This window comes from Argentina anserina, chromosome 5 (genome assembly GCF_933775445.1).
Source record: "Argentina anserina chromosome 5, drPotAnse1.1, whole genome shotgun sequence".
Lineage (NCBI taxonomy): Eukaryota > Viridiplantae > Streptophyta > Magnoliopsida > Rosales > Rosaceae > Argentina > Argentina anserina.
The window spans coordinates 11,363,585-11,593,856 of record NC_065876.1 but is presented as its reverse complement, the minus strand read 5'-3'; the positions used below and the strand labels follow the sequence as shown (position 1 = coordinate 11,593,856).

The window sequence follows — 230,272 nt, the reverse complement described above, 5'->3', positions numbered from 1 at the left end:
CTGATCATCTTTAACCGCTTAACGAAATAAATAAGAAGATGAGACAACAAGAAGAGTCTCAAGACATTGATTGATGAAATAGAGGTAGATAAGGAATCACGCTTCCAATTTGGAAGTCAAAGCTTTTGCCGCGCTTCCAATTTGGAAGCCAACGCTTCCGTCGCGCTTCCAATTTAGAAGCCAACGCTTCCGTCGCACTTCCAAACCCACCTTTTTCGGAATCGCGCTTCCATCGCGCTTCCCTGCGCTTCCGAGCGCTTCCGCTTCCGCTTCCGCTTCCGAAGCGGGAATCGGTCGTCCAACCAAGCTTCCGTGCTATGTAGGTTATGAGTTTCAAAGGTTAAGCATAGCTGGTAAAAATGTAGGTCTTAATCAGTGGAGCGGAACTTCTTCTACTTCTGGTCAGGGATCAGTCTCCCGGGAGTCGCCACCGTGTCCAGGGTATACTTTTCATGAGCCATTCCGGTCCCTTCATCAGTAGACTATGAGACAGACACAGCAAAGAAGACTTTGCATGGCCAACTCTGTTCCCTCTCTTGATTTAGAATTTGATCTGCACTCAAATAGACCCACTGCTTCAGCAGAATCGTTCTTAATATGAATGGAACCGACCTCAACTTCGAACCTCAAGCCCTCTAAAATTGCCAACTACCAAGTTCCTTGAATTGTGAGCCAAAGGACCAATACCTCTTAGATTTCAGTAAAATCAAAAGCTGCATCCGTGCTGATCGTGTATGTACCATCAGTTGACATTACTCCGTTCATTGACTATACTGTTTGTGTAGTCATCTGATTATGCTTTCTAATTCATCTGATTACATATTTTTAGACACCAATACAATTAGAGCATTAGGGGAACATCTAATCATGCAAGAGTTCTATTGACGTTTAGGTTGACTTAGAGCCTAACTAAATTGCATGCAATCAAGTTTAACAACACTTAGAGTATAAATCAAACAAAATTACATTTAAACACTAAATCTTTGTTTGAGACATGTTTCACGGTGGCATCACTCACCATGGGGTATATGTAAATTTCCAGAATTTCTCACTTTAATTAACACAAACCGAACCTGCTTAGGGCATGATTTGATTTGTGTCAATATGGATGATGAAGATAACACTCAAATACAATCTTAGAGACTGCATTCAAGCACTAAATTCGTATGCACATATCTGAAAATTATCTAAGAGCAAGTAAAAAAAGAGTAGAACATAACAATAAAAATACAAACTTCAATAATTATAAGAACATAGATTTGACATAGTCTCAAAAACATATCAAATACAATCTGAAAATTCTAAAACAAATACAAAACCAATACTTCCACATAAACAACAACATACAATCTTCATAGACAAATAATTATAGATTAACACAAATAAACGAAACTATGGAGATAAGTTGCGAGAATCACACGTTGTATGAACCTTAGAGGTACAACTACAATAGGTGAAACTCGGTGGAGATAATGATGATTTTGGGGTGAACGACTTTGCTGATTTGTAAGGGAATTTTATAGTGGTGTTTTGGTAGAGTTTTAAAAATCAATTTGAGTAAATTTTGGCATAATCAATCAAGATCATTAAGTATAATTAGATCTAAGGAAAAATGACAAATTCATACAAATTTGGACCATTCATTGACCACTTGAATGACAAAATTCAATATGTGACAATTCACTCTAAGAGTGTGTCTACAACTATTTAACCAAATAGTACGAAAACTATGATCTTATATATTTCTTAGACTATTTTACCTTCATCTATCTAAACACTTATAAAAATAGAAAGTTGATGAGAGAGATCACTTTACCAGAACCTCGAGAGACTTCGGCCAACGTCACCGGACTCCAACCAACGTCGTCAGAAAAAATTACTGACACATAGTAATCCCCAATAACAAATTATTGACACCCAATAGCCATTAATAACAAATTACTGGTACTCAGTAACCTCCTAATAACAAATTACTGACACACAATAACCCCCTAATAACAATTACTAACACCCATGAACCCTCAATAATAAGTTATTGACGCTCAGTAATCATGTTACGGTCCCCAGTAAAATAATTACTGATCCTCAGTAACCATGACAATCGTGGTTTTCTCCCATAGATAAGAATAGACCCCCACTTGTAATTGAGTTCTCCATTTTGTACAAAATCAAGGTTTACTCGTCTTCCACTACACTAATCATGGCTTAGCGGTGCTGGTAAGGCATTCCAATCGAATTATGTGTTGGATCATAATTCTCATATATTCTAATGCCCTAAAACATGGAATTTACTTATTTTATGTTCTTAATTTAATTTAGACTAATTCATTTTCATGTTTTGTAGAATATTTTGACAAGAAGAGAAAAATATGAAATTCCAACAATTTTCCGAGCACCACCACTTTTAGCGGCACTATTATGGTGGAGCACCACCACTTTTGGTGGTGCCATGCATTTTCCGCCTAATTTTATGAAGGAGCAACACATTGTTCTATCATAACTAGATCTCATGTTTTTAGTTGAGATTTAACTACACCACTTTTTTCTTTTTCTCATAAAATGATGGCTTCCCAACGTCCAAAAATCAAGACTTATATTATGCAAAAAACTGATTTGATTTTGGGTGTAATCATCACCTATAGGTCCATCATTACCTAGCCATTCACCAATTTCCTCATTTATCACCCACTTCTTCCATGATCATTCACTTCCTCCATGATCACCCACTATGATCACCCACTTCTTCCATGATCACCCATTTCTTCCATGATCATTCACTTTCTCCACGATTACCCACTTTTTCCATGATCACCCACTTTCTTTATGATCATTCAATTTTATCATGATCACCTACTTCTTTCTATGATTTCATACTTCCTTCTTTATCACACACTTCTTCCATGATCATTCACTTGCTCCATGATCACACACTTTCTTCCATGATCACCCACTTCCTTCCTTTATTACCCACCTCTTCCATGTTCTTTCTTTTATCACTCACTTCTTCCATAACCAACCACCACACTCACTACCCCATTATTTCTCACTTTTCTTTACTTTTTTCCACCACTATTCTCCTCTACAAAAACATCCATCACCACCATCTCCACCACCAACCAAGAGAAAGAGAGAAAGAGAACATTTTCCATCTATCTATCTCATTCTAAAAACACCAAGTTTCATCACTTCATCATTCACTATTTTTCATACACCATCATCAAACAAGGAGGAAGAAGAGTAGTCTAACATCATTTGAGGATGTCCATCACCACCATGTCAAGATCTCCATGAGTTCATCCACATCATCCTCAACTTGAGATTCACTAGTCACCTTTCTACTATCTCTTTACTTTGATGTTCATAAATATGTTGAAGCTTGTGTATTTGGTTATGAATGAGTAGTTAATTTGTTGGGGTTAGGGTGAAAGCCCTAGCCAATCTTGTATGACATTGATATAAATATTTTGTTTGATGCACTTTTCATTAGCACTCCAATATGTTAGTTCAAAAGTTGAACATCCATGCTTAAACTTAATCAATTTGTGTATGATTGTTTGCCATGACATGATGAATAATTAAGGCTTGATTAACCTTAGTTGTTTGAAGCATGATATCATATCATATGTGCATGTAAGAGTTGTTAACTACAATCACTTAGAGATAAACATGGTTGGTTTGCATGATTTCTTCATCTCCAAACTTTATGCACTTAGGGTAATGCATTTGATTCATAACCAGATTCATATGCATGACTTGAGTAGTTAAATACTACACCCGAGAAGTGTTGCTTGATACCAACAAATGAGATTGTCCATTGTCATACCCGAGAGGGATACAAGGAGAGAAATTGGCTAGTTAGAGTGACATCATTCAATTTAGTAGCATCATTGTTCACAAGAGAAGCTAAAAGTGGAAATCTTAAGTCATAACTCTCATCTATTTCATCACATCTAGTTTAGTATAGCCTAGTTTACATTTTAAGTTGTCATTTAGTTTTTAGAAGTAACTCCACATCCGAAACAAATTTAAATCACTACACCATCTTGCATATATCCACCATGAATTTGGGTTCACTTGTGAGCTTTGATTTGTGACTTATACATTTGCATATTCTTCTAGCATCCCTTATGTTCTCCTAGCTAGAGAGGGTTTTTCCAATCTCTTAGGTACGACATCCCCTACTCACAATCCCACTACACTATAACTTGACCCCTATACTTGAGGGTGACCTTTGAGTCGACAAGTTTTTGGCACCGTTGCTGGGGATTGGAGTAAAATCTTATTCCTAACTCGGCTTGCCTTCAGAGAAACTATAATTTTACTTATATTTGTATTTTTTTCTATTTTTCAGGCATTTTCCCTAAAAAACGATCGATTGATCGTTTGCCCTGTTTCAGTTTTAGTTTCTATTTTTTGCGTTTCAACTTGTGTTCTTACCTTTACTTTGAATGGTTATAGGTGTTTATGAATCTCATTGGTAAATTAAGTGAATAAAATCTATCTTCTCCAAGCACCCCAAGTGACGATCAAGATCTTATCATTCCGGATAGTGAAGAGGAAAAAGCTAATCCCCATTGGAAAATATGGTTGATGCACTAGGTCATTGAAGAACTATACAGTTCTCACTTTCACAAATCATCCAAGTTACATTGTCTTCCATATCATGTCAAACACTTTGCAACTTATACCGGCTTTTGATGGTGGTGTTGCCGGTGATCCATTCAAACACATCAAGTTATTTAGTGAAGTTTGTTCGACGATCAAACTTAATGGTATTGATGAAGACAATCTTAGACTAAGACTTTTTCCTTTCTCATTAAAGGATAAGGCCAAGGATTGGTTGTACAAGATTCCGACGACAAGTATCATCTCATGGGATGCGATGAAAACCACATTTTTCAAGAAATACTTTCTACCATCCAAGAGCAATGCATTAAGGAACTCCCTCATGACTTACCGAGAGTTCCCATCGGAGTTGTTTCATGAGTCTTAAGAGAGATTCAAGGACATAGAGCAAAATTGTCTTAATCATGATGTGAAGAAGTGGCTTTTGTTGAGCACCTTCTATATGGGTCAAGCCAAGAGACTAAAAGAAGAATTGGCAATGCTTGTTAAGAGAGCTTCATGGAGAATAATGAGATTGAAGCGCAAAACATTCTTGACTTACTAATAGAGACATCACAACTCTATGATATTCAAAGTGATAGGAGGCCGGTGACGGAAGTCAATGTGATTTTGAAAGATCAACAAATAAGAGCTTATGAGATGGAGCAATCCAACACTCAAATGCAAATAGAATTGAAGAGTATTGAAGCCAACATGAACAAGAAGCTGTCTCTTAATGCTGCGGTTGCGACGTGTCTTAGCTTGGGATAAAACCAAGCGAATTGGATAACGGTATGTTTCCCCTGCCCAACGACCCTAGTATGAGACTTCCCATGACTGACAGTGATTTGAAGACATTACATGATCTGATGGAGAATGACGAGTTTGTGAATGAGAAGATGAATGGTTCAACGATCTGTTTGTGATGAAGAAGAAGATGAATATGAAATTCTTAACAATCTGATAGGGAATGATTTTTCGAAGAAGAAGAAGCAGAAAAGGACATGGTTTGAGGAGTTGACTCTGATGAAGAAGAGCAAGACGAAAACAAAGCTTGAGGATTTTGGCGATTTCATGAGCCTGCTCCATACTATGTTGTTAGCAGCCTATGAACGTCGTAAGGCACGAGCTGATCAAGACTATGGGTTTTGATCTAAATTTAAAGCATGATGCATATATGTAATAAGTAATTAAAAGTTATGTACATGATCTTTAGTTCTTTACATAAGAAAAGTTATGATATATGTTCTTAATTATTTAAAGGCTTGGTCTCTCAGTATTTACTATTAAACAATGCATGCTGCTACACTTGCTAGTTTTTGAATCAATTTATATTCCTTAAAACCTATAAATTAATACGGGTCACATATCACTTTTTTTCTTTAAATTTCTATAATATACATATATATATACAGTCCCTATCCAGAATGAAGCTTCACTCGGAAATTACAGAGTGAAGTTTCAATTTTGGCACACTTTTCGGTCAATTTTTTCACCTTAAGCGATTCAATATTGAGGTATGTTATTCAAGATCATCTCTACACAATTTCATTTAATTCAGACATTGTTAAGGTATTGAAATTAGATTAAATCAATGAATGAATTAAAATTATTCAACATGAACCATTCATGTAAATCTCAATTTTGAAAACTCAAACCATTGTCAAATTGGATGAAACTTTGTAGAGATAATCTTGAATAGCATACCTCAATATTGAATCGCTTAAGGTGAAAAAATTTGACCGAAAAGTGTGTCAAAATTGGAACTTCACTATGTAATTTCAGAGTGAAGCTTCACTCTGGATAGAAACTGTATATATATATATATATATAGAGCTCTTCAGGAGCGGACGTCCCGATTCCGGCGACGGCAGGCTGTAACGGCGCGGCGGACCAGCACAACAGTACTACCCACATCTCGGCGATCTCGTATGTGCCACTCGGAGCTCCATTGGCGACCCACGGTGGCCGGAATATGCAAAAATCAAGTTTCTGGGCAAATTCCGGCGATTTCGCAATTTCGACCGCCGTGGGTCGCCGATTGAGATCCGACCGGCACCCCCGTCGTTGCAGCCTGCCGTCGCCGAAAACGCCGAATCCGTACAGTCAGTACGATACAGACGTCCGCACTTGAAAATTCTCCTATATATATATATATACACTAGCTTTCAAACACGTGGTACACATCTCTTTTATTTAACTAGCTTTGACATGAAATCGTAGGGTGTAATCGCACTATTTGTATTTAAATTCACTCTACATCGTCTTAGCCTCAATCCACAATTGTCGTGGCAGTTCTCCCCTTGCCAATTTTTCTCTCTTATAGGTTGGGTTTTTTACTTTTGTTTGTTCAAATACTATCTTATCTATTTGACCTTAATAAAAAAATAAGTAGATCTTGATAAATCAAGGATAATTTTAGCACTTCAATAAGAATTCTAATCTCTTTTAGGGTTTACTAATAGAATATATATATATATATATATATATATATTGAGATATATGATTTATACCTGAATGAAACTATAAGAACACCCATAGGACACTCTTAGTTCAATCAAAGATGGTGCTGATGAGCTGGTTTTAATATTGTTAGGATTTGAATGTAGTGATACATAATATTCTGATTTAGTAGTAGAATAATTTGACCAATACATAGGTAGACGTAGACCAACTTCATACACGTAGACTAACTTCGTACAGTTATGGACTTATGGATTAAGTCTGAGGTACGTAATGTATGAAGTTAGCCTAGCTATCAATATATTAATGTCTTCAAGAGAGGTAGTAACTGCTAATTGTACGTAGTACCTAAGTGGATGATCGGACATGGTAGCATGACTGAGAACGACATGCATGGATCGAGCACCTCAGAATCTATACCCTTGTCAAGTAATAGGGAATAAGTAACTAAATACAACTAAATCAACCAATGTCAATTAAGTAAACATTCTTAGTAAACGAGCTTATTGTGCGCTGCAAGAGTGCAAGTAGCATATCTGCAGACGACGTGATGAATCCCGGGATACGTACGGTGACACCCCACTGCCCCCACGTACACCATCCACAATAAGCCTTAGCAAGCCTTAGCTTCTAGGCCACGGTTGCTGAGCTTGCGAAGAGCTAGCTGTGTTAGCTCGCCCCTCTTAATTTCTGTTTCATATTTGAATATTGAAAATACAAATAATACAATATTCAAATGACAACTACTCATAACACACGTGATCCACTGACCCATCACATTCACGAAACCCATGAATCCGGATTGATATACGCATGCACAGGGCATGTGCCAAACGCCCAAGGGATCGATGTTAAGGATCATGATTCATGAAACTGAAATATATAGGTCATATTTGTTAAGTGATCTATTCTAAGTTTCTAACAAATATATATTGTGGGAAGTTCTACCATTTTAAACATCCTAACAGACCCAAAAAGGAATCAAAATTGATATCGATGAGTATGTTAGATATTGGAAGAAATTACTATCAAGTGACATCGACATGTATAACTAATCATAATTGTGGGGACATATTCAACAAACTTTGGCCAGTGATGAAATTCTTACAAAAAATTTTGAAAAAAAAATAGGGTACCAAAATGACTTCAGACCATACTCCAGACTTTTGTTTGTGAAGTTAAGCTATTGTTCTGGGGTAATCTGAGTTGTAGTTTTCAACCAATTAAGTATAGACACACGACCTTTGTTTGTGTTCGTATGCCATGGAGGTTATAAAGAATTAAGGGAAGTTTGAGCAATTAGTAATTGGTTGCAAACAGATACATTTTGTAATTAGCTGATACAAATAACCATTTTCATTCAAATCAAATCAAGGTTTTCTCTTCACCTTCCAAGAAATCTTTAAATTGTTTCAGTACAGAATTATTGTCATCAATGCATTTTGTGCGTGCTGGACCTCCCGGCACTTTTAGTTAGTGCTTTGGTGACAACATGAGTAAGAATTCCAATGGGACAGAAAAATAGGCAAAGAGAAATTGAATGTCGCGTTTCCAATTGGTTTTCCAATCCGTCACGAAAAATCTGCCTGGATAAGTGGATAGAATGAACAAAAAAGTGTAAGAAGTGAGAACTGATCACAAAAATTCAGACATTCAACCAAGTGACAGATAGAGAGAGTTTATACCTTGCTGCAAAGAGATCAACAACCAACAAGTGGATCCATGCAGAAGCTAATGTCATCTCATTAGAGAACATTTTTGCTATCCCAGGAAGCTGCATTTAGCAAAACCAGAAGAGAAGATTTATATGTAGTTACTTCTCGCTTTCTCAAAAACAATTGCTCAACATGTATAAGCATTATACATACCTCAGGCAGCCAGTATTGACTTGCAAAAATCAACCGCATTGTTTCTGGAGTCCAAGAGAGGTATAGTAGATAAGCATAGAGAAGTCCAAGCACAATATACGGTATACTGCTTTCAATAGATGATTTTGTCTGCAATTTACATCACTTGAAACAATTAGGTCATATGAATTGAAGACATGACCTTAATATATTGAGTACATTATGACATCCATACAACCTTTTTTGGTAACTTGCATTTGTACTAGCTAGAAGAACCTAATACGGGAGTTATGAAACGCGTGGCAATGACTCAATGAAAGAACAGACGAGATTTGACAAACTAGGCCAGAAATTAGTGTAATTAACACAATCCTTAAACAGCTTCAATCATTTACAACAGACTATAATGGATATCTGCCTGATGAATGTAACTTGCAAGATTGAATGAGAGAATCATAGGATGTAGTAATACAGTGAATCATACTAGTTCAGCTTTAGGTGCAACAACCATGAGGCCATAAAATGGGAGTACTGCTGCTGTCCCCAAAGTAAAAGCTGTGCTAGCTATTTGAGAAGTTGCCAGCCCTGAAAGGAGAATGCCAGCCTTACTTTTATACGCAAGCTTAACATGTTATACTTTTGTGCATAATAGGACACGGCTACGTTCAAAAGCAGCTATTTAAACACAGGAAGAGAAACAAAAATATATATGAAAAAAAAGAGGTCTCTATCTATTCTATAACATTGGTGCAGAACTGGATGTTCCAGTCTCATGCAACATGGCACACAATATACAATGACTATGCCTATACTTAATGTCAAAACTCTCAAGGCTAAAACATAAGGAATCAGGTAGGAATTTAAATGTAAGCAAAAATAACCTGAAAGTTATTCTGAGACTTATAAAGTCCTTCACTCATTCAAAAATCATGAACAGCATTATCACATCAGACTATAGATTATAGTCAAATCTAGAGAAGATCCAACTCGATGTTACTGCAGGGATTCTGGTTACCTAAAGTCTGTAAGGAATAGTCAACTAGATAATCTGAGGATTTCATAGACATTGGTTTCTTGTAACATTGTTGCAATTGTGACTCAACTGAACTTCTATATATATGAAATCATTAATACATATTATCCTAAACAGTACTAATCAGAGTTACCAAAGCTAGTTACAGCATCTCTGGCCATACAACACATTTAAAAGCTGTTTTGTATCTACGGTTACATTAATGTCACTCCACCAAAACATGTTAGCATCATTTTTTTCTTATAACCTTCTAGAACCGAAAATCTTCTATGCAAAAGGATTCATGTTACCTCACAAAGTTATACAAACGTTAGTCTAACATATCCTAGATTTGGAACTTTTGCTATATATGCCAACAAATTGTCCGGACAATGATACAATTGACTAAATAGAGAGATAAAAGTAGAAGAGAAGATTACATGAGGAATATACTCCGGAGCTTTTTCGGTGCACACTGGATATCTCAAGTTTTGGTATTACATTAACTCTTGAACCACCAACAAAACTCCAGTCCTTGTGTTGATGAGCTCCCCCTGTCCAGATCTGTTGACCTAAGAGTGCAGTGTTATTACTTTGAAGTGAATAACTGAATCTTTGTTCCCTTCCATCATTCTTCCAACGTCTTATACCCTTCTTAGCATATTCAATCTATATGAAACAAAACTTTAATTGTAAGAGAAGCTCTCAAACACAGAAAAGTTATGGGAAGTTACATATATACTTGCTGCTATGGCAGCTAATCACATAAACGACAAGTAAGATGCAGTGACGCATAATAGCATGCTTAAAAACTAGAGATTTTTACCAATCTACTTACAATAGGGCCCTGACAAACGTTAGAGATTTTTGAATCTCTGTGATTGTATTAATCATATTCCCATAGCAGATGGTAATGACTGGATAGACCCTTTTATCATACACACCGTTTCATTAAAAACATACTAGTATACGCAGTGAAGATTCAGTCGCTATAAAAGTCATCAACTCAAAGTAGTCCGACTGATTTCAGTTAAAGTTTCAGTTTTGGGAATCATTCATATCATATAAAACTAGCAGAAGAAGGAGAACAAAAACAACAAGTACAACATCTCAATGGCCAAGAAAACCAATTCTGGTGCACCCAAGTGGTGAATCTTTGAAGCTATAAAGAAAAAAAGCACCCACATTAGGACAAATCTTAAACTATGCTATCTACCCATTTCAAATTGGATCAGAAACACATTTAAAAACCCAAATCACTAATGAAACTATAACAACAAAGAAATTTATCAGAGAAACAAAACAAAAAATGAATAACCTGAACTCAACAAACAGAGATGCCCATATGAATTAGCACTCGCCTTTTCTACTTAACTAATTTCCATAAATGAACTACTTGGTAATTAAAAAAAATAAAGCTTGAAAAGGAAAAAAGAGCAGACCTTGAGAGCTGAGATTGGAGAGAGGGAGAGGCAAGAGGAAGAGAAGGCCATGTTATATTGGAAGACCAGAAAACCCAGGAAGACAAGTGAAGTGGGTGCTTCTTCATTCGCTTATAAATCCAGCACTGAAAGAAAGACAAGAGTTGAATAGTGGAGCAGGAAAGATAAAGTAGAGTTTCCACTGATAGAAGCATAGTAGTAGAGACAGGAATGGAAAGAGAGGAGTGACGGAAGATAGGAGCTGAAAATGGAAAGGTGGGTAGGGGAGAGCACTAACTGTTTGGATCTTCTGTCTGTCATATCATCATGTCACCACTCAAAAAAAATCTACTCGGTGCTGACTGGTTCCTAAGTTTAAAGGTTGGTTTAAACTCAGCGCCGAATTGTTTCTTCTAATTAGGGAAGGGAAAGCTGACGGTGAGAGTTTCTTCTATATATAGATGTTAGGTTCTTTTTCTTCTTGTAAGAAACAGATAAGCAAGATCACGAGAACCATAACTAAATTCATTATGAAGATGGAACTATTAATAGTGTCGTTGATGATTAAGTAACAATGTAATATTGGCACCAAAATCGGTCATATAACAAACTACGCAAGCAATTAAATGATTAAAGTTTCAAGATTTGTTATTTAAATCCTGCAAAAGTCGTTCAAATTTAGAATATTGAACTCACAACCTTTACAAAGAGCCGACTTTCCGATTTAAATTTTAGAATCAAATATGAGATAATTGACCTCAAAAGTGTAACTCTAATATAAAAAAGAATATGAATCTCAATCCATGCAATGTAAATGTAACATCTAACTCTAATACAAAAAAGGATCTGGATCTCAATACATGCAATGTAGATGTACCTAGCAAGAAAAACAAGATTACGATTGGTATTTTTTTGGTTAAGATTACGATTGGTATTACTATGTTGTTTGCTCGATAATTAAACAATTATTGTCAGTTGATTGTAAATGAACACTTACAGATTTGAGACTTATTATTCAAAGTTTACCGTAAATCCGCAATTACCAAAACTCATAATAAGAAAATTAACTCTAAAGTTGATGAGAACTAAATATCAGACCTTCAGATCTTGATCATAAATTCAGATATAAAATCAAACATGAATCCCAACCTAATTTAAATTGGATCCACATCTCAATCCAAGCACACCATGCATGTAGCGTGTTGGGCAGAGAGATCACAGTCCACACTTACAAACTTGGAGTTGAGACACCACACGCCATAACCAAAGACTATGTTGGCCCTAAAACCATGGGTTTGCTAATGCTCGAGTACCATACGTTGTTTCTGACCAGACAATGTATTCAAGTTCTTAGCCTACTCATGTGACCTTCTTGTTTTGATCTGATATATATATATAGGAGAATTTTCAGGTGCGGACGTCTGCACCTTATGTAAGGTACGAATTCGCCGATTCATGCGATGGCAGACCGCAACAGCGAGGCGGACCAGCACAGCCGCACTCCCCACCTCCCGGCGATCCCGTATGTGCTTGTCGGAGCTCCATCGAAAACCCACAGCGGCCGGAATCGCGAAATCGCCGGAATCTGCCCAGAAACTCGAGTTTTGCAGATTCCGGGCGCCGTGGGTCGCCGATGGAGCTCCGGTCGTCACAAATGGGATCGCCGGGAGGTGAGTAGTGTGGCTGTGCTGTTCCGCCGCGCTGTTGCGGCCTGCCGTCGCTGGAATCGACGAATCGGCACGGTGCGGACGTCCGCACTTGAAACGGCCTATATATATATTTTTTTTTTGTTTTAGCTCATTGTAGAATTTGTAGCCTTGTAGTGGCAAGATGTGACCATGATGTCTGATTCTAGTGCAAAACGACATTGCAGTATTAAAGTTCGGCTGTGAAACTTGACAATTGCATATAATGATAAACAGTCACAGACTGCTAGACAATTCAATATTGATATAAAGGGTTACAAAATAAGGCCTTTCTGCCCATTATGAGATACAATGTCAGTAAGTTCCTACTTCCAAACTAGGCCATTGGAGTCTCCAGCACGTTCTACACAAGCTCATTTCAAGACTGTGTTCAATTATTGGTGGAAAGCAATCTGGCTTTGATAGGCACCTTGTACCAAGTCCTAAAACACCATCATTTTGGTAAACAAATATCAGTGTTTTGCTCTACTTTTTGCTTCACTGCATAAAGAAGAGAAAGACAAATCAACACAGAAGCTAATCAAACTTAAACGCAATTCATCAGGGGCCTCATTCACTGGAAGTATTTTGGTCTGGCAAATGAAGAATGCTTACACAATGGTCAAACCTGCTATTAGAACTGAAATCCATCCAAATCGAGAGGGACAAGGATCAGATAAAAGCATGAAGGCTTTCACATCAAACTCGTTACGCCTTCTCCAGCAAACTTGATTTTCATAATTAAATTCCAAAGCTAATACAATATAGAAATTATTGATTCCAAACTGAAATCTTGAATGTCATATTCAAACCATGTTAAGGCTATATGTTGTACTCTCGTAGCAGACAGTCACATATGAAAACCCAAGGAGCAAAAGAAATTTAGTAGCCACGAAATCCAAATCAATTTGTAATCTTAAAAATCTTTGATACTGTTTGTTCTTCATGAAAAATCTATGATGCATCATTTCTATTTGATAACAGGACCGGACAATATGATGTAAAGAATGAAAGTTAAGTAGACTTTGCTTTCTCATCCTTTTAGTCATGCTACTTTGGATTAAAAAAAAAACAAATTATCTCCTTTGCTTTACAGTAAATCACAGTATTTTGATCTACAATACATATGAGACTGACCATGGAAATGATCAGTTGTAACTAAATTACCCTAACTTGAACCAAGTCTAAACCAGTTAAATCCTTTTTTGAGAAAATGAAACCTAACACAACAAGCTCTCAATCCTTTCACCAAACAGAGGCAATTGCCTACCATCTATACTTGAACGGCTGAACCCAATAACTCTTAACACAAGGAAATATAGTCAGATCTATATAAAACCAATTATAAATATCTAGTAAATCACAACCTAATCACCCGTGAGCTCATACATCACACAACCAACAAGAATTTGCAGATATCAGCTGCAATGCAGATGATGTGCTGGACGAAAATGCAGTCCGAACTTACAAACGAAAGGTGCAAAACTCTTTTCCATGTTTTGAGTGCCTTTGCATTCAACATGGAGAAAAGTTTGCATCTTTGATTTGATTAAGGAGGCAAATTCGTCCAGCATATCACTGCATCGCAGCAAACATCTGTGAGCTTCATTAGAGTTTTCCATATTTCCATCTGTGTCTGCGGATTTAGGACTAAGGTCAGATGCAGATGAGTGCTACCGCTCCTCTTCTATACCTCCAGGGGAGATGAGGTCCAGGCCCTTAATTGACTTTTTAAGTTCAGTAGTTGATAAATAAAAGTTTATAAACCACAATGCTGACCTTTTTTTTTTTACCAAAGAACTAAAACTAAAACAAAAACATAACATAACAAGAAGCTTCAACTGGAATCTCCCCAGATAAATATTTGATCCCAACTGTGTTCCAGACTTCCAAGATGGATCCTTTAAAGTTTCAATGGGGATGTAAAGTCTGCCTGATAAAGGAAATTGAAAAATGGAATTTACTTTCAAGCAAACTCTACTTGGTTCTTTCAGGTGCAGACTTGCTTAAGAGAAGCACTGTACCAGAGATTGAACCCAGGTTTTGATCCTTGACATGCAGAGCATTATCCAAGAGGCGAAAAATGTGAGAAACAACAATACGCCACAGGTATATATCAACGATACGCAACGGGTACTCAAGTGCAGTTTGAAGGAACTAGGAGTTGACAAAACATTACATTGATCCAGGACTGATTTTAACAGTACAGTCAAGTGAGTTTGAAAGATAAACTCAGCATCGAATATGGAAAAAATAAATTAAGAAATATGCACTTTGTTGAATGTAGGATATGTTAAATATTAATTATTTTATCAGCATTGTTTTGCAGCTATTCTATGATATACTACCATTGACACTAATATGGTAATACCTTGCACTCTGTGGCATCATTTACTTTAACATTAACATCCACCATTCCTGCAGTATTTTATGATTTTTTTACCACATTCAACATTTACCACATTCAAGTCAATGATACATATTCCACGCTTCACTTTCAGCTTTACCAACAAACAAGTTAAGCAAGTCTGGAATATATTTAGTTAATGAGGCATTGCAAAAGAATTGTGAACATTGACACTTCCAGCATCACCAGGATCTTACCACTCCCCTAGGAAGCGAACTATTTCAGACAATCACAAAAAACTAACAAACTATAAAGGTACTGATCTAAAAACACAAGGCTTCAGTTACCGTAGTCGCTTCCTTATGTTCTTTCAGATGCTTGCTTAGACGCCTTTCACTGTGACTCTTTCCTTGCTTCAGCTCATTCGCTGTGATAGATTCACAGGGCCTCCCTCGTCGTCTTTTTAGAGTTTGTGGCTGCTGAGGCTGCTTTGGAAGCTGTAGTTCTTCTTCCCTTTTGTGGCTTCTCAGGTTTCTTTGGTTGAAGCAGTTCTTCACAAGCTCATTATCAAGATTCAACTTTCTAGGCCTGCCACTTCGTTTCTGTGGTTGCTCAATATGCTTCAGGGGTTGCAGCTCATCATAATGTGCATTCGAGAGCCTTTCTTGTTTTTGTTCTCTTGGTTCTTCCTGCAGCTTATACTTGGCAGACAATGATACATCTTCAGTTGCAGCCACATCCAAATTTTCTTTAGGAGGCCTCCCTCTTGGTTTTTGGGGCTGTTCAGGTTGCTTTGGCAGCTCGAGTCCCATTTCCTTTTTGTGGCTTCTCAGGTTTCTTTGGATTTGGTAATTCTTCACAAGATCATCATCTAGATTCAACTTTCTAGGCCTTCCACTTTTCTGTGGTTGATGCTTCAGGGGCTGCAGCTCATCATGATGCTCATTAGGGGGCGTCTCTTGTCTTTGACCTTTTGGTTCTTCCCGCAGCTTCTGATACTTAGCAGGCATTGATCCATCTATAGTTGCAGTCACATCCAATTTTCGTTTAGGCCTCCCTCTTGGTTTCTGTGGGTGCTCAGGATTCTTAAAGGGCTGAAGTTTACCATTTTGCTGATTTTGTGTATTCAACTTAGGCCACCAAATGCTTTCATGCTTCATTTCTTGTTGCTGCTCATAGTGGTGCTCCGAGGGTAATGATTTTGTGATCGATACAACAAGCTCAGATTGTGATGCAGCTTGGCTGCGTGAACGTAAGTTCATATGGCACCTCTGCTTCTGTTGCAGCTCTTTTGCTGTTTGAGGCAGATCTTCGACCGATGCTGAATTGAGTTGTGTAATTTCTGCCATTATTGTTGGCTTGGATTTCAACATCTTTTCTTGACCATGATGATTTGTATTTGGCACCACTGGTTGAGATGACTTCTCCATGATTGTTGTACCTAAATCTTCACATGATTCAGGGGCGGGAAATTCTACATTCTGATAGCCTAACAATTGCTTCTTGGAATGGAGGATTGGACCAATGGCACTTGGAAATGTCGTAGGCTCTGGTGTTCCCCTCTTTCGACGATTAAAGTGATTTTGCTTCTTCAGTTGAGATGACTCTATTCCTGGCTTTTCCACTTGAGACCTTGATACCAATTGATACTGCTCATTATATAGAGGCCGTGAGGGTGATGAACCTGCCATAGATCTAGCAATGCTGATCGCAGCTTGTTTAGATTCAGACAAAACTTTTCCTCGAGGTCTAAGCTGCCTCTGTTGCAGCTGTGTTTGGCCCGTTTTCTCTGCTGATATCTTCAATTTTGTAGCCTTTTCAGTTACTTGAATGGTTAATAGCTCGGTGTCCTGATCCCTTCTTGGTGATAACTCCACCACAGGTGCGGTGAGTAACATTTCAGATATGGACTGCCTCCAGCCCTGGGAACGCAATTGCCTCTGATGTGCTGGTTCCCATGTCTGTCGCTGTGTTTTACATGAAGACTTAACTGCTAGACTATCACGTTTCTTAATTTTTTCCTGTACTAGATCTCTGTACTGCCGCTCCTGCTCAAGTACCAAGACAATACAAGAAATTGCCATCAGATTGAAACTTGTTGATGATTACATGCAAAAATATTTTATGTACGAAAAAACCCACTTTGTCGACCATAGTAGCAAAAAGTTATTACTCTTTGTTTCATTATTTAAAAGATATTCACATCACTGCTACATTTTTCTAGAAACTAATATAACTCCTTCAAATATATAAAGTCCATACATAGTTCTCGCATACATAAAGTCCATAACAAATATATATGGCATTTGTGCATTCATGTGTCTTTCTGTGCAATACCTAATTATCTAAGAGACGCATGTATAATCAGTCACTACTCTTTTCTTTTCAAGATAAGTAGAAAAAAGGTTGTAATTGGTGATACCTGACAGATAGGTTCCTTTGATACCCTGCAATCAGATTTAGCAGCCTTTTTACCCCTTTGACTTAGTTGCCTCCTCTGGTGGTGCATCATTTGTTCCAGAAAACCACAATCAATGTATTCCCCCTCTCCACCAGAACCAGCCATTGTGTCCTCTGACTCTATAAGAGATTTACTAGTTGTATAACTTGACTCTCTTGTGGTCAAGAGATCCAACAAAGTTCCCTGCACCTGACGTGCCTTTTCCTGAAGTTTATGTGTCATCCCCAACAATTCTAAACAATTCTCCTGAGCCCAGAAAAAAGTTGCAGCAGCTATAAGTTAAATGATGAGGTAGAGGCTATAATTTGTAATAAATAATACAAATTTTTTGGGTATTTACCCTAGAGAAAGTTGATGAACTATGGTAGGGCAGTTTCTGACTAGTACGAGGAGGACTTGAATTAACCGCTGTCCCTGCAGCTTTCTCTTGCTTCTTGGAAAATTCCTGCATACTGCCATTTATATATCAGATAATAGCACATAACAAATAGTGAATAACACCACAGACATATAACATAGAGTGAAAAAGACCGACCCAGCATTAAAGATTTGGCTTAGTAACTCAATCTGATCTTGCAGTTCTGAAACATTCTCTACTTGCTGTGCTTCTGGTCTAGTCAGCTTCTCAATTCCATCAACTATTTCTTCTTGGAATTGAATTTTTCTTTTAATGCATTCAATATGTTCTTCGGTCACATCACATTGTTGTTGTGTGCTACGAGACTGTTCTTCCACTTCATCTCCAGGCACTGTATGTTTCAGTTCAGCATCAACCTGCTTTGCAACAGTCACTTCAACATCTTGCATTTGATTTGGAACGTGATGCCCATTTACGCCATCTAGCTGTTCATTTTGTTGCTTTGGATATCCATCTTGACAGTCGATCACCTTACGACTTTGTTCCTCTTGACTATGTTGTCCATGGTCCCTTTGTTGCTTTGTCACTTCAACTTCTTGTTCTTCAAGCACCTCGTGAATCAGTTCTGCAGCAATGTGGTTATTAACAATCTCGGTAGTTACCTGAATTTGACTTTGATTTCTCTGTCCATTCTCTTTATCCTTCTCTTCATTTTCTTGCTTTGATGACCCACTAATAATCACCTTATTATTCTGTTCTTGATTTTGCTGTCCATGTTCTGTCCCTTGTTCATGCACTTCAACTTGTTCTCCAGCCACTAGATACTTTTCTACAGGAACATTCTCAGTTACAACAATATGTTCTTGACATTGTAACAGAAGGTGACCTTCATTAACTTCACATTGATGCAATTTCATGCCTTTGGTTCTGAACTTGATGTTCCATTACTTCAGCTTGCAGCTCATCTGGACATACATTTTCATCTACAATCTCCGTAGTATTCTGTTCTTCTTGACTGTGCAACACATTTTCTACTATACATGTCTGTTCTGCAACATATCATAGTTTTCAACAATTACTCCAGTATCCTGCTCTTCGATAACTACTGCAATTTCTTGCCTTTGAGTCTGAATATGATGTTCCATCACTTCATCATGCAGCTCACCCGGACATACATTTTCACCGACAATCACCCTAGTATACTGTTCTTCTCGATTTTTGCTGACTACTTCAACTTCAAAGTCTTCAACAGTTAACAGATTTAATTGCATATACTCTTGACTTTTCTCTTCATTCACTTGATCTTTTTGTTCATTTTGTTTCTCAACAGAACCATCTTTGTCCCTCAGTCGCTCTATATATCTCTCTCACGGTATCCTGCTCTTCAATAACCACTGCAACTTCTTGCATTTGTTCTCCAATAACCTCATTTTGCCGCTCATCTCCCAACCCAAGTTGATGGCCTGCCTGAATCAGTTCATGAATTTGCAGCCCACCCTCTTGTTCAGTAACTTCAGTTTCCGCTTTACATGTCCGATCTGCAACAATCACTTTAGTCACTGGCATTACGTACTGACCCTTCTCCCCATCAACTCCATCTTCCACATCATACTGTGGCTCCTGAGATCCATTTCGATACTTACTCAAGAATACATCTTTTTCTTCTTCTTCTAAAACAAGTTCTAGACTGTGCTTCTTATGTTGTAGCTGCTGCTGCTGCTCAGTCATTTCAACACATCCATTCTCATCATCAATGACCTCACTCTGCTTATCTCCTCGAATCGATTCTCCACATTGCAACCCCAATTCTCTCCTCTTTTCACTCATTTCCTCTCGTTCTTCTCCGACCAATTTCACATGTCCAACTACTTCATCAGACATTGCAACACCTGCCAAAGGAGTAAAGTTTCTTCCTTTACCTCATTCAAAAGCACCAAACACATTGTTTACCAAGATTTTATCTAAAAGCTTGAAACTTTATACTACTACATACTTCACACAAAGCCTCAGCACTTTTCCAACAATAAAAATTGAGTCTTTGATTTGATTCTGGTTTTGATAAGCAAGTAAATACCCAAAAAGTAAAAGTAAATAAAGAAAATTTCCCAACATCAACAGAACAAGAAATAATTATATACCTTAAGAAATGATATAAAAGCAGGAGACTTGATCATTAACTGTTACGCCATTTCTGGAATGGGTGATTCTCTCTCTTAGGGTTTCGTCGGTTTTATATCTCAAGCTCTGGTTTGGAGTGTCAGTTGTATTTATCATCATCTAGTGACTAGTGGCTTCAGTAAGAAAATTTCCATCCCTGCTTTATACTAGTTTAACCGGGTGCCTCTTCATCCGTTTCTCCGCCTTGTCCTTTCTTGTTTGGGCCGACCCCTTATTGGCCTTTTTGCTTTGAAGCGGGAAAGAGTTTTTAATAAACCGCCAAAACCGGTTCGGTTAAAATCACCTTACCTTTTTTCTTGTTATAAACCTGAAAATAAAAGTAAATAAATGAACCAGAAATTTCATAATTTATTGTTGTTTCTTCTGTATTAATTTGTCATTTGAAAGGGAATCCAGTATTTCATTTTCATGGGTGCTAGCATGTCAGAAGCGGATCTAGCCTTTTTTTTTTAGGCTCAAGTATTCCCAAACTCAAAAAATTTCATGAAAATTTATGGTAATTTTTACTCAATTAAGCCTCTATGTCCTTAGGTTGATTTTTCCATACTCTTTACTTCCTCATTTCCTCTAGTCTACTTATGCTATTTCTTTTAATTTTGTAACAATTTTCTCGTTAAATCTCTAAATTTCTCAAGTACAATACAATTTTTAGTCTTTTCTCTCCTTCATTAATTAAATTATATCACATTGTCGAGATTCCCCCACTATTTTATTTTAGGCTAAGAAGTTCAAACATCCTCGATGTTGTAATTCTAGATTTGTCACTGCTCGATGTTTAGTTATTACTAAATTATTTTTGGTGTTCGGTTCTTGAACTAAACAATATCCCAAGTCGTATTCAGAAGTTTCACTAAGCAACATCGGATTGGATAGAAATATGAGCAAGTCTAACAAATTTGGTGCAGGCTAGCAAGTAGGAAGGATGCATGAGCATTGGAGCCTCAATTACATCTATATACGAGTTCCCAACGTGGAAATGTCAAACTGTTTTGTGCATTCACTTGATCTGTTGATCACTTGATCATATATATTAATTTTTCTTTGATATATCTCAAAGATCTCAAAGAACTCAAGGAACTTACAATGTATACGATACAACTTTCAAGTGGAGAATCGTTGCAGACAAAAGGAAATCATGGATCACAGTCACGTAATCAAGAAAAAGCCAAGTCGCCAAGAGAATCATATCGATCACACCATGCATCAGTTAGTGCCCCTTTGATCGTGCTTCAATTCATGAATTATATATATGTTTATATATATGACACAACCGACGCACAACGTATGACTTGGGAACTAAGCAATTTCTGAGAAAGACTATGAACTCTTGGCTTTGGATTTTAGCTATAATGCTCGAATGTTTTTTTTTAAGTTCTGTCACTTATATGTATGATTGTATTCCTATCATTCATTCCCAGGTACTTGTGAACATGCATGCATGACCCGTTGGAAGAGTCGCTCCTCATGCGAACAAAAATTCACTTATTGATTAACTAATGGAGCAATGAGATTATAAATGATCGATAAGTATGATGTGTACTTTTTGGTCGATAATATATGTAACTTGTCGAGTTTTATATTATGTAACAAGTACTTGTCAAAATCTTTGAATCGTGCTAGACTGCTGACTTAAGTTTGTTTATCACCAGAGAAATTACTAGTGCCACTTCAATTTCTTTATATGTAAAGGCCGAACGGGGCTTTAGGAATTTAGGTTGGTCATCAGTTCATGTGGGAGACAGATTAAAGGTGCATGCAGCACTCGGTCTTGAATCGACTTCGCTAGCAATTTCTAAGCATCTGATCAAGACTAAACATGCAAGTGAGGTACGGTTGGAAATGATTCTGCACTGCTGGAAGCCAGTGTCGCACGAGTATGCATATTCTAAGAATGTATGTATTGTATGTATGAGAGAGAGAGAGAGAGAGAGAGAGAGAGAGAGATGTACATTTCAAACTCAGCGGAATGCTTATCTTCAAATTTTGTGCGAAATGTTGATTTAATAGTCCATAACTATTGTTTCAAGCTACTCACAGTAACTAATCGCTAGTAGTTTTCACACACTAGCTCTTTCCAGTGGCGGAGCTAGGAATTTGAGTATACTGGTACACAATCTTATTGCAATGGTAATAAAAGTCTGGGACTATAAATTTATACATGTTATTTCAAAATATTTTAGAAAATTAACTATTTGAGCAAGCTGCGAAAAGATATTAAGTAAAAATTAATAAGCTTTATTTTTAAAATACATAGGTAAATATAAGTTAAAAAGTACATGAAGTATAAGTTCAATCTAAAAACCACAAGAAACAAAAAATGGTGTTGCCAACAAGAATCGAACAAGAGACCTGTAATATCCTCATTTTTTTCCTCCCTCTCCCCGCACGCGGGCCTTCAGAGGCGAAAATTTTCTTCTGACTCGACCCGACTTTTCCGGTTGACTCCGGCGGTTTCAGGCGACTAGACCAGCCCAGATCGCTTCGTCTCCTCCTTGCGCGCTTCCATGTGGTGGTGGATCGTGGAGTAGCACGCCGGTTTCCACGCATCGAAGCCCAGAAGTCGACTCGGAAACCCAACGGTGACCCGGTTGTGTTCTTCAATTTTTCGGCGAGTTTAGGCTTCACCACCGGTCTTAAACTCCTTACCTCAACGTCGTCAACAACCCCTGCAAAGGTTTTAAGCTAAATCAAAGGGTAAGAACTCGAACCAAGAAATTTCAATTATAGGGTTATTGATTTGGGATTTTTCGGAAATTCCGAAATTGGAGGTTTTAAGCTTTGATTTAGACTTTGTTGTGAATTAGAAAGTTGTTAGGAATGTCATTTAGATTGTGGTGGTGAAATTTGGTGATCATTGGTGGTGATCGGGAAACAGTGGCGCCGCATGAACAGTATTGTGAACAGTATTCATGAACAATATTCGTGAACAGTAATTGTAACAGTGTTCTGTAAAACAGTAAACCCGAACAAGGTTTTAGTAAACAGTAAACCATGAACAGTGTTTTGTGAACAACATTTAGTTGTATTGAAATCGTCACCTGATATTTTACGTATTGTTTTCTAAGCATTTTATCATGCTATTAGGTGACTGACGAAACGAGTGAGGGAATCGCTTTTGGTGTCGTGGAAGTTGCACGCGGGAAATAAGGTGAGTAAACCTTACAATGATCATCATGATCGAAGTAGTGTTATAATTATTGAATTTAGTTTGAGTTGTCACCATAGTCGTTGCATCACTAGTTTATAAAAATTATTTTAAAAATATGTTTTGATTTAAATTACGTGAACTTGATCGTCTATGGTTCATGGGTAAGTGAAACGCTATTTTAATAAATGATTTTAAAAATGTTTTAGCGATTATGGACTATGGTGAATGTGAGTAAATCTCACAATGACGAGTCTACCCTTGACGGTGACTCATATTTCCGTTTTCTTGGAAAGATCAAACTATGACATGTATATAATATAGTAGGTTGTGTATGTGTATAAAATGGTAAATACGATACATATATATGAGTTACTATATTATATACTGTTACGTTCTTATTTCCAAATGAATTTGTATTGTGACTATATTCATATTGTTGTGCAATAGTCGTTTGGTTGTAGTACAATAATATGTGTGGATTGTTATTGTACGTGGTTTTAACATTGAGTCTTGTTAAAATGTTTTCTGTCTTTGGACGTGTCTTTCTGTCTTTGGACATGTTTTTATGTCTTCAGACGTGTTTTTCTGTCTTCAGACGTGTTGGCAGTATCAGAACCAAGCCTTGGCCAGGTGACAATTACGATTCAGTTAGAGCTCTAGTATATCTGTCGGTGTACTGTATGAGGGGTAACAGATGGGTTGCCTGGGTCTCATGAGTACCCATATTTTTTTAGTGACATTGGGTACATATGGGCTGCCCAGTGTCTATCGGTGTACTGCATGAGGGGTAACAGATGAGTACCTGGATCTCATGAGTACCCATGTTTTACATGATTTTAGGTAACCCATCGGGTTGCTCAGTGCCTGTCGGTGTAGTGCATGATGGATAACAGATGGGTTGCCTGAGTCTCATGAGTACCCATGTTTTAAAATGATTTTGGGTAACAGATGGGTTGCCCAGTGTCACATGAGTACGTTTGTCTTTAAATATTATTTGACATATTTCCTTTGTATGCGATGTATGTTTACTGTTGGTTTACTCATACGGGCTGAAAAGCTTACCGGGTTTGTGTTTACAATCCGGGTGCATCAATTCGATGGTGTAGGAGATAGTTCTGCAGGTGAGGATTAGTAGATTCAGAGGGTTAACTCTGAAGATTTCTTTCTTCTGTTTGTAGTGAGGATTGAGTGAATTCTACATTTCTATTGGTTATAATACTGAGGTATAAACTGGTTATGTATTATTCAAGTCGACTGACTTATGTTGTGGACTCGGTTTCGATACACTGTTATGATAAAATGATTTCAATATATTTGAGATTGTTTTAGAGTTTTCATGGCTTCGAATTCGAATTTTTATCATTCGAATTTCGGAGATGTGACAAGACTGATAGCTTTACAACAAAGACAACTATTCCACTATGGCAAACCAGTAAAATTTATATGAAGGGCTGAAAATGCAAATTATTACTAGTGGCTCCGCCCCTGGCTCTTTCTGCTCAATTAATTATATATGTAAACTAAGATCCTCAGGATATCTCAGCTATCGATCGATCACATGATACTTTCAAGCTCATTTAACTGGCTGATCGATCGATGTACGTGTGCTCTATTGATTGATCATGTGAACATTAATCTATGGAACTTTGCAACAGATTCTTTTGCTAATTGAGACATAGTGTCATAATGTGGAATTGTGGATATTCAAGCATGGCAGATTGGCAGATAGACCATTTCCTCCTTACAGTGTCTGCGTTGGTTTACTGAGGTTTTTGCCCTAAGGGATTATAAGTTTATAACAGCAGTAAACATCACTGGTGTTTATCAATTAGCGTAGGTGGCCGACACGCGGCACTTTGACGTACAGTAGGGTACCTCAAATTGTCATCTCCCTCTTTTAATCTTGAAAATTCTGAGAAGGATTCAGGAAAGAAATGGTTATGTGTATAAGATAATCTCACTCTTGTTATAAATTACTATATATAGCCAGGCCAGGAAGTGAGGAAATTAACTCACCCCGTGCGTGTATACACTATACAGAAAGGAAGCAAATTTGAAAGATGCATTGTTTGATAGATTTGAGATATGGAATTCTACCAATCATAAACCTTACCCTTCAGTTCCTCACCTCCGGAAGCAAAGAGCCTGGTGATTATGCATTAGAAATTTATATCTTCCCAAACAATTTTCGTCCCATAATGAAACTGGCATATCTGTTCCTTTTCTTTGTTTTGCTGTTCTTCATTTTTACCTCTTTCAAACTTCGTCTCATGGCACAACCAATCCAGTTGCGAGTTGGGGATTTATCAGGTCCTTTTTGCATCTTGTTGTTGGCCTCAATGTTGTTTCCCCCTCGGTTCTTCTGGATCGTCTTTCTTCTACTCCTAATTCTTACTCCTTGGTACTCATTGCTTACAAATGTGTTCAAGCGCACCTTACACTCTTTCTACCAGACCCTTCGAGCCATCCCTACTTTAATTGTCATCTGCAGAACCACCCAAAATTTAGAATATGGAGATCAATCATCAATTGATATTGATCACCAAGTACTTGATGATCAACATGCCCTAGTTTAGAGACGGGGTCAACGGAGTCTTGATGGCCAACAAAGCTTGGAAGCTCGAGATTCAGGAATATAAAGTATATCTGAATATCATATTATTCATATTGTTTAGTATATGTATAGCATCCGACTCTCCAGCCTGTTTCTGGATCCCTAGCTAGTAGCTACCTAAGTTGATCACCATATATCATATATGATTATATATGTGTATATATAGCTTAAAACTACGTACAGTATTGCGTTCAACTTAACTTTCCCTTCATTTTTTCTTCATGAATATCAAACTCTGCATCTTCTTCTCGATCAATCATCAAATTAAGCTTGTAAAATTTGTATACGTGGATCTGATCAATTGAGGAGATCTGACGGATAGTAACAAGGGTCTGGCTTCACAGTACTCGGATCCTATATCATTTTGAAAACATATATCGCTCTACTCTAATATTTTGTTGTGCTTTGAGTTTTTCTCAGATCTTACAAGTAACCACTTGTGTTACTTCTGCAATCATGAAACAATCGATCGAGTCAATGAAGAGATCATTGAAATGGACAATCACAGCTGTAAACTTGTACTAGTTTCCTCCACCTATCACTAATGATGATGAATCTAATTCCAGAACATCAATGGAGAAGCTGGGTAAAGAGAGAATAGGCAGTATTCCGATATAAAAGGAAACAACTTAAAACCGGCCGCGCGTGCATGGAAGTTTTATGTGTTTGTACGTTCAATAAAAAGCTGGGTAAACTTGCTCAATTCTTATATATGTTTGTACGTTCTCTGGTTAATTTATGGAAGTCTGCCTCGAAGATTGAACATGCATGCATAACTGGCGTGGCTAGCTTTCTCTTCGCTTTATTGTGCATGTTGGCTTTATACATATGTACGCATACACTACCACTAACAAAAATACATGCATCTATTTGGGAATTGAACGGGAATTGGTGACAAGGTATTCCAAATTTCCAACCCTTCATCATAATCCAAATTCATAGGTAGCATATCATCGACCATATATATGACATGAAAGCTAATATGAGTATATGAGAAAAGGCCGTAAAAGTGACAAATATTAGGTTACAATTGAGATAATCAGTCTTTTTTTTTTCCATTAACATGCAATTTAGAATAGATGAATTGACCAAATGATTTCAAAGTATCTTCAAGCTTCAATTCTCAATCTTACAAGAGTATTTTTGTATTAATAACCTGTTAACCAATTAACGTTACATCGAAACATTTTGGACTATGTGAAAATGTCTATTTAGCCCATTTTTTGTCTATTTCAATGACACATCTTAAAACGTGCCAATTTCAACATAAAGTTACCTACAAGTTGCTAAATCAACATATTACCAATAAATATATACACTTTAAGACCATTTTACCCTCACACCTATTGAATAGAAAGACTTTGTTGGAACCTCGCTGGACTCCGGTCGTCAGAATAAATTATTGACTCCCAATAATGTCGTCAGAAAAATTACTGACACCTAGTAATTGTGTTACTGATCCACAGTAATTGCGTTACTGATCCCTCGTGGCCGCAACAGAGAGAGCGACGCCAGTGTCTACAAATCGTAGCAACACGGTTGTTCTTCTTTTCAGTGTATCAAACGTTGAATGCATCGGCGAGCTTCTCATGATTGTTCCTCACAATCTTTTCCATAAGTCTGCCGCCGCATGCATCTCCTCGGAGAGCTCGTCGAGGGCCGATGTCACCGGAGGACAGGGAAACGAAGGGGAAGAGTGCCTTGGCGTTGGAGGAAGAAGAGAGAGGGCCATGGTGGCTTGTCTCAGATTGTTGGAGAGAGAGAGAGAGAGAGAGGGAGAGAGAGAGAGGGAGAGAGAGAGAGAGAGAGAGAGAGAGAGAGAGAGAGAGTGAGTGTGTGTTAGTTATGTAATTTGTACTGCAAAAATTAAAATGGGTAAAAAGAATTGGTTTGGTCAAGTTTTTAATGATTCATGTCACAAAGCCCGAGTTTACTTACAATGAATGAAAGTACTTTGTAAGGCAGTTCTGATAATTTTGGAGATTCAAAACGTACCCTGCTATATATTATAAGCGAATGTCAAGGTCAATTGAGGACTACCAACAAGCTTTTCTGATATAATTTAAGGCATAAAAGCTCATCAGAAACTCCCGATATATAAAGTCGAAGTGAATCCGAAGAACCACCAATGGTATCTTTCGATTAAAAACATGAAGAATAAAACTTGACAAAAATGGCACAAGATCAGATTCTCAGATAAATATTATTGAATTGTGCCGTTCTTTTCTAAAAAGAATTATCGGATTGTGGTTTGCTTTCTTTGTGTGCGCAGAGCAGTACGATTTTGGGTAACTAATTAATTGGGGCCACCATATACATATGATCGCCAAGCCAGTTGAGAAAAGCATATTAGGGTATTGGAGGAGTTTGCTCTTGGACACTGCCTAAGTGCCTATAGTAATATTGTATTGGAGCTAGTAGTAGACTAGCATCGATCATCAGGATCATCAGTGTTCAGACCTGAACGAAAAAAGCTAATAGCTAGTGGGAGTGAGATTAGTAATGTCGATCATTCAGAACAATATTATGAATAAATATTATCGAAAAATTCCCGGCCTGGAAACTACGTCAATATAATAATAACTACTGCTTGCATATTCAATATGATTTCAAATCGAAAACGATGGCATGGCCGAATATTGTCGATCACTTTCTTGCGGTCATTCGATATGTGTGCTCCGATTTTATTCCGTTCACCTATTTCCAGACATCCTCCGATCATTTTCAAAAGTCTCAAGCCCGGTCGTTACTCATAAGTGAAGAGATATATACTGTATATCTTTATCTATCTTAATTATCTGGTAAAACACTAAAATTGGACATGTTATTAGGTTTCAGGCCTTCAGGCGCCTCTAGTGATCGAGTTTAATCTAAGCTATCTCTTATCCATTGCCTTCGCGATCTTATTGAAAGTGTAAATCTGAAATACCAACTCAATTACATATTAACATAAACACATTTACAATACACATGTAAACAAGAACATACAATCATATAAAACAACTATATATATAAATAAATAGAACTAGATGTATATCTATGTATATACCTGGAATAGCAGCAACCATATTGATCAAAACACTGATCTTCTATACGTCTCTTCCTTATGCAATCTTTCTATGAGGCAAGAATTGATTTGCTTATATCAAAGAGTGTATAGGGACCAAGTATTTATAGTGAAAGTATCATAATACAAAAACCATCCCATAAAAGGTATTCATATCTCATAATAGATACAATCACTATGATATGTTTCAGTTATCTTGTTTAGATCTTCCCACTATATTCGCACAAGTAAATGCATTCAATAAGGAATATAAAATGCTCAATATCTCTAATTACTTTCTCTGTTATAACAGTAGTTATTGTACCTAATATAATCATGTAATTGTTCAACTTCAGCTTCAAGCTCCCACTTGAACACTTACAAGATTATGCAACAAGAGTACTGTAGTTCCAGACATAGTAATTAATCCAAAGTGTGCACCTGAGACAAAAGCATTCATGTATCTAATCAGATCTCTGTCAATCCATAATCATAATGAAGAACTGTAGAAAAGGTTGCACTTAAAAAGCACAACTACTCTATAATCACAAAACATCATAACCATGAATCACATGAGACACAAAGATATCTCTTAATATATACAATGTTGACTTAATGAATCTTCCAAACACATTTGTATATGGTCCCTCTTAATGGTTCCATATGCCTGAACCTCAACACATAATTGCATAAACAATTATCCCAAATGTGTTACATAGCTCAAATCTAGAATGAAAATCAAATGATTCGAAAATAACTCATAACCTAAAATTTTATACAATTATGAAACAGTTATTTGAAGAATCATAGAAAACAACAAGTACTGCAGTAACAAAATATATAATTGGATCCAGCAAAACATGAATTTCATTTGTAAATAAATTCATAAAGTTCATAACTCAATAAGATCTCAAAACACAACTAAAAGAGAATCTAAAGGACAATAAGATAAAAGTTTTTCAGCTTTACTGTATGAACACTAACTCCCACTGAACCTAGTATATACTTCCACAAAACTCAGCCATCTAAACTAGGCAGAATGCATATATTCTTACTATGCTTCTCAAAATCAGCTATGGTCAATGGCTTAGTGAAAGGATATGCTAATTGGTTCAAAGTGTGGATTTTGACAATAACCAACTCTTTATGCTTCACCCTCTCCCGGACACTATAATACTTCAAATCAATGTGCTTGGAGTTAGGAGATCTCTTGTTATTCTTTTGTGAAATAAACTGCAGCAGAATTATCACAATGAATCTTCAATGGTCTTAAAATAACACTATCAACAAGCTTGGTTTGAACAAGGAAATTCTTCAGCCATAGTCCTTGACATGTTGCCTCATAAATAGCAATGTACTTTGCCATCATGGTAGAGGTTGCTACTTGCTTTTGCTTTACACTCTTCCAAGCTACTGCACCTCCAGCCAACATAAACACATACCCTGATGTTTTCCAGAGTATGGAAACTGTCCAGTAAAATCTGCATCAGTATAACCTTCTACTTCCAGATCTTTGACTCTTCTATACACCAAACTATAACCCTTGGTTTTCTGAAGATATCTTAGCACCTTCTTTCCAGCAACCCAATGTTGATGTCCTGGATTTGATTGAAACCTTGTCAACATTCTAACTGCATAGGTTAGATCCGGCCTAGTGCACACTTGAACATACATTAGGCTTCCCACCAATCTAGTATATGGTTTGGTTTTCATGTCTTCCTTCTCTAACTCGTTCTTAGGACATTGATCTTTCTTCAATTTGTCACCTTTGGACATAGGTGCAGAACCAGGTGAACAAGTGTGCATTTCAAACCTCTTCAACACTTTTGAAATGTAGGCCTGTTGGGACAAACCTAGAAGATGCCTAGATATATCCCTGTTAATTTCTATCCCAAGAACATATGAAGCCTCTCCCAAATCCTTCATATCAAAATTTTCAGAAAAAAATATTTTGTTTGCTGCAACAACCCTTTATCAGTACTTGCCAGCATAATATCATCAACGTATAACACCAGAAAAATGAAGTTTCTACCACTGACCTTCATGTAGACACATTCATCAACAAGATTTTCAACAAAACCAAAAGAAGTAACAACTGCATCAAACTTAAGGTACCATTGTCGTGATGCTTGCTTCAGTACATAAATGGACTTGTTCAATTTACACACTAAGTGTTCCTTTCCAATCTCTATGAAACCTTCCGTTTGTTTCATATAAATTTCCTCCTCCAAATCGCCATTGAGGAATGATGTCTTAACATCCATTTGGTGCAATTCCATATCATAATGAGCTACTAAAGCCATTATAATTCGGAATGCATCTTTAGTAGACAGCGGAGAAAAAGTCTCATTAAAATCAATTCCCTCTTGTTGTGTGAGCCCCTTAGCCACTAGTCTAGCCTTGAATCTCTCCAATGATCCATCAACACACCTTTTAGTTTTAAAAACCCACTTACAACCTATCGGCTTATGGCTCCCGGTAGGCTCAACCAACTCCCATACATTGTTATCATACATCGACTTGAGTTCTTCTTTCATTGCTTCTGTCCATTTTGAGCTTTGATCACTACGAATGGTTTGATTGAAGTTTTCAGGATCACTTTCTTCTCCCCAATCAAATTCAGCTTCTTGCAAGTACACTTCATATCCTTGTAGGTTAACGTTAGGTCTTCTAACCCTTTCAGACCTTCTAAGTGGTTAAGGAGGTTCTCTGGCATTAACTTCAGTAACCTGCAAATTTTGAGGCTCCGGTCCAGGTTCTACTTCATTCTGATCAGCTACTGCATTCCCAAAATCATCATTTTGATTTGCTCCGACAACTTGAGTTTTTGGTTGTACAATAACTTCAGCTCCAGCCTCCAAAGTGACTAAGATGGCAATGTTATTAGAATCATCTTCATGTAACTCTTGAAACTCAAGCTCAAGGTCTTCATATGTGCAAGAATAATTGATTTCATCAAGAAAAACAACCTTGTTTGTCTCAAATATTCTCATGGTATGAGAAGAGCAGTAAAATCTATATCCCTTGGAGTTTTCTGGATCCAACAAAATGGGCTGAGAATGTTTTTGGGTCTAGTTTTCTTTCTTGAGGATTATATGGCTGAGCTTCTGCCTTGCAGCCCCAAACATGCACATGATGCACACTTGGTTTTCTATTTTTCCATAACTCAAAAGGAGTTTTAGCTACTACTTTGCTGGGAGTCCTATTTGTGATGTAATTTGCTGTTTTAATAGCCTCTCCCCATAGGTATCTCGGCAAACCTGAGGTGCACATCATGCTCCTCACCATATTAAGAAGAGTTTTGTTTCTCTTCTCTAATACACCATTTGATTCAGGAGAACCTAGAGTTGTGTACTGAGCTTGTATCCCATGCTCTTGCAAGTACAAAGCAAAAGGCCCCTTCTTTTGTCCACCCTCAGTATACCTACCATAATATTCTCCCCCTCTATCAGACCTCATTGCCTTAATCTCTTTCCCTAACTCCTTTTCAGTTTCAGCTTTAAAAATCTTGAATTTTTCTAGGCTTTGGGATTTTTCTGAGATGAGAAACAGGGTAAAATACCGTGTGTAGTCATCTATGAAGGTAATAAAATAATTACTACTACATATGGTCTGGTGTGCAAATAGTTCACAAATGTCTGTGTGGATAAGTTGCAATAATTATGTACTCCTGTTAGAGTACTTATTTCTGGACTTAGTCATTTTCCCCATCACATATTCAATGCAAGTGTCAAAATCAGAAAAATCTAGCTCTGGCAACAAGTTTTCTTTCACCATTTTCTGCAATCCATCTTTTGATATGTGTGCAAGTCTTCTATGCCAAAGATAAGCTGAATTCTCACTATATTTTCTCTTCTTACTTATATCTTTCTGTGCATTCTCAATCAGCAAAATTTATTTGGAATAAGAGCATTCAAGAGACCAGTAATCATTCAACAAACAAGCTGAGCCAATATAACGAGAATGACGGGAGATTTTTATTCCATAAGAGTCAATAGAAAAGGTACATCCCTGTTTAACTAACTGAGAGACTGAAATTAAATTCCTTTTCATAGAAGGAATATAGAAGACATTATTCAAATCAACATGAGTGCCAGACCCTAACACTAAACGAACTGTGCCTATGGCCTTCACACTCACTCCCATGCCATTCCCAATTGCTACTTGCACCTCATTTCTCCTTAGAGCTCTCTTGCTTAGAAAGCCCTGCAGTGAATTCGTAATGTGAATATGAGATCCAGTATCAATCCATCAAGAATTAGAAGAGAAATCAACTAAATTAACCTCAATGGAGAATATATCTAACTGTGACTTACCCTTTTTTACCATCCAATCCTTGAATCCCTGGCAATTCTTCTTCATATGTCCCTCTTTTTTTTGCAAAGAAACATTTGAAGACACCCGGTTTCTTACTTTTATTGTACACATTTTTCTTAGGGTCAAGTGTGTAAGGTTTGGTCCCACCGGTACCTTTTCTAGAACCAGCTCCTTTAGAGGCAACCACTTTGTCTTTTCCCTTCTATTTTGGCTTTGAGACCAAATTCACAATAAGTGACTCATCCCACTTATCCTTCTGGGTAAAATAGGTGGTCTTCAGCTGACCAAAAGAGGCAAGCAGGGTTCTAAGTGACTGATGTACTACAAACTCAAAGGGCAGGGGTACTTCCAAATCATTAAGTCTGGTAGTGATGTCAATAATCCTCATGATATGCTCACGCACACTCTTAGAGAAATCATATTTGGTTCCCATCAACATGTCCAACAAGAGAGAAATCTCAGCCTTCTCATTCTCACGAAACTTCGAAGCAATGGCAGCCATATACTCAGTGGTTGTATCCTTGTCAGCAATGCTTCCCCTAACCACATCAGTCATGGTTTGTTTAAGAATAAGCTTAGTCATCTGATTGGCTCTAACCCACTCTCTGTGTTTCTCAAGTCCTACGGGTGTGGTAGTGTCATCTACAACTAGTTCGGCTTCAGTCAAGCACCAATCAATGTTCTGGAGGCCAAGGTAAAGCTCTATGGACTGCTTCCACTTCTTAAAGTTACAACCATTGAGAGGTTCTTGCAACAGATAATCCTGAAGTGTTCAAAGCTGGAATTAAAAGAAAATATAGTTTTTAGTTTTCTGTCTTAGTTTAGTCAAAACAATTCCAGAAAACCATCAATATAAAAATACCAAGTCACAATAAGATAACTGGAAAACAAAACAGAAAATATGGAATCTAAATCCCCATAAAATGCATATTAGTTTCCAATAACAGATCTAACATGTGGGCAAAAGAATAGGTTATTGCTTAAATTTCTTAATTTGCAAAACCAAAACACAAAAAAAAACCAATATTTCCATGGAACAGTCAACACATGTATTGCAAGAAGAAAAGTCCAGTTCACTGAATTTGGCTTTTAATATTTCATGATGCACTGTTTTAGTTTTAAGAACATAAGAGTCAATCCTTCTGTAGAAGATACAGTTTTGTTCCAAAAATAAAGACACAATTTTCCTAGTTCTATATCCAAATGATTTCAAAATAATATATTGACAGATTGATGCGTACAACATGTATCAATATACTACCTTGCAATCTAGAACCAGTAGTTATTAATCCTTAATGTTTAACACAGAAAGCTTGTTAAAACCAAATAAGAATAACCTGTTTATTAGTGAATTTCAATGACCAAGATTATGAAAATTTTGGGAGATTATCTATTTCCTTGCCATCAATTCAAGACAAACGAATATTAATATATATATATATATATATACACACAGTATAATTCATCAACAACTTAAGAGTAGACAATTGATCATTCAGAAATTTTCATCCAATTCCAAACATCAAAATTCAAGGAACAATCACACAAAAAGTAAGTTTCATTTGGTCACCATCTACTCTAACTTAGATGCACACCAGGCGTGCCTCTAGTGTTTAATGCTCAATTATGAATCATATATGCATAAGTGAAAGAGAAACAAAAATTTGGGAACTAACCCGGTGTTCCTGCTGCGTTGTAATAGTTAATTGAAAGCAAATAGATATGTACAACAATTCCGAACTTGTATCTCACATCAATTTGTTTCAATAATGCGGAAGAAAAAAAACAGAGGATTAACTAAAATTTTCTCTAAAAACCCTATTTTCAAATTTGGGTTTTTTGCTGAAGAAGAGAAGAGTACAGCAAAAAAGAGAACGACAAAGACAATTTTGTTTCAATTAACTCGCGCATGTGCGCTGCATGTGTGGGAACCTTGGGCATGAAAACTGGCCTGGAATAGGGGTCAGTGGAAAATAGCCTTAGGCCTTCATAAATATAATCAACATCTTAGAAACATATCATATGAGTTCTTATATATGCTAAAGTGAACGTATGTGCCTCAAACTGAATTGATTTATGAAATATGCAATTCGCTCTGATACCAATTGAAAGTGTAAATCTGAAATACCAACTCAATTACATATTAACATAAACACATTTACAATACACATGTAAACAAGAACATACAATCATATAAAAAAACTATATATATAAATAAATAGAACTAGATGTATATCTATGTATATACCTAAAATAGCAACAACCATATTGATCAAAACACTGATCTTCTATACGTCTCTTCCTTATGTAATCTTTCTATGGGGCAATAATTGATTTGCTTATATCAAAGAGTGTATAGGGACCAAGTATTTATAGTGAAAGTATCATAATACAAAAACTATCCCATAAAAGGTATTCATATCTCATATTAGATACAATCACTATGATATGTTTCAGTTATCTTGTTTAGATCTTCCCACTATATTCACACAAGTAAATGCATTCAATATGGAATATGAAATGCTCAATATCTCTAATTACTTTCTCTGTTGTAACAGTAGTTATTGTACCAAATATAATCATGTAATTGTTCAACTTCAGCTTACACTTATCCCATGTGCACATGCATGTGTACGTTTTGAGTATTTTCTGGATTTTTGTTAGGAACATACTCTGGATTAGAGTAAGTACGTAATTGAAAACTACTTAGACTGTCACGACCCCAAAATTTCGAATATGAAACTCAAATTTCGAAGTCATGAAAAACTCTAAAACAATCTCAATAAATTGAAATTATTTTAATGTCTCAGCGGATCATTTCTGAGTTTAAAATACAACTCAGTCAAACCGATTATTACAAACCAAATTTATAATTCGACATTACATCAAATGGAAATGTAAAAAGCCTCACAAATCCTCACCACAAGATATGAATAACAACTTCAAGCCTCCAGAGTTGTCTGTCGATTTCCGCTAATCTACACCTGCGGAATTATCCCCTACACCATCGAATAGGTGCACCGGGATTGTAAACACAAACCCAGTAAGCTTTGCAGCTCGTATGAGTAAAATAATAAATACAACTCGCATAACAATATATACGAAAATCCACAAATTAACAATTATAAATGCACTCATGTCTCATTAGACGGCCCATCTGGTTGTCTAATAATGTGAAAATATATGTGCTCATGAGAAATTGGGCAACCCCTCTGTTTACCCAAATGCATTTATAACACGGGTACGCATGAGCGCTGGTACACCTCTATTACCCCTCATGTAGTACGCCGCCGACATTGGACAACCATCTGTTACCCAATATCAAAAATATGGGTACTCATAAGCCGATAACCCATATGTTACCTCATATGCAGTACCCCGACATACAAACTAAAGCTCTAACTATATCGTAACTTTCGCCCGGCTAAAGGTTAGGTTCCGATATGCCAACACGTCCGAAGACAGAAAACACGTCCGAAGACATAAAACACGTCCGAAGACATAAAACACGTCCGAAGACATAAACACGTCCGAAGAGTTAAACACGTCCGAAAACATAAATGTTTTAACAAAACTCGATGTTAAAACTACGTACCAACAATCATCACATGATATTGTACAAATCGAATCAGCATGCTCAATACATAAATCTCATCACCAAAATGAACTTATTCGCAATGAAATCATGACAGTATATAATATAGCAAACTATATATATGTACCTATTTACCATTTATACAAATACACATTCCACTATATCATATACATGTCATATTTCATTCTTTAAAATTCCGCATAATATTGAATATCCGCAAGGGTAGATTCGTAAATGTGATATTTTACTCACCTTAAAATCCGGATGCGTCTTCCTCAAAATTGTGAAGACCACAATCACCGCCACCCCCACCACACCAAAATCGCCAAGTACCTAATCATACCGAGATCACAACTCAATATCCCTTGCAGTCTAAATAATGAATAAGGTTCTTCACCCCAAATGCCATTAAACTCGAGTTAAGCCACCCAAATGTACTTAACTGAATACCCCAACGTCATTAGGTCAGGGAGTGAATCGACTGAGTATCGAAACCACTCACCGACCATAACAATTTAAACTCTGTAACGCTACTGTTTTCGTAATAATCACTCAATCACGATGAGTACATGATAAATGGAGTTCGAAATATTCTCATGGCACTACTAAGACTCGCTACCACGTGTCATGGCATATCGCTGCCTAAAATTATACACCCTAGGCATTTCACAACAACTACCCATCAACAATGTAAAAAAAAAAAACTATTGGTACCTTTGGCAACAACATCTTGATCGGAACTGCCATTACAAGCTGCACTCTCACTTCTACCATACGAGGCTCTATTTCCAGGGATGCACTGCTTAGCCAAAGTAACATGCAAATTTCGAATCAAGTCCACCACTGCTCAAATGCACTGCCCAGCCATGGTGAGGTCGAATTGGATTGCCTCACTGCCATTGGAAGTTGCATTGGGAGGGGAAGGACATCATAGACCCACTTCCACACCGAGGAAGGCCGGGAATCACGTCAAAATGCTGCCATAATCGCCGAAACTCACTGCAGCAACCAAACCGATTCCTAGGGAGCATCCATTCTTCCGAGCTTCGATTTAGAAAAACGTTACGTTTCCGCGACATAAGAATCGATTTTACTCCGTCGCTCGTTTGTGAAAACTTCCTTCACGAAAGTTGTAGAGCTCGTCGATACGAGTTCAAGGACGCATCACGCATTCAAATCGGACATTGGACATGAAAGTTATTAACGTCGGAAGTTAGTTTCCGATTTTGGAAACGAGTATAAAAATGAAATTTTTTAGATTAGGGTTTCCATATTTGGAAACCCCTCTCTCTCCTCTCACTCCGCCTCTCTCCTTTCTCTCTCTCTTCCCCCGAGTTTTCTCCCTCTCTCAAAAAACCATCACCGGCGATCTGCCCCTCCGGCTTCCCGTGTCACACACCGCCAGTCCCAGGAGCACCGCACGGCCCACTTCAGCTACCCTGGAGCTCGTCGTGCCTTGCCTCGCCACCATGAAGCCACGCGACGTCGCCAAAGTTGCTACGTTCCCTCCGCCGCTGTCAAGCTCACTCCGGCGACTCTCCGGTGCTCCCACGACTTGAACTAGGTAAGGGTTGATCGATTTGTGTGCTTGTGATGTTGTTGGTGTGTTTTTGGATAAATTTGTGGAGGATCGGAGGAGGAGGGTGAGGTTACCGCCGCCTTAAGTGGCGCGTGGGGTAGCATGGAGGAGGCTAGGGGCGGCGTGAGGCCGTGGGAAGGTAGAGGAGGAGGAGAGGAGGAGATTGGGCGGCGGTGGCGTGCTATGCGCCAGTCTTAGGGTCGGCGTGTGGGCCCTACGCGCTGTCATAGTGAGTGGCGCGTGAGCGCCGTGCGCGGTCGCCGGAGGTGGCGCGTGAGGTGCGGCGGCGCGTGAATAGTGAATTCAAACAGTAAATTTGTAAAACATTATTTTTACGTTCGGTGGATGTAAAAAGTGATTTATGTACTTTAAATGTAAATTTATTTTACGTACGGTAACGGTAAATATAAATTACATTCAGTAAATGTAAAAATAATTTCGGAAGGGTAAATTTTAATTATTATTTACTGAAACAGTATTTACTATTGAATAGTATGCATATGTACAAAAATACGTAAACCGTATGTACTCGTACATGAATACGTAATTGATGTGTATTTGTACAGTAATACGTGAATAGTAACTCCGTGAACAATAATTTCGTAAAACCAGAAATTGTTTAACAGTAACATATTATTATTATTTCGACATTAAAGGTTTACGTAACGATTCTAAATTCTTTTCTCATCTTTTCAAGGTGATCGATAATTCAAGTAAATGAATTACTTTCGGAATCGTGGAATTACGCTCGAGATTATAAGGTGAGTAAAATCTCACATTTACGAATCTACCCTTGTGGAGATTCAAGATTATGCAGAATTTTAAAGAATGAAATATGACATGTATATGATATAGTGGAATATATATTTGTATAAATGGTAAATAGGTACATATATATAGTTTGCTATATTATTTACTGTCATGATTTCGTTGTGAATATGATCATTTTGGTGATGAGATTTATGTATTGAGCATATTGATTCAATTTGTACAATATCATGTGATGATTGATAGTACGGGGTTTTAACATCGAGTTTTGTTAAAACATTTATGTCTTTGGACGAGTTTATGTCTTCGGACGAGTTTATGTCTTCGGACGTGTTTTAAGTCTTCGGACGAGTTTATGTCTTCGGACGTGTTTTATGTCTTCGGACCAGTCTTCGTACGTGTTTGACATGTCGGAACCTAGCCTTTGACCGGGCGAAAGTTACGATACAGTTAGAGCTCTAGTCTGTCTGCCGGGGTACTGCATATGAGGTAACAGATGGGTTATCGGTTTATGAGTACCCATATATTTTTGATATTGGATGACCGATGGTTGTCCAATGTTGGCGGCGTGCTACATGAGGGGTAACAGAGGTGTACCAGCGCTCATGAGTACCCGTAATATAAATGCATTTAGGTAAACAGAGGGGTTGCCCAATTCTCATGAGTACATATATTTTCACATTATTAGACAACCAGATGGGCCGTCTAATGAGTCATGAGTGCATTTATATTTGTTGATTTGTGGATTTTCGTATATATTGATATGCGAGTTATATTGTTGTTTTACTCATATGAGCTGCAAAGTTTACTGGGTTTGTGTTTACAATCCCGGTGCACCTATTCGATGGTGTAGGGGATAACTCCGCAGGTGTGGATTAGCGGAAATCGACGGACCGCTCTGAGGACTCGAAGTTGTTTTCCTACTATCTATGTGAGGATTTGTGTGGATTTATGTGAGGATTTGTGAGGATTTTTACATTTCCATTTGATGTAATGTTGAATTATAAATTTGGTTTGTAATAATCGGTTTGACTGAGTTGTATTTGTGAACTCAGTAATGATCCGCTGTAACCTTAAAACGATTTCGAATTATTGAGATTGTTTTAGAGATTTTCATGACTTCAAAATTTAAGTTTCATACTCGAAATTTTGGGGTCATGACATCAACGACGCGCTTGTCAAAAGCAATTGACTATTTGGCTTCGACTAACCCCAGTCCACCTCGATCGGCCTTCACCAGCTCCGGCGGCAGAGATCCAGTCGTCGTCGCTTAATGGAGTATCAGAATCGATCTGATGCTCCGCTCAGGCTGGATATTGTTAGAGATAGGTAGTGCATGCATGATCATTTTATATGAAAGTATTTGCAGTATCGATCTCTCTGTATTGAATTTGTGGATTTTAAGATGAAGCATGTACCTATATATGTGATAGACGATATTGCTTGTCTCGTCATTTTGTTGTTTATTCATCATGGTTAATCATGATCTATCACATTTCTAGGTTTAGATATCTAATACGTACACCCGATCGATATCGATGATCGAGTTTGCTTCAATTCCCCGCCATTTGATTACACATTTACACAGCAGTTGTAACAATGAGTTTGCTTCCTAACAAGTGATGTTTCCGTTTGTTGCTCCTGATATCTATTCATTTGAAATTTGAATTGTAAATTTTGATAGCGTAGATGGTTCTTAAGTCTTTCATCATAAGGTAAGATTTTTTTTTTGAAACGAAGATTAAAATAAAAAATGAAGTGGTGAAAGTTTATACTGCGTGGTGTCTTCCGATTGGATCACTAGTTTTTAATCCGATTGCATTACTAGTAATTAGTCGCACAATCTCTTTCAGTTTGGATTGATTTGTATCCGCGCACATAATAATGTTGTGCATGTGGATGTTATTTGTTGGGCTAATTTATCTTTTTAATCAAACAAAAATTTTAACTTGCACCAATGAAAATAGAGTCAAAGCGACGTTTTTCTAGACTTCTAGCTTATAGTTATATTGTATGACTATGAAAGGGTTCAATTTAGACGTTCAGTACGTATATAGCTAACTGGCTTCTAAAAATAGTACATAAAAGTTGAACATACTATGAGAGTTACAGGTCGGCCGAGAATCCTCTATATATCCTATATTGGATAAAATAGTTACCAATTTTCTAATTAATACTATCTAATTGAAAGAAATTGGCTCAAATTTGCCATTATGGGCAATCTTCTTATCCTTTTCTTATTTTTAACAGCTATATATGTTCGTTTCGTTATTAGGGCAGGTTGGATAAACCCTATAGGGAGATGGATCGGATACGTTCCAAATGAAGGCGTTCAACAGTTTCTTTTTCCATGCAAAGACAATTTTTAGAAGTATATATGGTTAATTAAATACTGGTTGCGGATACGTATTACAACTTAACAATTACTTGATTTTGCTTAGAACCAGTTTTCTCTCTCGCCTCTCTGCTTTTCGTTTCTCCTCTCGCTATTCTGCATTTCTTTCATTTGTCTTTCTGGAAATCGTTGTAAATGGCCGTCACTGAGCAGTCTGAGCGAAATGATGAAGTCGTCAAGTCAAGTGAAGCATTTGTCGCTCCTCAAATCAATACATTTGGCCAATCATTCAGGTATGTACGTACTATTAATTCATACAATGAACGTAATGACATAATGTCATGAATTTATGATTACAATGGGCTGGAGAATCTATTAGAACTATAGTTATTCGACATGTTTTTTTTTTAATTAGAAAGGCTGCAGACTGTATCTTACATTGATATATATGTTGCAGGGATTATAATGCAGAAAGTGAGAGGCAGAAAGGTGTGGAGGAATTTTACCGTTTGAACCACATTTATCAGACGTACGATTATGTGATGAAGAAGAGAGAGGAGTACAAAAAATTGGATAAAGTGGAAATGAGCATATGGGAATGCTGTGAGCTCTTGAATGAGGTTGTGGATGAGAGTGACCCAGATTTGGATGAACCCCAAATTCAGCATTTGTTGCAAACAGCTGAGGCAATTCGAAAAGACTATCCGGAGGAAGATTGGTTGCACCTTACCGCTCTCATTCATGATCTCGGAAAAGTTCTTTGTCTTCCCAAGTTTGGAGGATTACCTCAATGGGCTGTCGTTGGAGACACACATCCTCTTGGGTGCGCTTTTGATGAATCCATCGTTCACCACAAGGTATTCCCTCTCGAAATTTCGTTCAGATAATTTTAAACCTCCAACTGAAGTACATCCCAGGATGTTATTGATAACAAAATAATGATTAACTCGGGAGTATAGTGCATGAGATGAGCCTAAACCTAGATCCTAAAGTAAACATAAATCTTGATTTAGGGCAGACATGAACTCTGAAATGAGTTATTTCATCCAGAATCAACAGTTATGTTACCCCATATTATTTGGTTTTGCAGTACTTCAAGGACAATCCGGACTCGAAAAACCCTGCGTACAATACCAAGAATGGAATTTACACTGAAGGATGTGGACTAACAAATGTGATGATCTCTTGGGGTCATGATGACTACATGTACATGGTAGCCAAGGAAAATGGGACAACTTTGCCGGAGGGAGGACTGTTTGTTATCCGGTATCACTCATTTTACCCTCTACACAAGGAAGGTGCATATAAACACCTGATGAACAAGGAAGACGAAGAGAATATGAAGTGGCTCCATATATTTAATAAATACGACCTCTATAGCAAGAGCAAAGTTCAAGTTGATGTCGAAAAGGTCAAGCCTTACTATTTATCCCTGATTAACAAGTACTTCCCAGCAAAGCTAAAATGGTGAAGATGATCATCGATCCCTGTGTTTCTCCACTGGCTTCATGCCTTTGGTTAAGTTAAGAAGAGGCATTCTGGCATTGTGCTTCCTTCCTCCTGTTAATTTCTAAGCAAGTTGTTCCTTTTTATATGGTTTCAAGGAAGAGATGTATCCTGGTTTTAAAATCCATATATAAAAATAACGGAAGAATGTACATGTTTTGAAAAAAGAAAAGTAGCATTATGTCAGAATTTCAGAATATTGTAAATGCTCAATTACTTGTGAGAAAAATAATTAGAAAACCAGTTACAACTTACAATTACTTAATACAACCTCGCTGACTTGTACTGAGCGAATGTGGATCAGTTGCCAACCAGCAAATAGAACGCAATATCTCACTATTGAAGAATTTGCAAGACACATGACAGTATAATGCCAATCACCACATGTAGCCAGCACAAAACGTCTCTGCATATTTCAAGATTCTTATCTTCGATTGATTAGCTGCTGCAATCATCAGACTTCTTCTGCACAATTTGGATTACAAGACTTGATTACATATGCCAGGCATATATACTCCAGTTTTCAGCTTTCCATGTTGCGCATTGTTCCGAAAAGGAAATGGGCATATATATAAAGGCAATTTGATTCAGGAAAATAGATTTGTAGCGCACCACAAGATGGCTCTTTGGTTTTCACTTATATCGATCTGTATTGTTGAGTCCATTTCAACTTCTATTTACTTCTCAAATTTCCCTCTGTACTTAAGAACCCAAAAGGCCCGCAGCAAGAATCTTGCAGTAAATTCTCCAGTTACTATAATCTTTTCTTGGAATTTCAGTCAATGCCCACCCATTTTCTAAATGCCTGAACAAATTCAAGTCTTTTTGTTGGCATAGGCTTATGCCCGCCATAATCAGCACAACTATCAGCACATTAAAGCTAATAAATAGCCCAGTCTCGCAATACTAACAGTGAGCCAGCCGCACTAGCTATGCAATGGGCAGCTCCGCGGCCCAAACCGACTACAGACGCGCCCTCACGCGCATCCAAAGAAAGACTCCAGAGAACCACCTTAATTGGACCTTGTCCCACACCGGAAGAGGAGTAAATAATCTACCTTGACTCAACAATAAAATGTCAAATCCCTGACCTCATAAGGTAAGCACACTACACCCTCTACTGTTACCCTGCACAAATTACCATCAGCCTAACTTGAGCGTCGGAGAGTTAAAGACCACGCCGCCGTGGTCTCTAATTTGACGACTTGTGTCATTTGTGACAGGAAAGGGACAAGGAGTACGACGTACTGCATCTGCAAAGAATACAGCGCATCAGATCAGTATAATTCACCACGTTAACACTTTTCTTATGAGCATCTGTTGTAGCTTCTGATGCCTTCAAGTTTCTATAAAGAGTTATGTAGCTTTACAAACTCACTTCTGCACATGCACTTGTCAGCAAACATACCATGCTTCTTCATATAGTTAACGACCTCCATGACTCTTTCGAAGTAACCACCACGGAGAAAGTTCAGTAGCAGGTACTCATACAGATCTCTGCTTACCACTAGATTTCTATTCTCCATGTTCCTCTTCATATCCCCCCACAAGAATGTGATATTACGGAACATTCCTAGAGAAGAATACGCATTTATCACGTATGTAAAAGTTTCCTCAGTGGGGTGAATTTTCAACTCTTGCATTCTTTTGTATGTCTCCAGAGCATCATCAATCATTTTGGCTTTGCAAAAAAAGTTGATGGAAGAATTGAAATGATAAACCCTGGAGAGAATTTCCTCCTTCTCATCTCTCATTTCCTGGACCAAAGCATTTGTCAGATCAGAAACCCTAGAAGGAATTTCCTCCTCCTCTCTTGATTCTTGAACCAATGCATCTGCCAGCTCAGATTTACTAGCGGAACATGATGCACTTGTACAAAGGGCAGTTGTATCTATAACTGATAGTCCTGCCGACGCAACCATCTCATCAGAATAATTTACAAGAAAACCAGCCTTTCTCATCTGTTTAAGCAATGCCTTCGCTTCTAGAAATTTCTTTCCTTTATAATATGCTCTCAAGAGTGACATAAAGGTACTGTAGCCCATAGGAGCATCAGCTGCTTCCATGTCATCTAAAATGTCATGGGCAGTATCTAGCCAACCTAATTGAATGCAAGCGTGAATCACATCAATTCCCAATCTAGATCCTCTTAATGAACATAATTCCTTTTCAATTTTGAGTAAAAGTTTTGAAAGCTCAGAAATATCCCCATCCTTTTTATATATGGTTATCAACTTGGCCAGACCTGTGTTGCTAAGAACAAGTTTCCCATTTGAATACATAACAAGCTCTTGTTTACCTTCTAACTTGAGGACAGAATCCTTCTGCAGCAGCTCAGGGAAAATCTGCATACTCAACCCAGACTTCAGATTATGAGAACCAATTGGAACAAGAAAAGACCTTTGTGAGTTCTTCATATCTCTCTGAACTGGAAGAGACTTGCGATCATCACATATTTGTAATATAAGCTCCCTGGCAGCAACCACATCATTAAACTTGAAATGCAAGCTCAACAAACTATCATAAAATTGCCGAATAGTGTTGAACAAATGGTGCCGAAACCTGATCAATATAACATTTATAATTCTTTATCTCCTCCCTCTGACCATTTAATTCATGAATCCGGGTTATAATGACAATAGTGTGCATCAACAGCCACTCCTGCTGTAGACATCAATTCCATGATCTGCTGGCCTTTCAAAGATAATTTGAACCTCACAGGCATCAAGAAAAAGGTTAAAAATCATTGTATCAGGTTGAAATAGCTTTGCTTGGTCACTCTTTTTTGCTCTCAAGCATTGGAAGTGATGACAGATTTGAATTAAGAAATTTGAAGCAAGATGAGTCCCGATCTCAGCCTTTACCACATGCAGAAAAACCAGGCACAATACATTCATGGGAGGTAAATTCCTTTTCTCCAGCATTAACGGCAGAATCATCATTGCAGGTTTAGGTAACTGCAAGCGTGCTAAGGAGAGGGAGAGCTTTGTCAAGGTATCAGTCTGAACTATGTCTGATCTCTCTCTCAAATTTATCAGGACTAGATCACATGCTTTTTGTAACCAGTAAGGGTCAGATGAATAGCACAGTTCAGTAATTAGCTTATGGATAAGAAAACCCTCCGGAAAGCCATGCAACCTTTTGAAATCAAAAAATGATTCCCACATTTCATCCAATTGATGTTCCTTCATGGCTAATTCAAGCCTTTTCAACATAACTGCACGAGAAGAGCCTTCCCAAAACAGCCTTTCAGGATCAACAGTAGTACAGAAATTCTGGGTGGATGAACTCCGGTGCTGTTCATAGCTTATTCTTGATACCAAAGAATAAGTATATTTTGTATTCGCAACTAATTCTGTATCTGGATTTGATATTAAGGTTCCCCTCTGAATGACTGAAGACAAGTAGAACCCCAATGAACACCTTTGGATGACATAGTTACGCCAAAGTACTTCTTTAGTCAAAACTAAGGCCATGGATGTATTACTATCAGGATGAAAGACCAAGAGAATCCAACCACTATCAGACTCCACTAATAAACCTTGGCCTCATCAAAACATCACCAATATCTATTGACCCACGAAGGATTCTTTCATAAGTCATATGCTTTCATAGATTAGTTCCTAGAGGACGCCTTCATGCCCATGTTCAACTACTCATATCTGTACATAGAGATTAAATCAATAAGATGCAATAGATATGCCAGGACCCCTATGCCCATGTTCAATTAAATACTCTGAAACCAAAACCTCCACGGCTCCACCTAAATTATATCACTCTCATTAACATTGATATCGGACAGGCTTTAAAAGTTAAACCAAAAGGTATATCAAAAATATAAATTGGCAAGTAGGGAGAAATATTTTGGCACAGGAGGGGCAGGAAACTTTTCCTACTAAGTTACATACTTGTGACATAAAAGACTACTTCAAAGAACTTGAATCGAAAGCTAGTAGAAGAAAGAAAAACTTACATGGTCCAGGGTACTCATAAAGCCTTAAAATTGAGATATGATGGCCTTCTGCTTCTAACAAAGGAAACGCCGGATCCCTTATGTGCAGAAAGACGGCTGGGATATATGAGCAAAGTTATATTAGCTTTTCAGGGATATGTAGTATCGACTGACGCTATAAAGTATCCAAGTCAAGTGAATCTCCCACTCTAAACCTCCCCACCACTTAAAGATCCACCTGCATTTTGCACTAGTACTTCTCATTGATCAAAAACCATACCAAAAACTCACATGTTGTTTACCACAACAAAAAGTTAAGCTTTTAAAATGAAGAAAACGGTTAAATGCTGCCACAGGTTGAGCCTTCATAGAATCATAGATGAAACTAAATATCTTGCAAATCTAAACAGAACAATTGAACTTATGAGAGAAAGGCAATAACACCAAGTGCAATATATGACTATGAGGAATGCATTCACCTAAAATCAAATCACAACAATTAAGGGTATAGATGGATGCGAAATCTACTCAAGTTCATAATTCGAGTCTAATCAGGCAACTAAAAACGCAGTAATATCCATTAAAAACAGAAACCCAAAGATTAATAGCTCCAAAAACTAACACCCAGTACAGAAAACAGAGGAAATTACGCAACACAGAGCTCACCAGTTTCCTCAGTCTCTAAAACAGCGCAGAAGATTTTTCATTTTCCAATTTTACGTGTTTTTTCAGCTACTTATTATCTGCGACTCATTTCAGCCAAAACGCCACCGTTTCGTCTTGGTTTAATATCATCGTTCTTTTCCATCTATACCCTCCACGTGTCGCAATACCCCTCATTTCGAAACGTATATAAATTGGCAACGGAGAATTCTTTAACCTATTGTAGGGTTTGAGAAAATCACAGAGAGAGAGAGAGAGAGAGAGAGAGAGAGTAATCACTGCCGCTTCAGCAATGGCCGCTCCGACTCCGACCGCCGCCGACGCGGCCTATCCCAAGACGCCGGAAATTCTCCAGGCCTCCATCACCAGCCTCATGCCGATAAGGCTCGACTCCAGTAACTACACAGTCTGGAAGTACCTAATGACCACCATTTTCAAAGCTCACAACCTCCTCGCCTTCATCGACGGCACCATCACCCCGCCGGCGAAGTTCCTCCCCGACGCGGCCGGACAGCCGACGGAGGCCGTCAGCCCGACCTATCAGACCTGGCGCCAACGCGACTGCTGCGCGCAGGTCGTGATCCACGCCACGCTGTCCTCCTCCACCATCAACCTCATCGTCGGCTGCGACACCGCCAGGCAGCTCTGGCTGAAGCTCGAGGAGGACTGCTCGTCGCTGACGAGCTTCCACATCGCCAAGTTCAGGTCCGATTTGGAGAGGAGCACCAAGGGAGCCGACTCGGTTCATGCCTATGTGCAGAGAATTGAGGAGATTAGGGACAAGCTGACCGGCTACGACGTTGTGATTGATGATGCAGAGATGATTGTTTATGCTCTGAGGGGTTTGCCGACTGAGTACAATCCGTTTCGGGCAAGGGTTGCGGCAAAAGCTGAGCCTATGAGTTTGGATGGATTCTATGTGATGTTGCTGGAGGAGGAGGGGGCATTGATGGCTAGGAATCAGTATCAGTTTCCGCAGTTTGCCGATGCGCAGTGGAGCTCGAATCAGTGTCAAATTTGCAATGAGGCTGGGCATATTGCTTTGGTTTGTCCTCACAGGATGGATTTCACATACCAGGGGGTACATAATCAGTGATTTTAAAGGACTTGATGTCTAGTAATAATTTTTGTTTCTTTTAGTTTCTATTGATTTAGTACCTTTGAACTGGTTAATGGCTTTGGTGGTTTTATCGGCTTTGCTCATTGTTTACCTAGCTTTTTATATCTTTGTCTATAAATTTGAAGCACGTTTTTTGTTGCACGTTTTTCTGTCTTTGAAGCATGTTTTTTTGTTGCATTTCCTTGCTTAGATTTGCGCAAGAGGATCATTCCGTAGACTGTTGTTTATCAACTTATTACTGTATAGAGAGGTAATAGTGACCCCTGGAATGGAACATGTTTCTCTTGGAATAGTCTGATTCATGTTAGTTTGAACTTAGTAGCGATTGTAGGATAAGTGGATTAGATAATAGTTGCATGCCTAGGTGAGGTAGGCCTTTCGGCTGGTTTTACTTACTATCATACCTACACATGTATTGCAATTTAATCAATAGATCTAGGGCAACCTCTGTGGATGGACAACATGATAAGCAAGTTGTACATCATGTTGCCACATTTACATAATATGATTGCCCACTCTTGCTGTTTCCTGGAAGAGCTTTGTTACCTTGAACTGTGTAGGGGTTTCTTCTTCTTTGGGTAACTAAGAGTTAGAGTTTAATGTTGAACAGATGTTCTTTTACAATCTAGGTTGAAAGACAAGTGCTGCTAAGATGATAGGTTTGAAGGTTATGTTATTAAGGCATCAAGTAACAGGTATAGCTATTTTATTCCTCCTGGCATCCTTGAAACATGTACTTGTCAATGTCAGTATGACTTGGTTGAATCTAGAATACTTGATGTCTGATCGGTGCATGTTGAATTAGTTGTCTTTTTTCTCTTGGCATAGGTTTGCATTCTCGTCTCAAGCATTTTGCTTCTCAATGCTTTACTACTTAACTAATACTTATCGTGTTACTTGCTGGTGTCCATCAATGTCATGGTCATTATGTGTGAGATGCTAGATGTAGTATGTCATCCTGTTCTTTTGCCGAAACTGGTACTCTTTTTTCGCTGTTTCCAAGCTAAAGGGGCCTCTGTTTCTAAGCTAAAGGGAGGGTAGTATCTTGGTTACTGGTCAGGAGCTTATTTCCAGTCTATGGTGGGCTTCTTGGAATAGACGGTTGTCTTGTACTTTACCTGCTTTCATAAAATTATGTTTGACGTGTCTTCTAAAAAGAAAAGCTAAAGGAGCCTCTGTACAATTTTGTTACTTTACTGTGACGTATACTGTTCAAGCATTGCTATCAGTACAAGAGTTTCTTGATAGAAAATTAACCTTATTGACAAAGTGTTGGCCCTTTCACCACACTTATGTGCATCACCTTCCTGTGTAACAGAAGCAAGTAAAATGTCAACCTATGTTGTTAGGTTTGAATAATTATTTGCTTATAAGTTGATTTCATTTTGTTTTTTTATATATTTGAACTAGCTTCAAGCATCAGAATCTCAATCACCAATTTAGTTTCACATTCGTACGCCTATTTTGTGGACAATATCTACATGTCCATGTACATATATAAGCCTATTTAGTATTTACCAGATAAACTATATTGTTTTTCAAGTTCTGCAGTCCAAAACTCATTTCCCAGCTACAAGTGTTGTGATTACTAATTAGGCTTTTGTAAAATGCCCAGAATCATGTATTTAAACCCCTCTTAAAGTTTTTCAGTACTAAATGTGGTAGACCAGATAAAACGGACTCTTTTGTAATCTCATTTAAAAGCAAGTGAATACATTTAGAATCCTTTTCCCCTGATGCCATCTCACTGAAGAATTTGTCATCATTATCCATGCATGACCGTGTTGGAGATGCCAACATATATTCTCGTCTCCAATCCCTAATTTTGGTCGCAAAATAACCTCCTGTGTTCACATTGATCGTGCATCTCTATTATTTCCCTATTCCATAGAGCAATCCAAATCAGGTGAGAGTTAATCCGCGATACCAGTACATCTTTCGGAATCTAACATAGAGTTACACTGAACTAACTGAAGCAATGACCCCAAATTTTGAATTGTTAAATTTTAATTACATTGCATATCAGCATATGTATCACCTATCATTATAACAAATGACAATTTCACAGAGCAAGATATGATCACAATGAGATCCATAGTACGACCCCTTAAGCCATACACAGACATAATTCTGTAATCAACAAAAGTCCTCAAAGTCCAAATCACAATGCTGCAAGGCAATTCTAAAAAAGAAGGACAAACAGGTTACACTCTTGTTCAACTGAGACTTAGTCATAAGGACATGGGATAACTGAGAGGTTATTCCCCTTGCAATGAATCAAACTAGTCATCCATAATTTCTACAGAAGGCAAAGAATGGAAATAAAGATGAACTGGGATCTTTTGTTGTAAGGATCTGAAATGCTCTATGCGACTCAGGTATGGAGTGGCCCATTCCTATTGAACGTTGTCCATTAAATCTTTCCCAGATTGTGGCTTCATGAGATTTTTTTTTGGTGGGAGCTGGAATTGGAGGAGGCATTGGATGACCTGCTTTCAAATATACCTGCACAAGATAAGCAATACACATGACTACAAATACAAGTATACAATAGTACAAATATTGAAAATTAGCATACCTGCACAAAATGATCTTCGACGAATCCTATCACCATCTCTTTGGGAGATGATATTGATTTTATTATAGGCGCAGTTCTAAGTGGGAAGAATGTAAAGCACTGAACAGAGGACAAATGTATGAGTAGAATATTATAACAAGATGCTATAATATGACCCATGTCGGGCATAGTCATCCAGTGCTTCTGTGAACAAATACCCTCGGACTCGGAGTATGCCAATGCATCAAGCAATTCATTAACCCTTTGATCCGAACCAAAGAGTTGTGTATAGTGAAATGAGTTCATCAGAAGCTCATATTTCAAATCTTCTCGCACTTTCGCCCATCCAACTTCTTCACTGTAACCCAGAAATGATGCCATAGCTCTAAAACCGCAATGGCCATCTCTTGGAACATCCTTTATATCAAGGATATATGGCCTCAATTCAAGTGGACATATATCAGCAAATTCAAGTTGCTTAGTTGTTGTCTGCTGGATGCCATACACCTGAAACACGATGGTATATCAGTATATGTAGGTTTTGAAATTGAATATTATTTACACTATTTACTTGTAGCTTACTTATATATGGACATAGTTTTCCATCCAAAATAAAATAAAAAAATAATATATATATATATGGACATAGTTTCAATTAATGAGTTGAATTGTTAGAGTTTCCATCATAGATCATTTTTGCCTAAACGAAGCAATTTGAAACTTGTTTCGCTACTTAGCTTAGAATTAACAAACAGAAAAAACAATACCAAGTATTGAGTATTATAAGGATAATTCAAGATAATAAACTGTTATATCACTTTCGTCGCCGCTGCATTGTTTCAGACAACATGTTATGTCGAGAAGTGTATGCTTGGATTTGCCAAAATAATCATGCATAAATGTCTTAAATGGACAATAAGAGAAGAGAGAAAGAACAAAACAGAAAATGTAAATTTTGTTCGATCATAATGATATGAGACTAATTATATATATAATTAAATAATTTAAATTTACCTCATCCCGTGGCTGCCACTCTTGCGTTGAGGGCACTATAGATGGTCCAGCATTGGGTGCATTATCTTCAGATTCAACAGTACTAGGCAAGGATATAGCAGAATGAGCATATGTGTTTGTCAACTGTTGAAATCCGCCAATATCTTCACTTAGCCTTGGGCGTTTCATCGTTTGATGCACCTTGGGCTCTCTGGTCCTTGTATACGGTTTCAAACGGGGAAGTTGCCTCCAATGAGAATTGATGCATTCAAGTGGAATATGTAGACCTTTTCTCTTGTACTCGGCAATTTCATGTGCACATGGTAAGCCGTGGGTACGTTTTATAGCACAGGTGCACTCACTATGGTCATCATCTATCTCATCGGCTCGCAAGGTCTGCTCGCGGATCATGTTTAATGCATAAATGGAAATAGCCCCATAGAGTTCCTTTAACACCGGGAGATGGGCTCCATCATCAGTGTACTCACTCTCTAAAGATTCCCGAAACGAACCGTCAATTTCCATGCGAATTTGCTCATTTCGACTATGCATTCTTTCCCAAAATCTGTCGATTACTGTTTGCTTTACGACTACAGAATCTCGGTAATCATATATATAGTCATAGAACGGACACTGGCCCCAGCTGTTGGAGGAGAAGGACAAAATATTACCAGAGGAAACAATTAATTTGACAGATGAGTAAAGTGAAGGTAGAATATGTTACCGTGGCGCCGGCAGGTTGCGACTCCCGAAGTGCATAAATTTATCTGTCCATGCTGCAACTAACATTTCCTTGTATGGCTCCAAATACCTTTCTAGCACATGTTCAACTTCATCTATATCCCGACCGCCAAACTCGGTCATTTCGGTGCGTAGCTGCATTACATGTTGTTCGAAATCGGCTTCAGTGGGAGATGCTTTTAACAACTCCCACGTCTCTTTTGAGAAAATACATTCCAATTCAAATTCCAATACAAATTCCAATACAACCGCATAATCCGTAGAAATTAACAGTTTGGCAGCACTAAACACGTCGTTAATGGGGCGGGAAATCTCGATGGCATCCATTTCGGCGTCATTAGAGTCTAGAATTACAATATCAGGCATGAGAATACCTTTATCATCCATTTCACCTTGCAATGAATTTAAGGCCCATTCATAATTCCTATGTTCATTCTCAGAATAAAGGATAGCCGAAGCAACGAAAAATACCTTACGAGTTGACGTAAGTCCCAAAAAATCCAACCCGACCCACCTTCCCATTAAGTCATCATAGTTAATGTATACTATCAATACAGTTGGAAATGCCCGTAACAATTCGAAGCTACGGGGGTGTGTCAGAAAGAAGTCCAACACATTGTCCTTCTTTGGATTAGGTCTGTGCTTCTGAGTGTAATTGTACTCCGCTGCCCCACTCATTAGTTGTCGCAATACAGAACTCTCATGTGCATACAGAGATTCAACCCCAAGATCCTCCAGTCTCTTTGGCTCTTCGGAGCGCCGAATTCTTTGAATTTCATTGTATATTGTCCTCTCTGTGGATTTGTTGCGTTTGTCCCTCTCATTTAGGGCTGTTAATATCTCCTTAGGCTTCGCCCCTTGTTTATACAAATCCTTCACCACTGACTTCTCCTCTTGACATAATCTACCCTGAGATGAATGGCCTCTCTCCGGGGGTCCTCCTGGATGATTATGAATACCACTACCTACGGTTAGCTCCCACTCATTACTAGTAGCTAGCTTCTTACCCCTTAACCGGAAAGGACAATCACACTTCTTTGTTCCGGTATATTGGCGTCCAAACTTATCCGGTATCCTTTCTTTTGAAGTACCTCTAAGGCTATCACATTTTCCGCTCCTCTCACAAGCCAATGTAACTCTAGCTCTCTTACTTCTATTGCCACTGTCAGATCTCAATGTAATAACAGCAAACCCATGCGACTTCCCAACTTCACGAGCCCATTTTATTAAGTCTTCTTTGCTCTTGAATGTCTATGTCACCAACAAAAATTTCATTATTTAAGTATATATAGGTACAAAACAACATAACTAAATTTACCGACCACCTTTATTTCACCACCCGCATGTCCACCTATCTAGATTTTTTTTTTTGAAAATATTCATTAATAATAAAGCTCAAAACGGTTATTACATACTCATCAGCTATCATCTGAAGGATAGAACAAGGTGTACATAAAGTTCCTATAGAACTAACTATGGTACATAAGATAAATCATCCATTTAAAAACTATCCCCATTAACAAACATGGCATATATGCACCGATTAGGTGCTAGGTTCCTATTACAGGAAAAACTAAAAAAGAAAAACTAAAAGATATGGTCAAGACGAGCCCGACATACAGGTAGGATGAAAACCCAACATATAGTCGAGACTACCTCGACATGCATAGACTTAACTAAGGCAAAAAAACTTCAAAAAGGAAATAAAATTAAAACCAACCCACATGCCCAATAGAGCATCAAGCCAAGATCCAAAATTGGCCTAAACCCTAATTCACCATACTCCCAAGAGCATAGCCGCCGCCGCTGCCATGAGCCGAAGCCAGACACCACCACAAGGAAACCTCAACTTCTGTGAGCCCCTGAAAATTTATTTATTCTTTCCGGTATGTTGTCACGTTAACCGACATTTTCCTAAGATGTCAATTTTTTTTGTTTATCATTTTTGTGTTAAACTACGCGTCGTCACAAGCGTGGGGGTATTCACGGATATTTTCCGTACACTCGGTTAATTTTCTACGCATTTACGAAGTTTACGATTACCTAAGTCGCATTTTCAAAAATTATACTTTTTACATTTTTAAATTTCAGCCCTTGATCTCAATCATTTGATCACCGCCGTTGATTTTAAAGTAAAATGAGAGCCTAGGGTGGGCTCTCCCACACACAAATCTCTCACTCATTTCTTTACCTTCTCTATTTTCTTTGGGGGGGGGAGGGGTTTGGCTCTCTCTCTTCTCTCGGTTTGAAACAGAGAAACCCAGAAAATGCAGCGCCTTGACCGTCGCCTAGCGCCACCGTCCGGCCACCAATGGCCACAAGACCACCACCAAAATCTTTCTTTCACTCTCCTCTTCAAAACCCATTTCATGCATGTGGGGATTCAACCAATTTTGTAACAAGATTGATTTTGAGGCAGTGGGAGTGCCTCACCGAGTTTCGAAGCTCCGATGAGCTTTCTTGTCGTTGTGTTGGTAAGCATGGTCATTGAACTTCATACCCAGCTCGATTATGTCCTCAACTTCATTAATTTGAAACTGATTTGGGATTTCCCTCCCCATTTTTCTTTGTTTTCCTCCGCCGCAACCATTCGAGCTCCGACGAGACCCATCTTGGAACCTAGGTGATGGGAAGAGCTCGGAGAGGAATTATATGTCGAGTGAAAAATCCTTGGAGCAGCACCGATAATCAAGGTTGGAGCATGGAGGCGCAGCAGCTCCGATTGGAGGATCGTTGAGGTATTAAACGTACCCCTTTCTCTTTGATTTTAGTGTAGTTGTGATCGTTGTGTTGTTGCGATGTCTTCTATGTAATTGCATGTTGAGTTGGAGGAGTGTAGTTGCCGAATTTTGGCCAGAAACCGATCAGAGATCATAGGGTGAAACCCCTGGTTTTTACCGAGAGAAGGTTACCCTTTTCACCTTTTACTACTATGTGAAATGACGGTTTAGCCCCTGTGGTGTTTCTTACGTTGCTACCTTCGACATTTGTATTTATTTGTATATATTTTTCATGTGCTCCTCATTTCTCATTGTCCATGGTTTATATTTTTATTCAGCCTTATAGTTTCGAGTTGATAGGCACTCGACTTTGACATGTTAGTTGCTTATTAATTCGGGGTTACGGCGAATACTGCTGCATTCCGGTCCCGGAAAATGGTCCCTATGTGTGACAGCTTCACCATTATGCCAACATCCCAGCCATCACTACCAAGGGGAAGCAGCACTGCAATGCCTTCAAAACCAATGATACTCGCTAGATCCGTCTTAAAAGGAAGACAAATGCCATCAACAACCACCACTACGAAGACACAAATCACCAAGGAGTAGAAAGCGAATTGAGGTCGCCATGCATCGCCATTTCGACCTTGAGTACAGAAGCAAAACGAAACTACTACAAAAAAAAAATCGGGAGAAAATAGGATGTCGACCAACCTTGAAATCTCCACCCAACAAACTAGAGAGCCAATGAGATTGCACAACCCGTCCGACAGCAACACATAGCCAACCGGATGAAATTGAGAACAAACATGAGCGCCGCCGGGCGAGGGAGTTGTCACACTAGGGTTTTCTCTCTATTGGGAAAGAAGAGAGGCCGATTTTCAAGAGAAACTCTTCTAATATGATCATGTCCACCTATTTAGATTAACGACGCATGTCTTAGATTAATTATGGTATAACCATGATTATTTATATAAATTAACAAAGATAGGGATGAGATTGGAGGACATATGATGCAAGGGGTGGCAACGTGCTAGGGGCGGTGGTTAGCGAGTTGGACGATAAGGGTGCCGGAGTCGTCGAGGATGGAGAGGAGGAGGTTGGTGAAGAGGTATGGGAGGTCGGCAAGCCAGAGAAAGTGCTTCTCGAGAGGGTTCTGCCAGTTGGGGGAGAGGATCTAGGCGGTGGCGTCATGAGTCGTAGTAGGACTGGAAGTGGCGGTGAACTGGTGGAGGGCGTTGAGCAGACATTTCTTTGTAGAATATGACGCATAGGTGCCCAAATCAAATATCTGGGTGCCCACGAATTTTTTTTCACTCTTATTCTGATTTTTTCATATTTTGTACTATTTTTCATTATGAATCTATAAAATGGTATGTGTTTTACCATCAAACTTTTGCCGGCAATAGTGATATGTTTTATGTTTTACAAATTATTGGAGGTTAGTAACGTTTTTACTAATGGTCAGTAATGTGTTTATAAAGAGATTTTACATATAATTGAGGATTAGTAACGCTCTTATTAGAAGACGGTCATGTGTTTATAAAAAAATATATAACATGTTTAATAGGTTTCATCAATGATTGTATTTAATATTGGGGCTAACAACATGTTTATTTCGGTTAGGTAATATGTTTACTGCGTGTCAGTAATTTGTTATTAGGGGTTACTGGAGGTCGGAATTCTTTGTTTAAGGTTACTAGATATCAACAATACACCGTAGTTGAGATTATGACATGTTTATTAGGGGTCAGTAATTTATTATTAGACGTTACTAGTTGTTAGTAATTTATTATTAAACATTACTGAGGGTCAGTAATTTTTTTCGGCGACCTGTAGTGAAGTCAAGTTATCAGTGGATGGAGGTCGTCAACTCCATCGGTGACCGGAGCCTAGTGATCGGTGCTCGGTCCAGCAAGGTTCCGAGAAAGTGGTATCTCTCATCAATTTTCTCTCTCTATAAGTGTTTAGATAAATGGGTAAAATAGTCTAAAAATATATACAAAAATCATAGTTTTTATACTATTGGGTCAAATAGTTGTACATTTTGTTTTTTTGAAGAAATGAATACTTTCATTTAGAAACGCAACAAAGGCAAAGGAAAGTCCCCTACATGCCACCCACTACCACATTTTCAGTGTACACAAGGATTTATGGCAAAAACCAAATGACACATATCCCGCCCAACCTATCTAAGCAATAAACACCATACTTAACAACCCATGATCAACATGGGATAATAGACCAACAAGAAAAAGAAAAACTAAATCTAATTGAAAACGCAATAAAAGCATAACCGAATAACAAGCATTAAAAGCCAAAACCAAAACTGAGTATAGACCCAGGCCTAATCCTGAAGCACCAAGGAAGCTTGAGCTCAAGATTGGTCTCCCTTTCTCTCTCGGCAAAGATTGATGCAGACGCTAACTTCAGATTGCCGACCTCCATAACCGCATCATGGCCCCATATTTCAGCTGGCACTTGCATTCTTCGCTGCCATCGAAGCACAACCAACTGACAAAAGTGCTTTCAACGACAAGAAGAAACCGGCAAAAAAAGACCCAGATCCAATCGGTCGTCTCAATCATCAGCATCCCACGATGGCTCCAACCTCCAGTCATCAGCTCTGCTAAGGCTAAGATCACCGCCTTGCCACAGATCACCAAAGCAACGATCCACCGCAAAAAAAAAATGATCCCAGCTAGGATCGACCCAGGCATGCTGACACCTTCACCCACTGCACAAAACCATAACCTAGCCATCACAAGGATCCTTCGCCGGCTCCAAAGAAACCCACTCAGCCAAGAAATACATCCTTGTCGGATCATCGACACCATCAAATAGACGCCCCAGATCCATAGCCATTAGACCATCGCTCCCATAACACCTCGATCGACGCTCTACACGAGAGCAAAATTGGGAGCCTCGAGGGCTTGAGGTCCCTCTACAGTTCCATACGATGATGTTTCCTTGTAGCATGACGCTACGATACACGGCGACACAAAGGCTGCCTACACGCTACCAGCAACGGCGCCTCCTAGGGTTTGAGTAACATTCCTCTTTCTTAATAGTTGCAGATATTCTTGAAGTGAATGTTCACATTTTGAATTTTGTCATTCAAATAGTTAATAAAGGATATGAAATTGTCATTTTTTTCAATATTTATTATTATTAAATTTAAGGTAAAAATAAATTAATAATTAATTTTAAAAATTTAAGAATTAATTATGATATAATAATGGATTTAAGGTAAGTAAAAATGACAAATGACATTAGTTTAGGCAGGTTGATATGAGTGGGAAAATAAGTGATAATCGGCAAATTTACTTCCAAACGAACTAGTTAGCTAACTTATAATTCAAAATATAGATTACCTGGATTGTTTGAAATTCACTAGCGTAATCCTTTGTACCTCCGTTGTCTACACTTCTATAACCTGTTGATGCAGCCACCTACAAACGACAAGAGATATCTCTTAAAAAGGACCTAGTTATTCACATTTTACCTAGCTTCTTACCCTTCGATCGAGTGATTCTTCAGAAAAATGAAATGCATAGGTAGACTCTGTTGTTCTTAATTGTTTTATCAAATAACGAACTAGTTAGCTAACTTATAATTCAAAATATAGATTACCTGGATCGTTTGAAATTCACTAGCGTAATCCTTTGTACCTCTGTTGTCTACACTTCTATAACCTGTTGATGCAGCCACGTACAAACGACAAGAGATTTCTCTTAAAAAGGACCTAGTTATTCACATTTTACCTAGCTTCTTACCCTTCGATTGAGTGATTTTTCAGAAATGAAATGCATAGGTAGACTCTGTTGTTAATTGTTTTATCAAATATACAACTGATATGCCACATCGAGTGTGCTTTTATGAGTCAAAGTACAATTTCTCACTTACAAATGAGAGACTTATGTCATGTACTAAACCAAACGGTAATATCGTCTCGTTAATTAATCTAGTTTGGTAACAAATATGTGAATTAGTAGCTAATTAACTGCCTCTCAAATGTTACATTTATAACATTATAGGATAGAAAGTTTTGTATATAATTTTTCAATATTATATAAGGGAACAGAACAAAAAAACAAAAAACAAAAAACAAAATGTGAACCCAAAAGTGATATTGAATGAATAAAAAAAATATAGTCATATTGTATGAGCTTGAAGATGCCACATTAATTAAATAGAAGATGGTGCTTGAAATTAACTTACATGTTCCATGACAGACTGGTGGAATTGGCTTTAAAGCTTGCTTGCTTGCTCTAATTTCAATTTAACTTCTCCGGTTCTGCTCGCGGTTCAGATGAATTTCCCGATCTCGGCGAATTTGGGACTACACCTTAGAACAAGTCAGGCTAAGATGACGGAAACTCATGCGTGTACGGCGATTCAATTGTTCAACTTCATCGTAACTACCAGAAGACGATGTATTTTTCATGTAATTAATCTGATAGACAATTTAATATCTCAATAATCAATATACCTGAGCACATGAAGCTTCTGAATAAAGTTGATATCCCAAGCAAGAGAAGATCACCTAAGTCATCAAACGGCCTGACCACCACTTCTCTGCAATATTTTGGGTCAACGACGCCTTCCTAGTTCCGATTCAATTTTTCAGACTTCCGAGCGAGAGATTACGGTTTGGGGGGGGGGGGGGTGTTTGGTTGGAAGAGTCAACTAAAGTTAACTAATTTGGGAGCTAGAGCAGAATACCATCCTTTATGATGATTATGTATAATGCAGGACCTTGAGTATGAAAGATAAACAGCATCTAAGACCTCGCTCCTCGTCTCTTCTGTTGAGTAAGGTGAGACTTGTTGCGGAGATCTTAGGAAACAACCGAGAAGGCGCCAATAAGATACATTATTAGGGGTATACTAATAAAGCAATGGAACATTAGGGGTATACTAATAATGGAGTATACTTATCAAAGATGGTGGTTGAATTTATGTGCTATCTGAACCCATAATATAGTGGTACAGCAGCCTCCAAACCATAAAATTACATTCTTTTCTAAAACCCATCAAGAATTCAATTGATATTATATCATAATTAAAAGTACATGAGTTCAAATTTCTTCTAGAAAACCAAAACATAACATCTTACCCCTAATAGATACCTATATCAAATACCTAGTACATATTACAAGGTTCACCGTACCAACTCTTCATGGCATCCAACCTTTTAATATCCTTGCAATGTTAGTGTATCACTTCCTTTGAAACATCCAAATTAAACCAGATTCACATGATCTCATGAAATGATCCTCAACATCCTCTGCCACATAAGACAAACCAAGAGTCTTAATTTAGCTAGTAATTAATAATATATTGAGTAAACGTAAATAGAAAACTAGCCAGTGAGAATACTTCATCTTTCATGAAATTTTGATATAAGACTTACGGTTAAATGTTAAACTATACATGTTTTGAAGTCTATAAAAAGCAATTAAGTGACAAGATACATAAGGGACATTATTAGCAGCAAAATAGTATCAAGTTTAGTTATACCAATCCTCAATCAGAAGATATCACTTAGATAACAATGGACTAACAAAGTATAGAACTGGGTTTATTTTACTCAAATGTTCATATTGACGGTCACCCAAACCAAAAACACAATATCTAGTTACAGCCACACACCCATATATGTTATTGTATTAGAATCATGTTTCAACTTATTAGCTTAAAACCGACATGATGTTGTGTATTAGTAATTACCAGACTCAATAAATCATTTTGTAAAGTCTTGTTGCATTAGTAGCATTACTAGTTGGCTCTGCAATTTTTTTTTAAAAAAATCAAGGTTACCTTAACGGCTTAACGTGTGAAAAGATGACAAAGTTGGAGGAAAGAAAAGTCAAATTTTAGCAAAAAGTAGCTGCTGTATCGTACCCCCTCACTGTTCGTACCCCCCGGGGGTCTAAATATACTTTATATACTTACAGCACCAAAAATACTTATATTCAGTACCCCCTCCCTCTTATGTACACTGTTCGTACCCCCGACCTAAGCGATTGGATGATGACCAATGCAATTGGACACTTACCTTTACGGTGGATTGGATGGGCCCTGGATATTATTATTGATTTTGCACACACGACTTGGACTTGGATTAACTCGGAGTCTTGGACATAGACTTACATTAAAATAATAATAATTAATAAATGAAGAGAAAAACAAAATTGGAGAAGTTTCAAAAAGTAGCGGCTGTAATGCTGTATCGTATCCTCACTGTTCGTACCCCCCGGGTTCTAAATATACTTTATATTCACTACCCCTCCTCTTTTATGTATACTGTTCGTACCCCTGTCAATATACTTAGATTCACTACGGCCCTCTTCCATGTATATATGTTCACTACTCATCGTACCCCCCTCTCAATATCTCTAGTCACTACCCCCTCTCCATGTATTACCAAACACGCATCTTATTATATTCTGTTCATGAAAACACCACCCTGTCACCTCACCCCAATACTCGTAGCTGTTGAAAAAAGGGGGAAATAACACCACGCTAAGAAATATGGATCAGAAGAGGTGATTTCAACACCCCCTTCGAGAATTAATTCTTTGCTATATATATAGACATACAACATAGGCCTAGTTCATCCAAACCTGCAGATACCAACATGTATATCGATATCAGACATGCAATTCTCGTAGCAATCAACATGTTGAAATATGGAGTAGGAATGCCATGGGATTGGGATCCTTTCCATACATTTAGCAACCTCACCTGGATAAAAGCATTTTTTCATGCCCATCTCTTGCTGATATTTCCCTTCATCTCCGTCAAAGTTCATTGCCCGCTCACTACTCATCCAACAACCACTTCCATTCCAAGGAGTACTGCCAGCATTCTAATAGTCAGACGAATTGAAGAGCTTTCTGCGCCTCTCGCAGCCACACTGGTGGCTGCTGCGCTTGTCCTCCCCCAAGCCCTATTCTGGTATGCCTATGTCATTATGATTCTCGTCCCCTCTTGCCTCTGTGTGCTCAACCATTTTGTGACTTGGCTCCATGCCTTCCTTAGTACTATACCAGTTCTAAACGTTGTACTAAGAGCAACCACTGTTCGCTGGCAAGGGGCCTTAGGACCTGAGCTTGATCATAATGAAGCAAGTGAGGGAGACACACCAGGCTCGGAGATGGGATTAGGTGATGCTATAGATGATCCTGAAGCTGGCAGAGTACCAGCGTAGATCGATCAACTACCGATTGGAATAAAAGAAAAACAAAATAGACATTTTCAAATTGTTTTCCTTTCTTTATGATGTTGTATTTAATTTAGAGTTTCATCATTTGCAAGTATTTCCGTTTTCCTTTCTTAACGATGTCGTATTTAATTAAGAGTTTCTTCATTTGTACTTTTGTAGAGTAATTTATTCAATGTAAGAATAGCTATTTGTAGAGTAGTTCGATCGCTTATACTTTTGCAATCACAACTCAACTCTCACCTGGCCTCTAGTTTGCAACAAAGCACGTACCACTAGCCAATCTAACTTTCAGAATCTTGATGTCAATAATCTGAGTCTGGACTCTTGAAGCGTTTGATTAGGTCTATGAGTCTATCCCTATATAGTCTTGTGAAACTCCAGTATAAATGAGCACAGGCACAACTCTTTTGCTAAATGCTCCCTTAGTTGCATGGTATAAAAATTATCCAGTTCCATAACTTGCAATTGCATCTCCTGCTTGGACTTCATTATCAGTTTGGACCTCTGTAACTAATTCATTCGTTAGTACGTGGTGACTGGAAAATTTGAGTATATATATTTCTTTATGTACCACCCCTCTATCATTCACCATCAACTTTCCCCTCCTGCAATTGGTTCCTTGCACACCTCTATAGGTATTCGACCTGTGTACGTGAGCCTCTAGCTTCCACCATTGTTTTGAACAGCAAGATTGGGATTCAGTGCAGGTGTTTGCATTGCAGCTTAAAGTCTTGGTTGTATATCAATCACTCTACCAGCTTAAACTGTTGCATTCACTTGTGACTAACATCTGGAAAATGATCATGAACAGTGTGGAATAGACATAATTCAGTGAAAGTTTGGGTGATTAATGTAGCAAGGATCCCCCACCGAATGCTACATGCCTACATGGAGCAATTTCTTGTGTTCGGTTTTTTTTAATTTAAATTTTCTATATCAGGCACTTCCCAACTCAAAATGGGAAGGTCAAAATAACAAAGCAAACTCTAGGATAGAACTCATAGAAGGAACAAAAGTTACCAGAACCTCCGTTACTTTTCCAATGTTTTCGGTAGCAGTAATAAGATAACTCTATGAAATCCGTCCTCTTCTGTCAATATTTCATGAATACAACTTTGTAAGTACCTTACTCTTCGATCAATATTTCATGAACATCACTATATAGTTATCATTCATCCTATATACCTTTAAATATCCATCTCAGTAATAGATCAACACAATCCTCCAATTTGCTTACCGTTTTTTCTGCCCAATTATAAACAGTAAACCAAACTTGTGTAAACATTTGACGCAGCATACAAAAAACAGAATTGAAAAGGTATACATGAAATGAAAATAACATCGATTGTGCATTCATGCTCCACTGGTATGAAACAGTTGGAAGGAAAAAGAAAATTACAAAATTTGGGGTCCCTTAAAAAGGTTTCCCCAATCAGTTCATCAACAAAAGCTACAAGATTAGAAATTACGTAACCTAAGTAAATACCAATAAAAGCTCTTACCCATTGTTTTATCTTCATTCTTTTCTCTTTTCTGAAAGATGATTGTGGCAGCAGGGGAAACTCTTTACCAATTATCAAACCTCTTTATAACATATGACTGGTGGGGTAGATAAAATATGAACATTTTCCTCAACATCGGAGCATGCTCAAGAATGTACCTTGCCAACTCCAATGCATTATTATTATACCCAGTGGTCAGCGCTATTGATACCTCTTTAAGCTCAAGAATAAAATCGAGGTTTTGGGATTTCCAGTATTTGCTCTTAAACCCTGCAAAGGAACGAGCAAATCTCCTTAAAATTCTAATTTTCCCAAAGATATAATTTAAAAACATGCAAATGAGAAATAAAATTCCCATGATTACACTGCCTAAGGGATGACTATACATTAGTATAAAATCACAATTTTCTGTATTCTCTAAGTCTCGCATGAAAATTAAAACAGATATCCACTCACTTTCGGTTTATGGATGAGCTCCAAGGAAGGGTAAGAATCTATGTGCAGAGTATTCAAATGAGGCATCCCTTTCAGAAGTGAGACCATCGCAGGGACCTACATCAGTCAATCTCAGAATATGCACATTTAAGTAATATCATCGAATGGTGGAAGCATGGAACCTTCCCTGAGCAATAACTGCAATATAAAATATTACAATGATTCACGCTAATATTTGAAAATACAAAGTATGTGAGCACCCAAAAACATATATTGGTGGTAAAGTTCAGCTATAACTTGCATAATTCGTGTTCAAATCAGGAAGGGTGGAATTCATATTGACAGAGGCGACCAAGAAAGAGAGAAGGGAGCCGAGAAAGAAGATGAAACAATAACAACTAAAATGGCTAAAAGCAATTTGTAATGGTTTTTGTTTATAGTCATAGTTGATTTGTAAACCCACCTCTCCCCCCTTACTCCATATGTTTTCTCAAATGACAATTCAATTTTAAAAAGCCCATGTATAATGTTGAAAAGCTTTCTTTCATACTGAAAAGCTATCTAAATTGCTTTCAAACAAAACCTGCAGTTTCAATACGGATTAGCTGCTAGATTAAACGTAAAAGCAAAGTCATTGCTCAGTTCCAAAAACAACTCTGAAGATTAAGAACCACAAACTACCATTATTGACATGTACAGCCTTATAGTGGAGACACGTTCCTTGTAATATCCAGTGAAAAGAAAATGTCCAAAAACACTCCATTTCACTATGCAAAAAGAAAATTTCTGAAAGGAGGTGTATCTTTACCTTGGTGGTCTCTTCGGTCAGTTGAAGAACCGTAACCCTGCAGATACTACATAGAACCTCAAATGCATTGTCAAATTCATAGTCATCTCCATTGTGCTTCAGGAAAATATAAGCTTTTTCGAGACATGATAATTTCCCAAGATTCTGGTAATCCAACAAGTTGCCAATCCATTGCAGACACTCTTTCTGGTTTGTCCAAATCCAATTGAAGCTCAAGCACTTCGACATGACATCTTAATACAATATGGATCCAGGTCATTATTCGGAAAACCTCTTCAGAGAGGCCTGCATAGAAGTCCCAATCAATAATAAATTGCTGTATCCTATTATCCCCATGAAGAATCATGAACCTATCTATAGAATTTAACAGGTTTGTTAATATATGCCTTGAATCATCCAATCTGTTCTGGCGGCTTATCTGTTTATCGGGTTATACTAGGTTATGGTTTCCTATTAGGACTAGTATATCGGGTTATACTAGGTTATGGTTTCCTATTAGGACTAGTATATCGGGTTTAGGGTTGTATATAAACAACCTATTGTGTGTTGTATACAAGCCGTTCTGTATTTTTCCTCAACATAATAAAACTGTTCTTCTTCTGTCCGTGGACGTAGCTAACACATCGTTAGTGAACCACGTAAATCTGTGTTCTTTCTTGCACTAGTTATAACAAATTGGTATCAGAGCCAGATTTATCTGGCCTGGTTGTGATTTCCGCCAAGAAATATGTCTGGTTTGAATGTGAAGATTGATAAATTCACAGGGAGGAACAGCTTCAGTTTATGGCAGATCAAGATGCGAGCCTTGTTAAAACAACAAGGGATGTGGGCGCCGCTGGTTAAGAAGTCAGAGGATCAAGAAATCGCTGAGATGGCCAGTCTGGAGGAGAAGGCACACTCGACAATTCTGTTGTGCCTTGCAGATGATATAATCACCGAAGTCGCAGAGGAGGAATCTGCGGCTGGTCTGTGGTTGAAGCTTGAGAGTCTATACATGACGAAGTCTTTAACCAACAAGTTGCTTCTAAAGCGACGTCTGTTCGGTCTGCGTATGGAAGAAGGTACATCTCTAAGAGATCACTTAGATCAGTTAAACACTGTTCTATTAGAGTTGCGTAATATCGATGTTAAAGTTGATGATGAGGATGCTGCTCTAATTCTGTTGGTATCTCTACCTTCGTCGTATGAGAATTTTGTGGATTCTTTTATTGGTGGGAGAGATACTCTGACTCTGGAGGATGTTAGATCATCTTTACATACTAGAGATATGCACCATAAGGCGACCGGTACTAGTTCAGACAATCAGGCTGCAGGGTTGGTAGCCAGTGGAAGTTTGGGACAGAAAGGTTCGGGGAAGAAGAAATATAAGAATCCAGTTTCAAAGGGTTCCAAATCCAATGATGTCTGTAACTACTGTAAAGAGAAGGGACATTGGAAAAACGAATGTCCAAAGAAGAAGAAGCAGTCTGAGAAAGCATCAGGTACTGCTGTTGTAGCAGAAGTTGACACCACTTCGGAAGAAGATCTGGCCTTGGTTGCAGATGCACACATACATCACAGGGATGTGTGGATTTTGGATACCGTGGCGTCTTATCATATATGTCCACGCAGAGAGTGGTTTTCAACCTATGAGCAGATAGATGGAGGCAATATTTCTATGGCAAACAGTTCTGCAAGTAAGGTGGTTGGAATTGGCTCAATAAAAATACGGACACATGATGGTAAATTCTGTACATTGAATGATGTTAGGCATGCTCCACACATGACGAAAAACCTGATTTCTTTGGGTCTTCTAGATAGCAAAGGTTTCAAGTACAAAGGCTCATGTGGAATTTTAAATGTCTACAAAGGTACCAATGTGGTTCTGAAAGGTGTCAAGCGAGGTACTTTATATATTCTGCAAGGTTCAACGCTGTCAGGCTCGGCTGCTGTTGCATCATCAGAGGTTCACAAGGATGATATGACCAAGCTATGGCACATGAGGCTTGGTCATATGAGTGAAAGAGGGATGCAAATTCTGTCAAAGAATGATCTTCTTGGTGGCCACAAGGTCAAGGATTTTAGTTTCTGTGAACATTGTATCTTTGGGAAGCTACATCGCAGAAAATTTCCTAAAGCGATTCATAGAACTAAAGGCACGCTTGATTATATCCATTCTGATTGTTGGGGTCCCTCTCGCGTTGACTCTTTGGGAGGTCACAGATATTTTGTGTCTATGATTGATGACTACTCAAGAATGACTTGGGTGTTCATGATGAAGCATAAAAGTGACGCTTTCAAGAATTTCAAGCAGTGGAAGGCATTAGTTGAAAATCAAACAGGGAAGAAGATCAAGAGGCTGCGAACTGATAATGGTCTGGAATTCTGTTCTGCTGAATTTGATGATTTCTGCAAGACTGAATGTATTGCAAGGCACCATACAGTCCGGAATACACCACAGCAAAATGGTGTAGCAGAACGTATGAATCAGACACTTCTGGAGAGAGCTAGGTGCATGCTCTCTAATGCTGGATTAGAAAGAAGGTTCTGGGCAGAAGCGGTGAATATTGCTTGTTATCTGATAAATCGTGGACCACACACAGGTATACATCTCAAAACACCTTATGAGATGTGGTCTGGTAAGTCTGCTGATTACTCCAATCTGAGGGTTTTTGGGTGCTCTGCTTACTATCATGTAAGTGAGGGTAAGTTAGAACCAAGAGCTAAAAAAGGAGTGTTTGTAGGCTATGGAGATGGGGTTAAAGGTTTCAGAATCTGGTCTCCATCTGAAAGGAGGGTTATACTGAGTAGGAATGTAGTATTTGATGAAAATTCTATGTTTAACCCTACTATGAAGTCTGTGGTTGTATCAGAAAATTGTAGTGTTGAGAAACAGGTGGAGCAACAAGTCACTGAAGATGTGAGTGAACCACAACAAGAAGATCAACACCTACATTCAGAATCAGAACAAATGGTTGCTAATCAGCATAGTTTGACTCATGAGCGATCTAGGAGACCAAACTTTGGGAAACCACCTACAAGGTATGGTTTTGAGGACATGGTGGCTTATGCACTACAGGTTGCTGAAGAGGTGGATCCTCATGAGCCGTCCACCTACAAGGAAGCAGTTACAAGTACAGAGTCAGCTCAATGGCTTGCTGCAATGGGAGATGAAATGGAATCACTTCAGAAAAATCAGACTTGGGAATTGACCAAACGACCTGATCAGGGGAGAAAGGTTATTACTTGCAAATGGATTTTCAAGAAAAAGGAAGGGTTGTCACCTGCTGAGGGCATCAAGTATAAAGCTCGAGTAGTTGCAAGAGGGTTCCATCAGAAAGAGGGAGTTGACTACAATGAAATTTTCTCACCTGTGGTCAGACATACTTCTATCAGGGTGCTACTAGCCATAGTTGCACATCAGAATCTGGAGCTTGAGCAACTAGATGTGAAGACAGCGTTCTTACATGGAGAATTGGAAGAAGAGATTTACATGACTCAGCCAGATGGTTTTCAAGTTCCCAGAAAGGAAGACTATGTTTGCAAGTTGAAGAAGTCCTTGTATGGACTAAAGCAGTCCCCTAGACAGTGGTACAAGAGGTTTGATAGCTATATGATAGAGATCGGCTACATCAGGAGTCCGTATGATTGTTGTGTCTACTACAACAAGTTAACAAATGGTTCCCTCATTTATCTGGTCCTGTATGTAGATGATATGCTGATAGCTGCAAAAGACAAGTCTGATATTCAGAAGTTGAAGGGTCTCCTCAGTGCAGAGTTTGAGATGAAGGAGTTGGGAGCAGCTCGAAAAATTTTGGGAATGGAGATTTACAGGGATAGAAGTCAGAAGAAGCTTTTCTTATCACAGAAAGGCTACATCCAGAAAATATTATCCAGGTTTGGTATGTCTACATCCAGATCTTTAGATACTCCAAGTGCTGCAAATATTCATCTGTCTACTGCGTTTGCACCTAAATCTGCTGAGGAGAAGGAATACATGTCTCGAGTTCCTTATGCTAGTGCAGTAGGAAGCTTGATGTATGCTATGGTTTGCACTAGGCCTGATCTTGCACATGCTGTTAGTGTTGTCAGCAGATTTATGGGTGATCCTGGAAAGGAGCATTGGCAGGCTGTGAAGAGAATTTTCCGGTATCTCAAAGGTACGTCTGATGTTGGTCTCATTTATGGAGGTGATACAAACTGTTTGGTAACAGGCTATTCAGATAGCGATTATGCTGGAGATGTTGACACTAGGAGATCTATGACTGGTTATGTCTTTACTCTTGGTGGCTCTGTGGTTAGCTGGAAAGCTACTTTGCAGCCTACAGTGACCTTGTCTACTACTGAAGCAGAGTACATGGCTCTGACAGCCGCTGCAAAGGAAGGCATATGGTTGAGGGGACTGGTCAGTAGTCTTGGTTTGCATCATGATCAGGCTATAGTATATTGCGATAGTTTGAGTGCAATATGTTTAGCTAAGGATCAAGTTCATCATGAGAGGACTAAGCACATTGATGTCAGGTATCATTTTCTGAGAGATGAGATCAGAATTAAGGTGAAGAAGGTGGGCACTGCTGACAATCCCGCTGATATGTTCACCAAGTCGGTTCCACACAGCAAGTTCCAACATTGTTTGGAATTGCTAAATGTTACAAGCTGTTAGTTGCCCTTTGGGGGCGACATCTGAGGAAGAAAGAGTTTTCTGTACATCTGGCATCACTATGGTGCATCTGGTACATCTGTTATTTGTGAGAGGATTCAAGTCAAGGTGGAGATTTGTTAATATATGCCTTGAATCATCCAATCTGTTCTGGCGGCTTATCTGTTTATCGGGTTATACTAGGTTATGGTTTCCTATTAGGACTAGTATATCGGGTTATACTAGGTTATGGTTTCCTATTAGGACTAGTATATCGGGTTTAGGGTTGTATATAAACAACCTATTGTGTGTTGTATACAAGCCGTTCTGTATTTTTCCTCAACATAATAAAACTGTTCTTCTTCTGTCCGTGGACGTAGCTAACACATCGTTAGTGAACCACGTAAATCTGTGTTCTTTCTTGCACTAGTTATAACAAGGTTAAACTGATGATGCCTGCTTGTTGCATCTCCAAAACGAAAAATCAATGACGGAGTTGATAGATAAAAATCTCTGCATCTTTTGGACACACAGCCCACTTTTACAAGTTGTCTAAAACTGAAGCCTGGCAGTATGTGATGAGCCAAATTGTCGGGAAGATTACTTAATCTGTCGACTGTGCTCTCCCTAAAGCCTTCTGGAGCTTCAGTACTTTCAGTTGCAAATAACTTATCTATGTCGTCCATGGTACCTGGTTTCTCCTTTTTTATTTGCAAGAGAAATCAACACCTGCAATTTCCAATGGACATAAAAATAGAGCTTTTTTTTTTCTTTACATGGTGCCAAAGACTACCTAGACTTTTAAACTCTACATGTTCCATTATATATCAAAGTTTAGGAGTCCATGTGTAAGCAATTGTATATAGGCACACTACATGAAAACTGTAATAAACAAGGAAAGTCAGGAAACTATTACTTCTTTTTTATCATACTCAAACTAAAGAACCAAAAAGTATGCAAATCGTAAAATTTATCAAAAAAAGGGGCACTGATATAAATGCAGATTAAGTACAACTAACCCTAATGAGTTTCCAGGTTAGTTAAGAGATACAGATTGAAAGATAAAAGTGGGAAAAAGCTCAACTGAAAGTTGGATGCTTAGTCTGTCAAAAAAAAATGGAAATGCAATACACCGAAATGGTGCCAGTAGATCAGCAACAAGAACGCGTCAATCATAGTTCATGAAAACAAATAAGACCACAACCGAGTCCTGGTACAGGGCTTACCCAAAGCTCAGTCAAATACAAAATTAAATGGCCGTCTTCTGTAACTACCCATGGTTAAAGATGACTTATCAGGTAAGTTCAATAAGCTCCATATATACATCAAAGCTAATACTCAGGGCAAGGCAACCGACCTAAATCTATAGAGCAAGCAAAACCAATGCAAGGGAAGTAAACAAATTCACTAAAATTTCCCAACTCATAGCATTCAAACATTGAATTTCTGGGTTAACAAACAGAGAAAGCTTCATTGACAAAGCAAAAAAGGGTACCCATTTCGAAAAGGGTTTTTTCCATGTAACTCATGAAAGTTGCATCATCCAAGCTAAGCTTTAAGTTAATGGGTTCAGCAAAAAAATTACATCTTAGAAATAAGAGGGCCAAATCAAACAGAACCAGAAATGAAAAATAAAAGATGCCAGAGAGAGAAAAGTGGAGGGAGATTCCAACCTCGGAGTGTACTTGAAATTCTGAGACTTCCAGAAACTGATCGCAGGTTGTTTTGTATGCACAACGATTGACTTTGCTGGCGGTTTCTCCGGAGAGAGAGAGAGAGGATAAATATATGCTGGGAAGAAACAGATAAAATATTTTTTTTTAAATGTCTAATTGGGTAATATCCGTTTTACCCTTGCACGGTTAAAAATGTGTTAAGAGTTTGATCATTCAATTCGGATATTCAAGAAGCAAATAGAGCCCTAAAAATTAATCACTTCAAGAATGGGCAAGAAACTGGACCGACCTGGCAACTTACCTTGATACCGTATGATGTTCAAGAACAAAATTCTGTCATGTTTGCGTATGAAGGATGCAGTGAAAACCAGTGTTCACTTGCCTAGTATTCGAAGGCTCAAAATTTCAGAATCAGTTTTTTAAGATTATGCATTCTGTGGTTTCATAGTTGATTATTTTGGAAGTTGAAGCTTATTCATCTGAGTTTGCTGTCTTTCGCATCATTTTGCTCCAGTATTTGGCTGTTGGTCCTTCTGCCAGAAAAGTGGCCTGAACCATGTCACTATCTTGAATTTCTTTCTGTATGCGTGAGCTTCAGCGGTTTAAATGAAATTCTAACCCTAAAGAAACTAGAAACACTGGTGAGTTTTACTGTTCTCATAAATGAAGATATATAGTTATAGTGGGCAAACTATGTCAGTATTCTGATATCCTGACTATATGAGTTGTCAATTCAATCAGCTGCAACTTGATTTGCAGAAACAGCATACTGATTAATAATTACTAATCATGGATAAGTTTCCAAACAAAACAAAAACGTGAAAAATTACAACACTAGAGTCCATAGATAATTTTTCGAAACAGTTAGCCAATTACAAGATATGATGTAAGGTGTGTAGAACCTGATAATTATTCATACCCATTACATGATCATCTTGAAATTATCTTTCTTCAAACACAACAAACGCAGAAGAAAACTTCTTGAATTTTTACCTTCTCTATAACATAGGCTTGGCAGGATAATTAGGTTTTTGTGCTATGTTCTGACATGAACACTAAAAACCATGTATTTTTGCATTTGGTAAACTACTTGATTTAAGCTCAATAAGATCTGAAACATAAAAATAGTCAAAATATAATTCCACTCCATTGACAACAACCAAAAACAGAAATACAAACCTAGGTTTCCTCCATGCATTCCTCTACATGAAGTGCAAGATCAGAACCGATGCAAGTGAAAGAGCTTCCCATAATAACTTTCACCCATTGCTCCATCGTCTTTCACTCTTTTCTTAAAAGACAACAGTTGCAGAGGAAAATTTCTTGCTTTTGTTTACCTTCTCTATAACATATGATTGATGAGGTAAATAACATATGACCATTTTCTTCAATTTCGGAGCCTGCTCCAGTATATATGTTACTAACTCCAAAGCATTAGTAGGATAAGTGGAGAGTGTTACGGATACCTCCTCAAGCTGATGAATACAATCCAGATTTTGGGACTTCCAATATTTCCTCTTAAAACCACATGCCTAAGAAGCAAAGAAGTAAATGAGTTAAAATAATAATAAACCAAGATATAAGCGTGACGAACAGAATATAGGAAATGCTATTTTTATAACTACATTACCTACAGGCAATGGGTCATCTACGATACAATGATCCAGATGATATTTATGATCTAAAGTTACAGATATTAAAATATTGCTTTGTAATCTAGACATGTCATTTTAAAGTAGAGTTTCGTGTGACAGAGAAATGAAGCAAGGGCGTTCACTTACTTTTGGTTTAAGTTTAACAACATTCAAGGAAGGGTAAGAATTGATGTACAAAGTCTTCAAATGTGGCATTCCTCTCAAGAGAGACCATTGCAGGGACAAGGTCATCAGTCAAGCTCATTACATGCATACCCAAGTAAGTAGTACCATCTAATGGGGCACGCATGGAACCTTCCCTGAGCAATACCTACAATATCACAAAGATTAAGCTAAACTTTGAACTAAACCAACTGTCAGCAGCAAACCCAACTGGTGACAACAATTCAGCTCAATGAACATAATTTCAGTAACCATATAAGCAATCGACATGTACGTAACTAACCCAGGTCATGCTTCTGTTTACATAACTCAGGTAGTTCTGTTTTTTTTTTTAATATTGACTAATTAAAACGGATGTGGGGATAATAGCACAGTCACAATACTAACTAATGACAGAATCCATAGTCTCATAATCAAAATCAACACATGTTAATGAGTTTCGTTTTGCACATCTCTTGTTTCTACGAAAATGAAGTTGTATTATGTATCATTACCTTAATGGTCTCCTCGCTCAGAACAAGTGATTTAGCCCTGTAGAAACTGCAAAGAACCTCAAATGCATTGTTAACGTCATAGTCACCTCTTTGACGCTTCAGAAAATTTTGAGCTTTCTCTAAACACATAAATTTCCCAAAATTTTGGTAAGTCAGTAGATTCCCAATCCATTTCAAATCTTGAGATTTGGAGCAGAAACGTGTAACGATCTGGTAATATTGCTGGTAGCTGTACTATATTCCCACTCTATGTTTATCTCAGCAAGTTTCTCACCTGAGATGCTAAAATGACAGGGGTCACTATTATAGCAATACAACAACGTAAATGATTCCAATGACGTGCTTTCAATAGTGAAACTTCCCACATGGACATTCTCTAACAATAGTGATTCAGAGCAATAGATGCAAGGTGGAAATTCAAGCATTGCCCCATCTTTATCCTTCAACCTCAAATGAAGATCAAGCACTTCAACATTGCACCTCACTGCAATAAGAACCCAAGTCATCATTCGGAAACTGTCCGCTGAAATTCCGGCAGAGAAATCCCATCGAATAGAAAAGCTCTTTATCTTATCATCCCTGCAGTGAATCATATACCTATAGATAGAGTACAACAAGTTCAATTGTTGCTGCCTGTTTGCATAATAGGCAGAAAATTCCAAGGCTGGAACCGATACATACAATCTCTGCATCTTTTAGACAGACTGCCCACGCGAGTAAGATCTTTAAGACTGACCAATGAAAGAATACGGTGAGCAACTTCACAAGGAACACTAGTCAATATGTCTGTGTTGGAGTCAGCACAAGCTCCTTGAGCTTGAGAAGTTGCCGTTTCCAATGACTTATTCTTATGCTCCATGATACATTGATACTTTGTTTCGCTTTGTTTGTAAGAGCAAATTACACCTACAAGGATTGATGACAGACAAACAAAGCTAATTCAAATACTAAAGTACATAATATAGTTACCACCATGCCCACTGCTTATGACCAATTAATCTCTATATGCTTCATTGGTTCTGATCTGTACTATATACAATTCGACATTCTATGTTTGAACAACTCTTAAATCTTAAATGATACCAATATTTGCAATAAGGAGAAACTAGCTAGACAGCTAATAGTTGGTTGAACCAAAACCCAATATCAGAGAGCAATATAAAAAAGAAGTAAGAATTGAAATGGGGATAATGCGCAACACTGCAAATAACCCTAATTGGTTTCAGCTTCAAAGTGCAAAATTTATGAAAATAAGAACCCTAAAGAACTAAATTAGTAAGTGGGCTTACCTTAAATCGATTCATCTCATCTGATTTCAAAGCCTGGCGAGGTATTTCCGATCAACTGCCGAGAGTTCACGGCGGGAAATTGAGCTCTTGGAAGTGAGAAAAATTCCCTCTGTTTCAATATATATGCCCAGAACCTAGTTTGGGCCTGAAAATATCAGCTCATTATAAACAAGTCAGGGGTGGGCATAAAAAAAGAAAATCTCGATCCCGTCCCGAAATTTATAGAGACGGGACGAGACGGAAGACTAAAAACGTTCGTCCCGTCCCGTCCCGATCCCGTCCCGTTTCATAATAGTGGGATGAGACGTGGGACAAATAATTTTTTATCCCGCTTCGTCCCGTCTCATCCCACCTTTAATGAAAACTTAAAAAAATCTTATATATTTGTATTAAAATGAAACTAATTTATGTTCTTAATAACTCCAAAATTATATCAACTCAAATAATAATGGTAAATTATAATATTTTGAACATAATATACATTTTTTTGTTAAAATTTCATTATTGAATGTTACTTTGTTAATGAAAAAGTAAAAATATAGGTTTTTATTTAACTTCATAGGAATGTTGGATTTGTTCCATCCCGATCCCGTCTCGTCCCAATCGGGATTAATCCTGAGTGGGATGCATTCTTCAAAACCCTCGTCCCGTCCCGATCCCGTCCCGATTCAAAAAAATGGGATGAGCCATGTCTCGTCCCGTGCCCACCCCTAAGTAACACCAGAGTTGAAAACCAATGGTAACTCGGTAAGTTGCTAATTTTGAATCCACATGATACATCAAACATGGCTCGGACACTCACTCCATATGTTCATCATCGTATTCCCATTCCAATAAGAATTGAAATCAATTGATCGACATGGTATGTGTAGATAGGATGGGTAGAAGTTGTTACTCGCTTTAATAAAAAAGATACTACTCGTTTACCTCAGAGCACGTACAACATCTTTGTCCATTAACTTTTAAACAAAAAAGAGTGAAACAGTACAAATGAGCGCCTTATACAAGTTTCAGAATTCAGTATTCTTTCAGACTGATAAGTTACCTAAACATGCTTTCGAACAAAATTGAGGCAGCACTATGAATTTTCACAATCATCAGCAATATATTAGCAATTGCTTCACTCAACTCTAAACATTTTCAAGTTTAAGGAACAAATAGACACATTATCATTATTCACATGCCTTAGCCTCATTATTCAAGATATGCTCCTCTATAATATCCCTAGAAATTATATCCATCAGTATATGAACATGTTGCAAAAATCTTGTTTCTACAATAATTTATTCTATCTCTCATGGGAAGTGCACCTTTACCTTAGTGGTCTCTTCACTCGGAATAAGAACTTTTACCCTGCATAAACTGCAAAGAACCTCAAATGCATTCTCAAAGTCATAATCATCTCCCTTGTGGTTCAGAAAAATTACAGCTTTTTCTAAACACATAAGTTTCCCCAGACTTAGGTAATTCAACAAATTCCCAATCCATTTCAAATATTTAAGATTCGGAGCTGAAATATTTAATGATCTAGTAGTGCGGCTGCTACTTTCATTGAATCCCCCACTCTATTCTTTTGTTTGCAAGCTTCTCACCTGATATGCCAATATTGCGGAGATCATTGAAATATTCATGGACAAAGCTACATATTTCCAAAGACGAGCTTTCCATGATGAAACTTTGCACGCAAACATCAATTGAAAATATTTCCTTAATGCATTTGCATGATTGGGAGATCCATTTTCCAAAGCCATCATCCATTCTAACATTTGTCAACTTCAAATGTTGGAGATTATTAGACCAAGGAATAGAGGGCGCTTTAAGAATTGTCTGCGTCTTGATCCATAGAGACCTCAAAGATTCACAACAATATAAGCAAGATGGCAATTCAAGCACTGTCCCACTCAATTCACGCCCACACAACCTAAGTTTAAGGACTTCAACATTACACCTTACTGCAATTAAGGTCCATGTCATCATTCGGAAAACCTCTTCAGAAATGCCAGCACTAACACTCCAATCAACACAAAAGTACTGATTTGATCATGCCCTCGCTGAATCATGTACCTATCTACAGAATTTAACATGTCAAGTTGCTGCCGACTGTTTCCTGCCTTTGATGAAGAAACTTCCAATGATGGGGCTGATAGAGAGAAAACTCTGCACATTTTGGACACACTTCCCAGTCGAATGAGATCCTTAAAATCAAGAAATGCAAGGATACGATCAGCAACTTCCCGTGGGGCATTACTCAATCTGTCTACTGCGTAGGTAGCAGAAACTCCTCCTTCTTTAGAACTCGGCGTTACCAATGACTTATTCATGTGATCCATAACACTAGGTCTCTCTTCTGTTCTTTGCAATAGCAACTACCACCTACAAGGATCAATAAAACAGATCTATCTTACAACCATTATACAGTTAACACCAAGGCTATAACCATTTAATCTCTGTATGTCTCCAACCTGAAAGTAAACTCCAAAGTTCCTATCTTTAAGTGATTCTGAGAACACTAACATCAAATATCCCAGAAATCAGAATATCAAAACAAAAAAATTGCAAATTTATAAATGTCAAAAGCAATTGTGAGCTAATAAACCTTATGGGTCTGTCAAGGATGTTAACAGAACCAGAAAAATGTACAAGACATTGATCTGGGTTAAAGTCTGAAACTTTTCTCCGTCAATGAATTAACCAGATTCAAATAACCAATTTCATACCAACAAACAAAACTTGCATACGTAATCGAATAGTCCCAAAATTCAGAGCTCTGCGGCGAAGTCTAGAACCGACCTGGGAATTTGGGAAGAGGCGCCAAGGGTTTTAGGGCTGCAGCGGGAAAACCAGAAGTGAGCTTTATATGCTGAACAATTGGGCCAGAAGGCATCGGCCCAATATTTTTTATGGCACCAAGCAGTTTAAGCTGCGTAATATCTTCATCGATTCATCAACTTGGTACGACTTCGTTGCTTTCGTATCAATGTGTGATTGCTTCTTTGATGTATTGCTACTTGCTAGTCCTCATGCATGAGCCATCAGAGGTGTGTGAGACGTGTTAAGAGTTTAGGGTACTTGGGTTGATGATTTAAATCAGTTAGTGGTGTAGCTAGAAGGTTTCGGGTTCTTAGCTTGGTAATGATTCAATATGTGAAGGTGGTGTACTGACGTGAACCAAATTCAGCGGTGTGTTGACATTATATCTGAAATTTAAATGTATGAGTGGATTTTACTATATTAGAATATCTAATAGTCGAGCTAATGATAGATACTTAAGATAGCGATTATAGTTTTGGTCCATAAAGTGGAGAGTTCCAATCACAGTATATTCAAGCACCAAGTACACATCAAGAACTTGAAGCCACAAGTGATGTGGATACGAGTTTTTGGTGTTATCTCTTGCAATTTCTTATGGGGAGCTGGAAATATAATGGAACGTTGGAAACTGTAGGAACTCATACTTGGTGCAAGGATGGTGGTGACCTGTTTGTGGGAAACAAGACGAAAACTAATGATGAAAATGGGCCTTCCTTCTGGTGGTGACTGGTGACCAATCTCCCCAAACATGTGAAACACTGCAATTTTGCCGAAGCTGCAATTCGTGGGGATGCCGGTTTAAAAGTTTAGCACAAGGTCACAATAAGTATAACAACTGTCATTTCCTACACAATATTTTTACATCTCAACCCTGCATTCTTTAGACAGGACACAAAAAGTGTGTATGCCATGTAAAGATTGCCGTTTATAGTGGTGGATGCCACAGACCATTTTAAATACTGTAGCACAGAATCATATTCTCACCATAAGAAAGAATGAAAGAAATAAACGAGAGAAAGATTGCAACCAGAAACTGGAAAAATAGCCATCATCTGGAAGGGTGCTCTACAATCAACCAAACATAGCTACAACTTTGGCAACTTTCTTCATGCACCAATATTCAATACCTAAAACTTTCTTTCTTTCCTCTTTTTTTTTTCTGTGACTTGTTGATTTCACAAGAATTACAATTTACAAGCAACTGACAAAGCAACTCTACCTGCATAATCTAGCCTATTGTCTCACGTAGCAATCTCATCAACCTCCGAATTAAATACAAAACTTGGAAAAGTGGTGGTAATATCCCTGCAATCAATCCAGACAGATAGAACTCAGAATTTCAGAAACTCTAAAGATTTTATATTTGTCAATATGATGGAAAAAAAGGAAAAAATTAAAGTCGCATACCTAAGGTAGGGGAGGGTCATGATCTTTAATAATGATGGGTTCTTTGAAACAAAATTGATCCACTCAGACAAGTCTATTTTCCCATCTTGATTTACATCGGCTTCTCTGAAAGTCTGCAAAAACATGAGAATAAGATCTCCTATTAATACGTTGCCTGTGCAATTTGTGCAAGTAGATATACAAATGAAAAGATTTGGCCAAGTCATATTCACTTCCAGATCAGTATACCAAAATGAAACTAAATAGCTACATGGTGCATCTTTTTGTTAATCCCAATGAGGTTAAACATTTTTTTAGGTCACATAAGATCAGGTTTCCACATTAAGGACTTAATTGTTAAAAGTTTCAGTGCAGAACCTCAAAGACTATCAGGAGACAAACGTGCACATTTTATTCCTCCGATACCCATTACAATATCAATGACAACTCACCTTATCAAGAATCAGCTCAATGGTGTCATCTGCCAGTTTCATCTCAGATTCGCAAAGAAGTGCAATTAACATTTGCTTCACCTTTACAATCAAATACAAAATGGGATTAGCAAGGAGGTTTAACATTTCGAATATGAGACTGCAAATAGGTGTCGTCCTAGTAGTGAACTAATTATGAAACAAAAACACTTATTGACATTTACAGAGACTACCTCCTACATTCATAAATATCCAAAAGGTCTAATGTATATTATAAAATTGGTACAAAACTGTAATGTCCAATTTCTTTTTCCTGCGAATTCAGACCACATTTCCACTTTGTGAGGAGAAAAAGAAGATAAAATACCTCTCGGCGCTCAATAAAACCTGTGTTCTCCAAATCATAGAGCTTAAATGAAACTGCAAATGATAGAAACTGTTAGGCATATGTTGCAAACATAATGATGATGGGAAACTAAAAACAACTCTCCGTAAGTATCTTTTAAACGTACAATCAATCTTGTCTTCTTGTGGAGCATTGGGATGGAAGACATTCAGTGATCTAACAAAGTCACTGAAATCAATCACACCTTTTTTCTTCACATCAAAGAGATCAAATATCTGCATGTCGAGTCAGTTCAAAATCCAAAGTCAAAAATGTACCCCAGGAGTAAAACTTCGGAAAAATAACATAATATATATCCTCAATTGTACAAAGTTAGATCTCATTCTTTTTACTTCTTGTAAATCAACTCACCCAACAATTCAGGAGCATTATATTTTTACACAATAATAGAGTTGGATATCAAATATCCCAGGATAATGTCAATCGACATATCTATGTATTGAATCGTACATCAGTCATTTGGCATAAGAACTTCTTTAAGAAAATAAAAAAAATTTATTTTGGGCATTAATAAGATAGGCAAGTTACAAGAAATTCAATCAGAACATGTTATTGGCAATTTTTCTTATTTTTTATACAGCATTATTATCTTTCTAGATATCAATCTGCACTATATTACTACAGTATGAAATAACAAGATAAATTGCATACCCGATTTGCAAACAGATTTTCTTTCTTTCTATTCTTGAAAATAGCTAACTGGAACTCTTCCTGCATATTCAACAAGATCACTCAATTTCATATTCTAGGTAAATACCTAACCCATACACTCATTTGTGTGTGTTCATAAACTGAAACTGAATGTAGAGATTTGATACTTTGCATCAAGCATACCTTGTTTATCAACCCATCATCAATTACAGAACTGCTGATACTCTTATACAGCTCAAAGAGTGCTTCAACTTCACTAACAGTAACTGGGAAATCAAAATTGGTATATAAAACAACACCGTCAGAAATGGTATAAGGGTGAGTGCGAGATAGATGAAATGGGCAGTTTCATATACTAAAATTTACATTAAGAAAGATAAATACATGAAGTACAAGGAAAAGCGTTTAGATATTGTTGATTTTTCCGACCAAGAGTTTAACCTGCCAGACAGGCATAAAATGTACTTTAACCTATCAATCAACTGTCGTCAAATGAGTCTATCACCCATCAAACATAATAGAATAACGAACTACAAGCTTCATAAAGAAGACTTCCCATGGTTCTCTGAAAATTTTAGGTTCTAGAGGGAACAAATCCCAATAGATGGTCTTCATTGTTGACCAAGGGATCCAGATCAATGTTAATTGGATGGAACAGATACCAAATCCATAATTACTTGATACTGAGGGTATCCATACATCGAATTATCATGCAACAGAATAATAATGTAAAGAGCACGATGACCATATCAGAAAACCATGAATAGAAACATCTTACATGCTGTTTGTGAAGCAAGGGAGACAGGATCCTCGTGTCCTGGAAACTGCCGCTTCACTTTAGAACTAAAGCACCCCATTTAAAACATTTACTCAAAACCCAAGGCCAGCTTGTACCCTCCCCTCTTCAGGCCTTAGGCTTCCTGTGTACCCAAAGCAAAAAATCATCGATCTAGTGAAGAAGACACCAGCAAATCGAACTAAAGCTTAGCGGTTGCTACAAATCAGAAATCACTTCAAACTTGCATCCAGAACTCCAAATTCATATAGCATCATGCTCACATATTTAGTAGATGTCACAATCCCATCGCTTTATTTTTGCAGCTCTATATTGAAGTAACAAATCAAATATAAAATGCTCGAGGAATCAATAAGAACTCAATCAAAATGGCCATCCAATATTTCAAAAAATCAACACAGCAAATACCAAGTTCTTGATTTAAACAGAAGGGAAAAACAAAACAAAGTTGGAATCTTTTGAATTTTCACAATCAAAGGATCCAGATTGCCAAACTCCCCATTCAAACTGTTAATTTTTGAAAAAATTTAGGAGCTCAAACAACATCAAACCAAGCAATTAAACACATCCCAATTCAAATTTCTCTCTTCTTTTATCTCCAATTTCCCAGCAACCAAAGCTCAAAACAAAAGCATCACAGACCCGATAAACATCAAATCAAATCAAAACCCAGATCACATAAACCCCACAAAAATTCACCAAAAACCAACACTTCACCCAAAAGCAAAACTTAAACGACCAGACCAAGAACAACAACAACAACAATTGTAAGGTCCGAAAACAATGTAAGAAAAGCTCAACTCACCCGACCAAGATTTGGCCGGAAAAATTCCAAAGTGCGGCCAATTAAGGTGGGTGGAGGGGGGGACGAAACTGCGACAGAAACAAAGACCAGGAAGGAAACAGGTGGAAGTGAGTCTTTGTAACCTGAGAGAGATTCGGTTTGGTTTAATGGGTTGCAGAGGAGGTGATCGGACGGCTGGGGTTGAGTTGGTTTGTCGAGAATATCACGGTGATTTGTCTAAAAACTGCGTCTTGTGAAGTTGGGAACGTTGGCTTTTCGATCATACAAATAGGTGTGGGTTTGAGGAGGAAGAAGGGTCCAGTGCCACGTGAGGTGGGGACATGGAATTTTGGAGTCAAGCGTGGAGGATTCCGAATATTCCATAGATGAAATCAAAGCCCAATATTAATAGCTTCTCTAAAAACAAATTGTTACTTAGAAATAATACCTATAGCTTAAATGTTTTGCTCTAACTCCTAAGATTTGGTTTCCCTTTATTGTATAATGTAGAGTTTACCTTGTTGTATTTTGTAGAGTTTTTGGAGAAACCGAATTATCGATAAAGTTCATAAAGTTCTATAATCGCAACGATTCTCATGTTGCAAACACAGTAGTTTGACAATCTAGTGTTCTGAGTTTGGTGTTCTAGTATGCATGAATCCAATCATCGTGATAATTACATAATAATAATAATAACTTAAATATTCTTATTTACTCTTAGAAGGATTGCTTTTGTTCATTTTTGCAGTGTGGTTGGGATACAGACTCATATATAAAATCAGTTTAGTTTTATTTTGGTATGCAATGATAGGAAATCAGTTGACCTCTTCCATAGAGGAAATAATGAAAGGCATTAGCAACTAGAGTATGGATAACATGATTTTTGTAGGTGTTGTTCTCGTGAAAGTATGGGCGGGTTTCAATTCCATATACTGTATATGGTTGACAATGAAACTGTTTAGTTGATAGGTCAAATTTCTCCTACCAAATGCACTTTTCCCCCACTTATGTCAATGGTAGGAGTAGAGTACCTTATCCTACGAAAATTTAAGTGGCAAATAATGAATCTCAAAGATAAACCATATGCACCAACTTGGTGATGTACGTGTCTGATTGATTTTTATTTTGTTTAGTGCTCTGATTGGATTGCCGTGACCTTGATTCAATTATGCATGGTTGTTTCTTATCCCACCAATTCTCAGATTATCTTTTGTGTGATATATATAAGAGGATCGACAGCGGACGTCGCTGCTTTCGGCGACCGGCGACACGTAACGACAGCGTGGATGGTGACGGCCCTGCTTCCCTTTCCTCGCGCTCATGTTTGTACTGGTCGAAACTCAATCGCCAGGCCACGACGGTGGGAATTTGTAAATTTCCATAAATTTCAAGGTTATGAGAAATTTATAGATTGAGGTCGACATAGACAAGAGCAACGGGAGAGGTGAGCAAGGCCGGCACCATCCGCGCTGGTCGCCGGAAGCGGCGATGTCCACACTTTTGGTGCACTGCTGACGTCCGCGCTCTAATCCACATGTGTGGAATCTGCTTGACATGACGTTATTCAGTTTTATAATCTAAGGATATAATTATGAATGAAGATGACACGACTATATATAATGTATTGTTATATGAAAACTTAGATGGAGTGTTAATAGTGAGTATACGTTGTAGTGGATAGGTCTCGTAGAGAGCAAACTGTGGAAATAGATTTGTGGGAAGCAAAGGCAGTAGTAGTCTCATAAACAATTGAAATATTATAAATAGTGTGTTGTTGGCCGAACTCAGGGCCTCTCGCCTACAAAGAAAATACTTATACCATAACGGCATAACTACGTGCTATTAAAACCTTATAACTTTCTTCAAAGAATGTTCCAAGAAAGAATAAAGTTTGATATAAGATCTATAACAAATGACCATAACACATTCTTAACCATATGAAGTAATTAAAAGATTTGATGATGATCGAGGAGGATGTGATTTTGGAAGTAACTCCAAAGAATTCCGATTAAACCGAAAGAAATAAAGAACATATCGTTCTTAATCGCCCTAAATAGTTATAATTAATTTGCAAAAAGATTCATATTCAAATACTTTCAAGATCTTCACCTAGGCCCCGTTTGGTTAACAGGAAATCATGCTATAGAAAATGAATTCATTTTAGTTTCCATCTCTAAATATTGTTTGGTTGTCATTTAATATTTGAATGGAAATAAAAAAATGATTTTGATTGGAAATTGACTTCATCTTAAAACCTGAAATGAATTACCTACCTAGGGGTGGTATTCTATTTCCATTCTCATCAATAAAGACTAATTTTTTTTAAATTGTATTTTATTTCCTTATAAATGAGTTTAATGAAAATTTTTGATCAAATATTTCATTCTAATGATTTACTAAAATAATTCTAAATTTTAAACTCTGATATCTACCAAACACTTGTATGAAATTAACAAAACATTTTCTATTTCTATATCAACCTGGAAAGGAGAACAAATCATTTTCATTTTCTCACATTTCATTTAAAGAAACAGGGCCCTAGTGGTTTAGCAGAAGCATGGATGTTTTAGTAGTGATGTGGAACTCGTACATCTCGAGCTTGAACTCTTAGAATATTACTTAGCGTAATTTATTGAATTATTAACGTTATCATGAAATTAGCTGCTATGTCATGTTATATATATCTGAGCCTCTGAAAGCTTAAGAAATCTTTGAGATACAATAATGCAATTAGAGTTACAGTAATATATATATATATATATATATATATATATACAAGGCTTTTCACTTAAGGAGGTCCTTATTTTAGCTTAAGGTACGGATTTTCATTTTTAACTAACCTTTCGATTGCATTTTTACATCTCCACCGTCCAATATCTAGGTTATAACGTACAGATCATCTCCACAAAATTTCAGCCGATTTCATGATCGTTAAGATATTGAACTAATCAAAACCAATGGACGTATTGAATTTGTCAAACCTAAACTGTTCATATTTGGAGTAGAAAATCGAAGTAATGAGTACCTTAACGGTTATGGAATCGGCTGAAATTTTGTGGACATGATCTATACATTAGTACCTAGATATTTGAAGGTGGAGATGTGAAAACTCGATCGAAAAGTTGGTCAAAAATGAAAATCCGTACCTTAAGCTAAGATAAGGATCTCCTTACCTGAAAAGCCCCGTATATATATATATATATACACCATTTTATAATATAACAGAAACCTAAATATATCTTTGATGTAGAGAACGCAAAGAAACCTGAGTTCATCCACAATGCAATTGTCTGAATAACTTAGAGCATTTTTAGCAATGATAATTATATTTTAGTTAAATTTCAGCCAAAATAGCTTAAAAGTTATTTTGGCTAGTCAATTTATAAATATGTTTACATCAGTTCTCTTTATTTTAACTTTATTTGAATTCAAAAGTATTCGTTACATGGGTTAAAAAATATTTTAAATTTATTTATAAATTATATATAATCCATATATGAAATGTTTAAATTCAAATGTTTTAACTTTAATCTATCTCGCTGACAAATTTATAGAATGTGATAGTTTAAAGTTAAAATAAAATTATAATAGAGGGATGCAAACCACTAATTTTCATATAAAACTAAAAAGTTATAATAGACAGAAATGCTCTTAAGCTACTAGCTAGAATAGCTGGTCTCCCATGCATGCCCGTTTCATCCTAAGTCAATTACTCTTCCATACTATTAATTAAGAAAATTATTGGCCAAGCTAAGCACTTTGCTTGGGGATGAAACAATTAGGACAGCGCCATAAGCTGAGAAGAAGAGTCGGACAGAGCGACAACTCAGACCGACCAAAGACAAACTCCATGTGAAAATTGTTTGTAAATTCATCATATTTCATTATTCTAGTTTTGAACTTTAACTTTGCAATCATGCATTTTCATGCTTTGTGCCTTTCTTTGATTCTCATCGCAACTTTGTCCCCGCCACCCATACATTTTTTATTTGTTTCTCATCGGAATATTCTGCTCACGATCTGCTGGTATATATCGCAGGCTGGCAGCCTGGTGGTTCTTCTTCGTCGGCGGGAGATCCATGTAGAATAGGCAATTTGTTTGTCCAATATGAATGCCCCAAGTCGCCAAGTGTCTCCCTAGGTGGGCGTTTGCTTCGACTAGAGAAAAATAGAATAGTCTAAGTTCTAGACCTTATATGAAGTCCAGAACTTACATGAAGACAATTTGATCGAGCTTTGACATACTCGTAGATATGCTTACATCTCATTACATCATATACTATTATATGGCATATGTCAAACATCAAAAATTCTACAACTCCGGATTAAAACTCAAAAACCAGATTATATATTTTATTTTCTTTACAAGAAATGAGAGACAACATCAAGTGTTTGGAAGTTATTGGAACAATACGTACTCTTTTGATTAATTTGTTTGTTTAATCAAATCATAGTGATAAAGATGGCAGAAGAACATTGTAGACTTCGTTGAAATCGACCTAGACAATATGGGTTGTCTCGCTTCTTCCTTTTTGCTTGTTTATTAGTACAAACATCATGATCACCTTCGTTTCCCCATTGCTTTCTCCCTCTATTTCAAATGGTTGGAAAAGCTTTGTTGGGTCCAAATTCATTCCCACATGGTAGGCTTGTTTACGCGTTACACTCACTTTTTGTATTTGGGTCCTTAATTAGTTGGTATCTTTTCCTTTCGATCGTTGATTGGAAAAAATCGAGTGGTTTGTGTTCAAAATATCCTTGAATAGTTAGTTTTTCAATTCTTGTCTCTCTGTATTCCTTAGAGGGTATTGAGGAATTTTAACCAAAACAAAAAACAAAAACAAAAAAGAGGGTATTGAAGTATAGATCGAAATAAAAGAAGATAACGCGCAGGCAACTTGTTCTCCTCTCTTTGTGGTGTGCCGAATCTAATCAAGTAATAGGTTTGTGTTCAAAAGTGACATTGAAGTGTTTGCTTCTCATTTTATATGTATCTATGATGTATTCTTCTAGGGTTTCCATTACAGAACTAAGAAGAAGAAAAATGCGTCTAGGCTGGGTTTTACTCTCTTTGTGATTTCCTTCTGTTCATGAATAATTAAATAGAGCAAGCAAAACTTGAAGTATATGCTTAAATAAGTAACAGGGTATTTGTTGGATGTACCCGTGAATGGTTTCCTTTATATTTTTTTTTTATCTTTAGAGCATCTTTAACATATTTTATATTATAATTTTTTAGTTATTTTAGAGAATATGTTTAGTTTTTTACAAAATATAGAGACTGCACCAGACTCTAATATAACTTCACTTTAACTTTAATCTATCTTACTCGACAAATTTATCGAAAAAGATAACTTAAAGTTAAAACATTTCCTTATAGAGAATTATATATAATTCATAAATATATTTAAAATATCTTTAATCACGTAATGAATGCTTTTGAATTCAAATAATGCTAAAATAAAAAGAACTGATGTATACGTAATTCTAAATTGACTAGCCAAAATAATTTTTAAGCTATTTTGGTTAAAATTTAATTAAAATATAGTTAACATTGTTAAAGATACTCTTAGGAGGAAAGCTTATGGGTTAAGGTATGGGTATGAAAACAGAAAGAGACTGATCCATTTGGGCAACCGGTAACGAGAAATTTTTCAATGCCACCGCAACACCACGTGGCAATGCCTAGTGGTCTATCATTCAAATCACAATTTGACATGTAAGATTTAATTAGAAAAATTATATTTAAGCTATTTTGTCAAATACTATTTTGGGTTTCTTTCTAAAACCATATACCTACACTCCAATACCCTAAATCCTAAACCCCCTAAACCCGAAATCCTAGATTAAAAGCATCAATACCCATAAATGTCATTTCACAAATAATAAAAATATTTTAAATTTGTTTGAGGATGAAATATTTGTATATTATTGAATGATATGGGGGCCTATATATAGGCATTTACAACACCACAATCCCGTAGGATTCAGAATCCTAATCTACTACGGAGATGCTAATCTATCTCCTATTGGGAAACCTATTAGGCTAAGACACACATAAGGGTAGAATGGTAATTCTCCCGGAACACTCCCCCTTGTGTCGCATGCCTAGGTTGCATGGTGCACAACGTTGCCTCGGTAAAAACCTTGTCAAGCAAAACAAAAACCTCTTAGGTAAAATAAAAGCTTGATCGAAGGGAAAAAGAGCACAACGCACCAACTACTTAAGGATCTTAACATGTGATGTAGACTCCCCCTGAAGCCTACCAAACTCTAGTGTTCCGATAAACGACGCATGCCAATGCTCTTCACATGTTTCACAAAAGTAGATTTAGGCAAAGACTTAGTGAACAAATCCGCAACATTGGATTCTGAACTCACTTGATTGATCTGAACATTCAAGAACTTCTGTTGTTGAACGTTGTAGAAGAACTTAGGCGAAATATGCTTGGTGTTGTCTCCCTTGATGAAACCTAACTTTGTCTGCTCTATGCAAGCAGCATTGTCTTCATAAATGCACGTAGGTTGATCAGTTGTAGAGACTAATCCACAAGAATCACGAATATGGCGAACAAGTGATCGTAGCCACACACATTCTTTAACTGCTTCATGGAGAGCGATGATCTCCGCGTGATTCGAAGAAGTAGCAACAAGAGATTGCTTTGTGGATCTCCAAGATATCGCCGTATTCCCAATGGTAAACACATAACCGGTTTGAGAACGAGCCTTGTGAGGGTCAGAGAGGTACCTTGCGTCGGCATAACCAACTAACAAGTTGTTTGGAGTCTTTGCATCGGGGGAAAGAGCTGCACGGGACCGGTTGCTGCTCTCGGCACCGCGCACGGTCTCCATGCCATGGCGGCCGGCGGCGTCGCTGCGGCGTACGGCGGTGGTGTGGGGAGATACCGTGGCGGTGTTCTCTCTGCAATAGGGGTAGAACAATCCCATGTCAAGGGAACCTTTCAAGTATCGAAACAAATGCTTGATTCCATTCCAATGACGTAGCGTAGGCGCGGAGCTAAATCTAGCTAATAAGTTCACTGCGAAAGATATGTCCGGTCTAGTGCATTGAGCAAGATACAATAGTGCCCCAATCGCACTAAGGTATGGAACTTCAAGACCAAGAACTTCTTCATCATCCTCTTTAGGACGGAAGGGATCCTTCTTGATATCTAGACTTCGGACGACCATGGGAGTAGACAATGGACTGCATAGATCCATATTGAAACGTCGAAGCATCTTCTGCGTGTAATTTGACTGATGCACTAAGATGCCGTCGGCCCTATGCACAAGCTCAAGGCCGAGACAGAATTTCGTCCTCCCTAGGTCTTTCATCTCAAATTCCGACTTCAAATAAGACACGGTCTCTTCAATCTCGTCAAGAGTACCGATTATGTTCATGTCATCAACGTAGACCGCAACGATGACGAATCCGGAATTTGTCTTTCGTATGAACACGCATGGGCATAGTTCATCATTCTTGTAACCCCTTCTCACCAAGTATTGATGCAATCGATTGTACCACATTCTTCCGGATTGCTTTAACCCGTACAATGAACGACGTAATCTGACTGCATGAGCACTCCGTGGTCTGGAGGCACTTGATGGAGGTAAAGGTAGTCCCTCAGGAGCTTTCATGTATATCTCTGCGTCAAGATCCCCATAGAGATAAGCTGTGACCACATCCATAAGCTGCATGTTTAGTCTTTCGGACACTACCAGACTAATAAGGTAGCGGAAGGTAATGATGTCCATAACAGGAGAATAAGTCTCTTCATAGTCAATACCAGGTCGTTGTGAGAATCCTTGCGCCACGAGTCTTGCCTTATAGCGCACGATCTCGTTCATCTCATTACGCTTACGAACGAAGACCCATTTATGTCCAACAGGTTTGACATCTCTTGGAGTCAATTCAACCTTTCCGAAGACTTCTCGCTTCGCTAATGAGTCAAGTTCTACCTGGATTGCTTCCTTCCACTTCGGCCAATCTGCTCTGCGTTCGCATTCAGCTACAGAGCGAGGTTCAACGTCGTCTTCAGACATGATCTCATGTGCGACGGAATAAGCGAAAACGTCATCAATGCATGTAGTGGCTCGGTTTCGGACCGACTGCTCACTTGTGTAGTTCACTGAAATTTCGTTGTTCTCTGGCATCAAACAAGGTTCCATAGCGTCCCACGGTAACACTTGAGTTGATTCATGGACATAGCTGTAATCAGAGACAACTTCATACGATGGTGATTCATCGTTGATGACGCGCTGTGCCTTAGTCATTCGCTTCTTTCTAGGTTTTGAATCCCTAGAGTTTATCGGTCTCCCCCTTTTCCTTTGAGGAGCCGAGGCCGAAGCTGCTCCATGCCGGGCCATCTCGGCATCGTCGCCACAAGGGGCGCCGGCAACACCACGGCGTACGGTGGTGCCGCCGCCGGCCTCCGTCCCACTGTCAGGGGCGGTGCCAACGTTGCTAGGTCCAAGAGCTTGTCTTCCACGCCCGTATTTCGGGACATCCAACCGTGTCGGTACGTTCGCAGCGGGTATGTTTGATCTCGTCACTTTAGCAATATCTACAAAGCCGTCGGGCATCGAATCCGCGACTTTCTGGAGGTCGATAATGCGTTGCACTTCTAACTCGCTTTGAGCAGTGCGGGGATCATAATGAGACATAGTGGGGACACACCACGTCAATTCCTGATGTTCATTTGGAATGATAACATTCTCATCTCCCCCTAACGACGGGAAGCATGTCTCATCAAAGTGACAATCTGCAAATCTTGCAGTAAAGAGATCTCCGGTGGTTGGTTCTAAGTAGCGGACAATCGTTGGGGAATTGTAGCCAACATAGATACCTAATCGTCTCTGAGGACCCATCTTAGTACGCAACGGAGGCGTAATAGGCACATAAACGGCGCAACCAAAGATGCGTAAGTGTGAAATATTGGGTTCGTAACCAGTTACCATCTGGTACGCACTAAACGCTTGGTTAGCCGCGGGTCGGAAACGAATAAGTGTCGCTGCATGCAACACTGCATATCCCCACGCAGAGACCGGCAGGTTAGTACCCATAACCATTGCCCGAGCAACAAGCTGAATACGCTTGATGGTAGCCTCTGCTAGACCGTTATGTGAATGAACATGAGGAACGGGATGTTCAACTTCGATCCCAATAGACATGCAGTAATCATCAAAAGTTTTGGAGGTGAATTCTCCAGCATTATCCAAACGAATGGATTTGATAGGATAATCGGGGTGGTGAGACCGGAGTTTGATGATCTCAGCTAATAACTTAGCAAATGCAGCATTCCTTGTGGATAGCAAAGCGACGTGTGACCAACACGTCGATGCATCAACCAATACCATAAAATATCGAAAAGGTCCGCATTCTGGTTGAATAGGTTCACAAATGTCACCTTGAATACGTTGTAAGAATAGAATGTTCTCGGTTGAAGCCTTAGCAAAAGAATGACTTCCTTGAAATTTAGCAAGAGAACAAGCTTTGCAAAATGAGCGATGGGCATCAGAGATTGCCATGGAGGCATGTGAAAGCACGGGAGGCATCACAAGCTCCTGTGAAGGAGGGGATGCCGCCACCGACGGCATGAAAGCCGTGGAGCTGCCGAGTGAGGCATGCTCGGCCTCACCATGCGGTGCATGGGTCGGCACGGCCTCACCGTGCGGAGCACGGGTGAGGTGATCCTCCAATCGCTTCCGGGACTTGAAAAATGGATGACCATGTGAATTCTTAAGAATTCTAATCATCATATCACGTCCATGGTGCCCGAGACGGGCATGCCAAAGCATATAAGAGTCCGAATCACAAAAGTTGCGTTCAACCGCATATGATTCAAAGATCCGAATGGAAGTAAGATACAAACCATTCCCAAGACTCTTCATCTTCTCTAAGATGCGGCGATGACCTGCTTTCTCAGAGGTAACACAAAGATATTCCTCTCCATTCTCAATATAAGTATCGAGGTGAAAACCATTGGCACGTATGTCCTTAAAACTTAGCAAGGTGCGGGGAGACTTCGGCGCATAAAGAGCGTCTACGACATTAAGAGTCGTACCATTAGGCAACATGAAAGAAGCAGTGCCTCTTCCTTGAATGATGGATTTCGAGCCAATCATTGTAGTCATCGAAGAAGTCGAGAACACTAGATCCGTGAACAACTGCATGTGTCGTAGGACAGTGTGGGTGGTTCCGCAATCAGCTAAACATTCGATTTCACCGCGTGACATCTACAAAATGACAATTAAGAGAGTCAGTGACACGGGAACAATTCTATACAATACGCCGTAGGATATTGTAAGAAAGGGAATCAGAACAAAGGTCGATTCCATCAAATGTATCACATGGCAATAGTACTACATTCTTCAACTAAAGAGTTGGAAATCATGGTATTGAAGCAGTGAAATACCAAACAGTAAATGAGGGTGGTAGAAACCATCCAAGAATGGTGTGGAAAACACACACAAAGAGTACCGGTGAGTGCATATAACGGACTTGGAGAAAACCGGAAAAACAAACTGGAAAACCATGTCAAAAGAACTCAAAACCGGGTGAATTTTGGACGAGGAAAACGTGGCAGCAGGTACTGCTGCAATATGCCGGAATAATCACGAGAAAACGACGAAAGAATCGTCGAAAAACTCGGTGGAAAACCGGCGGCACATATGGCCGGAAAAACCGGCCGGCGGCTGTCGAAACTGGCCGGTATGGAGGCCGGGACTTCAGGTCCGACAGGGGACGCCGGCAGGAACCGAGTGGCGGTGCCGGAAACGCCGGGAAATGGCTGGAAGACGGCGAATACGTCGGCAAAACGTGCCGGAAACGCCGGAATAGTAACCGGGGCCGGCCAAGGCAAAACGATGTCGTTTTTCGACGTTCCGAGGTTCGTTTTCCAATTTTAAGTTCCAAATTCACAATGTAGTGCTATTGGAGTCCCATGTAACCCAAAAGTGTCCAATTTAAAAACCACGTGAGTTGCACACGTTGATCATCATGCTAAGTGTCGGGTAAATAAAATTCTCAAAGAGATCGTCTTGTAAGCAAGAATTGAGAAATTTTATTGAATGTCAATCTTTAATACATCACACATGAACTTCTAATTCCAAAATCAAAAGACTATTACAAAGTCAATGAAAATAACAATGGCGGTTGGCCATAACGATACTTGAATCATAAAGCTAAAGAAGCTAAAACGACTAATCAAAGTCGGGAGTATCCATGGTAGCAACCGGAGGCCGAACTTTAGAAGCAAGGGACTCGGGCTTCATGGAGATATGGTGAGTCTCGATCTCATGGTCCTCATCCACATGATTCGATTCGGGTTGTAGAAACTTCTTGTAGGCGGAGTAAGCCTTGATCATCTCTTTGCTAGCGCGACAATCGCGATTAAAGTGCTTAAAGGAGCCACATTTGAAGCATGGAGACTTGCCATTACCGGAAGTGGAGGCATGAGGAGGCGCACGGCCTCCTTGGAGTGTGGGACGGGGACGGCCTCCCCCTGAGGGTGCGGCGCCGCCACCATCACGGGTCCATGTATTGGACCGAGGCCGAGATCGGCCTTGTTGCCTCCCACCACGAGAGTTGTTATTTTGGTGCTGATATGGAGCGTTCCTAGATTGATTCTTTTGCTTAGGAGCTTTCCCATAGTTAGACTGTGGCGTAGGAATTCTTTTAGTGCCAACAAGTCTATTGTTGTTGTTGAGGAGAATCTCAGAATGTCTCTCCTTCTTAGCTAAGAGTGCCATTAGGTCGGCAAAAGACCAGATCTTCCATTCCTCTACATGAGTGCGGTACGTATGAGCTTGAACCTCATAGTTGATTGGAAACGTGTCCAATGTCTTATTGAGAAGATCTAGGTCGGTCTTGATGACACCAACGGTGCCAAGATCGGATTGCAAGCATAGCATATCCTGATTGAAATCATCCACTCTCTTATAGTCCAATAGACGGATGTTATCCCATCTAACGGTCAATTCAGGAAGAAACTTATCATGAACGTTGTTGTACCGCAAGCGTAGTTTGTCCCATAATTCTTTAGGATCTTTTACGTTCAAGTATTGCCTCTTGAGAGTTGCATGGATGTGACGTCTCATAAAGATGAGAGTCTGAGTCTTAGCCATAGGTGGGAAATCAGCAGGAGGGTCGGCAAACATGCCTTCAATCCCTCGGCTCTCGAAAGCGAGTTCCATGTCGGAAACCTAGCGGTGGTATTCCTTGCCTTCTAGATCAAGAAGGCCAAATTCCGGTCGAGATGGCGATGACATCTACAAACACGAATACGGAATCGATTAGATTCAAGTATAATAGGAATTAGAAGGGGTGACGTATATGGTCACAAGAAAAATCGATGCAAACGGCGATACTCATGATCGCACCCAAAACAGCGGTGCACTCAGGCGACCACACGAAAATCGATTCACTTCCCTTTCAAAACAATCGTGACTCCCCCAGGACCGTCACACAGAAAACATCGACCAAGAGGGAAAACTCATCCCTCTATAGTCTCATCGGCGTTATAAGAAATGCCGGAATTAAGACAAGAAGAAGGCTAATAGCGCCTGATATAATATATCTATACGTTCAAAAGCGGGAACGTTTATGAAAAATTTACCTTGGAAGGTTTGTAGTATACGGGAGTAGCTTCTCTTGAGCGAAGTCCTTGCTTGTGAATTTCACGTCTCTTGCGTGAATATGCGGGAGGAGCAATTTTGAGTGATTTGATGCGGGGACTTGCGGGGCAAAAAGATTTCTTTGCGGAGCGAATGCGGAGGAAGCTCTGCGGGGCTGCGGGGCTGCGTGCAGGGGCTGCGGGGCTGCAGGGCTGCGGGGCTTGCGAGGGCAGGGGCTGCGAGGGCAGGCAGGGGCTGCGGCGGCGGCGGGAGGATGCGGCGGCGGCAGGAGGCTGCGGCGGCAGGGGGTTGCGGCGGCAGGGGGTTGCGGCGGCGGAGGAAGGGAAGAAGAAAAAATTTCGGAAGGCTCTAAAAGATTCAGGGTTTTAGGGCTTCGTGCTGATAACGTGTTTGAGGATGAAATACTTGTATATTATTGAATGATATGGGGGCCTATATATAGGCATTTACAACACCACAATCCCGTAGGATTCGGAATCCTAATCTACTACGGAGATGCTAATCTATCTCCTATTGGGAAACCTATTAGGCTAAGACACACATAAGGGTATAATGGTAATTCTCCCGGAACAAAATTATAATTTTAGTGTAATAAATCTATGTGTCAAAATATAACAAACAAAGAGAACTACTAGACATTGTCACGTGGTACTACGGTATCATATAAAAATTTCTCACCGGTAACACCTTCCTAATTTCAAAACACCAAATTTAGGTTTTGGTGCCTCTTGTTGTGGTTGAATGAGACTGGAATAATTAGATTTTCTTCCCCAACTAATTTAGATTTCAAGAAATGTGGGTTTGATTTGTATGTTGAAGACAGTATACCTCTACCAGGACCTGCAATTGGCTTTTGTTTATTTGCATTTGCTACGTCTCGTAACTAAATTCAAACTGAGATTCCTCTGTACATCTCGTAACTAAATTGATTAACACATACGCGTATTCATGAAATGTCAAGTATTGTGTATCAGAGCTCCATTATATTCCGACGACTACATCTATGTGAAGGCTTTCTAACTTCGTATAAGAAAGTCGGTCCAAATGTATGTGCTTCGGGTAACTACTAGCAGTGCATTTCAAAATAGCTGTGCTGCTTCCTGTACTGATTCAAAATTAGATTGTACTTACCCCGTTACGACTAGTTTACCATCTGCGGCAGCTTCCATGGATTGAGAAGATAAATTTTCTAGGCCGTTGCGGTGGTTGACACAGATGCAGAAGTGACAAGCAATTTTAACGAAAGACAAAGAAAAGGTGGTAAAACATGAAGGCAATCCACGGCAGTAACACTTGCTGGATGCATTAGATTGAGGCATTGAGCACTATTAATGATTCAAGGGCCAGTTTCGAAATGTTGGTTCAGAACTTTCAGATGTTTAGTAGTTTTGGAAAATTTCAGGCCAGCCAAAATGTAAAATCGCCACGATTTTATCTTGGCAGACAAACAAAATTCAAGGCCGGAATATTTACTTTGGACGACAGGTTATAGAAATAACCGACACTACTATATGTATATACGACTACACAATGATTTATCAGAGTAAGCAAATGTCACAAGTTGGTGAGCTGCAAACTCATACATTAATAATTAATTCCGTAGTAGTAATTAGAGAGACAAGCTCCAGGAACATATGTATCAATCGATCAAAACATTTCAACTCAACTCCATCTATGTCAAGGGTTTCTTTCTACAAGAAAGTCGATCAAAATACATGTGCTTCTCCGAAATGCAAGCAATGCAACTCAAACTAGTTGTGCAGGTCAGGCATAATCAACACTTTGCACTGGGAAGGAGTTTCAAAAACCAGGACATAATCCCGTCCTTCAAAATTATCATGTCAGCGAGCTTCACAGTGGAATACAAAAGAGTAGATAAATTCCCTATCAGGCCTCATGTGGTGGTTCGAACTGAAGGGTTGAAGTGCCAGCACTAGGTCTCTTCCTTTTTCTCTGCTCTTGCTGTTCAACATTGGAGCCAGGGGACGATGCCAAGTGTCTCCAATCTGTCTTTACTATTTGCATTTCAATGTCTGCAGATGGGCACTTGTACTCAAGATTGTAATCCTTGATGTATTGATGCACAGCTCTTAGATCACCTAATAGACCATCTGCCACCACCTCCTGTGAGCAATAAGTAAGCCTTCGTAGTAGGATGGCGATAAAATTGACATTTAAAATACAGTTCAGAAGTCTGGCTAGGAGTTAGCATACCTTTTCATCATGCGAAATCTGCAACATGGAAATTGCTTCAGAACACTTTTTTGTATCTTCTGCATATTCTTTTAAAAGGTAGACAGGAGGAAGCTTGCTAGTTAACTTGAAAGCGAAAATATATCTAACAGCCTCAACAAGTTGCTTCTGTTCAACAAGGATCTGGATAAACTCTGCCATGTGTGACATAAAATAGTGAGGTTACAAAAGGAGATTTGCATTGTACTAATATAAAAAAGTAGAGGACAAACAGTACACTGAAAAACTGAATACTTATTGACTAAAGAAACTTACCACCAATCTTCTCGGTAAAACCATACGCCTGGCATAATTCTAGAGCCTGTTTATGCCTACAAATCAACCCAAGATGCTTTATAATCTCATCAGTATTCAATGTAGAAAGCAATCCATAAGTAGCTAGAAAAAGCAAAAATCCTACACTCTCCAATGACATTTCAGTATTTCCTTCCATCTTTTCTTTCCATAGGAGAGATAGCTTTATTGCTTCTGCTTTCAGATTAGGTCTATGTGCGGGGAGATTCTCATTAGCGCCTCCAATTGGCAAATGTTACTAGACATGATACTTGCTTCAAGTTCTCCATTTTGCTGGTATTCAGCAAGATACTTTTGGATGCTATCCAACATGAGTTCAGCTGGGTCTGATGACAATGGAACAGAAGCAGCCACTATATACTGATGCTCTCTGAAAGGCTCATCTAAGAGCCCTGACACATTCCTTGCATCCATAGTGACAATCAGTTGAATATTTGTAGCAGGAAAGTTCCCTGCATTAGTAGATGCTGGTTCCACCTCTTTGACAAGGGGAGAAATGCTGCTGGTCGCTATGCATTTGCAATAAACAAAGAAAATGCAGTAAGCAGGGTTAGTGAGTGAAGATTTTAAAGATAAATAAACAAAAGCTACATTGTGGTACTTGTGCCTTGACTAAAGAGGTAAGATGTGGGGTTGGAGCAGGTGTCCGGTAGTCAGGGCAAAGCTACTATGTTAAGCCATAACAAGCAAAACTGAAGCTAAACCATAAAATAGTTGTTTCACATTTTAAACAACAACAGATGGTATCTGAAACATTTATAATCTCCAATTCTGAAAACAAATGATTCATTGACACACATTTAGTTTTACTAAGTTTGTACCATGTAAATCATGGGTTATAACTCTATGCAGTGCAACAACGCTGACGATGCCAAAGACCAGCAGTATTTATATGATCAGATAAATAGTAGTTTCAGACTCTGAGCCCAGTTGACTAGTTTACAAATAGGGGCTTAGGAAACTGTTTACAACTTTTGGCATGTTATTGGAGAAATCGTACTTATGAAAGTAATAAAATAATTGTAAACATCAAATTCATCTTTGCAAAATATTCAGCCTAAAAGGAAATGACTACTCAAAACAGCAAAGTATAAAAAAGGAAGTAAACAGGGCACTTATACGAACACAAAGACAAGACTATAACCATCCAATATTCCAATTGTCATATCCAGTGAAGAGGATTTAAATATTTCAGAAATACTTTTTAGTCATATCTATGGGTTGGCTATAAAGTGAGAAGAGTTACAAACACAGAGGGAGCTTACAAGGTTCCTTATCTTAGACACCGAGAGCCCTGCTTAATTCAGCTGCTTGTTCAGGCTGAGTAACTAGAGAAAGAAGACTCTGAAGCTCATTAGCATCATAAGCAGAGGATAATTTAAACGCAGTTACAAGCCGCAAAAAAGCCAAGACCTCAACTGAATTATCAGTAGCCACTGTCATCTTGCCCATTCCAATGAGAAGCCAACTTCAATGCCTTCTCTCTAACCCCAGGATTAATATCAGGTGACATCCTCTCAAACTCCTAGCTCAGATCAAAATCAGTCTCCAGGTTTCCCACATTTGAAATCGAAGGGTAAAATCCTTGCATCGCATCCAAAACCAAATTTCCTGGGTCTGATGACAATTGAAAAGCAGCCGACATTTGGGTACGCATTAAGTCAATCCCCTTCAATTGTTCAATCATGAAAAACTGCAAGCCTCTACCATCCATATCAACGCTGGACCTGGACTCATCAGTTGCAGATGAAGGCCCAGTGACCTTAAAGTATCGGGCCATCTTCACCTGAGAATCAAATTGTTTTTGATTTAAGTCAAGCTCTTTTGCCTGTCGTTCAAGTTCCCTCTCTTTTTTATCAGAACTATCTGGCAAACTGAAATAATTTGTTCTTGTCTGGGTTCAAGCTCTTTTTCCCGTTGTTCAAGTGCATTTTCTTTCATCTCAAGTAACTTAGAGACTGAATCGTTTTGTTGCTGCTTGAACCCAAGCTCCTTGGCTAGATTTTCAAGTTGTCCCTCCTTCATATGGCCGATTGATTCCATTTGTTTGTGCTTCATTTCAAGCTGCCCCTCTTTCTCTGAAACAGATGGCAAAGTGACTCAAATTGATGCCGCTTCAATTCAACCTCTTGGCTCTGCTGCTCAAGCTCATTCTCTTTCATCCGAAACATCTGGTAGACCCAACCAATCTGCTGCTGCTGCTGCTGCACTTCAAGTTCCTTCTCCTCTCGTTCAATTCCACTCGACAACAACCCCAACTGTGTCTCCCTCTCTTCAACCGACTTGCTTCTCTTCTCGCAATGACCTCACAGCCAAATCCACCTCCTTTTATTTCACCTTAACATCATCCAGACACTCATTAACCCTATTCTCAATCACATTTACCTCCTCGAACCTCGCCTCGACTTCCTTCTCCTTCAGTTCCAGCTTCGCAACACACTCCTCAATCCCCTTCTCTTTCAATTCAACCTTACACCACCACTCCTCCATCAACTTCTTAACCAAATCTCCATCCATTTCCCTCATCTCTCCCTCTCTCGATTCACTAGGTTTCCAAATTTCAGCTCAATTTCAGAAACCCTAACTGTACGAATGCGGAAGCTAATACATGAGCTACTTGCAGACCTTGGACTAAACTGGAGCGAAATGAAAACGATAAAAGCTTTTAGGGCTTCGAAAACCTAGCGGAGCCGGAAATTGTAGGGACGGTTCATTTCGTCGAAACCCAAACACGGAGGAGAAAACAAGTCGGAGACTTTACCGCGGGTTGTCTCTTTGCGATTTCGGAGAAGCGAAACGTCGTCGTTTTGGGTCTTTTTCTTCTTCTTCTTCTTCTTCTTCTTCGTCTTCAGGCCAGAGTGGTTTACTCTGCAAGGTTTTGAAGGCCTGAGCTGTGAGCCAGTTTGAGACTATGAGTGAGGAATTAGAGTCAATAGAGTGTTGAAATTGGTTTTGATCAGGGACCGCTAGTTTTTAAAGTACAGAAATCCGACGGATGATATTCATAATGAACAGTAGGGTCTGACATTGGCTTCTCAGAGAAGCTATTAGCTCTGCACCTGACACCTGTCCCACTTTTTCAAAGTAAATGTCCATGGCAGTACAATAGGCAAGGTGCATTAGTGCATATAGGCTATAAGGTGTAGTTGGAAGAAATTACTGGACTTGTGAGTTGTGACGCTTGTTACAAATGATAGATATAGAATTTTTGAAGATATCACAACAACATTAGTACCTTTTATATGGAGCATAATGACCTAAAAATACCTTTAAAGTGGATAGTTGAAACTGTACTTTGCAAATACAAAATAAGTAGCTATTATTTGAGTGGATAATCAACAATAGCATTATAAGCTTTCCTAGAAGCAGTCTCCTAGTTGAAGTAGGAAATCATTAAAACTGTTCAAGTGTGGAGGTTTTACTCCGGATGAACAAACCAATCATTTCCCTCTGACCAAATATATTCTCTATTCTCATATCTAATTGGGACGGGCTGGCACTGGACATAAAAGAAGTTGACAGAAGAGAAACTGAGAAACATCATTGGCTATTGTACATGCACCAATATATAGAGGGAAAACTTCATGTCTCTCTCCCTCGAGTAAAACTTCAGTTGATGGATCGATGGTTGTTAATATCTTGTAATTTTTTTCACTGATGAAAAGATTATGTATATCATTCTTAAGCGTCTTATTATCTCCTGATCTTATATGATTCTTCGGCCCTCTTCTCTTAGTAGTGGCTGGTGCACATTTATATGGTTGAACCTCAAGTCCTATATATGGTCGGAATTGATTATCCAAGTTCTAATTTGCAGACATATACCCAATTAAAAGCCGCCGGCTATCTACCTAGTATAAACTAGGCTGGTTCGATGACCCAACTCTTAATCCAATCAGGGTCCGCTCCTTCTCTATTTATACCTAATTAAACAAGGAAACCTGTTCATCTCAGCCGCAACTCAGACATAGAGACAGAAAAACACAGCAGCAATGAACTTGGCCCTCATAAAGCCTTTACCTTTCTCTGTTCCAAAGCCTCAAAACCCTTCAAAGCCTAGGGTCTTCACTCTCCGATGTTCCTCCTCCTCCTCCGCTAACGCCGTCTCCGGTATAACCCACTTTTCCTTACTCTGCTTTGGTGGGTCTACTTGTAAAGATTCGATTTTTATGTGATATTGGTTTTCTTTTTTACTGTGGGGTTGATTTGTTAGTGACTTGAGGAGAGAATCAATGGGCTAACATGCAGTGTTTTAGTTTTAGAAGAATAATAACCAATAGGGTTGGTATATGTTGGACATGTATCTCAACGGCTCAACGTTTTGGGTGTTGACACTATGCTTCAGTTACATTCTGTGCTGAAAGTTCAAAACTTTTAGGGTGGAATTTTGTTGTTTACAGCAAATTGGAGTACCTTCACTGTTTTTTCTTTGTTTTTTGTTTCCTGGGTTTGGTTATCAGTGATTGCCTGACTATTTGGAAACTTAAAAATTGAAATCAAGGGGATCTTATGAGTATTCTTGTTATGTAGTATTATCAGATTAACATATCAACTTTAGTTAATCTGTTCGGATGTGTAATTTGTAAATTTGACTCGTGGTTGTAGCAGCGGTGGTGGCTGGAGATTCTGGAGAACATTGGAACTTTGCATGTTGGTCCCTTACATATTATATCTTTGTGTTTTATTTATTTGTTCTACTCTTTGTGCTTCAGACTTGCCCAAAAGACCTTGGAAGACTCCAGATGCTAGATTGGTGCTTTCAGATGGTTTTTCCTGGAGAGGAAAGTCATTTGGTGCTTCAGGAACCCAAGTTGGTGAAGTTGTTTTCAATACATCCATGACTGGGTGAGTTTGGCTTATAAAATTTGTGTGTCTTGTAATCTATATTGACTTGCTGGGTATGGAGGCTTCTATCTCCAGTAATGCATCATCTATCCCCCACAAGAATGAAGAGACACTCCCAAGAGTGTGCCTTCTGTTAAGAAATTTTATACAACCATCACATTTTGCACGTGAGAGTGTACAGAAGTCCACTTTTGTGGTGATGGAGATATAGTCCTTGCATTGGTGAAACTAGTCATAAAAAATAAAATAAAAATAGTCATCTTAGATTTAGTTGGGAATCATCAAGTTCGGGTTGCTCATACATAGAGTCTCTGATACATTGATATATATGTGATTTCTTTTGCAGGTATCAAGAAATTTTTACTGACCCAAGTTATGCTGGCCAATTTGTGGTGATGACAAACCCCCAAATTGGAAATACTGGAGTAAATTTTGGTGAGTAAAGTTTCCTTTCATAAAATTAGAGAATTATACCGTCTTGAATATCAAGAAATCTGATGTTGATAATTTCCATATCAGATGATGAAGAATCAAGCCAGTGCTCCCTTCGTGCTCTAGTGATCAGAAATTTAAGTATCAGGTATAACCTTTTCCATATACGGATGTCAATATTGGAAGTTTCACTGATTGATCTGTTCTGACTTAATCCAACGAGTTGCTTCTGTTTGTTCCTTTTCAGTACTTCAAATTATAGATGTGAAAAACCCGTTGGCGATTATTTAGCAGAAAAGAATATCATGTTATTTCGTAAGTTAAACCACAGATTACTCTTGAATGCACCGATATTTTCGAAATCATGTAATCTGGTGTACTGTGCTGTACATCTTTTAACTTCTGGTGTTGACCTTGATGCTGCTACTACAGATGATGTTGACACACGTGCTATCACCCGCATAGTAAGACAACATGGAAGCCTTATTGGTGTTTTGAGCACAGACCAGACAAAAACAGATGAAGAACTATTGGAAATGTCTCGATCATGGGACATTGTTGGTAAGGATGTCTTGAAGTTTGATTAAAATTTCATAAACTTCATAGTTTTTCAAAATCTAACTTTGCACTTTGCAGGGGTTGATCTAATAAGTGGTGTTTCGTGCAAGACTCCTTATGTATGGGTTGATAAAACCAATTCTGAATGGGAATTTATGTCCGACCGAAGCGATGCAAACGCTTTTCATGTAATGTTCATGTTACGTTCTATTTTTTTAGTAGTCTTCTTCAGTATTTTGTTTTTGGGTATTAAACTAAAAGAGGGAGGAAAAGGATACAAAAATGTAAGAAGCTGAATGATACAAGAATTTGATGGTTCTCGAAGTAAACAAACACATTTGTTTTCTTCAGTTTTAGTCCTACCTCATATTCTTACTCTTCTCCTACCAATCTCTCCATGCGTCATCTTCCCTTTACATCTTTGTTTAACCATAAGGAATAAGGTCACAGTGCAGTCTCAACTGACGCTTTTCTATGGCTATGAATTGTAGGTTGTTGCATATGATTTTGGAATCAAAAGCAACACACTGAGGCGATTGGCTTCCTATAATTGCGAAATCACTGTCGTGCCTTCGACAATGCCAGCATCTTAAGATGAAACCAGACGGTGTCCTTTTTAGCAATGGCCCTGGAGATCCATCTGCGGCTCCATATGCTGTTGAAACAGTCAAGGAGATTCTTGGTAAGGTTCCTGTCTTTGGAATATGCATGGGCCATCAGTTGATTAGCTTGGCATTAGGCGCTACAGTTTTTAAGTTGAAGTTCGGTCACCACGGAGCAAATCATCCAGTCCGTAACCTTCGTACTGGAGTTGTTGAGACAACTACTCAGGTGTGTGAACTCTACCAATTTTATGTATAATGTAAACTCTACCAATCATAGGTAATACTATGAATTCTTTTGTTTAAATTTTGCTTCTGTTGGTTATTTAAAAAAAAAACGACACGATATATATTTAAATCGGTTAAACGGGTTGGAAACAGTAACTAAACGGGTGAAGTAAGAATTGACAGCCCTAAACTGAACTATCTCATGAAGTAATTAAGAATGTCAACAAGCTATTTTGCGTAACTGAGGTGATGCCATCTACATCTATTAATGTTCCTTATTTTCATTTTGTGGCAGAATCATAACTATGCGGTTGACCCCAAGTCACTCCCAGATGGTGTAGAAGTAACTCATGTCAATCTCAACGATAATACCTGCGCTGGCCTTGCGTTTCCTGCACGAAACATAATGTCTATTCAGTACCACCCTGAAGCGTCCCCAGGACCTCATGATTCAGATTATGGTAATTTAAATTATGCTTTATATATGCTGATAGACATATATATCCATCTTACCAATATTAAGCTTGTAATGTGGGTGCTACACCAATAGCATCAGAATACCCTTGTTGATAAAACTCTTCATAGTATGTATGTATATGAATTCCATTACCATATGAAAGGTAAAGGTATAGTTCATAGCACGGGTATCATTTTTCCCAGTTGCTTCTTGCCAACTGTTTTCTCAGCTCACACAACTAAAACCTCCTTTTAGATTGCCAACTGTGTATATGAATTTATGGAATTTTTGTTGTTGCAGTTTTTCGCGAATTCATTGGGCTGATGAAGAGAGTGAAAGGCAATGCATGAGCTATATCTCCATTGAGCAATGAATTGAGGGATCAAGCCTAGAGCATCATGGTTCCAAATGCCGATACAGACATCCAGGCCCTGCTGTCTGACTCTGTTAATCCCACTGCAGTTGCAGAGAACTAGTTAGAACTGTTTTTTCCTTTCTCTACATTCAGTATGTTTGTAGTGGGTATTGTGTAACAGTCGAGATAATTTGTCGCCTTTTATAATTGGTGTTTTTGAAGACCAAGTTGCTTAGCCACCCCTTGTAGCTTGTAACAAAGAACTATCTCATGAAATCATGTCAAAAGATTGTGATCATGCTAAATGCTTGGAAGTTGAAACTGTTATTTCATTACAACTGCATTCCAGGAAATTTTGGCTGGTATAAAGAAATTGGATGGAGAATGGAAAAGAAAAGATAAAAAGTCAACTTGCCTGCAACCCTGCAAAGAACCTTGCATCTTAAGACCCATCCTGAACATAAAACCCTGGCATGACCATGTGATCTGTGCCTATCCCTAAATACATATGTCTTCCATGTAATGTGGATCAAAGCTCCTATTCTCTTCCACCCTTAGAATCCCCCAACGGCGGACAGAATGAAAATTCATTTGCTAACAAATAATGCTTGAAGAACTTGCTCGGGCCATGGTCTAGTCCAATTTAGTGTTGTAATGACGCAAGTCATCGTCTGATCACAGGACTTGCTGAATTCTTCACAGTACTAATTTGTTCCCTTCCTTAAGACTTCATTCCAGCTTACCTTTCTTAGTACCACGAATGAAGAAAACTGCGCTTGGCGGGCTTGTTGAGGATCTAGAAGCTTCGGTGGGCCATGCTTCTGAAAAACACAGTTCTCAAAGTCTTGGTAGAGTGAATAATTTATGATTGCTTCCAAGTGGTATGACACAGCTTTCGAATACTCGGAATGTGAGACAATTTGAATGGTTGAGGAGCATGTTTAAATTCTCTACCAAGGTCTTATCTGTAAGTTCAAATTGTGCTACAAGAATTTTGCAGAATTGTCTTACTGAAAGTCTTGCTTCGGATACTATCTGCAAAAAACCTTCTACCATAACTCGCTGACCGGCATCATGTTTTCTGCAATTCCATTACTTGATTTTCCTAGTCTGTTTGGGAGATTGCCTATTGTTTCTGGCATTTGAAAAATTCTTCTTAGCAGTGTTGCTTGTCTCAAAGCCTTCTTCAGCTCTTCACAGTAAGTTTCCAAGTACTACTCCAGCTTCTGTTTCCAGCTCTCCAAGAGAAGATCTCATCTCAGACATCTCCTTTAAGGCGGAGTCTCTTATCTCATTTGCTTGTATGAGCTTTCTTCAACACTTCCACTGATGATATCACAAAATTTTTGTAGACTTGAGAAACTTCTTCGGTCCGAGTTGGAGAACTTCCATTCTTGTACTTCTAATTTAACTTCTGAAAAAACCACGACATCACTCCCCTACTCTTTGGTTGTGATTGCGTAGTAGAAACATGAGAATCTGTAAATGCACAACAATGTTAGAATTTCTTCTGTTCATGGTTGTATTTACAAGTTCACTTGTTATATGTCACGACCTCAAAATTTCGAGTATGAAACTCTAATTTCGAAGTCATGAAAAACTCTAAAACAATCTCAATAAATCGAAATCATTTTAATGTCATAGTGGATCATTTCTGAGTTCAAAATACAACTCAGACAAACCGATTATTACAAACCAAATTTATAATTCGACATTATAACAAATGGAAATGTATAAATCCTCACATAAATCCTCACCACAAGATATGATAAAAACAACTTCGAGTTTTCATAGTTGTCCTTCGATTTCCACTAATCGACACCTGCGGAATTATCCCCTACACCATCGAATAAGTGCACTGAGATTGTAAACACAAACCCGGTAAGCTTTGCAGCTCGTATGAGTAAAACAACAATATAACTCGCATATCAATATATATGAAAATCCACAAATCAACAAATATAAATGCACTCATGACTCATTAGATGGCTCATCTGGTTGTCTAATAATGTGAAAATATTTATGCTCATGAGAGATTGGGCAACCCCTTAGTTTACCCAAATGCATTTATAATACGGGTACTCATGAGCGTTGGTACACCTCTGTTACTCCTCATGTAGTACGCCGCCAACATTGGACAACCATCTGTCATCCAATATCAAAAATATATGGGTACTCATAAGCGATAACCCATCTGTTACCTCGTATGCAGTACCCCGACATACAGACAGACTAGAGCACTAACTGTATCGTAACTTTTGCCCGGCCAAAGGCCAGGTTCTGACATGTCAACACGTCCGAAGACTGGTCCGAAGACATAACACGTCCGAAGACAAAACACGTCCGAAGACATAGCACGTCCGAAGACAAAACACGTCCGACGACAAAACACGTCCGAAGACATAGCACGTCCGAAGACATAGCACGTCCGAAGACAAAACACGTCCGAAGACAAAACACGTCCGAAGACAAAACACGTCCGAAGACATAGCACGTCTGAAGACAAAACACGTCCGAAGACAAAACACGTCCGAAGACAAAAACGTTTTAACAATCTCAATGTTAAAACCACGTACAATAATCATCACATTATATTGTACAAAAAATCAAATCAACATGCTCAATATATAAATCTCATCATCATAATGAACTTAATCGCAAAGAAATCCTGACAGTATATAATATAGCAAACTATATATATGTACGTATTTACCATTTATACAAATACACATTCCACTATATCATATACATGTCATATTTCATTCTTTAAATTTTCGCATAATCTTGAATCTCCGTAAGGGTAGATTCGTAAATGTGAGATTTTACTCACCTTATAATCTCGAGCGAAATTCCACGATTCTGAAAGTAATTCCTTTACTTGAATTATCGATCACCTTGAAAAGATAAGAAAAAAATTTAGAATCGTTACGTAAACCTTAAATGCTGAAACAGTAATAATATGTTATTGTTCAGTGATTTCTGGTTTTATGAAATTATTGTTCACGTAGTTACTATTCATGTATTACTGTACAAATACACATCAATTACGTATTCATGTACGAGTACATACTATTTACGTATTTCTGTACTTATGCATACTATTCAATCGTAAATATTATCTCAGTAAATAAAAAATTACTGATTTACCCTTCTGAAATTATTTTTACATTTAATGTACGTAATTTATATTTACAATTACCGTACGTAAAAGAAATTTATATTTACCGTACGTAAATCACTTTTACATTTACCGCACGTAAAAATAAATTTTACAAATTTACTGTTTCGAAAACTATTCACACGCCGCCGCACGTGGCGACGCGTGGGGTACACGCGCCACCTCCGGCGACCGCGCGTGAGACCGGCGCGTAGCACGCCACCGCCGCCCCCAAACCTCCTCCTCTCCTTCTCCTCTACCCTCCCACGGCCTCACGCCGCCTCTACGCCACTCCACGCCCCCACACGAGCCGCCTCTAGGCGGCGGTATCTCCTCACCCTCTCCTCCTCTGATCCGCACCAAATCGATCCAATTTCAACAAATTCACAACAACCAACAACACCAACAAACAATTCAAACTCACCCTTACCTATCTCTCACCTTGAAATCGCCAGAGAGGCGTCGGAGTGGTGCTCGATAGCGGCGGTGGAAATCGCAAAAGCTTGGCGATGTCGTGCGGCTTCACGGCGGCGAGGCGCGGCGAGCTCGAGGGTTGCTATGGAGGTCCGTGCGAGGCTTCCTGGTCCGGCGGTGAGAGCCACGTTGCCCGGAAGAGGGGGATCGGAGGTGAGATGCCGAGAGAGGAGAAACTCGGGGTGAGAGAGAGAGAGAGAGAGAGAGAGAGAGAGAGAGAGAGGCGGAGTGAAGTGAGAGAGAGAGGGTTTCTGAAAATGGAAACCCTACTCTTAAAAAATTTCCTTTTATACCCACTTCCAAAATCAGAAACTAACTTCCGACGTTAATATCTTTCATGTCTAACGTCTGATTCGAACACGTGACGCGTTCACGAACTCGTATCGACGAGGTCTAAAACTTTTCTGAATGAAGTTTTCGCGGAAACGTAACGTTTTTCTAAATAAAAGTTCCGATAACGTTTCCGTTTTCGATTTCCGACGTCACAAAGCGGAACAAACACGATTAATGAATTTCTCAAACTTTATAAACTTAGAAACAATTCATTAATTCGTTTCCGAAAAATCGGGTTATTACATTATAGTTGCAGGCTTGCATCTATTACAGGATGAGATTGAGTTGAAATCTCCCAAACTATTTCTCCTACTTGATATGAAGTACTCAGTCCCTGGTAATGTATGAAGCACAGTGATGTTGTTTGCACATGAGCCAGTGATAAATTTGTTATCTTCAGCTGGGCAAATATGGGATTCAAAGTTGGATAAATCAGAAGGCAACCCTTTTCTTGAAGATGAGTTTTCCTTATAATTTGACACAACTCTCATCCCCATTTCCTTCTAGCCCACACTCATCCTAACTTTCAGATAACGTTCTGTTCTTCATCGAATTTTGAAGATACCCGGATGTTGGTTCGCCTTCATAACTCTACAAAATGGGACCGAGTTTAATGGACTTCAACAGTAACTCAGAAACTATAGGTTACATTGCTTGTGCATTTGATTAATCCAGTTCGAGATTCCCAACTTTAGAATAATTTCTAGCATTAGTCATTAATTTAACTCATTACATGAAAACTTCTAGCATTTATAGTTTATTAACTAAAGTTAAAATGTGTCTTGGAACTAGTATTTGATAAATACTGTAGTCGTCTTCATAAATTTTGAAAGTATCTTAATAGTGTCTACTTCTCCAGTGTTCACAAACATGACCTATAATTTTATGTATACAACCGAAAACAACTTTTAAAACTATTTATAGAACATAAATGCATTCCTAGAAGCCTTGGGGTAGTTGAACCACAGAGATTATAGTTGTGAAAAATTTACACTAGAATTATCCTGCAATTCACATTTACAATTTGCATTCATAGAATTTCTTGAGGTAGTCCAACCATAGGAGGATTATAGTAGTGAAACTGAAAACCAATGGTCTAAAAATGTCTTTTTCCAGCCCAGAACTGGAATATTACCCAATATTCTCGTCTCGGTGCAGATGAATTTTAGGTGTTGAACAACCGAGTCGTCGGGCTTCAAATCGAATAGAAAAATGGAATAGAACTTTGATGACTAGGTCTTGAAAAATCGAAAAGAAATCATGCTTGGAGATGACTTTGGAGTCTGAGAATTAACAGAAAAATATGTTTTGTTTAATAGGTGTCACAATCCCGAAATTTCGAATAATAAAACTCGAAATCGAAGCCATGAAAACTCTAAAAAAAATTCAAATATATTGAAATCATCTTATAGTAACAGTGTATCGAAACTGAGTTCATAGTACGACTTAGTCGACTTGATTAATACATAACCAGTTTATAATTCAAGTATTATAACAAATAGAAATGTAAAATTCTTTCAATCCTCACCACAAATATAAGGAATAATATTCGACAATCTTCAGAATAAGCTCTTCAATTTCGCTAATCCACACATGTAGAACTATCTCCTACACCATCGAATAGGTGCATCAAGATTGTATACACAAACACAATAAGCTTTGCAGCTCGTATGAGTAAACCAACAGTATAACACACATCGCATACAAAAGAAAATACTGATTACATTTAAAGATAAATGTATTCATAAGACACTGAGCCCCACGCGCCGTCGTCTGCGGCTGCGTGTGAACAGTATTTTTATGAATAATGTTTTTATGACCAGTAATTTTGTGGACAGTGTTTTAACGGTAATGAATCGTCGCCTATGATTTTATGTATTGTTTTTTTAAGCACTTTATCATGTTATTAGGTGACCGACGAAACGAGTGAGGGAATCATTTTCGGTGTCTTAGAAGTTGCACGCAAGAAATAAGGTGAGTAAATCTCACTATGACAAGTCTACCCTTCTTAAAATGATTGAACCGTGACTTTTATATAATATAGTGGGTTGTGTATGTGTACAAAAATGGTAAATAATATAATATAGTTAGAGCTCTAGTATGTCTGCTGGTGAACTCTGCATGAGAGGTAACAAATGGTTTGCTTGGGTCTCATGAGTACCTATGTTTTGAGTGATATTAGGTAACATATGGGTTACCCAGTGTCTGTCGGCGTACTGCATGAGGGGTAACAAATGAATACCTGGGTCTCATGAGTACCCCTGTTTTTAAATGATATTGGGTAAACAGATGAGTTGTCCAATGTCTCATGAGTACACATATTTTCAAATATTATTGGACAACCAGATGGGTCATCCAGTGTCTCATGAGTACGTTTATCTTTAAATGTTATCAGTTATTTTCTCTTGTGTGCGATGTATGTTATACTGTTGGTTTTACTCATACGAGCTGAAAAGCTTACCGGGTTTGTATTTACAATCCCGATGCACCAATTCGATGGTGTATGAGATAGTTCTGCAAGTGGGATTATCAGATTCTGAGGGCTTACTCTGAAGATTTCTTCCTTCTGTTTATGGTGGGGATTGAGTAAATTTTACATTTCAGTTTGTTTTAAAACTGAGGTATAAACTGATTATGTATTATTTAAGTTTACTGAGTCGTACTGTGAACTCAGTTTCGATACACTATTGTTGTAAAATGATTTCATCATATTAGAGATTGTTTTAGAGTTATCATGGCTCCGAATTCGAATTTTTATCATTCAAAATTTCGGAGTTGTGACAATATTCGATCTTAATATGCTGAGCACGTTGAAACTTGAATTGAATCATAGACAATTGCAACTATTGACAAGACAAAAAAAAACAGGAAAATGTAGAAAATCTCACGTGAGAGAAACAATGCTAGGCTTCAGCACGAGTGAGCATACCAAGTATTAGCACTCAAACCAACTACTCGCCTTGTACTAGCTCTTATTATTACCATGCCGTTGTTAAGCAAGCAATTACAGAAAATCACAAATGTAAAACGCAAAAATGACCTCTTGAAATGATATTGTGAAACGCAGCTTGTTCACAAAATCTCAAACCTCAGTTGCACTCATCTTGTGTTCCTGCAAACGAAATCAAGAGTCATGCATTGACAATCTGTCTTTAATAGTCATTGCACTTCGGAAACTTCCATGTAATGCAAATCAAGAATGTTAGAAACATAACATCAATTTGAATACCCAATTACATAAATATATGCATATACACATACATGCATTGAATCTAGAACGGATAAAGTTCCATTGCTAACCTTCAAATCTGCTCAAGCCGAAAATACCTTATGAACTTTACAGCAGAGCAACAAAACATTAGCATATGCATCAATATTGATAGCTGCAAGCACGTTCTCAAAACCTTTGAGCCATTTCTAGTTAGACCACAACATCAATACTTTGGATCCCATAATAAATAGAAATAATGAATCTTAGTTCTTACATTGTTCATATGGAGTGGCTCATCTGCAACGGACAAATCATGAGTCAGAGAAACTTCAGTTAATGGAGATCAACTTACATCTCATAAACATTTCGGCTAAAAATAGGGTTTCTGACCAACTCTTAAAGAAAGATTATGAGAATAGTCTGAATAGGGTCTCCAACTTTTAAGGAAAGAACAGTCTGTTTTATCTAATAGATATACATGCGTCTGAGTTGCAGATTGGCATGAAATCTTAATACTGATTTGCTGTTGTCTTTTCTTTGCAAAACTTAACCTGAATTAGCAGCTGAAATTACTGATGTCAAAATATATAATAGTATAAATAGCTTCTGAAATTTTGTGGCAGGCCATGGACAAGGAATCTTTACTCCAATTTCATTGTTGTTCCTTCAGTGATTTCTTGTGCCCATTTCACAAAAGATGAATATATAAAATATAAAACAACTAATAATAAATAATAAAAAAGCAAAAAACCAAGAGAAGCAGAAGAAAATACTGATGGACAGTATTGAAATGGTATTTATAAAACAGTGTATATATAGCTGAGATAACAGAAGGAAAATAAAAAATAAAAGCCTCAAACTCAGGTCATAGCTAACCAGTAACCACTAATCCTAACAGCAAATTGCTTAATCCCTCTCTTTTCCCCCTCTTCTGAACAGCTTCCAACCCCTTGTTCAAGCTTCCTTGCTCTGTGTTCTTACCTATAACATCATCTTCAGCAGTACTTTCAGCACACTTATTTAAGTAACATGTTATCCTGTTAACAGCATCCCCTTGGTACCAGCATCAGTAAAATAATATGGAGATAGGATTTCTCCAGTAAAATATTATAGAGTACTAAATTTCTGCGTAATTACTAGGATACATGGAATTAAAGATTTAGTATTCAAGTCTATCAGGTAAGATAAACTACTTGTTGATGACTTATAAGCAAAAGGGGAAACTGCTGTGGTCAACATAAGCATGCACCACCCTAAAAGGCATGAATATGAAAGTAGAAACGCTGACTATGTCTTGATGGGCAGAATTGAGACGACATGAGAATTAGTTATGGTACAAGATTTAGATTCAAGTACTTTCACATGAAGCAACGTGAACAACAACTATAATTTATATGTTGAGAAAACTAGTAATCCTTTCGTGCAGAGGCATAAACTTTGTTGCTAATGAAGATAATCACTACATGAGCCCTATAAATGCAAAATAGTTATTTGGTGAGGCAATGTAGTGGCATCTTTTGTACTTGGCAGCCGTAACATAAGCTCTTGCTCGAGAAGAATCCAAACAGAAGCAAGGGCAGTCATGATATTGCACGCCTGAACATCCAAATACTCTGAACATCATTCCTACCAGTTGTCTTAATTATTCAATTATATTGTGCCATTGATACACACTCGAATTTCTCAAATGCAAGAGGTTCCGGAACAACTATTTAATTAGCTGACCCCTTAAAATAACAGGAAGATAAATGTACATTATAATGCATTACAAAATTAGGGCCTCTACAATCTGTTATTCATTGCCTAACAATTAACTTTATTTCCATTCCGTCAGCCAACTCATCCCAAGACAGATTGTGAAAAATTTGCCATCTTATTTTCCAATATACCTTGGCTTCCGCTTCTCAGCAAATGCTGCCAGGGCTTCCAAACGATCCTTTGTGTGCAAGGTCTGCTCATAGCATTCTTCTTCCAGTGCCAGAGCTGATGACCTATCCACCTCAAGGCCCTGGTCAATAGCTCTTTTCGCCATCCTTATTGCTATTGGACCCTGCTAATACTCGATACATAAAATTGATTGCAAAGTGATTTATAAACTGCAGTCCTTTAACTAATATGATGACTTAGAGTGATGCTTAGTTGAGTCATATATTCTTTCTGGTTTCAGGAGTTAGCTATCTTTTTTCTTAATTTTATGGGACTCAGGTCATACATTTGATTTCTCAAGAGTAGGTTGTTTATGAGAAAATGGGTCAGGGTTAGGGTTACAAAGGGGTCATGGGTTTGACAGTAGGACCGTTTGTTGAAGATAAAAGTACATCGAACCCATATTCAACAGAAGAGGATGTAATAATTCAGTCTTTACCTAAGTAGGAAAGCTTAAGTTGTTTGCATCCAATATAATAGATATTTTTGAACTGTAGTTATATCGGAAGGCCCACATTACATAGTTAGGCTACCGTCCTAAACTAAACTATAGGAGCATATTTAACCAACCTCTATGGAACTCAACAAAAAGAAAAAGAACGGGGCTATATCATAAAATAATTTCATACCTTGTCATTTATATTGCGAGCAACTTCAAGTGCCTTTATATAAGCTTCACCAGCATGGACACAGTAATTTACCAGACCTGTATTAAGGTACAATCTTAGTGCCTGGGGGAGGGCAGAGAAAGAAAAATAAAACCAAAGAAGCTACCAAGTAGACATACCCATTGACATTGCTTCTCGACCATCAATCTTCCTCCCAGTCAATATGAGTTCCTTTGCAATTGATCGTCCAACCAATCTAGGAAGTCGCTGAGTCCCACCTGCCCTGTTAAAGGATTAATCAAGAGAGGTTGATTGGTCACTACATGGATCATATATGAAAAAGGGAAATTAAAAAGAAAATGTATGAAAAAAACATATAAATCAAGAAACAATTGAGTTAAACTTTATCCAAGAAGGAAATAATATCACAAATCCAATAAACTATCAGTTTGACTGGGATAAGAAGTTAAAATTCATATGTTATAAGATATAGTATACTTCCTTTGCGAGAAAAAAAATAGTCTACTGATGAATATCCCTGATATGTAGTTGAAGGAGAAATGGCTCGTCAAATAAGATGCAGGACGCAGTGACAACCTATGACTACAACAGCAAGAGCTATAGAGTGTCAATTGAAATGTAGTGCATATTACCCGGGAATTATAGCAAGTCCAGTTTCTGGCAATCCCAATACTGCATCTTCTCCTGAAGGTGGAAGCAATCAGAGTTTAATCATTATAACACATCAATGATGCCTGTTTTTTTTTTTTACAAGCACTTTACTGTTAACATGTAAGTACCACATATCCGAAGATCGCATGACAGAGCCATTTCAAGTCCACCTCCTAATGCGGCCCCTTCAATGACAGCAATAGTAGGAATGGGAAGTACCTAATAAGATGGTGTCAAGAAAGGCTTCAAAAAATAAAAAATTGAAAGCTTTGCACCAAGACATCTAAGACATTGTTCTCCTTGCAAACTAAGGGTTTTACCGTTTTAGTACTTAAAATGTTTCGCCTCCATTACACCAATTTAGGCAGATCCTTCAAAGGTACTCTGTTGAGGGGTTTAGAGTTAATTTGTGAAACTTCTAGGCTTCAATGAGATTCTGTATTGGGAATTAGGACAAGAAAAAGAGGGATACATGAAAGCCTATTTTCCCTTCATTTGCCAAGAATCTGAAACCATTACATTACAGAAATGACCACACTTTGACGTTGGGATGCTGAGCACATTGAAACTTGAATTGGACTATACACGAGTGCAGGTATTAGATAATTTGTATGACAAAACAAAAAAGCAACAAGACATCCTGAAAATTGCAGATGAAGGAAACAATGCACCCTTCAGCACCAGTGAGCATACGACGTATTGGCACCCAAACTACCTAACCGCCTCATACAGATGATTTACTTCTTATCAACTTTCAACGCCATTGCTAACAACAAGAAATTACAGAAAACCACGAAAGTAATACACAAAGAATGACCTCTAGAAACGAGAATGTGGCACGGAGCTTGTTCACAAAATCTCGAACCTCAGTTGCACTCATCATCTTGCGTTCCTGTTAATCAAATCAAGAGCTATTGACAATTTTACTAGTGAGCAGTACCTTTCACTGCAATATAATAATTGCATTTCTATATAGTTCATGTAATGCAAATCAAGATAGTCACACATAGACAAAGATAACATCAATTTAAATATACATAAACATATGCATTGATTCTAGGAATTAGATTGCTTTACCTTCAAATCTGCTCCAGCACAAAAGACCTTAGGAACTTTACTGCGGAGCAACAGAACATTAGCAGATGAGTCCTTACTGATAGCTTCAAGCGTGTTCTCTAAACCTTTGAGCATATCTTTCCCTATTGCATTTCTCACTTGGGGTCTATCCAAACAAACTTCAACGATTCCTGTCACCCCAAAGACCCAAACGGGTTCATACTCTACAATCCAGAAATAAATAAAGCACAAGAAAGAGATAAGCTTTTGGAATTAAACTAACCGGAATCGGCGTCGGAGAGTCTGTGGAGGTTGACGGAGTGAGAGGGTGCTGACTCCAGAATCAGAGTGCGGCGAGTTTGATGAAGCCATTGGTTGGGTGTGGGAGTGAGTGAGTTGTCTGGAAAGATAGAGGCTTTGGGTTTGTAATGTCTGAGGGACTTGCTTAGAACTCTGAAAGCACCCACCATTGTTGTTTCAGAAACTACTGAAGACAACAACACTGATGTCTCGGAATCAACTTGTGTCACATTTGTCTGACCTTTGGAATGGAATGGAGATACAAGTGACATATATTTTGTACATGTTTTTTTAAGTTCCAAAATCATTTAAAATAATCAAACAAAATGACATGGAGATACAAGTGGTCAAAATTGCGCCGCATGTCCCTTTATTTTATTTTTAATTAATTTTAAAGGATCTAACATTTTCTAAAAATCATAAAAAATAGTTCCAAAGCTATAAAATTCTCTTAAAATTACCACACAATCAAGATAGTTAGCTCTATCTACCAATGTCAAAACTTTAAAATAATTTTAATCGTACGACACGGCTGCCCTTAGGGAGGTAGTGTTTAGATTAGACTTAATCGCGTAGATCGAGACCCAAACAATTATGAAATTTAGAGAATTTCGTACCGTATCAATATCTCAGTAACCTTATCACATTCAACGGTCAGAGTTTTATTTTATAAATTTTGCTCACGTAAATCACAACGTACCTACTAATGTTTCATAACATTCATACTAGGTTATATGTAAATCCATTTGTTTATAAACTAACCACATTAAGAAAATAAAATTTGAAAAAAAATCGCCGTTAGGATATCGTCGTTATAGCGTACTATGGATGTGGTAGGAAATTTGGTAATTTTAGGTCTTTGGTTCTCGATCCATACAGTTAACTCTTTTTATCTCATACCCTCCTAAGGAGAGCTATGTTACTCAAACATAATTATACAAAAAAATATGCATGAGTTGATAGAGCGCGGTACTAGAAAAACGTATGAATTTTTGCGAAATTTTTATCGGGCACCTATGATTTTTTAAATATTTTTTGAGTTACAATATCATTTTAAAATAATCAAAAATGACATTGACAAACGAGATGTCAGATTTGCACCACGTGTCTCTCTAATTGGCTTTTAGTTAATTTTGAAGGATCTAACATCTTCTAAAAATCATTAAAAAATAGTTCCAACGCCTAAGAATTCTCCAAAAAATACCACAAAATTAGAGTAGTTAGCTTATCTATACATGTAAAAAATTTAAAATAATTTTAATCGTGCGACACGATTGCCCTTAGGAAGGTAGTTGTTAAATTAGGTTTGACTACGTAGATCGAGACAATATCTCGGTAATCTGATCACATCCAACAGTCAGAATTTTATTTTATAAATTTTACTCATGTGTATCACAACATGTCAGCTAATGTTGCATAACATTCATATTATGTTATATGTAAATGCGTCTGTTTATAAACTAACTATATTGAGAAAATAAAATTTGAAAAATCAACCTTAGGAAAATCGTCGCTATAGTGTAGTATGGCCGTGGTAGAAAATTCACTAATGTTCGGTAACTTTTGGTTCTCGATCCACACGATCAGCTCTTTGTAACTCATACCCTCATAAAGAGAGCTATTGTTACCCAAATATAATTATCCAAATTTTTGCATGAGTTGATAGAGCACGGTACTGGAAATGTGTAGGAATTTTTGCGGAATTTTTCGGGCGTTTATGATATTTTTAAACGTTTTTTGAAGTTGTGAAATCATTTAAAATAATCAAAACAAAATGACATGGACAAATAAGCGGCCAGAATTACGCCGCATATCCATTTATTTAACCTTATTTAATTTTGAAGAATCTAACATATTCTAAAAATCATAAAAATAATTTACCACGCAATCAGGATAGTTAGCTCTATCTACCCATGTAAATATTTTAATATAATTTTAATCGAGCGACATGGATGCCCTTAGGGAGGTAGTGTTTAAATTTGGGTTGACTGTGTAGATCGAGACCCAAACGATTATGAAATTTGGTGATTTTCGTACCTATCAATATCTCATCAACCTAATCACATCCAATCTAACATCTTCTAAAAATCATAAAAAATAGTTCTGACACTCTAAAAACTCTCCACAAATTACCACGCACTCAAGATAGTTAGCTCTATCTACCCATGTAAATTTTTTAAAATAATTTTAATCAAGCGACATGAATGCCCTTATGGATGTAGTGTTTAAATTAGGGTTGGCCGTGTCGATCGAGACCCAAATGATTACGAAATTTGGTGATTTTCGTACCGTATCAATATCTCAGCAACCTGATCACATCTAATGGTCAGAGTTTTTATTTTATAAATTTTACTCACGTGAATCACAATGTGTCTACTAATGTTGCATACCATTTATATTAGGTTATATGTAAATGTGTCTGTTTATAAACTAACTATATTGAGAAAATAAAATTTGAAAAAATCGACCGTAGGATATCATCACTATAGTGTACTATGGACATGGTAGAAAATTCATTAATTTTCTTTAACATTTAGTTCTCGAACCACACGGTTAACTTTTTTATCACATACCCTCTTAAGGAGAGCTATGTTACACAAACAAAATTATCCAAAATAATTTATATGAGTTGAAAGAGCGGGATACTAGCAACGCGTAGGTATTTTTGTGGAATTTATTGGATACCTAAATTATTAATTACAATTTTTTAGGTGTGTTATTTAAATTTTTTTACAAATTCAAAATTGTAAATAGAGTTGGACACAACTCGTTTATTTATCCAAATTTATTAATTATATATGACTTCAAAATAATACAATATTTTACTTAAATAGTGTAATAAATAATTTTAAAGATGAAAAACAGAAAAATTTAACTCTCATCTACTTATCATATCAGCCAAAATAAAAAAAACAATTTAACTTTCGGGTTAGATTTTGAATAACCCAAGTGGATATCATTAGTAACCTGACACCTGCTGTGCGCTTTTTTCATGTAATATTTTTGTTTTAAAAAAGAAATGAGCTAAAATGTCTCGGGACCAATAAATGTAATCAATGGTCCCCTCGTAGTATTGATGTTTAGAGTACTAAAGAATTTTTGCTACTTTCACCAGAGATCGGTTACAATCACAGACATTTGAAGCCAGCAACCAATCGAGCTCCTTTCGCTTTTCTAGGACATGTATAGTTGTGTTTGTGTTAATCTCATCGATTAAGTATATAATCATTCATATCATGTCATTCATTGTGTTTGTATGTACATAGATGATAATATAAAGATTTGCATGTAATTCTTAGTCCGACTCCTTTTGTGCAATCATTTTAGTGCGTTAGCTTAAAAACGAGTAGTAGCTCAGTTAAGTTAATATACCAAAGGTGTCCATTTTTCACTAGCTAAATCGATGAGAAAATATGTTCCCTTTTCACATGCATCATCGTTTTATCTTTCGGTGGTGCACTTTGGAGGAAAAGATGAAAACCCCAGATAGCCAATCAAGGCTGGACTCTTTTCTTCAATTCTTCAATTCCCAGTTTCATACTCCTAGATCAAAATAACTTCGTCTTGTGTTTTGTTATGTTGAAAGCGCGTTAGATTGGATTGATGTTGGCATGTTGGGGATTTTGAAACGTAAGTTTTACCAAAGTAACCATTAAATTTCTCCATATATCTGAAACTTTTGATGGTTGGTCGATCTTAATAGCAATTTCTTCTCATTCCACTTTTTTTTTTTTGGAAATGTTCTTCTCATTCCACTAGTAACTAGTGAGTGTGGAATAATCTTCCTTTCCAATTAGGACGTCTTAATCTCTTTAAGGTTTGTTATAGGAAAATTACGAAATATCACATACAACTTGCACTAGAAGGTCATCCTTTAATTAACGAAAGCTATCTACCAACTAATAAAGGGGGACCTCCACCTTCATTTTTAAGTCCCAGCACATTTAATCAGGTCTAAAGAAATACACTTTTTCATTTTAAAACAAAGATTTCGTTGTCACTTAGACATTTACAATTTTAAAAGCAATATGGCAATAGTAAGCCAATATAATGCTACTTCGTAGGTCATTGTTAGTGACCAAACAAGTGTAATCGACAAACTTATATAGAAAACAAAGAGCATAAAAAAATCAAAACTTTGTATATGAAAAACAAAACTATCCAAATTGCATTTCCTTAAGTTATACTGTGGCCACAGTGAGTCATTTTTCTCAGGCAAGTGACTGAATAATTCAGTAATATATTATAAGTTATAAGTTCTTTTCTCAAACTAGCTAGTTTGGTGTTACATGTGTATACACACTTCTTATACTAACTTGGTAATGCTCATTAAATAAGGTTAATGGTTTCTTCGTTGTTAATATGAGCCGTCTACTTATAGTCCTCCACATTTGTGTCTATTTTCTAAAGTAAGATCTCCATCCTCATACCCTTGTTCAACTGTTTGTTATGATTTGGCATGCCAACCTTTTTCAACATGAAACCTTAGGAATTCATGGTTTTTACTTCTCTACGTTTCAGCATCTCACACATCCGATCTTCATTTCATTCATAACCATATACTGTATGCATCACAAATCATATTCTTCCAATAAACTAATCCACCGACTTCCAACACACGGGAACGTTTTCCGGTCAAAACAAACGTTACTCGTCACTACCCCTCAAGTCCAAATTCCAGACAACGACACCAAATCGCCCACCTTTTTTACCCCCCACCGAAATTCCCAAACTACCCTCTCCCCCTTCCCCACCGGATAAAATCTTCTTTATCACAAAACTATTGCAGACCTTTTCCCTCAACTGACGTAAACGCCCCGAACTAGAAAGATCACACCTTTGTCGGCCCCACCGCCGGCGCACGTTAGCCCGGAGACACTGCGTCCCCGTCTCAACGGCTTAACCTGCGCACCACCGCCTCTGTCAGTCAGACTCAGAGAGGAATTTTATGAGCTGCAGGGTTACGTGTCGTCCAGTGCTCTCACACTTGGATTTCTTAGCAGTAACGTTGTCAGTTTTTTTTTAATCTTGATTCTTTATTTATAGTAAAAAGTTGGAAGTTGAAGACTTTTAAGATTTAAATCATTTAATGGTCTATAAAAGGGTGGGCTGGAAGTTTGGTTTGTTAATTCTCTAGTAGTTTGCTCTTTTTGACGCGTGGGGTCTTTAGTTTCTACTCTGCTACTCTTCTCTTTGCTTTCAATTCAAACCAATTAACCAACCTTTCTGCTCATTTTTCTAATCTGGGTCCTCTCTGTCTATCCCTATCTGGGTTCGGCTAGATTTTCTTGGAGTTGGGTTTGTTGTGTTTGTTTGTGTCTTTGAGATATTTTGTTTCGTTTGTTTGGTTTCTGGGTTTGGATTGTAATGGAGGAGAGGTATGAGCCAATGAAGGATCTTGGGTCTGGTAACTTTGGAGTGGCGAGGCTGGTCAGGGATAAGAAGACCAGGGAGCTTGTGGCTGTTAAGTACATAGAGAGAGGGAAGAAGGTTTGTTGTTTCTGGTTTTCTAATTGTGTGGAAGTGTTTTTTTTTTGGGTGGGGATTGGAATGGCTGACCGAGTTTGATGATGAGAAGCCTCACTGGGTTTTTGTTTTGGGGAGTTGTGTTTTGTCATTCGTTATATCAATGATGTTGTTGTGGTTTGCATATTAGTTAGGTGAGATTTGAGCTGAAGTTGACTCTCATTTTGATCAGAAACCCGTGTTATTCTTTTTAATTTCTTCTTTCTAGTTTCAGCTGCTGAATATATAGATAGTGGGTTTTGTGTGAGATTAGTTTAGCTGGAATAGTAGATCCTGGTTCTCAATATTTATACCAATCAATGTTATTGTTGAATTTCAAGTCAAATTTTTTATAGCACACCAACTGCAATATTTCTCCGACCTATCAAAGTTCATTTCCTTTTCATTAAATTGTTGCTAAATGCCATCACTTTCTGAACCTAGTTTGAGGTCAAGTTGTAAAGTAGTGTGTTGAGATTACATTTAGCTCATATATGAATTTCTTTTGTGTTTGATGATTATCATTATGACTTCTTGTTTTATGGTTTGCAGATTGATGAGAATGTTCAGAGGGAAATCATAAATCACAGATCCTTGAGGCATCCAAATATTGTCAGGTTCAAAGAGGTAACTAGCTAGTATTGAGTTAATTGTGTGCTTACAGGCACTTTGGAGTGTGTAATGTGTGTTTGAGTGTTCCAGCTTGTCATTCTCTATTTGGGCAATGATATTAGGCCAATCTTATGTAAAGATAACTCCAAGATGATAATTATCAGACTTGAAGTGAGCACCAAAGAGCTAAGATAAGGCAGTCTTGAGATGAATGCTTGAAGTATACTTGTTTTGCTGCAGGTCTTGTTGACTCCAAGTCATTTAGCTATTGTCATGGAATATGCAGCTGGTGGTGAATTATTTGAGAGGATATGTAGTGCTGGTAGATTTAGTGAAGATGAGGTTAGCTTCTTACTTTTATTAGTCTATATGTTAGATAAATTCATTAGGTTATTCTGCATCGGAATTATTCAGTTCGAAATTATTGATTCACGAGCATTTGTTGACTGAATTTTCTCCACACGACAGGCAAGATTTTTCTTCCAGCAGCTGATATCTGGGGTCAGCTACTGTCATTCCATGGTAAATTGTATTTGATACATTGTGAAATGGTTGAAATATTACCTCTTTTCTTACGTTAGCGAATAATTTTAATGCAGGAAATTTGTCACAGGGATCTGAAACTGGAAAATACACTCTTAGATGGAAGTGCAACACCACGTCTCAAAATTTGTGACTTTGGATACTCCAAGGTTTATGATTTTCTTGGTTAAATTAAAAATCATTTAGTTGACAGCAAATTACTTTCTAACTAGTCTTATAAACTTCCTGACTTACTTTCTAACCTTGCAGTCTGCTATTTTGCACTCGCAACCAAAATCAACTGTTGGAACACCTGCTTACATTGCTCCAGAGGTTTTGTCACGGAAGGAATATGATGGAAAGGTATATAGTTGTCCATATTGTTTACTTAGCAGTCTAGGAATTTCAATCTTATGAGCATATCTCAGCTACAATCTAATGACTCTAGAATTATAACAGAATATCAGTTTTATTGTCATTCTAAGTTGGTGAAAACCTTGGTAGATTGCAGATGTTTGGTCGTGTGGTGTGACATTATATGTCATGTTGGTAGGAGCATATCCTTTTGAGGATCCTGAAGATCCTCGAAATTTTCGCAAGACCATTGAGGTGAGCTTCTACCAAACATTGCCAGATTGATCTTAACTCCTTAACTCCCTCATGCTCTAAACTTGCTTCAGAAACAATAAATTTGTCGCAATTCCTGAAACAGAGAATTATGAGTGTCCAGTACTCCATTCCCGACTATGTACGTATTTCAGCAGACTGCAAGCACCTACTTTCTCGTGTTTTTGTTGCTAACCCTTCCAAGGTGATATATCTTCCTACTGCACTTTTTCATTCATATTAGTATTATTTTGATATGTTTAACTGTGTACGGATTATCTACTGACATTCCTGTCTGTATCCTCATTGTAGAGGATTAGTCTTCCTGAGATAAAACAGCACCCCTGGTTTCTGAAAAATTTGGCGAAAGAGCTAATTGAGGTTGAGAAAAAAAGCTTTGCAGAAGTGGAACGTGACAATCCAACACAGAGCATTGAAGAAATAAATAAAATTATACAAGATGCAAGGATACCAGGTGAGGGGTCTAAAGGAGTTGGCCAAGCTGTTGCAGGAGCAGGACCATCCGACCCTGATGATATAGATTTGGACTCAGAAGTTGATCTTAGCGGTGAGTTTGCTTAATAAGATGTCCAGAAGATTTGTCTTAGGGTTCGTTTACACATATTCAAAACCTCAATTCTCATAAGAACAACAAAGAAAAGCTTTTTGTATGGATTTCATCACATTGTATAATGTATAGTAAACTATTATACTATACACCTCTGTACAAATAGTTGAACATATTGAACTCGGGCTTGTATTATTTTTATTGGTCGTAACACCTTTGGATATTACTGTAGAGTTTGAGTGCAGAAGGGTTTACGTATCACTAATTCACTATTGGGTTACCATATATAGTTTGAAACTCTACTAGCGTAGAGTTTAATTCACTAGGGTATTGAAGGAGCAGAGGTTCAAAACCTTTCACAATCTATGCCATGAATCAGTTAGATAATTAACCTACTTTATTCTTGTGCCTCCTAAACCCTACTAGACTAACCTAGATGATAAACACGAACTGCACTCATATTCACATCCTTTCATATGTTCATATAGAAAGGAGGAAGCTGAAATGACCAAAGTTCACCAGCTCTCGTTGGTATGTATCTCTTGGTTTATTTACCTAATCCTTACGGCGCTCTCTGAACAATATCCTCACACCAAAAACCACGAAGATCAAGAGTCTAAACAGTAAACACTACTGCATGGAATACCACAATGAAAAGACCCATCTACATCACAAGTCACAAGTCAGAGGCTTTCTACCACAAGCACAAGCCTGGAGAGTTTTGCAGCAAATTCAAACCTTTTTTGGTGCTCATGCCACATCCTGATTTACAAAGTTTGAACAGTTAACCCTGCCAGACCTTTTGTCTCTAACGCTCCATTGAATTTGCCGGAATTTGGCTCAGAATTAACTAACTACGGCTTTGCCAGCACAATCAGGAAACCTTGGTCGTCTTCAAGTTTTAAAACTTGAAACCAACAATCTTGTTGGAGATCAACCCTAGTCCCAATAGGAGTTAACAACTAGAGAGTTTCAACCTTGGTCGTCAGCTGGAATGCTTTGCATGGTACAATACCACTTGCAATTCCAAACTTGCACAATCCTGGCTATTGAGCTTAGAACTTAACACTATCAGCGGGTCAATCCCCCTAATTCTGCCTTCACGAACTCTCTATTGGTACTCCTACTTGGCTATAATTACATAAGTAGTGACATATTCCAACCGCAAGGACGCCTACATTTTTACAAAATACTTTAAACCTCAGCAGCAACCTTTTCAAAACGAACTAATTTCTAATCATCTTCCCTGTGAATAGACGTTTATAGTGATTGCTGATTCTCTCCCTGTGCAAGCAAGCAATCTACTATATTCCTATTCCCTGTGAATGTGTCTAGAAATGTTTGCAAGTTCTAAACAAAGTACCAAGAGGGTGCAAACTAAAGGCATTTCCATAGAGCATAGTGACAAAATCAGCAGTCAGATCCCACGACAATATTCTTAATCTATAGGCCCTGAGCCAACAGTAAACCGTGGAAAATTCCCCAAGTAACACTTCACATGCACCTACGCTAATAACAAACCGACCAATCCCGTTAAAAAAAACTGTATCTAATCACTTCCCATACCAATCAGACCACCAATAGACTTGGATAGATCACTCAACATTCAATTTTAAAGCAGCATTACCATGCGCTCTATGATATCCTCTCTACTTGATAGCCCTTATTGTTAGGAGTTTTTGAGAAACATCTAACCATTAAAGAGCATGTAATTGTATTACCTCTCGGAATGTAAATGGAACTACGGAAGCCGAAAATTTAGCTAAAAAATCATTTACGTCTCCACTTCCAGATAAACAATGAAAAACGATGCTCCAGTTTAGCGTCCATGAAAACGATCTTTAATCATTAGGTTTGCAGTGATTCTTCCTTCAAACCCAAAGCCAAAGGTGTTGCTTACATTATATTAGAGTCTGGGAAGGTTTTGGCAATCTCTAGAGAGCCCGAACACAATCTCTGAACATATGAATCATATTTTCCTCATGATCAGCATAGTGATATGAGACTAATGCCTTTTAAATCTTTAATCACTAGAGAGTAATTTTCTCTAAATAAATAGCCAATAAAACACACCTTACTGTTTGGAGGAACCAATAAATTCAAGTTACCTGTCCGACTGAAAATCAGTATACCCTCGAGTAGCACAAGCTTTCAAATTATCAGATAACTGAAAATTCACCAGATCGAGAATCACCCCTGAATATGTATCCTCATGAGTTCCCTGATCAAGAACCACCAAATCAGTATATCCTCGAGTAGCACAAGCTTCCAATGCATGTCTTTCCCTCAGATTACTAGTCTTTTGCATCATTAGGACATGGCATTATCCCTATAGATTTACTGTCTCTCTAAGCATAGAAAAACCGTGCAACTTACCATTAAAGGCATCATATAAACCCAAGGCAACTTATCAATCCAAGGCAATATATAAACTAAAATGGAACCTAGCTATTAATCCAAAACAAAAGGCAACTTATAAACATAAGGCAACGAATAAATTTGAATCCAGTGTAAACTGAAGGCGACGAATTAATCCGAATCAAAAGGTAACATATAAACCAAAGGCAGCGTATTAATCCAAATAGAAGTGCTTCTGTTGTTTCCCTTCTATCTTCATTGTAGTTGGATTGTTTTTCTTTCTTTCTTGTTTTAGTTTGCCTCTGCTTAGTCAGGTTGCTAGTCTCTGTTTATTTCCTATTTTTCAAAGAAATCTTTCCAGCATTGATAAAAAAAAAATCCAAATCGAAAGCAACAATATACCAAAGGCATCGTAATAATCTGAAGGCAACAATATACCAAAGGCATAGTTATATCTCGGTCGAAATATTAGTTTGAATGGCCTAAATGGTTCCAAACCAATTGCAATGTCAAACTTGCAGGCCCTTCTTAACATGAACAATAAGGCAAAATATATATCTCAGCAATATAACCAACACTTTTGCATCAATGATTCTTTGTTGGAACCTCAAGTGGGGAAAAATCACTTGAGTGACAACAACCTTATTATCATGAACTTATAACGCAACATTCTTATTAATAATAACTTACAAGGCAACAATCTCAGAATATAACACTATTTGGAACCTCAGGTTGGGCAAATTCACTAGACTTGTGACATTATTAGATGCCAAATCTCTGCAGATTTAGGGGCAACATTTTTAAAAGAGTAATCCCAACTACATGCACTTTGTAAGGTCACTGCCATAGGGACTGTGTGCATCTCTATAAAATATTCTCATCTCAGATACCCATATTTTCAAATCTCAGCAGCAACCAATCTCAATTGCTCTTTTCAAGCTCACCGCTCTGGAAAGGTTGTATCCCTCCAGTTATCTTGAACCGATGGAAACTTATCAACCGAAGGCAACACTATTAACTGAAGGCAACGCATCAACCGAAGGCAACATTATAAACCGAAGGCAACTTATGATCCGAAGGCAACATTATAAACCGAAGGCAACATTATCAACTGAAGGCAACTTATCAACCGAAGGCAACATTATCAACCAAAGGCAACTTATCAACCGAAGGCAACATTATAAACCGAAGGCAACTTATGATCCGAAGGCAACATTATAAACCGAAGGCAACATTATCAACTGAAGGCAACTTATCAACCGAAGGCAACATTATCAACCAAATGCAACTTATCAACCGAAGGCAACATCATAAACCGAAGGCAACTTATGATCCGAGGCAACATTATCAACCGAAGGCAACATTATCAACCAAAGGCATCGTAATAATCTGAAGGCAACAATATACCAAAGGCATAGTTATATCTCGGTCGAAATATTAGTTTGAATGGCCTAAATGGTTCCAAACCAATTGCAATGTCAAACTTGCAGGCCCTTCTTAACATGAACAATAAGGCAAAATATATATCTCAGCAATATAACCAACACTTTTGCATCAATGATTCTTTGTTGGAACCTCAAGTGGGGAAAAATCACTTGAGTGACAACAACCTTATTATCATGAACTTATAACGCAACATTCTTATTAATAATAACTTACAAGGCAACAATCTCAGAATATAACACTATTGGAACCTCAGGTTGGGCAAATTCACTAGACTTGTGACATTATTAGATGCCAAATCTCTGCAGATTTAGGGGCAACATTTTTAAAAGAGTAATCCCAACTACATGCACTTTGTAAGGTCACTGCCATAGGGACCGTGTGTATCTCTATAAAATATTCTCATCTCAGATACCCATATTTTCAAATCTCAGCAGCAACCAATCTCAATTGCTCTTTTCAAGCTCACCGCTCTGGAAAGGTTGTATCCCTCCAGTTATCTTGAACCGATGGAAACTTATCAACCGAAGGCAACACTATTAACTGAAGGCAACGCATCAACCGAAGGCAACATTATAAACCGAAGGCAACTTATGATCCGAAGGCAACATTATAAACCGAAGGCAACATTATCAACCAAAGGCAACTTATCAACCGAAGGCAACATTATAAACCGAAGGCAACTTATGATCCGAGGCAACATTATCAACCGAAGGCAACATTATCAACCGAAGGCAACTTATGATCCGAAGGCAACATTATCAACTGAAGGCAACTTATCAACCGAAGGCAACATTATCAACTGAAGGCAACTTATCAACCAAAGGCAACATTATAAACCGAAGGCAACTTATGACCCGAAGGCACATTATAAACCGAAGGCAACATTATCAACCGAAGGCAACTTATGATCCGAAGGCAACATTATCAACTGAAGGCAACTTATCAACCGAAGGCAACATTATCAACCGAAGGCAACTTATCAACCAAAGGCAACATTATAAACAAAGGAAACTTATCAACCGAAGGCAACATTATAAACCGAAGGCAACTTATGACCCGAAGGCACATTATAAACCGAAGACAACATTATCAACCGAAGGCAACTTATGATCCCAAGGCAACATTATCAACTGAAGGCAACATTATCAACTGAAGGCAACTTATCAACCGAAGGCAACATTATCAACCGAAGGCAACTTATCAACCGAAGACAACATTATAAACCGAAGGCAACTTATGACCCGAAGGCAACATTATAAACCGAAGGCAACATTATCAACCGAAGGTAACTTATCAACCGAAGGCAACATTATAAACAAAGGCAACTTATCAACCGAAGGCAACATTATAAACCGAAGGCAACATTATCAACCGAATGCAACTTATGATCCGAAGGCAACATTATCAACTGAAGGCAACTTATCAACCGACATTATCAACCGAAGGCAACTTATCAACCGAAGACAACATTATAAACCGAAGGCAACTTATGACCCGAAGGCAACATTATAAACCGAAGGCATAAGTATTATTCCAAATCGATAGGCAACATATAAACGCAACCCAACTTGATAACATAAAAAACTCAAGGCATCGTCATATTCCTATCAAGCCGAATTTTAGAGGCAACTTATAAACCCAAGGAAACGAATTAATCTGAATCCAGTGGCAACATAAAAACTCAAGGCAACGGATTAATCTAAAGGCAACATAATGAACCAAAGGCAACAAATCAATCCGAATCAAAATGCAACAAAGGCAGCAAATTAATCTGAATCCAAAGGCAACATATACACCCAAGGTAACGTGTTAATCGGAATGCCATACTGAAATTGACGGCAAGCTTTCAAATGATTAACCATCGATGTAATCATATTCGAAACTCACCACCGCAATTACCAATCCATCTGAAATCGAATAAAGGAAAAACAGTATCAAACCACAAATCAAAGACGGACCCAATTGAATTAAGCGAGTCAATTCCTTATCTCAAAAGAGAATAATCGAATCAGCAAAAGCAACATGAAGGGAATTTACCTTACGGTGGTGAAGATGCAGCGAAAGCCTATCGTAAGGAGCGAATTGAACATATCCGAGGGTGGTTGGCCGCAGCGACTGTAGAGAACAAGCCGGAGGTTCGCCGGAGCGGCCGTAAGGGGAGAGAGAGAGAGGGGGGGGGGGGCGGGGGGAGAAACCCAAATTCAAAATTCAAAATTGAATCTCTTTCTAACCCAAACGGCTGTTCTCTATGGCTTGTCTTTTAATAAGGAATCTCTTTCTAACCCAATCTCTTCCTCATTGATATATATTTATTTAGTTCTGGATGTCAACAGCGTTTGTAGTCCAACGGTTAGGATAATTGCCTTCCAAGCAATAGACCCGGGTTCGACTCCCGGCAGACGCACATTATTATTTTTGGAAATCAGTAAGGCTCAGGAGTAGTCAGAGTAGTAACTCATTTCATCATCTTGACCTTGTTTTATTTTGCAAGTTATTCGAGTCTAGCTAGGTTGCTTCAAACCTGATGTTCAACCATAAGAGAGACACATATATATTGCGTAAGTTCAGCTGATAGCTTTCTCCCACTTCTACCTAAACCATACATTAAGTAAAAGAATAGACATTTCACATTTTCATACCCTTTTTTCTTTGTTGTTTTAACACCTTTGAGACTTGGTTTAGTCTAAATCGGTTGCCAGTTAAATTATTGGTTACATTATTTTTTATTTGCATCTAGAAGACAAACACAATAGTACTCTTACAGGTATAGCTAAAATGGCCGGCCGGCTGGTGCGTGCAATATGGCTTGCTCTTACTTTGTGCATGTATAGTAGATGGTGTTGCACTGTTGCTTGTCATCAAAGCATGCATGGCCGACAATGCTGCAAGCTTTGGCTACCATTATATGCCTGTGTTGCCGGTATAGATGTTAATGGTGTTCTACGGTTCAATGAAGGTTGTGGTAGCTAGCTGCCTAGTTAGGAGGATGCCTTACCGGCCACTTCCACTTCCAAGTTTCAAGTGTGCGAGAGTAATGAATCAACTCTCGGTCGATCTCATTCTTTAATTCTGTTTATATATAGATACATTGTTTCCATACATTTATATAAGAATTCAGTTTAAAGGATCCAGTATTTAAATCTTCTTCATTAGCTCTCATGAGTTCGATCGTCACTTCTCACAACTATGAAGTATGAACTATCGTGCCAAAGCTTTTCCTGATTTGCCAGTGAGACTAAAACTTGTTCCATATTGGAAGACACGACACAATGTATGTTCCTTGAGCACGTACATAACGTGTGCATGTGAGACTAAAATCATACACACACACGGCGCATATATATATATATAGGGCATTGATTTAGTACTCAAAAGTTGGATTGGTGATTTTTGACAAAAGAGGGTGATATACCTTGTGTGACTTCTAAGCAAGGACCTTACTTCTTCTTTCTCTTATGTTTCATATTGACCTTTTCACTCATCTAAATATGCATGTTCCTATACATTCTTGGGCCAAAAAACATTCTTGGACTGCTTTTACATTTTTACCTATGAAGTTCATATGTTTAAGCTTATATAACACTAGCAATGTGCCCCGCGATGCCGCAGATTACATTCTCCCTGCGAATTTTCAGGTTAAATCAGTATCTCACATCCTTAAAGTGATATTATATATAATATATTACCATACTACCCCTTTATATTTTTTCTTTGCATTAATTATTTTCATTTGTTCATAAGCAATATATGAAGTTTAAATTTTTGGTGAAACTATTGACACTAAACCCTTGGTTCCAATTATAGTAGTGGAGATACAAATGAACTTTGAGGTGTTAACCTATATTCTCATCATCGTATGTAAATTGTTGCTTAGTGTATAAAGTGATATTATTCTCTAAAGTTTGCTTCAATGATGAATAAAATTCAAGAACAAAATATTTAGGGAATTGGGGTACAAATTATTATATTAGGAAACTAGGAAAGGTAAGCTTCGTCTGGTCTGTCGATTACGAACACAACAACTTGAACACAACACGTTTTAGTCATTGCTGGCTGCTGGTTCCAATTCCCATGATCAATCTTTGTCAACGGTCAACGCTTTAATCTTCCAACAATCCAACCCAACCTCAAAATTGTTTCATCATTACTCCACAGATCCTAAAATCCCTTTCTGGGTCTCCTTCTTCCCCACAACATCTCAAATGGGTCGGAGGCAGAGCGACCCAGAAGCCACTCATTACTCCACACCCGTCCTCCTCTTGGTGGGTTTGGTCTCCTGTGCTCTAGTCTATGGTCTCATCTCTGCGGTGCTTAAACCCAATGCGCCGTCGTCGTTTTCGGAGCTGGAGTCATTGGCATTGGTGGAGCAGAGTGGGGAGAAGGGAGAGAGTGATGGAGGGTGTTGTAGAGGGATTGAGAATATGGAGCTGTGGGGTGCTGCTGTGAAGTGGGGTTCAGAGTTTAAGTTCAATTCTTCTGAGGAGTGTTGCCAGGCTTGTAAGGCAATGTGTACTGGGACTGATGGGCCTTGTTTGTGTGATAGTTGGGTCTTCTGTGGGAATAGGGAGGCTTGTGGCTCTAAATTTGGTGAGGTGAGTTGATTCTGGAACCTGGTGTTGATTAAAGTTTGATGCATTTTTCTGTTTCTGAGTTAGTTATGTAAAGCTTGGATATGGTTAGGATATTAATGTATGAAGGTGTGATTATGTATGCTGCTTGGTGAATCATACGTTGAGGTTGACTTGGATTGCTGTTTATAAAATCCTAGTAATTCTTAAGCTGAGCATTTGATTCTGTTAGGCATTTGTGTGTAAATTGAGTCATTTAGAGATCAAATGGAGAGTATTGTTTTTGAAGTCTGCATTTTCACATCAAATGAAGCAGGGGGAAAGCAGTTTTTGGATTTTCTGGTTTTCCGTATTGTTCTATGTTTACAGTGTGGAAGGTTCTTATTTGTGTTAACTTTGTTGATCTGATCCAGTGCTGGTTGAAGAAGCAGAAGGATACATTGTCCCCTGAGCGCCAGGAAACAGGGGAAGCAGTTAGTTGGACATCTGGAATCATCTTTGGGAGAGGAGAGGTAATGCAACTTAGTTGACTCATAGATTGAAAACAGAATGACGCCTTGTTCCCTACAACTTAGTTTCTGTAATTTTCATTTTCATTTTTGGTGCTGGTTTGTAGTTTCTTAATCGTTGCAACCCATATCGCCTTTTCTTTTTAGTATATTCAACATTTGTGCTCTCTCTACTTTGTAGTGTATCGTCTTCTTTACCTCCTGAGCGAGAGCAAGAACTGTTACAGGATTAGACCAGGATGTTGTTATACTGTGAAATTGCAATTAGGTTCTACCCTTGACTATCATTAGATTGGACAACAGCACCATAGGAAAGGTTCCTAGTAGCTTTCCCTAATACTGTTGAATGGCTTCTGTGACTCAGTCACTTTCACTGGTTACATATTGTTTTGTTTGTTTTCTCGCTATTACAGAATTGATTTATATTGTCAAATGACCTTTTCCTTTCTTTTTCCTTCCTTTTAGGGAATTGTTGGCTTGGAAACACAATATGGAACTCTACATATAAAAGTAAGTGTTGATGCCCTCAGGATCTTTCGTTTCTTTTTCCTATAGAACAATTACGTCTGCATGCATGCACACACAGCCCATTAAGCAACATTGCAACTGTTTACAGAATCACTAGTGAGAGTGCCACTCTTCTAGAGTTTACCTTTTGCATACATAAACTAACACTGATGTAACATAGTCTATATCTGTAACTTGGTTGAAAAGGCATTGCTTGAAATTCTAGTATGGGCATGAAACTTGATTCTGAGTTTGGCTATTGTCTCTTGTTTTCATCAACATCTCATAACTGCATAACAGCATGAGAGAGCATTACTCAGTAATGAAAATTTCCCTTTACAAGATAACAAACCTTTTTGAGAACTAAACTTTTAGGCTTTACCTTAGGTAAATCAGTTCAATTTTTTTTATTGGAGTACATTAAATGATACGACTCATAGGAGCTTATGGTCATTATGTTTGGATCAGTTAAGACATTTTTGTTTAATGATTAATGGAGGCTGTGTGGAACAAGTATTTGTGATGCAAAAATATAACAGAATTATGGTTTCTAATTAATTTGAAGAAGATAAAAGTTTTCTTAGTTCACATACTGGAGAGATGTTCACTTCCCGTATGCTGCTTTTCTTCCTTTTTACTTTTTATAAAACAAATCTCATATATCCTTTTGTCAGCTGCACAGGCTTATATAGTTATATTTTTCTTGATTTAATACCACACACTAACAGATTAGTTCTTCCAATAATATTCAATTGTTCAGCTTCTCCCAGACTGTGCCCCTCATTCTGTGGCCTACATTCTTGAGTTGTTAGAACTGCGTCATTGTGCAGGCTGCCAATTTTATCGCGCAGAGGACCGTGGGGAATCATGGGATATAGAAGGAAACCACATAAAAGATGTAAGATTTTACTAAGGTGCCTTTAATTTTCTATAGTTGATTATTTGCACGTAACAGATCATTATGGAGTAATTCGTATGCTTGTGGCGGTTTGGTTACAGATGTGTAACCCTTGCACATCTAAGTTTGTGTTTACAAAGAAAAGAGAAAAAAAAAATAGAAGAAATTGATATAGGCTCAGATATGGAGAACTATATCTAACGGAATTTTCAATTCTCTGTAATAAATTTTCTGATAAGATTCAATATTAAAAGGGAGCTGAGATACATATATCAGTACCTTGTTCTTGATGTGTTTTCATGTTTTCCTTCTACAATAGATAAATATGAGTACTCATTCTTGCGGTAATATGTATATATAGGAGAAATGAAGTTCTGCTTTTAATCTAATTGGTTATTGCAGAATTTATCGCAGCCTCAGCTCGAATTCAAATAATTTGATGAAACATCAACTGTAATGATTGATTTGTGTACTTGTGTGTTCACTATACCTAACATTCTTCTCTGAATTGCCCAGGCTCCTTTCGGTCCTCCTTTTGCACTGGTTCAGGGAACACTGGAAGCCCAAGGAGCCAACTTGAAGAAGTTTCCAACTGAATTTTGCCCAACCTTAAAAAGGGGTTCGGTAGCATGGATTGGTTCTGGTCCTGGATTTTTCATAAGCCTTGCAAACCATGAGGAGTGGAAAAAAGAGTACACTGTCTTTGCTTCTGTTCTTCCAGAAGACATGAACATCGCTGAGAAAATTGCTCAGCTTCCCACCACTGGTGATGTTTGGAACAATATCAATGTGTCTGTGTTGGAGAAGCCTGTTCCATTGGTATTGCGAAGAATGAAGACGAGCCATGGAGATCTCACCATAAACAGAGAATAAGATTAGAAGAACCTACACAATACTGGTATGCACACAACGAAATGTCATCCCTTTATTAGGTTTTCTCTCCGTATTCTGACATAAGTTTGCATTGCTTTCCCGGAGTGATGACCGACCTAGATGGGACGTGAAGAAAGTTTTTGTGTTTCCATGTAACAATCTACATTCATGTATCAGAGCAAATACCAAGCAGGGAATAGTAACAAACAGTCTCTTGGTATGATCATGTATCAAGCAAGAAAGTCTTTATGTTTTCGTGTACCAAACTCCATTCATTTATCAGATTAAATACAAAAGCAAGAAAAAAGTTAAGTCAGTTGATCACATTGATGATGGCAATGCTGAATAGGAGGTTCTGTTGTGCTCTTATAATACAGACTCCCCCAAACCCTCTGAGAAACCCCCAAATCAAAATCCGAAATGGTTCAATTTCACGAGCACATAATCGCCGACCTCCTCGGCTCCCCACCCAACGGCAGCGGCCTGGTGATCCTCTCCTCCGGCCTCGCCCTCCCCAAACTGATCGCCACCCTCCTCCGCCTCCACACCCCCTCTCAGGGCACCCTCCTCATCCTCTCCCCCCACACCAACCCCTCCTTCAAATCCCAACTCCTCCACCACTTCCACCCCAACCCCATCTCCGAAATCACCGCCGACCTCCCCTCCCACCACCGCCTCTCCCTCTACTCCTCCGGCCTCCCCTTCTTCATCACCCCCCGCATCCTCATCGTCGACCTCCTCACCTCCCGCCTCCCCTCCTCCTCCATCTCCGGCCTCCTCCTCCCCTCCGCCCACTCCCTCTCCGACACCTCCACCGAGGCCTTCATCGTCCGCGTCTTCCGCTCCCTCAACTCCTCCGCCTTCGTCCGCGCCTTCTCCGACAACCCCCACGCCATGGTCGCCGGCTTCGCCAAGGCCGAGCGCACCATGAAGTGTCTTCACATCACCAAGCTCCACCTCTGGCCGAGGTTCCACGTCGAGGTCGGGACCGAGCTCGAGAGGGACGCGCCGGAGGTGGTCGATATTAGGGTTCCGATGACGAAGCACATGGTTGGGATTCAGAAGGCGATTCTTGAGGTCATGGATGCGTGCTTGAAGGAGATGCGGAAGACCAACAAGGTCGACGTGGAGGATCTGACGGTCGAGAATGGGCTGTTTAAGTCGTTTGATGAGATTGTGAGGAGGCAGTTGGATCCTATTTGGCATACATTGGGGAAGAAGACCAAGCAGCTTGTTTCGGATTTGAAGACTCTCAGGAAGCTCTTGGATTACCTTGTTAGGTACATTTTCGGCCTTTGGTTTGCGATTCAATGTGTGTGTTTTGAGTTTTAAACCAGGATTTTGGGAATGTAGTTTGTTGTGGTAATTGATTTTGTAATGTTGTTCTTGTTGGTTTGGGTAGATATGATGCGGTGACTTATTTGAAGTACTTGGATACACTGAGAGTGTCGGAGAGTTTTCGGTCAGTGTGGATATTTGCAGAGTCGAGTTATAAGATATTCGAGTATGCAAAGAAGAGGGTTTATCGATTTGTGACTTCCGGTGGGGTGAATGTGAGTGAGCAGGGTAAGAGTGTGAAAGGCAAGAAGAGGAAACTGAAGGGGGATAATGATAAAGAGCAAGGTGAAGCGGAATTATCAATTCTTTTATGCTATTCCTTATAATTTGTGTTTTTGTTATATAGTCTGCTTGAACTTCTGTTTTATTTGCATATGTAGATGTTGGTGGTGCTTCAGCGGCCAGTATAGTTTTAGATGAAGTTCTAGAGGAAGCACCAAAGTGGAAGGTCTTACGTGTGAGTGAGTGTCTTCCCAATCCTATGTGACCATATTGTTCTTAAATGACAAGCCGTTGGACCACTTTACCATGCCATCCTATTTATGCTTGTTTCGGTTGTTTCATTTGCTTCTTTTAAATCAGTTTGAATAGCTATGTCGGGAATACTGAAGTTGATAGATTTGAGTCAATTTTATATAAGTTTCATTGTGTTCGTGTAATTCCAGGAGGTTCTAGAAGAGATAGAAGAAGAAAGACAAAAACTTGCTTCATCAAGAGAAGATATTCCGGCTGAAGATGATATAGTAGATAGTGGCATTGTTCTAGTGGCATGTAAAGACGAACGATCATGTATGCAGCTTGAGGATCTCATCAATAATGGTCCACAAAAGGTTTCTTACTTTCATCTTAGTGTTTATTTCATTGACCTGTATTGGATCTTTATAGTTTGGATACATTGAATTTGGAAAACTTGCCTGCTGGTCCGGTTAGTGTTTTTTTTTTCTTTTGGACATGTTTTCATCCAAACTTAATGAATTCTTGATGAAAAATGGGTGCAAATATAGAGAGAAAGGAAATGACATGCTACTGTCCTCTTGATTTGATTTATAAGATGTTGGGCCTAAATAATCATTTCCCTCGAATAAGCTTGTAGAAAGATTATGAACCAGTTATTGATTTACTTTCTTTTTTAGGTCATGCGGGAGGAATGGGAGAACTACTTGTTGGGCAAGGGAGAGCTGCGTGACTTGCATACACGTTATAAAAAGAAACCGAAGAAAGCCAAAGGTTTTGGTATTCTGGATGGAGTTGTTCACACAACTGCTCCCCAGAGTACAGAAGCTAGCAGCATAAACAAGCAGGAACATGATGCTCTTATGGCTGCCGCATCTGCAATTAGAAATCGAGCTAGAAAAGAAGATGCTATTGGAGATGATCCCCAGCGTATTGTTAGTGGCAGAGGACGTGGAAAGGGAAAAGGAAGAGAGGAACCTGCTTCAGGATCAGAAGTTAGAAATCAAACTAAAAAGTTTAATGCTGTTGGGGATGATTCTCAACTTCTTGCTGGAAAAGGAAAAGGAAAAGTACGGAACAGAAAAGCCCCAGCTAGTGTTAAGACTTCGGGGAATAAAGTCGACAATGATGATAAAAAGGAAGAAACAATTGATACACTAGTTATTTCTGATTCAGAAAATGAAGGACAAGCAGATGAAATCCATCAGGCGTTGACAGCTGGTTCCAGTGAAGCTGCTTTCCAGGGTGGCCCTGTAGGTGAAGGGTTTTTGAGGAAGCATAGACAACCCCATTCTACTGGATTGAAAAATGCTAAGCCACTACCTCCGGTGCACTTTTATGCTCTTGAAAGTGGTCAACCTACACTTGACATTTTGAGACCCTCGACGATTGTTGTTTACCATCCAGATATGACTTTTGTCAGGGAAATTGAAGTCCATAAAGCTGAGAATCCTTCAAAGAAGATGAAAGTATATTTTCTTTTCTATGAAGATTCTTCTGAGGGTCAAAAGTTTGAGGCAAGCATTAGAAGGGAGAATGGAGCATTTGAATCTTTGATTAGGCAGAAGTCACTGATGATGATACCGGTTGATCAGGTGTGCTTAATTTCCTTTTACAATATGTCTGTTGCAGATGTACTTTGTATTCATATTGACATTTTTTTGTCTTGTTCTTATTGCTCGTCCTATTCTTTCTACGTGGATAATTAACTACTGTTAATTACTGTGTCCTTAAATTGCTGCTTGATTCATCGTGGAACATATTATATCTCAATCATTTTATGTATCCCGAGTATTAGCATTTGCAATGTCATCTTTTCTCTTTCCCTGCCTGCACCTATGTTAATGTTTAGTACTGAAACTAATATATTTGTGCTGGTGTTGCCCTTATTTTACATCAGGATGGTAACTGTATAGGATTGAATCCTTCTGTAGAACCGGATGTGTCATTGCAAAACTCTCTGACTAGAAAGGCGGGGGGAAGAAGGGAGGCTGAGAAGCAAATGCAGGTGTAATATATTGACCTTTGTGATACGTTATATCGTCTTTCTAGCACCACCATTTTTGCTTAAACTCTCACCATTTCAGGTCATAGTGGACATGAGGGAGTTCATGAGCAGCCTTCCTAATGTTCTCCACCGGAAGGGCATGCGCATAATACCTGTGACCTTGGAAGTTGGTGATTATATCCTTTCTCCATTAATATGTGTGGAGAGGAAGAGTATTCAAGATCTATTTATGAGCTTCACATCAGGCCGCCTTTATAACCAAGTAGAGACCATGGTGCGGTACTATAGAATACCTGTCCTCCTGATCGAATTTTCACAAGACAAAAGCTTCTCATTTCAGGTAATCTGAGTGATATCAATGCGGATTAGTCAATGGGTGGGCTTAATTTTAATCATTTGATGGAATATTTCTATGTATTTATTTATTTGTGATGAAGTGTTGGATGCTTCTTGTAGTCTGCAAGTGATATTGGGGATGATGTCACACCAAATAGTATTATTTCTAAGCTGTCATTGCTTGTTCTACACTTCCCTCGGCTGCGAATTATCTGGTCTCGCAGTCTGCATGCTACTGCTGAAATCTTTGCTACTCTCAAGGCAAATCAAGATGAACCTGACGAGACAAAAGCAACTAGAGTTGGTGTACCCTCTGAAGATGGGATCATAGAAGATGACGTGAGGTAACTCTAGCAGTGTACAGCCAGAAAGTGCTAACAAGTAATTCCTTGCATTTATCGGCATACTCTTGATAAATTATAAATGCATATTTTGTTATGTACGCAGGGCTGAAAATTACAATACGTCTGCTGTGGAGTTCTTGAGGCGACTCCCAGGTGTGACAGATTCAAATTACAGGGCAATAGTGGATGGTTGCAAGAGTTTGGCAGAACTTGCTCTCATGCCAGTGGAGAGGCTAGCCGAGTTAATGGGTGGCCATAAAGCAGCTCGGACGTTGAGAGAGTTCCTCGATGCCAAGTATCCAACCCTGTTATAAAAGCCTCCTCGGACCATTGCACATCTGCAATTGTACAGCTAGAGAGCAGAACGTAAGGAGTAGCACCATTCAATTAAATTCATCAGGGAAATTTTCGTTTGCAAATTGTTGTTGTATTGAAGTTTTGGCCTGCATTTTCCATTGTCATTCATTGTAATTTATAAATCGAACAAGTTGTTTTGCCATGATTTTGGCAATTCGTAAGTTCTCATGTTCGTGAAATCATGTACCTATACTGGAATGCCAGTTTCTTTGGAAACTAAGAGTTCTGAGTTTAACAATGCAAGTACCTCAAAACGACGTCGTTGCTGCTTTCCAAGTAACGTCCTCAAGTGCCGCGTACGTTACACAAATAAAAACAAAACCAGAGGATTAAGTCCTTATTCAAATCCAATCTTCTTCTATCCCAACATCAAACTCTGACACAACTCCAGAACACACAGAGAACTGCCTCCACAGTCGGATAGATATGTCTCTGACAGCCACAGCCGCCGCCGCAGCAACCTCTGCCAACCTCACCACCTCCACCCCCTTCCTCTCCCGTACCACCCCAAAACCCATCACCACCCTTTTCAAACCTTTCCTACTCTCCATCCTCCCCAAACACCCCAAGACCTTCATCTCCGCCGTCTCCTCCTCCTCCTCGGTTTCCTCCTCCACCGCCGACTGGGCCGTGGACTCATGGAAATCCAAGACGGCCCAACAGCAGCCGGTTTACCCGGACCCCGAGGAGCTCCAGACCGTGTTGACCACCCTCGAGACGTTCCCGCCAATTGTGTTTGCCGGAGAGGCCAGGCGGCTGGAGACCTTGCTCGGCAAGGCCGCTCAGGGGGAGGCATTTTTGCTTCAGGGTGGGGATTGTGCCGAGAGCTTCAAGGAGTTTAATGCTAATAATATTAGGGATACCTTCAGAGTCTTCTTGCAGATGGCCATCACTCTCATTTATGGGGCTCAAATGCCCGTCATCAAGGTCCTTTACTTTTTCTCATTCCAAACAAGAACAGTTACATGATGGAAATTTTTTATTTGAAAATTTAGTTTTTGGTCTGATTTTTTTGCAGTTTGCTGTTTGCTAATTATATTGTGTTTGATGGAATTATTTTGATTCTGCATACATTGCTGATTGTTTTATAATCTGATCATTACCAATCGTGGGATTAAAACCAAAAAAGAAAAATAAATTCCTTGTTTTTATTGATAGCTGGGAATATACAGGAACGAGGTGACAATAAAAAGTTTGAATCTTGTATTAGGTTGGATGGATTAACATGAGGGCTGCTGCATGCAACTCAATGATTGTAATTGAGTTCATGGCTGTTTATTAGGTTTCGGAGACAAGCATTATGAGATTGAAGGCTTGTTGTGATGCGTGTTTGGATATATTGGTCATGGGGAGTTAGAATTAGAGTCGTACAAGGTGAAGGTGCTATGATGTTTTTTCTTTCCTTTTCTTTTTTCTTTTATTAAAAAAATTTAATGATTTTATGACAGTGTAATTGATAGGAAAACATGTTTAGTTTTGCCCTGCTGTTGAACTCTGAGGATTTGATTGCACCTATCCTTGTATTAGATATTGTCCGGTAATTGCCAGGAAGATGTGGAAATCCACCTTATCTCAGACTTCTTACAGTACCATACTCTTGTGTGGATTATTCTTTTCTTTTAACTGTACTTCAAAATTATATCAACATACTTTAGTTTTTCTTCCTTGGTCTTTTTTTCTCATGCATCATGGTTCTTTTTGGTATATAATGCTGCACTTCCCACTTCTATCTTCCGTGTACTCTTTTAAAAAGAGACAAGAAAAATCAAACATTTATGAGTTTGCTTTCTTATGTTGGCGATTTGGGTGATTAGTGACTTCTTCAAGTAGTTCTTGTGTCTTCTGTGTGTTTCGGAGTATGTGCCCATGGGAATGATCCCATGTAGGCCTTTACCTGGTCTGATAAATTATATGGTAAATTATGTATTTATGTTGCATTTTATGTGAAGATCCAAGATTTCGAATTCTAAACTGGCTCACATGTTTAACTACTGTCCATGATTTGGAACATTGTCATTAACTAGGGGAACAATGATTGATTACACGCATGGAAGCACCACTAAGAAGTGCTTTAATTTGAGATTTATCTTTTGTGACAGGTTGGGAGAATGGCAGGTCAATTCGCAAAGCCTAGGTCTGATGATTTTGAGACAAGAGATGGCGTGAAGCTCCCTAGTTATCGGGGAGACAATATCAATGGTGATGCTTTTGATGAGAAATCTAGAATACCAGACCCACAAAGGTTGGTCAGAGCATACCTCCAATCTGTTGGTACGCTGAATCTCCTCAGAGCATTTGCCACTGGTGGTTATGCTGCAATGCAGAGAGTCTCAGATTGGAATCTTGACTTCGTGGGGAATAGTGAGCAAGGGAACAGGTATCAGTTTTGTAACAAACCTCAACTTTCATTTGATACTTTGAAGGTTTATCAATTGATTTTGTTCCATTCAGCCTGCCCTTTATGCGTTCTTGTATCTTTGGCTGACACCAAAAGCTACAAGTTCAAGCATGAAATTTCTATTTCTTAGAGTTAGTTAGCTCTAAAATGTTATGATTCTTACAAATTGCTGCTATTGCAACATCATCACAGTTTGTTCAAGTTTTGTTCTTGCCGTTTAATTCAAGATTCTCCAGTTTATTACAAATTTCATCTGATAAGCAAGATGACTTTAACCAGAAACATTGAAATAGTTGTTATGTATGTGACTAGATTTTCTACTATTATACTCCCTAGTACAGAAATTTTGGGGGATACAATTGTTGATATGCTCATCGCAAAACAGTTACCTTGTGTTGTAATAAATTTATCTGTTTGAAAATAGGTACATGGAACTTGCACAACGAGTGGATGAAGCTATTGGATTCCTTACTGCTGCTGGGGTTACTAAGGACCATCCAATCATGAATACAATTGAGTATTGGATATCTCATGAATGCCTCCATTTACCATATGAGCAGGCCTTGACTAGGGAGGATTCAACAACTGGCCGTTTCTATGATTGTTCTGCCCACATGCTTTGGGTAGGGGAGAGGACTCGACAATTGGATGGAGCACATGTTGAATTCCTTCGTGGTGTATCCAATCCTCTCGGCATTAAGGTAAATTGGCTGTTACTTTTAGGGTACAACGAAGCAATAAGTGATTCGAATCAGTTCAACAACATTGTGATTTGATGATATTCGTCTTGTTTTTGACATAAATTTAGCAACATAACTTCATTTCTTCACCTAATTGTTGGAGAGGAGAGATTCCACATCTAAGAAGTGACAAAGAAAATAAAACTTATAAGTGGGTGGATAATAACCAATTGTACCGAGGCCTTTTGTGATTAAAACCCAACACATGTGAGGTGGCTAAGTTGGGACAATATCGGTACAGTTGGTTCACGGGCCACGCTTGTCGCTATTTAACATGGTATCAGAGCGGGTCCCTCTCCAGTCGCGTCTCCAATCTGTCGTGGGCTCGAGTTAGGTGCCACTTTGTCATGAGCCCAAGATGGGTGTCATTATCATGCCATCGGAGAGTTTCCGATTGGATGGTCACCAAGTGTCGTTGGTTATTGGACCTTGGTTTATTTCGTCCCAGTATGTGGGATGTTAATCTGTCACGTGCAGACCTAAAAATTAGGTTGCACGTGAGGGGGCGTGTTGGAGATGAGAGATTTCACATCTAAGAAGTGACAGAAAATAAAGCTTATAAGTGGGTGAATAATAACCTAAGTAGTACGGACACGGACACGAGTGTCCGTATTGGACACGATTCGATACGTAGACACGGCATATAGAAATTTTTTTGGACACGGACACGTGGTGGACACGTTAATTAAATATTATTTTGATATATATATATTTATTTATTAAAAAAATATTTTATAAATTTGAAAGTATTTAGAATTTTAGATGTATATATATATGTCAAAGTGTGCATTAAAATGATGAAAACATAACTTGTTAGAATGGTTAAGGACTTGTTAAGTACTTGGATAACCAAGGTTCAAATCCCTCCACAAGTATTCTTATTTTTATCACGAGTTTCTCTCCTTATATATATATATATATATATATATTAAAGTGTGCATAAATATAACAAAAACGGAATCTGTTAGAATGGTTGAGGAGTTGTTAAGTGCCTTGTATGACCAAGGTTCGATTCTCATCATAAGCACTTTCACTTTTATTATGAGTTGGTGCGTGTCCGCGTGTCCGGGCCGTGTCCAAAGTCAGTTTGCGTGTCCGAATTCGGACACGCGTGTCCGACGCGTATTGGGGCGTGTCCGGCGTGTCCGTGTGCGTGTCCGTGTCGGACACGCGATACGTCACTGTAATGGCGTGTCCGTGCAACCTAGATAATAACCAATTGTACCGAGGCCTTTTGTGATTAAAACCCAACCACTGTGAAGTGGCTAAGTTGAGACAATATCGGTACAGTTAATCTACGGGCCACGTTTGTCGCGGTTTAACATTAGTTAGTATGAATATGTGGTTTGTAAGTCTTGTTTTTGACATCAATTTAGCAACATAACTTTATTTCTTCACCTAGTTAGTATGGATCTGTGGTTTGTAACAGGGCAATGAGTATCTCAACATTATCTGCGTAAGTTAGGTACTAATGTTCGAACTGTGCAGGTGAGTGATAAAATGGACCCAACGGAGCTTGTGAAACTGTGTGAGATTCTTAACCCTCATAACAAACCTGGCAGACTGACAATCATTACCAGGATGGGAGCAGATAATATGCGGATAAAGCTCCCCCATTTGATTAGAGCTGTCCGCCAGGCAGGGCTTATAGTTACATGGGTTAGTGATCCCATGCATGGGAACACAATAAAGGCTCCATGTGGGCTCAAGACACGGCCGTTCGATTCAATCAGGGTAAGTAAATGATCAATTTAATTAACCTGGTGTACTCCGGCATAATTTAGTCACCACCTAAGTTAGTACGTTGATACTCTTTGATCTCAGGCTGAGCTGAGAGCTTTCTTTGACGTCCACGACCAAGAAGGGAGCTATCCCGGAGGGGTGCATCTGGAGATGACTGGGCAGAATGTGACGGAGTGCATTGGAGGGTCAAAGGCTGTGACAGTAAATGACTTGAACTCGCGTTACCACACACATTGTGACCCCAGACTGAATGCATCGCAGTCGCTTGAGTTGGCCTTTTTGATATCAGACCGGTTGAGGAAAGACAGGTTAAAATCAGCTAGGACTGATTTGAAGATGAACGGCAGTGTTTCAGTGTAAGCTTCTTTAGTGGAGTTGGGTTTATTTACTTTGGGAGTACTGAGTTCTGGAAAAGTCCTGTAAGGATCATTTTGGTGAACATGGAAGTTTTGCACCTTGAGCCTTCTTCAGATTTTGTTTTGGTGATGAATCTATAACTAGAACTTTGAAAAGTTTGAGAACCATTAAGAAAAATATGAGTGTGACATTACAGGGTATGACAATCAAAGGCTTCTAGAGTCTTTTTGTTTGTTTGTTACATATGAGGCCAAAGGCCCAGACAAAACTAAAACTAAAACAACCTAACCAGCAGCGTTAGTCTTAAAACGCCGATACTTGGAAAAACCAGCAATGTCATCAAGGAGAGCTTCAATGATCAAAGGGGGAGATTCATTCAAGATGCAGATCCCCTTGGCATTAAGAGTGCTGGTTTTAGCCAACAAATCAGCAACATAATTATGTTCCCTATGGCTTCTAGAGTCTTTGGGAAACCTCATCCTCTTCCTTCTGAGTTTTTTACTTTTGTTTTTCGATGAGGTCCTTCTGAGTTGTGACTTGTGTACATTTGTAACGGATTAAACCATTATTTCCTTAACATTCATAACAGGGAGGAGCATATATATATAAATGGTACTGAGAAGTAGATACAACGGATCTGTGGCGCAATGGTAGCGCGTCTGACTCCAGATCAGAAGGTTGCGTGTTCGATTCACGTCAGGTTCATTTTTTGTTTCCCTCTCGCCATGATGCCAAAAATGTCCAAAATACCCTTAAAACTGATAAAATACCAAAACAACCCTCTCGGCGGAAGGTGCGCTCCCGTGTGGGCGCTGCGGTGGCGTCGTCGTATTGGTCTCTAGTCCTCTAGTGACGCGCGCAGTGGTTAATTGTGACCTTGGAGGCGCGCCCACTGCCTCACCCCACTCTCTCTCTCTCTGTCTAATGTCAACGACCTCCCACCTCCACCCTCACAACCTTCTCATTCTCTCTCTCCTCTCCATTTCCCAATGTCCTCCCCCGCCGCCCAACCCCGCAAGTTCCCCCCGCCGTGCTGGACCGACGACGAGGCCCAAGCCCTCATCTCCGTCTATAAACAGAAATGGACCTCCCTCAACCGCACCAACCTCAAATCCCACGACTGGGACGACGTCGCCGCCTCCCTCGCCGCCCAGTTCCCCGCCGTCTCCCCCTCCAAAACCCCCGTCCAGTGCCACAACAAGATCGAGAAGCTCCGCAAACGCTTCCGCTCTGAAAAACACCGCGCCGCCGCCCGCCCCGGCCGCTTCTCCCCCTGGTCCCTGTATCCCTTGATGGCCGACCTCGACTCCCTCTCCGCTCCCAAACCCGACCCCACCACAACCACCTCCACGGCTTTTCCGGTCAGGTCGTTAGGTCATAGGAATTTGAGTCATGAGGAGTTCATTCCAAAGAGGGATCTGAGGAATGAGAGCTCAGGCTATCGTCGGAAATTGGAGAGCGGCGTGGGGAGTAGTGGTGGTGGTGGTGGTGTGGTGAGGAAGGCGGATCCGGCGGAGGAGATAGTGTCGTCGATCCGGTCGCTGGGGGAGAAGTATATGAAGGTGGAGAAGAGGAAGATGGAGATGGCGAGGGAGATTGTGGTGATGCAAATGGACATGGAAATGAAGCAGACTCAGGTCATCATGGAGTCGCAGCAGCAGATGGTGAGTGCTTGTGTTAGTGCATTGTTGGAGAGTAGGAGGAGGAAGAAGAAGAACAGGAAGATCAATGTGGCGCCCAGTGCCGACTGATTGATGGAGCTGTTTATGATGTGAGTTTTGTGTTTTAGAGTGTGATGAATTTACCGCGGTGTGTTTTTATTTTGTTTTGATTGTGCCGAGTTTGTATCGTTCATGTGATTTGTAGGTAAATGAGGAGAAATGTGTACCAGGAGGATGTGGCTTGAAGAAGAGAGGTCTTTGGTGTTGACAAGAAGTAAGATTCTCTTCTGGGATTAATTGTACTTTTAGCTGTAGAAATGGCTAGTTTTCTTTTTGTATCTAATGTCTCGGATTCAAGGTTTGGAGCATGAAGTTGGAGCAATTTATACCAATCTTCTAACAATTTAGTGCTTCTCAGTTTCAATTACGTACTGTTATGTTTCATGTATGTGCTCTAAGATTTTTCAATCTGTTTGTTTCTAACTCTTCTAGGCTCTCTTTTGGGGACCTGGATTATAACATTAGGCACTGAGCTGTTTGTTCCAGTGCATTATTTCCAGAACAGTGGTATACTCTGATATTTTCCTTGTTATGTTGCCCATTGTGGTCCAGATTCTTGCCCAAAGAATATCTCCGACAATAGTGAATAGAATGCATAAAAAAAGGAGGAACAATTATAGGTTGTTGCTCTAGGAAGGCTAAGACTTTGAGGGGAAAATAGGAAACAGTGCATGACGAAATCTTCAGCCTAAGACTTACCAGAGCCTTGTGAATGCCCCCCTTGAGCTATCGAATGAATAGTTTTGGCAATATAAACTGGATGAAGCAAACCCAGGTTATATAAGCTGAGACACATCAGTATAATACCAATCTGAAGATCCCGAGACTCACTAACTCCATTTTGTATTTACTTTCATCTATATTTGCTTCATATCTTCAGATTACTATGATGCTGAGTGAACTGTTATCACATTTTAGATTAGTATGTGTCCATGAAACTATACTTGTAGATGGTACTTTTGAGGCAATTATAACTTTGAGGGATTCTGGGAATTTGGCAGATAAATTGTAATGTTTCCACAGTACATTTACTTGCATGAATATTTCAAGAATTTCTGAAGTATCTGTTAGCTTATTCACAGTTTATGAATATGTGAGTTTTTTCACATGTTTCTGATATACGTGCATGCATTTGAAGTAGATGATGTATATCATCATTGAAATACAATAATGTAATTACAACTGAGTAAACCGGAAAAGGCTTCTTTAATGTCCCTGAAAATTCCACAGTAGAGGATGATTGGGATGCCAATTGAGCTCTAATGGTCCCTTGGTTCCCTCATAATGGCCGAGCATAGCTGTCATAATCCATTACTTATAGTTAGGTGGTAAGGAGAGAAGTCTTTATAGGTTCTTTTTTACCATACTAGTATACCTTTACTGATTTAGTTAGAAAGTAACTGTGGCTAGTAGCAACAGACTACTTTGGTGGTATGGTGTAAAAGTTTTTCTATTTTAACTGGTCTATAATGGATGAATGATCCTGATTCTCCATATGGAGTGACATAGGTGTTTGCATAGAATTTCAGAGTGTTTAGATTATCCTATGAATTGCTTTATGTGATTATATTGTGTAGGATTATGGTGATGGAAGGCTAAAGCTAGGAAATACCACTTTTAGATCATTTCTTTTGGTTGGTTAGAGAAGTTAAGTGACAAAGTGGCAAAAGATTTCAGTTTTAGTGATCTTAGGAGCATTTCATTCAATAAAACTTGGAAATTGTTTAATAGTTACAGTCAAGTGATTCCTTAGAGAGTGCATAAGGTCTCAAATAACTTTATTAGAACATAACTCCTTGTTGTATCTACTTTCATCTGTTTGCTTCAAATCTTCCAAAAAAGTTTAGTTTTATACTGAATGAACTTTTATCACATTTCAGATTTTTTACAGTCACAATAGAAGTAATTACAAAACAATAATTAACTGCTTATTCTTCCCCTAGGCCTTCAAACTCAGGATATTTGTTGTGCTGTAACCTTTAAAATGGTCATTACTATCATTAATTATATTATTATAAATAGGATTTATACACTTAACAACAGAATCATAAATACAAACAATCAATACAACTGCTGCCACCTCTATGTTTTTGAGTTATTCTCCATTATGTTATGAGTTTGAGATTTAATGAGATTGTTTGCAACTTGCAAGTATTATTGATTGTGGAGTAGCTGAGTGACAAAGTCCAAACACATTTTAACTTGGGAAGCATTATAACTTGCATTTGCTTGAATCAGGAAATGGTTAGTACCAGTATAAGTGGCCAATTAGCTATTGGTCAGTGTTGGATTTCCCCAGAGGGTTTGTTTCTTGCGGGGTTAATTGTCTGATGGTAAGAGTTGTTTTCTTGAGAGTGACCGGGGTTTGAATTACGAAATGGTTAATATTGGTACCAGTGGCCAATTGAATATTGCCTGTGTTGGATTTCCTCAGAGGGTTTGTTTCTCGCAGGGCTTAGTTCTCTGATGGTAAGAGTTTTTTCCTTGAGAATGACCAGTGACATTAATATAAGAGCTTTGCTTTACGGTTCGTACTTGTTTTATGAACTTGAAGGCACTGATTTACAAGGAGAGACAGAAATAAAATCGAGTGGATTCAGCTCCACACGTCTATGGGACGTAGTCTACTGTTGGTTTGGGAACCCCTGTTCGATGAACAAGTAATGGAATTGAGTGTGAAGGTAGGCTTTGGGTAAAGGAAGGTTTGTGTAAAGCTCAAGAATTAAAAAGTTCCAGATGTTTGTAAGAAATTCTTAGCTAAGGATTTCTTGCTGGGAATAGTGTGTTAAAACAGGATGAGTATTGGTTGATGTCATCCCATCAAAGAGATGATCTTGTCAATCGAGACATTGAGAGGTGAATTGAAAGTTTGGGAAGATGGAAGTGGCCCAAGGGATTGTGAAGATGAAAATGGAGATGAGATGAAGCAAGATCTGGTAATCTGTGGAAGCTTTGGGTTGATGCATCAGTGGAGAGTAAGAAGAACACCTGATTCCAAGAGGGTGGAGACAAACTGCAGGTTAGGATTATTTTCTACAAGTTCTGTTTTAACTAGTTTGCTATATATGGATGGCCTATCTAAATTGTTGTTTTCGAACTTGTTTTTTCTTTCAATTACTTAAAACTGTTAACCGTTTCTATATTGTTCTGTATTATGGGATGTACCGTTGTAAAAGAGTTTTCTCTCATCAAGCCAAGAACTAAAACTTGTTTCGTAACACCATCCTGCCGATTCTGTTAAGTTGGTAGATTTGGCTACCTTCTTTTGTGTGTGTTCAAAAGTCTGAAACATGTAATTTGGTATATTAAGGAAGTATCACACTATTTTTAGCAATAAATAGGTTACCTAGTTTGATGCATGTGGTTGATGTATCACATATGCATGTGAATATTCATTGTGTGACAGATAAACCCTTTTGATCTCCATTCCAGTTAAATTTCACTGCTCTGTGACATATGCCTATCCTCTGCATGTTAGGTTGCCCAACTTGGCACTACAGTAAAATATGTGATGTTAAACATGGTGATGAATGCCCCAAACAATAGGATCAGATTTACTCATTCTGCCACCTCCGCATTTGTAGTCAGAAATTTTCTGTATTCCATTAGTTGATGTGCTAGTTCTAACATGATCTTGTTTGCAGGTGCCATATGGTCCAGCTATCCCAGGTGTGGTGAGGTTGAAGAGAACTAAAAGCCTACTCTAATGTCATTTGAAGACTTAATCTTCCAACTTTTAGCGGTGTGCATGAGGAAATAACGTTGGCCTATTAGATGTTATCAGTATCTTGTTCCCTGTGAGCTTGGTTCTTTAATGGTACGTTTTCGTTTGTTAAAGAATAGCCAGTGATCTTACCTGAGAACATGAAATATGCTTAGATTAACGAGTATAGAAATATATGTAAAGAAAACAAACGTGGAACTCGCTTGGTGCAGGGAATGCAAACTTTATTCTACTTTGGTTTAGATTTCATATCAGTATACACGTTGTATTAACGTAAAGCTATAGAAAATTCAATCTTCTAGCTGTTGATTATTTGTTTTATGCATATTGCTGGAAGATGACTTGTAATCTGCCAAATCTCTGGATGATATAGAATTTGGTTATTTTATACTTTCTGGCCAACGGCTATAAAATAAAGGAAACTTGGAGGTCCATTTATTAAGCATGAGAGATTGTGAGATTGTTTTTAGAGTTTGATGGGTGATTAAAAGTTTAAAACTTCTTTAAGGAGGTATGGATTTGTTCGTCCGTGAAAAGGGGGAACCTAATGGAGGGTTTCATGGCTTTCATCCGTTGCTGTTTGAAAAGGGATTTGTTGTATCAGATGTAGAACTAACTTGTGCGCTGAATTTGAAACGAGTGATCAAAACCCCCTTTTGTCCATCTTGACCAGTTTTGCCTGTTGGATATCTTCATACAACAATGACGAAGACTTTCTCTGTCTCCGGAAATTATATTTCAGCGTTCAAATTAAGATTATACAACTCATGGAAAATTGGAACTACCTGCCAATCAATTGGTGAATGGTGAGTTCCTAGCCAAGCAAACTTTGAACTTCAGACTCAAATCAACATTCTAGAGTTTTTATATCAGACAATTTTGACCTATCTTTTCTGATTTTTCTTGATCTTGATCCATCTTGTCGAGTTTCAAGTTTATACTCGATTTCAATGGTTGTTGAGATCATACGCTAAAGACTGGTTTAGTTTAACGGTTGCATGGAAATTGTGGAATAGTAATGATTGAGAGTCAAAATTGTCACTACTCTAGTAGTCTAGATGGTATGGTTCAAAGAAATGTAGCTAGCTAATCTGATTTATGATCTTCCACACCACAAAAGTATTGAAAGTTTGAAACAGAAAATCGTTGCAGAAAGTATGGGACTTTACGATCTGCAAGTCAGTGTGGTTTTGGCAATGAAATCATGACTTAAACGAACATCAATTCAATGGCTTGCAATACCAAACTCTTCACTAAAATCCGGACAAGTATATACTATTTACTATACATTCCACATGGAACATCAATATGATTATAATCGACACGACGCAATAACATCATAACTAAACTTTGACAGGAAATTTGGTTACTAATTAGTAATTAGTATCTTATCTACAAAATTATAGCAAATAATAGGATTGGGACTACTGATAAACACAAGCCATTACCTTGATTTACTAAACTCATTCAAATAGTACTAGTTACACGACAGGAGCTTAATTTTCTTCATTAATATCTTCATGATCTCGTTGGCAGGTAGTGTAGAAAATTAGAAATATTAATTGTATGAACATGCATATGCAATTATGCATCACTATTTCATGCGAGTGTAGTCCCAAGTGGTAGGCTACTCAGTATTCACTTGATAAAATAACAGTTCTACTTTACCTACTATAAATGGGAACCGTTTCTTAACTTTCTTTATCCCATAACAGGCCCAGTGGCAGAACTACGTTGCAGGCTGGTCTGGTTATAACTCACCCGACAAACAGTTTAGTATTTAATTAATTATGTATTATAGTCCCACAGAAACTGAAGTTAGTTCAGTTGGCTAAGTTACCCAACTCATTGGGCATTGATCCAAATTCAAATCCCAGCTTGCCCTTCTTTCCATCATTTTTCTGGTTCTTTTTTTTCTTTTCTCTATCTCTCTTTCTAAATTTTTTTCTTGTAAACTTCTATTCATACTTCTAAAACAGTATTTAGACTTCCTTACTCAGTGTACTTCCAATTTTCTTTTACAGATACCTAAAATGCTAATTTAGACTTTCATAATTTCCCTAAAATGTCAATTATCTAATTTGATATATTAAATCAGTCTACTATTAATTTTTTCATTCCTACTTTATTTCAAATTATTATATTATATACAACTCGAAAAATGTATAATAATCACATAAATTATCTTCTCAAATTAATTCACTCTTCCGCTTGTTTTATAAATTCATAATAAAATTGCTAAACTATATTTTTCAATTATTGATATACATATGTGTTATATATATATATGAAACTAACCAAGAATTAACATCAATGTATATCAAATATTCTAACCTCTAATGAATGAGTTTTGTTGGCTCAAATCAAAGTTTATGAGAAATTTTAGATAGTTATATAGTTTATACATTAAATCGTCTACATTCAATTTGATGCTAATCATCTACATTTAATTTTTGACTTATGATGTTTATCAAAAAAGAAGATAATCAATTAAATTATTTTATGTAATTTGATAACCCATTTTGGGATTTTCTAGCAATAAATATAAAAGATAATTATCTACATTTGTAATTTAGAATATATAAGTTAAGAATTGTTTTTTGATATTTTCATATGTATTGACTAAGTCAGAACTATATAGAAAAAAGAGAGAGGTCTAGGTACCATTGTATGAGATATGAATAGAAGCTCCATTTTTTCTTTTGTACACTATTTTCTTTACTCACTCTTCTTTTATATCACATAGTTTCTCAATATTCAAAAAAATCTTACAATATTTTTTTGTAAGTAAGAAAAAGATCTCATCTTCCCCATTTTCTCCTCCTTTAATTTTGATCATAGCATTTTTAGTATAATTTATTTAGCTATTTAGTTATCTGTTAAAACATAATAATTATGTCGTCAAAACCAACCCTACCCAATTCGGATTCTTGGTTCCGATCTCATCTTTCACATACAGTAGTAACAGTACTACCCTGTAATCACATCAGTCACCCACAATCTCAACATGGTGTTGGGGAATGCGGAAGAATAAACTATAGAATGGAAATATAAATAACTCACAACCACAAATCCATTGAGGATCTTTATCTACATCTGTTAACTTATTCCCAATAGAGATGATATGTGACCACAAACTACAAATTCAGTTGTTTTGGAAACCACCTAACTAACAAGGTATTATGAGAACAAACCGTCTCATATTTGATTTTGAGGGCGTTTTGTCACATAGTTTGCGCCATAAGGTGAGTCTAAACTCTTTTATTTCTCACTACGCCTAACAAAGGTATAACCGATAGGATTTACATCTGCAGTGTTGGCATTACCTGACCAATGACATGTCTCTTTATTAAAACTGGATCTTACGGCTTTCCATGAGGCTGTGGCGGTGACGTAGGTCGATAATCACCATCAATTCCTGCCGGATAGTACTTTCCATGTAGGCCAATCTACAATGTTAGAATTTTGCTTCAACAGAGTATGTATGGTTCGACATCAAACTCATTCAACATCGTTATTCTTCAAGATCTCTCATTTGGATTAGTATTGACATTGAGGCGTCCCCCAATAATAACCATCATCTAAGAAAATAGACGAGTGAGTATCATTAATCATAGATCAAGTTATGCCATAACTCGCAATCAACAAGCATTATCGAACCAAATGGTCTTTCTACACCTTCGTAACAGCCATTGCCTAGTGACACCATCTACCACATTTGTGGAGTCACCACGTCACCAACAAAGAGTGACTACATGTTCATTTGTCGGCATCAATCCTTACCAGCATAGTTGCAGCATATATCTCTAAACTCGTCACTTCCATTTATAGGACTATTAGAAACATGATGAAGTACAATGAGACAAACCACGACAAAACCAAGTCGTTGAACTTTGAACAAACTTATTCTTCTCTCCTCCTAAGGACGGAGAGACTGGCTCATCAAAAGTGACTAAACGAGATCGCATGTGAATGTCTTTATATAAGCGGACATAGGTGGAAGGTCATACCTTATTCAAAGACAAAATTCAGAATCAAATAATTCATCATTATGCGTTTGTGGAGACGCAATTTGACACATAAAATATGTGAATGATAAACCGTTAACATAATCCATTAACAAACATGCATATTGTTAGACTTGAAACACTACCATGAGAATTGTTACAACCGTAACGTCAATGATGGCGATATAGATGAATGCCGTAAAACAAGACACGCTACAAGTTGTAGCTTATGGTTTGAATTGTTGGTTCGTTGGAAGCCTAGACACATTAATAACCAATACTGAACCTCTATTTTACACTTCCTTGAATGGTTCACTAACTTTTCCGAACCCCGAATGCTAAGAAATTTTAGGAGCAAGTAAACATGGGTGTTAGGAATCTAATACCACCAGTCTCACTGCTGCAACCAGTCGGAAAAGCACCGAACAAGCCGGAATACTCTCCGGAGGTCAGTGACCACTTGTGTCGAGCGGTTCACCATGTTACTGGTCTCCAAATAGGCTCACATTTTGTGATTAGATAGTCTTTGATGTTAGGAATCAGTGGCCGCAAGTAGCACATCAATAGCCCACCTAAAAATAGGTGAAATGGTCCTCACAATGACAAGTCCACAATCTGTAAATCTGGAAATATTAGGCTTTTTCAACTTTTGTCATTGTTTTGGGTGCTCCATAACATCTAAGTGTTATGGTTTGTGTTTAACCATAATATATATATATATATCACCACAACATATTTTATCCTTAAAGTGAATCATGATAAGCCAATTTTTGCTTTCCTCTTATGTTTCGTTCTCTTTAGCATAGGAGGGTGTATGACACTCCTAAACTTTGCTAAAGAATAAATTTGGAGATTGAGCATAGTCAATGAAGGATCATAGAGGGGACTTATGAACTTGTTGCAACATAGATTACATCTCCATTACTTTGGATGAATTTTATTGATCCGTTTAACTTCTTTTCTAAAAAAAAAAAAGTCTAAACGAGTCATCGATTCATTATTTCGAATCAAGTATCGTGAAAGTATACAATTCACACTATTTCGACTCATGAGATGCGCTAAGACGACCCGTCCCAAAAATTAACCTAATTATGCGTTAAAACCAAAATTTAAAACCAGCAACCGAAATATAATCTAATTTAATTGTAGCTGCACCCAAACCTTGGGCTGCCTACGTACCTTTTACAAGGGATCAAACCATTTGTAGTTCAACTTAGTATGGTAAACACCATTTTGGTCGAGGAAATAAGTCGAGAATCCCATTTTCGACCAAGTCAATCACCAACACATCTAGTAAGTCCGATTAATCAATCCTTATATCCTAGGACGAAAACATGATCAATCCAACGGGTCGATTTTCATGATTTACAAACCTAATAACTCGTATTTTCAACCAATCCTAACGATCCTTAACTTCATCGATCCAATCTCACAATGTACTCACGAATTCCCTACACCGAGAGGGTTATTTTGAACCCTACACTCGGCCAGATTCCGGCGCTATGCGACGCCGGAACAGTGGCGGCGGCGCCGCTACCAGCGACCTCCAATCATCACCAAAATTCATCAACACAATCTATACAACATTTCTAACAACTTTCTAGTTCACTACTAAGGCCAATTCAGAGTCTAAACCCATCAATTCGAAATCAAATAGAAAAATCCCAAATTATGAACCCTAGAATTTCAAATCGTCGATTCTCTTACCTAAAGGCGAATTGTTCGATTCCTTTCGAGGGTTTGCTATACGGCTCCTTGCGCTTCTTTTGGGACTGATTTCGTGGCCGGAGGAGGAAGCGACGCCGACTAGGCCTCTCGGCTTCATGGCGTGGTGACGAGCCGCAGGCGACGAGAGGGGGTGCGCCACCATCGCAGACCTGCAGGGGTCGGCGGCGCGCTTCCAATACGACAGGTGGCGGCCGGAGTGGTGGCCGGAGGACGGAGCGACACTGACTAGGCCTCTCGGCTTCATGGAGTGGCGACGAGCTCTAAGCGGCGACAGGGGGTGCGCCACCACCGCAAACTTGCAGTTGGAAGTGACCGGTGGCGCCCATAGTGGTGGCCGGAGGAGGAAGCGACGCCGACTAGGCCTCTCGGCTTCATGGCGTGGCGACGAGCTGCAGTCGGCGAGAGGGGGTGTGCCACCACCGCAGACCTGCAGGGGTCGGCGGCGAGCTTCCAACGCGACCGGTGGCGGCCGGAGTGGTGGCCGGAGGAGGGAGAACCGGCGGGGCTAAAATCGGGGTTCCCTCTAGTGAACAGTGCCCGACGGATTTCTATTTTTTTTCTCCCCTTTTTCTGATATTTTACCCATATTTATACTTATTTCCAAAAATTCCCAAATACGCATTTTGATTTATAACTTTCCCGTACGAACTTCGATTTAGGCGTGCCGCATGTGCACGAATTCGTATCGACGAGCTGTACGACTTTCGTGAAGGAAATTTTTCCGAAAAACTTACTCATTGAAAAGTCAACTTTTAGAGTCGTACACGTAGTACGACTCTCGTTCCAAGTAAAAGATGAAACTATTATCGCAACGGATCGTAAAAGATTCGGGACGTATCATGCGCAACATCATTAGAAGCGATACATAAGAACTCTTTCACAATGAGTTTGTAGGTGATAAATAATGTTGGCATAAGGATTGCTTTCAAGTAGCTTATCGTCTCACCAATTTTTATGTATCGTATCGTTGTGAATTCATCAACGTAGACAACTACTATGATAAAAACCATTTCATTGGTTCAATTGCTCTCTTGATGCATAAAAGTATGTGACTTGAATCATAATGTCATAAGGCATTTAAACTTGAGCACTAAACCACTATTTGATTCTTTTGTGATGATCTCGTCATCATTGTCACAATGGATTAAAAACGAAATCTATTAATAGCTTTCATTTAGCTATGCACTCAACATCTCTTTAACATCTTCATAAATAAAAATATAGAGACAAGTAGTTTTAGGTCAAGAGTCAAGACATATAAATATCACAATATAAATCTCGGCAAGTGCACTGATATAGTCCTGAATGACCGCTTAACATTACATAAGGATTTTAGACACTCAAACATCATTCACGAGTGATTTTGACATGCAAATATTATGCATATACACCATAGATTTAAATACAAGAATCGGTATTGTCTAGGCATACTCAAAATGGGTTGCCGCCGTAAAAAAATATAGAGCCAAAATGGCTAGGAGTTCATGAGAAGGCCATGCAGGGGAGGCTGCGGAGGCCGTGCGGGAGGCTATGTAGGGGCTACGGCGGGGGGGGGGGGGGGTTGTAGGGGTTTCTGGATGCCTAGGGGCCGAGATAAAAGCTCGGCCAATTTTTGATGTCATTAGGGGTAAAGCCGGGCAACAGACGGAACCTCTTGGCTATACTGCCAAGGCCCAAACTCGCAAATCTGTTATAGTTTTTCACTCCCCAAATCTTGTACGAGCGTTAGTTCAATTCAAACATTGTGAAAACATCACTATATTTTAAAACAGTGGAATATATTGTGCATTACATGACATATAACACTACAAATCATCACCAAAACAAGGTGGAAACATGTCATAAAAAGACATCAATCAAGGTTTCATCATGCCAATGAGGCATAAATATGCTACAAGCATTATCGGTTCGAAATAAAGCCGAGAGCAAACGCTCATAACTCGGGGGTTTTGCAATGCTAGTTTAGAAAGTATTGATCAAAATCAATAGATAATGACCTAATCCGCCAAAGTTTATGGATAACCGAAACAGATTTATAATAACAACATCAAAGATCATATAAGTGTGCATTGCGCCACACAAAGATCATGTAAGTCTCACTTTTGCCACAATTAAAATCGTGGGCTTATGTAGGTAGTGTCATGTAGTATGTAATGCATTACATTGCATTAACATATTGTTTTTGGTAATGAAACCATAATTGCATCGAGACATTCTCGTATGTTTATTTACTTGAACTTCATGAGAATTTTATAGCCAACAATTGTATTGAGATCTTGACCATGAAATCAATTTAAAGTGTAATGGCTAAACAACTATAGTCACACTTGTCGGTGAATACATTCACAAAAACTTGGGAAAATACACAGATTTATAGTCATTCAGATTATTAACCGAAGCATTGTATGCTTCATTAATTTCATTTTATAATCGTAATGTATAATTGCTTTGAAATCCGAATAGTGAGAAGATATTCTCATGTTCTTCCATATAATGAGTGTCTTATTTAAAGAACTTTTCATATCTTGCTCTTGTATATTTTGACCATAATGTTTTGATGTTGCACCAAAAGAAATTAATCCGGACTAGGTGCATAACACATCCTACATGAAAATCCCAAATTTCAGACGCATGTTGCGCTTAACAAGATGGAAGATTCATTAGTATCAATATGATACAACTTCCAAGTACTATATTGGAGGTCAAGTCTCATAGTATCGTAACTCAATTCAATAAATCGTGACAAATTCCGCACAATGGTATAAGTGAAAATTTCAGTCACAAACTGGTGGTATAAGCGACAATTTCCCTCGCAAACTAGTGTTTGTCCCATTTTTTTCAAACTTGTAGCTACACACAACGGCTACGGATGGTAACAGCGGCACTCCCAGCCGCTCCTAAAACTCGGTACCAGGGGAATCATATACTTGTATACCATCCAAGAAGCGAAAGAATCGGGTTGAAAAGGAAATGGAGGTTGAAAGTTCCCGATGAAAGACAAAATTCAGAAGAATTGAAATTGCGTGAAAACAACAACGTTAATTTAAAACATACTTGGTTGTTTGCCAAATAAACTGCATATATATTGCTCTTGCTTAATTTCCATGGTCATGCATGAATCCACGAATATACGTCGCGAAGTGACAATCGCAATTTGATTTTGTATCGTCATGTGATATAATTCACTAAAATGAAAACATATAGTTAGTTTAAATTCATCACATTAGAAAATCAATAAAATTGAAATAAAAATTATTATATGAAATAACTGTAGGGTAAAAACCACTTTTTATACCTGGGGGTAAATATTACCCTGCTCCATTTACCAATTTACTGATATACCATGAGAGGTAAAAATTCATCTCAAACTGGGTCGGGTTAATTTAGGTCGAGTTCGCTACTGCTGCAATGGGGAAAAGGCGCCGAGGTCGAGGGCGTGAACACCGATCTGGGAGTGGGTCCGTCGTCGGTGTGACGTTGTCAGATCTCTGACCAAGGTTCTGACAAGATCCGGGTCGTCGAGTCTACTTTGCTGCAGAGGGAGGCGCGCTAGATCGTAGGCGAAGAGAAAACGCGATCTGGGCGTTAAGGTCGAGGCGTTGCGACATCGAGCGGTCGTTAGGTTGATGTGGAAATCAGAGGAGGGTGCCCAGAGTGAATTTTGGGTGCCCCGAAGGAGAAAACGATTTCTTTGTTTTGGTTTTTTCGTCTTTTCTACGATTTTTTTTTCAACAGAAGGAAAATTTTCAGAAATTAGGGTTCTAGACCTAGAAATTTAGGGTTAGAATTATGTGCTGATAATGTGTTATAGAAGAATGTATTACGCATCAAATATGGAGAAGTTTCATCTTTATTCATTGATAAGGAAGCCTTATGTAAGCATTACATTGAGTATCTCGTTGAATAAGAGATTATATATCATTCCTTATTTAGACTAACCTATATTAATTAGGACAAGATACACCGGAAGATTACATAGAGTAATTCTCCTACAATAATTAATGAATTACCTCCCTTTTTTAGGAAAAAAAAAACCACCCGAAGCAAAACTGAGTGTTTAATGCGATGCAATGATTTTCTATGCAAATATCATGATTACCTATAATGACATAGTTAATTTTGTGGTTTAATATCTTGTTACAACAATTTATAATGTAATACACACTTCCAATGTACAACAATCACATGTCAAGTTAATAGAATTCCTACTTAGTAATTGAAGTTAAATCTCGATCTACCTTCGATTACAACATCTTCAATAGTGTTAGGCATTTCTATAGTTAAAAATAGTTAAAAGTAGCATTTAGTTACTCAATTTAATAGTTGTACGTGCTCTAGCAATGAAAGTTATTCTTAATATAATTTAAATTTCAACAACAATATAATTTAATTAGAGTTATTTTCTTTCTCTTTCTTAACTATATTTAACTAAAATTTGTAGTTAAAATTAAATCTAACTTATAAATTACTAGCATGACATAGAGAAAAGTTATCATAAATTTCGGTTAGTAGCCAAATTTTTTTTTTCATAATAGGTGGTATGAGATGCCTTAAGGAAAACAAAGTGATACGACAAGACTACGCAAATAAGGTCTGGAATAAGTGGAGATCGACTTGTATCTCTAGCAAGAAAGGGTCAAACTTTCCAACTCAGTTCACCACCACGTGGTAAAGAATTTCATGAGGTTCTATGATTACAAGCCGTATATTATTATTTTCTACCGCCCGTCACACGTTCACCAATAGGTAGATAGCTATTGTCGTTTGACCGTCCTTAAGAACCATGAACTTTCGTAACCTTTGGACAAAAGTGCGGTAGAAAAATCTTCATCATTCTCATTCTGTCAATTCTCATTTCGTCACATTTGGACCAACGGTTGCAACTGATTCTGCCCTACCTGTCACATCCTTTGCACAACCATCATTGGTTAATGGCTATAATAAGACTATACATGGTGGAGTTTTTTCTCATAAATCAAATTAGATGTTTGAGATTTTAGACTCTTCTAGATGGAATGTCTAAAATATCAAAGCGACAAAGCCACGACCTTGTTAATTCCTTGATCGAGTATTGCGTTCATCTTTCTTCAGCTTTTGCTGATCAATTTGCAAATATTTGTTTCTAGTTTACTTCACTTACCCGAAGAAATCAAGCTGCTAATTTGGTCTCTCACACAATATAAAAGGAAAATCGTCCTAGATTGGGAGTTAAATTATATCATGCGTCTTGATCGTTGTAAAAAGTTGCATTCGCATCATGGTGAATTGTAATAAACATGAAAGAAAAAAAACATGAACTGTCGTGTTGACGGGTTTGAAATAATAATGATGAACGAAAAGAAAAAAGAAAAATTCAAAGTGCGTGTATGTTGTATCGATATCTACTTCATAAACAAACTAATCGAGTCCCTCAATGCCAATATACAAATTGAGGTCTTGGACAACTATAAAGTATAAAGTAGAAACATGGGTAAACGACTTCTGGACTTGGACTGGAAATGTACTTAATTAAGGTCTAAAAGTTTAATTAGAATAACTATAAGGAGTTAAAGAAACTCGAGACTTGTAGTTCTAGTAGCACGTCACGAATATTTTACCAATATACAAATTGGTTGTTCCAATTCAACCGCTAACCATGAATATCATTAAGCATCATTTAGAAACAACATGGATCACCTGCGGATACTATATATATTGATAACTACCACATATATATATATATATATATATGTATATATGACAGGATTTTTGGGGCGGACGTCCGTACTTTACGTAAGATACGGATTCGCCAATTCCGGCAACGGCAGGGCGGATCACGACAGTTGCACTCCCCACCTTCCGACAGTCTCGTATGTGCCGGCCAAAGCTCCATCGGCGACCCACGGTAGCCAGAATCGTGAAATCGCCGGAATCTGCCCAGAAACTTGATTTTTACAGATTCCAGCCATCGTGGGTCACTGATGGAGCTCCAGCCGGCACAGATAGGATCGCCGGGAGTTGGGTAGTGCGGCTGTGCTAGTCCGCCGAGCCGTTGCGGCCTACTGTTGCCGAAATCAGGACGTTTGCACGGTGCGGATGTCCACACCTGAAACGTCATATTTATATATGTATATGATCTCTTTAACCTTCTTCTTCGTCGCAGCAGCATCTAAGAGGTGTGGTGTTACTCCGGTGAGAAGAAGCAGTGTCGCCAGCGTCCGGTTCGTGGAGAAACGGTGAAAATCGGGATGGAAAACTCGTCCGGACCTCCGCAGCCGAGAAACACTATATATATATATTATCTTTAAGATGAATACTTTCATTCAAACTGCAAAAGCTAAGGACGGCCCATACTCTACACATCCACCTGCTACCACATTTTTAGGATAGACAAAGATTCATGGTATACGTACTAAAGGGATACATAGTAAACCTCTAAGCGATGAAGCACCAAGCAAAAAAAACTCTATGAACACCATGGGAGAGCAACCAACAAACGTATTTAATTACATACAAACGTGAGATATATATATATATATATATATATATATATATATGTAAAATATGTTATATGAAGTAGAAGCTCATAAACCCGAGGCTCTAGCTTTTTCGTATTTGGTTTATCACTTGAATTTATTTATATGCATTTCAATTCCATCACATCTCATTTCGTTTCCAATCTGATCATTCATGGTCGCATGTGGTAGGCGGCTGTTCAACTACAACCCTATGCATGCATCATTTGGAATTTATATTCTTAATTTTCATATAATAATAATAACAACGTGAAACCATTCTAATGCCGAGTGCCTATAAATCGAAACCATTTTCTGTGCTCATAACACAACTGAACACTGAGCTCTCCTTCCCAACTATTTCTCACAATCTCTCAGTCTCCCAGTTTCTTCTGTCATCACTCTCATATCCCTCAATTGAGATGGCTGCAGTTGCTCAAGCCATGGAGACCTCAAATGTCAAAAGCATTAAATCACTAGCCGAGTCACCAGCTCTCAGCTCTGTTCCTTCTGCTTATGCCTTCAACATTAACCCCAACGATGAAGCTGATCCTAATGACCCTGAGTTTGCTGTTCCCATTGTTGATATGTCTCTTCTCACCTCCGGTACTCCTGATCATCGCGCTCAAATCATCCGCGATCTTGTCAAAATATGTGAAGAATGGGGCTTCTTCATCGTATGTTAACTAACTAATATATGCTTTGCCAGCTTTAATTTTTGGCTTCTATGCTTTGCTCTTACAATTATGAATCTGAAGCTAACCAGTTTCAAATAATATCAGGCAATAAACCATGGTGTACCAGAAAGTCTAATGAAGGGGATGATCGATGCATGCCACGGATTCTTCAGCCTTCCAGATGAGGAGAAGGAAGAGTTTAAGTCCGGAAATGATGTTCTTGAGATGTTTAAGTATGGAACAAGCTATAATCTTGCATTGGACAAAGTACTTCTGTGGAGAGACTTCTTCAAGGTCCGAACACATCCCGAGTTCTACTCCCTCTACAAACCGGCTAGCTTCAGGTATAACCATCGACGCCAGGAGAAAAAAAATCTCTTATCAGACAATCTGTAGTAACATACATAATCGTATTGAAGAGACTCAAAACAGAACTATTCCATTAATCTAGCACTAATATTTTTTTATTTATAACTTCCTGTTGATGGTTTGTATTTTCCCATTCTTTGTTTTAGTGAGGTTTCGCTGGAGTTTAGCAAAAGAAGCCGAGAAGTAGCACTTGAAATAACGAGAGCAATATCAGAAAGCTTAGGTTTGGAGCCGGATTACATATATAACAAAATGAACATGGATTGTGGCCTTCAAATGCTAGCGGGGAACTACTACCCACCTTGTCCTCAGCCTGAACATGCCATTGGTATACCCCATCATACCGACCATGGTCTAGTCACTCTCCTTATCCAGAATGAGATGAATGGTCTCCAAGTTGAGCACAATGGAAAATGGCTCACTGTCAATGGTCCTCCCAACGGGTTTTTCGTTAACCTTGCAGATCAAATGCAGGTACTAGCTAGTTCTTCTTATCTTACGCTCATCTGTAATTAACTTGCCATAACTTATAGTTACAGTAAAATTGACTACAGCTGTGAACGCTTTTAGCCTATATATAATCAATTTTGTGGTGGTTGTTAATTTGTAGATTCTTACAAACGGCAAGTACAAGAGTGTGATGCATCGCGCCACCGTGAACAACAGAGCTACGAGGATATCGATAGCCATACCACATGGACCATCCGTAGACACGATCATTGCACCATCACCCGAGTTGTGTGAAAGAGAAGGCCAAGCTCCAAAGTACCTTGCAATGAACTACAAGGAATATATACAACTTCAGCAAAGTGGCAAGAACTACATGAAATCCACATTTGATCACATTCGAGCCTAGCCTCTCTAGCTTGTTATATACTCATATACAGTATATATTGAGATCTACAGTTGCTACTTGCAACTTTTCTAGTTTGTACGTGTTCATTATTCTTGTTTTTGTTTCACTAATAGTTATGCATGTTGTAAGATATAATGTATTTGCATATGTCCGAACACAATTAAAGCATTATTGCGTATTGAGTTTAATTAAGATTCACTAATTAGTTACACATATAGCGAGTCATTGCATTTTGATTGATATTCATGAGTCATTCATCACATCGTTACTGAGTTACTGTCCCACAGAGACAGAGTTTAAGTGGCCTGCTTGCATGCAACATGAAAATGGTTAAATGATGAATGTAATGTCACAGATTGATTAGTTCTCATCAGCCTGATCGATATGAAAAGTATAAATGACCGATATTTGACTACATGTGATGATGAATGTAATGTCAAGATTAAGGGTGTCGATCGGATGTTATTTCCACCAATGAAATGGCTAGCTAAATCGATCAAACCTAGCACATTATTTATTAATTAGCTAAACAATTTTAACTTCCTGCATCCAGTGAGTCGCCCATTGAAGGAGCCCTCCCATAAGGCCATAACATGATTTTCAAATTTCAATTAGTACCCAGAGCAATAAATTAGAACAAAATTCTGAACTTTTAAGCGATTGATCTGAAGTATATATGGACTTAGCTCGAAGGAAGAATGGGTGCTTTCATGGTTACTTCACACGAGAAAAACCCTCGAAACAAATCTTTCTCAAGTTGCGGCAATTTTCCATATATATATATATATACACGTACTCCATTTCAATATCAAAAAATCTTTGATGACACATTGACACTGAGAGACAAATCCCGGTGCACCAAGATACATATTTTGCTGCTCAAAGAGATTCCTGCGGCTGCATGTAGCGGTGACCTCACTTTATGAACCGTTCTTTTAGGGTTCGTGGAGTAGTTTATAACTTTATATAATTGAGTTCCAAGAAATTCAGAGATGATTAATTGATATGAACATTCCCGACGGTCCAGATAATGCAGTAATTGATCTTGCCTTTCCTTATGGTAAGAAAATCGCCATTGTGTTTATACTTGGTGAAATCGTTTGTTTGGTGACGAGCCTGAAATTCTTTCGGTTTTCATTATTTTATTAGCTTGAACTTTCAAAGTTGGTGGAAAATTGATCGAATATTCTGCTACAAGGTACATATTTCTATATTTTTGTACTAACCTATATATATCATCACATTGGTAGTTGAGGGTTCGCAGCTGATAGAAATCAAGGCTTATTAAGTTGAAATGTACGAAACGTAAAGGAAAACGCAGGGAAGATGTTATGGCTACATTATGGCTATCTTAATTAATTAATTAGATAATGAGGCTACAACAATTACATATAAAACTTAACATATGAAATGACGTAAATGCCCTTGTGACTTAATTATTATAAACCTAACGTCCTAATATATTTTTAACACCCTCTTTCAACCATATACTAGGAACATTCATTATGGTTTGATCAAATTACACACAATTATAGAGAAAATACAAGATAGTGAAGATACTTTCCTAATTCAAAAACCCAACATCCAAGCTAGAATAAGATGAGCACACTTGGCAATGAGACATGAATGTGTTGGTGGTGGTAGAACAGCAGAATGAAGAATGACTATGGCAGGAGCAGGGCAGCTGAAAACAAACCAATGAAATACTGGATATTTGAAATTGAAATTTTAGATACTTGCATCTGAAAATCTGTGTAAATTTATAAACTAAATATTTGGAAAATAGCATCTGCACACTACATAACCACGCATATTCTTCTGCAAACTTCTGGCATATAAACTTCTACCAATAATGTCAACAACATTATAGAATAATAGGAAACAATAGCAGCAACTTCAAGGCATAGGGCAACAACTTGGTAGTCTTTAGCAACAAAGTACCAATATAACATTGAGCAATTCAGACTTTCTCCTCTTTACTTTGAATTTAAAGGACATAATAAAACTTTGCTCAAGCCATGAGAAGTAGGGGTGTGCAAGGTGTGGTGCGATGCAGGTTGGAGGTAAAACTAGATTCAATCCGTTTCAAATGATTTGGCGATTTTACAAACCATATCCAGTTTCCGGTTTAGTCAAACCGTATATTCGGGTAAACCACATTCTGATGCGGTTTCGGTGCGGTTTCAAATAAACCACTTGTTTCCACATATGAAATTAAAATAAACAAAATCATCAAGCCTCCGAATATAAACCAAAATACTAACCAAGTATTGAAAGCATAAGTCTCCGAATAATACTACATAATAATGTCTCTTAAATCTTGATATATATACTAGAAAGTAAACAATATAAATAAAGTAAGAGAGAACAAAAGAAAAATTGGTAGAAAGAGATAAAAATTAGAATAGAGATAAGGTTTTGTTATTATTAAGGTATTGGTGTATTACTATATTACTATGTTAGGGTTAAATAGATTATAAAAATAATCATTTATTTTGAACTAGTGCGGTTCGGTCTTTATCCGGTTTGGGAAATACATAATCCTAATCAATCCGTTTATAAGTGGTTTTGTATTTTTACGATTCTAATTTAATCCACATGAAGCGATGCGGTTTACTAGCCGGTTTGAAAGGGTGCGATACGGTGTGGTACTGCATTTTCGATAAGAAATGCACACCCCTAATGAGAAGCACAAGAGTCACTACTACAAAATCCCCCATTAGCATCACTGTTTGAGCACTAAAGATTTACCGGTGCCAAAAATTGAATAGTGGCACACTGATATACAAGATCAGTGGGTATAGTTTTCCTCTCATTGACAATCAGTGTGCATTCTATACCGTAAGTGCAAGATAATACATCTTTATTCCTTTAATACTGTTAATGGTGTTAAAATTGTAAATATTGCGGCTAGTGAAACTGACACGTAAGCTTTCGTGAATAGTGGTGATTATTTTTAGCCGTCAGATTAGGATGAGCTGTGTAATAATCCGATTTTTCGGAACTATTATTGGATTGTTTTTAAGTTTATAATTTGTGAAATTCATTAAACGAATTTTGTGTGCTTCGCGAAGTGGTAAGTCAGAAAATGGAAACATTATCGTAATGTTTATTTAGAAAAACGTTACGTTTCCGTGATGTGAATATCGACTTTTATTCCGTCGCTCGTTTGTGAAAACTTCTTCAAAAAAGTTGTAGAGCTCGTCGATACGAGTTCGTGGACACGTCACGTGTTCGAATTGGACGTCGGACGTAGAAGTTATTAATATCGGAAGTTAGTTTTCGATTTTGGAAACGAGTATAAAAGGGGCATTTTTCAGATTAAGGTTTCCATTATTGGAAACCCCTCTCTCTCTCTCTCTCTCTCTCTCTTCTCACCCGCCCCCTTTCTCTCTCTCTCTCTCCCCTCGCGATTCTCTCTCCCCGATCCTCACCAACCACGCCGGCGATCTCCCTCCATCGGCCTCCGTGCTCGACACCGCCGGTGTCATTGAGACCGCACGGCCACGACGCAGCGACCGGTGGTAACGGTGACGCACCCCAAGCGGAGATCGACAAGAGCCGACGGAGGTCGACCACGAGTTCGTCGATTCTGACGTTGCCGGCATCGCAGGAGCTCGGAGCCACCACCACGAGCTCACCCTCCTCTTCCTCGACACGAATTGACCCACGGTGAGACTCACTTCGAGCGGCGACGCCAGCGATCATCTCCTTCGAATCCAAGATCTTGCGGCGGCGAGTGCGGCGGTCTCCGGTCGTTCTAGGGCGCCATCTAGGTAAGGTTGAGTTCAATTCGATGATTGTGATGTTTGTGATTGAATTTTTGGGGTTGTATGAGGAGGATTTGGGGAGGATCAGAGGAGAGGAGGAGGTGTAGGGGTGAACACCGCCGCCTTAGGCGGCGTGTGTGAGTGCGGGAGGTGTTTTGGAGGCGGCCTTGGGCCGTGTAGGGGTGGAGGAGGAAGAAAAGGAGAGGATTTGGGCGGCGGTGGCGTGCTACGCGGCGGTTTTTGACTCGACGTGTGGGTCCCACGCGCTGCCACAGTGAGTGGCGCGTGAGCGCCACGCGTGGCCTGCCGGATGTAGCGCGTGTATCCCACGCGCCGCCACGTGCGGCGGCACGTGAACAGTGTTTATGAAGGGTAAAATTTGTAATTTATTTTTACGTGTGGTAAATGTAAAAGTGATTTACCTACGGTAAATGTAAATATAAATTATTTTTAGTAAAATGTAAAAAGTAATTTCAGAAGGGTAAATCAGTAATTAATATTTACTGAGACAATATTTACATTTGAATAGTATTCGTATGTACAGAAATACGTAAACAGTATGTACACGTGCAGGAATACGTAATTGATGTGTATTTATACAGAAATACGTGAATAGTAACTCTATAAACAGTAAATTCGTAAAACCAGAAATTGCTGAACAGTAACATATTATTACTGGTTTGGCATTTAAAGGTTTACGAAACGATTCTAAATTCTTTTCTTATCTTTTCAAGGTGATAGATAAATCAAGGAAATGAATTACCTTCGGAAATTGTGGAATTACGCTCGAGTTGAGAAGGTGAGTAAAATCTCACTTATTTACGAATCTACCCTTGCGGAGATTCAAGATTATGCAAAAGTTTAAAGAATGAAATATGACATGTATTTGATATAGTGGAATATATATATTCGTATTAATGGTAAATAAATACATATATATAGTTTGCTATATTATTTACTGTCGTTATTTCGTTGTGAATATATTCATTTTGATGATGAGATTATATATTGAGCATGTCGTTTTAATTGTACAATATGAGGTGATGAATATTGTATGTGGTTTTAACATGGAGTTTGTTAAAACGTTTTGTCTTCGGACGAGTTTTTGTCTTCTGACGTGTTTGATGTCTTCGGACGAGTTTTGTCTTCGGACGTATTTATGTCTTCTGACCAGTCTTCGAACGTGTTTGGCATGTCGGAACCTAGCCTTTGGCCGAGCGAAAGTTACGATACAGTTAGAGCTCTAGTCTGTCTGCCGGAGTACTGCATGTGAGATAACAGATGGGTTATTGGCTCATGAGTACTCATATTTTTGGATGTTGGGTAGCAGGAGGTTGCCCAATGTCGGCGGTATACTACGTGAGGGGTAACAGATGCGTACCAGCGTTCATTAGTACCCGTGTTTTAAATGCATTTGGGTAAACAGAGGGGTTGCCCAATTTCTCATGAGCACTTTCATTTTCATATTTTTTGGACAACCAGATGGGCCGTCCATTGACTCATGAGTGCATTTATATTTGTTGATTTGTGGATTTTCGTATGTATTGATGTGCGAGTTATATTTTTATTTTACTCATACGAGCTGTAAAGCTTACCAGGTTTGTGTTTACAATCCCGGTGCACCAATTCAATGGTGTATGAGATAATTCCGCAGGTATCGATTAGTAGAAATCGAAGGACAACTCTGAAGACTCGAAGTCGTTTATTTTCCAACTTGTGGTGAGGTTTTTATTATGGATTTTTGTAGAGATTGTGAAGATTATTACATTTCCATTTTACGTAATGTTGAATTATAAATTTGGTTTGTAATAATTGGTTTGTCTGAGTTGTATTGTGAACTCAGTAATGATCCGCTGTGACATTTAAAATGATTTCGATTTATTGAAATTGTTTTAGTATTTCATGACTTCTAACTTTAAGTTTTTGTGCTTCAATTTTGGGGTCGTGAGAAGCTGATCTAACACCCCACACCCAATCCTTAATCCCTCGAGAACAAAACTAACCCATATTTTTCTCTCCTTCATAGTTCAAACTTCAAACTTCAGATCTCGTTTAGGTATGTTTTTTTCCCCAACTCATTTAGTATTCTTACTATTCTAGATTGGTTCCCCGCTCCAGAGCAGCAACAACGCCAACACCGTGACCGCCGTAAGCGGCAAGATGATCAGATGTTCCAGAAGAAGATCCAGCTGCTTCGCCTGGATAACTACATCGGATCCATAGAGAAGCACACACAAAGCCTCTGATTTTTCGAGAATGACGAGATGGTCCAGCGCGCCGTCGCCTACGTCGGGTGCTTTACAAGATCTTCGATGAGATTCTGGTCTCAACGACTGAAATCGTCATCAAACCCACCGACGACAAGCGCTAGAAGAAGTACAAGTAGGTAAACTCGTGTTCGTATTTTAGGTTTTGTAGTTGGTTAAACTTATCGAATTATGAATTCGCTGTTTGATTTGTGGATTTTGTGCTCAATTAGGGTTTGTTTGTGGAATTGATTAACAAATTGGTTTTTAGCAGGCGATTTGTGTTTTATCTGTCTATTTTTTGCATTTGATTAACTCTGAAATCAGTGATTTGCTTCAGATTTAGGTTAAAAATTATATGCCTTCAACTGTTGAGAGTTCACATTATGTCTCTAAGCCATGAAGAAGTTACTGCTAAATCAAATTGCAAGGTAGCTCTGCCATTATATCTCGTTCAATGGTCACCATTTCTTTTATTGTTCAAGGGTCACCATTTTCTTGTTTATAGTTTGAGATTTATCTTATTGAACTAAGCCTTGATCATGTGAGTTCTTGATACTGCAGTTCCATTACACTATAAGGAATTAATTGAGTGCATGTTTGTTTGGAAGGTTATATTTAAGAATGAGATTGGATGCTTTCTGCGTTAAGTGGTCCTGGTACTACAATTGGTAATGCTTTGTTCATTCATGCTTTCTGCGTTAATTGATCATGATATTGTAAAGATATGATCATATTGATCATGTTTATCAATCATGACTATGATTGATAAAGATAATAAATAATATTGATCATATTCATGACTATCTATTTTGGTCATGCACTTTCCCTTTACTCTGCTCATGCATATTGAGTTATTATTACTTCCAGGATTTCAGTAACTCATATGTGCATGTCTATTCTAGTCATGCAGTTTTATAACCGATTGATTTGGAGTAAATTGGTGAAGATAATGTGCTGGTCTTGTTTGAAACCCTATTATTCTGTAATGTCTTCTGTAATGTCATTTGAAATGAATAGGAAAATAAACAGAAAGAAGAGCAAGGCATAGTTCGCAGAAGGCCATTTTGAACAGGCTAAATCTAATTATACATATACATACTTTCCAAAAGGGTTTACTTAGAAAATAAATGGTTGAATGATGTGTTCCAAAGTTCCAAATTCCAATGATATTAAACATTAGTTGTTATACATTAACTTTTCTTTTTCTTAGAAAGACTGTCTTCTCTTAGTGAATCTTGTTCGCAGAAGGCCATTTTGAACAGGCTAAATCTAATTGTACATATTACATACTTTCCAAAAGGGTTTACTTAGAAAAGAAATGGTTGAATGATGTGTTCCAAAGTTCCAAATTCCAATGATATTAAACATTAGTTGTTATACATTCACTTTTCTTTTCTTAGAAAGAGTGTCTTCTCTTAGTGAATCTTGGTTTATTGATCACGTGCTTTTTCATTCAAGTATTCCTTGTCGCTGAATCATATGCCTTACATATGCAAGTCATAGAATGGTTAATGTGGATTTCTGGATTTTGTTTTTCAAGAAATTGTGTCCGTGATGCAAGAAAACTCAAGGTATCACGAATATTTTGTGTTTATGTAGAGAAAGATAGAGAGCACATTTTTCATTCATTTTTCAAGTCAAACAACTCAGTTTGAGACTACTTTTTGAATGATGTGGTAAAATTTGCAATCAGATCTAACAGACTTCCCTCAGGTCTTTTGGTTATCTATTATCCTAGAAAGAACCGGTTACACTCTCCCTAGCAAGGTTTGAGTTCACATAGTAAACTAAGTTGAGGTAATGTGCAGGTTGTTAGTATCAATGAAGAGTCTTGGTGTTTATGTATTGATGATTAAAGTTATAGTTAGTATTGTAATATAAATTTAGAATATAGTACATTGTACAATATAGTAATTAAAGGTACCAACTAGCACCTGAATATTTTTAATATAACTTAACAAATTTGCCATGATATTAGTAGCAATCCAAAGCCACTAATATCAGTGTGAAAATGGGTCTTCACTTTACCTTAGATGGAGTGATTCCACTGATGTTTTATTAGGGTAGCACCCTAAGCTAAATGGAAACGGAAGCAGATACGTGGAAGCGAAACGTTTGGAAACGCGGAAACGTTTATTTTTTTTAAACGGGTACGTTTTGGAAATGTCTGAAAAAAATAATTATATATATATATATAACAAATTAATATAACGAAAATTTTTATCTTTGTTTATAGGGCCCTTTCATAATAAATAAAATTAGAAACTGTTTAAACGGTTTTAATTGCTTAAGTAAATTTAGAAGTTAAATAATTATTGATAGTGGCATAGTGGCATAGTGCACAGAGATGATTAAGAGACCATTATCTTGACCAAATAAGGAGTTGATGGCCGAGGGTGCTAATTGTGGTAGGTAGGATCAATGGTCTAAATATCGGTTATCGGCATCGTATCGGTTTTGTAAAATAAGGATATAACGGGGATATATCGAGATATATCGGATTATATCGGATTTATCGTTTTTGTTAATTTTTAATTTAAATGTAATATATTTATAAACATATACTTCAAAACATTCAAAATATACCAAATAATATTAACTACTAAGTACTAATTGAACAAAAATAGGTGCACAAAAGATAGATTGAGATATTGATTATGCATTCATCCATTATAAATTCTCTCATCATCAGAATCAAAGTCAAAATCATCTTCTCCATTATCTTCATCCTCATCTTTTGAGATAAAATCATCTTCATAAATCACATTCTGTCTATTTGCGTTGAAATTCCTCAAAACGACATCGTCTCCTTAAAAAAAATCACCGAAAAAAAAATAACAAGAAAAAAAGTCACCAAAAAAAAAAGTCACCAAAAAAAAAAGTCAACGAAAAAAAATTATCGAAAAAAATCATCGAAAAAAAAGTCTCCGAAAAAAAAAGTCCACGGGAAAAAAAAGTTCACCAAAAAAAAGTCCACCGAAAAAAAAGTCAAACGAAAAAAAATCCACCGATATATCGCATGTTGACCCGATATTTTGAGTTGACCGATATATTAAGGCGATATGACATTTATCCTATCGGTTTCTTAATATCACCGATATATCGCCGATATATCCCCGATATATCTAGATATTTAGAACACTTGGTAGGATACACAGAAACAAAAAGGCACAGACATACAAAACTAGAGTTTAGTGTTAACCAGTCCGAGCATGTTGACACCAACGAACACGTAATAATTGGAAAGATTATGAAATAGATATAACGAAGAAGATAAGGATTCAGAAAGTGGGGGCTGCTGGTTGGCGCCGTGGTAATACCCGCTAGAAACAACCCAGAAGCGAAAAACCCGTACCAGATAACATGACTCACCCTCCTCTGTTTTAGATTCTTCCAGTTCCTCACGTGTTTGGATAAAAAGGGAATCTTCGAGTCTTGAAAGCTCGATCGAGTCTGGTCTTGTGGTTAAGAAAATCAGAGCAAGAAAGAAAGATGATACTGGTGGAGACTGTGGCGGAGATGATGGAGGAGTACACGGTGCTGCTGGCTAGGATTCTTGAGCACATGTTTCATTCTGCACCTTTTTCCAAGACAGTTCGGTTTCTCATCCTCAGGAACCTTCCTTTTGTGTCCATGTACCCTCTTCCTCTGCATCTTCCTCCTATTTCTCCTCCTTTGCTTGAAGCTACTATTGCTGCTAAAGGAAACCTGAAGAACATGGGCTTGCTGACATTCTTTGTATTACTCCTACCCCTCCTCTTCCTCTGACCCTTCGGTCCTTAATTGACCAAAACTTGGTTCGATTACAGTACTCAGAATCACAATCCAAACCCGCGCTTCCGACATAACACCCTTTTGCGCTTTCACTTAAGAAAATCACACTTCTGGCGAGCTTCTAAACCCATACTTTTTTTGGAAACACGCTTCCGGGCGCTTCCAAACGATTCTGATGAGGTTCTGACATTGTTCCGCTTCGGAAGCGGGAAACGCTACCAAGTCCACGTCCGCTACCAAGTCCACGTTTCCATGCTACGTAGGTAGCACCTCTTATAGAGGACATTGGTAATTCTTTAGTGGATGTAGGGGTGCTAATGCCATTACACACTGATATCAGTGTCATTTCCCCCCCCCCCCCCTATAGATACTAATTTCCATCTGTGTCCATTGAGGAACTTTGTAGTAGTGAGTATTGTATACAATTCCTAAATGCCCAAGTAGATATAATACGACTTTGTAGGTAGCTCCAAGGTCCACACCACCATTTGTACCGATACTAACAAGAAAGCATTATTCCATAAACCATACTACTAACAACTAGTAATCAATGATAGAGCACATAAATAATCTTCGAAATGTGGACACAACCATGCACAGAACCTTACAATCGATTCAAGAATCCAAGTCTTCCACCCAGTTCACCAAACCAAAAATAAAAGAAAAATAAACTTATTTGTCATCTTTGACTTCAATTTTAAACTTGATTTAAAAATAAGATGGAAAACTAACTAAATAGGGAAGAAAAATTGAATTCCATGCATAAATTCCATGATCTGAGTAATAGCAATGCTCAATCTGAAAGAAATTATCAGATTCTCTGAAATAGAGAAACAACTGCATTTGGAGGATGAGTATGAACAAACTAGAGGTGACCTTAGACACCACCCCTTCCGATGTCACACCAAGAGACCACGGGTGGCGATGACGAAGATGACGCTCTGGTGATGGAGAAACCAGATCAAAGTAATAGCAGAGAAGATTTTAGGATTACATTGTGGCTATCTTGATTAATTGGAGAATGAGGCTACAACAATTACATATAAGACTTAATATATGAAATAACGTAAAAGTCACTACGATAAACCTAACACATTCTTAACAATAGCTACTCTCTATCATTTGAAATGCAGCCTAACAAACAAATGTATATATATAATCAGAAAGCATTTCCCTTTGATTAATTCAAATATTCAAGGGGTGTGAAATTTACACACACCAAATTAAAAACCACACCCTTTCTAATATTTTTTTTTATATTTCACCTCACAACTTCTTTCAAGTCCTAAGAGATACACTCGAGTCATATTCTTTCTTCCTCCAGTCCTCCACCAAATAATGACACACACACACACACTCTCTCTCTCTCTCTCTCTCTCTCTCTCTCTCTCTCTCTCTCTCTCTCTCATGGAACTTTCTGGTTTCACATTTAACAACCCACGCTTTCATATCATACCCAACTCCTTAAGTGTTTACACAATCGTAGGGCAAAGCAGATTGAGATCGAAGTTTCAGAAAAGTTACATCATCATCGAAATCATCAATAATTTGTAGTAGTTAAACTTCGATTATTCAGAAAGAAGAATTAGATTATGTGAGCAAATGATGCAGAGCACATGAGTATGATTAAGCAACTCATAACTCGTTCATCCTCGATCAGTGATCTAATTAAAACCCAACCCACTTGTACTGAAGTCACTTATTTTGGGAAGAACTAATAACACAAATAATGAACACAAAAACCTACCCAGAGCTTACATGTGTTTTAGAACAAAACCCAGTAAAGCAAACAGCTCAAAAGCAACAAAACTTCACAGACTTGTAAGTAGAAAGAGATGGGGCTTTGGGTGCCCATGATTGTGATTTTAGCCCGCGACCAAGTATTGAAGTGGGAGATATACTGAGCTTAGAGAGAGGAGTATTCGGCCTTGGAATGGACAACTGAGATTGTCGTCTAGATGGTGCCGGTAGGTGGCTTCCATTGACCTAATAGATTTGACAGTGGACTAAGGTACATGTACAGTGATCATAATCAATGTTTTGGAGGATTGAATGGAATTTAGTTGGAGGTAGGAGGGGCTATTGATGATTTCAAAAAGCGTAAGTGACAGTGGTGGTGGCAGTGGCGGTGGTGGCGGAAGAGGAGGAGAAGATGAGTCTGTGGTACGGTGGTGAGATGGTTTCACAGTCACTAGTTGCCGGTGGAGCAGAACGACATAGAACAAAACCAAAATGGAAACTGATGGCAATTTGGGAAATCCAATCATTTATAAGATGACATATCATAAAAACATTAGAAAATGTGTGTGGTTTTCAATTTAGGGCATTAGAAAATATGTGTGGTTTTCAATTTAGGGCATTAGAAAATATGTGTGGTTTTCAATTTAGGGCGTGTAAATTTCACACCCCACATTCCATCATGCTGTAAATTACACACTATTATATTTATATTTTAACTGTTTTTGAAATGTAGCTCAGGTTCCTCTGGTCAAGGAACAACTGAAGTCTCAGCACTCCGCCACCACATTGTAAAGAATTTCTTCAGGTTCTATATATGACTACCTGACGTACATTATTATTTTCTGAAATCTACAGACCCGCACACCTTACTGGTGAAGCTTCAGTTTTTTTTATTAAACCTTATTGCTGAAGTTGATTCATTGGTTACAAATAGCTAGCTAGCTCATATTTTTCTTTTAACGTAAATAAATCTTTCATATCAAAGAAAAGAAGTACCAGTATATAGTTTCCGTCACCTTTGGACCAGTGTAGTAGAAGAACCAAGGACCTTGTCTTGGTTCGCTATGCATATTTCAATTTTGGACCAACCAAGTGTTCGAGAAACCTTGTCTTAGTCGTGCAAGCACACACACACACACACACACATATATAATTCTTTCGTTAACTCTTTTTCTTTGCACGATATGTATATATCTGCTTGACTGCGAATTCAAACTTGGATGATAGTGGTATAATTTTTCTCTTAAACCCATCCATGATCCAACCGGCCAATTGGCTACAATTGGGAGTTCACCCCCACATACTAATTTAACGAAATGAGATTCTAGAATTCCAGACAGAAGGACAGATTTCACTACTGATTTTTTCTTGAAGTTTCCCAGTTTTGCCTCATCTATCTTCAGCTTAACGGGATTTCTAAGTTTGCTTTATTGACTCGGAGAAGTCAGGCTGCTACTATAGATTTTTTTTTATACAAAACAAAAGAAATCCGTTGCAGAATGGGAGTTTGATTATATTGATTTTCACAAATTAACTTGCCACTATAATTAAAATTACTTAACAGAGGTACATAAATTAATGTATCCAGGGACTAGAGATCTAGAACAAAAGAGTTGAAAACCAGAGCTCGATCGATCTAGTCTAGCAGTACATCATGAATATTTACCGGCCTCTACGAATATACAATGTGCCAATTTCCACAACCACCCAATATCGATCACATCTTCAGTTTATCACCATCAAAACAAGAAGCATAATTTAGCTAGGTTCCAGGTTTTTTTTTGTCGATTACAAAAAGAAGCAAAAAACAACTAGAGCTTAAAGCCTCTAAAACAACCTACACCAGAATTATCAAAAGAGATTGCCTTCGAAACACCATTCGGAAAATTAGAGCTCCAGCTAGCATGATGAAGAGTGACCAGGATCAGCTACTGCATCTGTATACGTAGCAAAATTTGCTTCTCGCCAAATATGTTTGAAGGACATTCGGTAGAATTGAGAGTCTAGCCAAATAATATCGAAGACCAGAGTTTTTATCTTTCAAGGAGTTACACATGAATTATTGATGGAGTCGATGAGAATGTTTGAGTCTCCTTCAACCGAAATATGTAAACGGCCATGGAGTAAGGCTGCTACGAGACCGGCACGAAGGGCAAAGGCTTCGGCAACGATCACACTGGATCTTCCAAGAGATTTTGAGGAAGCAAGAAGAGGATTACCATTTGAGTCACGCATGGTGAATCCAGCCGCAGCTAGACCAAGCTAGGTTTCAAGTTACAAACAACACTCGTTAATTAATTACAATGATTGAGTTTTATATTATAAACGTGCTTATAAAAAAACTGTCGTATACACTAGATTGACTAGAAGCCCTAACTACACCCTAAAACCAGGGGCTCAGTCTAGCTTATTCCATTCTGGCTTTCTCATTTCAATTCCATCACGTGTATTGTTTTCCTATATGGAAAATTCGCTTGTTAGATAATTATTGCACATAAATTTATGGTCCCATGTTGTTGGCGGCTGGTCAAACTATCAAGTGCTTGTCGTGTTCCATCTCAGAGTTTCTATAAATTGAAATCATTTCTTTGGCCGATCATAACTCAACACAGCGCTCTCTCCTATTTCCTTCTGTATCAGTCTCAGTTCAGCGCTCTCTCTCTTTCTCTCTCTCTCTCTCTCTCTCTCTCTCTCAGTTCAAATGGCTGCTGTTGCTCAAGCCATGGAGACCTCAAATGTAACAAGCATCAAATCACTAGCCGAGTCACCAGCTCTCAGCTCTGTCCCTTCTGCCTATGCCTTTAACATTAACCCTAATGACGAAGCTGATCCTAATGACCCGGAGTTTTCTGTTCCCATTGTTGATATGTCTCTTCTCACCTCTGGCTCTCCTGACCAACGCGCTCAAGTCATCCGTGATCTCGTCAAAATTTGTGAAGAATGGGGATTCTTCATCGTATGTTAATTATTATATGCTTTTATTATTCTTGTTGTGTATGCATGTTTTGTTCTATTTTTGAATATGAGCTGATCGGTTTTACTTGATTACAGGCAATTAACCACGGAGTACCAGAGAGCCTGATGAAGGGGATGATTGACGCATGCCAAGGATTTTTCAGTCTTCCGGATGAGGAGAAGAAGGAGTTTAAGTCAGGAAATGATGTGCTTGAGATGTTCAAGTATGGAACAAGCTATAATCTAGCACTGGACAAAGTGCTTCTCTGGAGGGACTTCTTCAAGGTCCGAACACATCCCGAGTTTTACTCCCTCTACAAACCGGCTAGCTTCAGGTATAACTCTTGCGGATGATATAATCTCTTCCAGACAAGTGCTCCCAAAATTCGTCCTAGAATATGGACCATATACGATATGTTTTAAGTATACAGTACGTACTACACGCACAAAAATAAACATGTTTATATGTTGCTCTTAATTCTCAAAGTATTGTTGATTTTTTTTTCTCATACTTCTAGTGAGGTATCTCTGGAGTTTAGCAAAAGAAGCCGAGAAGTAGCACTGGAAATAACGAGAGCCATATCCGAAAGCTTGGGGTTGGAGCCGGATTACATATATAACAAAATGAACATGGATCGTGGCCTTCAAATGCTAGCTGGGAACTACTACCCACCTTGTCCTCAGCCTGAACATGCCATTGGTATACCCCATCATACCGATCATGGTCTAGTCACTCTCCTCATCCAGAATGAGATGAATGGTCTTCAAGTTGAGCACAATGGAAAATGGCTCACTGTCAATGGCCCTAAGAATGGCTTTTTTGTTAATCTTGCGGACCAAATGCAGGTACTAGCTACTGTACTAGTTTGTTAATCTTTATATGTATTTATAATACACGACAAATTGTTTATATTTGTGAATCATTCTAATTTGTGGTTGTTGTTCGTAGATTCTTACAAACGGTAAGTACAAGAGTGTGATGCATCGGGCCACCGTAAACAACAGAGCGACGAGGATATCGGTAGCTATACCACATGGACCCTCCGTAGACACGACCATTGCACCAGCACTGGAGTTGTGTGAAAGAGAAGGTCAAGCTCCAAAGTACCTTGCAATGAACTACAAGGAATATATACAACTTCAGCAAAGTGGCAAGAACTACATGAAGTCAACATTTGATCACATCCTAGCCTAGCCTAGTAGCCTATCTAGTTCGCTATGTGTACGTTGTAATGAAACTTCTGCAATTTATCATTTGTATTGTAATTCAATAATTATCAGTCCCTGACATCTCAAGTCTCTGGACGCTGTTATGTCATATATATGAATTGGTAGGTAAATGTTTCTAGCTAGATAATTCTGTCATTGTGCGAGAGTTTGAGTTTGAACGTAGAGATTAATTTGTAAACGTGATGAATTCCCAATTCCAGTTTGATTTGTGTGATCGTGGTTTGTTGTGCTATTTCTATATGGGCTAGCAAGTACCAATACCTTTACAGAGCGGATGCAGCATTAGATCCAAAAACCCTTGACTCAGGGCCGGTTCTGAGTTTTTTTTGTGCCCTGAGTAAGGGGTATGTTTAGAACTCATGAGCAACTCATCCCCACCCCGATTTTATTACATACAAAAATATATCACAATGGAGAAGACATAGAACTGAAACCTCATTTTACATAGTTGGTAAAATAAATGTACATATATAACTCAACATGCTCCTACTCATCTAAAATGATGTCGTCTCGTATGCTGAGATTAAATGTTTTTTTTAACTCTATCCCCTTTTTTTCTTTTTTGAGACCTAAAAGGTTGTTTCCGATGAAACATGACTAAAATTAGTCTAAAACAAGCAATTCAAGCAAACCAATTCACTATTCCACTCAGGCAATTACAAAACATTGAATATCATAAAAAATTGGCACATAACGATAAAATCTGGAATCAAATTGTTCCCCTTCTACCTTTTAGAAAAAAGATTCTTTAAATTTCAATAGAACATGCAATTCAATAATGAAATCTAATTAGTAATTGATATAAACAATTTAGGTGCCAAATTATCTAAGTAAATTGAGATAAACTCAACACCCAAATACCCAATTTGATTTGTGTCTCAGTGAATTAGCGTACACCGATTTCAAGTCCAAATTTTTTGCTTAACCTCAGTAGAAAAACAAGATCAAAGAGATGAGAAATATCGGGCGATGGTTGAGAATGGAATAGCGAATATTTTCCATTTCACATGTACATGACATTTGCTTGGTTTCAAGGAAAGATTTAGAGAGTAAGAGATTTTCTTAATTAAAGAGAAGAGATGTTAAAATTGTATCACTATTGATTGATTGAAGAACAAAAGAGAAATTTTGATGTGCTACTGTAACACCATGTGACAATACTCAGTGGTCTATCATTCCAATCATAATTTGACATGTATGATTTAATTAGAAAAATTATATTTTAGTTATTTTGTTAAAGACTATTTTAGAGTTCTTTCTAAAACCCTAAACCCTATACTCTAAACCCTAAACCATATATCATATACCTTAAACCCTAAACCATAAACCATGTACTCTAAACCCTAAATCATAAATCCTAAATCATCAATACCCATAAAGGTCATTTCACAAATAATAAAAATATGTTATATTATAATTTTAGTGTAATAAATTCACATGTCGAAATATAATAAATAAGGAGTACCACTGGACATTGTCACGTACTACTATGATAACATATAAAAAAAATTGAGAACAAAGAAGAAAGAAAAATAACAAGAAATATAAGTGATATGCGACTAGACATTTAGTCATTTTCTTTTATGTCTCGCTATTTTTTAATTGTATAATTACATATATATTAATTATTAAACCTTAGATGGCGCCAAGATTGCCCAGCACTGAGGCCGGGCCTGCTTGGACTTGAAGCAAGTATGGATGGACTTATATTGAAATGTATGAACTAGAAGAGATATGCTAGTGGGATATTCGATCTATTCCAAATTGGCTGGCTGGCTTTCTCCGTATTCTGTATATTATTTAATCACAGTATTCCCACAGTCACGCAAGTCGCGATAATCGATTTTGTTCCTCCATTTGGTAGCCAACTAGCTAATTAGTAAATTGCCCTTGCCTAATTTGCAACCCTTTTATAATTTATAATATCCAGTTTTGTTTTGTTTTTTTAGAAATTAATAAAGAATTCCACTGCTTAATTGGATCAGAAATGCCGTTAATGGAAACCATTTATTCAGTCGATCTCTCTGCGTATCTTCTTTTATCTCCCAATCTTTCACCATTATGATGGCTGCAGTTGCTCAAACATAGATACCTCAAATGTCACGAGCATTAAATCACTAGCCGAATCACCAGCTCTCAACTCTAAAATTCCTTCTGCTTATATCGTCAACCTAATAAACCCCAATGATGAAGCTGATCCAAATGACCCCGAGTTTGCTATTCCCATTGTTGATGTGTCTCTTCTCACCTCTGGTTCTCCTGATCAACGCGAAAAGATCGTCCACGATTTTGTCAAAATTTGTGAAGAATGGGGCTTCTTCATAGTAAGAGTAATTAAATTATGTGTAGTTTGTTCTATATATCTAGCTATCTTCAATATTATAAACCCGATCATCTAATTGGTTTGCTCGACAATCAGGCGATTAACCACAGTGTACCAGAGAGCCTAATGAAGGAAATGATTGATGCATGCCATGAGTTTTTCAGTCTCCCAGACGAGGAGAAGAAGGAATTTATAACAGGAAATGAGGTGATTGAAATGTTCAAGTATGGTACAAGCAATAATCTTGCATTGGACAAAGTACTATTATGGAGGGACTTCTTCAAGGTCAGAACCCATCCAGAGTTCTACTCCCTCAACAAACCAGCTAGCTTCAGGTGCTTACTCAGTTTCTCCAGCTAGAAATCTCATATCAAATAGTGAAATACTACGTACTTTCTATATATATATATATATATATATATAGTTTGTGAACTTTGTTTGTTACATTTCAAATATATTAGTTAGTTATAGTTAGTTAATCTGTACTTCCTTGCGTTAATTAAACATACTATGGCTCTATTTTTAGTGAGACTTCATTGGAGCTCGGCAGAAGAACCAGAGAAGTGGCACTAGAAATCACAAAAGCAATATCAGAAAGCCTGGGATTGGGGCCGGATTACATATACGAGACAATGAACATGGATCGCGGCTTACAATATCTTACCGGTAATTACAACCCACCTTGTCCTCGACCAGAACAAGTGATCGGTATACCACAACACACCGACCATGGTCTACTCACAATTGTAATCCAGAATGAGATGAATGGCCTCCAAATCGAACACAAAGGAAAATGGCTTGCTGTGAATGGCCCTTCGAATTGCTTATTTGTGAACATTGCTGATCAAATGCAGGTAACAATAAATCTCTCATGATCTCAGATCTCTCCTGGCCTTTCCAATGGCTTAATCACCATGTGTTTTGTAACTTAATGAAGATATATGATTATACAGATTCTTACCAATGGTAAATACAAAAGTGTGAAGCATAGGGCGTTTGTGAATAATAAAGCGACGAGGATAACCATAGCCATCCCACATGGACCTTCTTTAGGTACAACCATCGCGCCAGCACCAGAGTTGTGTGAAAGAGATGGCCAAGCTCCGAAGTATCTTGCTATGAACTATAAGGAATATATACAACTACAATAAAGTGTCGAGAACTATGAGAAGTCCACCTTATTAGATCAAATCCGGCCCTAGCCTATCCAGCTAGCTCGTTATATATAGTCCGTACTATTGAAACTGTTGTAACCGTACTTCCCTTTTGTTTGGTTTCCCTATTTTCATTTTGTTTCCATAATCATGTCATTGACTGATCAATAGATCTTGTGTGGAACTGGGTTCCAAGAGAAGCTAACCGAGCAGGGACACTGCAGCAAAGCTAGTTATGGCGAGGTCGTGCACTTCGGAATCAAATGTTCCCCCAACCTCCCTCCTGCAAATTCTGAGAAATGATGGCCTCCCTGCCCTCCTTCCTTAGTCTTTGTTTTCATTCCTTTTTGTTTCTGGTTTCTTTTAGTCTTGTTTCTTCTTTTGCTTTCTATTTCGTTTTTTTTGTGAAACTTTTTTTTATTTATTTAACAAAGTGGGTGATAAAAGTACATGACCTCTTATGTTTAATAAACTCCAACAAATATGATAAATAAAAGTTCAATCCGACATATGAACACTCACACATGCAAAACCATACATATAAAACTCCTAGCAAATAACAAACCCTCAGCCAGAAACCCTTAATTAAAAGACGGGATGAAGCTGGTAGCATTGACAGACAGTTGCGAGATACAAAGAATAGAGAAAATAAACATATCGTGATGTTTCTTGTAATAATGAAAAGAATGCAGAGTATACTCTCTGAACAATTCCAAACAATGACTTTGGGCTTCCAACACATTAAAAATCTTACCTTCGAAACACACCAAATTCCTAGTGATCCAAATAAACCAAATTAGATTACAGGAGACTAAAAACCAAAGTTGACGTTTAGGTTTTGGGAACGCTGAAACACCAACACCATTAAACACTTCATCAAGAGTACCTAAGGCCGGGATGAATGAGAAAATAGAAGGCAAACTTATTTCCATAAAGCCACAATTTCAGAACAATGCAAAAGAAGATGTGTACCCGATTCCGCATGACATCCACAAAAGGAGCAACGAGATGGAAGTGAAAAACTTCGCCGTTGTAAAACATCATCAGTTAGTAAACGCTCATGAAGAGTCTTCCAAACACAAAGAGTTTTTCGGGGTTGAATTGCTTTACTCCACATCACTTTACTCTAATCTGTATGCTCTCCATGATTTGAGAAGAAAACAAAAGCTTCTTTTATTGTCAGAATTCTTGAGGTGGAGTGCAGCCATAAAAGAGAGTCAGATGTGTCTGCATCAGACAGGACAATGCGCTCAATTTTTTCTACTGCTTGAGGAAATGAAGAAATAAAATCTGCTGGGAGAACCCAATGAGAATCCACAATAACATCATTCACCTTAGCATCAAGTGGAATAGAGCCACTTACTCCAACACTAGTAGCAAGAGGCTCACCAAACCAATTATCTTCCCAAAAGATATCATTTTACCATCACCAACACTCCAATGCAAACATTTAAAAACATTGGCCAAACTTTTTGAGACCCAACCAGACTGAAGATCTCTTGTAAGACTTTATAGGTTAGAAATCATCTTTCAAAAAATGAGCTCTAAGCAAAATAGAGGCTGGTGAGGAAGAAGAGAGCAGCTCCCAACATCTCTTTATTAGAAGAGCACGATTATCCTCATATAGATCACGTAACCTAAGCCTTCTTCCTCTTTGGGTTTACAACAATGACGCCAAGCAACAAGAGGCATGCCTATTTTCAAAAGGTCTCCAGTCAAAAAAAAATTATGATTCAACATTAAAGGTCATGAAGTAAATCAGACGGCCACTCATAAATCTGAAAACTATAAACCAAAATACCTTGAATCACTGACTGAATAAGTTGTAGCCTACCCGCCTGCGACAACATAGAACATTTCCAAGATGACAACTTGCATCTCACTCTATCTGCAATGGTCTGAAAATATACCATCTTGGGACGTCCCTGGAAAATCAGAACCCCAAAGTATGTGAATGGAAGAGACCCCTGCTTGACACCTAAAATTTTCCGGATAACAAAGCGTCTACGGTGAGCATATTTCCCAAGGAACACAAGCGATTTAGATTTAGTGACTCTTTGCCCTAAATTCAAGCCATATTCCTGCATAAACTTAATTAGATTCTTCAAAGATCTCTTGGTACCCCGCATAAAAACCATAATGTCATCTGCAAATAGAACATGTGAGGGTGGAGTAATACTAAGAGGAGCTGACAGTAAATCAATAAGTCCATCCTCAACCAACTTAGTGAAACCTCTACTTAAAACCTCTTCTGCAAGACAAAAGAAAATATGTGACAAATGATCTCATTGACGAACACCACGAGAATAAGGAAAAAATCATTCCATCTCACCATTAACTAAAATTGATAAGTGTGCAGACCCCAAAATTGCTTTAATCCAGTTACAAAAAGGATCTGAAAAACCAAAAACCTTCAAAACCCGAAGTAAGAAACCCCAATCAAGCGTGTCAAATGCCTTTTGCACATCAAACTTAATTGCAATGTTACCACCCTTACAATTACGATCCAGGAGGTTAATGATTCTGAAGTCAATATAATGGGGTTTGCAATAGTGCGGCCTCTAAGAAAAGCACTTTGGTTTGGTGAAATAATCCAAGTAGCAATACTTCCCAAACGGTCAACTAAAATCTTTGTGATAAGCTTGAAAATAAAATTCGTCATAGCAATAGAACGCAACTGCGTTATCGTGTCTGCTCCAGGGACTTTAGGATTCAAGATCATTAAATTGGAATTGATGTGGTGGAGAATGTAACCAGTATTGAAAAAACTCTGAACAACTTGGACTACCTCTACACCAACAATTGACCAGCACTTCATAAAAAAAATTCCACCAAAACCATCTGGACCAGGAAAACTATTATGATCTATGGAACACATAGTCTGAAATATGGGAAAAACTTGCGTACAAACTAGTATGTACGCGTCCGTCCGAACTTTCATTTATTTGCACACTTTGGGAATATAAATACATGATTTCAACCGTTCAAAAGTTTAGTTTATTACTAAAGATCATTTCTATAAAAGATCAACATAAACAAAAATCGTTTGCTTTGTCGATTGCATCAAACAAATGAACGGTTATGGTGAAAGTTAGTAGTCTCATGATCAACCGTCAATTTGTTTGATGCAATCGACTATGAAGACGATTTTTGTTTATATCAATTTTTTGCAAATATGATCTTTAGTAATAAACTAAACTTTTGAACGGTTGAAATCATGTATTTATATTCTCAAAGTGTGCAAATAAATGAAAGTTCGGACGCACGCGTACATACTAGTTTGTACGCAAGTTTTTCCCCTGAAATATTTCCTCAGATGTGGTTAGCTTTGCTGGTTTCTTTTGCTTTGTTGTTCTCTGTTTTTTCCTTAGCCTTGTGCAGTTGTGCCTTAATGAAAAGTTTCGAGTATTGACAAAAAAAAAGACTCATCAATCGATCTTCAATCTTGTATGTTGTATTAATGGTGCCAATTGCCAAAGGGAGTGCTTGTTTTACAAAGAAGACGGATTCTCAGACCCCAAAAAAAAAATGACAGATTCGACCACATCGAAAATGTGGGGGCCAAACGCAAAAATTATTTTACCTAACAAATATATTTGACGCCATTATTTAAAATAATATATATTTATTGTCAATAATTATTTGTTGTGAGCTATATATACAAATCCCATTATAATTTAGGAAAGAAAATAAAAAAATTTACATTTGATAATTTAGATATAAAAGGATTATATAAATGCAATTCACCATATTATCTAATTAATTTAGCATGATTAGATGACGTTTTATATATGTATATTTTTTTTGGGTCAATATATATGTATATAGTAAGTTCACTATTCTAGCTGGTCCTAATATAAATCTCTTAATGAGGCAAACTGCCTCTATTCTGAATACTTATATAGGCAATTTATTTGGGGGTGCCAGTTTAGTACAAAAACTTCTTTTACACTAGGGTTTGAGTATAATTAAGAGTTCATTGTTAGGTTAAGCTAATCATTGAGGGGGTGTCATCACTGTCATGGCATGCACCCTCTCCGCCCCTGAAAACATATATATTACCCGAGATATACAGGTAGCCATTCAAATCCCGTTAGGGCAGGAAACACAAGATAAGATTTTATGCTCTCACATATTGTCGTTACCGGTTGGATAGTATAAACTATAAAGATCGAAGTACATATCAGTTTGTGTCATGTTGCTCCTCCACATGAGGTTTGTCCTTGTGTTGGATGATTTGGATTTTTCTTATTAATTTATTATTAGGTTATAGATAAATTCTTAAAATTTCGGATATTGAAGCCGAGCATCTTTGCATGAATAAGACTCTATGTGCACATTTGATAGCTAAGATTATTCAGAATCACTCTAATATTAAGATTTAGCTTACTCTCATTTGAGTAACTTTACCTGGCACTAATTTGAACTATGTTTGGTGAGGAGCACTATGTCAAGTAGAATAGTGAGAACAAAACTCACTGTGTCAATCATGTAAACATCAATAACTCATAAAAAAAAGGGAAAAAAACCCAGAACATAATCATCAAAACAAAGACACCCATGAAATTAATACAAAATTCAAATCTATTGTAGTAAAAAAAAAAGTCTACAACCCATCAAATTTACCAATCACACGACCACAACATGTTCATTCAATATTGTATTTTTATTGTTCCTACTATCATCACTCTTACCTCATTCATGATACCCAGATCCCATAAGTACAACACATGACACCTACAATCAAAATTATATTTTTGAGTTCATCTATGAAATACCCAATACGCAATTCCACAAAATCATTCTAGATATTTAATTTTTGAGTTCATCTATGAAATAACCAAAATCCAATTTCACAAAAATAACATTGTCTAAGGAGGTTGAAAATGAAAGTCGGTGTTATCTAAGGTCATTTATGTTTGTACTCCTTATTACCAAACTAAGGCCAAATTAACTAATTAAGAATCCTTATTTAACACAAGGCCCTGACAACCAAACGTGCATTATATGTATGTACCAAACAATCTTCTTCATATTCCACAGTGCAAATTAATTAGGAGATGCTAAAAACAAGAGTAGATTGTTGCCATCAAATTCGATTTGGTCTTTTAGGACACACACATGGTCCTTCAACTGGGGATTTCTTTCTGATATCTATATGTGAAATTACTTATTTGACAAATGTTTCAACCGACTCCTCTAATTCCTTGGTGATTATTGTTTGGGAGTTTATTTGTATGGTTTCAGTATAGAAATTGCTAGATAGTATTTTAGTCATTGTTTTAAGATTGTAGTAGTTTTGCATATTTCAATTCTAACGTAGTCTGAATTGGCGGGTGGGATGTGTTCTCATGATCTATAAAAGCTTAACGTCTTTAGCTAAAAAAATTAAAATATATCAGTAATTACCCCATATCAATTAGTTTAACACAAATATGCTTATATTCTACTGAACAATGATTTTATTGGAAAATATTAACGTCTCATTAGTCATACATGTGTTTGGATCAAGGGGCACTATATTTTACGCAAATTTTGACACACCGTATGAGCCATTAGATTTTAAATGTTCAATAGTTAAGATCTATTATATTGGAATGATATCAACACAACACAAAGTGACATGACAATTACATAACATTATATAATAATCGTAATTATTTAAAAAAATTTCGTTATTAACAAAAATAATTTGTAAATTTAGGGTTCTTATAGAATTGTAAGTATACAATGACAAAAGTAGTTTATGATAGGAATTAAGTCGTGTATCAAACTAAGAAACTCGGAACTGATTTAGGGTTCTTCATAATCCTACTCCGATCCATCTTCTCTCACTAGTCTCCCATGTTGTGTTGTCCTCGATCAACAAAATTACATACCCAAAAGCATAAGTCTTAAACAAGACTCTTTAGAAAATAACACTACACTACCAGACAAAAGATAAAAGAAAAAAACCCACCTTATAAAAGATTTAAAACAAAGGGTGTTGAAAGTGGCACACCAATTTTTACATTCTACACACCTTTAGTGTTTGTTTTACTAAATTACCTTTGTCTTATGTATCATCTTCTTTTTCCTCTCTCATTTTGATGCATAGGCTTGACCACCGTCCTTCTACTCACAGTCAGCCACCTAGCAAACCAAACAACATCAATATCAAATTGCTCTTATGGGTCATGGAATTGATGATTGATATGGATTCATTTGTGAAATTGGAAAATATAGCTAAGTTTCTGCAACTGTTTTTGTTATTAGTCAAATCTTTATTACATACTACATGCTTCTCCTTTTTGCCATCTGCATATTTGCATCACCTACCACCAAGTAACAGATCTCTCTCTCTCTCTCACTAGCTATCTTGAAATTTTCCATCTGTGATATCATTCTTCAATTTATTAAATCCCGTAAGCAACCCCAATTTCTTTCTTTAAAGGTGAAACAATTCGACAGGCAAGGTTGAAGGTTATAATGAAAAAGTTCCACGAATAGAATTTTGAATTTCATTATATTACAGCTTATTATTTATAATTGACATTGTTAATTATCTGGGTGATACCTAAAACTGAGTTGGGTCTATGAGAAAACAAGAGTTGAAGACGATGAAGAACGAATAACAATCAGTTTTGGGGGATTTGATTCCAACAAGTCGACGCCACCCTCAGATACCTCAGGCATAAGAAGCTTTTAGTTCAATGGTGATGGGGACGAGGCCGGAGCCACGCTGCGTGAATCAGCTTCTCATCATCAAATTAAATAACTTGGTTATATTACTTGATCACTTGATACATTCTATACAACATCAAACTGACCTATATAAGCTAACTAAAGTACTTTTGATGACAATTGTTGCCTTGATTTCCTCCGTGAATCACTCCCGTGATTTACGGAGTCAATCATGCTAAAGTAGCTAAAGTGAATCGCACTAACACTCCCCCTCAACTTGGCGCATATACATCAACCATACCCAACTTGCTAAGTGCGTCATAAAAAGCCTGTTTAGACACTCCTTTTGTGAGCATATCGGCAAGTTGCTCTTCTGTAGGAACAAAAGGAAAACTAATGACCTTCGCGTCTAGCTTCTCCTTTATAAAGTGACGATCAACCTCCACATGTTTTGTACGATCATGTTGCACAGGATTATGTGAAATATCAATAGTTGCCTTGTTGTCACAGTACAGCTGCATAGCACTCTTATGCTTAATACCCAAATCTTGTAGCAAAATTTCTAAGCCATAACAATTCACACACTCTTTGAGCCATACCTCTGTATTCTGCTTCAGCACTAGATCGAGTTACCACATTTTGTTTCTTATTCCTCCACGTAACAAGATTTCCTCCAACAAAGGTAAAGTATCCTGATGTGGACCTCCGATCGGTAATATTTCCATCACAGTCTGCATCTGTGAAGCCACAAATCTCAAGGATATTGTTGTGATTAGAAAATATTACTCCTCTCCCTGGAGCTGACTTCAAGTACCTCAAAATCCTCACAACAACATCCATGTGATCCACACTCGGATTATGCATGAACTGACTCACTACACTTACTGCATATGCAACATCTGGCCTGGTATGTGACAAATAAATCAGACGTCCAACTAGCCTCTGATAACGAGTTTTATCAGTGGGCACTTGATCTGGGTACTCTGCTAACCGATGGTTCTGCTCAATAGGAGTATCAATTGGAGTGCAATCTAACATACCTGTCTCTGTTAGTAGATCAAGGATGTACTTCCTCTGACACAGATAGATACATTCACTTCCTCGGGCTACCTCAATACCCAAAAAGTACTTGAGTGTACCTAGGTCCTTCATCTCAAACTTTGTGGCTAGTTGCTTTTGTAATCTGTCCACCTCAATAGTATCATTACCAGTAACTACCATATCGTCAACATATATGATTAGGGCTGTTACCTTCCCTTGTTGGTGTTTGAGAAATAATGTGTGGTCTGAATTACTCTGCGTGTAGCCAATTTTCCTCATAAATTGTGAGAATATTCCAAACCAAGCACGAGGAGACTGTTTAAGACCATATAAAGACTTCCTCAATCTGCATACAAAGTTATCGGGAGAAGCTGCCACATATCCAGGCGGAAGATCCATGTATACTTCCTCTGTTAGTTCTCCATGAAGGAATGCATTCTTAACATCAAACTGCCTAAGTGGCCAGTTCAAGTTAGCAGCGATAGAGAGCAATACCCGGATAGTGTTTATCTTTGCAACATGTGCAAATGTCTCATCATAGTCTATGCCATATGTCTGGGTGAACCCCTTTGCTACTAGGCGTGCTTTATACCGGCTTACGGACCCATCTGGATTATGCTTCACTGTAAACACCCATCGACATCCTACAGTCTTTTTGCCATATGGTGGAGGTACAAGCTCCTAAGTATTGTTCTTTTGTAATGCTTCAATCTCTTCTTCCATTGCTTTCCTCCATTTTGGATCTCCCAATGCATCCTGCACTTTGTTAGGTACTGATACAGTAAATATTTGATTCACAAATGACTCATATGACTTAGATAACCTTTTGGTAGATATGAAATTGGCCACCGGATACTTGGCTTTAGTCTGAAGGGTAGGTTCATATTTTTTTGTTGGTTGACCTCGAGTAGACCTATTTGGCAAAACATATTGTCTACGATTAGCCTGAATAGAATGACTAACCTCATATGAGTGATCTTCTGTACTAGGAGAGCATTGGTCAGGGGTATAAACAGTAGTACAGGATACATGAGAGGCAGTTGTGTTGTCAGGTTCTGGTGTCTGAATCTCTTGAGTGACGACCTCCGTTGGTGCCTGTGTGGCTGATACCTTGGTAATCTCAACGGAACCTGTTACCATATCGACTGGCTCATTTGTCTCCCCCTCTCCATGATACAACTCTTCAAAATATGAATTCTCCCCCTGAAGAGCAGTATCAGAAGAGGAAAAATAACTCATGTCCTCAAAAAAGGTAACATCCATAGTGACATAGTACTTCCGAGTAGGGGGATGATAGCACCGGTACCTTTTCTGATGGCTTCCGTACCCAACAAACGCACATTTAACTGCTCGGGCATCTAACTTAGAACGATGATGTTGCGGAAGATGAACAAAAGCAACACAACCGAAAACACGGGCAGAAAGATTATGAAAAGATGGTATTTTAACATGAGATGCAAATACCTCATAGGGAACTTTCCCTTGAAGGACACGAGATGGAAGACGATTAATAAGGTGGGCGGAAGTAATGACAGCATCACCCCAAAGGTATTTAGGCATGTGGGCACTAAAAAGAATACACCGAGCCATATCAAGTAAATGACGATTTTTTCTTTCAGAAACCTCATTTTGCTCAGGTGTGTAAGGACACGTTGTTTGATGAACAATCCCGTGTGTGTTAAAGAACTCCTGAAAGACATGATTCACATATTCTCCCCCATTATCAGAACGAAGAACTCGAATGGTAGCATTATATTGTGTTTGGACAGAGGTATGGAAGGCACGAAAGGCTGAAAAAACCTCATTTTTATTTTTAAGAAGAACAATCCATGAAATACGTGTGCAATCATCAATAAATGACACAAAATATCGCATTCCTGACACAGTAGACTCTTTAGAAGGCCCCCAAACATCAGAATGAATTAATTCAAAAGGAAGAAAACTTTTAGTAGAAGTACTAGGGGAATAAGTAGATCGATAACTCTTGCCCAAAACACATGTCTCACAACACAAAGAAGACTCGCCCACACTAATAAACAAAGTAGGCATGGATTTTTTCATAACACTAAAAGATGGATGCCCTAAGCGACGATGCCATAACCAAACTTCACTTAACTTGTCAGAAGTGGAGAGTAAAGCGGTCCGAGACTGTCCCCCTGGTTTTTCCCCTGCGTATGTCAGATCCAGATGAAACAATCGGCCCTTCAGATACCCCCGACCAATTGCCCGTCCGGTGAGAAGATCCTGAAAGATCACATACATAGGAAAAAATGTCACAGAACACTGAGCGTCAGCGTTTAATTGGGGAACATATATCAAATGATGAGATAAAGCAGGTACATAGAGTACATTGTGAAGCTCTATGGTAGGAGTAATACGAACGGACCCAGTCCCTAACACTGGAAATGCCTCACCATTAGCATTAGTAACATATGGTACGGGTGGATGAGACAATACGGTGAAATAAGATCGGTCATAAGTCATATGATCAGATGCACCAGAATCAATAATCCATGTATCAAAACTAACAGAGTGAGAAATATTAAGAGCCATACCAATTTGACCGCGGCCAACGATGGAGGAACCCATTGAATAATGTAAAAAATCAGGGATTAGACAGCAAACAAACGCGAGAAATGGAGAACAATCTGTCGCTGGTGCACTGGCACTGACTCAAGATAACCGGACCGGGTCAGGTTGAGCTGACCGGGTCGGGTTGAGTTGACCGGGTCAGGCTTCTCGGATCTGGGCCGGGCCGCTCGAATCTGGGCCGGGCTGCTTGAGTATGGGCCGGGTCGGGTCGAGTCGAGTCGGATCTGAGGCGATTCGATTCTTAAAGCTTCGGCGACTTGAGAGATGCAGAGCGCGGCGATGGTGAGTTCGCGGCGATGGAGAGTTCGCGGCGATGTAGAGTTCGCGGCTGGAGATCTACGACGGCGAGGCAAACCCGATCGAGTTGGTGCAACAGCTGTTGGTCTAACAGCGGAGGAACAACTTCGGGTGACGAGTGGGTTTTCGATCGGCGAAGAACCGATTCGGATCGAGGCTTGATCGAAGAGACGAACTGAATCGAATGGTGATGATGATGATCTGATGATGGTAGCTGGAGTTGGTGTCCTTGACACCGACAGACGATGAAAGGCGCGGCGGAAGAAACGGACCCGGGTTTGGCTTGGCACGATGGAAGGAGAACGGCGACGGCGCTCGTCAAGCCGTCGAGAAGATGCCGCCGGTGGAAAGGTCTGCAGCAGCGGGGAGATCGGCGCTCGTCGGAGTCGACTCTGCCGGGGAACGGTCGGGTATTCCGACTGGTTTCGTTGCTGTGGGAGACCGCTCCGAGGAAGGGAGGTGACGTCGCCGAGTTGCAAGGTTGCTGACGTTGTCGGCGGTGTGTGCTCCAAGGCAGCAAGCTCGGCGGCTTAGCACCAAAAAACTGCAAACAACAAACCCAGGTAAAAACAGAGCATGGCTCTGATACCAAATTAAACAACTTGGTTATATTACTTGATCACTTGATACATTCTATACAACATCAAACTGATCTATATAAGCTAACTAAAGTACTTTTGATGACAATTGTCGCCTTGATTTCCTCCGTGAATCACTCCCGTGATTTACGGAGTCAATCTTGCTAAAGTAGCTAAAGTGAATCGCACTAACACATCACTGCCCAGAACATTGACATAGAGATGTAGAGGTGCAAAGGAAAAAGAGTGAGGGGTAGTTTAGGATGAAAAATATTGTTAGTGGTAAAAAAATATTAAAAAATTTAAAAGGTGTGTAGAATGCAAAAATGAGTGTGTCAATTTCAACACTCTAAACAAATAAGGACATAAGCATAGAATTATGTGGTCTCTAAACTAACTAATTAATTGACGTTTAAATGTCCAAAATGTCATTAATTTCTAAAAACATACCATGCACCACATCACAAACTAACAAGTTTTTCTCTTCTACTTTTTTAGTTATTTTCGACAATTTTCAAGTTTTTCTGATAAACCGTCGACATCTTGGAAAAGATTCAAACTACATAGTTGTTCCTTATCTCATGAGCTTTCATTTAAGTATAGTGAAACATATATTTTGAGAAACTTTGGAATTTAAAATTTTAGCTACTAAGAACAACGGTAGCAGTAGGAGTAGCAATATAAACTATCAGTGGTAGTAATAATAGTAGCATGGTGATTTTAGTAACAACACTTGCTAACAAGTCAATTATGAGTGCAAGAACATGAGTGGATAAGTAGCAAATAATATAGTGGCATGGTGATTTTAGCAATACTTGCTAACGGTAGTAATATCATGTAACTATGAGAACCTTAATAGATATGGTAGCAAATGACTATGAGCAATATGATGATTCGATGAGTATGTGTGTATGCAATAGTAAGAATGATGAGGTGTGTAATAAGATAAAGCATAGTAACATGAAGTGTAATAGCAGATTTGACGAGTAAAACGTAGTAGTACATCAAAACAAGTACGAGTGTAGTATTATAATCGAACGAGTTAGGGCATAGTAGTACAACAATACAAGTAAGAGTATTTAAACATGACTAAAAATGAAAAAAAAATCGATAGTAGCAAGTTTCAGTCGGCAGTAGCAAGAAATTTTGATAGTAGCAGATGTGAAAGAGTAAGTGCAGTAGCAACTTTATTGACATGCTACTACGTAAAGTGGAATTTCTAGGGGAAAAGGGATGCTACTGTATTTGCTATAAAAATATAATATTATTATTCCCGTTAGGTGAAAGGATCTCTTTCAATCGTATTAATTGTAATATACCGGAAATTTATAATTATTTACTAATTATTGTTTGGAGATATTTAAATTGGTGGTGATCGGATTATATAGTACGAGGGAGAAAACGAAAGTGTTCGATCGATTTATACACGGAAACGTTACCGTGACGGGTCAAGAGTTGACATTTTATCCGTTAGGAATCTCAGAAAACTTCATTCATAGAAGTCGTAGAGTTCGTCAATACGAATTTGTGGACACGTGGCACGTCTAAATCGGAGTTCGCATGAGGAAGTTACGAATCAAAAGGTATTTGGACATTTTTAGAAATAGTATAAATATGGGAATTAAAGAGAAAATGAGGAGAAAAATCAGAAATTCGGATCGGTATTGTTCATATGTACTGTTCACCCCCGAAAATCCCAGATTTTTCTCTCCCCGAGCGGCCGACTTTGGGCCGCCGGATCTCCGCCATCCAGCCACCATAAAGCGGCGCACCAGTCACGTTTGAAAGGTTGTTGCGTCCCCTGTCGATTGGTGGTAGCGCCACCCGCCATCTCGCCACCATTTGGGAGCGGTGAAGCCGGGAAGTTCCACCGAAAGTGCATATTTCGCCGAATTTCACCTCGCCGGATCTCCCTCCTCCGGCTACCAATCAGTGAGATTCTTGTCCAATTTTGAAGGTCTCCTTCCATACTACAAACCCTCCAAAAGATTTAACCCAAATCGTTGTGTGCTAGGAGAATCGAAGAAAACAAATCATAGGTTTTAAATTGGGGCTTTTCGGGTTTTGTTAAATTGAAGTATTTAGGCTCAGAATTGGACTTTGTGGCGAACTAGAAAGTTATTAGGAATGTCATTTAGATTGTGATGGTGAAATTGGGTGGTCATTTTTGGTGGTCGGAAAACAGTTGCGGCGCATGAACAGATGAGTTGCCCATTATCTGTCGGCGTACTACATGAGGGGTAACAGATGAGTACCTGGGTCTCATGAGTACCCGTATTTTAAATGTAATTGGGTAAACAAATGGGTTGCCCAATGTTTCATGAGTACCTATATTTTCAGATGTTATTGGAAAACCATATGGGCAGTCCAGTGTTTTACGAGTACATTTATCTTTAAATGACATTGGTATTTTCTTTTGTATAAGATGTATGTTATACTATTGGTTTACTCATATGAGCTGCAAAGCTTACCGGATTTGTGTTTACAATCCTGATGCATATATTCGATGGTGTAGGGAATAGTTATGCAGGTGTAGATTAGCAGAATTTGAGGTCTTTCTGTGAAGATTGTCGAAAATTCTTCTTCTGTTTGGGGTGAGGATTGAGTGAATTTTACATTTCCATTGGTTATGTATTATTCAAGTCGAGTGAGTCATGTTGTGGACTCAATTTCGATACACTGTTATTATAAGATGATTTCAATATATTTGAGATTATTTTAGAGTTTTCATGGTTTCGAATTCGAATATTTACTATTCTAAATTTCAGGGCTGTGACATTAATGGAATGAGACATCGAGAGGGACGTATTGCCTAAATCTTGTAATGTCGTACAACCATCCTCTATGAGGACATGTAGAATAATATCAGGCGTATCCTCAATTCAATAACCATCAATAGAACTACTGCTAGCAATGGTAGCTATCTATTTGCTACTCTATTTGCTTCACGATAAACATGTCGTAAAGAATAAATCTAAAAGATTGCATGTAATACTTACAATATGCTAGAATCATTCTAACCTTCGACAAGTCTTCCTCTTTCTTGGCCAAAACTGCAAGCACCATCACATTATCACTCTCAATCTCAACCTCATGTCACAGCTGATGAAGTGTTATACTAATTCCATCTCTGATGGCCTCAGCCTCCAGATGTAAGGTTGACTGTGCAAACTCCATGTGATGAGATAACACAACCAAACACTTCCTTGCATTGTTTCCAGCCACAACACCGAGAACCCCAATACCTTGCTCAACCAAAAAAGCACTAACACAGTTAATTTTGAGACGTCCCCAAGCAGGAGCAACCCACTTGGTCTTAGACCGAGGCCGCTTCTTCACATGGCATGACCGCACTTTCTTATAGTCCTCAAAGAGCCTCCAAGCCCAAACACCCATGCTAAAAAAGGTTGCAATCACCACCTTTCCAGATCAATGAGTTTCTTTCCAACCAAAAACCCAGAGAGACATAAAAAACAAACCCAACTGCTCCATACCAAAACCTATCCATTACAGTTCTCATCCAATCCCATGCTTCCCTTGCTCGGCAATCCATGCCATTCCAATTTAGAGGGTTATAACGCTAGAAATACTACACCACACGACACACTCTTTAAACAAGTGCATCACCATCTACGGGCATTCATGACAAAAGACACAATCTGTTTGTTGCAGCTGAATTTTCTTCCTCAAAACAACTCTAGTGAGAAGAATATTACGACACACTTTCCAAACAAAAGTACGAACCTTAGGACGCACACTCCACGCCATAGCTTGTTCCAATACTTACTTGAGGAGTGTTGACTCCCACTAGAATTAGAAGCCCTCTGCTGCAACTGGTTTAGAGATCTCACAAGGTGATACCCACTCTTAACACCATACCTCTCATGCTTATCAAAATATCATATTAAAAAATATAAATATTTTGCTTTAATTTTAATAGGGGTAATTTGGTAAACTAAATTGAGGACACATGACACACATGAAAAAAGATGTCCTTATTTGTTAAAATATGTTCTTATCCGCATAAAAGTAACTTTAGATAATAAATTTGTGATAAACATCTTAATATAGGACTCATGTGTCATTTAATAAAAGTTTAATCTAATTATGATATGTGACGGAAAATATAATGTCATGTAATTTTCACGTCACTTCGTATTGTGTTGACATCCTTCCAACAATAGATCTTAAATATTGAACATTTTTAAATCTAATGGCTCATATGGTGTGTCAAAATTTGTATAAAATATAATGTCCTTTGAATCAGACCCATCATATATATCATTTCACTTATTCAAGGGTACCAGGTACACCGTGTACAAGCACTAACCAATAACTTCACTTCCTCAACATACTCTTTATAAAAAAAAAAGATAGATTAATTCAGTATATATATATATATATATATATCTTGTGCTTTTGCTCACAATGATAAGGAAATACACTGATTAATATGAAGAAACAAATAACAACTGATCTATAAATAATTACGGTTGGTTCTATTGCCATATGTTTGTTGCGCATCACTAGAAGAGGCGGGTGTGGTCGAATTTTGTTGGGTTTGTTACAATAATGGGATGGGGTGTGATTTTGTTGGGTTTGATAAAAAAATGCATTATTGGAAAATTCTTGGTGTAGTGAGTAATTATGTGGGTGTATAAAATTTGCTGGGTCTACTAAGAAGTTTGTTAGATATATTTAGCAGCACTCTAAATAAAATGATTACGTTCATTGTGAATCTTGAAGTAACAATTACATCTATCTCCACTACTATAACTAGAAGCTTTATTTTAGTGTCAACTGTTTCACAAAAAAAATGCCAAAAATACTCATGCTAAAATTAATGATAAATAAGTAATAATATATGAGAGAGTCAAAAAATTAAAATATTTAAAAAATTACTAGAGATAAAAAAGGGGAAATTGATGTGAAGGATGAAAGTGAATTCAAATAAATAGAAGCCATTCAAGCTTGTACAAACATGTGTCACAGACTCACAGGAAATATAAAAATTACATAGAAAAAAAAACTTATATTCATACTTCCCCAAACGACATTTATATCTTCTTCTTTTTTCTTTTTTTTAAAGGGAAGATTTCCCTCTTTTTTCAATTAGGTATTGACTTTTTCAACACATGTAAAATTTCCAAAAAACTAACTTACTAAAAGAATCTCAGCTTATTAAAAAAATTCAATCTTACCAAAATAATCTCAGCTTACTATAAAGTAAATCAACTTACAAAAAAAACTCACCTTATTATTGTCCAAGAACCATAAACTCATAATCATTACAATTGATCATTAATTAAAATTTATGTGAATTTTGAAAGATAATGCAATTCACTTTGGTCTTTAACTTGTTTTTTTTCTTTTTGTCGGTTTATTATTACGTTTCGCTCACTTAAATGCATTTATTATAAAAATAGTTAGATTGTGAGTATGTGATTATGAACAAACAAGATTCACAATCTCGACAAAGCTAATTAATAATATATATGTTTAAATAAATTAGATGAAAAATATCATATTTTTAAAAAATTGAATAATAAATAATTAACAATTTTCTGGAAAAAAAATTGGGCTATGGACATTTTGAAAAAAATACTGAAGGTTTAAATAATATTTTAGTTGTTAAAAAAAGTAGATTAGATGTTCATTTAACTTGGGTTCAGAAATATGAATCGAAACTCCCTAAGAAGAAATATATAAAAACAAACAGAGTGACAAACACCGTCACCACCCGTTAAACCACTCCACTCCCCAAGTTGTCAAATTTTCAAAGCGACCCGAGATCAACTAAACCCAGCGACTCCCAGACTCTCCATTGTCACGATGAATCAAGCTTCTCTCCTTATTCTCACCGCATTAACTGGTAAATACCCAAGTTATCAATCTTTATCTATTAGCTCCTGCATGCTTTGAGCTTCTCAATCTTGTAAAGTTTCAGGCTTGATCACCTCGGCAGTGGCTGAAGGTGGCTTTTGCTCTGCTGCTCCTTCCATCATCCACTCGGGTTCGGAGACCAATCAGCTTTATTGGAAGGCCACCAATCCTACACTTTCTCCTTCTCATCTTCAAGGTCAGTGTGTATACAAGTCTGTATTTTGTAATTATATGTTCTTGGATTTTTGGGTGGTTGTGAAAGTGGGTTGTATACTTGTATTGGTGATTATTGGTTTGTAGTTTAGTCAGAAGCATTGAGCTTGTGGTTGGTGACTCTTTAATGGCTTAACATAACATGTCTTTGGTTGCTATGGGAAATTGAAGTCGACTTGTCATAATCTTGGATTTACTGTCTGTTCAGTGAACTGATGATTAAGAGAATGAGTATCATACACATATAAGTATGTTATTAGAACAGTGGCGCAAGAAGTATTATTTGAACTATTTGATCTTCATTGGACGCTGGTCGTTAGAATCAGCAGACTTGTAGATAATAATGAAAAACAAATCTTTGCAAAAGGAATTGGGTCTCTGATTTTTCAACTATTGTCTCTAGTGTTGTGGTTTGGGATCGAGAATTCGAGATATCCCTACATCAGCATTATTTGTAGACGACTAATTCTTCTTCCATTTCTTTATTTGAATCAAGTCTCTTTTGGTGTGTTTGATTTACTATAATCCGCCAAGTACATGTTTTTGTTGTCATCAGCATTACATTAATTATTAGACTTTCTAATGGATTTCTTGCAACTTCGATGCAATTATCCTACAGACCAAATATGATCGTCTGAACGTAAGATAAGAATACAAATATTAGCTAACAAACAAAGCTGTACTCTTGTAAACTCTTACTGTGTTTTTGGTTCATTGGGAATCAATAATGAGTAAAGCTCATTTTCTTTTACTGTTTATTTTGTGGTTGTGGTTTTATGTTAATAGCTATTGCAATAGAAAGTTAAACCACCTGATGTTTGTGTTTCATTTTTTGCTTCTCAGACCTGCCAGGATTCACACGAAGTGTCTTCAAAAGAGATCATGCTTTAATTACACCAGAAAGTCATGTATTTAGCCATTTACCCGAGTGGTACTTTCAACTTTGCATCATGATATACATTTTCAGAGGCTCCTCTTCAACCGCTGTACAGTAACATTGATTTCTCTAATAGGACCCTGACGTCAGGAGCGTATTTGATTACACCTGCAATGGGCTCACACTTTGTAATGTACATAGCAAAGATGGAAGGTCTGTTATGTTTATATGGTTAATTAACTTAATTTTGTCATCATGTTTACATGACAATAGAGCCAAGGAAGTTTATAACTGGCCTCTCCTTTCTAATAAATCTGAATAGTACTGATATATGATTTACCATGTACAGAGAACTCACTTTCTGGACTTCCCCCATATGATGCAGAAAGGTAAGGGAAACTTGGATTTTTTATCGTTTGCTTTTACTATGTGATATAAGGTTCCATCTTTTTTAAGAGCATGATGTTGAATTTGTTTCATTGATTATACGCCACTCTGTCTTTTCTGGCAGATTTATATTTGTAGTTCAGGGTGCTGTGACCTTAACGAATATTTCTGGTACCACCCACAAATTAATGGTAAGAAAGCTTTATCAAATTTTAGAGTGATTGCTGGTGTTTTATCGCTAATTAAGATTCGACATGTGTATTAAATCTTCAATACTTTTCTGTTTGAACTTTCTATGTTACTAGCTTTAGGTGATAGCTTATTTAATATTCACCGCCACAGTTTAATGTTTGATTCACCCATTTGCATCATATTCAGTTGTATATAATGGGTCTTGCCCTTTCTTCATGAGTAGAAAGAGCTGTTATATTTTGCTAAGAAGTTTCAATTTCATGTTGGTTCCAAACCTTTCTCTTACACTTCTGCTAGCAATGCCGAAGTTTGAAAATATAAAAACAGTTTCAAAGACTATAAGGATACCAAGCATGAAGATGGCGTTTGAATGATATGAGAGAAATACTGAACAAATTGGATGCCAAGAAGAAGAAAAGAAGAATAAATAAAATAAGCTCAATATATCTAGAAATTGGGATATTTTAGCCTTTTCAGCACTTCTTTAAAGTAAAAAAAAAAAAAAAAAACTCTTCAAGTCTGTGATGACATCTATGGTGCAGTGAACCTATAAAGATATTTATGATGTTACGGGGAGTATATATTCTTTGAAGTTAAAAGCGGATGATAGTAGGGGCTTTTGGAAGCATAGTTGTCAAGAAACTTCTCCCTCCACTCGCCAAGGTAGGGACCTCTATATAGATTGTCTGGTGAGTAAATAGTCACAAAAGTTAAGAGTGAAGGAGGGTGAAGCCGTTTGGAAGCACATTTGCTTCAAATTGGAGACAGTTGTCCTTACACTCTTTAAAATAGGGAACCTTTATCAGGCATCTTGCATAGTCGTTTATAATTTGTGAGTAAGGGGACGTGCTAAAACAATGAGTCATCACTGCAGCCAAAAGTGAAGAAGCTGTGTCTGAGATTATCATTTTGCACTGCTAGATTTTTATTCGGGTTTTTATTTTCTTCTTTGGTTTTGAATTTCATAAGTTCGACCACCGCTGCGAGAAGTCTGAACTTTAATCGAGTATATAACACCATCAGTTCTATTAATGCAAGACCAATTACAATTCTAGTAGTACTATATAACACGAAAATATGAATGATGATTCAAACAATGACTTTTGACCATCTTATGGAAATTGTGCAATGGTTTTGTTGTTTTTGTTGATTCTGATCCATGTATTTTCCTTTTTCTGTACGAGAATTACATTCCTAGTAATCTATCCAGGAGTAATGAAGTATAATCTCATTTAAAGTTGGCAAGAGTTCTAATAGCATTGATGTATGAAACACAGGTGGATTCATATGCTTATCTACCTCCTAATTTCCATCATTCTATTAGGTGCGATGCATCTGCTACCCTTGTGGTGTTTGAAAGAAGGTTTGTCACCCATACCTTATCATTGTTTTGATGGATTTTCATCTCACATTTTATTAATTATCGTGTGATCTCTTGGTATCCATAGCATCAGAATACACTTTTAATGACCTTAGATTGCATAAAATTACTAATGGAAAGCGTTGATAAATCCGGCACAGTTTTCTTGATATTGAAACATTGTTAAATCCATTGTCGTTCAATTTAGGAGATAAAATAGGGATATCTTCGTAGCATTTCTGTATTTCTGATAGTCATTAAGTACTCTTCAAGTGCCTAAAATACTCTCTGATGCTTCTTTTTAGGCCTTCCTCTCTGGATAATATACCTAATGAGCAGATTGTAGGTTCAACAGACCAGCAGCCACTCCTGGAAACTCCAGGCGAGGTAAGTATTAGCAATTTGCAAATGTTATGTGCATTCTGGTTGTGATTCCAGTTTAGAATAATTTCAGAAAGAGAAACCTATGGAGTATTTCTCGGATTCAGCCCTCACAAATTATATCGGGGAACGTCTCCCAAGAAGAGCATTCTTGTTTTTAAATTGTTTTAATCATATTTTTGGGAGTCAACCAAATGAACCAGTGCCTAACTTTTCCTTGTTGATGATAACACGTACATTTTTCATTTTTCGGTTGTAATGTTTGGTCTAGAACTTTAGGTGATAGTATGAAAATTTTCAGTAGTCTTGTGCTTCACTTTTTCTTTAATCATTGCCAGGTCTTTCAACTGAGGAAGCTCATTCCAACTTCTTTATCATATGACTTCAATATCCATGTAAGTAATCACATATTTATGTGAAGTCATTCCTGGATGGTCCTCACAATCTAATAGTGATTCAACAGCAGTTCTTCTAAATAACAACATAAAATTTCAATGTTTGGCAGATTATGGATTTCCAGCCTGGAGAATATCTTAATGTGAAGGTAAAGTCTCCTTTCTGGCTAACTGGATTGTGTTCAGTGTTCACTGAAACTACAAGTTGGGTTAAATTTCTTTCTCTTTCGGATCAATATTAATCCCTGATAGGTCTGGTGTCCATATGTTTGAATAGTATCCTTTAGTCCAGTAGTCTGAAGATAATATAAAAAAATAAATAGATGTTTTGTATACATCTGAATTCCTTGTACTTCTCTGATATCTATTTGTCTCCATCTTGAAAAGGATTTGATGTGGAACATGTTGATTTTGTTTAAAGATTGTGTTTGGCTTATGCGTTTTACAGGAGGTGCATTACAATCAGCATGGTCTATTGCTTCTGGAAGGACAGGGCATTTATCGGTTAGGTGATAGCTGGTAAGAGTTCCATTCACTGTTGAAATTAAACTACATTTGGTCCTTTTACATTCATTATTTTGAGAACATCTGATGTGTGACTTACTATGGTTGAGATGACTAGATGAGCCAAAATCAGCATGTTTTAATTGTGTATACAAAATTGCATAATCATAATCGGGAAGTTGATCATTATACTTGACTTAAGTGCTGGTAATATGAGGACTTTTTGGAAAAAAATTCATTCTTTACATGTTGAAGTGTTTGCTTGGCACCTATGTTATCTTCCACAATTATTAGTGTTTCATGCTACAATGGTGCGCATATGTGCTATTTATTCATTGGTCAAGGGCCGGGTGCCTGCTGTTTTGAACTCTTGCACCAGAACTCATGGCATGACTTGGTCATCTATACATTCAAAATTATCATGCTTAAACATATAGCTTCTCACATAATTGCTCTAGAATCTTTGGTAGATTAGTAATGGCTCCTATAATGGTACAAGTCACTTCATATGTGAGTTGTGCATTAGAGTTGGTTATCATGCTGGTGATGGCAATGGAATCATCAAAAAGATTTCAAATCTTGGGCTGTCGGGCAAAGGGAGCAAATGAGTTTTAATTTGTCTGTATATTCCAACATCTGGAAAAAGAGTCATTAGAATGGGTCTGGAGTATGAAACTGGATTAGTTTCTCACTTTGACATTTGAAGTTAACCTACCTCAGGAAAGAATGAAATTGACTCTTCCTTAACAGGCTCTGTGTGGTGTTCAATTTTTATACTTGCGCCAGAATTATTGCTCATCTCTCAAGTAGTAATTTCACTTCTTGTTGGCCAATTGTTTCTTTATCTGACCTTTAAAATCGAGCATGTCACTGTATCTCTAGCTATACCACCTTTTATACACAGCTGATCTTAGTGATCTGAGATAGTTGGCCAGAATACAACTCCCTAATACATCATGTTTGGGTTTAGCCATCACTAGTTGCAATCCTCTCTGCTTGTTTTTTTCCTTTCTCTGCTTATGTATGTTTGGGTCTGGCATTCTGCTGCAATTAGAATTTTATGTTAAAGTCATGTCCCGATATTTACACTATCATCGATAATTATGCAGGTACCCAGTTCAGGCAGGAGATGTCATTTGGATGGCACCATTTGTGCCACAATGGTAAGAGATACAAAAATTTTCTCTCCATTTAGCATATTTATCTCCTCTCCCCCTTGTTGTGTAACCAAACAAATCAGATATGTGATGTAATTTGCAAACATCAACAGGTATGCTGCATTGGGTAAAACTCGGTCGCGATATTTGCTGTACAAAGATGTAAATAGGAATCCATTGTAGTCACATGTATTATGACTCCTGAGGATGTGTTCTATATATGTGGAGACAGATTGATGTGTCGTAACGTAAGCCCAATTGCTACCTTCCATCACCTGTGAAGTATGAACACTGAACGGTATGTCAATCATAGCAGTAATTATATTCTTTAGTTTCATTTACTTGAGTAGAAAGTTTAAAACTTTTTAAATCAGAAAAAAGTGTCGGAACTCCACAATTTATACTCAGTCGATCATCTTTGTTTCTGATCAACATCTGGACCTCTACCGTATTGCTCCTCTAGTCCTTTTGTGATGCATCAGCAAAAACATATTGTTCACAGTCTACACAGGGCTGTACATATAAGATTTTTTGGTTGCTGTTTTACCAATATAGCAAAAGAAACTGCCATTGTTTATCAAGCTCCACTGTCAAAGAGTATCAATTTAAAGTTCAAGTAATTAACCCGTCTTCTAAGTAACCAAAAAGTTTGAGTGAGTCTGCGAGTTAAGGAATAGGAGTTGGATTGTTGGGTTGTATAAAGTAGCTTGAAATCAGATGCCGAGATGAAAATGGAGTCAGTTCTATCATCCTATCGAAATCGATGATCGATTAGAGCTTCCCTTCCACATTAAGAGAAAACAGACCCTGAAGGGTTGTTTTTGCAGCAAGAAGTGGTGGCGACTGCTTTCCAAGTTCCAACAACAGTTGCTCCCAGCTAGGAGAAGCTGGTTCATTCCATATGACATGAGCAAACCGGAAATTTATTCCAACTTCTCTGCACTCACATCCCATAAGGCGCTGCCGCCGCCGCTCCGGCATGTAGGTATCTTCCGATCTCCATTATTCAACCAGAGCAATGATTTACTAGAATGCGTTTTAGGACTTTTAGCTGGTAGATGTGGAAAATTTGTACAACGATGTATAGAATCCTCTTACTTGGTACATCTTTATATGTACGTCGGTGAGAGTCTAACATGTAACCTTCATCTTGTCCATTTCTAGAGACAATTCAACCTGTAATCTCTAGGAACCCAAAAATTAAAAAAATTAAAAAAAGACTTGTTTTCCACGTGGAGGACTATGAGCACGGCCGTAGCGAAACTCGTGAAATGCTAAAAATGTATGGTTGGGGGCTGAGGGTCGCAGCCAGCGCACAGCAGAAGTGCGAGTGCCCCTATCGTGTCGGACTCCTCTACCTCTTGCGACCTTTTCACCCGCCGCACTCCCTCCCGCGTCAGCATTACCTCACCGCCTTCATCCCAGCCAACCCACAATGCCTTCCTTCCTCCCACAACAACCACACATATCATCTCCTCCACCACCACCTCTCCTCTCCCGCCACCACATATCTGCCAGGCGCCCGCCGGGTCGGTTAGTCTCGTCGTGGGCGTTGTTTCATCTCATGGATGGCGTTCTTTTGTAAGTTTGCTTCTAACTCTTACTGGAACATGCAAAGTTAGGGTGATCTTCTTGCTTTTTCTTCCTTTGTGGTTGACAAAAAATAGTATGATAGGATAGATTGCCTTGTAGTTGATAATTGGATTTGTTGACAGGCAGATAGATTGATGAAATCGTTTTCACAATGTTGGTTCCTGCAAGATGTTTTATTTACCTGTACTTCATTCATGATTTAACACATGGTTAGAGTTCCTTAGACTGAAATGGTTTATAGTGGAGGCAATGCGTGTGCTACACATATCTTCTCCTGGTATCAGACGTGCAAATTAATTTCTTTGAAACAAAGGGTGTTCATTGTATTGTTTTATATCTGCTGAGGTTGCCAGACCTTTGATTCTATATAATTTCTTTTCTGTTTTCAGTTGTAAGTGTTAAGTTATGCTTAATTTTGTGTTAAGTACTATTGTAAGTTCATTATTGCAAGTCTGTAAAAATACTGAGTGCAAACATTTTCAAAAATCTGTCATCAGAGTTTATATAAGCAAACCCTGAAATTTAGAGGGAACTTGGTGTCTTTTTCTTTTTCTTGGGAGAACCTTTGATAATTATACCAGAACATAAAAGTAAATTGAATAATAACAGAAATAATCTATTACGACCCTTTCACTAGCACATGAGCTTCATTGTGACAACCCTTAGATTATTTGGCCTCACTTGTAATAACACTTGGCTTAGCTGGGGGCTCTGGTATTGGATTGCGAGGAACAAGGAGGAGCTCCAAGACTTTACTTCGAGTTATGGGGTGAAGAATTTCCATTCTTGATATGAGATTCATAGGAACCATATTCTGGGTATTAGCTAATCACTCCAATTCCCTATTTCAGTAAGCCTTACTGGAAACTAAATTCCAAATCCAAGCCTCTGCCATTTTAATCCGAGGCAAAGTGGATTTATCATTAAGATTTCACTCCATATGTCTGATACTTAGTATTTTACAGAGCCAATCAACTGGATAGACACTTCAGGCTACCTTTTCCCTTTTTCAGTTACCAGGGAGGAGCAAACAGGGAAATAAGATTTTGGTTTTTTTTTTGGTGCTTAATTGCTCCTTTACCACTAAAGCAACAAGTTCCCATGCTTTTGTTTATTAAATGAAGAGGATTTTGTGCACCCTGTGCTTGGATGATATTCCCTTCCTTATTGAACTTCAGAAGCACTAGTGACTAGTCTAAGAACATAATTTAGCATGAGGGAATCTTTTGACGAATTCTAGGATCACAAGACTAAAACATAGAGACAAGAATACAGATTAATTCTAATGTCAATCATACAGTGGTAATAACCTAAAGGGGCCCTTCAAAAATAGAAATATGTTCCAAGAATTTAGCCAAATTTTAATTCTTCTATCAGTAGAAACTTCCATTTCTCTTGGTGCTCCGTTTTAACACCCACAAGAAAAAGTACTTTCCCAAACTTCCAAAGGTCATTTAAGGGATTTAGTGGCTACCAACAATGCTTTTGATAATTGGCCAAAAATAGCCAACCTTTGACATATTGATGAAATATCTATGTAGGAGTCCAAAGTTATCCTTTGAGAGCCCTATCCCAAGTGCTATTGTCTTTGTAATTGCATCAAGTAAATGTACAAGTATATTAGTTGTTTCCTTAGAAGAGGTAAGAAAATGAAGAATCTGTAGCAGTCAATCTATTTGTCCCAAATCATTTTAAATAGATGGGCTTTACTTGGGATCCATTGGCTCTTAAGTTCATATAACATTCAAACCTCCAAAACCAAAAACGAACTCCACCAATTACAAGAGATAGTTCTTCAAAGGAATTACTTTCTATTGTTTTGCTTTCTTGTTCTTTACAGTGAGAGTTTCTTTCCTAAATAAAAGAAATTTGGCAAACTTCATGGTTTGCTCGACATGTTACTTAATTTTGTGCACAGTGCACTCCTAAAATCAACCTTGGTAAAATGAAGAATCCATAGGAATATACCTCACTCACAACACTTTTAGAAAGGAGAGGAGAAATTGAATATGAGAATAGGATATCAAAAATAGTTGGAAGAGGGATGTCTCTGTATCCACCATTGAAGTCACTTGTTAGGGACGGTTTGTATTTTAAATCAAAGAATATGGAAGGGGATACGCTTTGCTTGAGTAATGTGGGACTATGATTGGGGCATACAGGCCTTTTCTCTTTTGATTCTAGCCATTGGAATAATCAGACATACATTGTGTGTAGGGGATTTTTTAGGAGGGGTACTATTGATTATATATATCTCAGAGATATGATGGGTCCGTAAACAGGGTAGAGGGCAAAATCACAATAAAGTTTCTCAACTGGAAGTCTGGAATACTAGAAGTAAAGGAATAGAAATCTATCTTTCTGAAGCTATGGCAGTGACATTAATCAATCACAGGAAATGGTCCAATGGATGCAAGTTAGTCAGATCCCACTAGTGGATCTTTCTAGTGCAATCATCAGTGCCTCAATGGAAATTGGGACCCTGTGAAGCTATAACCCACTGTACATCGTAGTTCTTAATGATATTCTGTTCTGACTTAAGAGTATATTAATTGTTGTTGAAACTAGGAATTGAACTGCATTGAATTCCATCTATTCTTTGTAGGACTTGCCTGATTTCAAAGTGTTTGTGGCACAAAACCTTTTATAATCCTAGACTTAAGTGACCCTATGCTGGATCAAATGTTCTGGGTCGGACAGAATGTGATATCAGACTCAGGAGCATTGGTTAACATTGTTATTCCATTCTAGCAAATGATATGAAAGTGTATACTAGCTTTTCTTTTTTTGAAAGGTATACTAGCTTTTCTAAGATGTGAGTATTTTGAGTGGAGAAACTTCAGCTAAGACGAAGCAATAAATTTTTCCTTGTACAAATGAAAACTTTTTAGTAAATAATGAAACTTGAAAGTGAGTTGAAACATTTCCCTTGGGATTTCTTAAGACAAATTCTTTATCAGTTTTCTGAAGTTATCTTCATTACTATCGAGGATCTTCAAGAATACTGAGTGAAAACTTCAGTGTTCGCCATCCATGTATGACAGACAATGATCAAGTGAATTTGTTATGCTTTCCTTATACAATATAAGTTTGGTAATCTTGCTATTTGAGATCCTTGGGGGACTGTTAGGAATGTAGTGGAAAACTACTGTATCTCTACCAACTTGTGAGACAAAAAGAAGCATTATTATGTTATCCCCTATCCTTTCAATTGATGTAAACATGAAAATTTTGACTCTTCGTGAGGTTCATTATTTCTCCCCTATCCTTTCCATTGAATCCTGAGTTTCCCTACCATGCCCATCATTATGATTTGTATGACTTAACAAAAGTGGAGATTTTCTACTCTCTTTTCTTGTTAGAGGAGTTTATATGATGATGCAGCAGAAAGGGAAAAGGGAAGTGCAGAAGAACACAGAAGTACACTTTGGTTGTCGTTTCTTTGACATTTATATGGACAGTTATCTAATCTGAATTCCACTTTGCTTGATGGGAATTCCTTCAACAAAATGAAGTAGCACAAAAAGTGCTATGAAAATAAAGATACAGAAAATAGGATCAAGTGTGCTAATTATTATACTTGAATGTCTAACTTTATTTGTTGCACTGCTGAGCTTGGATTCACTTCATTGACACCAGTACTCTCCCTCTCCTCTGCCCTATAAGTCGAGTGAACGCCATACAGCAGATAGAACATTGTTATGAAACATGCCCATATGGCGAACCTTTCAAATGCAAACTTCTTTAGTGTTGTCATGAGAAACACATTGAGGAAGATAGATAGTGCAGCCGGCCATGGCATGAATGGCATCGACCAACCAGTGGGATGGCTAACACAAGGTACCATGTACTTGAAGAAGGCAATGATGGTAACTGTTGACGTTCCGAAAAGCGGTAGCCCCCAACGTTGTTGGTTAAGCTTCCAAGACATGGAAAAGCCGACAGCACTAGATGAAAGGAGGAAGAGGAACAAGAGAGTTTGAAATGGAGGGTTTCTGGTGATGATCACATATCGACGATAAATGAGAGCATTGGCCACAAGGTAGAACACCAAGAGGGTGCCAATGGAGATCATTTCTATCACTATTTCGAGGTCGGTGAAGAGTGCAATCGCTGCTGTGCAGAGTCCTACACCATGAAAGAACCATGATTCACTCGGTTAAATTGTCTGACTAAAATTTCTTCAATTATTTCAACTTCTGTTAAATTTGATGTGTCAACTTAAGGCAGTTGGTTATAATCAAATGACAAGATGTATTGGTTGCGTGATGATGTTGCAAAAGTGCTATGTCACAGGTATTGGCTGAAATTCCAAGTGCTTTTGCCATCATCTTTCTGTATTTTTCTTTGAACATAGAGAACATAGGGAGGTTGGAAATTAAGATAGGATAGCGTACCGTATGAGAAGTTGCACTCTAATGTAAAAATGAAGTAGGGAAAAAATTTTGAGAAAGCAATTCAGAAAATATTTATATACCCAGGACGAGTGTGGCATTCAATGGAGTGCCTGTAGAAGGATGCACCTTGGCTAACCAGGATGGCACTAGCCGCGCTCTTCCTATAACACAAAGGTACCTGGCTTGGCCTAACATGGCAACCAAGAGTGAAGCAACAATTCCCAAGCTTGCACCAGCCCCAACCAAGTTGCTTGCCCAGTCCCAACCAATATGTGTAAAAGCCAGTGAAAATGACACTTTCTCTGCTATCTGTGGATCATTACAAGAATTTCAAACATAAGAGATATGGAACAACCTAGCTAATTTCTTAACAGTCTCTATAAGACTAACATAGTAACATAACATGTTAAATTGTCTAGCAAGAAAACATTCAAGATCAGATACTTTTGTACTGACCTTGTTGTAAGGAACCATGAAACACAAGGACAAGGCCATAAGGCAGTAAAGCAAGGAGGTAATGACAACAGAACCAATGATGCCGACGGGCAAGCTCTGCGAAGGGTTTTGAATCTCTTCGGCCATGGTCGAAGCCGAATCATATCCTATGTAACTGAAGTAAACTATAGCTGCCCCATCAAGAACACCTCTAACACCAAAAGGAGCAAGTCCCTTAGGCTTCACCAGGTTATTGGTACTCCCAATGCAGAAACCAGCAACAATAATGAATCCAAAGAACACCACATGAAACACTGTCATAATAAGGTTCAGTGTGGAGCTTTCCTTCGTGCTGCATATTATCCAAAATAAATCAAACACCAATCATTTTCAGAATCCACCCAAACAAAATATCACCTTTACTTGAAAACCCATTAATACTTGGGAGTTGGGACTTCATCAATTATACTTATGGTGTGTCAGCAAATGATAATATAGAGATTGAAAAGCTAGAAACCATATTAAAAAAATAACAACCTAAATGCCCACCAATTAATTGCCCCAAAAGATCTAGATGCAAATGTTAGGCAGCTCATTTATGAAAATATATACAACCTAAGGAAGAAGTAGAAAATCTTTTTTCATTTAAAAAAAAATGTAGTACCTATGGCAAAGGCAGAAAGTTAGAAGAAGAATAAGAGCAACAGCTGGGAAGTCCAACATATTGTAGCCCTTTACTAACCCATCCACTTCTACTCTCCATGTCTTTGGATCATCTTCTCCAAATGCAGACGATAAATACTCGGTAAAACTCCTAGCCACAGCAGCATTTGACAATACATACTCCATGAGTATATTTGCCCCAGCAAAATAACCTAAAAATTCTCCTATTTAAACATGAAATGAGAGTAAGATATAAACCAGAAAAATGAAGCCAATAGTATCAAAAAGTAATAGGGTAGCCGATCATATACCAAAAGTCACTCGGATATAACTAAAAGCGCCACCGGCAACTGGTATTTGAACAGAAAATTCAGTGTAACATAAGGAAGAAAGGAGGGCTGATATTCCTGCTATGATATAGGATATGAAGACAGAAGGGCCTGCTGTTTTGTGGGCTACAGAACCTGTTGTGACAAAGACTCCAACACCAAGCATGCCTCCAACACCAAGAGCCATGAGATCATACCACTTGAGCTTTCTCTTCATGTCAGCCCCTGACCTTTGCCTCACCTGGTTGAGCTCCTGGTCTGGGGTCCAGGTGGCAAACATTCTCTTTCTGAGCCTGTGGGGTGTTTGGGACAGAGAATGGAGATAGTTGGAGAAGCAAAGACTGATGTTTGGGTTGTTGGGAGGAGTTTGGGCTGTGCTGGTGGTGATGTTAGCCATGTTTGCAAAAACTAAACTTAAGTTTTTATTGCTTCCATGGGAAAGATGGGGTGTGAAGGTTTAAATATATAAGCACTCTTGGGAGATGATATGTTGCTTTGATTCTATATGAGAGAACCCAAACGAGTGTCCTTAGCTTTATTGAAAGCACCTAGATAGTAAGCCTTGGTCTTATTTAATTAACAGTTATCTCTAAGTTTATAAACCACTTCCACCTTTCTTTTAGAATTAAGAAAAACACATTTGTTTCATCCAATTTATCCTATTTGACTCAACAAATGTCATAGCTAGGAGTATTAGACACATCATCTTTATTAGCAATATGTAGACACTGTTCGCAATGTCTCTCATCCACGTAAGGTTGAGTTCACTCCGACTTCACTTAATTGTATTTAGCTCGACATATGTGTGAGAGGCCGCGCCGGTTCTCTAGCTATCGTCTAGAATTCCAGGAACTGTATATACTATAGACAGATCGATTATTGAAGAAGCAAATTTGATTAACAAATCACATAAAGTGTTAGTACACTAGTATTTTCCTTACACATACTAAAGTTTTTAAGTGTCCGCTCCCCAGATGTCTTCTCTTTTAGGTGGATGTAGGAAAAGGTAGATGAGGCCAGCAGTCCATTGAAATGAGCTTAATTTGTAAAGAGGAATCACAGTTCTGTGAAGATGTAACTGACCAGAGCCAATCTCTTGGAATTTCCTCACCAGAAACTTTGAAAAGATGTGACAGTCAAGCATCAACACTTTGTTAAAGCAACTAAAGGTATTTCCCTCATGTCTCTAGATTTCTAGAATAAGTGTACTTGATTCTACACCAGAATATGTAACACTCAGCGATGTAAATGTGTTACTCACACACACACATACATCTATACTTGTGTATATGTCATGAATACACACAGTTATGCTGATTGGCATATACAAAGTTGTAGTGCAGCATTACGGACTGCAATCCTGTTGATGACTACTAATTTAAATTCATTTCAAACCGTCAACATTCTGCATCTTAAGATGGGACTCAAGTTAATGGAGATATGTTTAGTTTCAATAACTTAAAGTTCCTTTTAACTATGGTGCCAAATTAGTGGTGTTGGAGAACTTCATCTTGTGGAAATATGTGTGTGTGTGTGTGTGTGAGAGAGAGAGAGAGAGAGAGAGAGAGAGAGAGAGAGAGAGAGAGAGAGTTGGAAACTATATCATTCGTATGCTTAAAATGGTTGAAAATTAAGATAGAACAGTCGACAGATTATCATTATATGACTTTGATCCATTCCAACTGTGATGTTCTCCAATAGTCATGTTTACTTGACATACAAATAAAGGGAACCATCATATTTTAGGCTAAAGATGATATAGTTTCTTTTGAAATAAAAAGATGATATTAGTTAAGCCCTGCCGTTTCAGACTTTGATGTTTGCATGTATTAGGTCGTTTGAAAATTAGATTGTACAAAAGATCTCCAAGTATCACTTTTCTTAAAGTACTCACGTATACGAGCACGCTTTTGTATGTACTAGAGATCGAGCTAGAACTCACCAGCTAATTAGCTTTATAATATCTAACCCTAATTAGCGGCTCCCAAAGAAAGAAAAACAATACAGTAACAGAGGAAAGGAAAACACTTCTGACTTGATCTGTCAATGGTTATTATATGCAGCCTTGGATTAATTCAAAACAATGATTTCTGGGTTTCAAGTAGAAAAAAGATTGATCAAGTGTGAGCAGTTAAATTTTCTCTGTTTTTTTTTTTAAGGAGTATATTCGATCTAGTAGGTATGCATGCGTCCATCCTATACCCAATTCAAGATTTGAGTCTATAAGAATTTGAATAAAGGCCAATGCTAGGTAGCTAGCTTATCGTCTTAAGAATGAGGGAATTTGGCTCATTTCAACCTATAGGATTTCAGCGATTTACTTTCATAGCTATGTGAACGGCTTTATGTAGCTTTCAGTAAAAGAATTAGATCGAACTCATCGAAGTGGATTCATGGGAATCAGTTTTAGCAGTTGGCCGTTAAAGAAACAAATCAAATTATATATACAGATTATTAGAGTACTAGTGGTGCAGATCTTCTTCCTCTAGCTATCTATATCTTCAGAAAGAAAATTTGGAAACCAAATAAATCAATGAGAATTTTCTCTTTTACTGTATTTGTGAATCAAATCCAAGATATACCAAGTATATATATAGGCAATGAGGAAGAGCTAGGGCATTCTCTCTAACCAAGTATATATCTAACCGGCCTTGTCGATTGCTTGTGTAATATTAATATACTTGATCACTAGCTATCTGATATTTTGATTGTCATCGTAATTATTATCAACATCGATCAAATCTCAAATCATTGTCAGCTCGATCTGAAAGCATGATCGAGTGTGGGATATGCTCATCTTCGACGTATGTCACATGTCATCAGTCATCACGATGGGAAACTACATGAAAAAGTTCGTGTGAAGGTAATTTATGTAGCTTGGCTTCAGTAGGTACACAAGTTATGGTCGTGCTTAGTTTCAATTAGTATTTGGACATATGCTAATCTGACTTTGAAATTAAGAGAAATAATTAGAACTATGAAGTTTGGTGTATATAGTTAGCCTTGTCAGATATGATCCCTAAATGCGTGAGTTCTAGCTGGAGTTTCATGGTTGTCTGGTATGTAGCCATATGGTTCACATGATGTTCGAATTGAAAACCAAGCTACAGTATATAACCATATATCAATCTACTTTTCTTCTCATTATTTCTTGATTTAAGATGTACGTAGCGTATGCATTCGATTTCCCAAATTACAACTCACGTTTTTGGAGTTTTGCGACGGTACCTTACTATTCATACGTTGGTATATATAGTTCCATATCGCTTCTTACCTACGGCATTCCCTTCTTTGTCTAATTTATCCCATGCAACATGCCGCTCTCTTGAGAAGTCCAGTTGATCTAATTAGAGTTACCACTAAGTAATTGGCTTTATTTAATATAGTAAATTAAGCTAGCATGCATTTAGTCATGCCATTTCTATGTATGGATTGATCGAACATGAGATGATAGAGACACTAGACTGCAATTTGTTCAATAAGATTAATGGGATTAAATTACAAGTCAGACCAAAATAGGCATGCATAATCACAAAACTAGAGCTATATATAATAAGAAAAGTAAAGAGAAGAGAATGGAATTATGTGCTTTTCAATGTAATTGGTAGTTAATAATTAAGTTGCACTCAGAAGGGTGGTAGGAAGCAGCACTGGAATGTATTAATTGAACCCTTTGCTTTATTTTGACATATAATTTTGCAATTGCAACTTTGCAAGTGGTTCACATATTCATCCATTTTTTTATTGACCTCATTCATCACCTCTATCTAGCTTTCCTCTCCATAGTGTGATCATCAGTGAGTGTTGCCACCAGTAGTGTCCCTTCCCATAGTTTTTCTGAGGCTGCCAATGGACCTTCAGATGTGAGGTTCTGTTGTTTCCAGAAAGCCCTTTATATATCAATATACGTGTGTCATTCTTCAGCAGAGACAATATATAATAGCAATACAAAGTTGGGGGTGAGAGAATATATAAGAGGAATCTACATGGATAATCCTCTTAATACAAAGTGCCTTTGGGGAATTGGGGTCTCGGTATGTTTAGACAGTTTAGTTCATCACTTCATTGTGATTAATAATTATATTCATACATAATATATGCTCATGATTCTGAGGTTCGTGGATCCGATTTATTCTTCGATCAGTACTTGGTTCATGCATATATCTTGAAATATCTATCCATCAAGGCATATACGTACGACGTACAATATTTACCAGTAACATATACGATATAAGTTTTCTCGATCACATTATATTATAAATATATATATATATATATATATATATATATATCTGATTTTGCTTTAATAATGATTCGTATAATTATAATCATTGCAATCTGAAGAATCGTCTCTAGTCTTTTGGCACGTCTTAATTGCTAATTAAGAAACCCTAGCTAGCTAGTGTTGAGTTTTCAGACATTGAAGGGGCGGGCGGGGGCGAGATCACCCAGAACTAGTTTTCCCTAGCTACTCGATCATGATCGATCTCACCATGGGGAAAGAATTGCAGTATACGTGAAAAATTTGACTATGCATGAATGTCAATAATTAGCTGGTCATATTGCATGCGTGGTATAGATAGCTTAGATCGAGCTATTCAATTAGTTCGCGATCGCGAAGTAGTAACAAATAATTAAGGCCGGGTATGAACAATGGCAAAATGGTTTGACAGCGTGGTTAGTGTTACGAAGTACGAACTGAGTTGAAGTTGATTACTTGATTATTTATCTTACTTATACATGTTAAATGTATTGGATATAAATCAACAATAACCGAAAAAAAATCGAATACATGAATTGATGAATATCAAGCAATAATTTATGAAATACAGGTTCGATATCGCATACATACCCGCATGTATATATTGTCTAAGCCTAATTTGAAGGTTCTGGATGCTCTGGATCTTCTGGATAGCGCTATATATATGTATAGTAAATTAGTAATACGTAAATAAGAGATTGCAATTGGTTGTCCTTTGTTTATCAAATATATTTAAAACCAACTTGTTTATAATCTCTATGATATCTCATAACCTAATGCTAGCTAGTTATAGGTCTCCCTTTAAACGATTTCCTTTTTTGTAGTGCTATCTTAAGAGAAGTGTTGTTGTTTCAACCATTAATGCTGCATTGTCTAATCAGCAGTAAGTGCAGCAGCTGTTGCTTGCAGAGCAAGCCAGCTGCAATCTCAGCAATCACAGTTCCTTTTTCTGTCAAAATCGGCTGATTAGTGACTTTACAATATTTAGCCTCTCAATGTATATCTTTAGATTTTACCTGCTAGGTCCTTAATCTCGTTTTAACCTAGCAGTCTTTATCTAGTTCTAGATGTTCTATTTATTCTTGTATTCTCTTTGTTGAGTTATAATGAAATACATAGAAACATTCAAGCCTTGTTCTTAGCTCTCTTCATATTTCAATATGGTATCAGAGCAGGTATCCTCATAGGACATGTTTTTGCAAAATCCATTACTTCTTCATCTACCTTCTCCATTAAGTGATAATGGCTGGAGGAAACAAACCTGATGAGGGAGACATCAGTTCTTCTTCAAACCATGATTCAACTGACACAAGTCAGCGTCTTACCTCAACCCTCCTTAATGAATTTAACTATCTTCATTGGTCTCGAGCGATCAACCTTGCTCTTACTGGTAGATACAAGATTGGCTACATTAATGGCACAATCAAACCTCTCGCTGCCTCCTCTCCTGATTATAATCATTGGATGGGCCAAGACAAGTTAGTTATGTCATGGATGCTGAATTCCATGGAACCAAAGATGAGAGAGATCTTTGACTATGCAGACACTGCATTGAATTTATGGCGGAAAGTCAAAGGTATGTATGGTAGCTTGAATAATTCTGTGCGTGTGTTTCAACTTAAAAAGGAGTTGTCCGAGCTTCATCAAGGTAACTACTCCTGCATCCAATACCTTGGAAACTTGAAGTCAAGATGGAACGAGTTAAAACAGTATCGTCCTCATACCACTGACTCAAAGATCTTGCATCAACGTGCTGAGGAAGATCAAATCTTCATGCTACTTGCTGGCCTCAACTCAGAATATGAAGATCTTAGGAGTCACATCTTAATGTCTTCGACCTTCCATCACTTGAAACCGTAGTCCAAACAATCACGCGTGAGGAAACAAGGAAGAAGGCTATTGTAACGACCCTAAAATTTCGAGCCTAAAAACTCAAAATTTCAAAGTCGTTAGAACACCAAAAACAATCTCAAGAAGTTGAAATCATTTAACATGCACAGCGGATCATCTCTGAGTTCCAAATACAACTCAGTCAAACCGATTATTACAAACCAAATTTATAATTCGACATTACAATATGATGGAAAATGTAATAATCCTCACATCTCTCACAAAGCTCACAAATAAATTCACTCAAATTCTCACACAAATCCACGCCAGAATCTCACCACGAACAGGATACGAACGACTTCGAATCTCCGGAGTCGTCACTCAATCTCCGCCAATCAACACCTGCGGAATTATCCCCTACACCATTGAATTGGTGCACCGGGATTGTAAACACAAACCCGGTAAGCTTATAGCTCGTATGAGTAAAATGACAATACAGTTCGCATATCAATATATACGAAAAATCACAATCAACAATATAAATGCCCTCATGAGTCAATGGACGGCCCATCTGGTTGTCCCAAAGAATATGAAATAAAACGCTCATGAGAAATTAAGTAACCCTTCTGGTTACCTAAATGCATTTATAATACGGGTACCAAGAACGCTAGTACACATCTGTTACCCCTCTCGTAATACACCGCTGATATTGGATAGCCACCCGCTACCCAACATCCAAAACAATCTGAGTACCCATGAGCAGATAACCACCCGTTACCTCACATGCAGTACTACGCTGATATTGGGTAACCACCCGCTACCCAACATCCAAAACAATCTGAGTACTCATGAGTAGATAACCACTCGTTACCTCACATGAAGTACTATGGCTGACAGACTAGAGCTCTAACTGTATCGTAACTTTCGCCCGGCCAAGGCTAGGTTCCGACTTGCCAAACATGTACAATAATCTCACATCATATTGTACTAAATCACGTCCAAAGACAAATTAACTTTTTAACAAACTCAATGTTAAACTCAAGTACAATAATCACACATCATATTGTACGTTTCAAAATTATGCTCGATATAATCGCAATAAAACTCATAACAGTATATTATATAGAAAACTATATATATTCGTACTTATTTACCATTTATACAATATATATATAATTTACTATATCCTATACATGTCATATTTCACAAACACATGCTCAATAAACAATTTCTCGTCATTGAAATGACCGTTTCTAATGAATTAATAACAGTACATAACATAATGAACTATATATATATATATACTTATTACCATTTATACAGTATATATGTAGTCCACTATATTGTATACATGTTCGTAATTCATTAATAAATACCCTTGCAAAATATTGAACCACCGCGAGGGTAGATTCGTAAATACGTGAGATTTTACTCACCTTATTGACTTGAGCGATATTCCACAATTTCCGAAGATAATTCATTTCCTCGTTTTAACGATCACCTTGAAAAGATAAGAAAAGAATTTAGAATCGTTTCGTAAACCTTTAAATGCCGAAACAGTAATAATCGGTTACTGTTCAGCAATTTTCGGTTTTACGAAATTACTGTTCAGTGTTACTGTTCACTGTTACTATTCACGGTTACTGTACAAATATGCAATTAATACGTATTTCTGTACGTATAAATATTATATACGTATTTCTGTACGTATAAATACTATATACATATTTCTGTACGTATAAATATTATATACGTATTTCTGTACGTATAATTATTAATACGTATTTTTGTACGTATACGTACTATTTAAATGTAAATACAATCTCAGTAAATAAAATTTACTAATTACCTTTTACAAATTACTTTTTACATTTACTGAAAGTAATTTATATTTACATTTACCGAAGGTAAAATTTAATTACATTTACCGTAGTAAATAAAAATTACATTTACATTTACCGTACACAGTAAATTACCAAAATACCCTTCTGTCAAAACTGTTCACACCGCCGCACGTGGCGGCGCGTGGGGTACACGTGCCACCCGCCGGCAGGCCGCGCGTGGGGCACACGCACCGAGCCCAGGGACGGCGCGTAGCACGCCACCGCCGCCCCATTTCTCTCCCTTTTTCTCCCCTCTTCTCCGCCACGGCCTCACGCCGCCCCTAGACCCTCCTACTTCCTCACACGCGCCGCCTAAGGCGGCGGTACCCCTCCATCCTCTCCAACCTCCGATCTCCCCCAAAACATCACAACACCACACGAAAATTCAACATCTCATCAACAAACCTAGGCTATCCTCACCTCGATTGGAGCTCGAAAACCACCGGAGTTCGGCTTGACACGGCGGTGGAGAACGCAGAAACTTGGAGCTGTCCGTGGAGCTCCGGCGCGACTCGAGAGGGTGCGTCCTCCTTGGGGTTGCCTGCAGGGGTAGGTGCGGTGCCTCCTAGGCCGGCGGTGAGGGCCACGTTGCTCGGGAGACGGCGGATCGGTGAGCGTTTCAGAGGGAAGGGAGAGTCGGGAGAGAGAGTGAGAACCGAGGGAGAGAGAAAGAGGAAGGGAGGCGGAGAGAAGAGAGAGAGTGTGGGTTTCCTGTTATGGAAACCCTAAACACAATTATCCTATTTATACTAGTTTCCAAATCGGAAACTAACTTCCGACATTAATACCTTTTACGTATGACGTCCGATTCGAACGCGTCACATACTCACGAACTCGTATCGACGAGCTCTACAACTTTGATGAAGGAAGTTTTCGCAAACAGGCGACGGAATAAAAGTCGATAAATTCGCTCGGAAACGTAACGTTTTCTTATTAAACGTTCTCGAAACGTTTCCGTTTCCGTTTCGTAAAGTTTGCAAACAAACAATTTCATTTTAATTGAATTTCATAACTATATAGAATTCAATTCAATTCAAATATCGTTTAAAAATCTAGGGTTATTACAATCTACCCCCCTTAAAGGAATTTCGCCCCGAAATTCAAGCTCACTCAACAAACAACTGTGGATATCGGGTCATCATGTCTGACTCTAGCTCCCAAGATGCATCACCCTCATCATGGTGACTCCACAGTACCTTGACTAGCTCAACTTCTCTCCTCCGAAGCTTCTTTGTGGATCTATCCAGGATACGAACCGGTTCGACAACAAAAGTGGCATTTTCCTTCACTTCAATGGTGCTATGATCGATCACATGTGACTCATCTGGTACATACTTCCTCAGCATGGAAATGTGGAAGACATTGTGAACGCCCGACATGCTAGTAGGCAAGGCTAGTCGATAAGCTAGTTCGCCCACCTTCTCAAGTATCTCAAAGGGCCCTACATACCTCGGTGCCAACTTTCCCTTCTTGCCGAATCTCACTACACCCCTCATAGGCGAAACTTTCAAGAACACATGATCTCCGATCTCAAATTCCACATGTCTCCTCTTCAAGTCCGCATAGCTCTTCTGTCTGCTCTGTGCGGTCCGAATTCTATCCCGAATGATCGAGATCTTCTCAGTGGTTTCCTGAACCACCTCTGGACCCATCAGTGCCTCATCACCAACTTCGGCCCAACAGATCGGAGATCGACATGGTCTACCATAAAGTGCCTCATAAGGTGCCATGCCAATACTAGAATGGTAACTGTTGTTGTAGGCAAACTCAATCAATCTCAAATGATCTTCCCAGCTACCCTTGAAATCCAACACACATGCTCTCAACATGTCTTCCATCACCTGATTCACCCTCTCTGTCTGTCCATCCGTCTGAGGGTGAAAAGCTGTACTCATATCCAAGGTAGTGCCCATAGCCTTCTGCAAACCACCCCAGAACTTCGAAGTGAAACGTGCATCTCGATCAGAAACAATAGAAACTGGGGCACCATGAAGTCTCACTACCTCATCCACATATAGTTTCCCAAGCACGTCCACTGAGTACTTCATCGACACTGGGAGAAAATGAGCCGACTTCGTCAACCGATCGACAATCACCCATATGGCATCGTGACCCTTCTTCGATCTAGGCAATCCGGTCACAAAATCCATAGATATCTGCTCCCACTTCCAAAGAGGAATAGTCAATGGTTTTAACATGCCAGCTGGTCGTTGATGTTCTGCTTTCACTTGCTGACATGTAAGGCACTTCGATACATACTCCGCTACATCCTTCCTCATACAGTTCCACCAGAATTGCCTGCAAAGGTCCTTGTACATCTTGTTGTTCCCTAGATGAACGGTATAACGTGAACGATGCGCCGTACGGAGGACCTCCTCCCGAAGATCATCACAATCTGGAACACACAATCTTGCCCCAAACCTCAACCCTCCATCGGGTCCAACTCTCCACTCAGAAGGGCACTCATCAAGCGTATCAACTACAAGATCTGCCAACTTAGCTTGTGAGAGTCTATCCTGCGCCTGACCCTGTATGATACTCGTGATCAATGTGGGTTGCACCGTGACACTACCAAGGAAGACCCTTGGTTCTCCTCCCGATGGTACTAAATCAAACTCTGATGCAGTTTCGAGCATGAACCATTCCTGGACCATAAGTGAGGCCACCACGCCTCTCGGTTTCCTGCTCAAGGCATCGGCCACCACATTTGCCTTCCCCGGGTGGTACTCTAATGTGAAGTCATAGTCCTTGAGGAGTTCCATCCATCTCCTCTGCCTCATGTTCAGCTCCTTCTGAGAAAACAAGTACTTCAAACTCTTATGATCTAAAAAGAGTTGAAACTTCTCTCCATACAAGTAATGTCTCCAAATCTTCAGGGCAAACACAACTGCCGCAAGCTCTAGGTCGTGTGTCGGATAATTCTTCTCATGAATCTTCAACTGTCTCGAGCCATAAGCGACAACTCCCCCATGCTGCATCAACACACAATCCAAACCTTGGAGCGAAGCATCACTGTAAATGACATAGCCACCACCACTAGAAGGAATCGTCAACACTGGAGCTGTGGTCAGTCTAGTCTTTAGTTTGCTGAATGCTTCCTCACATGCATCCGTCCACACGAACGGAGTATCTTTTTTGGTCAACTTGGTCAATGAAGATGAAATACTAGAAAACCCCTCAATAAATCTCCTGTAGTATCCTGCCAAACCGAGGAAACTACGTATCTCTGTAGGGTTCTTTGGACGACTCCAATTCTTTACTGCCTCCACCTTCGACGGGTCCACTAGTACTCCATCTTTTGAGACAACATGACCAAGGAATTTGACCTCTTCTTTCCAGAACTCACACTTCTCTAGCTTGGCATACAGTCTCGCCTCCTTCAAGGTCTGCAACACTGTTCTCAGATGCACCACATGTTCTTCTTGTGTCTTGGAGTATATCAGAATGTCATCCACAAACACCACAACAAACTCATCCAAGTACGGGCTAAATACTTGGTTCATCAAACTCATAAAGACATCTGGTGCATTCGTTAGACCAAATGGCATGACGACAAACTCATAATGTCCATACCCGGTCCTGAAGGCTGTCTTCGATATATCTTCTTCCTTCACTCTGAGTTGATGATAACCGGATCTCAAATCAATCTTAGAGAACACCGTAGCACCTTTGAGCTGATCGAACAAGTCATCAATCCTAGGTAAGGGATACCTATTCTTGATGGTCACCTTGTTCAGCTCTCTGTAGTCCACACATAACCGCAGAGAACCATCTTTCTTCTTCACAAACAAAACAGGTGGTCCCCAAGGTGAAACGCTAGGTCTAATGAACCCTTGGTCTAATAGCTCATCGATCTGCACCTTCAGCTCCTTAAGTTCATTCTGCCCCATTCTATATGGCGCCTTTGACACAGGTGCTGTACTGGGTACTACATCAATGCAGAAATCTACCACTCTTCGAGGAGGTAGCCCCGGTATCTCTTGAAACACTTCACCAAACTCAGATACTACCACAATGTCTGCGATAGATACTTTCTGATCCACTGACTCCACATGTGCCAAAACTCCTGATCTCATGGCGTTATCAGACTTGAGACAACGATAACGAAACACTGGCTCTCCGGGTCTATGAAAGGACTCATCATGTCAACACAATCAATCACCGCGTACTGCGGCCTCAACCAATCAATTCCTCAGATCACATCATAGTGTGGTCCGGAATCACTATCAAATAAGCAGAGAACTCTCTACTTCCAATCACAATAGGACAAGCCTTTCATTGTCTCCAATTTCGAGGAACACTCCAAAAGCGAAGTGACACATAAAGAGTTTCCCATAGGCGTAGGAATCAATCCTAACCCCTCCACTGCCAACTATCAATAAATGAATGTGGCTATCATCCTCTTCTCTAACTCAGAGTACTCAATCATCACCAAGTAAGTCTCAATACTCCGATCCAATGGTCCGCTACCATATGATCCAAGCGTCATGAAATGACAACACTAGCAGCTCACTCATGTCCTTGATCAACCTCAACACACGACTATCGTCTCTAACGATAGCAACAAGATCAACTTGCTTTCCAGTGGAGCAGCCTCCTCATAAAGGTTCTCCACATTACGGACTCGGCCTGCAACCCTAACTCGGCCTCGACCTCTCATCCGTCCTCGGCCCTGTCCACGGCCATTTTCCAAATTCATCACCATTCAACAATTAACACTCAGTCATATATGTGAAGTCTCGAATTCGACAAAATAGATCCAACTGATATCAATCATGAAATTTCAGAAGAAAGTGAATCATCGGAGTATCATCACAATACTCCCTACATGACCAAACCATAAGGTATGGCTCCTAACACTCTCGCGTACCCGACGACATATCAATACCGAGGAGCATGTGATGGGTGCCCGCCTGCAGTCGGATCATCGCTCCCGGATGGTATAGATAATCGCCAAATACGCACTTAGGCTCTGATACCAACTGTAACGACCCTAAAATTTTGAGCCTAAAAACTCAAAATTTCAAAGTCGTTAGAACACCAAAAACAATCTCAAGAAGTTGAAACCATTTAACATGCACAGCGGATCATCTCTGAGTTCCAAATACAACTCAGTCAAACCGATTATTACAAACCAAATTTATAATTCGACATTACAATATGATGGAAAATGTAATAATCCTCACATCTCTCACAAAGCTCACAAATAAATTCACTCAAATTCTCACACAAATCCACGCCAGAATCTCACCACGAACAGGATACGAACGACTTCGAATCTCCGGAGTCGTCACTCAATCTCCGCCAATCAACACCTGCGGAATTATCCCCTACACCATTGAATTGGTGCACCGGGATTGTAAACACAAACCCGGTAAGCTTATAGCTCGTATGAGTAAAATGACAATACAGTTCGCATATCAATATATACGAAAAATCACAATCAACAATATAAATGCCCTCATGAGTCAATGGACGGCCCATCTGGTTGTCCCAAAGAAATATGAAATAAAACGCTCATGAGAAATTAAGTAACCCTTCTGGTTACCTAAATGCATTTATAATACGGGTACCAAGAACGCTAGTACACATCTGTTACCCCTCTCGTAATACACCGCTGATATTGGATAGCCACTCGCTACCCAACATCCAAAACAATCTGAGTACCCATGAGCAGATAACCACCCGTTACCTCACATGCAGTACTACGCTGATATTGGGTAACCACCCGCTACCCAACATCCAAAACAATCTGAGTACTTATGAGTAGATAACCACCCGTTACCTCACATGAAGTACTATGGCTGACAGACTAGAGCTCTAACTGTATCGTAACTTTCGCCCGGCCAAGGCTAGGTTCCGACTTGCCAAACATGTACAATAATCTCACATCATATTGTACTAAATCACGTCCAAAGACAAATTAACTTTTTAACAAACTCAATGTTAAACTCAAGTACAATAATCACACATCATATTGTACGTTTCAAAATTATGCTCGATATAATCGCAATAAAACTCATAACAGTATATTATATAGAAAACTATATATATTCGTACTTATTTACCATTTATACAATATATATATATAATTTATTATATCCTATACATGTCATATTTCACAAACACATGCTCAATAAACAATTTCTCGTCATTGAAATGACCGTTTCTAATGAATTAATAACAGTACATAACATAATGAACTATATATATATATATATATACTTATTATCATTTATACAGTATAAATGTAGTCCACTATATTGTATACATGTTCGTAATTCATTAATAAATACCCTTGCAAAATATTGAACCACCGCGAGGGTAGATTCGTAAATACGTGAGATTTTACTCACCTTATTGACTTGAGCGATATTCCACAATTTCCGAAGATAATTCCTTTCCTCGTTTTAATGATCACCTTGAAAAGATAAGAAAAGAATTTAGAATTGTTTCGTAAACCTTTAAATGCCGAAACAGTAATAATCGGTTACTGTTAAGCAATTTTCGGTTTTACGAAATTACTGTTCAGTGTTACTGTTCACTATTACTATTCACGGTTACTGTACAAATATGCAATTAATACGTATTTCTGTACGTATAAATATTATATACGTATTTCTGTACGTATAAATACTATATACATATTTCTGTACATATAAATATTATATACGTATTTCTGTATGTATAATTATTAATACGTATTTTTGTACGTATACGTACTATTTAAATGTAAATACAATCTCAGTAAATAAAATTTACTAATTACCTTTTACAAATTACTTTTTACATTTACTGAAAGTAATTTATATTTACATTTACCGAAGGTAAAATTTAATTACATTTACCGTAGTAAATAAAAATTACATTTACATTTACCGTACACAGTAAATTACCAAAATACCCTTCTGTCAAAACTGTTCACACCGCCGCACGTGGCGGCGCGTGGGGTACACGCGCCACCCGCCGGCAGGCCGCGCGT

General features: G+C 38.1%; 16 protein-coding genes, 2 non-coding genes and 5 pseudogenes across 23 annotated transcripts; 13 read left to right on the top strand and 10 right to left on the bottom strand.

The window, feature by feature from the left end:
• Positions 1-8,407: 8,407 nt before the first annotated feature.
• On the bottom strand, positions 8,408-11,728 carry LOC126794906 (protein ABA DEFICIENT 4, chloroplastic). The gene is made up of 7 exons (XM_050521700.1): positions 11,647-11,728; positions 11,370-11,494; positions 10,368-10,596; positions 9,400-9,500; positions 8,937-9,065; positions 8,754-8,842; positions 8,408-8,654 (listed from the first exon to the last, which is right to left on the bottom strand). Exons 2-7 carry the CDS (start codon positions 11,418-11,420, stop codon positions 8,501-8,503), a joined length of 753 nt encoding a protein of 250 aa, XP_050377657.1. The 5' UTR covers positions 11,421-11,494; positions 11,647-11,728; the 3' UTR covers positions 8,408-8,500.
• A 30,246-nt stretch (positions 11,729-41,974) lies between these two features.
• Positions 41,975-43,250, top strand: LOC126794739 (inositol oxygenase 2-like). The gene is made up of 3 exons (XM_050521511.1): positions 41,975-42,072; positions 42,237-42,636; positions 42,870-43,250. Exons 1-3 carry the CDS (start codon positions 41,975-41,977, stop codon positions 43,248-43,250), a joined length of 879 nt encoding a protein of 292 aa, XP_050377468.1.
• A 1,043-nt stretch (positions 43,251-44,293) lies between these two features.
• LOC126794809 (pentatricopeptide repeat-containing protein At4g17616) lies at positions 44,294-47,463 on the bottom strand. The gene is given in 6 exon segments (XM_050521590.1): positions 44,294-44,643; positions 44,645-45,816; positions 45,818-45,929; positions 45,931-46,002; positions 46,004-46,947; positions 47,259-47,463. Coding segments are annotated over 5 exon segments (2,262 nt in total). The 5' UTR covers positions 46,762-46,947; positions 47,259-47,463; the 3' UTR covers positions 44,294-44,495.
• A 3,843-nt stretch (positions 47,464-51,306) lies between these two features.
• Positions 51,307-60,867, bottom strand: LOC126795515 (uncharacterized). Its single transcript, XM_050522343.1, has 6 exons — positions 60,253-60,867; positions 59,406-59,483; positions 53,295-54,562; positions 52,592-53,213; positions 51,599-52,084; positions 51,307-51,525 (listed from the first exon to the last, which is right to left on the bottom strand). Exons 1-6 carry the CDS (start codon positions 60,259-60,261, stop codon positions 51,307-51,309), a joined length of 2,682 nt encoding a protein of 893 aa, XP_050378300.1. The 5' UTR covers positions 60,262-60,867.
• Positions 60,868-64,532: 3,665 nt separating this feature from the next.
• On the bottom strand, positions 64,533-66,363 carry LOC126794790 (uncharacterized). The gene is made up of 3 exons (XM_050521570.1): positions 66,007-66,363; positions 65,220-65,315; positions 64,533-65,033 (listed from the first exon to the last, which is right to left on the bottom strand). Exons 1-3 carry the CDS (start codon positions 66,232-66,234, stop codon positions 64,965-64,967), a joined length of 393 nt encoding a protein of 130 aa, XP_050377527.1. The 5' UTR covers positions 66,235-66,363; the 3' UTR covers positions 64,533-64,964.
• Positions 66,364-73,292: 6,929 nt separating this feature from the next.
• LOC126794976 (uncharacterized) lies at positions 73,293-75,985 on the bottom strand (annotated as a pseudogene).
• Positions 75,986-77,018: 1,033 nt separating this feature from the next.
• LOC126795257 (uncharacterized) lies at positions 77,019-78,653 on the bottom strand (annotated as a pseudogene).
• Positions 78,654-79,593: 940 nt separating this feature from the next.
• Positions 79,594-83,431, bottom strand: LOC126796340 (calcineurin B-like protein 1). The gene is made up of 9 exons (XM_050523151.1): positions 83,187-83,431; positions 82,364-82,505; positions 81,769-81,851; positions 81,586-81,645; positions 81,041-81,149; positions 80,896-80,948; positions 80,550-80,630; positions 80,119-80,231; positions 79,594-80,016 (listed from the first exon to the last, which is right to left on the bottom strand). The coding sequence occupies exons 2-9, from the start codon at positions 82,440-82,442 to the stop codon at positions 79,953-79,955; spliced, it is 642 nt and encodes a 213-aa protein (XP_050379108.1). The 5' UTR covers positions 82,443-82,505; positions 83,187-83,431; the 3' UTR covers positions 79,594-79,952.
• Positions 83,432-102,310: 18,879 nt separating this feature from the next.
• On the top strand, positions 102,311-106,065 carry LOC126794933 (carbamoyl-phosphate synthase small chain, chloroplastic-like; annotated as a pseudogene).
• A 92-nt stretch (positions 106,066-106,157) lies between these two features.
• LOC126795514 (IRK-interacting protein-like) lies at positions 106,158-107,343 on the bottom strand (annotated as a pseudogene).
• A 7,253-nt stretch (positions 107,344-114,596) lies between these two features.
• On the bottom strand, positions 114,597-117,782 carry LOC126794543 (probable enoyl-CoA hydratase 2, mitochondrial). Its single transcript, XM_050521292.1, has 8 exons — positions 117,546-117,782; positions 117,284-117,453; positions 117,024-117,098; positions 116,335-116,425; positions 116,188-116,239; positions 115,714-115,817; positions 115,556-115,632; positions 114,597-115,050 (listed from the first exon to the last, which is right to left on the bottom strand). Exons 1-8 carry the CDS (start codon positions 117,730-117,732, stop codon positions 114,874-114,876), a joined length of 933 nt encoding a protein of 310 aa, XP_050377249.1. The 5' UTR covers positions 117,733-117,782; the 3' UTR covers positions 114,597-114,873.
• Positions 117,783-122,699: 4,917 nt separating this feature from the next.
• LOC126796106 (serine/threonine-protein kinase SRK2A-like) lies at positions 122,700-125,608 on the top strand. The gene is made up of 9 exons (XM_050522869.1): positions 122,700-123,052; positions 123,620-123,694; positions 123,920-124,021; positions 124,148-124,201; positions 124,279-124,371; positions 124,472-124,564; positions 124,706-124,810; positions 124,914-125,012; positions 125,120-125,608. Exons 1-9 carry the CDS (start codon positions 122,930-122,932, stop codon positions 125,387-125,389), a joined length of 1,014 nt encoding a protein of 337 aa, XP_050378826.1. The 5' UTR covers positions 122,700-122,929; the 3' UTR covers positions 125,390-125,608.
• A 5,903-nt stretch (positions 125,609-131,511) lies between these two features.
• On the top strand, positions 131,512-131,583 carry TRNAG-UCC (transfer RNA glycine (anticodon UCC)). The gene has a single exon. It is a non-coding gene; the product is annotated as a tRNA-Gly (tRNA).
• A 1,703-nt stretch (positions 131,584-133,286) lies between these two features.
• LOC126796366 (uncharacterized) lies at positions 133,287-136,850 on the top strand. Its single transcript, XM_050523176.1, has 5 exons — positions 133,287-133,771; positions 134,161-134,259; positions 134,722-134,766; positions 135,524-135,661; positions 136,178-136,850. Exons 1-5 carry the CDS (start codon positions 133,382-133,384, stop codon positions 136,532-136,534), a joined length of 1,029 nt encoding a protein of 342 aa, XP_050379133.1. The 5' UTR covers positions 133,287-133,381; the 3' UTR covers positions 136,535-136,850.
• Positions 136,851-136,916: 66 nt separating this feature from the next.
• Positions 136,917-141,574, top strand: LOC126796364 (DNA repair endonuclease UVH1). The gene is made up of 9 exons (XM_050523174.1): positions 136,917-137,814; positions 137,937-138,157; positions 138,253-138,329; positions 138,538-138,702; positions 139,006-139,920; positions 140,226-140,333; positions 140,413-140,673; positions 140,790-141,013; positions 141,117-141,574. The coding sequence occupies exons 1-9, from the start codon at positions 136,955-136,957 to the stop codon at positions 141,325-141,327; spliced, it is 3,042 nt and encodes a 1,013-aa protein (XP_050379131.1). The 5' UTR covers positions 136,917-136,954; the 3' UTR covers positions 141,328-141,574.
• Positions 141,575-141,721: 147 nt separating this feature from the next.
• LOC126796365 (phospho-2-dehydro-3-deoxyheptonate aldolase 2, chloroplastic-like) lies at positions 141,722-146,839 on the top strand. The gene is made up of 5 exons (XM_050523175.1): positions 141,722-142,297; positions 143,470-143,747; positions 144,193-144,469; positions 145,997-146,242; positions 146,333-146,839. Exons 1-5 carry the CDS (start codon positions 141,797-141,799, stop codon positions 146,609-146,611), a joined length of 1,581 nt encoding a protein of 526 aa, XP_050379132.1. The 5' UTR covers positions 141,722-141,796; the 3' UTR covers positions 146,612-146,839.
• Positions 146,840-147,241: 402 nt separating this feature from the next.
• On the top strand, positions 147,242-147,313 carry TRNAW-CCA (transfer RNA tryptophan (anticodon CCA)). Its single transcript has one exon. It is a non-coding gene; the product is annotated as a tRNA-Trp (tRNA).
• Positions 147,314-147,564: 251 nt separating this feature from the next.
• Positions 147,565-152,387, top strand: LOC126794730 (trihelix transcription factor ENAP1-like). 5 transcript variants are annotated; one of them, XR_007672183.1, is made up of 6 exons: positions 147,565-148,379; positions 148,475-148,543; positions 150,568-150,662; positions 150,782-150,798; positions 150,884-151,348; positions 151,974-152,384. XR_007672183.1 is itself a non-coding variant. In XM_050521500.1 (2 exons), the coding sequence occupies exon 1, from the start codon at positions 147,598-147,600 to the stop codon at positions 148,357-148,359; it is 762 nt and encodes a 253-aa protein (XP_050377457.1). In that variant the 5' UTR covers positions 147,566-147,597; the 3' UTR covers positions 148,360-148,379; positions 148,475-150,559. The 5 variants fall into 5 exon arrangements, 1 of the variants encoding a protein (XP_050377457.1); XR_007672182.1 differs by having other exon boundaries at positions 150,782-151,348; positions 151,974-152,385; XR_007672181.1 differs by having other exon boundaries at positions 150,568-151,348; positions 151,974-152,387.
• Positions 152,388-164,622: 12,235 nt separating this feature from the next.
• On the top strand, positions 164,623-166,368 carry LOC126794488 (2-oxoglutarate-dependent dioxygenase 19-like). The gene is made up of 4 exons (XM_050521221.1): positions 164,623-164,959; positions 165,065-165,303; positions 165,475-165,802; positions 165,939-166,368. The coding sequence occupies exons 1-4, from the start codon at positions 164,705-164,707 to the stop codon at positions 166,182-166,184; spliced, it is 1,068 nt and encodes a 355-aa protein (XP_050377178.1). The 5' UTR covers positions 164,623-164,704; the 3' UTR covers positions 166,185-166,368.
• Positions 166,369-180,354: 13,986 nt separating this feature from the next.
• Positions 180,355-182,036, top strand: LOC126794489 (2-oxoglutarate-dependent dioxygenase 19-like). Its single transcript, XM_050521222.1, has 4 exons — positions 180,355-180,673; positions 180,769-181,007; positions 181,191-181,518; positions 181,622-182,036. Exons 1-4 carry the CDS (start codon positions 180,419-180,421, stop codon positions 181,865-181,867), a joined length of 1,068 nt encoding a protein of 355 aa, XP_050377179.1. The 5' UTR covers positions 180,355-180,418; the 3' UTR covers positions 181,868-182,036.
• Positions 182,037-183,966: 1,930 nt separating this feature from the next.
• LOC126795218 (2-oxoglutarate-dependent dioxygenase 19-like) lies at positions 183,967-185,631 on the top strand (annotated as a pseudogene).
• Positions 185,632-202,310: 16,679 nt separating this feature from the next.
• LOC126794472 ((S)-ureidoglycine aminohydrolase) lies at positions 202,311-208,245 on the top strand. Of its 2 annotated transcripts, none has more exons than XM_050521203.1 (13): positions 202,311-202,422; positions 202,498-202,629; positions 203,490-203,577; positions 203,660-203,736; positions 203,873-203,912; positions 204,035-204,101; positions 205,380-205,465; positions 205,768-205,849; positions 206,182-206,238; positions 206,349-206,387; positions 206,687-206,757; positions 207,852-207,905; positions 208,013-208,245. In XM_050521203.1, exons 1-13 carry the CDS (start codon positions 202,383-202,385, stop codon positions 208,080-208,082), a joined length of 903 nt encoding a protein of 300 aa, XP_050377160.1. In that variant the 5' UTR covers positions 202,311-202,382; the 3' UTR covers positions 208,083-208,245. The 2 variants fall into 2 exon arrangements, with proteins under 2 accessions (XP_050377160.1, XP_050377159.1); XM_050521202.1 differs by having other exon boundaries at positions 202,492-202,629.
• A 4,662-nt stretch (positions 208,246-212,907) lies between these two features.
• Positions 212,908-216,662, bottom strand: LOC126795513 (cationic amino acid transporter 6, chloroplastic-like). Its single transcript, XM_050522341.1, has 6 exons — positions 216,623-216,662; positions 215,299-215,724; positions 214,989-215,211; positions 214,346-214,676; positions 213,970-214,198; positions 212,908-213,620 (listed from the first exon to the last, which is right to left on the bottom strand). The coding sequence occupies exons 1-6, from the start codon at positions 216,660-216,662 to the stop codon at positions 213,067-213,069; spliced, it is 1,803 nt and encodes a 600-aa protein (XP_050378298.1). The 3' UTR covers positions 212,908-213,066.
• Between the last annotated feature and the right edge of the window lie 13,610 nt (positions 216,663-230,272).

What these genes read in the sequence shown, in the direction of transcription:
- LOC126794906 (XM_050521700.1), bottom strand. Translation starts at nt 11,420, where the DNA reads ATGGCCTTCTCTTCCTCTTGCCTCTCCCTCTCTCCAATCTCAGCTCTC. An exon ending in CTCCAATCTCAGCTCTCAAG is followed by an intron (nt 10,597 to 11,369) that starts GTCTGCTCTTTT and finishes TGTTTCATATAG; the next exon opens with ATTGAATATGCTAAGAAGGG. An exon ending in GTTGATCTCTTTGCAGCAAG is followed by an intron (nt 8,655 to 8,753) that starts GTATAAACTCTC and finishes CCACTTATCCAG; the next exon opens with GCAGATTTTTCGTGACGGAT.
- LOC126794739 (XM_050521511.1), top strand. Translation starts at nt 41,975, where the DNA reads ATGGCCGTCACTGAGCAGTCTGAGCGAAATGATGAAGTCGTCAAGTCA. An exon ending in ACATTTGGCCAATCATTCAG is followed by an intron (nt 42,073 to 42,236) that starts GTATGTACGTAC and finishes TATATGTTGCAG; the next exon opens with GGATTATAATGCAGAAAGTG. An exon ending in AATCCATCGTTCACCACAAG is followed by an intron (nt 42,637 to 42,869) that starts GTATTCCCTCTC and finishes TTGGTTTTGCAG; the next exon opens with TACTTCAAGGACAATCCGGA.
- LOC126795515 (XM_050522343.1), bottom strand. An exon ending in CGCAACCTGCCGGCGCCACG is followed by an intron (nt 53,214 to 53,294) that starts GTAACATATTCT and finishes CTCCTCCAACAG; the next exon opens with CTGGGGCCAGTGTCCGTTCT. An exon ending in TCGAAGATCATTTTGTGCAG is followed by an intron (nt 51,526 to 51,598) that starts GTATGCTAATTT and finishes TATCTTGTGCAG; the next exon opens with GTATATTTGAAAGCAGGTCA.
- LOC126794790 (XM_050521570.1), bottom strand. Translation starts at nt 66,234, where the DNA reads ATGTCGAAGTGCTTGAGCTTCAATTGGATTTGGACAAACCAGAAAGAG. An exon ending in TGACCGAAGAGACCACCAAG is followed by an intron (nt 65,316 to 66,006) that starts GTAAAGATACAC and finishes TGACTGATGTAG; the next exon opens with GTCCCTGCGATGGTCTCACT. An exon ending in AGCTCATCCATAAACCGAAA is followed by an intron (nt 65,034 to 65,219) that starts GTGAGTGGATAT and finishes GTTCCTTTGCAG; the next exon opens with GGTTTAAGAGCAAATACTGG.
- LOC126796340 (XM_050523151.1), bottom strand. Translation starts at nt 82,442, where the DNA reads ATGGGGTGCTTTAGTTCTAAAGTGAAGCGGCAGTTTCCAGGACACGAG. An exon ending in ATGATGGGTTGATAAACAAG is followed by an intron (nt 81,646 to 81,768) that starts GTATGCTTGATG and finishes TTGAATATGCAG; the next exon opens with GAAGAGTTCCAGTTAGCTAT. An exon ending in GTTTTATTGAGCGCCGAGAG is followed by an intron (nt 80,631 to 80,895) that starts GTATTTTATCTT and finishes TTGATTGTAAAG; the next exon opens with GTGAAGCAAATGTTAATTGC.
- LOC126794543 (XM_050521292.1), bottom strand. Translation starts at nt 117,732, where the DNA reads ATGGTGGGTGCTTTCAGAGTTCTAAGCAAGTCCCTCAGACATTACAAA. An exon ending in GTGCTGGAGCAGATTTGAAG is followed by an intron (nt 117,099 to 117,283) that starts GTAAAGCAATCT and finishes TTTGATTAACAG; the next exon opens with GAACGCAAGATGATGAGTGC. An exon ending in CCACATTCTCGTTTCTAGAG is followed by an intron (nt 116,426 to 117,023) that starts GTCATTCTTTGT and finishes CCATCTTATTAG; the next exon opens with GTACTTCCCATTCCTACTAT.
- LOC126796106 (XM_050522869.1), top strand. Translation starts at nt 122,930, where the DNA reads ATGGAGGAGAGGTATGAGCCAATGAAGGATCTTGGGTCTGGTAACTTT. An exon ending in GTAGATTTAGTGAAGATGAG is followed by an intron (nt 124,022 to 124,147) that starts GTTAGCTTCTTA and finishes TCCACACGACAG; the next exon opens with GCAAGATTTTTCTTCCAGCA. An exon ending in GTGACTTTGGATACTCCAAG is followed by an intron (nt 124,372 to 124,471) that starts GTTTATGATTTT and finishes CTAACCTTGCAG; the next exon opens with TCTGCTATTTTGCACTCGCA.
- LOC126796366 (XM_050523176.1), top strand. Translation starts at nt 133,382, where the DNA reads ATGGGTCGGAGGCAGAGCGACCCAGAAGCCACTCATTACTCCACACCC. An exon ending in TCATCTTTGGGAGAGGAGAG is followed by an intron (nt 134,260 to 134,721) that starts GTAATGCAACTT and finishes CCTTCCTTTTAG; the next exon opens with GGAATTGTTGGCTTGGAAAC. An exon ending in AAGGAAACCACATAAAAGAT is followed by an intron (nt 135,662 to 136,177) that starts GTAAGATTTTAC and finishes TGAATTGCCCAG; the next exon opens with GCTCCTTTCGGTCCTCCTTT.
- LOC126796364 (XM_050523174.1), top strand. Translation starts at nt 136,955, where the DNA reads ATGGTTCAATTTCACGAGCACATAATCGCCGACCTCCTCGGCTCCCCA. An exon ending in CAAAGTGGAAGGTCTTACGT is followed by an intron (nt 138,330 to 138,537) that starts GTGAGTGAGTGT and finishes GTGTAATTCCAG; the next exon opens with GAGGTTCTAGAAGAGATAGA. An exon ending in ACAAAAGCTTCTCATTTCAG is followed by an intron (nt 140,674 to 140,789) that starts GTAATCTGAGTG and finishes TGCTTCTTGTAG; the next exon opens with TCTGCAAGTGATATTGGGGA.
- LOC126796365 (XM_050523175.1), top strand. Translation starts at nt 141,797, where the DNA reads ATGTCTCTGACAGCCACAGCCGCCGCCGCAGCAACCTCTGCCAACCTC. An exon ending in CCAATCCTCTCGGCATTAAG is followed by an intron (nt 144,470 to 145,996) that starts GTAAATTGGCTG and finishes CGAACTGTGCAG; the next exon opens with GTGAGTGATAAAATGGACCC. An exon ending in GGCCGTTCGATTCAATCAGG is followed by an intron (nt 146,243 to 146,332) that starts GTAAGTAAATGA and finishes CTTTGATCTCAG; the next exon opens with GCTGAGCTGAGAGCTTTCTT.
- LOC126794730 (XM_050521500.1), top strand. Translation starts at nt 147,598, where the DNA reads ATGTCCTCCCCCGCCGCCCAACCCCGCAAGTTCCCCCCGCCGTGCTGG.
- LOC126794488 (XM_050521221.1), top strand. Translation starts at nt 164,705, where the DNA reads ATGGCTGCAGTTGCTCAAGCCATGGAGACCTCAAATGTCAAAAGCATT. An exon ending in AAGAATGGGGCTTCTTCATC is followed by an intron (nt 164,960 to 165,064) that starts GTATGTTAACTA and finishes AAATAATATCAG; the next exon opens with GCAATAAACCATGGTGTACC. An exon ending in ACCTTGCAGATCAAATGCAG is followed by an intron (nt 165,803 to 165,938) that starts GTACTAGCTAGT and finishes GTTAATTTGTAG; the next exon opens with ATTCTTACAAACGGCAAGTA.
- LOC126794489 (XM_050521222.1), top strand. Translation starts at nt 180,419, where the DNA reads ATGGCTGCTGTTGCTCAAGCCATGGAGACCTCAAATGTAACAAGCATC. An exon ending in AAGAATGGGGATTCTTCATC is followed by an intron (nt 180,674 to 180,768) that starts GTATGTTAATTA and finishes ACTTGATTACAG; the next exon opens with GCAATTAACCACGGAGTACC. An exon ending in TACAAACCGGCTAGCTTCAG is followed by an intron (nt 181,008 to 181,190) that starts GTATAACTCTTG and finishes TCATACTTCTAG; the next exon opens with TGAGGTATCTCTGGAGTTTA.
- LOC126794472 (XM_050521202.1), top strand. Translation starts at nt 202,383, where the DNA reads ATGAATCAAGCTTCTCTCCTTATTCTCACCGCATTAACTG. An exon ending in CTTGTGGTGTTTGAAAGAAG is followed by an intron (nt 205,466 to 205,767) that starts GTTTGTCACCCA and finishes GCTTCTTTTTAG; the next exon opens with GCCTTCCTCTCTGGATAATA. An exon ending in GCACCATTTGTGCCACAATG is followed by an intron (nt 207,906 to 208,012) that starts GTAAGAGATACA and finishes AAACATCAACAG; the next exon opens with GTATGCTGCATTGGGTAAAA.
- LOC126795513 (XM_050522341.1), bottom strand. Translation starts at nt 216,662, where the DNA reads ATGCTGCACTACAACTTTGTATATGCCAATCAGCATAACT. An exon ending in ATATGCCAATCAGCATAACT is followed by an intron (nt 215,725 to 216,622) that starts GTGTGTATTCAT and finishes ACTTAAGTTTAG; the next exon opens with TTTTTGCAAACATGGCTAAC. An exon ending in GAATGCCACACTCGTCCTGG is followed by an intron (nt 213,621 to 213,969) that starts GTATATAAATAT and finishes TTCATGGTGTAG; the next exon opens with GACTCTGCACAGCAGCGATT.